The 288358-nt window shown below is 37.3% G+C and overlaps 2 protein-coding genes across 2 annotated transcripts; one reads left to right on the top strand and one right to left on the bottom strand.

Moving 5' to 3' along the window:
• Window positions 1-104487: 104487 nt before the first annotated feature.
• Window positions 104488-106923, bottom strand: Ssrp (structure specific recognition protein). Its single transcript, XM_090379644.1, has one exon. The coding sequence runs from the start codon at window positions 106844-106846 to the stop codon at window positions 104567-104569; it is 2280 nt and encodes a 759-aa protein (XP_090235770.1). The 5' UTR covers window positions 106847-106923; the 3' UTR covers window positions 104488-104566.
• A 10248-nt stretch (window positions 106924-117171) lies between these two features.
• LOC150081312 (condensin-2 complex subunit G2-like) lies at window positions 117172-280047 on the top strand. The gene is made up of 15 exons (XM_090380160.1): window positions 117172-117252; window positions 125063-125197; window positions 130713-130830; window positions 137829-137941; window positions 182255-182344; window positions 189228-189353; window positions 191548-191643; window positions 209655-209807; window positions 219769-219991; window positions 230547-230788; window positions 247401-247478; window positions 254850-255092; window positions 262293-262469; window positions 274724-274837; window positions 279967-280047. Exons 1-15 carry the CDS (start codon window positions 117172-117174, stop codon window positions 280045-280047), a joined length of 2070 nt encoding a protein of 689 aa, XP_090236286.1.
• Window positions 280048-288358: the final 8311 nt, after the last annotated feature.

Here is a 288358-nt window from a genome sequence, read left to right as displayed (position 1 = left end):
GGCACGATGTAAAATGTGCAAGTCCAGAGGTAATTCTACAACCATGACCTGCAGGGCATCAGTTGAGACAGTTCTACAGGCACGGAGCATTGTAAGAATCACGGATCTTTGCAAGGAGAGTAGTTTTGATTTCAGTTTGACATTCTTAATTCTGTCATACCAAACGGAAGCAGCATAGATTGCAATAGGTATTAATACTGCCTTGTAATATAAGAGAACTCTGCATCCAAGCACCCAGTTGGTTCTTGTAATCTGAACAATAGTCATAATAGTAAATTTCTTGATTTTATCTATTAGGTGGTTTACGTGGAGAGTAAAATTGAGCCTATCATCAATGATCACACCAAGATGTTTTAAGTGCTTGACATATGGTATTTGCTTGTTAGCTATTTTCAAGATAGGAGGACGATGGATATTTAGTTGACCTTTAAAGATCATGAGCCGGGTTTGGATGGAGATATTTTAAGTTTGTTGAGAGTTGCCCATTTAATGAGATCCTTTAAGACCGGAGAAGCTCTTTCTTGAATTTTTTGCCTGGAGTTGCCTGAGAAAATAATGACAAGGTCATCAGCATATGCGGATGGAGCAGCAAAATCAAAATGTCTGGTTAGCCACGTATTTAGTGCAATGTTCCAGAAGAGCAGCCCCCGAACAGAGCCCTGAGGACATTCTCTATTGACAATTCGTGTTATGCTGCAAGTTTTTGAAGTAACTGCATAGATCTGTGATCAAAGTAGGCTCGGACAGCTTGGTACAACTAAGAGGAGCATGAGATGTTCCGAAGGCTTGCGAGGGCTCTCTCCCACCAGAGGGAGTCAAAAGTACTTTCAAAGTCTATGAAGATGGCCATTTCATATTTTCATGTGTGGAATTCTGGATGTCATTTTTTAACGCAAGAAGTGCATCTTCACAAGACTTGCCCTTAACGAATCCATACTGGTGAGGTGAAAAGATCATAGATTCTTCGGTCGAGCTCGTAGATCATAGTTCGTAGTTTGAGATCGTTTGAGACCATAGTTCGCAGAATTTTCCCAAATTTGTTAGGAGAGAAATAGGACGGAAGGCTCTGGGTCTGATGGGGGCTTCTTGGGTTTTCTTAGTAGTTTGACTAGTGCATTCTTCCAGAGACGGGGGAAAGTACCACAGAGAAGACATTTGTTGAAGACATTTAACAGGATGTTAGGATAAGTTTCTCAAGACGATAGCCAATTTCCTTCCAAGTGTTTTGTAGCATCTGTTGAGAAATGGAAGTCACTGCCAGTTCAATCCGCTCTTTTAACTTTATGACGCTAACTTTTTTTTTGGATATACAGTATATCTTTTCCTTTACGTAGTTCCATACAAAGAAATCCATATGTATCATAAGAGGGAAACCAAGACGCCATGAAATGAGACTGTCCCGGCCAATCGTCAGTTAGGAAATCTTTTATTGAGAAAATCGTGCACATGGAAGCTCCAGTGTGGTGGTGCCCCATCTTGCTGATAGAACACATGTGGCTGCATGTCTTCTTGCTGAGTTGCAGCATACAATTCCAGAATATCTAGGTAATTTTTGGAGTTCATTGCGTTTTCGAGGAAAAAAAAATGTCACAGTCACCTGACTGAAGGACAGTGCGTAACACACGTTTACCTTGGGACCATCACGGTCGTATTCACGAACTAAGTGGGGATTTTCAGATCCCCATTTGCAACAACTTTGCCTGTAAACTTTATCAGACAGGTGAATGTTGTTTCATCACCGAAAACGACATTTTACAGGTGCTTATCTTCGTCTATACGGTTGAGAATGTGAACATCGAATTCCTCTCATTGTAATTTGTCGTGAGATTTAATTTCCACAACGACTTGCACTTTGTAAGCATAAAGTTTCGATCTATTGTGGACCACCTTATGCAACGTTGTTCGCAGTATTCGCTCGGCCGATAGATTTTGTAGAACTTCGGGTAAATGCCTCCTGAATTTCAGAAACTTTATCCACAGATTCACTTGGCCTACCTGCTCCTTTCTGATGCAGCAAACTGCTGGTTCTTCAAACGGTTTCAACCATCGCCTCATTGAGTGTTCCGTAGGTGGACCTTTCTGGAATTCGTCTTGAAAACGTCTCTTCACAGTCACTAAACGTTTGATTTCCGACATTGCTTTCTCCTACACTGTCACAATTTTATTGCTATACTGTCGCAATGCTTGCTGGGATCAAAGCATGCGAAAAAAACTGATTCAATTGTACAGTAGCGGTGCCACAACTGAAATGAAATGATAATTCTGCACATTGTGCTTTCTCTACATCAATGAAATCCACCATTTGTTTTCCTAACATAGCCAATTATGGACTTAGCCCATTGCTAGTAAATCTCAGAATGAGGCGAGGAATTTTTAGAGGCTTTTTTCACAATATGGTTGAGTTAGTCGGTCTCAGGCAAGAGTAGCATGGTTTTTAATCCCAGAAACCAGGATTTTTCGACCAGCAAATAAGAAATCAGTCACAAAACACGCAATTTGGAGACGTATTATATACGGTGCAATATGGCCTAAGTTAGGGGCTCACATCTGGTGAGTATGGGCTTGGCACACCCAGGGTACTGAGCTGGATATCACCATTCTTCTCTTTATTTCTGTATTGGTGATTTCCTTCTACTTCTCTCTCTCTCCCAGGGTTACTCAATTCTTTTTATTTTTCCCCTGGTGCAGCATAAGCCTCAGGCTTCCTTGCACCATATGGCTAATAATAATAATAAGTTGACTTTCTTTTTTTTTAATTCATTTTGTTTGCTTCTGGTAGCTGCAGGGCTTAAGATGAAAGCTTGAAAGTATCTGCATCCAGACGGCAGCTATCAGAAGCAAACAAATTGAATTAAAAAAAAAGTCATATTAAGGCCGAAACTTACTTCATCTACCATGTGTAGTATTTCTGTAAATTACTTGTGTTCGGTGCCTGTTTGCTGTACGAAAAACCAGTTTCCAGTGGGGGAAAACCTTGCTATCCTTGCCTAAAATAAATAAATAAATTTCCTGTTTATACTCCGGGACGACCAAACGGTCGGAGGAGTTCACAAGATAGAGAGAGAATACAAGAAACAGCACCGTATTTAGTAGTCACGGGCTTGAACCTCGGTCAATCAAGTCACGCGTACTTATGCATCCACGCGCCTGATTTGGCTACGGTGGTCTAAGACTAACTCAGTCAAGGAGGGGGAGGGAGGAAAGCCAATAGAAGTTCCTCACGTTATTAACGGGATCGGACCCAGGCCTTTCCACCCGGTTAAGCAGGGTGATTATTATAACCACTGTGATGCCCAAAGACAAAATGAAAAGCTGAAATGGGACCTTTTCATGCTATCGAGTGGGGTGTTGGAGTGGCAAGATTTTCTTGTTTTTATTAGTAGTGGAATGTGATGGAAGAAAGAAAGCTTTTAAAGCACGAGTCAAAAAAGAACATGAACAAAAAGTCCTCTCTATCCCCACCAATAATGTTTGCTTGTACAGTATTCTATTCTTTGGTCAGTTTGCCTGTTTATTAAATGAAAAATCTGAGTTTCCGGGAGATAAAACCTAGAAACCCTTTTAGAGACCGACTGATTAGCTACGTTATGAAAAAAGATGTTTCGTTTTGATCGCCCACAAAAAGTTCTTTATTTATGGGAATTAATAAAGAATAATCTCCAATCTCTGCGCCACATATAAACTGTAATTGCCAATGGCGGATACACTACAAACTGAATGTGAATAATATATCTCACATAACTTTACCAACAACTTATGTTCAGAATAAATGTGTGAAATACAGATTTTTTTATTTTCTTAAACAGCCTCTGAAATCGCATTTTCTTTCAATTTGTACTAAAAGCTTAATGGTAGTCTTAAATTTTTGCAAATGGCTGAAAAATGATCACGACATTCACATAAAGGGTAAATTTTTATTATCACTAATATCCTGTATTTATTTAAAAACGAGATTAAAAAAAAATATATATGAGCAAAATGAAAACATGCAACTCCATTGACGTATGAATGTCATTACTCAGTCTGAATTCCACTTGCCCAAAAAATTTGTACTCGTGCCATGGGTTCGCCACCCCTGGTGTAGTCCACCCAATGCCTTTCATATAGGAGTCCCCTTTGTTTAAGGCTGACACTATACACTTTAATACAATATGATCTGCAGCCAATGAAAGTTCATTACTTGGTAAAAACTGAGTGACAAACTGTTAGAATAACGAAATAGCGCTAAAGAGATGGTTTCCTTTCTCCATAAATTTCATCCATTTAGCTGTTTCAGCAGTCATCGCAATGTCCTTTGAAGATGGATTAGACCTTCACACATCTTGAACAAGATGTAAATCATTAAATAACCGTTTTAAATATAATACTACTTTCAATAATTCGTATATATTTAGAAGCTCTAAAGCATACGAGTTGTTAAAGTAATATAGTGGAAGTAACTTTATTGAAAATTAATATTAACATTTGTGACATATGAGGTATTATGATTAGGAAATGATGCAAATTAAACAAGAAATTATGAATGATCGTCAAAAAACTTATAAATCAGCGCCCTCTCTTTGGTTTATTATCGCAAGGGCAGTTGCAGTTCGACTGACTTCTGTTTGTAACTTGAGCTGGCCTTCGTACTGTTCGAGCGAGTTCCATAAGAATTCCTTTCTTTGGTTCTGGTATGGGTTTACCACGCACTCTTCTTTGCACAGGCGCAGGAGGAAGGACAGGCAAAACAGGCTTTTTGAACAGATTCAAACTGTAGAGATTTGGAGTAGTAGAACAGTTGAAATGGAACCACCAGTCGCAGACAAAGTAACGTTGATGAAACACAGTGCCATTAACACAGAGAAAGCTTGCATTTCTTCCATCTGGAAAGCAGACGTGGTATGCCTGAAATAATATCATTTGTTAATACAACATATAACATTCAGAGAACATCAAAAAAGGACCACATTACTTAATATCCTTTGTCGCTGCATCATATTGACCAATCGATAAGTTACTATGATGCAGTGCCCAAGGAACTGGATCAAAAACATAATTTGATATCGGATTTTTGACTTTTACTCGGATTTCAGGAAGGCTTTTGATATTGTTACACATAAAAAAACTGCTGAGAAAACTGGAGCAATGTGGTATTAAAGGAAAGCCACTGATATGAATAAAGGAATGGTCAAGTGGAAGAAGACAGAGAGTAGTTATCAAACAGGCACAGCTCTTTCTGGATTAATGTTATTAGTGGGGTTCCAGAGGTTTCAGTGCTCAGCCAATTTTTGTTTTCAATATTTATCAATGATGTTGATGATCAGGATTAATGGCTAAGTTTTCAGGTGATACAAATGTTGGCAGGGTGGTTAACTAAAGTTATGATGATGAGCTATTGCAAAAACCAAGGAAAATGGTGTGGATGAGCTGAGAAATGGCAGTTGAAGTTTAACATTGACAAATGCAAGGTACTGCATATGGGTAGCGATAGCCCAAGAGTAACTTATCAAATTGTAGTATTACTCAGGGCTAGTGGAGAATGAAAAAGGTCTGGGGAAATTGTGCAGTCAGACATGAAATTTTTTGAGCAATGCAGACATGTTGCCAGGACAGATCACGGGATTTTGTAAATGATATATAGAAATTTTTTGCTAGCAGGGACAACGTAATTATCCCTTTGCATAAGCCCATGGTGAGGTTCCACCTTGAGTACTGTATACAGGTGCGGAGGCCATGCTTTAGGAACGATGACGATCTGTTGGAAGGAAGGATATAGATCTGTTGGAACGTGTGCAGATCTTTATCTGTCTAGTTGCCCTTCTTAGGGAAGGGCAATTAGACTGGTGAAGGGAACAAAAGGGTGCCCTTACTTAGAAAGGCTTCAATTCTGTAAATTGTAGCGTCTCGAGACTTGGCACCCGTGGGGAAATCTGATTGAGGTGTTTAAAGCCTTGAATGGACTGAGTAAACTGAATGTTAATGGCATTCTTCCACTTTCTGGAAGGGGGTATAAATTCAAGTCGAGGAAGAATTATTGCAGAATACATGTGAGGAAGTTTGCTTTCAGTCAGCGGGTGGTGAATTGTTGGAACTGGCTTCCATCTGTTGTTGTGGAAGTGGATAGGTTGAATAAATTCAAGGAAGTAGACAAATGCTTGGAAGATACGGATGGGTGAACTACTTAGGGTTTTTTTTTTTTTTTTGGCTGATGCTATATAAGCTTGCTGTTTTCTTACATAATTTGCCATTACAGCTAAACTGGTGAGAAAAACATAAGGGCCAACACTATTTATAAAGGTTACAACCACAAAATCAAACGAAACATATGTGGTGATTTGCATAACTGTGGCCGTTCGGTAGAAAGCTGGTGCACATGCAAAAATTTGAATGGTGATGAGAGGACTCACATAAACAGATAAAAGCAGCAGTTCAGCAGTTATATGCAAATTACAGAATGGTGAACACGACTGTTACAGATTCGATTGGTTTCATACAGTGCTACAGACAACGAAATGGCCAGTAGACCACATCTGGATGACTTTACCTAGGGTCGAAGTGCGAGGAGTGTGGCTGCAGAGACCGATATCGCCCATAGCATCGTCTCACGTACGTGGTCAGCCTTCAAAACGACAGGTACAGCTGTTCGAAGGACCAGTGGTGATCGTCCACGAAAAACAACGCCCAATGATGACCGCTATATACTCATACAGGCCAAGAGGGACCGACACCAGACAGCCGGATCCATTGCAAACCAGCTGCACAGGACGCAGAATATTGCGGTTTACAGTGGCCAGGCGACTCCACAAAGGTGGACTGTTTGTCAGACGGCCAGTACGCTGTGTCCCTTTAACACCTGCCCATCGGAGACATCGTTTACTGTGGTGCATCGAACACAAGGACTGGACAGCAGCGCAATGGGGTAAGGTACTCTTTACTGATGAGAGTAGATTCAGTGTCAGCAGCGATTCTGAACGTCAGCTAATCTGGCGAGAGGTTGGCACACGGTATTAATCCGCAAACATCACTGAAAGGGATCGATATGGCGGTCGAGGTGTTCTCGTCTGGGGAGGCGTTATCTTGGATGGACGTACACAACTCCAGATACTGGAAGGCGGTACTGTAACCGGTGCACCCTACTGTACTTAGGTAATCCTTCTCCATGTGCATCTGTTCCGAGGTGCCATTGGCCCCGGGTCCGTGTTTATGGATGATAACGCCACACTCCATCGCACTGCAGCTGTTGATATGCTTTTCAAAAGTGAGGACATTGTTCGTATGGATTGGCTTGCCCGTTCGACCGATCTAAATCCCATCGAACACATATGGGACGCTCTGGGGAGATGCCTAGCAGCACGTCCACACCCACCAGAAAATGTTCACCAGCTGAAGATGGCGCTGACAGAGGAATGGACGATGTTACCGCAAGAACTTATCAACAACATTGTTTTAAGTATGGGTAGGCAGTGCAAAGCCTGCATCGACATTAGGGGTGGCTATATCTCCTACTGAGGACCACCTCTTCCCTCTGTTCCATCTTTGGCAGTGATGCATCTGTATCATGGCAGCCAGTGCTATGTTGCCATTTTTGAATAAAGTCCCTCTGTATCGTCGTTTTGTTTCCGTTGTTGTGTCGGTGTTGTTTCCTTCATCATTTCTGTACCTCACAAGGTTCCTTTGGTATGCTTTTCCCATATCCAGGTCATTCCTATGAGAAGCTACAGGTGAAAACCTGATGAAAACTCCGATATCAACGATTTTGCGTCCTTATGTTTCACCAAATCATCTATGCCAGATTCCTTGCCAAATACCAAAATTCTGTCTACATCATGTTCTCCTCTATCAAATAACAAAAAAATTTCACCATTTTCAAAAAAACGTATACTCATCAGGAATCACGTAACCATTTCTTTTTTGGGGGATAGGAGGAGCTTGATTCTCCTTTTGTCTCCAACTTCTAATATTGCGTGATAAATTTGGTAAAGACGGCATTAGAGAACAAACTGTTGTATATAAATTAGCTAAAGAATCGATAATTAATGCTCTCGAAGACCTGCGAATTAGTAGCCGCCTCTTTTATATTTGGTAAACCTTTGGTTTTAACGAGTGGGAGGGATGACTGTACTCACCGAAGGATTTGCAAGCTGATATGTTACCATTTTCAAAAAAGTATAGTATGCAATCTGGCTTTACACTCTCTTATTTCACACTTCCAGTAAGTTTTTACACCGTATTTTCTATCAAGTCGATATACGTAGTTGTTATCATCCACTATTTTAAGACCACCACGTCTACTCGTCACTGTATAGACCATTATGAGGGCTAAGAGTTATATAATATAAAAATGGAGGTATTGCCAGAACTTTGTCAATGGAGAAATGTATGAAAAAAATAAATAATTTCCGGATTTGTATTGGTTTAATTTTAATGAAATTTGAAATGGCTCGACAAATCTTTTTAAAAGGGCCCAAATGTAAAATTTCATTCAAATCCGTTCATTGGGAGTCGAGTTGTTACATGAAGACGGACGGACGGACATGACGAAGACAATAGGCGCATTAGGCATATGTGCTAACGCGCCTAAAAAGCACGCGAAACTAGAAAGTAGATTCAATTTCTGTGGCTGAACTTGGCCATCTTTCTTCTGGTAGAGAAGAATCCCAAAGCGTTACAACGCGATATTTATTTGCTATATGTTAGCAATGAGCGCCAGTTTTAAAGTGGCAAGTCGCTTTGTTCTTGACTTACAAATACAATTTTGCAACGTTTAATCATTGCAAACAAGTCAACAGTTTGCCCAACTTTGGAACTTGTTATCAAATCTGGAGTTAAGGAGATGACTGTTTCATTCTGCCACTCAGAAACTAAAATATTTAATTTATAGTGTTCCTAATTAATCTAATTAAAAACAGAGCAATTACATTTGGGAATACTCTGTAATATTAAGTATGAAAATAATTTTTACTTCAGTTTTACCTGACAACCAGCATCCATGTCGCCAAAGTATCCAGCATAATTATAATCTGCACAACGAAATTTGCTGGATGGAATCGAATTCTGAACGGGATAATCGATACCTGCCTTTCCAGGAATGTTATCTTGAATAACATTTAAATCAGGATCTTCCAATGCTGAAATTAAAGCTTTTGTCAGCTGGCGTTGCTCCTGCATAAATAAAAAAATAAAACAGAACTATCAGAAGTGGGAATTTTAAACACTGAGTGGCCATCTTATTAAGGACATCTACCTTATTCATGAAACGGATTGTGTTCCATCATTAAAGACATAAAAGTGTTAACGCTATGCGATATAAAGCAGGTCAGCAGATATAGGGACACTGTACATGTGAAATTCAGTCTGAAGAAGGTTTATGTGACTTTGAATGTGGCATTTGAACTTTGAAACGGGTCGACAAGTTTCAGTTGAATCTAGTTGGAATCCACGTAAGCACAAAAATGGTTAACGATAATACTCTCATCAAATAACTAGTTGTAAACTCCTCGATCTTGCAGTTATGCCATAGTAGGACGAGAACATTCTTTTAAACAATGCATTATTGGAAAATAAAACTGACAGTGTAAACCCATAATTTATTTTGATCTAGAATCCATTGTTTATCTATGTAATAATGATAGATGATTAACTGAAAGCATTTGCATGGAAGAATCAATTGATTTCAAAGGACTTTATGGATATACGTACACCATAATAGAGCTTACTCATTCGTTTTCAAAGCAACCTCCATATCAGCTTCTGCTGTCAAGACTTGCAAGAGAATTCTTCTGTAAGAAAAACATTTTATTTTCACTCACTCTTGAATAATTGATAGTTTTTGGAGGCTCATGGATTACGATGATCACAATATCCCGAATCGATATTGAAGCAACCTTACCAGATGGCACAGTGATTACAATTTCTGAAGTAGAGTATTACCACGAGGTTGGGCCTTGGTCCAATGAATTTATTTTTTATGTAACGTTCTCATTTTCAATTTTGCCTTCACTCACTGATACATCTGCACTTCCTACACATTAGTACAACACCCCATTGAACTGTTCTTCCCCGATCTCAGGATATAAGGGAAAGGGATTTCCCCGTGAGTGATTGTGGGATTTTCATCCAATCAATATGCCCTTGAACTGTACACATGCAGACATAATATGAGGTCGCAATATCACCTAATGAGTTGACAGGAGATGAAAAACCAACAGTAACACTTCTTACAAGCCAATACGGAAGACCCAGAGCCTTTCTTGCCCTGGCAAAATCTAAACATAACCAACTACTAACCATATCATTTTACATGTGAATGTATTATTAATATTAGCCATAGAGCGCAAAAAAGTCACTGGCCTTTTCTGCACCAACCAGAAATTTAAAAAAATCGCAAAAAAAAAAAGGTAAAATATATATAAAAAAATCTACCTACGTCTACCAGCTGTCCTCTTTGAATTTCTCCACGCTGTCAGCAAAATCATTTACAACAGTGAAAATCTCTCCATCCTTCATTCATTTACTCTCTCCTTTCAGAGCTTTATAAATCTCAATCAGGCAATCAAGTCTTTAAATCTTGCCAAGCTGTAAGCCACATATTCGATGTCTTTCCTCATGCTGGTGTCCTTTTGCGGGTCTCACGACAACAGTTTTCTCGTCTTTAGACCCTTTCAAGAAGCTCTATGTTTTTTTTTTTAGATGCGCTCGCCATACTTGGACACTGTTCCAAGCGCAGTCTTATAGAGTTTGACTTCAAAACTCTACAAGCAAGTGTTCAATAAATCATCGATAAAATATCATGGGACTTCATTTTTTCCTGTCTACACTAGTCGGAGAACATCAAGTCAGCCGTATGAAAACTTCCAAACCCCTTTCTTGCAACTACTTCTAATTCAACACAACAAAGTATGCAGAAAATAATCAAAAGTTGTATCCAGAATTCATATACCTGTATTAGGATCAGTTTGTAAATCTTTCATATTTCTGTCCAAGTTACCTTGTATTGCAATGCTTTATTTATAATTAGCAATGAGGATATTACATTTCTGACCAACAGGTTTTTCTGCAGAAAGAGGGCTGAAAAATAAATAACATTACCATCGAGAACGATACATTGAAACAGGACTAATAGATCTTTGCTAATTATCAGTACGGGTGACATGTTTTTCCTGTTTGGGTATAAGTAAACTGCGAGCGCACAGTTTTTCGTTAACTCTGCCATAAGGAATAGGCCAAGGCATTTTGGTTGTATGTATTTTACCAAATAGCCTTTAATCTAAGCCAAATGCTAAAAATATAATAATAAAAAGTAAAAAACAAGGCGTCGACTTCTTAAAAAAATGCAGAACAGCATAAAAATCATTAGCTCGTAGAGGATGCCAGATGTGCATTGAAAACCATCAATAAAATTATGAAAGAACGATGAGGGGTTTATCTCATTTTAAAAGTACTAACACTATTGACAATTATAAGAACAATAAGCCCACACACCAATCACTGTCGAACGGGTAGATGCCGGAAACGGGACTCAAAGCGACAATATTAATGGAAACGTGTGACAAAAAACCAGTAGTATCGTTGAATACACACTCAGTGGCCAGTTCATTAAAGAACGACCTAAAGGTGTAACTCTTGGAGCAGCCTCAAATCATCGAGGCGTGGATGACGTGCCAAAAGCGTTCCACATGTTGCTGAATCATAGACTGAATTATGCAATTGCGTCAGAGGGTGGCTAATCCTTTCGGCAAACAGCTCGTTCATCCAACAAATGCTCAAAGATGAGTTGTATTGACTGAGCAAGTCAATGAAGTATGGTAACTTACCCTTATGCTTGTGGAACCATTCCCAAACGATTCATGCCTTTTGACATGGTTCATTATTCTGCTAAAAGAAACCGTGACTAGATGGGTAAACTGTGAGCATGAAGAGATGCACGTGGTCAGCAACAAAGCTCAAGTAGGTTGTGACATTCAAATGTTAAAAAAAAAACCGGTATCAGCAGTACCTAACGTGTGACACATAGTACGTTCTTTAATACCAGTGGATCAACGGTCCTGAGATCAACACACTCATGAAAATTGACAACCAGTGACAGAAACAGTGGGAAGCGGCGAATGCTCCCCAGAACCTCGGAAAACTGAAACAAACTGTGTTTTATGATAATTTAACTTGTATATTACAAAATGACCAGTTAAAAATATTCAAGGTAAATTGGAGCTTAATTTTAAATTACTGTTAATGAAATATCCTCATCATTATACATTCATGAGCCAAAACATTGTGACCACCTATGTAATAGAGTGTCGGGCCGCCTTTCGCCATGATAACCGCTTACACCCGGTGTGGCATCATCTCCATGAGACCACGGAAGGTGCGTGTCAGGTATCCTGGACCAGCTGGGCAGAAGGATGCCCCGGAGGTCGGCAACGGAGCAAGGTACTTTTTTTTTTTTTTTGTTAGTTGTTGGTGCATCGGTTTCTGTGGCCATAATGCACTTCCCAAAGTTTTTGCATTTTACTATGATCCAAGCCCGATGCGGGATTCAAACCCGGGACCTTTGAGTTGCCAGGCAGGCACTTTACCCACCTGGCTAGCCCGGTTGGCAGCGAGGTACTTGCGCGGAATCGAGAATCAACAATATATTGGAACATGTGACGTCAATCCTTTTACTCTTGTTGAACTAAGAATAGCTGTTTCCAAACTAAACAGTAAAAAATGTCTAGGGATGGATCTGATAGATAACCAGATAACAGTCAAATTTTATGACCTATAACCCAATATCCTCCTCAATCTCATGAACAAGTGTTATATCGAGGGAGTCTTTCCAAGACTGTGGAAGATTGCCCTACTTAAAGTTTTACATAAGCCTGAGAAGTCGATATCTAATCCCAGGGCATACAGACCAATCTCCCTATTGGCAAACTTGGGGAAACTTTTTGAAAGGCAGCTCTCTCCAAGAATACAAAAACGTTACAGGATAACCATCTATGTTCAATAATCAGTTCGGGTTTAAAAAAGGTTCTTCAACAGAAGATGCCATTGCCACCCTCAAGAACTATGTAGAAAACTCCGAAGCTAAGCACGTGTTGGCAGTGTTTATTGACTTTAAGGGGGCTTTTGACACGGTATGGTGGGAGAGTGCCTTTGTGTCACTGCACTTGGGAAGATGTGACAACTATACTTATAGAATCATCAGGTCCTACTTCCAAGACAGACCCATTAGAATTTGTGCAAAACACCTAGTGTATTCAGCTACCGTTTCCAGAGTATGCCCTCAGGGATCGATACTGGGGCCTCTCCTCTGGAACGCAGTCTTAGATCAGTGAATGACAAAATACCACGTGCAGGCTATGAAAAATCGCTTAGGCCGACGACTTAGTAATTGCTGTTCAAGGCCGTTCGAGGAGGATACTCTAGGAAAAAAATGCAAATTATATAAAATGATCTATTTGTATGGACCAAACTTAAAAAACTAAAAATATCACCAACAAAGACCAAATTTATGACCTTAAAAGCTCATTTTAACTATAATCGACCTCTTAAGATCTTGATAGACAAATCTCAAATCCCATATGTATCCAAAAAAAAAAAAAAAAATTTAGGCATCCTAATCGATGATAAATTAAACTTTCTGCCACATGTATGTAAACTTAGAGATAAAATAAGGAATTTTACTGCCTAAATAATAAGAATATCAAGGAAAGAATGGGGACTTAGTAACTGGATCTTGTTTTTATATTATAAAACAATATTTCTGCCAATAGTCTCATATGTGGCAACCATTTGGTATCACAGAGTCATAACGGTTAAAATGAAAATGAAACTTATTTCTCTTCAAAGATCCATGTTATTATCTGTTTTAAATTCCCCTAGAACTGTATCAAACAACGCAATACAAGTCTTAGCAGGAACAATTCCCCTGGATCTGTATATCGTATTCAAGGGGATGACAGGTCGACCTAGGAAAGGTTTGGCTTCGGAACTAATGGAAATAACATCTGATCCAGTGAACGAGGTTAAACAAGAGAAGAAAAGATTGTGGAAACATATGACATCTGTGTGGCAGGATCGGTGGAATGCCAGCGAACATGGAACAGTTACGAGGCAATTTATAACCAAAGTGGACTTTACTGCCGCCAAGGAAATAAATCCTTGGTTTGCTCCGTCGATGAATACAACGTACTCATTAACGGACATGGCTCCCTCAGAGCCAAGTCACATGAACGTGGACTTGAGCCAGACCCTTATTTCACTTGTGGGGGTGTGGAAATTTGGTCTCATGTTTTATTTGAGTGCCCACAGTATCTTCAGGCACGTTTAGAGTTGTTTAGCCGTGTATCGGATCTGACAGAAGATAACGTAGGTCCCTTGGTAGAAAGCTGTAGGAATTTTAATGCTTTACAGACATTTTTAGTGACTGTTTTTAAAAGAAGACTAGAAATAAGATCCCTTCACCCTCGAGGAAATTAGATATAAGATATACAGATGAATTATTAAAGAAACATATACTAAGATTATTTGTTTAGGTTTTCAGCTGGTTGGAAGTCGCAGATCGGATGCTTCGATAGAAGTCTAATGGAAGGATATAGGGACCCTCGGGTGTTAACAGGATTCTCATAAGAATGTTGATTAGTTCTGGGGCGTGATACCTGGAATTAAAAACTCAGGAACTAGATGGAAACATAGTTTACAAGCATAACGTCTTCTGAAACTTATGCAGTTTTGTGTGGTCTTAAGTGACATCTAGATCTGTGACCATATAGATATGAACTACCGTATATATATACTTGAATATATGAACTTAATACATGAACTTAATGAAACGTGATTTTCACAACGAGAACTTTTGTAAGTGAAAATACTCCATTTTCTTACCTATGGACTGTCATTGGACTTCCAAAACACAAGTTAGGACTCTAGGGAAAAAGAGAATAATTAGAAGTCTTCAGCAACTAGAAGAGAACCACCTCAAGAAGAGTTTTAAGACTTATGCTGGCACAGAACGGAGAAGGCTACTGAGAGTGACTTCTTTCTTGAATGAAATCAAACTGGGCAGTTCAACTTGTGACTTCATTTGAAAATAAGAAAATGTACTAAGAATAATTGAACTGTGGTGAAAAAGACTAAGACTAGGAAATCATGTATACAGGGTGTCTCAAAAATATTGGTACAAACGTTTAGGGGAGGTAGGTAACATCTAAAGGAATGTGAATCGCATAGAAACCCATAACCGGAAACGTCACTGTAAGTCGGTACACGGCGCTGTTCATCAGTTCGCGAGAGGGAAAATTTCAGGTTTACTCATTCAAGCAATAGTCGCCGAACGAAGAGCATGCATCGATATAGGAACTGTGAGCTGGCAGACATGTACCTACTGTATGGATTAGCAGAGGGCAATTGACGAGCCGCTCAACGAATTTATTGAGAACGCTCCCCAGACAGACATGTACCGGACCACCGTTTGTTTGTGAGTGTGCATCGAAATTTGTGCGATTATGGGTCATTTAGAGGTAACAGGACTAGTGCGGGCAGACCACGTTCGACGCGAACTCCCGCCATGGAAGAAAGTGTGTTGAATGCCGTCCAGAATAATCCTACTACCAACACACGTGCCGTTGCCTCTGCCTTAGGAGTGTCTCGTTGCAGTGTACAGCGTGTCTGGCACGACGATTCCTGTTACTGCTCCCCCAAGATCATCCTGCACGTGTGGCTTTTGGGCAGTGGTTTCTCCAAGAAAGTGTTCAAGACTTGAATTTTTCAGCTTATGTTTTGTTCACGGATGAGGCTTATTTCACTCGGGAAGGCTTATTCAATCAGCACAATGCTCATGTGTGGGCTCACGACAACCCACATGGTGTGCGCTCCCATGCGGCACAATATCGCTTCGCAATAAATGTGTGGGCAGGTATGGTCGGTGTCTGCTTAGTCGGCCCATACCTGTTACCATCCCGCATGAACTCCGCTAAATATCGGATCTTTCTTGAACAAGTTCTACCAGGGTTACTTGACGAATTTCCAGCAAATGTGAGATGCAACATTTCAACATGACGGGGTGACTGCCCATTATGGAAGGTGTGTTCGTGACCGTTTGAACAGGCGTTTTGGGCGTCGATGGATTGGCCGTGGTGGACCCGTTGCCTGGCCCCATGCTCACCTGATTTATCGAGCCTTGATTTCTTTCTGTGAGGGCCCGCAAATCTATCGTGTATGAATCGCCTGTGGAGACGGAAATGGATCTCGTGGCGAGACTCGTCTGCGCTGCTGCTACTGTCAAAGAAACTCCACGTGTGTTCGACCGTGTCCGCCAATCCATGCTGCGTCGGTGTCATGCATGCATCGCGTCTCATGGTGGAACCTTCGAGCATCTGTTGTAACATCATGAAATGCATCCATCTCGTACTCCACTGTTAATATTATGTCAAATAAAAACAACCCCATGGGCTCACATCTGGTGAGTATGGGCTTGGCACACCCAGGGTCCTGAGCTGGATATCATCATTCTTCTCTCTTGGTGATTCCCTTCTCTCTCTCTCAGGGACTTTTTTTTTTTTTTTTTGGCTGGTGCAGCATAAGCCTCAGGCTTCCTTGCCCCATGTAGCTAATAATAATAATAATAATAATAATAATAATAATAATAATAAAATGTTTGCCACTAATTACTGTCTTGTGTCATTTCTGCTTCTTGTGCCTCTGCTACTACTTTCCCATGACGTTTCCGGTTATGGGTTCCTATGCGATTCACATTCCTTTAGAAGTTACCTACCTCCCCTAAACGTTTGTACCAATATTTTTGAGACACCTTGTATATGTTAATATAATTGTTACAGTTGTTTTGCTAGAACATCCTCCTAGCCTTGAAGTGGTTGGTCCTGGTGACTTGGGACCAAAATTACATATCTCCTAAGAACAGGAGTTTGATCGAGATACTCAGACCATAAATGTATATAACTACTAGTTTTTTTTTTTTTTACTGGCTCTCAGGTAAGGGCAACCTGGGAGGGGGATTGCAAGTACTCGCCAGTATTGTACTACCTCTGGCGGGTGCAAGATTTTGGGTGGTAATTACACCGGTACAGGATGACTCTTGACCCAGGCCCGGTGCTAGGGATGGGCACCAGGCAGCAGATGCCCATACGTTGGCTGCACCCTAGTGACATAATAGCCTGACACAAATAAAACAACACACATTAATATTGCACACATACACTGACGCTTTTCAGGCCCATTATGCAGAGCTTCTGCACCATAACAGAGTACAAAGAGCCACCAAAGCCTAGGAGCCACCCCGATATAAGAACACACACACACACAAACAAACTCACACACAGTATCTTGATTACCATTATATAGAATTGATATATATATATACATGATAATGTCTATAAAACTGTATTTAATCTTGCATATAAATTGTTTATATCATGAGAATGTACGTAAAATTGTGTGTGAAAATAAATGGAATGGAATGGAAATGGAATCGAGAATGCTATGTTCCACCGCATCCCACAAATGTTAGATGGGATTGATGTCAGGTGAATCTTGCTGCCAGAGGAGCACACGAAATTCCTGCCCATGATCCTCGAACCATTCCTGCACAACGCAGGCCTTGTCGTTGAATGGTTTTAGGCGCATTAGCAACTTAGGCCTCCTCTGAGCGTCTTGGCTTCCCTTGTCGTTTCTCTCCGTTCATTCCCCTAATACTGTAACTAGTCTGTTTCTAAAGTACCCTCTAAAAATACATCCACTTCCTTTTTACACTTCTTTCAAATCACTTCCATTCTTCTCCAACTTTCTTCGTTCTGAGAATGGGATTGCTTTGGCTATTTTTCGCCTTATGTAATATGTCTGTAAACTGCGTGTGTTCTGCAGCCGATTTACTGTTTGCTGGACGAAATACTTGAGTTTCCAGGATAAAAAACAAACCCATGCCACCCTTGCCCGAGACGAACTAACTCGGCCACGTTGTGAACAGAAAGGACCATAAAAATTCTGCTCGTCTTTCGCGGGATTCGAACTCAGGTGTTTTCTACTCGGTGTGGGAAGGGCGATGACTATACCAACTGCGTTGTGCTATCCATGAGGTCCATAGGCGTTGTGACATTGAGCGTTATCTTGTTAAAACAATCCAGTAACACAAGGTAACCATGTGGGACAAAACTTGGTCCGAAACAAAGTGGAGGTAGGATCTGGATTCAATGGGATGAGTGGATGCAGCGATGTCGATAAAAACATCCCACAAACCATAATACCACCGCCGCCGCCGGCCTGGTTTCATCCAACCGTGCAGTCTAGTTGCAGCTGTTCACCTGTTTCCCATTGAATACGCATCCGTCCAACGGCATGACGGTGTTGGAACCTTGATTCATCAGACCGGGCGACTTTTTACAGTCGTTTAATTTCCAGGAATTGTGTTCAAGTGCCCACTGCGGTTGCTGAGGCGAAGGTCCCCCCCTGCTTTCACCTAGCACCACAAATCATTTCTCGTTCCAACTCTTTTTCTTCCCTTTCCCCATTTAATGGACTCCCTACTGGAAGGTACTACCAGTGCGGCAACTATATATGTTGCGCCGGATGGTGACGTCACTCCTTGTTGCTGTGGGATGTATCCACTCGTGGACACAGGGTTGGTTATAATGTTTTGGCTCGTGGATGTAGCCGCACTGAAGGACCTATATGTTTGGTAACAAAAATTGAACGACCATTTCTTTATTGGAATGGATCTAAGTTATTAAAATAACTAATGTTCGATTAGGAGCAGGCCCCAAATCGTTTAACGGATTTAATATCAAAATAAAAATCCACAGATGGTTTTATATATTAATGTTTAACCTCATCTCGTATATTTCAGTGTGAACTAGAGGGATTTTGCAAATTTATGGTAGCTGGCTGCAACGCTGTCTCTTGACTGGTCAATTGTATGACCAGACCTAATATAACGCTTCCAATAGAATATTCTAAAATAATAGGTTTATGTATAATAGCTAATAAATGACTTACCTTGGTGACTCTGAAGACCAAGAAACTAGCTGGAAAAATGAAAGAAAACTGTTAATTGCAATATATGTATACCAATCCACTAATAATTAAAAATGCAATGAAAGGTTTCGTTATGTTACGTATCCTAAAAAAGAAATCGCGACAGGACCGCCCTTGCATGTACTGCCCACCTTGCACTGCATTGCCCATTTTCCTCCCTACATTGGGTGGAAAGGTTCGGGTTCGAACCTTGTCAGTGACGAGAGGGATTTTTAGGTGCTTTTTTCATAAGGTGGTTGAATTAGTCGGTCTTAGTCGAGGGCTGCATGTTTTTTTTTTTTTTTTTTTTTCCTGCCTGGAGGAAAAACAAGGGTTTTTCGCCCAGGAAATAGTCAAATCGATCACAGAATATACTCAATTTACACACATAATACATATGGAGCAATATTCTCTAAATCGATATGCTCTAAACAAGTTTAGGTCAGCAGATGCACCTAAAACTGTACAGCAACAAAAATGTCAACATACCAAGAAAATAAGCACAAAAGGAGTGCAATCTTTTCTTTCTGAATTCTTATATTGACACTCAAAGCAAACACAGAACCATTGGAATCTCAAATAATAGAGATGGTTTTTTTTTTTTTTTTTGGAATCAAAAATGGGACACGGGACACCTCATAATTTTTCCTCTCGTCATAGAGGTTCATAGCACCAGTTTTTAATTTTTAATTTCATAATTTATGGGAAAAAAACTAGAGTTTGCAAGTGGAGAGTTAGAATTGGAACTCCTTCGAGACCGATTAACTCGGCCATATATGAAAAGCTCATTACATTTTTATAGAATAGAATAGAATCTTTAATTGCAACATGATATACAAACAATTAGTCCCGTTACAGCATGGTGGTGCCAGGGATTTACAATACATATTTACAAAAGAGATACACATGAGAAAAACATATATGTTACATAAATCCAGATTATTGGAAGGCAACAAAGCACAGTTCTACATTTTCAGTTCGACGAGGATTCCCTTCCTGTATTTTTTATTGTTGACTACTTCTTGGAGGTCCTCGTCCAACTCTTGCAGTGAGGGCAGCATTTTCTTTGGCAGGAATCTGCCGGTTAGTACTAGCCGGTTATGGTTTGCTACCAGCTGTGCTGATGACCGGAGATAAGGGGGAGGAATGCGCCAAGAGCAGTGATCCCAGAGGTTCGGCTCTGTAATTTTACCTGTGGCCATCTTGATGGTGAACAGCAGCCTTCTTTCTCGATGTAGGATCGGAGCCTGCGCAGTTGAAGGGCATCTGCTAACTGCGTTGATCTGAGAACTGGGGAAAGGTCGAGTTTGGTATTAGCCCATTTTAAAAGACAGAATTCGGCAGCCGAGGCCCATACCTCTGAAGCATACAGTATTGTCGGGTATAGGTTTGATACGATGTAACTTTTTACCAGATTTGGGTTGGTGGTGTGGAGCAGCTGTTGTTTGGCGACCCACCATAGTGAAGTCAGCCCCGACTTTAAGAGGTTTATGTGATCGCTGAAGGATAATTTGGAGTCGAAAACGACCCCCAGATCTTTGTGCGTTTGAAAACTTGGAACTGAGGAGCCATTGAGTACAGGCTCCAACGTTGTTGGGCTGCCCTTTAGTGAAAAAATTATTTGTGCCGATTTTAGGGGGTTAATTTGGAGGTGGTTGAAAGCATTAAGGCCATGTCCTGTAGTTTGCTATTGATTTGCTGGATGGTTTCGGCTGCCGAGTCGAATTGCGATATCCTAGTAAGGAGCTTGACATCGTCAGCATATTTGATCCAATTGCATTTGTTGGCCACAAATGGAACCATGATTGCTGGCACCATGATTTTTCTTTCTCGACAGGATTTAAAGAGAAAGCCTGTGCTAGACTTGAAAGAGACTAAAAAAATGGTCAGCGTCGGGAATAAGAGTATGCAGCTGTAACTTTACAAATTTACTTTCATTATAGATTCTTTTAAAATACAGAATGGTTATGAAGTCCTTTTACACTTTTAAAAATTAATAACTCGAAAACTACAGATAATATCAAAAAATGGTTTTTCATATCGTAATCAATATATTTGAGTTTTTTTTTTTTAAACAAAATAATTAGTTCGAAATTTTACCACTGGAGGCGCTAAGAAAAAAAAAAAGGAATGACGTGGGATCGGATACTTAGAATGTGTTTGCATATCTTGGTCTTATCCTTCGTCTTAAGATTAACGATTTGCTATGGTGAACATGAAGTTCGCATACGTTGGATGTCCTTTCAAAACATGCTTTAGAGGAAGCCCAAACGGTCGGTGAAATTTTGGCAGCTCATCAATGCAATTATCATCAATTTGAGAGGCACTGATGCCAATCAGCCGTCTCTGGTAACTTCTGCAAGATTTAAGAATGATCAACCAGTCCGAATTAGTCAGTTTCCAATTTAAGAAGAATGATCTTCATTGATGGTTGTGTCCCTCTTCGAACATTCCTGCCACACTTTCACTACGGCGGCTCTCGAACAGCCGACAATACTTGCGTTTGCTGAGATGCTGATTCACGCCTTCCTAACGCCACAAATCGCACCCCGTTCGAAATCCATCAGTTCCTTCCCTTTTTCCATTGCACCGGCTTCGTACTGACGAACTGACAAGCACCACCCGTGCTGCCACTATATATGCATCATCAGACGGTGACGCCATTCCAAGGTGCTGTCGGATGCGTCCTTTCCTGGAGACAAGGGTGATAAAAATGTTTTGGCTCATGAGTACTGTATTTGCAAAACGTTTAAAAAATTTATAACAAGGATAACTTGGAATAAATTTTACAAATTGGAATAAAAACATTCAGCATCAGAAATATTTTTGGGCATGTATTTTAATTAATACTACAATATTTACTTGACATCTTAAAAGACAATAAAAATATAAATTATTTATAATTTCACAAAACAGTGCTGAAACATGTTTTGAACGTAACTTTCGTTAAAATTATCATATTATTACATTACTGCAGAGCGACTGCAAAAAGCAGTGATTGTTTCCAAAACTAACAGGATTCATTTCAGATAAAATACTCTGCACAACTTACCAAATACCACTATGTAAGTAGAGTGCTTGAACATTTTTCAGAAGTCGATAAAATTTACAATGCTTTCTCTGAAAAAATACAAAAAAAAAAAAAAAAAAAAATCATGTATCAAGTATTTTTCTTTTTCCTCATCAGAATAATACACTGGTGTGCAAAACTTAAGGACCAGTCAGATTTTCACCTGTAGCTTGTCATAGGAGTGGCCTGGATATGGGAAAAGCATACCAAAGGTACAGAAATGATGAAGGAAACAACACCGACACAACAACGGAACCAAAACGGTACAGAGGGACTTTATTCAAAAATGGCAACATAGCACTGGCTGCCATGATACAGATGCATCACTGCCAAAGATGGAACAAAGAGAAGAGGTGTTCCTCAGTAGGAGACATAGCCACCCGTAATGTCGATGCAGGCTGTGCACCGCCTGTCCATACTAAAAGAATGTTGTTGATAAGTTCTCGTGGTAACATCGTCCATTCCTCTGTCAGCGCCATCTTCAGCTGGTGAACATTTTCTGGTGGGTGTGCACGTGCGCTAGGCGTTTCCCCAGAGCGTCCCATGTGTGTTCGATGGGATTTAGATCGGTAAAACGGGCAGGCCAATCCATATGAACAATGTTCTCACTTTCCAAAAGCATATCAACAGCTGCAGTGCGGTAGGGTTTGTGGCGTTATCATCCATAAACACGAACTCGGGGGCAATGGCACCTCGGAACAGACGTACATGGGGAAGGATTACCTCAGTACAGTAGCGTGCACCGGTTACAGTAACGCCTTCGAGTATCTGAAGTTGTGTACGTCCATTCAAGATAACGCCTCCCCAGACGAGAACACCTCGAAAGCCATATCGACCCCTTTCAGTGATGTTTGCGGATTGATACCGTGTGCCAACCTCTCTTCAGATTAACTGACGTCCAGAATCGCCGCTGAGACTGAATCTACTCTCATCAGCAAACAGTACCTAACCCCATTGCGCTGCTGTCCAGTCCTTGTGTTCGGTGCACCACTGTAAACGGTGTCTCCGATGGGCAGGTGTTAAAGGGACACAGCGTACTGGCCGTCGAGCAAACAGTCCACCTTTGTGGAGTTGCCTGGCCACAGTAAACCGCGATATCCTGCGTTCTGTGCAGCTGGTTTGCAATGGATCCCGCTGTCTGGTGTCGGTCCCTCTTAGCCTGCAGGAGTATATAGCGGTCATCATTGGGCGTTGTTTTTCGTGGACGACCACCACTGGTCCTTCGAACAGCTGTACCTGTCGTTCTGAAGGCTGACCACGCACGTGAGACGACGCTATGGGCGATACCGAACTCTCAGCCACACTCCTCGCACTTCGACCTTCCCAATTATTCGACCCCGGGTAAAGTCATCCAGGTGTTGTCTACTGGCCATTTCATTGTCTGTAGCACTGTGTGAAACAAATCGAACGTCTGTAACAATCGTGCTCACCATTCGGTAATTTGCACATAACTGCTGAACTGCTGCTTTTATGTTGTGAGCCCTCTGATCACGATTCAAATTTTTGTATGTGCACCAGCTTTCTACTGAACGGCCACAATTATGTAAGTCGCCACAGGCTGTTTCGTTTTATTTTGTGGTTGTAATAGTGTTGGTCCTTAAATTTTGCACACCAGTTTATTCAATATATTAAATACAGCACTTAAGAGAATACAGGGGTAAGTTTGTACAGACATCAAATAATTATTGTAACCGATAAAACTGTTTAAAGATCTCATAAAGATCTCAAAATAAACTGAAGACCCTGTGGTCTTCAGTTTATTTAGTAAATTCCTGTTGTTCAGCTCAAGCGTCAGTAATTTTTGAACTATATAATACAGGATGTTTTTAAAGTCTCCAAACCTACCTATACAACTGTATACACCTCCGTTAAACAAATTATGTTTGATTGATGTGTCTACACATCAATCAAACATAATTTGATTGATGTGTAGACCTGTTGTTTAAGACCATAATACGTTATAACAGATGTTGGAAGTGCTTGCCATTCTGAGATAAACAAGCTCGAACCCGATAAAATAAGTTCTAGGAGACGTGGTGAACCGTATCCTTAGCAATTTCTGCATATAACTCGGTGATGGCATCCTTTAATTATTCAACTGTGTGGATTGTTTGTAAATACTCGTTCTTTTAAGATATCCCTCCAGACAAAATTCATAAGAAGTAAGGTCTGGTGATATTGGAGGTCAGAAATCATTAGAGTTCGCGCGAGATTCAAACCTAGACTTCATTGTCTGCAGTGTCACCGTAGATGTGTATGCAGTTCACCATCTTGTTGGAAATTCTCTTCCCGACATTCCACGTCAAGTTGGTCTATGGCCCTCCCAAAAATTTCCAGATATCACTGAGTATTGACTGTTTAAGTAAAAAAAAAATTGGCCAGTAATCTGGCAACACAATTATGGCGCATCATATATCGACTTCATTGGCGAAACTTCCATACGGCCAGATGTGCCGCCAAAGGGGCCCAGAGGAATCGGAGGTTACAACAGATGGTTTGGTATAATTTCAAAAAACACGTGGAGGGATAGAATTTTTAGTTTCGTCTCTCACTGACTTTCGGAAGTCGATATATTGAATGTAGAAAACCTACATTCGCTGATGGATTTCTGTGCAATCAAAAATTTCTATTCCCGCTGTCGTGTGTTGCTGTAACTGCTTACACTAAGCAATGTGCTTTTCCTTCTTTTTCTTTTCTTTTTTTAACGGAACCAGTGATTTCACATGCGCATGATGTATGCTGCCATCTGTCGTTAGGCTTCTGATCTGCGTGTCAGACAAAATTTATGTTAATCTAACCGGAGATACATACAATTTTACAGGTTCGGTAACTTTAAAAACACCTTGTATTTATTTTTTAACAAAAACAGCTACACTACATTAATAATGAAATAATTCATTGATAAAGAAGGCACTGAACAGTCAATCTAAATTGGAGGATGAGGAGGAATAATGGAGGATGATGCAATGCAATATTTGACTTCACTAAGTAAATGATTACTGTAGGAAAAAACTAATAATTTTGGACTACCCCTCCCCCCCCTGGAGGCAGACATGGCGGTATGGTAGCTTAAAATAAACAATCTTTAGAACACATGCAACTTAAAGACACCATATACAGATTCCTCGTGGTCTGAATTGTCTTGGCACTTATCCAAAACAAACAAACCAATCCGTCACCATAAAATTCACCTTCCTTGCACTCAACCAATTGATAGTAATATTCGACACGAAGCGGATGGTGAATTCTTGGCTCTCATTTGAAAATGTCTGCACGACCTAGAAAATGAAGGACTAGACGTGGGGGATATCGTCATCAACAGATCCGTAATGAGTCTGAATTAACTAGCCAAGGTGAACAGGCTCTCCGCATTTAGAAAATGAGCTTAAACATCGGTGTTTATAAAAACTTAATAATCTTAATCTTCTTGATAACTTGCTGTTTGACTTGACCTCCGTGTGACATTCCCTACTTTCCGCCATAAGAAACTGAACATCTTCGATTCAGAAGCAGCGATTTACTGATGACACTAAAACAATACTTTATTATAGATAAAATAATATAAGAATTAATATGCAAAGTCTTTTTGGCTGGAAAACTATATTGGTGGTACTGTTGAATCACATTTTTTTAGTAGACAAATGATTACAAAAATTTAAAAAAATCACTATTATCCTCATTGAAGACATCGAGAGAGTTAGTAAGAAATATAAAAAAAGATTGCAGTGATATGGTTATCACAAAGTGGAGGATTAAAAAAAAAAAAAAGGTATTTACTCCTATACGGTACTTCTCCAATGGGAAGAAAAAACTAACATCTATTTACAGCTCAGTTCCAAATTCATCAAACAAATTCTTTTTCTTCATTATTTCTTCTACTTCTGTTCTTTATAACTATTTTCCTTTTTCTATGTCTTGAAAATTGTTGAATGCTTCTTTCGATGTAAGGGATTGTACGTAAGGGATTGTCCCTGCAGGTAACTGTTAAATCAAGACGTTTAAAAGAGTATTGTACAGTGTGTGTGTGTGTGTGTGTGTGTGTGTTACATGCAAAGAAACTAAGGCTATAAGGCGTCAGTATATTGTGTCTGTAAATTGGGTGTATTTTGTGGTCGATTTGCCTGTTTGCTGGACGAAAAACCCGTTTCTGGGAGAAAAAAGCACGCTACCGTCGCCTGAGACCGACTGGAATTTGGGGATTACAATGTGTATAGAAAGGATAGACAGGACAGGAGGGGAGGAGGGGTTATGCTATTAATTAAGAAACACATAAAGTCCAAGGAAGTGAAGCCAGTCGACATCGATGGACAGGGCAGTATCGAGTCAGTTTGGTGTGACATAAGCATAGGGAAATCAAAATTGAGAGTAGGAGTGTACTATAGGCCTAATGACTCTGATGAGTATAATAAGATATTGTACAGAGAAATAGAGTGGGCCAGTAAATCAGAGAGTCTTATAATGGGGGATTTTAATTTCCCAGATATTGACTGGAATTTGTGGGTTGGTCACTCGCACACTAGCAAGGCTTTTGTGGATTTATTGGATGATTGTTTTCGACATCAGCATGTTCGTGAGGCAACAAGAGGGAGCAATACTCTTGATCTGATTATCAGTAGTGATTCTTCATGCATTAAGAATCTGCAGATAAATGAACCACTAGGTGGCAGCGATCACAGTGTGTTGAAGTGGGATTTACTCAAGGAGGTAACTACCATCAGAGGTAAAGGGAAGGGTTTTTGTTTTCGTAAAGGCGACTATGATGGTCTGAGACAGTATTTAAATTCTATACAGTGGGACGAACTGATGATGTTACCAACAGCAAACTCCAAATGGGAAGCATTCAAGGAACTAATCTTGGAGGCTACCAGGCTTTACATACCAACTAAGAAATATTGTTCAAGGTTTAGGCCTAAATGGTTGTCAGATGAACTAATGAGACATGTGGCAGAGAAGAAAAATGCATGGGATACATACAAATTAATGGGTGACATGGAAGCCTATGATAGATATAAGTTGGTCTGTAACCAAGTCACAAAGGAGATTAGGCAGGCAAAGGCAGACTACGAAAAATCCTTGGCAAAGGATGCAAAGAAGAACAGAAAAGAGTTCTTTACATATTTGAACTCGAGAAGGAAAGGGATGAATCAGATTGGTCCACTGGATATTGATGGTTCAACAGTTGAGGATCCTGCTCAGGTGGCTAACAATCTAAATGAGTATTTTGCATCTACATTCACGCATGAGGATTTATTCAGGAAGGAGAATGATGTAGGTAAAGTAAACATTGGCAGTGAGCTGGATGATTTTGTAATAACTGAGAGGAAAGTGGAGGAGAAACTGTTGAAGATAAACACAAGAAAGGCACCCGGGGTGGATGGGATCTATCCAGTTATATTAAAGGAGGCAGCAAAGGAAGTATGCAAACCCATAGCCATAATTATGAGAGCTTCTTTGGACTCAGGGGAGGTACCCATAGACTGGAGATGTGCAAATGTAACCCCAATTCACAAAGGAGGATCAAAGGCTGACACAAGTAATTATAGACCTGTTAGTTTAACTTCTGTTCCAGGTAAATTAATGGAGGCACTGGTTAAAGAAGCACTGCAGGAACATCTAGACAAGAATTCAGTTATAGCTCAGACGCAGCATGGTTTTGTTAAGGGCAGGTCTTGCCTGACCAATTTGATTGGATACTATGATGTAGTCACAAAAGAACTGGATGCAGGGAATAACTTTGATATTATATATTTGGATCTTAGAAAGGCTTTTGATACTGTTGCACATGGAAGACTGCTGCACAAATTGGAGCAGTGTGGCATTGGAGGCAAATTGCTGCTATGGATAAGGGGATGGTTGAGTGGCAGAAGACAGAGAGTGGTAATCAATGGACACTGCTCAACGTGGACTAATGTTATTAGTGGAGATCCTCAAGGTTCAGTGTTGGGTCCGTTGTTGTTTTCGGTGTTTATGAATGATATTGATGATGGGATATCAAGTTTAATGTCCAAGTTTGCAGATGATACAAAGGTTGGCAGGGTCGTTAAGGACACTACTGACGCTATGCTGCTGCAACAGGATCTGGAAAGGTTGAACAGATGGGCTGAGAGGTGGCAAATGAAGTTTAACATTGACAAATGTAAAGTACTACATATGGGAAACAGTAACCCCAGAGCAACGTATCAACTCTGCGGTACTACACTGACAGTGGTGGAGAATGAAAAGGACCTGGGGGTAATTGTGCAGGCAGATATGAAGTTCTCTGAGCAGTGCAGACGAGCTGCAAGAGTAGCTCATGGTGTCTTGTCAATGATATACAGGAATTTTTCTAGCAGGGATAAGGAGGTGATTATTCCCTTGTATAAGGCAATGGTTAGGCCACATCTTGAGTACTGTATACAGGTCTGGAGGCCTCATTTCAAGAAGGATGTAGAGCTTCTGGAACGGGTACAGAGAAGGGCAACAAGATTAGTGAATGGAACAAAGGGTTGCTCTTACGAAGAAAGGCTTAAGTTTTGCAAATTACAGAGTCTGGAGACTAGGCACCGGCGAGGTGATCTGATAGAGGTGTATAAGGCTTTGAATGGTTTGAGCATGCTCAATGCCAATGGGAGTCTTCATCTTGCTCAGAATAATCACCTCAGAGGGCATAAATTCAAATTGAGGAAGGACGGATGTCGGACAGATGTGCGGAAATTTGCCTTTGGCCAGCGGGTGGTTGGTTGGTGGAACCGACTTCCATCCCTTGTAGTGGAGGTTGATAGCCTAAATAAGTTTAAGGCTCAGCTGGACAGATATTTTGAATGAACAGAGGGGTGAAGTGGAAGTGGGTTTTTTTTTTTTTTTGGCTGATGCTGCATAAGCTTGCTTTCTTGCATCATATGCCTCTACTAATGCTAATGCTAATGCTAATGCTAAACTCAGCCATGTTGTGAAAAAGCCCGTAAGAATTTCTTGCACCATTGACGAGATTAGAACCAAGGCCGTTTGCATCCAGTGTGAGGAGGAGGGTGATTATATCCATAGTGCTACCTGCGAGGGCTACTGTACAGCTTATGAACATTCATTACTACCACCCTAAGATGTGGGAAATTGGTTCATCTTGTATCTATGAGCCAAAAGACAAGTCATTCATACCTCATCCACTGTATTCCTCGGATTGGTCCTCAAGGGAATTTTCTGTTTCCGCGACTAAACAGTGTTATGTAGGGCCATCTATGAGAACAAAACGTTTTACCTTTTGATGAACATAGAAATGAAACAGATTTTACTTTTATATTTCTGTGAATAGGCTCGTTCAGGTACATTGTATGCTAGTTTCAAAATGCGATAGGACCATGCTTACATGGTAAGATTTAAGTAAAAATTAATTTTCTGTTTATTCTCCAGAAGCGGGGTTTTACAAAAAAGAAAAAATACAAGAACGTTATTGCATTTAGCATTGACTCCATCTAGTCAACTCAAACGCGTACTAAGGTTTGCCCACTCCGCTACGTTGTATATTTAGAAATCACATTTTTATTGCATAATAGAATGCCCTCGTGGGTAGCACAGTTGGTAGGATTGCCGTCCTCCCTACACCAGGTGGAAAAGACCTGAGTTCGAGTTCCGTCGATGACGGGAGGAATTTTTATGAGTCTTTTTCACAACGTGGCAGAGTTAGTCGGTCTCAGGCGAGGGAAGCATGGTTTTTTCTCCTGGAAACTCAGGTTTTTGAATCCAGAAAACAGAAAATCGACCTCAGAACACACGCAATTTAGAGACAGTATACAAGGAGCAATATGGTTTAATCGCTGATGATCCTTAAACCCTATTACAACAACAACAACAGCAGCATAATAAAATATACATATTTTTTGATTTACCTTTCTGATTTTGTAGAGTATCTCCAGAAAATAAGGACCTTCAGGTAGCACAGGGGTTATAATCTATGTCCTCCACTTTGGGTGTAAAAGCTTTCAGTTCGAATCCCGTTAATGACAAGAGGAATTTTTACTTTTTTTTTTTTCTGAGTTAATCAGTCTCAGACGAGGTTTACATGAATTTTTTCTCCCACAAACTCAGTTCATTTCATCCGAAGAATACACGCAGTTAAAGACAAAATACAGAGATACCACAGAGCTTTAGTTGCATTGGTACTTAACATTCACATAACCTAACCTCAAAAAATGTTTTAATGAGATTTTGGTCTATAATTAATAATACTATTTTCGAAAATTAAAATAATCACATTTTAAAATTAATAATCTGTCTTGATATTATGCGCATGGAAACAAACAGATAACAAGAAATCTGTGGGAACTTACCAAACAGAAAGGAAAAGAAAGAGACCGACTTTCTTCAGCAGTATTTGTTAGGAACAGTTAAGAAATAACGTCTGTGGGACCAGATCTTCAAACAGCGACACAACTGTCTATAATCTGACACTTTTAGACTTCTTACTTCTCTACTTTTCTTCAAAATAAGTATTAATAGCTCGAAAATGTGTCGCAAACTCTTCCGTATCCGTCTGTCCTTTATAAAATTTCAAATTTGAGAATAGGAAGTTCTATAATCCGGAGGTGTATTGAGGGGTATGTATTTACGATTTAGCTACCAGTCAACCTACTTCCCTCCCCATTAAGTTTTATATTTAGTAAAAAATTTTTTCTACAGCTGCGCCGTTTTCATGACATCCATCGTACCTCGTGGCTTACGGGATGATTACAGCCGGAGGCGAAATACGCCCACAAAATGTGAGCGTCAGGAAAACCAGCCAAAGTTCTTGACTTCAGCGAGGCCATGGGAAGCAAAGGTGAAAGTGCCCGTTTCCAGGTATTGAGGTCACTGGGAAAAGATGGCTTTTTTTCTTTCAAGTGATAAGTTTTTCATGATACTGTATAAGATTTTTATGTGATTATATAAAATGGCATTAAAGGCTTAGTTGGCTTCTTATTTCCTGGTTTGAAGATGGCCATGTACTAAACCCAATTCCTCACATTCATCAGAACCATTGTTCTACTAAAAAGTAATGTTGTGTATGCGTGTGTGTGTGTGTACACTAAAGAACGTTATCTTTCTTAAACCTTCGGCAAAATACCACCTGTGTGCACATTCTATGTGAAGTTCATTTTCAATAAGAGGGATCGCAGCAGTTTTGCAATGTGATGATAAAAACGTTTCAAGTAAACTTTGAATAATGTAATCTAAATACAGTTAACAGCTAAATCGAACATTTCGAACTACCGAAATTTTCGGATTAGCTGGATTATAACAAGGAAATGCATCTTATGTACATAAATTATCAATTAATGTATTTATTAAGGAATCACGTCAATATGTTGCAAGACAATTCGCTATATGCGACAATTCGGGCCCTCGTGAGTAGCACAGTGGGAAAAATCGCTGTCCTCCTCACACCGGGTGGAAAAGGCCTGAGTTCGAGCCCTGTTGATGACGAGAGGAATTTTTATGGGCCTTTTTCACAACGTGGCTGAGTTAGTCGGTCACAGGCGAGAGCAGCACTCGGGTTTTTCGTCCAGAAAACCGACCACAGAACACACGCAATTTACAGACAGTATATACGGAGCAACATGGCCTTAGTCGCTGATGCTTCTAAAACCTTATTACAACAACAGCAGCACCAAACAACTAAGGTAATGAGGCGTCTTTATATAATGCCAGTGAATTGCATATACAGTATTGTATTGTCTGTTTGTCTTGTTTGCTTTATAAACATCCCGCGTTACCAGGTGGGGAGGGAATCAAGGGCCTACCCATAAAAATTCCTCCTTTGTGATGGGATTTGCATCGCCTCATTTTCCACATGGCATGGACCCTAACTATAATGCTACCTGAAAGGCAGTTAGTATGGAGACAAGATGTAAAGAAATACTTTTTTCTTTAGGTCTTTTGAAGTCCATGCGACAATTTCGTCCTTCACAGGTTGAGAAGGACGGAGAAGAAATCTATTAACACAAACTAGAAGAAAGATAAAAATTTAAGATTAATAGGTTTTTTTTTTTTTAAGCTATCGAAGCCAATGCTGGTCTAGTAGGTGGATTGTTTGAGGGCTGGGAAATCAAAAATAGTTACTTTCTTTGTTAAGATGAGAGCCCGGCAGTAGTTACTTCCTTTCACCTGGTTTCTGTGCGTGTACGCTTACACGCACAGAAACTAAACGAAAGAAATATAAAATGAAGATGATCACCGTAAAAAGTTGTTCAAATCAGATCCAGTTTTAGTAACATTCAGTGGCAGAGGTTTGAATGGACTTAGTGATACAGAAAGTCCATTCGGAAGAAAAGGAAATAGATGAAGATGATGGGCATTTCTTTTTTCTTTTGACTGTTCGAGGGTTGGATACCAGAAGGAAATTAAGGGCAAGGGAAAGAAGAAATGGAGACAGTCAGTGAAAATTGCTGAAGTCGTATGCTAGTTTAGTAACATGGATTGGTTCAGGGTTGGGAAAACAGAAGAAACTTACTGCCCTAGAAACCAGAAGATGGGAAAATAAATTAAGTAAAAACGATCGGTTTTTTTTTTAGATGGTTGTGCTAGCGTGGATTGGTCGAAGGTTACGAAGTGAGAAGAAACCACAGCAAAGGAAATTTAATGAATTTCCATTGGCCCATCAACATTGAACAATTGAAGAGTATAAAAACGTACTATAGACGGATAAATCCAAATTTGAAATTTTTGGATACAAAAGTACAGTTATATGAGGCGATCAACTGAAGAAAAAATGGTGCCACATTGTTTAGTGCCAAAAGTTAAGCACAGTGGTGGTGTTCCATCAAGATCTGAGACTGCTTCTGTTTTTCTGGGGTGGGTGACATCATTAGAATTGAAGGAATTTTAAGAAAAGAAGGCTATAAAAACATTCTTGAACATAATGCAATATCCTCTGGACTTCAACTTTATGGAAGAAATTTTATATTACAGTAAGACAATGACCCAAAACACAGCTGTAAGCTGTGCAGGGACTTTCTAGCAACTAAACAACAGGAGAGAGTATTGAAAATTATGGTATAGCCACCTCAATAGCCTGATTTAAACCCAATAAACTTTTAGGGGATCATCTAGACCATCAAGTCCTTGAAGTCTGCCCATCTTCACAAAATTTATAGGAAACCTTACAGATCGCTTGGAATAATGTTAGTTAAAACGCTATTTTAAATTAATCGCCAGAATGCCACGTCTGTGGCATTATTCTTGTGATTACATTTAAGTAAGTGATAAAATATCGTGGAGGATATTTTGAAGATAAATCAGTATAGCTGTTAATATTTAAATATATTTTCTGTAAATATTTCAATGCTTAATAAAAAATCTTAAAATAACTTTGTAGTGTGTTGTTTTTTTTATATATATTAAATCTTACATTGTCATAGCTAATTTCAAAAAAATTAACGAAAACTGTTGTCATGCGCTGTGATTCCAAACTTTTAGGTTGTATATATTTATTCAATATAAAACCTAAAAGTTTGGAATCACAAAGTGTATATATATATTCTATCTCCCCATTAAGGCCTCGATAACTTTGGGTAATACAGAATTCAGTAGCCTGGGATTTTGTATTACCTCAAACATGTAAAAATCCTTCATCTGAACAAATAAATAGTGTTAAATAACGACACTGACCCTGATCTAATCTAGAAGATTGGTTGGTTGGTTGGTTGTTGTTGTTTTTAGGCGAATCAGCAACTTTGGTCTATTATTCCGCCGTATATAATGAGTTTGTATTATTACGCGTGTTCTGCGGTCGATTTGCTATTAGCTGGACGAAAAACCCATGGATCCGGGAGAAAAAACCATGCTACTGTCGCATGAGACCAACTAAGCCATGCTGTAAAAAAGGTCCATAAAAATTCCTCGTGTTGTTGAAGGGATTCCAACTCGTCTTTTCCACGCGGTGTGGGAAGGACGGTGATCACGCTAACTGTGCCTTCCACAAGGGCAAACCTAGAAGAGAGTACACGTCTACATTGTTTTTCTCTTTATTCTAAAATATCTTAATTTCATTTTCTGTTAATCTCAAAAATTTTTGTCTCAATAATTAAATTTCAGGAGAAAATTACCAAACGAAGTGTTACTTTACTTGACCCAATGTATAGAAGGGGTGCATACAGTCACCCTGGAAACATATATCAATATTAAATTAGTTTATAAATTATATCTGCTACATACTCATATATCCAATAAAAAAACAAGTTGCCAATTCAATTTTGTCTTTAATGTTCACTCTAATTTTGTAACTTTAAACCTTTTACGCTGCTCGACAAAATTAACAGAACAAAATGTTTTTCACGAATATTTTATTGTGAATAGTGTCGCTGAATATATGATATAATAGACATACTGGCATGCAAATTCCGAGTATCCAATAGAAATCCATCTACCACCTTACAGAGCCGCACATTATGCAAATTATTCATGCCTATAAAAACACGGGTTGCGACCACATCACTTCATATCCGTTTTTTTTGGCTTGCTCAGTGGGATAGTCACACCTCCAGTACTCAGGATGGCAAGTCATCGTCGTTTAGATGATTCTTTGAGAGGGCAAGCTGATGGACGACTTGAAGCCGGGCAGGCGGAGTTGGCACCTTGGCTTAACGTGTCACGCAGTGTCGTCTCGACACTATGGAAGCAGTTTCGGGAGACGGGAACCATTACAATATGATCTGGCCAATGCCGCCAGAAGGCTACGTCAACCAGAACAGACTGCTATCTGGCTCTAACAGCAAGACGGAACTCTACGATATCCTGTCTCTTAAGAAGGGTTAAACATTTCCAACCTGTGTTAAGAAGGCTCAATTCAAGCGGACTCTAAGCAAGGAAGTCAGTGGGTATCCTAACCCTAAACCACTGCAGAGCTCGTCGAAACTGGTGCCATGAACACGTGACTTGTACCCTGACAAATGGGATACATTTCTGTTCTCTGATCAGTCACGATTTAGTCTACAAACAGATTCTAGACGTCATTTCATCTGGAGACAACGAGGAATGTTGTACCATCCTTCCAACATCAGAGAAAGGGATACTTGTAGTGTAGTGGATGTTCTTGTGTGCGGCGAAATAATGATCAACGGCCGAACCCCACTTCATGTTTTTGATAGGAGTACCGTAACTGCGCAGAGGTACCGAGAACAGATCCTCGAACCCTATGAGCGACTTTTTAGGGGTGTGGTTGGCCCAGATTTTCTTTTCATGCACGACAACGCCACTGCACAGAGAGCTCAAGTAGTAGAGGAATATCTTGAAAATGAAGATATCCAACGATATCTTCATTTTTCGATCGCATTGCACGCCGACAACTAACTCTTCGGTATCTTGGTGAGCTAAGGTCTGCGCTAGTGGAAGAATGGGACTTGTTGCCACAGAATATATAGCCATCCTTATATCGAGCACGGTTAACCGCTGTCAGGCATGTTTAGCCGTTGAAGAAAATCATGCGCCGTACTGATGTCATGTGACCACAGTTTCAAGAATCTTGTATGGACTTCTGTAATGTGACCGTTTTGTTAATCCTTATACAACTCCTTATACCTGTCCCTTATACCTGTACGAAGTTTCTCGCTGTCTCCTCATATCATCGTGATTCTATGGTACACGACCATACCAAATTTTGACCCGCTTCATCGCAAGCTGCGCGTTACACATTTTCTACGCGTTCTGTTAATTTTGTCTAGCAGTGTATTTTATGCTTACGAATGAAAACTAATAATAAAAAATAATAATAATCTTAGGTTTTTTCTTTTATCTGAATTTGTTTTGCCTTGATCCCAGCAGCTGGAGCGTGCTACACACCAACCAGCAGGTGATGCTGTAAAATGCCACAGACTTCCCAGCTTAGAATCTCATTTCAGTAAAAAATTATTAGGGTAAGAAATATGGAAGGGGATAGTATGCAGGTTACAGATACATTTATATTCTGTAAAACTTATAAGGAATGAAATTCCACAAAAAAAAAAAAATGGCTTATATAACTTATGATTTAATTTCTAAGTAAGTGGTTTTGAAAAGTTGACCGTATTCAAAGATATCTGAGGATGCGTGTTATAAATATTAAGAAACGGGAATTATTACTATGATTATATATTTAGCATAATCCTACAACACATATGCAAAGCAGTCATTTTATTTTGCCCAATGGTTTGCTGGATTCCGTGACCTACTTGTCTGTGACATTTGTGATCCAAGTCAAATTGCTGTGGAGGCTGGTTATAAAGGTCAAAAATAAGGTTCCAGTTTAACGCTCGGTGGATAGTTTATTTAATCAGTCAATTCCTTTCCCGGTGACATGCATTTTATTTATATCACTTCGTTCAATGTTTGTCAAAAGAATCAAAAAATAGAAGAAGAAAAAAAAAAAAGTCTGAATTTTATCACGTATAACGGGAATAATAAAAGAACACATGAAGTTCTTTATTATAATATGATCTGATGATATTCTTATTTTCAGTTTTAGTTAAGTTATTTGCGCAAAAGAATCAATTACTTAATTTTGTATTTAAAAATTAACTCATGAAATTCTGGTTAATATCGTAAACTCGATTCTGATGGAGACTTTTCGAATGATATGTGATTTATCATTGTAGATGCAAAACTCGAGGTGAATATTATAAACAAACACATATTCAAGAACGGTTTTGATAACGTCCACAAACCTCCTGTATAAAACGTTACTGTATGAATGATATCTTTATTGCAATTAGTTACATGGATGCCTGATGCAATGCCCATAACAGCGACTAGGGGTTTAACATAAAATTTCATAAAAATTAACCAATGCATGGTACAAACCTGAAACCGCTTCCAGGTGATAGAGGATAACTCCAAGTTGTTACTCACCAACCGGAAAATGCGTTCCCTGCAATAGATGGCAGCATAATCGCAAAATTGGTGGTTTTGGCTCAACGATCTGTAGCCTGCCACCGCTGTTATGCGTAAATTTCGAACATGGTTCGAAATTTACGCATAACAGCGCAAAAGAAGCCACCGAGTAGACCTACAGTTCTCAATGGTCTGCAAAAAATCATAAAGGACTCTTGTTTGTGCGATCATCCTGGCAGAGGTGGTGGCCGAACAAAAGTCAGTGAGGGCACAGCAGAGCTGGTCAGAGGAAGTTTATGCAAAGCCCGGGGAAAATCATACAATATGCGAGAAACCACACAAATCAGAGCTCGTAAGGAAACTGTCGATTGATGATAAAAACAAGGGGATGGAATGAGGATAAATGGGCCTGTTGTTGTTGTACTGGAATCCATAGGATGATAAATGATTAGGTGTTTAGCCAGGAAAATAATATCTTTAATACAAATAGATTTGTAATTAAAGATATTCAGTATCTATTTGTATTAAATATATTATTTCACTGGCTAAACATCTAATCATTTATCAAGGGGATGGAATTTTGTAGATATTTTCCCATGGTTACAGTTTTGCGATTATGCTCCCATCTACTGCAGCGCACACATTTTACGGTTGGAGAATAAAGATTTGAAGATAACTTATATCGCTGGAAATGGTTTCAGGTTATATCATGTACGCTACTTACAAAATAACGTTTTAGTTTTATAAAGGAGGTTTTGGATCCCTTATATAATTTGTTGCAACATGCAAGGCAAGACCGCTGATTTCGGTTGATGATGTTTGACTTATTTTGCACCTATACGGTCAAGACCAAGGAACTTTACTACCGAAACTCCTATCCTCAATGGGAAGCATTACTCAACTTCAGCCGTAAGGAGAATTGAACCAAGGCTAATACACTAGGTGGGAGAGAGCAGTGACATTATTTACTTCGCTATCCTCGAGATCTCCTTTACATTCAGCAACTCAGAATATGGACACGAATGCTTCAAATAACACGAATACACGACAAAATACTTCCAGGGGTTGCACAAGGATCCAGTTGTGGCCTGAGTGTAAGAATTCCATCGGAGGATTCGTTCATCATTTTCCTGCTTACTGATTACTATATATCTTCATTACTACATATCTTGACGTGTATAATATTTATATTTTCCAGATTGGGCAACTAACGATAATTTTTTTTTCTTTTCAAAATGGCAGCAGCTCTTTCATTTACAGCCCTGTTGAAAATCTGATTATTTGATCTGTCTTGAGAGTTTGATTGGTTGTTTGAAATTATTAACGAGGAAGCTAAAGTCACGTGGTGTCAATATATCGTGTTTGTAAATGAGTGTCCATTCTGTTATCGATTTGAGGGATGAAAATCCCGACTTTCTTAGAGAAAAAACTAAGCAACGCTTACTCATGGCCTTGATGTGGGGGGGGGGGGAAATCTACATGGGATCGAATCAAAATAATTTCTCAATCATACTGAAAGGTCTCTACAACAAAATTTTCAATTTTACGTAATATGTGACATATAAAAAAGTGAAGTTGTTACGCGATTTTCACGCTGGGTGGCTTTATGATAGCTTGAGTTCATTGATTTACACCACAAAAATGATCACTTCAAGCATAAACCTAACAGAAAATTTAAAAGTAATCTCTTGGGTTTTCTTAACTGTCAGATAGACATATTGCCATATCCAGTAGCGAGGAAAGGTCAAGGAAGAAAATAACACGATACAGGCTCAAAGTAGGGCATATTTCCGCCTTCGTAGCTTATCGTATGAGGTCAAGAAAGACACGTTTTGCTTGTCTTTCTACGATAGGAAAAGACGACTGTTTTGAATCTGTAATGAAACATCATCTTATTAGCAAACTTTGTTTGTCATACTTGTACTTGAAGGTAAAAAGAGTTATTTACAAGGCTTAGGTTTCTTGTAACAAACAAACATGACAGCGTAATTTATTTGAAGTAATATGAATAGCATAGGAACATTACTATTACTGAAGAGTACTTAAGATCTCTGAAAATCCCCAAGCGACAAGGTTAAGGGAAAGGGGGGGGAGATTAGATTCCCGGCTTGTAAGTTACTTTTATAAGAGGAGTGATCATTTAATTCGCGCACTAGTACAAGATCTTATCTAACTGTCATCATCTGAATCTTCTGGATTTCTCCTTCTCGAAATACTCTTCCTTTGACTTTACACACTTTCGCCGCAGTCGAAAGATTGCGAAGTGCTTCCGTTGTGGCTCTGTGAGCATCATTGTGTCGGACGCGAAATGATTGCCTTTCTAAGCTTTCTTCAGACGTGAAAACTGGAAGAAATCACAGGGGGCTAAGTCCGATGAATAAGGGGGATGCAGCAGAACCTCGGAACCCATGGCAGTGATTTTAGCCACATGGTGCCTGGTATTGTCTTGATGGAGAAACCACTTCACCCGGAATATGGCCGTCCTACCAAGACACTCATTATCATACGCTTCATTCATCTCTTTAACTGTTTCCAATGCATTTAAGCCTCGTCTGACACAATAGCGAATCACATATTGCTGTTCAATCTGTATGTCCGACATGATACTTGCTTCAAAACGATCGTCAGTGACACGCAGCTAAAAAAAACTATCTTCACGCAACACTAGCTCGACAAGTACTGGCATGCGAACACAGAGTCTGCTCAGTAGCGATCAGGGAAAGCGCCTCTAGCGGCAGTTATGGAAAGTTCGCGCGGTAAACATAAAATCTTGAACCAGTCCGCGAATTAAATTATCATCCCTCGTATAATAATACTTTCGTATTTATTACATATGTACAAGTCGTTAAAAATATTTTTGGTTGAAATATGCACCAATTTAAAAAAAGTATTAGAGCGCCACTGACTATTGCGATATGGCACTTCATAAGCCAATACAACTAGTATCTATTATTATATTTTTAATTTTTGCATCCAGTTAGGAAGGCAACTTTCTGCACATTGGGTATAGTAATCTATAAATAAAATAAAATTAAAAACATTATGCGTATTTTGGCGTAAAATAAACAATGTAAAGTAATTAAAACAAACTCATAGCACTACACTTGTATTTTGTACCATTGAAAACAAAACATATATGCTGAAATAGCGTTGAATTAGGAACACCCTCAACCGTCACTTTATATGTGGCATCTGCGGCTACAGATATACACTTATACAGAGACAGTAGTTAAGCGGCTATAGTCACCACTTAACCCACTGTATCTATAAAAGGGTAGCACTGCAGCATTCAGTAAACCAGTATTTTGGAATGGACCAGAGGAATGATCTGTCCAAGTTCTAACAGTGGATGACCGTTGGGGCAAGATTAGCACTAGTAGCGTAGAGAGCTAATATCCTGTTTCCATAAAGCCGTGTCTTGAATGTATCAAGAGTAGACCAACCAGAATAGAAATCCTATGCTGGCCAGCCATTTGTTGTTAATCAAGGGGGCGAAGGGAAGATCTAGTCACCTACGCTATAGAACATGTTTATCCATGTTCTATAGCGTAGGGATAATTGGGTCTCCATGCGATACATGGACGGCACATTAGATCGTCCTACAATGCTAGCTACGGTTGAGCTACCAAAGCTGACGGCCCTACTCGAGAACTCTACTGATGGCCTGCCACAAGTAAACGCACGCATAGTAGGCACGGGAGCAGAGCCATTGAACAGAGAATGACTGGAAACGATCCCATTTCCACTGCACTTGGCAGACGAACGGGTGCGGGTGAGGTATATTCAACATGAAGCTCTTGAACTTCGTTGCCCAAGGTACAGATTGATAGGAGAAACGTAATGGTCTGGGATATTTTCGAATGGAAGACACAGGACCTCACAGTACCCATCGATCAGCGCCTCACTGGAGACTCATGCAGATCCACAATTTCTGGCCATGCGCACTCGTTAATCGTACCGTCTTTTGGGACCACCAAGGCATCGTTCTGCATGCCAAATCCCTATGACACAGGACCGCAACAATCTTGTGCTGATTCGACCAGTTGGTAGAAATGTCATCCTTTCCACACCGGGTGGAAAAGATCTGAGTTCGAGTCCCGTCGATGACGTGAGGAAGTTTTACGAGCCTTTTTTTCACAACGTGGCCGAATTAATCGGTCTCAGGGGAGAGTAGCGTGTTTTTACATCCGAAAACTCGGGTTTTTCGTCCAGCAAACGGGAAAATTCACCACAGAACACACGTAATTTACAGAACAATTTACGTGGAGCAAGATGGCCTTAGTTGCCCATGCTCCTAAAACCCTACAACAAGAACAACAACCAGCGAGTCTTCGTCCCGTCATGCCTAAATTCGTCCGATCTCAGCTCAACTGAACATGTGGAACGTCGTTCGGCCCCTGATTCACTACCAATCGAACACCTAGAAACTGTGGGATCCACTGTGTTCAGCATGAGTTACTACACCCGCAGAAACCTTTTAATTCTACGTGGAATCCAGGCCACAACGTATCCAAGCCGTGCTATTTGCTAAAGGTAGAGCAATCAGGTACTACACACGTGATCCACAACGCTATTAGTATTAGCATTAGTTGAGGCATATGATGCAAGAAAGCAAACTTACAGCATCAGCCAAAAAACAAACCTTCCCATTTCACCCATCCAGTCACTCCAAATGTTTGTCTATTTCAGCCTTAAATTTATTTAAGGCTGAACTAGACAAATTTATTTAAGGCTGAACTAGACAAATTTAAGGCTGAACTTCCACAACAACAGATGGAAGTCTGTTCCAGCAATCAACTACCCGCTGGCTAAAGGCAAACTTCAGCACATCTATTCTACAACTGTCTTTCCTCAATTTGAATCTATGCCCCCTCAGGTTCTTAATCTGAGCAAGCGGAAGTATCCCATCAGCATTGCGCCTGATGTCAATATATGTCTAAGAAATTCGGCCGGAATCTCCCTAAAACTATTAATAGCTATTAAACGCAAGAAGTGCAGCAATTAACTTTGGTTCTCGTAGTATAGTAGAGACAATTGTGTGGTAAGATTTAGGATTCCTATAAATAAAACAAGTTAGCTAATGAATGTAGTACACTACATTTCAGGCACGTTAGATTTTTTTTTTTTAAATTAACTGAGTTTTTTTTTTCTTTTTCTATGATTAAATAGAAATGGAAAGAAAATAACTATTTATCTTGTATATAATTAATTATATTGTTACCAAACAATTACTAATTGATTAACTAATATATAAAATAAATTATTTTCACTTCGCTGCAAATACTCCCAACGTAATATTCACTCCACGCTTTGCACTACTTCGTAATCAACAGCGCGTGAAATGCAACAAATGTATTATCCAGCTACAATATATGGTATATAAATAGTCTATGTGATATGGATTTTAAAAAAATAAATAAAATAATAATTTCCGGATTTCTATTGGTCCAACTATCCACAGGCTCTACAAATTGATCTAAAAGGGGGAAATATAAAATTATGCCCAGTGGGAAAAAAGTTATTACATGCGGACGGACAGACAAAGAAATAATAATTGTTGGGCTTTTATTGGTTCGATTTAAATGAAATCTGGAAAAGCACAACAAATCTTCCTAAAAAGCGAAATATAAAATTTTACAGAAGTCCATCCACTCGCAATCGTGCCCTTATATGCAGACGGACAGACAGGGACATGGTGAAGGCAAATAGGTATTTTAAGCATATGCTGATAAATGAAGAAAATTGAAATTAATATAGCAAAAGAGTCCTTTGCGAGGTTGTGAGTAAGATACATATAATTTTCTAGTAATCTCTGACGAAACGAATGGAAAGGATAGAAACCTGAAAAATTTTAATTAAATTTTAATGAGATAAAAGTCTGCCCTTGTATAAAATGAATGAAGTTATTGTGAAAAATAATTTGTAGTTTCCATTCTTCTCCAATCAATTCATTCACTCTGTATAAGGGCAGACTTTATTTATCTCCTTAAAATTTCGTTAAAATATTTCAGGTTTCTAATTATCCCTCCTGTGAAATTATTACAGCAGTCAAATTTGTAGCTGATTGTCAAATGATCATATACTGGTTTGGATATTAGCAAAGAAAGTTTTAAAATCAAAATATGGATTGAACATCATCTCAATGACTTCATAATGACGTTGAAGGTCCCGGAATATTGAACATGGCTGATGACATATAATGTCAAATGGCACGTTAACTTTTTGTAAATATTATTTTTATTAATGTAATGAAGTATTATAAAATTGATCATTAGTCTTATCTAGGGATGTCATCTCAATTATCAAGCGAGTTTCCTTATGCAAACTTAATAATCAGCCAGCTTCCACAGCGGTAGATCAATTATCATCTGGTTCTCACAATGCTAAATTAATTATCAACCAATCCAACTGGATGATGCCCTTGAGTTGGAAGTTATATGTCCTAATTTCCAAGACAAATTCGGACAGTAAAGTATAAACTGAATGTCATTAGCAATGGAGTAGGCAGACTGGAATGACTTCTTTGCCCTGACAATTGGTAGAGGGTTGCCGGAACTGCTAGTCTGGAAAAGACTAAACACATTGAAGCGTGTACTCTTCCTAAGGTTTTTCACAAATTCATTCCGATGTCACTTTCTATGTCTGCGTTGGCTTCACCTCTCTTGAAAGGGGGGCACTGTGGAGGAATCAATCTGGTGTGTAGTTAATCACAGCTACCTTATTATTTATTAATCCCTCAGCGTTATTATATTTTCGGACTTTTGTTTTAAAGACAATTACCTAATTTAAACCATTTGTGGAATGTTGAGAGTTACGACTATATGCTAAGATATAAGAAAGAATAACAATATCTCTGCCTCTTCTGTGGACAAATACGCACTAGCTAGGCCCTCACAGTAGCGCAGTGCATAAACGCACCACCCTCCCCACACTGGGTGGAAAAGGCTCCGGTTCGAATCCCGTCAGACGCGAGGATTTTTGTGGGCCGCTTTTCACAAAGTGGTTGAGTTAGTTTGTCTCAGGAGAGGACTGCGTAGTTTTCTCTCATGAAAACTCGGGTTTTTTTTTATACAGCAAACATGTAGACCGCCCACAGAACATTCGCAATTTACTGACATATGGCACAATATGGTCTAAGTGGCAGATGCTCCTAAAGACATCCTAAAGATGTTCCTGAAGTTTAACATTGATAAATGCAAAGTATTGCATATGGGTAGAAGCAACCACAGAGAAACGCACCAACTGTGTGGTATTACACTTGGGGTGGTAGAAAATGAAAAAGACCTGGGAGTAATTGTGCAGTCAGATATGAAGTTTTCTGAACAGTGCAGACAGGCTAACAGAGCAGGTCATGTGGTATTGTCAATGATATACAGGAATTTTGCTAGTAGGGAAAAGGAGGTGCTTACCCCTTACTGGTGTTTTCGTGTTCAGGCCAAGCCTTGAGTACTGCGTACAGGTCTGGAGGTCTTATTTTAGGATGTAGAGTTGCTTGAGCGTGTACAGAGAAGGGCAACAAGATTGGTGAGGGGTATAAAGGGGTTCTCTTACCAAGAAAGGCTTAAGTTCCGCAAATTGCAGCAGCTGGAAACTAGGCACCTGCGAGGTGATCTGATTGAGGTGTATGGGTTGAGCACGCCGAATTATGATAGGATTCTTCCTATGAACCTGAGGGGGCATAAATTCAAATTGAGGAAAGACAGTTGTAGAATGTGCGGAAATTTTACTTTAGCCAGCGGGTGGTTAATTGCTGGAACAAACTTCCATCTGTTGTTGTGGAAGTCGATAGCTTAAATAAATTAAAGGAGGAACTGGACAAACGTTTAGAGGGAATGGATGTGGGAAATTGTTTTGTTTTTTTTTTTTTTTTTTTTTTTGGCTAATGCTACATAAGCTCATACGCTTGCTTTTTTGCATCACATGCTTCTATTACTACTACGTAGGACAACAACAACAAAAATAGCACTAGCAATAGGGCAATAATTTACTTTTGAGAGTCATTTCGAATTTGTTTATATAACTAAGGTGAAGAAACAGGATCTAGTAGTTGCCGTTTTCGATGGAAGTAATTACAATATACGAGTAAGGCTAGGGAGAGATAATCACGAGATCTCAAGTCTGCATGCTGTAAGTTCAGCCCTCGTGGGTAGCACAGTTGGTAAGATCGCTGTCCTTCCCACACCGGATGAAAAAGACTGTTCGAGTCTCGTCGATTACGAGAGGAATTTTAATGGACTGCTTTCAAAACGTGGCTGAGTTAGTCGGTCTCAGACGAGGGTAGCATGGTTTTCCTCCTGGAAACTCGAGGTTTTCGTCCAGCAAACAGAAAATTTACTTCAGAATACGCACAATTTACAGACAATATACACGGTGCAATATAGCCTAGTCGCTATTACTCCTAAAACCCTACTACTACTAATCTGGAAGCAGCCATGCTTCCGGATTAGAGTGTGCAGCACGCACACTCTAATCCGGAAGATTTTTTCTTTTTTAACTCAATTTTACTACTAAATAAAACCGATTTCAAAAGGAATCAGGTCAAAAGCGTATTTAGTCTTTGGGTTATTCAAGTTCGTAGAGCGTACAGACAGAGGGACCTAGCAAATTATTATATAGATTGTGAAAGGTTCGTTACTTATCTGGAAATTACAATAAATTATGACAACAAAAAGACCTTTTTTTCTTTTTCCGACAACATGTCACAAGGCTAATTTCAAACGCTATTAATAAATAAAATTTAAATAATGACGTTGGACGCTTCCAAGTGACAGGTGTTTTAAGAACTGGACATTTTATGCTGAACCGTACTTTTAAAAGCAAATCTGAACTTTCGCCATATTTTCAATTTATAATTTTGGAGTTGATTAGTTTCTAATTATATTACAAGTTTAATCAGTATATCTCGAAATGAATAAATAATAATAAACATAAAGTAATAAAATTATATTAATAATCATAAATAAAAAAAAAACTCGATACCTGAAGCCTTTTTCAAAATAAAATCCAATTTCGAATTCCAAATCCAAAATCCAATAAAATCTAAAATAAGATAATTATAAACCCTGACTTTAAATTAGCTAATAAATTACCTCTAACTTTAAATTGCCGTATTTTTCGGACAATACGACGCACCGAACAATTAGATGCATCCAAGTTTTGTAAAGCAAATTTCGGAAAAAATATGTTATTGCACATATTCGAAACACAAATTCACAAGTGCTCACCAAACAAAATGTCAATATAAAATGAAGCTTTTATTTTCATCGTTACTGTTACACTCGTCATTACCGATGGGAAGGCCACTTGGAAGTTCTAACCATGCTATCTTTAATAAACGCACAAGATAAAGCCACCATTTCGTGAACCTAGTCTCGGGACCATAGGATGTAGAGAAATTTTTTCGCTGACATTTTAAACGAAAAAATTGCGCATTATGATCCGAAAAATACGGTAATTAAAAATTTAAATACATTTCAGTAGACTTAATAAAATTTCTCTCTATGCGTGCAGTATATAAAAGAAATGAGAGAATTTTTGTTTTATTTATTTTATTTTATTTTTTGTGCAGACGGCAATTAGAAAACTATTATACCGACATCCAACGATTTCTGTTTCACATTTTCTCACCTTTCCTATTACCGCCTTAAAAAAAAAAAAAAAAAAAAAACTGGGAAAAACCAGTTCAGTTCTGGATTCCTTTCTGTAACTTCTCACGGTTAGCTAGTAGAAAAAAAAATCTCACCAACAAAGAGTTTTCCCTATCTTTCGAGTTAATCTCTAACTTCTAATCTACTAGTGTACATAAACACAAAAAGGATGGCAAGTAGGTCAATACACATTTTTTTTTTTTATCTTCAGGAATAACGCTAAATTGTTGAGGAGATAATTAATTTGTTGAATGAATGGAGTAAGCACCTGATAAACACCTCAATCACTCAGCAGACCTAACATTGTAAGCCTAATTCAATTCCATATTGCCCTTCATGAACAGAAAGGCCCTATAAGAATGTTCTTAGGGCCGCATGTATCAAATTTCGTATTTTTTGGATTTTATAGCAAACTGCTATGAAATCCCACCTGACAGCTACCCATCATGTAAATGCTTGGCAAAGTTTTGATAAGCATTTCTTGAGAGTAGTTGCTTGTCGTGTAAAAATAACTAAGGCCATGGGGCGTTAGTGTATTGTGGCTATAAATTAGAGGTATTCTATGGTTCGTTTGGTGGAAAAAAGCTCCACTACTTGCCTGAAACTGACCAACTCGGTTACGATGTGAAAAATCCCAGAAACATTCCCTTCTTGACGAGATGCAAACATAGGCCTTTTTCACACAGGATCATAACTATTGTGCTACCTGCAATAGCATAGGATCGAATTTCAAACACCTGAGATACGTTACACCTGGACGAGCCTGATATGTAATGCAATACGTACACTGAGTGGACAGAAATCATGGGATACCTACCTAGTAACGGGTAGACCCACCTTTCGCCCGGATAAGGGCAGTCACATGGCGAGGCATTGAGTCGACTGGTTCACGAAAGCGTTCTACAGGTATTTCCATCCATATTTGCTGCTGCACCGCTGTGCATAATTCTGTCGCATTCCTGGGTGGAGGTTCCAAAGCTCGAACGGACCTTTCCATAGCATCCCAAAGATACTCCACAGGGTTCATGTCTAGAGAACGGGGAGGCTATTCCATGGTGGTAAAATCAATCTGAGGAATGCTCTTCGAACCATGTTCTAGTCACCACGGCTCTGTGGGGAGGCGCACTGTCCTGCTGAAAGAGTCCATTGCCCTGTGGGTGCACGATGACCATGAAGGGATGCAGATGGTCTGCAAGGATGGACACGTAACCTGGACCGTTCAGAGATGCGTCTAAACGTACCAGAGTTCCCAACGTGTGCCAGTTGAATACGCTCCAGACTATTATCGACCGTCCACCTGCCTGAACAGTTCCTTCTTGACATGACGGGTGCATGGCTTCGTGCGGTTTCCGCCAGAAACGCACCCTCCAGTCCGTTCGAAATAACTAGGAACGCCACCCATCAGACCAGGAGACCAGTCTCCAATCAGCCAACGTCCAGTGCCAATGTTCTTTCGTCCAGTTGAGGCGTAGAGTCTTGTGTGATGGTATTAGAAATGGGACTCTGGTAGGTCGGCCGCTTCCATAACCTACTACGGGTAACGATTGCCTGGTGGGCTTGGTGAACACGTTTCTGGCACTTCCCTCGTTGAAATCGGCGGTGATCTGTGCCATTGTCGCTCTCCGATTGGCAGCAAATCATGTATGACTGCAAAAACTATGAAGAACACAGATGCAGACTTATAACCGAGATCAAATACCTGCCAAAAAACCAAGAGTACCGTCTCCTAGATTCAGACGATAAATACAAAGCCCTCAGCTGCTTCACACTAGACGCCTTCAACAGAAGACGAACAGAAATTGCAATCCGCAATGCGTGAATAGGTGCAGAAAATAAATAAAACAGAAATAAAGCGACAAAGCACAGAGGAAATGATGGAAAGCAATATCAAGGAGACAATGCAGAAGGAATAGACACTAAACGGACATGCCAAAGAATTCTCACTGGGCACGACTCCGATTACCATAGGAGGGACAAGATACATATACTCCCATATGAGTGAACACCGGACTTGACTTAGCAGAAATCACTGCCTATTTCCTTTTAGGTGGGGCGCCCTTTCTCGGCCCACTCTACCCCGCCACCCCTCTTCTTCTCTTCTCCTGGTGGGGCATGGGTATGCCCCACTGATCTCCTGGGGGCCGCCTTCCCTATTGGCTCCATATTTGACTTTTCCCCCAGCCCTCAGACTTCCTCCCACTCTGACCGAATCTCACAGCGAATGACCCACACAACAAAATCTAAATGTTCAAAATTGCGCATCACCCCCTTCTTGGTCTCTAATCTTTTAGCGTCTCACCCCATTAATCGCGCGTGCCGTCTATTTTTTTTTTTTTTTTTTTTTTTTTTTAGATCCTGGCCACTGAAATCTCAGGAAATTAGGTGGCAGATGTAAAATCTAATGTTCTGATGTAAAATATAATCAGACGTATTTAAATAAATAAAATAAATAAATTTATACTCCGGGACGACCAAACGGTCAGAAGAGTTTACAAGATACACAGAATACAAGAAACAGCCCTGTATTCAGCAGTCACTCGCCTTGAACGCCGGTCACTCAAGGCACGTGTACTTATGCACCCGAGCGCCTGACCACTAGGCTACGGCGGCCTATTGATTAGATTTTACATCAGAATATTGTTGCTCTTGTTACTTATAATACGCCTCATTTGTATGTTCCGGACCATATTTTGATATCCCATAGCCATATTCATCATGTTAAATTATATCATGACTATACATTTGGTATAGTCATGTCCTTCCCACACCGAATAGCTGCATCAGAGACCAAAGTGCTCTGATGCGCCAACAATTAACAAAAAAAAAAAAAAAAAAAAAAAGAAAAAAAAAAGAAACCTGAATTCGAATCCTGATCAAATTTATAACTCTACTTACCATTATAAAGTCCTTGTGCAGTTTTAAATTTCCATAACTTCCGTTCTATACATGATAAAATCAATCTGTAAAAAGAGAAAGGGAAAGAATTTATTAGTTTTACATACATTTATTCTATTTATTCTTGAGATTGTTAATTCTCAACATGTACACCGTTATTACGTATACAAACTGAGATGCAATTCTGAAGTTCTACAAATACGTTTTGGAGTTGATTTTCAGTAATACCCTGAATCATATTGGTTATCCTAGTCCGAAGAACGCCGACCGGGCTAACCAGGTAGGTAAAGTGCCTGCCTGGCAACCCAAAGGTCGCGGGTTCGATTCCCGCCTCGGGCTTGGATCATAGTAAAAATGCAAAAACTTTGGGAGGTGCAATATGGCCATAGAAGCTGATGCACCAACAACTAACACAAAAAAAAAAAAAAAAAAAAAAGTCCGAAGAACGTCTGGAGAACGAGGTTTTGTTGAATTACATATTCAACATGTTAAGACTATTGTTGAATAGTCTTAACATGTCCCCATAGAAAAAAATCCAATGAGCTCAAATCTGCGAACGTGAGGGCCAAGAGATCGACCCATCTCTTCCAATCCATCTGTTAGGAAAATTTTCATTCAGAAAAAGCCTAACACCGAGAGAAAAGTGACAAGGTGCACCATCTTGCTGAAACACTGTATCACATATAAGTCTTAAACGTGTTAATTTAGGAATAAAGGAATTCTGCAGCATTTCCAAATAACTCTCACTATTAACAACCCGTCCTTGGCCTTCCAGATCGTGGTTTATCACTGACGGGGCCTGTTTCTTTAAACTTTTTCATCCAGTTAGTTATGGAATTCCTGTGTGGTGCATCTTTGTTGTAATGGGTTCTAAATACAGACTTTAACTCAGCCAACCATAGCACAATTTACTTTCTCTTCTATTGAAGCCATTTGGTCAAGCCTAATTATGCAAAAAAATAATAATAAAAATAAAATAAAATGATAAAATTTTTGCTAAACTACAATAAAATAAATGAATCACTCTTAGTACATACTAAACTTCACTAACACTTCTTAGTTTTTTACAGACTGCTTTTATCATGTATAGAACGGAAGTTATGAAAATTTAAAACTGCCCAAGAACTTCATAATTTCATAATGATCCTGTGTTTGCTTGATAATGTACACTGAAAGGAGAGAATTAATGAGATACCTGGTTCCTGGGCAACGTGACGCTGTCACCCCCCCCCCCCCTAGCTAGTGGACGAACCCACCGCTTGCCAGGTATATAGGTACACTGCATTCACATAGACGGTAATTCGATGTCAGTATGGATAAACGTCATGAGTTAACCGACTTTGAAAGAGGGATGATAGTGGGTGCCCGACGCATGGGTCACTCTATCGGGGAGGTAGTACAGAAATTGCACTATTCCCGTTCGACACTATCAAGAGTGTATCGGGAATACGCCATTTCCGAAATAAGATCTTATCGTGGACAGCGCTGTGGGCGGAGAAAGGTGGTGGATGAACGTGGCAGTCGACGTCTGTCTCGCATTGTTTCAGCCAACTGGAGAAAAAGTAAAGTAAAGTGTAAAGTGTATTTTGTGTCAAATGACACCAGGGGTTTCCCCCATCTCCGCGTTGCTTTCATTGTAGGCGTACCAGTTCGCTGGGAAGGCCAGAGATTTAAAATATTTGAAGTAATTATGGCTATTGATGGGATGGTGGTAGGACAATCCAAAACTAAGCGGGCCAAAGTCTAAAAATGCCAAAATTTTTAATTTAGAGTTATGGTACGAACATCAGGAGAATACTACTTTTTCATTCCACCAAGCACATTCTTTATACATTAGATTTTGCAGTTGTAACTTAACTTTTGAACACCAGTATATTTATTTATTTTTCTTGTTTACAATAATGTGTACAGTAGATCAAACATGTTAAAGATGTAATAAACTGCTGAACAAACAAAAACTATATACGTTATAATTAATGTAATGTAAATCCAATTTAGCTGTCAAGTAAGATACAAAATCTGACATCTAACATAGCAATTAATGTCACGTCTTTAATCTGATCGGGTTCTTGCTTTACAATTTAGTCATAAATCAATAAACGTAACTTCAACTCCTCCCCTTCTAGGCAGACGATCCGAACAGGTTGTTAACCAGTTTATATATTCCCTGTTCCTGTGATCTTGAAACATAAGAAAAAAAAAAAAAAAGACTGGCTGGTTATAATAAAAGGAACTTTAAACGCTAGCACAATATTTTCTCTACAAAAAACAGACTTTACCTCAGTAACGTTACTAGGAAGTTTTTCCCAAGGGTCTCAAGATGCAATAAGAAGAAAAAAGGCATTGTCCTGAGGTCACCTTCATGGTCAAGAGCAGAACGGTGTGCACCGTCTACTTATGGCAACCAAACCCATTCCGATCTCAGCCCATTGAACATAGATGCGACAGCTGAATCTGGTACCATCAAATGCTCGGAAACTATGGGATGACATATGGTCTACACGAGTTACCATAAGTGTGGATACCTTCCAGGACTAGGCGCAGTCAATACCGAAACCTATCCAGACTGTGCTGCACGCTAAAGTTTCTGTTTGTTTGTCGTTAAGAGCGAAAGCAGCTAAAACTATAAGGCGTCGTTGGTGTATTGGGCGTATTCTGCGGTCGATTTGCCTGTTGCATGACGAAAAACCCGTGATTCGGGGGGAAAATTGCTATCCTCGTCTGACCAACTAACTCAGCACTTTGTGAAAAATGCCAATAAAAGTTACTCGCGTTATTGAAGAAATTCAACCCCAAACCACTTCCACCCGGTAGGGGGAAGGACGGTGATTACATCCACGGTGTTACACGCGAGGGCTCTGCTGCACGCTAAAAGCGGAGCAATCAGACTATATAGGTGTTCCTAATTCAAAACTATCTCAGTGTATGTGAGTAAAATAAAGCTTGCTGCCCTCTTTTTATTCTCTGAGTTAATCGGTATCAGGAGTGGACAGCAAGGTTTCCCCTCCTGGAACCTCGAGATTTTCCAGTCGACCACAGAACACAACAATTTACTGGCCTATACACATGGGTGGATGAAACTGTTCTCAGGTTAAAAAAAAAAATATCGTCACATTAGAATGACAGTTTTTGTTCCCCCCTTCACGTAGAAGGTCCTCGCGGATAACAGTAGTTGTAATCACTGTGCTTCCTACACCGAGTGTAAAAAGGTCCGAGATCGAATCCCGTCAATGACGTCACGAACTTTTAAGAGCCTTTTTCACACTATGGATGAGTTAGTCGGTTTCAGGCGAGGATACCAAGGTTTTTTCGTCCAGCAAAAAGATAAATCGAGCAGAGAACATACGCAATTTATGGATATAATACACGTGATTAGTTGAAAGTTAATTTCCAGATGACCCTAATATAATAGTTTAGTTTTTTTTTTTTTTACATCACAGAAACCAGAGAACCCGGTCGGGAAACTTCCATCATCACAGCCTGCATTATTTGAACATGCAACATCGGGTGCGCTCCATTAGTAACAGCATCACGTGTTCGTACCATCCAATACAAAGCAGGTGGGCAGGTATGTAGGGATTCTGCATGTCTGAAGAATCCTTACATATCGACGCCACATACACTGTTATGAGTATCTCTGAAACTGCAACCTTTATAGGGTTTTCACGTATAACTGTGTCTCGGTTGCACCGAGATTAGTCCAATAATCAACTAACATCCAGCCGAAGGAGATCCTGTGGTAGGAAACAACTCACTGATGCGAGAAGGCAATGGAGACTGACAAGACATGTGCAGGATAAAATCAGTGAAATGCACCATGGCCCATCGCTTCCTGCCTCCAGCCGACATTCTTTGGAGACAAGTTTGGAGGTGGTGGTCCTGGGACAGTCTGCGTGATTACTGGTATGTTTCGGGATCGAATCCATTAAGCCATTACAAGCCCTGGTATATTGGTTGACAGAAAAACAGTTGCAATGAAGTTCTAAACTCTACTTATGCATCACTGGGTAGCTGCTGTCGGTTATATAAAGAAACCTTTGCAATGAGAAATGAAGGATCGTGTGTTTTAAAGTCTATCCTTGGAGTGTAAGTAACCATCACGGTGAAGTGTTCTTTACAGGGGACATATTTTATATCCGTGAAGCTCAATTTCCTAAAAATAGAGTTATCTTTCTTTTTAGGAAGTTGTGCTTTTCTTGTTTAAGCTAAAGGAGTATGTAAATATACTTACCAATATAAACTGTATTTTCAACCAATTTCGAATCCCACACTCTTCAATTACACTGGATTCCTTACTCTGAACAAGATTCAGTTCTAGTATTCCTGGATATTTCTGAATGGACATTTTAGCATATGCACCGTAATGTGGAAGTATCTTGTAGTCTGTTATAAATAGAATAGGATGAATAGTTAATGAGGTACTAAAATTTCTGCATGACAAACACTGAAAAGCCTATAAGAACAGGAAAAATAATCGAAGTGAAATGTTAGGTTTTCAAAGCTGATCAATTCTTAATCTCAGTTCTTTCGAAGTTTTATTTATTGAAGAGGAATATACATAGAAACCTTACTTAAGTTACAACTTACACTTATACAGTACCATCCTCGCAAAAGTATTCAGTTAAAAAAAATAGTTTTTTTATTAAAGGAATGAATAAGGTGTGCGTCCGTCTTCCATCTTTGACCATATTGTAAAGGCTATCCAACAGTTCATGATAGCAGCCAACCGGAAGTGGACATTATTCTTCTCTCAGTGCATCAACCATCCGAATGATTGAAGTACATTAAGATTACCACCAACATTCCCTGTTCAAGACAAGTCAAGCAGACCAACGCCAAGTTGTTTCGTTTTTCAAATTTCCAGAATGAACATCAAACAGAAAGCGGAAAAACGACATAAGATCTTCAGTATTCCTGTTGTCATTTGGGATTTGTGAGCTGCAGCATGCCCATAAAAATCAAGGCCATGAAACAACCGTGTGGGCTTCCTTTGTCAGATTTTGTAGGGAAGTCTTCGAGGTGAGGTAACCACCCTTCTCATTATTCGCTGATCCATATCTGCCAGTTTTCTTGGCCTGCTAGATTGTGGTTTAACTATTACATCACTATCTATCATTCACCTTTTTTTTTACTTTAGAAATTGTTGACTCTGGAAGTCTTAATCGTCTGTATGCAGCGACAAATCACTGATATGACAACTAACAATCATGCTTCTTTGGAACTCTTTCTGGCTGATACTGACACTCGTGCTCCCTGTAACCACTCTTGTACATGTTCCTTAAAGGCATATGCCCAGCTCACATTGTTCATTACCTATGGAATAGGTTAGATATACTTTTGAGTGGATAATATACATTGTAACACTATTTCCTTTGTTTACATTTAAGTATATTGCATGACGTTCAATACAACGAAAAGTTATCAATGTACCTAGAGCAAATTTAATATTTTATAAATTTAATTAAAGTGAAAGAGAAATAAAGAAAGAAAGGTTCCGGTCCTGAGACTTGTCACAGCTATTTGTATGATAGCATAGGGCTTGCTATCTGGGAGTATAAAACGCTGATGGAACTGTATCAGGTTCCATTTTTGAGTAAAGTGGACCCGATTTTGATAGTTCGGTAATTAACAAAATTCTCTGCTTGCACCGTCCCTGTTAGTAATCCTGCATATACCTCCCATGTACAACATTAGGAACAATGCACCTTATATAGGCCTTATTGAGTAGCACAGTTGGTATAATTGCCATTCTCCCCACACTTGATAGGAAAAGACGCGAGATCGAATCCAGTCAATGACGCGAGGAATTTTTATGAATCTTTTTCACAACGTTTGAGTTAGCCGGTCTCAGGTTTCAAGATATTAATCATAAATTACAAAGCCGCATAAAACGGCAAAATCTTTTTATGTTCAAATTGATGTCATAAAAATATGACTGCGTGAAGTGGGCTTTAAACGATACAACACATACGTACTAACGTCAACGTGCATAGTATAGTTTTACTACATGCATCATACCACTTACACGGTTGTGTAAGTGGTATTATGCATGTACCACTTACAGTGTGGCAAAGTACAGAATCAATGTCTGTTACTTAATTTTCGGATTTTGAGGTCTCTTTTTCGTTTTTTACTGAACGGCACATTCACTAAATTGGTGTTACGGAAGACATTACAAATCTGTTTACTTTCGCCAAATTAAATGATATAATTTTAATTGATGGTAACGTTTCATAAATTAAAATCTTAAAATATCTAAATCCTAAAAAATTTACGTAATCGTAAAACATTACTGCTGTGGAGAGTTGTTATTATGTTTTTAAGCGTGTCAGCCAGCTTGGGCCATATTGCGCCGTATATAATATGTCTGTAAATTGTGTGCTTACGTGTGTTCTGTGGTCGTTCTGCTGTTTGCTGAACGAAAAACCAGAGTTTCCGGGAGATAAAACCATGCAACCCTTTCCCGAGATCAATTAACTCAGCCGCGTTAAGAGAAACATCCATTAAAATTCCTTGCGTCATTGACGAGATTCGAACTCGGGTCTTTTCAGCCGGTGTGAGGAAGAAGGTTATTATATCAACTATGCTACTCACGAGGACGCTGCAGAGAGAGAGAGAGAGAGAGAGAGAGAGAGAGAGAGAGAGAGAGAGAGAGAGAGAGAGAGAGAGACTACTCTGAGAAACAGGTACGTACGTGTGTTAAACGCTAAAGCAACTAAGACTATGAGGCGTCCGCATATTGTGTCTGTAAATTTCCTGTATACTGTGGTCGATTTGACTGTTTTCTGGACGAAAAAGCAGAGCTTCCGGGAGATAAAAGCATGCAACAGTCGCCTGAGACCGCCTAACTCACCCTTGAGAGAAAAAAAAAAGGCGATCAAAATTCCTCACACCAATGACGAGATTCGAACCTAGGCCTTTTTCTGTTCAGTATGGGATGGGAAATTTTTTTTTCTTTTTTCAGTTCCATACGGATATTTTAGGCTTAATTCCATTTCCATATCTATCTCCCCCCCCCTCCCCTAAAGAAACTGCTATAAATTTGGAACAGCAGCTGTTATCCTTATTTTTAAATTTCAGCACTTATTAAAATTATTCTTAAAACACTGTTGCTCCAGATTTCATGTCGATGAGTTAACCCGATTTCCTCTATCCCACTAACCGTTTCCCCCTCCTAAAAAAAACAGTATCAATATATCGTGTCTGTTGCTGTAGTAGGGTTTTTAGAAGCTTCAGTGACTAAGGCCATATTGTCTGCAAACTGAATGTGTTTTGAGGTCGATTTTTCTGTTTTCTGGACGAAAAACCACGCTGCTCTCGCCTGAGACTGACTAACTCAGCCACGTTGTGAAAAAGGCTCATAAAAATTCCCCCCGTCATTGACGGGACTAGAACTGGGGTCTTTTCTACTCGGTGTGGGAGGAGACGATTCTACCAACTGTTGGTAGCACAGTTGGTAGAATCGCCAATCTAATAAATGCCTGATAAACGTTTCTGCCTTGGATATGGGAATAAATTATTAATTCGACCAGAGACAGGAATTAAACCAGATGACATACAACAATGCACCCCTTAAGGTGAACTACGAGGTAAGAATTATATTATATCACGCGGGGTATAAACCCTGCACCCAGTAGCTCTCTGTTCTATATTAGATTATCGTACGGTGTAGCTTTGCCGGTAAGTTTGTCGATCACGAAAGAGCAGTAGTGCGAAAGATTCTTATGACGAAGTTCAACCGTGACAAAAGAATAGCGTCCGCAAAGGGAAAACGTTTTGCGGAAGTGCAGCGTTCATTAATATCTGTGCTATGCCACAAATAAAGATTCACCCAAAGGTGACATATTCACATGGCTAAACTTGCTGAAAGCAAATTATTTTTATTAAGATACCAGAGGAAGTCTGCAAAAACAAGAAGATAAAAGTAACACATATAAACTTATATGTTGGAGAAGGATGTTACGTGAGGGTTTTACATGGAATCATATCTCTATGATGACCATTCTTATACCATGTGAATATTAAGATAGTTTATCTAGCTATTAACTAATATTAATTAATACATATAAGAAAATATAAATATATTCATAGCATGCTATAATTATATCCACTATTCTAATAAAGGGGTCATAATGGAATATTTCGATTATATTAAATCCTTCGATTATTTTCGATTATATTAAATCATTCGATTATTTTCGATTATATTAAATCATGCGATTATATTTATGTCATTTGAATGATTTATTCCATTAAGAAAAATCAATCGAATGATTTATTTGATTAGGAAAAATCAATCGAATGATCATTCAATTATGAAAAATCATTCCATTATTTCATTCAAATGATATAATCGAATTATTTCATTTAATATGGAAAATCATTTCATTATTGAAATCTCTCGATTACTACTCATTCGATTATGCTCCTCATTAGTTGTTCAGGAACTTTCACACACACACACACCCCTACTGTCTTCATCATGCCCGTCCGTCCGTCTGCATGTAACAGATGGACTACCAGTAGACGGATTTTCATGAAATTTTATATTTGAGCATTTTAAAAATATTTGTCAACCACTCCAAATTTCCTTAAAATTGGACCAGTAGAAATCTGGTAATTAATAGTTCTTTTTTTCATACAAACTGTATGGAACAAAGAAATTCATAGATTAAATGTAGTTTTAATGCAGTATTATTAGCTTTAAACAGTCCGTGCACGCTTCACGCGTATTGTTATGTAAGTCTCTTGAACGTGGTGTTGCTTGTGAAGAGACATATTCACTCTGTAACATTGAAATTGCAGCACCCTGAAGGAACAGGAATGCAGAGAAGATACTTAGAATATCTTCTCTGAAGGGCGAAGGAGTTAAGGAAGACATCATAAAGTTGCAGACGCTAATGTGTGTGTGTGTGTGTGTGTGTGTGTGTGTGTGTGTGTGTGTGAACACATTTAATGACACAAAATAATGCTTACAATGGACAGATCAATATGATGTAAATCCACCACGGTTGCAGACACATTGAGTTAAGAGTTTCGGCATTGAGTCGTACGGGTGTCGAATATCCTCCTGCGGATATTTCCCACCAAGCCTCTTGCACATAGTACCGCAGAACATCCGTAGTCTGTGCTGACTGCGCGTGGCTTACTGGACATGCCCAATCATGGTCCACACGTGCTCGATCCATGGACCTGGCTGGCCGACCAAGACAGCACGTCCACACCACGAAGGCATTCAGAAGAAACCTGTGCGATATGTCGGGTGTTCTCCTGCTGAAAAATGGCATTAGGCGCCCCAGCAGGAAAGAGGGAGCGACGATTCAGAATCTCTCGGCGATACGGGGACGAACAGTCATATTGCCATTGACGAACATCAACGACAATCGACTATAAAAACTGATCGCTCCCACACTATAACATCAGTAGGGTGTGCAGTATGGTATTCAACAATGGCTCTAGAATCTTGCGTTCACCAAGTTTTCGCCTAACGTGTATGAGACGATCATCGGGCCTCAAGGAGAAGCGGGATTCATCGTTGAAGACTATTTGACGATATTCTGTGTATGGTGGCCTGAGCGCAGCACAATTCCAGACACTGTTGACGATGGGCAGCGGTCAGGGGCAATCGACCCAATGGCCAGTATGCACCGCAATCCCTTTCTGAAAGTCGGCGTGCAATGGTTCGGTGGGTAATGGGGTGACAGCCAGCTGATGTTACAGCTCGTTGGATGGCAGCCAGCATGGCTGCAGGAGAGCTGTAATGCACACTAGGTAAAACTGTCTCGACGGATAAGAAAAAAATCAATCGAATTGGACCCTACCATACACAACCCATTCGACGAACGGTCGTATACCTTCCCACAATCACTGCTGCCAACATCTGTCCACTGTGACATTGCCACTGCCCATACGCTGCACTACAAGACGAAGCGATCGTCCAGCTTCCCAGGGCCGCTAAGCTGTCGTCTGTCGAAGTCGCTAATCTGGTATTGTCGGTGTCGAACATGATGTCTCTCTACAATCTCCTTGCATTCTTAAATCGGTTTTGGGAGACAGAAGACTGTTAACTGCGTCCCACAGGCGTTGCTTTGAACTCCACGATCTTCACACTCGTTTTTATATCAGCCAAACCTTCTGTCCGATTGGTCTCGTATTTTAACGATTTGTATATCTTGGCGCAACTCATCCGCCTACTCATTGCATGCACTTCACATCATTCCATCTGGGTGCTGCAATTTCAATGTTACAGAGTGTATATATATATATAGTGAAAAGAGACTTAAAAGTATATGGAAGAAGAAAAGTATATAAAAAATATTGGAGAGTTGAAATTAAAGTGAACGGCTAACTTTAGAGAGTGTAAACTTATAAGATTTTATTAAGTGTTCTATAAAGTTATAATCTTAGTAATTAATTGATAAGGAAAAAACTATACCGTACTTACGTTTCACTTAAATATTAAAAAAAATCAATTAATTTAAGAAAAAAACCCGAAATGGTCCAAAATGTAAACGCACTGCGTACAATAACTTGTTCATATCATGCCGAGTTAATTGTTCCTCGAGAAAATATTTTGGGGGCACAAAGACATTAACCTTGACAGTAGTTAACTTATACCTTTAAATAAATTCCACATCGATACACTGCCACCTAGTGGTTTCTTTATTTGGAGATTTCTGATGCATGAAGAGTCACTGTTGATAATCAGATTAAGAGTATTGCTTTCTCTTGTTGCCTCTAACATGCTGGTGTTCAAAATAGTCGTCCAATAAATTTCTGATAGTGCGAGTGACCAACCATAAATTATAATCAATATCTGGAAGGTTAGAATCCCTCATTATAAGACATTCTGCTGTAGTAGTAGGATTTTAGGAGCATCAGCGACTAAGGCCATATTGCTTTTTAAATTATAAATGCTTAATTTATATATAACTCTTTTTCTACATAATTTTTTTCTCGTTATCAGACTAAGTTTACTGTATGTGGGGCAGTGTTTCACTAGTGGTTATTTATGTGAATTTGTCGGCATTTGATGTGTTCTTCTCCCCACATCGAAGATTGTGACACATTCAGTAGTGACACAGATTGCTGTCCCACATATCCATGCTGCGAGTTTTATAGCTCGAGATAAAACATTTTCGCCCTCAACGAATATTTATGGATTAGTTTTTAGTATCTTTCTTGTTATTGTTTTATTGCCAGATGATATATAGATTGCGTAGTGCGTATCATCAGTAGTGTTTCCGATATGGTATTTGCTTCAGAAGCAATACTTAAAGGTAACGACTTAATTGAGCGTCAAAAGACAATAGCAATGTTACTCTATTTATTTACTTATTCGGCCATCTACAACGCAGAGAAGTACACGCCTTTTGCAATTGTAGAAACACAAAATAAATATAAAAATAAATAATAGAAAGAAAAAAATGTAATATAAAGATAAATTTCGTTTATGTATAGGGTCCATCATTCTTCTCTTTCTTGAAAGAGAAGAATGATGGTATCCAGCTTCTATTTCTGACTCTCTCTCAGGGTAACTTAGAAATTTTTTTGGCTGTTGCAGTTTAAGCCTCAGGCTTCCTTGCACCATGTGGCTAATAGTAGAACCATCAAGGAAAACAGAGTAGAGCGAAAAAGAACTCGTTGGTATTACTGCATTACTTTAATATTAAAAACAGCCCCAACTATATAGGAGTTTTTGAATCCCAGCAAAGCAACATCAGTCCATGAAGCGTTGATATCTACATACGAGGGCAATTTCAGGAAGTTTCTTGTATAGTAACGCCTGTGTTTTGTAGGGTGAACTCCTGTGATTAGATGTGGCACTAAACGGCCCGCGAAAGCGTGTTCATTCGATCCTCAGATTGTGAAAAAGTGCAAGTGAGTTTCAAGCACGATATTCGGAAGCTGATTGAATTCATGTGTTGTTGGGAAAAATTCAAAGTTAATCACTCTCTAAATCAATACGCGTGAGATTGATTTGCTCAATTTCAAGATCGAAAACCGAGGACTGAATGAACACTCGCTTCCCTGCACCGTTAATGGACAGTCGACGCTAGTGTTGCATCTAACGGAAGCTTACTTGAATAAACCATTACATGCTGACTCTGCAATGCAGGACACTTCTGAACAAACACGTTCATGGGCCATTAATCCTCGATGTTCATTTAAAACACAATCCCGAAAATCGCTTGAAATATCAGAAACCATAAACAGCCACCTTATTTTTGACTATCTTTCTTTTTTTAAAGACCTAGATCTGCAAATAATACCAGCTAGGTGCCACCCTGCTTGTGAAACCTTAACTGCCCGGGACTAGGGCTCAGTTTACTAGAAAGGAGTTGATTAATTTAATTGTATTAGTATCATCGGTTAGGTTTCAACCCAGTTTAGCCGGAAAACATATCATATAATACAGCTATTATATACAGACAACACATAGACCGTTTCTTTGGCGTAAAAACAAACATCAAACCAGCCCGCCCAAACAATCGTATTGAGAACCCATCCATGAAGCCATCTCACTTTCCAATACTCTCCAGACCTCATTCCATTTGATTATAACTTGTTTATATCTTTCTAAGCGACACTTTTCGCAACCACTTTCATATTGACCCTGGTCGGACATATGCTACAAAAGAAGTTCAGCAACTATGAAAAATTTCACGATGCCATTTATGGCACTGCTGAATAATTGGAAGAAGTGCACTCAACAAGTTAGACAATGTATATAGTGTGATACTTCACACTATGTACATTGTCTAACTAAATTGATTCTATATTTATTTAATATGATTTAATTTAATTATTTAATATGATTTAATTTAATTATTTAATATGATTTAATAAAATAATAATAAAAAAGCAACATGTAGCTCAGATCGTCGTATGCATCCAACATTGTTGCAAAGTACTTTACTTATTTACTCCTGTATTTTAATACAGAAAGATCAGACGAATTTAACGCTTTTACTGTGATTAATATAATAAGAAAGCAGTAATAATTCATGATTTATATATTTACTGAACTAATAACAAAAAACGAGATCTTCAAAAGCAGCCATTTGATATGCGCGAATGGGCATCCGCCATATTGCCCATTCATTCCTCCAATCAGCGCACGACAACGAAACGACAACCAGTGCTTCGACTACGATATATGGATAGCTATGTGACACGTATAAAAAAAAATAATAATTGTCAAATTTCTATTTGTTCCAATTTTAATGAAATTTGGAATATCTTGCCAAATCTTTCTAAAAGTCCCAAATAGTGGACATAGTGTGTATCTATCAGCGGTGCCAGTGCTCCCCCACAAAACCGCGTAAATGTGCCACTGTGAAGAAACAAAATCTGCCAAGGCCAGATGAGCATGTGACTGTTGTGAGTAGTGCATGTACCGTGGATATAGTGTTATTCATCTGGCCTCTCAGTTACTGGACGGCCCCATCACCAGAAAGAGGCATTCCACCATCCGTCCACGGCACGAGGAGCCGGACTAGGTCAGTAGAGGGACGTCTGTTTGAGTTCAGTCCCCCCAGTAGAGCAAGGAAGGGGCAGGAACGTTAGAAATTCCTACTCCAGATTGGGGTTTACATGAGGATGGTCCCAAGTTCGAAAAGAGAGCAGGGACAACCAGGAGGTTGCACACAAGAGAAACCTAGTCAGGTTCCGGTGGGACAGCAGGAGTAGCAGTAGTCATAAGGTGTCTCTTCCTCTTGAAAAGGGAAGTACAGTAGTGTGTGAAGATATTGAAGATTTCACTAGTTTCAATCAAGGAGTGTAGGACTGGAGAGCAGGCAAGTTGCTTTGGAGAAGGAGTTGTTGTCTCAGATCCAAATATACCACACGGTCATGCAAAAGGTGATTCCAGTTCTCTGTTTCACCACAAATGCAAGTGTCTTCATTCACCGCACCAAATTGACGAAGAAGCTTTGAAGGATCCGTGCCCAGTGAGCATAAAGGTGGTCTCTAAGTTGGGAGTGAGCCAAGATAGGGTACTTTTAGTGAGGAAAGCAATATCCGGAATGAATTTTCTGGTGGTCTCGGCCTACGGACCAGCGGGACTACCAGAGGTTGGAAACTTCAGACCAGAGTCTTTTCTTCTCGGTTGCAAGATGGGTGTTGGTAGAGGCAGAAACTGAAACTGATGAAAGACTGAAATTGTAGTCAAGTCCTTTAAAAAATGTGGTATAAGTAATGCAATGGATGGCACTGAAGACCATTTATTGTATGAGGGTTACAGTGATAATAGTGAAGAGGATGATGATAATGAAGATTATGATGATGTTGAGGACAATGATGATCAAGTCAGTAATGAATCTGAAGTTGAATAATACTAAAATAATAAGAGTAATAATCCTATACCTTTCTTTATTGGCTTTTGGGCTTTATTTTTATTGAATTTTAAATTTCCATTGAATTAACAATACAATTTTTCAAAAGTTTTTTTTCTTAAATTTACTATTCCAAAATTAGAGTGCATCTTCCACGCCGCAGCGTCTTATAAGCCGACAAATACGGTATGTGAACGCACCTAAATATGGGAGAGATTATGAGTGGGTATAAAAGTGGTGTAAAAGTTAGTTGTAACGTAATGCTATTGAATATTTTATAATCCCAGGGGCTCACATCTGGTGAGTATGGGCTTGGCACACCCAGGGTCCTGAGCTGGATATCATCATTCTTCTCTCTCTCTCTCTCTCTCTCTCTCTCTCTCTCAGGATAACTGAGATTTTTTTTTTTTTTTTTTTGCCTGGTGCAGCAAAAACCTCAGGCTTCCTTGCACCATATAGCTGATAATGATAATAATAACTAAATAACCGTTTTCATTTAAGTCACCCGTGTAATTCAATGAAGACTATATCTGTATGACAACTAGTTATATTCTTCTATGTTTAACATCACTGCTAATTGACGAAGAAAGAAAGTAAACTCGAACATAATTATTCACGATATACTTAAAAGCAAAATCTTTCTTTTTTATATATAAAATCGTTGCAGAACAAAAGCTGCGGCTATAAATCTTAAAATTACAGTTTATTAAAAATTCGTATAGAGTGTATACTAAATACTTTAGAATTAAATTTAAATCATTTTTGTAATTTAATTATATTAATTTAATGAATATTATAGCTAATATTCATTCATTAAATACTCTGACGTGAATCATGCCAAACACATTTTTCATTTTCTTTCTTTCTCCCCCCCCCCTTTAAGTTAAGTAAAAGGCAAGAAAAATGAAGGGCCGAAACCCCACTTTATGGGATAAGAAACCAATGTGAACTGAACTCTTTTGTTCAGTCCTTTGTGTCCGTGAAACTGCAGTTTCAGATACGGGACACTAATTCAGATTTAAAAAGTGTTGCCATACAAATATCGGCCACTTCACAACCAGTGACAGCTACACAGAGAAGTGACAGAATTCTATACTCGTGAAATATCTCTTGCTACGCTTAAACAGAGCGAACCACGATTGTGCTGCATCGTTGCTCTGTTCGTGTCAGTGAACATATCGGGGTGGGATAAGGAAACCACAAAGTAAACGTTGTGTCTGTATCGTGACAAACTGTTGTCGCAGTTCACGGTGACGTGTTGATCAGGAAATCTCAAAACAATTCTCTAACACAACGCAACAGAGTTAAGAGTAAACCATACGCAAACGAAAAGTCCTAACTACTTACCGATCAACATTCCTCCAGAGATAATAAATTACCAAAGGTGTGGAAAAAATTTAAACAAAACAATGTCACTTATTATATTCGACAATCACCAGAGGAATGGTAGCATCAGTTTAAATCTGACGGGGTTTCTTCTGGTTTTGTGCATGTCAGGTAAGCCTAGATTCTTTACACTAATTCATTAAGCCTACCGTTTTATTGCTTTTACTGACCTCTGGAATGGAATTCTTGGAATTAATTTTAATTTATTTATTTAAATTTAAAAAAAAAAATTGTTAATAATTTAAATTTTGCTATTAGTTTTAATTCATAAGAAAACTTAAGTTTCTGTATACAGCATGATCGTTATTAAATTGGATATCATAATCATTATTAATACTTAAAATAACTATTATAATTAGATTATTATAAATAGTACGATAAAGATGTTTTGTTTATACTTCGAATTAATAATAACTTTCTTTATTAAAAGTTTTTAATATTTATTAAAGAAATTACATTCACAGACACGGATTATTCATATCCAGACATGCAAATTTAGGAAGACTTGATACAGTTCCTCATAAGAAGTTATTGCATAAATTACAGAAGGTTGTGGATGATCAGGAAAGATCCATGAGCGGATTAGGGGTTAATTGAATAATCGGAAACAAAGAGTGGCTATAAATTGCCATCCTTTGTCTCCTGTGGATTATTCAGAGTGGATCGAAGTATCAAGTGGGATCTCTCAGGGATCAGTGCTTGGACCTCTCTTGTTTCTTCTCTTATTAAATGTTACTGACGAAGGAATATAGGGAAAAAAGTTTGCTGATGACTTAAAGATTGGGAGGGTAGTTAACGATCAGAAGCAGGTTATGATGCTTCAAAAGGATTTTGATCGACCCAAATCTTTAATGAACTGCACCAGAAAAGAGATTTGATATTTTCTCAGTTCAATGATTTCCATATTCAAATCCTTTTGTCAGAGTGGCATGCACATGACCATTCTGTTCTAAGACCATATTTCGACTTTTTTTTTTTTACTTATAAAGGCAGTCCACTATCTCAACGCTATATTTTAGAGATTGGAATTCTAAAACGGCTCTTCAAACGGAGAAGTTTTCTTACTGATCTATTTCAGATTTTTCAGCCAGCACAACACGAAAATCGGCTAGTGAAAACGTACCTATACTCATAATACTGTAAAAAAAAAAAAAAAAACTGATGTTAAAGCCACTCGAGAACGAGCTGATCTACCCTCGTGTAATATGTTCATAAATTGCCTGTGTTCTCTGCTAATATGCCTGTTTTGTTAAATGATAAACCAAAGTTAAGGGAGGGAAAACCTTGTCAACCACTCTCGAGACCGACTAATTCAGCCAAAGTGATTTGAGTCTCATCATTGACGAAACGCGAACCTAGGTTTTTTCAACATACGTATGAAGAGTACGGTGATTATAACCACTGTCCTACCTGCATGGACACAGCCATAATACTAACAAAATCGTATGAGCTAGACTACTATTTTACAAAATAACATGACCTAACTCGATGTCGCTCCTTGTGTATTAGAATTACTGGTACGATTTTAGGCCCCATAATGAATGATAAGTTAATATGGTAATAATGTTTTTTAAAAAGTCGACTGTATTCTACAATATTTTGAAGAAATATCTTAAACAAGAAATTGTTGAAGATATAATTATGAGAGCTTCCTGACTCAGGGGAGGTACCCATGGACTGCTGCTTCTTCCCACCTGGCTACGGAGGCGCCGATATATAGGCCTGTTAGTTTAACTTCTGCTCCAGGGAAATTAATGGAGCCACTGTTTAAAGAAGCATTACAAGGTCATCTGGACAAGACTTCAGTTATAGCTCGGACATAGCATGGGTTTGTTATGGGGAAGTCTTGTCTGACCAATTTTATTGGATACTATGATGTGGACAGTGGCTCCATTAATTTCCCTGGAGCAGAAGTTAAACTAACAGGCCCATATATCGGCGCCTCCGTAGCCAGGTGGGAAGGAGCAGCAGTGCGTAGCACACGCTTCTTGATTAGACCGGGGATCGAGCCCGTCACCACCCAACATTGAACCCTGAGGGATTCCACTAATAACATTAATCCACGAAGAGCAGTGTCCATTGTTGTTATTTTTTTTGTATTTATAAATGATATTGATGATGGTATATCAGGCTTAATGTCCAAGTTTGCAGACGATACGAAAGTTGGCAGGGTTGTTAATGACCCTAAAGACAGTACGCTGCTGCAACAGGATCAAAAAAATTCAGCAGATGGGCTGAGAGGTGGCAAATGAAGTTTAACTTTGACAAATGTAAAGTACTACATGTGTGGGAAGCAGTAACCCCAGAGTAACGTATCAACTCTGTGGTACTACACTGACAGTGGTAGAGAATGAAAAGGACCTGGAGGTAATTGTGCAGGCAGATTTTTCTGAGCAGTGCAGACGGTCTGCAAGAGTAGCTCATGGTGTCTTGTCAATGATATACAAGAATTTTTCTAGCAGGGAGAAGGAGGTGATTACTCCCTTGTATAAGGCAATGGTCTGGCCACACGTTGAGTACTGCATACAGGTCTGGAAGCCTCATTTTAAGAAGGATGTAGAGCTGTTGGAATTAATACAGAGTAGGGCAACGAAATTAGCGAATGGGACAAAGTGTTGCTCTTATGAAGAAAGGCTTAAGTTTTGCAGATTATAGTATTTGGAGACTAGGCACCTGCTACCTGATCTGATTGAGGTGTATAAAGCCTTGAATGGTTTGAGCATTCTCAATGCTGATGGGATTCTTCCTCTTGCACAGAATAATCGCCTGAGAGAGCATAAATCCAAATTGAGGAAAGACAGTTGTAGGATAGATGTACGGAAGTTTGCCTTTAGCCAGCGGGTAGTTGATTGGTGGAACAGACTTCCATCTTTTGTTGTGGAAGTTGATAGCCTAAATAAATTTAAGGCTGAGCTGGACAGGTATTTGGAACGAACGAACGGGTGAAATCAGAGCGTGTTTTTGTTTTTTTTGGCTGATGCTCCATAAGCTTGCTTTCTTGCATCGTATGCCTCTACTAATGCTAATGCTAATATTTTCGTATTCTAAATTATTTGAGAATTGTTATGTTGAGCGAGTACTACGATTACACATTTGGCATAAAACACATACACCGATGAGCCAAACCGTTATGACCAGCGAGTCGTTATGCAAATCGAAGCAACTGCAGGTGAACTACGGTCGGGACACGGTATAAAAAACACCTGATAATGAGCTCCGTTAATCAGTGTTACTCTTGTTCTTTAGATGGGAAAGACAGCGGATTTAAGCGAGTTTGACAAAGGCTAAATTGTAATGCCCAGACGACTGGGTCAGAGCATATCTGAAACGGCATGGCTGGTGGGATGCTCACGGTCAGCTGTGGTTAGTACCTACCGAAAGTGGTCCTAGGAGGGAAAACTCTCGAATCCCCTGCGAGGTGTTGGACGACCACGGCTCATCGATGTTAGCGAAGGCTCTACTGTATGGTATGTGGCAACAGAAGGTCGGCAATTGGAATGCTGGTGACGGGAGTAATGTGTTACAACGCACAGTACATCGAACCCAGCTGAAAATGCGGCTGCATAGCTGCAGGCCGCTCTGAGTGCCCATGCTAACCACAGATCACCGACGACAGCGCCTACAATGGGCACGCGAGCATCGAAACTGCACCTTGAGTGATTGGAAGAAGGTCATATGGTCCGAGGAATTACGTTTCCTGTTGTACCATGTGGACGGCCGGTACATGTGCATAGCTGGTGCAGCATAAGCCTTAGACTTCCTTGCACCATATAGCTAATGATAATAATAATCATTTACCTGGGGAAGTGATGGCACCTAGATGCACTGTGAGACGAAAACAAACCAGTGACGGCTGTGTCATGCTTTGGGTGATGTTCTGCTGGGATACCTTTGGTCCAGACATCAATGTGCCGGGCACGCTGACGTCTACCACCTACCTAAACAGCGGAGGAGAGTCCTCATACTATTCTATAAAACCGTATTCCTGCCTGCCATAACGTATTCCGCTGGCGTGTGGTACCGAAAGGCCACCACGGCCGTCAACAGAAGAAAACTGGACACACGCAGAGGTATATATTACTTACAATAACAAGAGCTTGCAATACGGTAGGCACACACACGCTCTCCAGGCCCTGACAGGGACGCTTCCCCTAGACCTTTAAATAGTCTTCCATGGCCTAACATATCAACTCTCCAAGGGACGGGAGGCTAACCACCTGAACTTGACCATGGACCCTGAAATTGACCACAAAGTGGAACGCAAACGTCTCCACGCACATCTCAACCAGAGCTGGCAAAACCGCTGGCAGACATCAACCAAAGGTGAAATCACTAAAAAAATTATTCCTGATATCCAATTGGTGTACCCAACTATCCACCTGAGCTTTCTCCTAGACTTCTCGCCATGATAAGAAACCAATCACACGAACCGGACCTAACGCACGAAAAGTGCACATCGGATATGTGGACCTCCACCGGACGGGACGCAGCCTCATGACTGACTTTCGGCTCAGCTGAATTCCAACCAGCCTAATGAGCTTTCTGCATATGCCAGCCATAATGGCAATCGGTGCCGGCGCTCTTGCTGGACCCATCTTTTTCTTTTCCCCTCCCTCGGCGGTAGGGAGGAGGCAGAAGGCTGTCCCTCCTGCCTCCTCCTCTACTCTCCAACCCAGATTTCCTCTTGGTGGGGCATGTTGACCGGCCATGGCGCCATAAGAGAAAAACTCCATGGATTTGGATTGAGTGACACCCCCCCCAAGCCACTGCGGTCTACGCGAGACATGGGGGCACTTGATGTACGACTGCCCACTGTACGAGGACCTCCGCTGCCGATTTATAACCACCACTCAAATAATGCTAGGAGACCAGGAATATCTGATAATAACTGAAAAAGGTACTTATAGTGCCTTCACTCAATATGCGCAAGACTTCTTCACAAGAAGGCGGACTCTCTCGCATCCACCACCACCACAACAGCAACAGAGGAATGAATAACCATGAAATGAATAACCTATGACAGGAAACAATACAAACTAACAACTAACTGCCTCAGAAAAAAAAAAAAAACCATGATAAGAAACCATTCACATGAACCGGACCTAACGCACGAAAAGTGCACATCGGATATGTGGACCTCCACCGGACGGGACGCAGCCTCATGAGTGACTTTCTACTCAGCTGAATTCCAACCAGCCCAATGAGCTTTCTGCATATGCCAGCCATAATGGCAATCGGTGCCGGCGCTCTTGCTGGACCCATCTTTCTTTTCCTCTCCCTCGGCGGTAGAGGAGGAGGCAGAAGGCGGTCCCTCCTGCCTCCTGCCCTACTCGCCAACCCAGATTTCCTCTTGGTGGGCATGGGCATGCCCCACTGACTTATAATGGGGTCATCTCCTCTGTTGATCCCATTTCTTCTGTCTTTCTCCCCCCAGTCTTCAGTCTCCTCTCCCTCTCTATCTGCTCGCCAACGTATACCCCACAGGTCAAAATTTAATAGTTCCAAATTAAGTCGGCTCATATTTCGGTCTTTCAATCTAGCGATCAACCCATGAAAACGTAATTTTTTTTTTTAGGTCCTAGCCACTGAAATCTCAGGAAACTAGGTGGCAGGATCTGTCAGAGTAAACTACAACTACTAGGTACCTGGTCTACCTCCACGGGGCGAAGTGTGGGCAACGTTGGGCCTCAGCAGGGGTCTGGCAGCTAAATGGCCAGAATAACAACGGTACACGACGTCACACACCTCAAGCTCCATATACTTTTAAATCTCTGGCCTTTACAGTGAACTGTATCACACCACAATGTAAATTACGCGGAGATGGGGGAAATCCCTGGTGCCGTTTGACCCTAAACACACTTTACACTTTACCTAAACATCGATCGCTAATATGGCTGCCAACCAAGTCGGACACGTTGTTCATCACTCCGTCATTTTAGTTAATAACATGTGGATTAATTTAATTGGTGTACTTTTTATGTACATTAATTGATGTGCTATTGCATGTACTATCGATGTACTAATTGATGTATAATTTAATTAATGTACTTTTCCTGAAAGGAAAAGTATATCAATTAAATTATAAACTCCAGTGGATTCTCCAGGTGAGAAACTTTGGTGTTTGTCTGGGCTTATTAGCTGAATACAAGCGTCTTTATCTGTTTCCTTTGTTTGCCAGACGGTACTGGTCACCATGCCGCTGACAACAGGGAAATAGAGAGTGCGTCCAATTATTTCTGGCTGCCGCGCTTGGATCCAGCTCTTGACTGGGGAGGTGATCCATAACAGTGTAATTTTGGGCAAAGACTGCTCCAACAATTCCCAAAGATTTCCGTGTGGATACAGAGAAGAGAACATGACTTAGTCCCCCCCCCCTCTCTTCCATAAACATTCTATTATGGAAGGCGATGTCCACAATTACTGCTCCTACGGAAAAACAAATCTCACCTTCGTGCTCACCACCCCTGAAAACCCGCAGGAAAAAGTTGCTCCAATGTACTAGGGGTGTTTTCATGAATAGCTGTCCCCCCCTCCCCCACGTTACTGTGGGGAACAGCTTAAATCTTCTTTACTGCACAGAAATTCACTAAATTGGGCTACGAACTTGTAGCGGGTGTCTTTCACCACCAATAACAAAGCCCTATCGTACCAACATCCCATAGTTTCGGAATTCCGAACTTACCTCGATTATCTGAAATTATCCTAACATGCAGGTAAAAACTGACAAAGCCCAAAACACGACGCAGGAAACCAGCAAGGATGACATTACAGTCATAGAGCATCAAGGAGGGCCGGGGGACCGCCGCGTGGTAGCTTCCTCTGCCATAAGAAAAAATTATAAACCCACTATTCTCAAGTTGGAGCAGGAAACCCGCTCACAAACCGACATGAGAGAATTACAAGAGACCCACGCATCGCAACGGGATTCCACCGAGGAGAAACAATAAAATACACCATTAGACCCAACTCTGCCTGAGGGTACTGTCTCTCAACAAAAATTGATCCTGCGAACCGCCCTTGAAAACCTATTCAAGAAGCAGAGTGCAGAGTAGCAGAATTGCCACAAGATTAAGAACCGAAATAGTTTCTCTGTGGACTAAACTGGAAACAATTTTGGACCAAACCTCTGGAAAATGAAAAAATAACAGCCAGGCTCGATGCCTATCTGGAAAGTGGGGTGAACAAAATGCCGCAGCGTGCTCTCACTTTTGCTGAAGCTCTGAGGACAAACACTGCCCAAGCAACAAACAATACAAAGCCTGAGGCAAGAAAGACACTACCCTCCCCCCAAACCTCACCTAATAGTTCTTAAACCCACTACTCCGGACTGACACAAAACCAGCGAGGGAGTAAAAAAGACAGTGATGGTCTCCCTGACCGAGGACTTTAGGACGGCCAAAATAAAATCGATACGGAATCGCACCACTTGGGTGATTATTGAAACTGAATCCAGCCATGATGCCAACCTTATCTTCAGTAATAATAAGATCCCAACACTTGGCCTCACGGCAGAACCACCCAGGAAGAAAGGACCCTCCATAGTCCAGCCACAATCTGAGATGAAATATAGAGACGCAACCTACAACAGGACCTACAAGAGACCCACTTCCAACAGGACCTACAAGAGACCCACTTCCAACAGGACCTACAAGAGACACCTACCTAACCAAGATCCGGCGAATGTTATTATCCCTAAATATCAGAGAAGAAGCAGGTATGGCAACTCCATAAACTGGGTTGTAGAGCTTACTCCAGACGCATGGAAGATTCTCACACGGCAGACAAGAATATTCATAAACTGGGGATCGCACCGGTACAGAGAGCATGTAGCAGTACCCAAGTGCTTCCGCTGCTGTCGCATCGGACACACAACCCACACGTGTACCCAAATCTTGACCTGTGGCCATTGTGCAGAGAAGGGGCACAACTTTGCTAACTGCCCCAACAAGGAACAAGAACCAACATGCGCAAACGGCAAAAGCCTGAAACTCCCACACGCCCATTCCATTCGTGACAGTAAATGCCCAGTATACCTTAAAGCCAAGAGTACCCACCAGCAGACATATAGTGTGCATAGTGTGCATAGTATTAGGGTCAGGCGCCCCCTGTGGTTTCCCACATCTGCGCCATATGTACACTGTGAAGAAATACAGAACTACTGTAAATGCCGCAACGCAAAACAACGTAGTTTTGCGTTGGGTTCTGTTGGGTGTCCTGGCATTTGGCCGCAGGGCCCCTGATGGAACCCCACGTTGCCCGCACACACCGCTAGGAGGTAGCCAGGCTGCCCATTATTCTCTGGCTAGTCTCTGCAGGGTCGCCTAAGCTTCCTGACAGAGACCAATGTAAAAAAAAAAAAAAAAAGTTAGAGCAGGTGGGCTTTAGAGTCAAGAAAGGGGGGGACAGGTAGAAATATGGGGGATGAAGAAGGCATCCTCCAGGTACAATGGAATACATCCATCAGGCGAAAGTAAGGGACAAAAGTTGCCGTGCAAGAGAGCACAAGCGTGATCGCCATTTGGCAAAATCTTCTTGCTCTTCTCATTCAGGTCCGGTCGTGATGTCAATTTCAGTGGTGATGTCATCCGGTGATCTGTGTCTAAATCAGTAGGAATATAGATAGGAATGTAGCTGTGGTTGTCCTATACTGGATCTTCTTATATTTGGTGGTGGTGGTGTAGTCTCATTTGCTGGTAGGTCTCTGCATCGATTCCCAAAATATAGGTGGTTGGCTTCTCTTGGTTTTGACGATGATCGGAATATTGACTATATCCATGGTAGGGTCTTCCGCCGTGCGAATAAATCTTGTGCGTAGCGCGTAAAGGCGACATAATCTTCTTCTCTTTCGAGGATGTGCTGTTCTTGGTTTTTAGGAAGATAATGTATCCTAGTCAGGAGGAGGCATCTCAAATCTTCATATATTTCGCACTCGTACATCAGGTGGTCCCAACTTTCGAGGGAACCACAGAGGCATTGTGGGTTTTCAGTGATCCCGAGTGCAGTGAGCTTTCCTCTGATAGATCCATGGCCAGTTAACAAAAAGTGACGTATAGGCCAGGGGAGAACCATGTGGGAGATTTTGGGTATACTGTTGCTATTGTAGGAATGAATTTTCTGGTGACTTCTCCTTTTGTAGACTGTGTCCACCTAGACTGCCAGACCTGCTGCAAGTATGCAGTGAGGCGCTTCTTCTCGGCCTTGATGTTATTTGAGGGGTCGGTGGTAAAATCCAGACAGGAGATGGCTTTACCTTTGGAAAGCATATAAAGCAAACCACATTTGATGATTTCTAGATCTAGTGGTAGCACGCCGGCCAACACTTGCAAGGCATGTGTGCTGACTGTGCAGCAGGCCCGGGTGATGGTGAGCAGGATGACACGCTGAATCGAGTCAAGCTTCCTCTTGTTAACTGCTGTGGTCGCCTTTGGAAACCAGATACCAGATGCATAAGTGATTATGGGGGTGAACATAGCCTTATAGAAGAGGGTGAGCACGCGTCGCTTCAATCCCCAGTCCCGACGTGCGATTCTTGCCACTAGCGCAGTATATTTTCGAATCTTGGTATGTAGATATTTCAGGTGTGGTGTGAAAGATAGGTTCCTATCCAAGATCACTCCAAGGTATCTCATCTCAGTTGTTAACCGGATAGTTCTCCCTTGGATTTTGATTTGTGGTGGCCTCGCTACGTTCAGAGCCTTTAAGCAGGATGGAGTTTGTCTTTACTGGTGAGATTTCCAGGTGGTTGTGCCAAGCCCAGTCCTGTAAAGTTCCGAGTGCTCTATTTGCTGCGGCTTCCAGTTGGGATCTAGTATCAGCGGCAAGGGTAGGGACTAAATCGTCCGCATATGCTTGAGATTGTACATTCTGTAGGTCTATGTTCAGGAACTCATCAAGTACGATGTTCCATAGTAGGGGACCCAGGACAGAGCCCTGGGGACATCCTCTGTAGATCTGGCGTGTAACTTTGCTATATGGTGTCCTGATGATTATGCTCCGCTGTGATAGATAATTTTTTATGCATTGGTACAGGTTGCTAGGGAGATTTGCTGTACGGAGTCTGCCGAGGACGCTTGGCCACCAGAGTGAGTCAAACGCTCCGGCAAAGTCCACTGAGATGGCTAAGAAATATTTTCTGTCCGTACTCTTTGCGCCTTCAATCATGTTCTCCAGTGCATCAACAATGGAACGACCCTTTCTGAATCCATATTGATTTGGGGACAGTAAGTTGGCATTGTTGTAATATGTTTCTATTCTTTGTCTTAGAAGATGCTCAAACAACTTGCTTATTACTGACAAGAGAGCGGTGGGCCTATAGGAATCTGGTTGGTCATGGGGTTTGCTGGAATTTTTCAAAATTAGCCTGATGTTTGCCATTTTCCATGTTCTTCGTCTGTTGGGAACCATCCGCGCTGGAGGCAATGGTTAAATAGATTAAGGAGAAGCTCTGGATTGTACTCCGCCACCTTTTTTACAATTTCCGGTTCTAGCAAGTCTAGTCCCGGTGATTTTCTGTCTCTCAGTTTTGATGCTGCGATACTGAGTTCTTCGGCTGTGAATGGAGGCTCCTGCTGTTGCGTGGTGTAACTTTTGTTATCTTCACACAGTTGTATTTGCTGCTGAGTGGATGGAGCAGCTGGCTGTTTGAATATTACACCACCAGCAGACAATTGAATATGGGGACTCTGCCTAAACAATATAACCACAAGTGCATCAAGTTCATGCAGATCAATGCGCAGCAGGCCAAAGTTGTGGCAGACCAGATACGAAAAAAGGCAGATGAAGAAAACTGCGATATCATACTCGTACAAGAACACTATGCGGTAGCTAACGAAGTGAGGGGATACCCGACATCCTACAAAACCTTCCAGGTGGACGGCGAAACACCCTGGACAGTCATTCTGGTTGGGAACCCGAACCTAACGGTCAAAAAAATCTCACAGTTATGCTCGGCGTGGGCCTCCTGCACGCACATCATCTCTGCCCTTGGAGATTTCTATATCATATCTCTCTACTTTCGACCGGGCGAGGACATTCTTCCGGCAACACAGTACCTGAATCAAGTTCTGGCAGATCTCCCAGGCTCCACAATTTTAATCTCCGCTGATGTAAACTGTCGCTCCCCTCTCTGGCACAGTGCCACCCCAGAGCACAGTGGATCAGGAATAGACAAAAAATGGAAGAATTCTTGGCAAACAGTGGCATTGTTGTACTAAACTGCCCAAACAACCTTCCAACTTTTGCCTCTACACTCTGGGAGGCAACTCTGGATGTTACCCTATCAACAAGACCTCTAGCCCGCTATATGACGGACTGGAAGGTCCAGGAGGGTTGGATCACATCCGACCACCGTGCCATCACTTTCAACATGCACAGAACAATACATCAAGAGCCCATCACGAACTATAAGTTCCAGAGATACGCTGTGGAAACGGCAGAGTGGAATGTGTTTGAGGAAGCGATCATTACAAATGCACAGAGACTGTCGACTGAGTACTACCAGACCCAAACCTCTCACCTCCACCAGCGTGCAGTCACCAATGCAATTGTAGACGCAGCAAACCACGCCATTAAGAGAAAATCCCCACGACCAGGAGCTGTTCCCTGGTGGTCTAGGGAACTGGATGCCCTTTGTAGAAAACTCAACCAAAAGAGACGAGCATTCCAAAGAGCCAGGCGTTCCTGGCCTCCCCCAGCGGTGGAGGCCCTCAGTCAACAATACTGGGAAACCAGGAATGCTTACACTGCAATGATCAGGCAGCGGAAAAGCTGTCCTGGGAGCACCAGTCTCCACGGTGGAAAACTCAGACCCCTGGGGCATAGTCTATGAAATCACAATGAACAAACTGCTCAGAGGTGAGGTGACATCCTCTACCAGGATGCTCCAAGGAATAATGACGAAAAATTGGAATGAATCGGTTAACAACATCCTAAATACCATATTCAAAACCATGGACAGCCAAACCTCCCCTGAGCAAGAGCAAATCTGCCGACAGAATGACACTTATCACACCATCCTCACAGAGGCACCCTTCACGCAGCTGGACCTAATATCCGCAGTCGGCAAACTAAGAAACAAGAAATCTCCAGGAATGGATATGACAGAACCTGAAATAGTCAAAAAGGTGGCAGAGCTTGCCCCAAATCTTCTCCTGGACCTATACAACCACTGTCTCCAAAGCGGCCGCTTTCCCACAGACTGGAAAACTGCCAACATGAAACTGATTCTGAAAAGCCCAACCAAGCCACAACACATGCCAGATTCATACCGCCCAATCGCTCTTCTCTCTGTACTAAGCAAAGGCTTTGAGCAGCTCCTACGTCAAAGGATAGAAACTTACTACAACTCAGCACAGCTTCCTGCACAGAAGCAATTTGGATTTAGGAGAGAACGATCAACCACTGACGCACTTGAAAGAATCATCACAGCAGCTAAAAACTGCCAAAGAAAATACCTCCTCGTCATCTCAGTCGGTTTTGTGGGGGCGTTCGACACCCTCTGGTGGCGGAGCGTCCTTACGCGACTGAGTTGCTCGAACCTTCCCATGAACCTATACAACTGCCTGCAGAGTTATCTCACCGAGAGAAGAGTGGTGATCCAGTCACCTTACTCTAGAGTTGAAAAACAGATCTACAGAGGATGCCCACAAGGCATCCTCTGTAGATCTGTGCTTGGACCACTGCTTTGGAACTATGTATTGGATGAATTCCTCTCCATGGATCTGGGGGCGTCCCGGCGCTGGCTTTTGTGGACGACCTAACCCTGATCTTGGAAGCTGAATCAAGGGCTCAGATGGAAACAACAGCAAATGGAGCCCTATCCGTCCTCCAGGAATGGACCAGAAAGCACTACTTGCAAATATCTCCAAGACTCAATCCATTCTCCTCAAAGGATACCTCACACCAGCAAGGCCTGCACAAATTAAAATTAACAACAAAAACCATAAAACTGGTCATGGAACAAAAGCACCTGGGAATCATTCTCAACAGTAAACCATCTTTCCTACCATATCTGAACTACATCCAAGCAAAGATGAAGAAATATGCAGCAATGGTGGCAAGGATCGTCCACCAGGACTAGTGCCTAAAGAGGCGCATACTTGCCCTCCTCTACAAAACAGTTTTCATTACAGCAGCTATATACGCCTCAGGTGTGCGTTTTAACAAGGCTACAAAAGCGGCAAAGAGCAGGAAACTCAATATTATTCACTGACCAGTTCTTACCATGACGCCTGTCTGTAACACCGTCTCCACCCAGGCCCTGCAGGTGATCGCGGGAGCCTTGCTTCTTGACCTGGAGATGATACGCACAGACATGCTGTACCAGCTTTGACGAGGAAAGAGCACGACATACAGGGACCACATCACGGATCCCCACTGGGAATCGATCTGCAGAAAAGAAACGACTACAAAACTACCTCCAATCCGTATGGCAACAACTTTGGATGGAGTCCACAAAAGGAGAGATAACTCGCAAGTTCATTCCAGACGTACAAGCGTATCCAAAAAGGCCTTCGTGGTTATAACCGGGACTCTATTGCACTTACTTATTAACAGGACACGGTGCTACACGCAGCAAGCTAACAACACTGGGAATAGTCAACAATCCATTCTGCGCACGTGGATCACAGGAAACCTGGGACCACTAGATGTATGACTGCCGACTCTATGAGGACCTCCGGGGTCTATTCATCACTGGGCTACAGTTTATCCCTAAAGACAGAGAGCACGACATCCTAGAGAGTGACATCACCTACACAGCATTCTCCAAATATGCCCAAAGTCTCTTCACAAGAAAGCCGATCCTCCCGCAACCACCAAACCCACTTGACTAGACAGCAACCCGCTACCATGAAAACTAGTGCAACAAACCCAAGCAGCAGTGACTTGTTGCCTGGACAGAGGCACCTGACCACAATAGGAGAGGATGATGCCCTCACGAAAATCAGAGCAAACCAGATTAAGACATACCCATCCCCGGATGTGATTCAAATTCGGAGGCGACTGACCACAGAATGCAAAGAAGCATGGAGCGATCTCCACTTCCCCCACGTCATCATGAAATGAGACTAACTGAAACATGACTACTGAATGACCAACAGATCCGACCAGTAAACTCCACTTCCCGGACAAGAGTGATGAAAATGAGACAAACACTGGACTTGACTACCATTTGAATAGACTACAATCAAGACAGAATGGACCGGACCTGAATCTTATGAATGACAACTACGTGATCAGACCTCTGTGAATGCTAGACGGATACCACTGGATTTGACAGTGCAGCTCTGCTGCAAAGCGCGTTATTGGCGATCTAAATCGAGCTCCCTGTCTCGATTTACTTTATACCCTCCTCCTCAGCGGAGGGGAGATGGTTCTCCATTTCCTCCCCTTCCTTCCACCCCTCCTACATACACTTGAAAACTATATGAATTTAATGAAACGTGTTTTTCACAACGAGAACTTTTGTAAGTGAAAATACTCCATTTTCTTACCTATGGACTGTCATTGGAATTCCAAATCATACACAACATTCAAAGATCTGTTCTCAAGTTGGCTGTTATAAAGACTTTGTTCAGCAGACCTGGAATGTCAAATGGCCACAGTAAACACCAAGTCGAGATGAAAGATTTATGCCATTTAATTGAAAGGTCATCTTTCAATTCTTATTTGATGATCAGCCTGGATAATACTTCTAGGATTCTCGGGAAAAAGAGAATAATTAGAAGTCTTCAGCAACTAGAAGAGAATCACCTGAAGAAGAGTTTAAACACTTATGCTGGCACAGAACGGAGAAGACTACTGGGACTGACTTCTTTCTTGAATGAAGTCAAACTGGACAGTTCAACTTGTGACTTCATTTGAAAATAAGAAAATGTACTGAGAATAATTGAACTGTGGTGAAAAAGACTAAGACTAGGAAATCATGTATATATGTTAATATAATTGTTACAATTGTTTTGCTAGAACATCCTCCTAGCCTTGAAGTGGTTGGTCCTGGTGACTCGGGACCAAAATTACATATCTCCTAAGAACTGGAGTTTGATCGAGAAAATGAGTTTCAGAAATGGTTCTAACAATTGTGGCAGAAGAGAGTGGCTTCATGCAGGGCTGCCCAAGGATTACTTTAAAAGTAGAAAAATAACGATAAGCTGTTTTAACATGCTTATAAAGTATTCCTGGAATTTTCCAGCCACATCACATGTTTGGGAACAAATAGGCTTCAAAAGTTTTTAAGGTAACGCAAAGTTGATGTAAACTACCAGGGTTTCTTGTATTTTGTCTTAAGCACTGAATTTATTCAGTAACCGACCATATAACACAAATACACCCACTTGGCCTATTACTCGAATTTAGCAATTAAATTAATTTTAAAAATAATAAAATATAATATAGCATAACAAATAATTTCAGGTTAACAATGTTTCATTAGCAGGCTACACAAGAGGAAGATACTTCCAGAACTCTCTAGAAGAACCCAGTATGTACACACCATATACGGGTAAGCAGAAGCATTCTTTTAAATTTAGTGCACTATTAGTAGATGCTATCAATTGTTTTTTTTTTATGGTTTTGTTGTTTAAAAGCAAGAACATTCACAGCAACATTCATTATTTCTTCTTCGTTAGCAATGAGTTCAGTGGAGCATAATTTAATGAATCAGCTTAACAAGTACACAAGAAACTGGACAAATTTAATAAAAACTTTTTATGAACTTTATATTTTATTTTCAATATATAAATAAATTCTATTTCAAAATTTTTATAGTAAAGTTCTACAATATATATTAAACTGTTGATCAATATTTTTTGTTTGTTTTATATTTTTCGCTTGAATCTTTTTTCTTAAAACTTGGCACTGTACAATGCAATTCAAAATGTTTAACAAACACTGGACAAATTTGTTATTTCAAGTGAAAGCAATAGACTAGATAATTTATATTTAGTAATTTTTTGCAAAAGCAGCTAAGGCCATGAGTTGTCAGTGAATTATAACTTCTGTTTTTTCACTTTCCTTTATCCACAATACATGTACACATTGGAAACTATTTTTCTTGCCTATTTCACCTCCTTATCCCTAAGTAGGAATAAGGTGATTAGCCCTTTGTACAAGGCAATGGTCAGGCCACACCTTGAGTATTACTTGTTGTTGTTTGTTATTTGGTTTTTAGGAGCATTAGCAACTAAGGCCATATTGCTCCGGGGATATGTGGTGGTCATTCCCTGACCTTTTCGCATCCTCCGTATTTGGTGGTGATGGGCTTGAACCCCAGTCTAATCAAGAAGCGTGTACTACGCACTGCTGCTCCTTCCCACCTGCCTTGAGTATTGCATACAAGGCAATACTCAAGTATTACATACTTGAGTATTGCCTGGAAGCCTCATTTTAGGATGTAGAGCTGCTGGAACACGTACAGAGAAGGGCAATGGGATTGGTGAGGTTCTCATACCAAGAAAGGCTTAAGCTATTATTATTAGCCATATGGTGCAAGGAAGCCTGAGGCTTATGCTGCACCAGCCAAAAAAAAAATTCCCAAATTACCCTGAGAGAGAGAAATCACCAAGAAAGAGAAGAATGATGATATCCAGCTCAGGATCCTGGGTGTACCAAGCCCATAATCACCAGATGTGAGTCCCTGGGGAGGTTTTTCTGCAACTTGCAGTGTCTGGAGACTAGGCACCTGCAAGGTGATCTCATTGAGATGTATAAGGCTTTAAACGGTTTGAGCAAGCTCAATGCTGATGGAATTCTTCCTCAGATTACACATTGAGGGGGCATAAATTCAAATTGAGGAACGACAGTTGCAGAATGGCTGTGCGGAAATTTATCTTTAGCCAGTGAGTGGTTGATTGCTGGAACAAACGTTTTGTTTGACTGATACGGTATAAGCTTGCTTTCTTGTATTGTTTGACACTACTACTGCTAATATTTATCTATATTAAATGACACATGTAGGCATCATGTCATGTCTACATGTTTCATTTAAGTCATGTCAACAAGGAACTGTTCAGGCAGGTGGATGGTCGGTAATGGTCTGGGGCATGTTCACTGGCACACGCTGGGACTTCTGGTACATCTAGATGCATCTCTGAACAGTCCAGGTTACGTGTTCATCCTTGCAGACCATCTGCATCCCTTCATGGCCATCGTGCATCCACAGGGTAATGGAATCTTCCAGCAGGACAATTCGTCTCCCCACAGAGCCGTGGTGACTAGAACATGGTTTGAAGAGCATTCCGCAGATTTAACCACCATGGAATAGACTCCTCGTTCACCAGACACAAACCCTGTGGAGCATCTTTGGGATGTTGTGAAAAGATCCATTTGAGCTTTGGATGCTGCACCCAGGAATGCGACAGAATTATGGACAGTGGATGGAAATACCTGTGGAACGCTTCTGTGAACTAGTGGACTCAATGCCTCGCCATGTGACTGCCCTTATCCAGGCAAAAGGTGGACCTACTCGTTACTAGGTAGGTATCCCATGATTTCTGTCCTGTATATACCTGCTATTCATTTTCTGTAGAAAATATACCACGAATATTTACTGTATATCCCACATGCAGTCTTTACATAATAGTTATAACTGCGCATTGTTATTAAGCAAAGTTCAAAGATCTGTTCTCAAGTTGGCTGTTATAAAAACTTTGTTAAGCAGACCTGGAATGTCAAATAACCACAGTAAACATCAAGTCGAGGTGAAAGATATACGCCATTTAATTGAAAGGTCATCTTTCAATTCTTATTTGATGATCAGCCTGGATAATACTTCTAATGGGGGGGGGAAGAAATGCTTTGTCATATGGTAACATGCAAGGTCTCCCACATTTTCCATCATCCTCGATGATATTGCATTAATTTCTGAAGTGACTGTGCTATTCAAATATCTTATTAATAAAGGCTGTCACCATACATGATTAAAAGTTATTTCTAGTCTCAAGCTAATTTCTTCAACACAGAATGATATGAAATTAATTAACACAACAGATAAAAAAATAAATGTTTGTACATATGCAGTGTACTATTTAAAAGTCTACAGATTCTAGGTCACAAATTAAAATAAAAACTTTTCTTATTCCACTTTCAGCTTTAAATTCAGTCCTGGAACTTTATGATCCCACTCTGCAGATGTATAAAGAATTTTTATAGATTCAATTTAATATTTCAAAATTCTTATGAATCTCCATTATAAGTATGAAATATTTTTTTCTTTTTCAGTTGAGCCTCAGAGAAGTACCACACCCAGTTATTTCTTCTATAGACAAATTCCTGCATCTACCTTCTCTACAACTCCCATTACTGCTAAATCCAAGTGGAGCACAACTGGCAAAACAATGGACCAGAAACATCAAATTACAACTCTTCCAGATAGATACCCCACACGAACATTACTGACTTCAAAAGTTTATTAGAAATATGCACATACATTTTGTTCACAATACTGTACAGTTAAGAAAAAGAACCCAATACCTTCCTAGGCTTCCTGTTCATAAAGCCCTTCTTAAAATAATCTTAAAAATTATTTGTCAAATATTTTTATTAATCTTAAAAATAATTAAAACTGACTTTAAGATTTCTGACTTTATCTTGGATGCTATCTGGAATACATCCAGGTACCATCCAAGACAATTTCTCTGTAATGATCAGTTGTGGATTAAATGGTTTCTATATTCATTAATGTAATTCATAATAGACTAACATATTTTATTTTGGTATTTGTTAATTTTCCATATGCCGGGGTATGACTAGCTGGCACTGCTTTGATAATGATCTCACCACTGTAACTTGTCTATTATCCTCCTGGCAGTGCCTTAACCTGAGCACCGTATCACTAGAGTGGTGGCATCGTAACCGCTGGCGGGAGGATAATTATCCTTTTTTTTTGCTTATTAGTATTCACTATGGTAAATCAATGACAATTATTATTATTATCATCAGCCATATATTGTAATCAAATGCAGAATTCCAAAACTGATTTGTACCATAGCTTTTAAAACTTAATTTCCTTTAATAGATGATTGAAATCATGTTATACAATCAAAATTTCATCACACCTGTGGACAAATCCAGATAAGCCACTCCTGGAAAAGTATATGGAATTCCTTGGTTTTATATGTGTAGTAGGTCCACAGGTATCAGTTGTATCTGATAATTTCATCCCTGCTCAATGAAGATATCTTGAATTTTTAATGCAGACAATGGGACAAAAACATTCCGTAAAAGGTCTAAGTTGATGCTGAGCAGATAGTAGTTTTAAAATGCAAGAGCTATTTAAAATAAGGGGATGACATTCATTCCACATATTTACTTAGGGGGAGTAGGACAAGGGTTATTTCACCTAAGAACAAACAATAATACCATAAAAGCCTAAATATTTCTGTGGAGTTGGCACTGTGCCGCCTGTTTGCAACAAGAACCTTGGCATTGACCTGTCAGTGTAAATGTGAAATGTTCACACACCCTGGTTACAGAATAAACTTGCTGTGACATCATGGTATGCAACATGTCAAGTGTTTTATGATATTTTCAAATGAAGCACTTGCTTATGGCATGCAACCTTAATCAATTAGACTGGTTACAATATAGACTAAAGTGATTTTGTTGTTAGTATAATATGAATGATAATTTATAATTATAGCAGTGCCAATATTGCAGTATTAATGTTGTTTTACTAATATTATAGTTTGATTATTGATATTCAGGCACTTTCAGCATATTTCTAGTTTACATAATTTTTTCCTTTTCAGTACAATTTCATAACCCCATGGGCTCACATCTGGTGAGTATGGGCTTGGCACACCCAGGGTCCTGAGCTGGATATCATCATTCTTCTCTTTTTTGGCGATTCCCTCCTATTTCTCTCTCAGGATACTCAATTTTTTTGGCTGGGCATAAGCCTCAGGCTTCATTGCACCATATGGCTAATAATAATAATATGAATTCAAAGCATAACCTGAATTATCTGAAAGGATTATATGGTGATTGGTATTTTGGTGGGGGAAAAAAAAGTTTTTTTTTTCTCCCACATTAGTGACTTAAGATCATATTGCACAATTGTCTATTATGTCTGCACAAGTGTATGTGCTCACAGACTAATTTCTTGTGTACAGGTTGCAAAACCTGTAATGACTCACAGGGAAAAAAAATGACTTTTTTTTTAAGACAACATTAATTGCAGCATTAGAGTACAGAAACTTGGATAAGATGAACAGCTGATAATGTCAAAGACAGAAATTTTAAGGAATAAGTTACAACCCACAACAGTGCTATATCATTTGCTCTTATAGTACATAACCCCAGGGGCTCACATCTGGTATGGGCTTGGCACACCCAGGGTCCTGAGCTGGATATCACCATTCTTCTCTTCCTTGGTGATTCCCTTCTACTGACTCTCTCTCTCTCTCTCTCAGGTTAACTCAGAAATTTTTTTGGCTGGTGCAGCAAAAGCCTCAGGCTTCCTTGCACCGTATGGCTAATGATAATAATATGACAGGCTAGGTGACAAAGGATTTCCACAGGGAGAGTGTATGGGGAAATAAAGTAAGAATTTTGAAACCACTCCAACAAAAATTCAAATACAGTATTAAATTTTTTATAATTTTTTTTATGACAAAAAATTTATAAAAGTTTAATTAAAAAAGATATGTTGTAGGGTAAATTTATTTACACTAATTTTTGTCATCATTATATGATGGTTATACAGCAGTGAAATAATAAAGTGACTGAAAAAAACCATTTCATGTCACCATATAGAGTAAATAGTGGGCACCACTGAAAAACAAGAAATTTACAAACATCTATGGTAAGTTTGGGTAGAGTGAGTTTACTTAGCCAAGTCTGCAGCTTATTACACATGCACTTTCCTGTATGTTCCAGAAAAATTAACCACAATTTAAGTGGTTAATTTTATTTGTCAATGCTGCTTTCAAAGCTAATTTCATGGTCTTTGGAAACACGTATGGAGAACACTTTCCTAGAGTCCAACTTGACAAGAAAAATTCCCTCTTTGGGTAAAACTAAATATAAATTCATGGCAAGGCCCTGAATGCCAAGTGTGTCATGCTTGAATTGATCCTATTCAATTTGAGAATGAGACATTTCTAATTATCTCAATTGTAGCATACTTTAGAAACTAAATTTCTAAAAACTGCTTTGTACCAAAAATAATAAGATAGAAAAAAACCTTCTTTCCTGAGCAGCTGCATAACATGTTAATCAGCAAGCACAAATAAATTTCTAAAGAACTGATATGGTTTTCAAATATAAATATCACTATAAAAACAAAGTGAGGGGGGTTTCTCTTAACGATCGTCTCATAACATAAATAATAGCAGTAATGCTGATCGTGAGCATCCCATCAGCCATGCCATTTCAGATATTCTCTGACCCAGTCATCTGGCAATTACAATTTGGCCTTTGTCAAACTCGCTTAAATCTGCTGCTTTCCCATCTGAAGAACAAGAGATGTTCTTCAGATGGGAAAACTGATTAACGTTACTGATACTGATACTGATCTCCGTTAAACTGATTAACGGAGATCAGTATCAGGTGTTTTTTACACCATGTCCTGACCCTCATTGTAGTTCACCTGCAGTTGCTTCGATTTGCATAACGACTCGCTGGTCATCAAGTTTTGGTTCATCGGTGTAAATATGTGTTCGTTTCCTTTTACAGCCCATGCTGTTTATGTTAGGGGCTTTAGCAATGCATTGCAGAACAAACAAATGTTGGCAAAGGTGTTAAACTGTTGTAAGTTCTGTGTAGATCAGTTTGATTCCTCCTCCTCCCCTCCCCACCCTTTTTCTCTGTTTCAGTTGGCAACCAATTCTCTTTACTCTGGAATAATTCAATGTTTTCCAAAGTATTTTTGTGCCAGTTGCTTAATTAAAAATTCAATAAGTTATTACTAGAGAATAAAAATGTGCTACAAAGTTGGCAATACCTTGTATATGATTTCAGGTGCTTAACAATGTTTAGGTATGGTATGGTACTGATAATTCAATATTATTGCAATACCAAGCTCCAGAGCAATAGAAATAGTGTTTGCTTGGTGATAAACTGTAATGGTAATTTTCATACTGTAAAAAACACCAGCGAGTTCATTAGATTTTAAGCAGTAATATATAGTTCGACTTGTGCTAAAATAAATTATTTTAAATTAATAATGAAAATGGAATTCAATGTAAAATTTCTTCTGTTTCAACCATTCCACAGTTCTCCAAATACCTCCAGATCAGGAAACAAGGTTTGGTTTAAAAACAGAACCATGAAAATGGTACCATATCCAAGAAAGGTAACAGATGCAAAAATTGTCTATATTGGTAAGGAAAGACAGTGATAAAAAAAAATACAGGAATCTACTGAAGCTTCAATCCAGCTGTGACAAAATATACCTACAAGGATTAATTGCTTCATTAAGTTTACAGAAACATACCTTCTTACTTTTAAAAACTGTTATCTGAAAAACTTTTAATAAGGCTCCATCTTCCAGTGGGAAGAAATGAAATATTACTTCCAAATTAATATTAATTTATATATATTCTATATGCAATGTATAATAAACTATATTTCTTTTTATATACATTTCAAACCTTTATTTTATTTTTGTTTTCCATTATGTAGCACTGGCTACTATTTGTAATTGTTTAGAGAACTTTACAAATAGAAAATAAATATAGCTCGAAAATACTAAATTCACCTTTTGAACTGTATTATTTTCATACAGATGTGGAAAAAAAAGTAACTAGGAACCCATAGAACAACATCTATATCAAAATAAAGTTCACAAAGTGAGTTCAGTATTTTCCAGCTGTACTTCCATTTTTTAATAATATTGGTTATTTAAATGTATGTCCTAAGACCTCTTTCTATTAGAGAATAAAAAAACTAGCAAATAAAAAAGCCAAAATGTTCAATTAACACTATTTGTAAAAACAAATATCAAAATTAAAAGGTTGAAAAAAAAAAAAAAAAAAAAAAAAGCGGGGAGTTAGGGTTGAATTTGAAAGTATCTGCAATTCTGCTCTGACACAATAGGAGGGAGTATAATGAGAGCCTTGTCGATCAATTTGGCCCTGGTGAGATTGTGCAAGGCTCAAGGGGTAGAATTTTTCTCAGCCAGGTCACTGCTTGTTAACAGGAGAGACTGCTTCTATAGGGATGGGATACACTTAAATAGAAAGAATGCAAGAATATATGCTGATGCTATCGGGGCAAAGTTGGGTGGGTCGGAAAACTGCTAGCTTGAGGGGGGATTCACGGCCTAATAGATTAACAGTAGCCACTGGCAGAGGTGAAAGAGATTCTTGCACTGCTTCTATTAGAATGAGCAGAAGCCTGAAAAACAAGATGCATGATATTTTAGAGACTGCTGGGAGCCATTGCGGTACAAGTAAACACATGGGTTGTGTTAGGGTAGCTAAGAATAGAAACAGGTGCAGGTATATTTGTGTGTACACCAATGCTAGGCGTTTAGTAAATAAATTTGATGAATTTGAGGTATTGCTCAAAACATCAAAGGCAGATATTGTTGGGATATCAGAGACGTGATGTCACACAGATATAAGTGATGCAGAACTGGAATTTGGGGAGTACAACGTCTACAGAAAGGATAGACAGGATAGGAAGGGGGGAGGGGTTATGCTATTAGTTAAGAAACACATAAAAACCAAGGAAGTGAAGCCAGTCAACATTGCTGGACAGTGCAGTGCCGAGTCAGTTTGGTATGACATAAGCATTGGGAGATCAAAATTGAGAGTAGGAGTGTGTTATATGCCTAATGACTCTGATGAGTATAATAAGAAACTGTACAGGGAAATAGAGTGGGCCAGTAAATCAGAGAGTCTTATAATGGGGAATTTTAATTTCCCAGATATTGACTGGAATTTGTGTTGGTCATACACACACACTAGCAAGGCTTTTGTGGATTTATTGGATGATTGTTTTCTACATCAGCATGTTCAGGAGGCAACTAGAGGGAGTAATACTCTTGATCTGATTATCAGTAGTGATTCTTCATGCATTAAGAATCTGCAGATAAAGGAACCACTAGATGGCAGTGATCACAGTGTGCTGAAATGGAATTTACTCAAAGAGGTAACAACCATCAGGGGTAAAGAGAAGGGTTTTTGATTTCGTAAAGGTGACTACGGTGGTCTGAGACAGTATTTAAATTCTATACGGTGGGACCAACTGATGACGTTACCAACAGCAAATTCAAAATGGGAAGCATTCAAAGAATTAACCTTGGAAGCTACTAGGCTTTTCATACCAACTAAGAAATATTGTTCAAGATTTAGACCTAAATGGATGTCAGATGAACTAATTAGACATGTTGCAGAAAAGAAAAAGTCATGGGATACATATAAATTAACAGGTGACTGGGAAGCCTATGATAGATATAAGCTGGTCTGTAACCAAGTCACAAAGGAGGTTAGGCAGGCAAAGGCAGATTACGAGAAATCTTTGGCAAAGGATGCAAACAAAAACAGCAAATAGTTCTTTACTTATGTAAACTCTAGAAGGAAGGGGATGAATCAGATTGGTCCACTTAATATAAATGGTTCAACTGTTGATGATCCTGCTCAGGTAGCTAACAAACTAAATGAATATTTTGCATCTACATTCACATATGAGGAGTTATTCAGGGAGGGGAATGCCAGAGGTGTATTAAACTCCGGCTGTAAGCTAGATAGTCTTGTAATAACTGAGAGTAAAGTGGAGGAGAAATTGTTGAAGATAAACATAATAAAGGCACCTGGGGTGGATGGAATCTATCCAGTTATATTAAAGGAGGCAGCAAAGGAAGTAAGCAAACCCTTAGCCATAATTATGAGAGCTTCCTTGGACTCAGGGGAGGTATCCATCAACTGGAGACATGCAAATATGACCCCAATCCACAAAGGAGGATTAATTTCTGTTCCAGGGAAATTAACGGAGGCATTGGTTAAAGAAGCATTGCAGGATCATCTAGACAAGACTTCAGTTATAGCTCGGACACAGCATGGGTTTGTTAAGGGGAAGCCTTTTCTGACCAATTTGATTGGATACTATGATATGGTCACAGAGCAACTGGATGGAGGAAATAACTTTGATATCATATATTTGGATCTTAGAAAGGCTTTTGATATTGTTGCACAAATTGGGGCAGTATGACCTTGGAGGCAAATTGCTGCTATGGATAAAGGGATGGTTGAGTGGGAGAAGACAGAGAGTGGTAATCAATGGACACTGCTCTTTGTGGACTAATGTTATTAGTGGAGTCCCCTAGGGTTCAGTGTTGGGTGCATTGTTGTTTTCTGTATTCATTAATGATGGTATATCAGGCTTAATGTTTGCAGACGATACGAAGGTCAGCAGGGTTGTTAATGACAGTACACTGTCAGAATCTAAAACAGGATCTAGAAAAGTTGAGCAGGTGGGCTGAGAGGTGCAACTGAAGTTTAACATTAACAAATGTAAAGCCGCATATGGGAAGCAGTAACCCCAGAGTAACGTATCAACTGTGTGGTACTGCACTGACAGTGGTAGAGAGTGAAAAGGACTTGGGGGTAACTGTGCAGGCAGATATGAAGTTTTCTGAGCAGTGCAGAGAGTCTGCAAGAGTAGCTCATGGTGTCTTGTCAATGATATACAGGAATTTTTCTAGCCGGGAGGAGGTGGTGATTATCCCCTTGTATAATGCAATGGTCTGGCCACACCTTGAGTACTGTTTACAGGTCTGGAGGCCTCACTTTAAGAAGGATGTAGGGCTGTTGGAATGAGTACATAGAAGGGCAACAAGGTTAGCGAATGGAACAAAGGGTTGCTGTTAAGAAGAAAGGCTTAAGTTTTTCAAATTACAGTGTCTGGAAACTAGGCACCTGCGAGGTGATCTGATTGAGGTGCATAATGCCTTGAATGGTTGGAGCATGCTCAATGCTGATGGGATTCTTCCTCTTGCTCAGAATAATAATCGCGTGAGAGGGCATAAATTCAAATTGAGGAAAGACAGTTGTAGGATAGATGCTTGCCTTTAGCTAGCCAGTGAGTGGTTGATTGCTGGAAGAAACTTCCATCTGTCTTTGTAGAAGTTGATAGCTTAAATAGATTCAAGACAGAACTAGACAAACATTTGGAGCGAGTGGATGGGTGAAATGAGAGGGTGTGTGTGTGCGTTTTTTTTTTTTTTTTTTGGTTGATGCTATATAAGCTTGCTTTCTTCGGCCTAGGGAAAAATGTTTTACAGGCCCTTCTTTTTGTTAAAAAAAAAAAAAAAAAAAAAAAAGAACAAATATTGTTCTTTTCAAGACATGTACCTAAAAGGTCTTAAATATAGTAAACATTAACTTGTCTTATTTTTTTTTCCCTTCTACGATATCTGAAAAGGATCTTTTTACAATTCAGTTTCCACAGTAATTTTACTGAGAATATTGTCAACTGTTCCTAGCTGTTCAGTGCAGTGAACACAAATAATTTTTAACCTATTTAAGTCTGAGAAACTTTTTTTCAGTTGAAGTGATAGTTATTAGAATTATTAACTTTATTCTTAATATGATACTTGAAGTATATACAGCAATACCTCACTTAACACAGTTTCAAACAGCACGGGTTTCACTATAACACAGTTTTCAATTAAGTTTAAGTCAAAAATTTAAAACTCATTCAATAGCCTAGACAGGTACTACACATATATGCTGCGGCACCAACTGTATTGTCTACCATGCACATGTGACAGTAGCTCCCTTCAGGCAATAAACTGCAACATGCAACAGTGTTCAGTATTCTTAATTCCACCCTGACAAGACGACATGATAGTTTTTCAACCTTTTCATTTCAAAACTTATTTTTTATCCCTTTAAATGCGATCCAAAATATATCCGCATCTTGGCTAGAAATCACTGCCAACAATAATGTATTCTGTTTGGCAGCATGTTTTGCCCCATTTGGTAAACGATTTCACTGGTTTTGAATCACAGGTTCAGATAATTTCCGCGAAGACTGTGAAGGTCGGAAAAGACTTTGGATTCGAAACTTTGGACACTCCCAATGTATGTGATTGCATTGACTCGCATGTGACTTAGATGATGCAACTCTCCTTGAAATCGGTGAGCAAACTGCATATGCAGAAGAGGAAAACAGTTCTGAAGTAGATAACACTGAAGTGCTACCAAAACAATTTTCAACAGAAAAACTGGAGAAAGTTTTTTGGGGGGTTTACATGGCCTGCGAGGTGATTATGAATGGAGATCCGAATGTTGAAGATAGCATCAAGAAACGGCAAATTTTACAAGATGGGATTCAATGCTACAAAGACTTGTACGCGTAGAAAAAGAAGAGATGGCTTCACCAGACTTCATATTGAAATACCTAAATAAACAACTGTTTTTTTAAAGTTTTTTCCTCTTTTCTCATGATGTTAGCTTTTCATTAATAAAATTTTTGCAATATTTTTTTAAATTGCAAATCCTTTTAATTTGGCTATCAAGTGAAAATTTTTTATAGATTATAATTTGTTTATAGAATGTTTCTCTGGTATGCATTCAATTAAAACCCATTATAATTATACCTCACAGTTTCACATAACACGGAATTGTTTCGGTACCAATTATCAGTGCTATGCAGGGTATTACTGTATATTTCTTTGGATATATGCCCTCTTTTTGGTTAAAACAAATTGTTTTCAAATATTCTACTCACACAGTTGAGAGGAACAATAATTCAAAACAATTTGAGCAGATCATTTCCATCCGCATCAGAAAAAAATTTGCGATATTATAAAATCACATGAAGATCCTTTAAATGTTCATAAGTTCAATTAATATTGTGCAACAACATGAATATATACAAAAGTAATTTTTGTACGATCCAGTAAATTTTTCGCCGACATGAAAACAGAGTCAATAATAATAAAATCTGTTTTGAATAATTCTTCCACATCAGCATTCATTTGATTGCTGTATTCACATTCAAATATTTTTGTGATACCTACAAGAAATTCATTTTCAACCAGTCTAAACTTTCTAGCATGCACTCAAAGCATCTTCCATCTCTAAGAGCATAAGTGTTTATTCCAGATCTGCAAGAAAAGTTATGGTAGCTGTTTATTATGATTGCTGTGTTTATTTTTTGCTGTTAGCCTTTAAAGAAACTGATGCCAACATTAATTTGGAATGGTATGCTGAAACCTTGAATCACTTACACCACAGCATCAAATACAAATGACTAGAAAGTGACAGGAGTCATCCTGCTGCACAATAACACACACATATACACACTACAAACCCGATTCAGATTCAAAAGATGTGCTGAAAGGCACTCAAACACCACAGTCCAGGTTTGTTACCATGTGACATTTTTGATCCACCGAAAAACTTTCAAGCGACATCATTTCAATTTTGATGCAGAAGCGAAAATAACCACTGAATGGTTTTGTTAACAGTCAAAATAAATTTTTGAAGAAATACTGTAGATTAATGAAGCAATATGAAGTATGTTTAAATATTAAGTGACTTTTTACAATTTTTCAAGGAGCAGCAGTGCGTAGCACACGCTCCTTGATTAGACCGGGGTTCGAGCCCGTCACCACCAAATACGGAGGATGCGGAAAGATCAGGGAATGACCACCGCATATCCTGGAGCAATATGGCCTTAGTTGCTAATGCTCTAAAAACCAAATAACCACAATAACAATTTTTCAAAGCCTTAACAGTGTTTAATTGAACAACCCTCATACATACAGTAACAAACTCTGCAATGGCAAAATGAAATGAGAAACAAAGTAGTATATTTCTCTCAGAGAATCCATATAACCAGGATAATAAATAACATATTATTTATTACCATTCTCCATTCATTAATTAATAGCTGCAATCATCATTCTTCTCTTTCTTGGTGATTCCTTTCTACTTCTGTCAATCTCTCTCTCTCCCAGGGTAACTTAGAAATTTTTTTTTTTTTTTGGTTGGTGCAGCATAAGCCTCAGGTTTCCTTGCACCATATGGCTAATAATAATAAAAAAAAAAAAAAAAAACATTTTTTGGATTCACATCAATTGTGCTGGGCCACAAGAAACTACCCATTACTTTCCTTTTGTTTTTTTTTTTTTTTTTTTTGTAGTTGTTGGCACATCGACTTCTGTGGCCATAGTGCACCTCCCAAGGTTTTTGTTGTACTTTGTTCCAAGCCCAAGGCGGGATTCGAACCCACGACCTTTGGGTTGCCAGGCAGGCACTTTACCCACCTGGCTAGCCTGGTCGACCCTTTTTGGTTGGTACTGGTAATATGCATATCGCTATTAAGGGTGTACCCTGGTAAAGAAAACTTTTGATATAGGAAAATGGAGAAATTTTTTTTTTTATTCTGCAGATTTCTCACTCCTATATACATTTGCAAAAAACCCACCAATTCTCAGATAAACTGCATATTCCCAATACAGTGCAACCTCAATATAATGCACCTTTTCATACTATGATTTTGGATATATTTGTGGGTATAATCACATCCCCCCAAAACAAATTATGAAAAAAAAAAAAAAAAAAAAAAAGGAGGAGTGTGTTCAAAGAACTAGCAATTTCTTATCAGAAACTGGAAAAAGCGAATACTGTGTGTGTGTGTGGGGGGGGGGGGGGGGGGTTAATGCCGCATAAGCTTCTGGGGCTATAGTGCACCTAAAGTGAATACTCTATACATGTATTTCCATGAGAGAAAATTAGGTGAAAACTGGCTGTATTTTCACTTTGATATATTCAGTATTCTGTTGCAGAGTAATTTTTGTAAACAGCACATGACATCCTTCTTTGATGGAAAGTTATATTTAGGATAGCAAAAACTAGACGAAAATATATATGAAATGCCAAGTGATTTATGGAGAAATCACATGACTTTATTCAGCACTGTGAGAGGTCAGACACTTCAGTTTTGATTTAGTTTTCTCAAAACTCAGCAAATTCTAAGCATCAGAAATAAATACACGGCAAAATTAGTAAATCAGTAGGAGTAAAGTAATGGCACCAAACGAAAAAATTATACAGTTGAAGAAAAGTTAAAGATTATGAAAAGAGTTGAGTGGAAAAACAAATTTCAGTATATTTTACAAGTATGAAATTCCAGAAGGAACGATGCACGGTGAGATGAAAGAGAAGAAAAATTGTGTTCATTCGTAGACTTTGTAGAAGATAAAGTAGGCCTCCAAAGAAAGAAAACTAAACTTTGTGAAAACATTGATATGGACCAATGCTTATACAAGTGGTTTCTATGAAAGCATAGTAAAAGAGTACTAATAAATGGAGCAATTTTGAAAGCACAGGCACTTAAATTTCATAAGCTCCTTGGTGCAGATGACGACACATTTAAAGCTTCTGTAGGTGGCTTTGGATATGGAAAGCTTGTCATGGGATATCCCAGGTTAGTCTAGTAGGTGGATCTGCATTTGGTGACATTACAGCAACAGAAGCTTTTGCTGAATTTCTGCATATGATTTGGGATGATGAATTCAATTCACACCCTGTGATGAAGCAGCACTGCACTATAAACTTCTCCCCAACAATTCACTGGATATTAAAAAGGCACCAAATGAAGTGGACATGAAAACTAACAAAGAGAGAAGTACTGTGTGCAAACAAGACTGGAAATCACAAGCTAAAACCATCGTGCATTGGTAAAAGTCAAAGTTCCCGGTGTTTTAAGAATGTCAACATAAAATCTCTACCTGTGATTTATAAGAGCAGCTACAAAGTTGAATGACAAGTGTTATTTCTGCTTCACGGTTTGAAAGTGGGTTTGTACCATCAGTGAGACACCACTTCCTTTACAAAAAACTTGAAAGGCTGTTACTGTTGGACCCCGCCCAGCTCATCCTTCAGCTGATGTCAAGATCAGAGCCCTGTTTTTGCCAAGGAACACAACTGCACTAATTCAGTCCGCAGATCAGGGCATTATTTGAGCTACTTGCTGGTGCTGTGAACTCAGAAATTCAAGTTCTAGAATTTCTGAAAACATTAATACTGAAAGATATTGCATAGAATACTGGAATAGTATTTTCAGTTGCTCAACAGCAACTGAAAATTGCTGGAAAAATTGATGACTAATAATAACCTCGAATTAGCAGTGTTTTCAGAACAAGAAGCAAAGGCCGCCTGGAACGTACTTGGTTACAGTAGAGCCATGTTGTTGTTGTTATTTGGTTTTTAGGAGCATTAGCAACTAAGGCCATATTGCTCTGGGGATATGCGGTGGTCATTCCCTGACCTTTCCGCATCCTCTGATTTGGTGGTCACGGGCTTGAACCCCGGTCTAATCGAGGAACGTGTGCTACGCACTGCTGCTCCTGCCCATCTGGCTACGGAGGTGCCATGCAGTAGAGTCGTGCAAATAGATGCACTGCACCAGGGCTCCCGATCTAGGAACCCCAATCGAGAGAGCCATCAGTCTCAACATAAATAAACAAAGCCACTTAACCCCTTTTGAATCTGGACCCCAAGTACCTTTGCACAGCCCTAGGTGGCAGTCTTGGATCAAATGACCCGGCTGCTAGGATTGAGGTGAATGCGGAAGCTCCAGTTGTGCATTACCCGAGTAAGGAAGAAATTGCAGCCTCTGTAACAGTAGGAAGACAATCAACAAACAGGATAGTGATATAGGGAGTAACTCAGATGATGTGGATGACTTGTATATGGAAAAAGCACCAGAAACTAAAAAAAGTGCTTTAAAACATTAATGGTGTGGCCAGAACATCAGAACAATAGTGAATATCTTCATTTATTACATCTGACCATTATTCAGAATTATGTACTGAAAAAAATGCTACATCAGTTCAGTTCTGGCAAACTAAATTACATGACTGTTTCAGAACGGATGCATAAAATATAAGTCCATAACAGCATTGTGTATTAGTAAAATGTAAAGGGAATGATATTACTTTTACTACTTTATCTTGAAGTCTCTTCTTCTTCTTTAATGCTGCCGAATGGCGTTTGCGACTTCGTTTTGATATTGTTCTCTGTCTAGCGCTGCGTGTAGAATTTGTGCTGTTGTCATGTGAAGCCAGGTGTTGATGTTATCTAGCCATGCCATTTTCGGTCTGCCTGGGCGTTTCTTGCCTTCGATCTTTCCCTCCAGGATGAGTGGTAGTAGGTGATATTTTTGTTGGTTCCTAGCGATGTGACCTAGGTATTTGCATTTCCTGCTGATGATGGTTTTGAGCAGGTCCCGTTCCGTGTGCATGTCCTGCATGACCTGTGCGTTGGTTATCTTGGCTGTCCACGGAATTTTCAGCATTCTTCGGTAGAGCCACATTTCGAAGGCCTGGAGCTTTTTTGTAGTGGCTGATGTTAGAGTCCAGGTTTCTACACCGTAGAGCAGTATTGGCCAGATGTAGCATTTCAATGTGCGTAATTTGAGCATGATGTTCAAGCTTCTGTCGGTGAGGAGGGTTCTCCATTTGGTGAATGCCTGCCTGCCTTGTTCAATTCTGCTTTTGATTTCGGCCTCATGGTTCAGCTGGTCATCAATGAGTACTCCGAGATACTTGAAGCGGTGTATTTGCTCTAATTTTTCGTTGTTTAGTTTGATCGTGATTTTGCTTGCAGTCCTGCTGACCTTCATCACCTTTGTTTTCTTTTTGTTGATTCGTAGCCCCCATGCTTGGCTTTCTATGTCCACTTCGTTCAAGATGGTCTGTAAATCTTGTTCTGAATCCGCTATTAGTGCTGTGTCATCGGCATATCTTAAGTTATTGATGTAGTGTCCGTTAACTTTTATGCCGATGTTCTTGTTAGCCAGTGTTTGGTCGAAGATCATTTCCGAATAGATGTTAAAAAGAATGGGAGATAATGGACAGCCTTGCTGGACGCCTTTTTTTATTGGAATTGGGTCTGCCAGGTCGTTGTCATAGCGAAGCCGGGCTGTTTGATTCCAGTAGAGAGTTGTAATAAAGTTGATATCATTGTTTTCAAGCCCAAGTTTTCTCAGTCGGTCAATTAGGCGGTCGTGGTCTACTGAATCGAAGGCTTTCTCGTAGTCAATAAAACATATATACATGTCTTTTTGATGTTCATAGCACCTTTGTAGCAATATTTGTAAACAGAAAATTGCTTCTCTGGTGCCTAGTCCCCTGCAGAATCCGAACTGTGTGTTTCCTAGTGCACTTTCGCACTTACATCTTATCCTTTGCTGAATCACCTTGAGGAAGACTTTTAACACCTGGCTCATTAGACTGATCAGCCTGAAGTCTTCGCATTTCCGGCTGGTAGCCTTTTTTGGTAGGGCCACAAAGATGGATTGGAGCCATTCGGATGGAATGTCGTTGTTGTTGTAGATTTGATTGAACCATTTCGTTAGTTGTTGGATGTTGCTGTAGTCTAGTTTTTCAGCAGTTCCACATGAATCTGATCAGGTCCACAGGCCTTGCCTGGCTTTGTTATTCTTGAAGTCTACATACTTATAAAACATTAGTAAATAAAGTAATTATTTACTAAGTAAAGTATATTTATATTCAAAATATTGGAGAAAAATGGTAAAAAATTTTTTTGGCTATAACACACTTCGCTTATAACACAGGTATTAAAGTTGTCGCCCAACACCTGCATTATATCGAGGTTTCACTGTATTAAAAAAAAAACAGGATTGTAACTGACTTTCAATATGGGGTGGTTGGATGCCACATTAGTAACCTTTCTGGGCCGATGAATTCATTACAGGATAATGCCCATTAGAATTATGAACTCAAAACACAAGAGTGAAGTGTATGTAGATTTACTGTTTCTAAAATATTATACACACTAAGCATATAATAGCAGAAAGTCACTGTTTGTGTTTGATCAAGAAGTTAACACCCAGATCAACAGAGCACTTTTGTTAATGATTTTTCTGATGGAATATCATCAGCAAGTTTCATGTAGACAGAATGTGAGTGAACATTTGATTTATTTATTTATTATTACTTTTTTTTTTTGTAAATAACAACTATAATTATATACTAGAGCATAAGAGAAACAGAATTTTCTATCCATTTACTAAACTTAAAATGCAAAAGTTTATAACAGAAAAGAACATAAACAGCCAAAAACGACACATATCATAAACTTTGTTTTTTCATAATAAATTTAACAAATGGATGAAAACCTAGCTAGTTCATTTATGGATGGGTTTTCCTAGATATGTTGCAATACAATTCAAGAATTTTTTTTTTTTTTTGGGCTGTTGATATATAAATCTTTGCTTCCTTGCGTCATATCACTGAGCAACATCTTGCAGTAAGGTCAACAGAATATATGTATGAGATTTCAGACAAATTTGTAAAGTGCTGCAGTAACTGAGATCCTCATTCTTTTCCAATTAACGTAATTTAATCTATTCCGAAAGAACCAAATTTTTTACTGTACCTAGTCTACTGATATTGGAACTATCTAGGTGTATTGATAAATCTAATTTTTATACACTAATGGCTGCAAAGAATTTATTTCATGCTGATCATTGTGAGGAAATATCCTAAAATGAAAAAAAAAAAATTCAGAAATAGAAGGGTGTTAATCAACAATTATGAAATGTTTAAACATATACATTAAATACATAGCTGGCAGTTAAATGATATTGGGTGATGAGTACTGAATTTTAATGAAATTAATGCAATAGCAAAATCATGACATGCTACAATAATCTATTTTAGAATACAGTATTACACGTTATATTCTTTATACAGTATTTAATAAACTGAATACTAACAAAAGCATTCAGAAATATAACAGTTATATACAAGGATTTTATCAGTATATAATAGAGGTTTAAAAGTATATAACAATAATACAACTGTGATATAAATTACAATTTTACAATATTTGCTGGTAACATTACATTGGGGCAACAATGTTACCATGGATGGTAACATTGTCTGCAAAGGTCCAATGTTTGGCTAAAATGCAGTTAAGCGTGCGATGGATGACTACACATGAAACTACGTGGTTTGTTTGTGTTGTCGAAGAGAGGGAGGTGCTTAATTTTGACTGGTAGGTCGTTATTTAATGTCACTGTGCGTATAATTATGTTTCTTGTTCTTTCTTTCTTTGTGTTTGAATATTGAATGTGATCGTGAAACCTTAAAGTTGAAAGATAAGTTGATTTTTTTATTTTTAAGTAGTTTTTTTAATTTAGTGTTTCCTTTCTTATGGATGTTGTTGTAAATCAGAAGTTTTTGTATGGTTTGGAAAGTGCAGGGCAAAAGGCTATGGCTGAATGGTGTATGAGTGTTGGTTTGATTGGCTTTTTTTAAAAATATGTTTTTATTATGAATGTTGTTGTTGTTGTGAATCAGAGGTTTTATTATTATTATTATTATTAATATCCATATGATGCAAGGAAGCTTGAGGCTTATGCTGCACCAGGAAAAAAAAAAGTTCCCGAGTAACCCCGCGAGAGAGAGAGAGACAAAAGTAGAAGGGAATCACCAAGAAAGAGAAGAATGATGATGATATCCAGCTCAGGACCCTGGGTTTTTGTATGGTTTGGAAAGTGCAGGGCAAAAGGCTGTGCCTGAGTGTTCGTCTGATTGCCTTTTTTCTTTTCTGTTTAATTTTTTATAATATTAGGGGGCTCGCTCTCGCTCTCTCTCTCTCTCTCTCTCTCTCCGGGAGCTATGAATACACAAATACATTACATATGGAAATCAAGAATGGTACTGCATGGTCATGCTAGATAAACAAAGCACGAGCAAGAGGTTCATCTAGCATGATCACGCTAAAACAGAAGCTTGTTTTACCACAGTAAAACAAGCTTCTGTTACATATTTTAGTATTTGTTACGTATTACCACATAACCCACATCCCTCTTCTCCCACTGGCTGAATAAATATCACTAGGAGGAAAATTATTTTAATGTATAGAAGGATATTGTTGTGAATCAGAGGTTTTTGTATGGTTTGGAAAGTGTGGGGCAAAAGGCTGGGTGGTGTTGGTCTGATTGCCTTAGTCGTCTATCACATGCTTAACTGCAAAAAAAAAAAAAAAAAAAACCCCCACAACCTAAAAATGTTTTATAGTTGCAGGGGTAGGGGCAGCAGTCCCCCCAAAAAGGTTGACATGTCTGGCTGTCCATTTTTTCTGATTACAGTTTGCTTGTAGTCGTAGAAGCAGCGTGTGGAATGTGGCTTGTTTCTGCCAAGAGTGATTGGCAGAAACAAGCCACAACTCCTTCTCCCCTTAGCCAAAGTCACGTAGTTTCACATTCAGTTATCCATCATACGCTTAACTGCATTTTTACCAAATGTTTTTTTTTTGAGAATATGACAATAAAAGTATATCAGACTATAACAGGGTTTCCGATGTCCCAGTTATCCTTTTCCTAATATTTCTTTTAAGAGGGAATCAATAATTCAAAATAGAATTATGAAACATACAGACAACTAAACTCTACATATCCCAAAATCATAATAATCATATTCATTTTTTGGGGGTGCATTTAGAAAGTAATTTATTTACTTTATTGTAACTAAATAAAGTACAAAGGGAATTCAAACATGAAGCATTGTCATCCAACACATTTCGTACAACACTGTATGCACCATCAAATGCAGTTCATGTCATCTGTCAATCTAATATAAAGCTCCATCAATAAGATTACAGGCACGAACCACTTTAAGTACCTAATTTCATTATTCCTTGTTATGCATTGTGATGTGTATGGTGTTCTGACCCTTAGTTATTTTCTAATCAAGAATAATTTTAATCTTACTAAAATATTGCAAAAATAACAAGTCAAGTTATAAAAATAGCAAAAATGTCGCGTTATTTCCAAAGCAAAAACACAATTTCAAAAGAATTAAAATTAATGATGTGGGATAATTAATACAATCACATGCTAAAAAAATACATTCTTTCATGATATCTGCAACAACAGTGTAAGAGAAAACATTCAGAATTAAAAAGGTAATAAAATAAAACTAACTGCTATTCCGAAGGCAGAAAAACTTCTTGAGTGCAGATACTTCATATAGTATGAAGCAGAATTGCTTACCACCGAAAAAATAAAGTTTTCTGCATTGAAGAGAATCAAAACTTTTCAAAGAAATACAACTGGGGAAATGAGATTTTTGGGTTTATGGCAATAGAAAGAATTTGCTCTAAAAGTTATGAAAATCAAAGAGGCTCATGCTACACAGCTAAAAAAATTCCCGAGTTACCCTGAGAGAGAGAGAGAGAGGGAAGTAGAATGGAATCACCAAGAAAGAGATATATGGGGTTTTGCCTGTACATATCAACAAGTCTATATAATGGGGGGGAAAAAGGTAATTACACCTTGTTTCTTGCTGTTGATTTTCTGTAATCACAGCTTGCTTCTCTCTGTATAGTATCACTGTTCATCCAATGCTGTAGAAAGATCGACTTCAGTCCAGAGAAGAGGAAAGTAGTGCATGGGATGTAGTTTGTTTCTTTTTAGTATTAGAGGTGTGGGGGCAGTAGCCACCAGAAAAAAAAAAATAAAAAATAAATAAATAAAATAAGTCATTGCTGTTGATGTGCATGAGCAATTATCGTTGTTAATGCATGTGAAATCATCTTCATTTCTGCTCCGACATATTGTGATGTCACATGACATCGATCATGTGGGATGTGGCTTGTTTCTGCCAATCAATGTTGGCATCACTCCCCTTCGACAACACAAACAGCAAGTCATGTAGTCACGTTTAGTCATCTGATTGCCCCAGTAAATGCATATTTACCAATAACTTTTCCACTGAGAAAAAAAAAAATTTATAAATCATAAAATCTAAATGATTAACATTTAGATTTCAAAAATTTCAGCCCAAATACAAGGGTCCAGATGAAAAATTTCCTAAACCTAAAAATAAGTCAGACAGACCCCTCCAGTGCCTCTTAAATGAAACATTGTATAAATGTCATTCAGTGACCATTGTTGTACTGCAAGGAATGTGCTGGGCAAGTTGTTAAATGCTGGCCCGAAAAAAAGAAAGCAGCAAAATATTCAATTATAATTTAAATTTTATTATGGCACAGAGCACAATTAGATCATGGACACTGTGAAAGTTATGTCACTATAGAAAAGTCAATTGCTGCTGTTTAGTGCTTATATTTAATTAGACTCATTTAGCATTAATCAAATCACATGCTTCTGATTCATTCCCCCTCATATTAACTGATAGCTGCTATCAATCATACTGTACACCTGCTATTGTCATTAATAAAAATTTTATATATTGTAAACTATATATACAGGGTGTTACAAACGTAAGAACAAAATATTCTGGTGCATATTCCAGGGTCAAAAATAAGGAGGGGGAAAAAAAAATCATAAACCAGTTGAATTCTGAATTACGAAGAATGGTTGCGTGAATTTTAAAAAAAATGGCTACAGAATTTTGAACAGTAAAAAAAAAATTATTCCCACTAAGTATATATATTATCTATGCATCTGTTTACTTTTATTTTTTTTTAATTTTAACTATTCAAAACTGCACAGCTCTGTAACCATTCAAAATTGAACATGTTTATATTACTTGGTTTCTTCTCACTTTAGATACTAGAACACATCACAGAATTTTCTGCACATACTTTTGAAACACCCTGTATAAACTAAATTTTATCATTTGATAGGTGAAAACTTTCAAGTAATTCACATATATTAAAGTTCAGGTTACCTATAAAGAAAAACCTAGGGAAGGGTTTCTTTACAACATTACATCTCAATATGGAAATAATTTCCATATGCTAACTGAAATTGCCATAGTTTTTAATTGAAAACAGATGTCAAAGTAAGAAGCAGCAAATCAGATGCATATTATCTGAAGTTTAAATGGTATTAAAGATATCCAATTAAATATGAACAGTAAACAGATAACTAATTTCCTATAGCAATCTAACGTTTGAAATTGCCAAACCATGTTTATATACGAGTTTTAGATTATTGGGAGTAAAAATGTTTTCTGCTTTTATGATGCATTTCAGCGGCAAAAGCATTTTCACAGAATTAGTGTATGGTTAATAGCCATTAGCTTGATAGTTATTAACCATACACACCAAACTTGAACACACTGACCTAGATTTCCAGAATTTTATTCACATGCTAGAAGTATTCCAAAAGTTACTCAACTAATTTATAGTCTCATAAAATATATCCCCCCCCCGGACAAGACTAATATTTCATTTTATGTCAAATACACAGATGCATCTGTTTGTAATAGGCATCTCCTAAAACTACAGGCAGCATATCTACATTGTTGACATTTTCATTTATCACAACTGGAAATAAAACTACAGTTTCCTTTACATAAATTGTAATTTTTAGTTTGCCAAGAAAAATAACTAACTTTCATCAATACCTTTGTATCCTTTAATCTGAATTCTGGATGTAATGCATAAGACACAGAAAATATGAACAAAATTTTTATAAATCGTGGAAATGCACAGTACATTTATTACTGATACTTGACAGTCAATATGCTGTATTATTTATTCAGATCCTGACTCTTCATTAGAAGATGGTGGGGTACTTAGAATAGCTTCTTCTTCTTCATCATCTATTTCCATTTTGATTTCCTTCTTTGGTTTAACTGAAGTTTTGCTTTTTTTGGAAGTTTTGGATGGTTTGGAAGATGGGGATTCACTTCCTTCATCATCCACTTCCATTTTTATTTCTTTTTTTGGTTTTAGTGGCTTATCTTCACTATCACTAGATGAATCCTCAGAACTTGTAATATATTCTTTACTTTTAAAATTTGCAGCTTTGGTAGGAGACTTCACCGGAGATTTTGTAGGAGACTTGGCAGCAGGTTTTGAGGATTTCTTTTCTTTTTTTTCTTTTTCCTTTGGTTCAGATTTTATAGTAACACCACCACCACTACTTTTATATTCAGCCATTGCCTTTTCATATTCCTTTCTGGCCTCAGCAGCTAATTCTTCCCATTTTGTTTTATCTGAAACTTCTTTCCACATTTCACCAGCTTTCTTACTCAGTTCTGTAACAGATATTCCAGGGAAATCTTTTTTGATTCGTTCTCTGCTTTCATTCAACCATAAGAAGTATGCTGATGCTGGTCGTTTGGGTTTATTCTCATCCTTCTCTTTCTTTTGTCTCTTCTTCCTCATTCCAGGTTCTTTCACCGTTTTGGCAGTTTTTGATTTCTTTGATTCTTTAGCCTTCATTTTTCTTTTCCTGCTTTCTTCATCTGATCCTCCACCAGATTCTTTTCCTGACTTGTCACCTCCCTCTTCACTCTCAGAACTTGTAGGAGGATTACTGTCATATTCCTCTGCTACTTCACTACCACTATCACCAGGATTAAACGACTCATCTGATTCATCTTCTGATGTTCCTGCACCCTCCACAGCCCTCTGTCTTCCTTCATCTTTTACTCTTTGCAGATATGCATCAGGTTCATCTTCTATGTCAGAATCAACAAGTTCATCCTCATTATAAGTAGGTTTATCCTTGGGATTAAGATCTGAGCCTCTATTTTTAATTCTAAGTTTCTTGCTGCTAACAAAGTCAAAGAGTTTAGCATATTCTTCCTTTTCAATGCTGCTAAATGTATGCATGACTCCAGCTTTAGTTTCTATTTCAAAATCAAATGAACGAGTGCTACCTCCACTTCGGGCAAAATTAACACATGCAATCTCATCAAAACGAATGTGGTTAGGTGGCTTATGAACATATATTAGACCTCTCTCAAGAGGGTATAACAATCCATTTCCAGCACGATACGAACAAGTAATAGCTTGTGTTCCACTATGCCCTTTAAAGGAACCTGGTACCGTTATCTTTCTCTGCACTAAAGCTTTCATAACACGACTTATTACTTCAAATGTTGGTCCAGACATTTCTTTCTGAAGTTTATCATCATACCTTTCTTTTATTTCTTCTTCTGAAAGACTTAACTCCAGTGTAATATCATCTTCTTTGTTAAAAAGTAAAATCAGAAAATGGTATCTTGTTTGGCCCTGTTTGATAGGTGGATCCAAACTTAAAACAAAAAACATCTGCCTTCCATCTTTATGGGGTAACAAAAACAACCTCAGAACAGTAGTTAAAGGAATCTTATAATCAAATGTTTTACCATGAAGTTGAATAAAAGAAGGAAATATTTTAATATCATAACGACCTCTTGGTGTGAGACACTGTAACTCCTTGAATGTGGCAATAGCATCACCTGTAGCTTGAATAATGCTAGCTTTCGCCACCACATTATCAATAAATGCCTGAACGGGATCATGTTCTGATAATGCATCTGTAGGAATGTGGAAACGTAATTCCATAAGGGATACAGTGGCGTCATCATTTTGATGAAATTCCAGCGTAATTTCATTTTTGGCGTTTGTACAATGGGATACATTGCCAAGGGGAATTTCAAAAGCTGTTGTCTTATCAACATCAAACGCCAACATTGAGCCATGAAATTTAGCTGTACCCCAATTCCACCCTTTAAGGCAAAATTCCTTGCTTTTTAAATCAATTTCGAAATTCATAGATAGAAATTTCGATAACTTGTCAAACTCTGCTTCCTGAAAACCGCCAAACCTTAGAAGCTGTCCATTTTTCAACATCAAACGTAACCCATGCCCAGCAGCTATGCGTTGGAATTTTGCATTTTCAATATCAGACCCTTGAATTTGGTCAACTTTTCCAGTTTTGTTGTTTTTAAAAACTATCCCTTGATTAGTCATTTTCAATCGTCCAGAGTTCATGGCTCCTTTATCTTCTTTAAAAATATCGGGAAACTCAAGAAAATCCATATTTTTAAGATTATATAAATTCTAAATCACAAAAAAAGGGCAAAATACTTATACCAAAACAAAATCACAATAATAGTACACAAACAAATTCACTACTACTGATTCCAAAAAATTACCGCCACATGCAATGAAATTGTGCGTAAAAGTCAACCGACAAGTATAATTAATTTTTACGCCAAAAAATCGCCCAATAAATATAAAGTTCCAATTTCGAAAATAAAAAGAATAATAAACCTATAATCACATGGAGAAAATTCGCAAACTAATAACACCGTAATTCAGAATCTATATGTTTAAATTAATAGTTTCTGAATATCGTTTTCCTCATAATTTTGCAACCAAAATGTACATTAAAGATTGCAGTCACTTGAAATTTTCAGCTCAACAATATTTTAACTGTGCGTTTTTAATTAATAAATTGCCTTTGTGTTAAATTTCAGAATTTAGCGAAACCTTAAGACCGCTTTTCGGCACAGGCGAGATAATTAATAATGAAAAAACTTACCATTATTTGTGCACTCACTATCCAAAAAATTAGAAACCTTTATTCACCTAGTAAGGCCACTTTTTTACCTGAATTACTGTCTATATTCTAGGTGTCCGAGGGAGTCTAGCTCTGGATTTGACTGTTCTTCCATAGGGTATTTGTCAGATGTTCTATTACAGTTGGCAGAAAACTGTGAAGCCGAACTGCGTTTTCCAAGAAATCCCAAGCACTCTCAGTGGGAATCAAATCTGGAAAAAAATATACGAAACCATTTCTTTCTGTAAAAAATATTTCGATTTTTTTACAGAAAGAAATGGTTTCTTATAGGCGCACGACTACTAAATCCCAAATTCTTCAACTTCCGCCACATAGTACGTTTGGAACTGGGTCTGGTCTTTCTTTGCTTAAAATTAATTTTTCAGTCATTTGCTGAAAACTGCACTTCCTGTTCTGTCGCACAATGCACTTTAAATTACTGGAGTCCCCTTCTTGGAGTACCAAATTTCTGCCGCGTTTCTTCCTTTTAAACCTACATTCTCGCATTCACTTTTTAAATTTTAAAATGGTTTCTTTTGACAAATCAGTAATTTTCTTGGTTTTCTCACTTGTGGCTATTACTAAACGTGATAAACGTGTACGTTTAGTAAGGTGTGCACATACTAAATGTTCACTTTACTGAAAATCGGAAAGATCACCTGTCTTTCCTATGACTGGATCGACTAAGAAGCCCTAGAAAAGCATGCAGTATTTTTCTGATCCAAGGACCTTGTGATAGTACCATGTGACAAGTTATACTTGCATATCGTACTTTTAAGTATCAGTTGATGTCAATTGCAAAAGCAAATTTTTTGGACAGTAAGTGTATCTCATCCATAAGGTAATGAAACAAGGAGCACTGAGAACTTCAAGTTCAAAAGTTTCCATAACAAAGTTGGTGATGTGTAGACCGATTTGTATTAAAAAATTCACATATTTGTATAAAAAGGACATCTTCAAAAAATATATCTGTTTAAATATATTGTAAAGGCGTCACGTGTGCGAAATCGAAAAAATAATGGAAATACCCGTAATAAGAGCTACAGGTATATACTAATATGGTGTTGTGCTATCCTCTGCTTTTAAAACAGCTTGCATTCTAACGTGGAATGGATTAAAATAAATCTTTAAGGGGTATATTGGACTATTCTTCATGGAGGAACGTTTCAAGTTCCTTGGTTGATGAAGGTGGAGGAAACGTTCCTAGAAACTACTAAACTATTACTAAATTTTCTCACTAAATATGCTCACAGTGGCCCAATAACATTTACCTCCCATGATTGTGTAGTACACGTGAGATGCTTAGCCCCAGTTTCATGCTCCTGAAAATAAAATTGTCAATGATGTGTATTAATTTTGCTAGCAGTGAAAAGGAGGTGATTGTCCCTCTGTATAAGGCAATGGTCAGGCCACGCCTTGAGTACTGCGTACAGGTCTGGAAGCCTCATTTTAGGAAGGATGTAGATTTGCTTGTGCATGTACAGAGAAGGGCAACAAGGGGAATGAAGTGATCCTCTTACCAAGAGAGGCTTAAGTTCTGCAAATTGCAGTGGCTGGACACTAGGCACCTGCACGGTGATCTGATTGAGATGTATAAGGCCTTAAATGGGTTGAGCACGTTGAATTCTGATGGGATCCTTACACTTTTTTAGATTACGAACCTAAGGTGGCATAAATTCAAATTAAGAGAGGACAGATGTAGAATAGATGTGCGGAAATTTGCCTTTAGCCAGCGGGTGGTTAATTGCTGGAACAAACTTCCATCAGTCGCTCTGGAAGTTGATAGGTTGAACAAATTTAAGGAGGAACTGGACAGGATTTGGAGGGAATGGTGTGATTTTTTTTTTTTTTTTTTTTTTTTTTGGCTGATGCTGCATAAGCTCATACACTTGCTTTCTTGCATCACATGCCACTACTACTACTACTACTACTGCATCTGGCTGCCTATACTGGAGCACTGATATCTTGAAAAATGGAACTGTTTATGGGAAACTTTTTGGACCTTGATATTTTAAGTGACAAAGTTCATGGGATGAACTTGGTCTCTTAAAATATCAAAGTAATCAGTGGATGTAATTGGTCCTTTCAGGGTGACGATAGAACCTAAAGAATACCATTATTTCTGGTATTTCTGTATTTCTGCCAAAACCATTGTTGATATTCCTCCATGTTTCGCAGTTCGCATAACGCAATCAGGATTATGCTTTTCTTCTGGAGTTCACGAAATATCAACTCTTCTTGATTTATGTTGGAAAAAGTGTGAATGATGATGCGTTTGAAAATGTGCAGTTTAAAATGATCAATTTCCCAGCTTTTGTGCACCCTACACAATTTAAACCTCTTTCTAGATTATCATCAGTAACGACTGCTTGGCAATAGCAGCTCTGCCATAAATTTTAATTACGAAGTTTTAGCTGAAACTTTGCTAGAAACTGGATTGCATAGATTCAGATTAAGTTCTGCAGTTATATTTTCGGGCTACAATCCTTCTCAGTGTCCTGTAGTCTCTTTCAGTTAGCTTCGATTTTTTCAACAATAGGCATATCAGATTTTGCATTTCCACATTTTCGATATAATTGCTCTGATACATTAAATAAATCAAGCATCAAATCACCTTTGCTCCTACTAAACGTTCATAACAATATGAACTTCTTGGACCTCAGACGCGTCATTATTTTCTTCATGTATCATTTTATTTCGCCTCTAAATAAACATCAGAATTTATAATCATTCCTTCACAGTACCACCTGCGCGCGCGCGCACACACACACACACACTGCAAGTTCACAGATACATTATACAGCCAATACAAAAATTACTTCTTTCATATTAGGTGTTTCCATTATTTTGTTCACCTTCTGTATCTATTTCTGTGAATGTTTTTCTATTAACTAAAGTAACATATTTTTCTCGATTTTACACAGTCAATTGCATGGTTGACTGGTATATAATTAAACAATGTCAACTGATATCAGTATGTGGTTATCGCTGTGCTGTCATTTTAAACATCGTATGAATTTCTGGGCAGATTTAGTGACAAATTTAGTGTGTCTATCCAATAAGAGTCTTAAAAGTTAGCACTGGTAGAGGCATATGATGCAAGAAAGCAAGCTTATGCAGCATCAACCAAAAAAAAAAAAAAAAAAAAACGTTGTTGCCATTTTACGGTGTTTTGGTCACATTAGCAACTTAGACCATACTGTCCCTTATAAAATATCGGAAAATTGCAGGTGCTCTGTGATCGATTTGCTTGCTGGAAGTAAAGGCCATGCAACGCTCGCCGGGATCTTCTAACTCAGCCACATTTGGAATAACGTCCATAAAAATTCCTGGCTTCATTGATGGAATTCGAACCAGGGCCTTTTGTATAAGGTGAAAGGGGTAGAGGCTTATATGCACTGTGTTATCCGCGAAGGAATTTTAAAAAAGTTATGATATATACAATATTTTTTTCAAAATTAAATGTTGGTGCACTAAATTGAATGGACGTCGTTTTAGTCATTTACTTTAAAATTAACGTGCAAATATTAACATTTGATTTTGATAGAAATAATACATTTTTATTTAAAGGATAAGCTACTAAAGGGTAAACTTTATTAATGTATAAGCTAAAATATAAAGCAAATAATGGTGAATAAAAATAAAACAAATAATGTATGATATCTTGTTCTTTCATATGTGACACCACAACTTAAAATACCCACAGATTAGTAATCTGTGGGTGACAAACTACAGTAGAAGGCTGTACTTAAAATAATTTCAGTTGAATTTAATTATTATTTTTTTCTTTATTTTATTAAGTTCTTGAGACGTTCATATTTTAAAATTTAAATAAAATAAAAAATAAATTAAATTAAATTAGCCGAAGAACGGATATATGAAAATTCTCTTACTAACTGCAGAACAATTTGAGATTTAATCTTTTAGAACTGGAAAGCTCATGTGAATTTAAAGAAAGGCTAATAAATTTATCGAAAATGTTTTTGGTTGTATATATAGCGCACACACACTGCTGCTCAGACCAGTGATCACTGTACACGGTGAATTTTCAGGCTGGACTTCTACAACATGACTCAAGAACCGTGTTGTCAAGTCTTGTTTTATAAATAAGAGCCGAATCCTGCTGAAAGACCCAGTGGCCTCCTATCAAACGTAATTTTGTTAAAGGGGTTTGCAAATTTATCTAAACTGTCTACAAAGTACATTTTTGAGGAAATTTTGGTGTGTCGCAGATCTTTATTTCAGTGAAATGCTAGTCTCAAAAACTTAAAAACTTGACTTTGAAAACGTGACGACGACAATACAAACAGCTTTATCGAAACCCCATACAATTGTTTCAGTGCTTATCGACACCTCGTCAATTAGCAGCTAGAGAGAAAAAAATTATCTAAAAATGATTTGAACAACTGTATAGGCAGTGGGCGAACACGTTCATATTGTCTGTCAATATGAGCACCTTATTATAGCCTAGTTGATTCGATGTTACTGCCCAGTGTACTTATTAGTAGATCTCGACTTTTACTGTATGTTCAAGGTATGAACTTGCGTATAACATAAAGTTTGCAAAAAATGAGAACTTTGGTGTATTTTAACTTTGGAAATGGGTATCACGGGAAACATAGTGGTTATATTAGAATTTTTATTTTAATAAAATTTATTTTAACCAGTTAGTCGGTCGTCGCAAGAAACTTTGATGATATATAGTGGTTATAATCACCATTCTCCCCACTCCAGGTGAAAAAGACGGGTTAGAATTCAGTCAATAAAGTGATAAACTCTTATGGACTTCTTTTTTTTCACCCAGTGGCTCAGTTAGTCGGCTTCAGTTTAGGACAGATTTTTATCTGTAAATTCGGATTTTTCATCTAGCAAGATAGGCAGACCAGACTGAGTACAGAACACATGCAGTTTAAGACATAATGTAGACATGTAGACATGTATAGTATCTTATGTAGGACGGCACCTGAACGAAAGTTCAACCCGTCTTTGTACACTGTGATGGTTACAGAGCACTGTAACAGGCCAGAAATGTGTGTAACGTTATGTTCTTGCAGTGTGTGTGTTGTTGTGTTTAGTTGTTTCTGGCAGTTTTGTCACCAGGCAGGCGATCACCTGGAAAGCCTGCCCAGTGTCCGTCTACACCACGGGGAGGTAGGCCACAACTGCGCAAGAACCATGGCCAACCTCAACAGTCACGTACTGAATGTCCAAAAAGGGTTTGGAGCCATTCAAAAGAACCCCGCGCCAGCAAGCCGGCAACAGCGCACGCGCGCGCACACACACACACACACACACACACACACACACACACACACACACACACACACACACACACACACACACACACACACACACACACACACACACACACACACACACACACACACACACAGGAGACAAGACAGCAGAAGACGAAGAAATAAGGATGAGAATAGCATAAAGTAAAAAAAAAAAATAAATAAATAAAATAAAATAAAAATAAATAATAATAATAAAAAAAAAAAAAAAGAAAAAAAAAAGTAAAATAAAATTTTTATCCATTTCTTGCCCACATCTGTATGCAGTGCTGCCCAAAGTGGTCCACAAGGAGAAAAGGTGTATTGTCAAACAGAAGTTGTAATGTCATTCAATCATGATCGGCAGGAACAAGTTCTAGATATAATTCTGAATTCTGTTAAACTGGAGTGGTGTCAGAAGTCTCTGGTAGATGACGGTATCACTGAGCAGAGGTTTAGTTGAAGAGAGTCTTGATAAAGGATGAGTCAGAGAAGTGCAGCATCTGTTAAAATCTTTGCGTGGTCTTGAAAGCTACAACAATTTTGTATATGACGTCATCAGGACGACAAGGCAGCGCACAGTTGTATTATGATTTATGATGCATTTTCAGTTTCATTTTTTGAATTAACATTGAGGTTGAGAGCCTTCCTGCGATTAAAAGCAGCATTGCAGAAGGTTTGAAGGGCTCGGAAATTGTTGACAGAAATGAGTATCTTCTCACCTCCGGGACACAAGTTTGGTACTGTTGCCTTAAGAGCCGATCTTAGATCCTCGTAAATGGAGCATTCAAAAAGTACGTGAGGAGAGTCTTCCGGTAGCCCACATCGACAGGAGACTGTATTGGAAAGTCTGAATTGGTAGAGTTTTGCGTTAAGCGAACCATGCCCAGCTAGTATGTAGGAGGTAAACAGTGAGGGTGAAAACCATTTTCTGGTGGATGATGAGAGTAGTGCAGTTACGTCGGGAACGAAGTTTTTGGTGATAGCTCCTTTTTCGGTAGAATTCCATCTATTCTGCTAAGTATTCACTAACAAATTCCAGCATCTGGTTCGCTCAGTTTTGGGATTAGTCTGAGGGTTAACAATGATTCCCTGAAATTCCACAGAAATGCCTTTGCGGATGTAAAAGCAAAGCCATCTAAAACACACACAGGAGACAAGACAGCAGAAGACGAAGAAATAAGGATGAGAATAGCATAAAGTAAACCATACCACATGCAAGTCAAGTGGTATGGTGCCTGCAAGAGTCTGTAAAGCTGGAGTTGATACTGTTCGGCAAACGTGAAGTAGGCTGAGGAGAAAGCAACGTTGAATAGTGGATAACTTGGTTTGTACTGTTTTGAGTGCAGTACGTCTAAACCAAAGGCTGGCAGCGTAGGTTGTAATTGGGATTATGGCAGCATTATAAAATAGATGTAGGGTTTTAGTGTTCAGTCCCCAGTCTTGTCTGGTAATTTGGAGCAGCATTACGGTAAAACTCTTAACTTTGATAGACAGATGTTGAATATGCTCAGTAAAGGAAAAGCGGTCGTCGATGATGACTCCTAACAATTTGGTGCTTCGGACAAGTGGAAGTGATTTCTTGTCAAGTTTTACAACTGGTGGTCTGCGATAGTCTAATTTGTGTTTAAAAATCATGATCTTCGATTTTAATGGGTGAATAGTTGTTTTCGGATAATTCTTGATGACAGATATGAGAATAACCTTTCGAAATGCAATATGTGACATCTTTGTAACTCGCGTTATGCAGAAATGCATAAAATCGATGCATGGTGATCATCTCCGTTCTTAAAATACATAACTCCAACAACTTCCAGGGTGGTTGCTCTTTATGCATAGCTCCTGTCTGCGTGGGTAGCACAGTGGTATCGTCACCGTCCTCCCACATCGGATGGAAAAGGCCCGGGTTCGAATCCTGTGGATGACGCGAGGAACTTTAGTGGACTTTTTTCACTCCATGGCTGAGTTAGTCGGTCTCAGCCGTAGATAGCAAGGTTTTTTCCTCCAGAAACTGGGGTTTTTTCGTCCAGCAAAACAGGCAAATCGACTAGAGAACACACGCAATTTACAGACACGAATATGGGTTAATGTAATCATTTACGGGTAACCCTAATATAGTATTTTTTTTTTTTTTTTTTATGCATAGCTCCAATCTGGTTTCTGTTTATGCAGAAATCCGGCAAATTCCTTGGAGCTTTGGTCATTATTATTTTGCTAATGAAATTTTTCTTGAATAGTTAAAATTTTATTGTCTGTGAAGAGGATCATTGCGTTTATATTTTTTTGTGTATCGCTGCAATAATAGGTTTGATCAAAATTGCCTGACTTCCTTCATAGCGGGAAATAACTATTGTTAGTTCTTTTATGGAACGCATGAATCGGGGAAAAATAATTTTCATAGACAGGAAGTCAATTCGTTGGATGTCCGATAACCCTAAATTAATTTCCCAGAAAAGTTTTTTTTTTTTTTTTGAAAGAATATTATGATTTCGAAAGCTTGTATTTTGTGATTCTGTTTTATCTGTAAACGAAATTATTTTTTTATGCAACCTTCCCCCTTCTCATGAAGGTTGGATCTGTCTTCATATGTTTTCATACTTCCGTCATCATTAACAAGCATGACGGCCCTTGATCTAAGTATAAAAAGACTTGGAATGCGTTTGTTTGTAGAAACAGACACACACACGTTATGAATTCAATTTATCGTTTTTGTTTATCTATTTTTATTTCATTGTAGAGGACGCTTTTGCAATTGGCGCTAGATTTGAATTAAGTCATCATGGCAACGATAGCAACATCACGCAGTCTCAATGCCCTTCGGTAAACAAAATAACTGTTTGGCGCTTCGATTCAGGGTATATATTGCCCATGAATTTTTCTTCTCGCATTTATGTTTATTTATTTTAAATATTGATGGTCGAAAGTCTGTAGTAGTCGCTGTTGCAGTTATTGGGTTATTTGTTGCCATTTAAAAATAAATACTAAATATTTCATAAATCGTAATATCTTGCATTTTCAAGAATTCGAAATTACCATCCATTCTGGTAGTGACTGAATGTAGTGACCGAAAAAAAAAAAAAAAAAAAGTGCATTAAAATCGGTAAAGGTATATTCTTTGGCATCTTTTTTTTTTTTTTTTTTTATTGTTACTGAATCTTATTTTATTTTGTTACCGTTACTGAATTTAAATTTTTTTTTTTTTTTTTTTTTTTTTATATGAAAGAACCTGTAATTTTGCAGGCGTAATACTTAACGCAGGAAAAAATTCTTATAATTTAATTGTATCATACAGAATTAATCAATCAATATACTGGCATTTTGTGTAACTTTTTTTTTTTTTTCGACTCCATTAGGGTTGCATTAAAAAAAAAAAAAATAGGACGTTACATATTTCAGAATGAAATATTGATTTTGGGTATATAATATAATTATAAATAAATTTTTAATTTTGAAAATAAAGAAAAATTCCTGTATATCATTGACAAGACACCATGAGCTACTCTTGCAGCCCGTCTGCACTGCTCAGAGAACTTCATATCTGCCTGCACACATATGGAAGCTTGTTCCAGCAATCAACTACCCACTAGCTAAAGGCAAATTTCTGCACATCTATTCTATAATTGTCTTTCCTCAATTTGAATTTATGCCCCCCTCAGGTTCGTAATCTGGGCAAAAGAAAGAATCCCATCAGAATCGAGCCTGCTCAACCCATTCAAGGCCTTATGTTAGCAGACTAAACTTTAAGTCTAACTTTTAAACTTTAAGTCTAACCATTTGTTCTGCACAGAAATGCATCAAGTATGCATAACACAGAACTATTTTTTAAATAAAGTATTGGTTGGTTGGTGGAACAGACTTCCATCCCTTGTTGTGGAAGTTGATAGTCTAAATAAATTTAAGGCTTAGCTGGACAGGTATTTCGAACGAATGGGGGAGGTGAAATGGAAGTGTTTTTTTTTTTTTTTTTGGCTGATGCTGCATAAGCTTGCTTTCTTATATCATATACCTCTACTAATGCTAATGTTGTTGTGGAAGTTGATAGCTTAAAGAAATTCAAGGAGGAACTGGACAAATGTTTAGAGGGAATGGATGTGTGAAATGTTTTTTTTTTTGGGGGGGGGGGAGGGGGGTCTGATGCTACATAAGCTTGCTTTCTTGCATTACATGCTTCGATTACTACTACATATAAATGTCTTTTAAAGTGTAATCACTGGCTATATAAAATTTCAAACTGTGATGATTAGTATCTGTGTTACTTATAATAAATAATATTCAATAACACTGATAGACATATTAATTATGTATTTTAAATTCCGTTTTATATTGTTCACATTATGTATTTATAATTATTTTATTATCAACACATTTCAGGCTGCTAAATTTTTTTTTAATTGAATTGTTGATTAATAAACTTGAATTACTTTTTTATTTAATATATTTTTTTGCAGTTGTAAAAATTTATTTGACTATGTAAACTTTTTTGTTACAGCTTTTCCTTTTAAAAATGACATGTAATAACAACAAGAATGATGGAAGAAATTAGACAAAAAATAATAGAAGCTTATGTTCAAGATAATCCAGAGAGCATTATTAATCTTCTAATATCTGTAAGTTTCCTTTATATATTTAAATAACTCCACCAGAATGTTTTCATTAATATTAAAGGAACTTGTTTTTTGCAAAATTGAATCACAAAGTATACGATTAATTTTGTGTAAATGAAAAAAAAATCTGTAATTCCAACCTATACTGTATTTGAAAATACCTTCCTTCTTATAATTTAAAAATATTTAAAAGGAAGTTAATTTCAGTTTCTTTTTTATGAATTATAGATCTAATAAAATTTTTAAAAACATCCATTTTCATATGAAGGGTGTTTTAGAAATATGTGCAAAAAATAATGGGACATGTTTTAGAGTCTAAAATAAGGGGCTCTGTAACAAGAAGAGCCAGACGTATAGAAATACGTGTCTGATTGTGAATGATCATGTAGTTATGGTTAGTATGACTATTTCAATTAAAAAAAAAAAAAAAATGGCTATGGAGTTTTGAATGGTAAAGAAAAATAAAAAGCAGGCTTATTAGCATTAGCATTAGCATTAGTAGAGGCATTTGATGCAAGAAAGCAAGCTTATGCAGCATCAGCCAAAAAAAAAAAAAAAAAAAAAAAAGTAACATAAATAAATAAAAATAACCACTTCCTCTTCACCCCTCTGTTCGTTCGAAATACCTGTCCAGCTGAGCCTTAAACTTATTTAGGCTATCAACTTCCACGACAAGGGATGGAAGTCTGTTCCACCTACCAACCACCCGCTGGCTAAAGGCAAATTTCCGCACGTCTATCCTACATCTGTCTTTCCTCAATTTGAATTTATGCCCTCTCAGGTGATTATTCTGAGCTAGAGGAAGAATCCCATCGGCATTGAGCATGCTTAAACCATTCAAGGCTTTATACACCTCTATCAGATCACCTTGCTGGTGCCTAGTCTCCAGACACTGTAATTTGCAAAACTTAAGCCTTTCTTCGTAAGAGCACCCCTTTGTTCCATTCACTAATCTTGTTGCCCTTCTCTGTACTCGTTCCAGCAGCTCTACATCCTTCTTGAAATGAGGCCTCCAGACCTGTATACAGTACTCTAGGTGTGGCCTGACCATTGCCTTATACAATGGAATAATCACCTCCTTATCCCTGCTGGAAAAATTCCTGTATATCATTGACAATACTCCATGAGCTACCCTTGCAGCCCGTCTGCACTGCTCAGAGAACTTCATATCTGCCTGCACAATCACCCCCAAGTCCCTTTCATTCTCTACCACTGTCAGTGTAGTACCACAGAGTTGATACGTTGCTCTGGGGTTGCTGTTTCCCATGTGTAGTACTTTACATTTGTCAATGTTAAACTTCATTTGCCACCTTTCAGCCCATCTGCTCAACCTTTCCAGATCCTGTTGCAGCAGCATAGTGTGAGTAGTGTCCTTGACAACCCTGCCAACCTTTGTATCATCTGCAAACTTGGACATTAAGCTTGATATACCATCATCAATATCATTTATAAATACAGAAAACAACAATGGACCCAACACTGAGCCCTGAGGGACCCCACTAATAACATTAGTCCACGATGAGCAGTGTCCATTGATTACCACTCTCTGTCTTCTCCCCCTCAACCACCCCTTTATCAATAGCAGCAATTTGCCTGCAATGTCACACTGCTCCAATTTGTGTAGCAGTCTTCCATGTGCAACAGTATCAAAAGCCTTTCTAAGGTCCAAGTATATAATATCAAAGTTATTCCCTGCATCCAGTTCTTTTGTGACTGCATCATAGTATCCAATCAAGTTGGTCAGGCAAGACTTCCCCTTAACAAAACCATGCTGTGTCTGAGCTATAACTGAAGTCTTGTCTAAATGATCCTGCAGTGCTTCTTTAACCAGTGCCTCCATTAATTTTCCTGGAACAGAAGTTAAGCTCACAGGTCTATAATTACTTGTGTCAGCCTTTGATCCTCCTTTGTGAATTGGGGTCACATTTGCACATTTCCAGTCTATGGGTACCTTCCCTGAGTCCAAGGAAGCTCTCATAATTATGGCTAAGGGTTTGCTTACTTCCTTTGCTGCCTCCTTTAATATAACTGGATAGATCCCATCCACCCCGGGTGCCTTTCTTGTGTTTATCTTCAACAGTTTCTCCTCCACTTTACTCCCAGTTATTTCAAGATTCTGTAGCTTACTGCTAGAGTTGAATACACCTCTCGCATTCCCTTTGCTGAATAACTCCTCATGTGTGAATGTCGATGCAAAATATTCATTTAGTTTGTTAGCTACCTGAGCAGGATCATCAACAGTTGACCCATCAATATCAAGTGGACCAATCTGATTCATCCCCTTCCTTCTAGAGTTTACATAAGTAAAGAACTCTTTGCTGTTTTTCTTTGCATCCCTTGCCAAGGATTTCTCGTAATCTGCCTTTGCCTGCCTAACCTCCTTTGTAACTTGGTTGCATATCAACTTGTATCTATCATAGGCTTCTGTGTCATGTGTTAATTTGTAAGTATCCCATGCATTTTTCTTCTCTGCCATATGCCTCATTAGTTCATCTGACATCCATTTTGGCCTAAACCTTGAACAATATTTCTTAGTTGGTATGTAAAGCCTAGTAGCTTCCAAGATAAGTTCTTTGAATGCTTCCCATTTTGAATTTGCTGTTGGTAACATCATCAGTTGGTCCCACTGTATAGAATTTAAATACTGTCTCAGTCCATCGTAGTCGCCTTTACGGAAGCAATAACCCTTCCCTTTACCCCTAATGGTAGTTACCTCTTTGAGTAAATCCCACTTCAGCACACTGTGATCACTGCCACCTAGTGGTTCATTTATCTGCAGATTCTTAATGCATGAAGAATCACTGCTGATAATCAAATCAAGAGTATTACTCCCTCTAGTTGCCTCCCGAACATGCTGATGTAGAAAACAATCATCCAATAAATCCACAAAAGCTCTGCTAGTGCGTGAGTAACCAGCCCCCAAATTCCAGTCAATATCTGGGAAATTAAAATCTCCCATTATAAGACTCTCTGATTTACTGGCCCACTCTATTTCCTTGTACAGTTCCTTATTATACTCATCAGAGTCATTAGGCCTATAGCACACTCCTACTCTCAATTTTGATCTCCCAATGCTTATGTCACACCAAACTGACTCAACACTGCACTGTCCAGCGATGTCGACTGGCTTCACTTCCTTGGTTTTTATGTGTTTCTTAACTAATAGCATAACCCCTCCCCCCTTCCTATCCTGTCTATCCTTTCTGTAGACGTTGTACTCCCCAAATTGCAGTTCTGCATCCCTTATATCTGTGTGACACCACGTCTCTGATATCCCAACAATATCTGCCTTTGATGTTTTGAGCAATACCTCAAATTCATCAAATTTATTTACTAAACTCCTAGCATTGGTGTACACGCAAGTATACCTGCACTTGTTTCTATTCTTAGCTACCCTAACACAACCCATGTGTTTACTTGTACCGCAATGGCTCCCAGCAGTCTCTGAAATACCATGCATCTTGTTTTTCAGGCTTCTGCTCATTCTAATAGAAGCAGTGCAAGAATCTCTTTCACCTCTGCCAGTGGCTACTGTCAATCTATTGGTCTTTGTCTCCCCCCAAGCTAGCAGTTTTCCGACCCACCTAACACTGCCTCGATAGCATCAGCAAATATTCTTGCACCCTTTCTATTTAAGTGTATCCCATCCCTGTAGAAGCAATCTCTCCTGTTAACAAGTGCAGTCCAGGCTGAAAAAAATTCTACCCCTTGAGCCTTGCACAATCTTTCCAGGGCCGAATTGATCGACAAGGCTCTCATCATATACTCCCTCCTATCGTGTCTGGGCAGAATTGCAGACACTTTCAAAGTCAACCCTAATTCTCGGCTTTTGTTCAACAGTGACCTGTACTTGTTAAGTAATTCTGCCGGTCTCCTACTCTTAATATTATTAGTGCCAACGTGTACAACTATATCACCTTTTGTGCCCTTAAAAGATGATATTCGCTCTACAACGTCATCAACCTTTGCCCCTGGCAGACATACCCTGGTCCTGTTCCACCTATCTTTTTTACAAAGCATGTTCCCCGTTTCCCTGACAATAGAGTCACCAACAACTACTAGTTCCTTCGGGACCAGCGCATTCTGCCTTGGGGGTTGTCTCTGTGTCACACGATGCCCAAGTGCAAGCTCTGGCGTTGATGTGGGCAGCTGAGAGCTTGATGGGCCCCTCAATTTAGTTTCTTCGAGGGCATCCACCCTGTCCTTCAAGCTCTCATATAGGCCCACAAGAACGCCGAGTTGTTGCCTGATATCGATACACTCTTTGCATCGCGCACACACAAAGACATCCCCCTTGGTAGTATCATGTCCCGTACCCGATTGCTCTGCAAACATCAAGCAAACAGTGCATTTTATAAGGCTGTGAGTCAGAGGACAACTGCCCCCCTCAGTTCTGCTCTGAGCCACAGCGCTTCCATTAGCTTGAGCCTTTTGCTTTGCTGCTCTGGTTTGAGTCATGATTCTATTAATTTATTAATTAATTATAATATGTTATTAATTATGTTAAATATAATTAATTATATTACGTTTGTAATCTAAGTCGTTATATGTATTTATTTAAACGTACAATTTAACTGCTAACGAAGTTCAACTAACGCTATCTAGTACGGCATACAACTATCGTATCACAATGGCGGGAAAATTACGAACGGTAACGGAGTTGAAACACGTGGAAACCTTTACCGATATTTTTATGCAATTACAAGGCCGAGTAAAGAATAAATACACCAAGTTAATCAGAAAATCACAAAATAATGTTATACTACTAAATTTAAATCAAAAGTTTTAGAAAAACAATAATTTCAAATCAATAAATAAGAAAAATCCACTTAGCGGCTTGGAACACGACCGTCTCTATAAAGTCTTATAAAGATAATAAGCTAGTAAAATGTTTATTCATCCTCGGTATGTGTCAGTGTATTTTTAATATTTTTTAAAAATTTTCTTTTTATTAATTTTTACCATTTAAAATTTCATGAGCATTTTTCAGAATTCAAACAGCCATAGATCTATGACTGTTCAGAATCAGACACATGGTTATGACTTATTTTTGACTGTAGAACACATCTAAGAATATTTTGCACATCCTTTTGAAACACTCCATATTAGTAATGGATGGGCATAATCAAATGTTTAATGATCAATTATTTGAATAATTTAAATAATTTACTGTATGCAGATTAATCCATTACAAAATATAGAAGAACAATCTACGATAATTAATTATGGAATTTTTATAATGGATAGATATGCAAATTAGTTGATTCCAAAATTGGACACAATAGTGACTGAAGAGTACTATTGGTCGAATGGTAACAGCACTTTATCTTTAGTTTTAATAACACCAGATGGAATCACTCTGCTGTCTTCCTCCCCATTTCTTTTTTAATTTCATAATCACCTAATTTGCACATAATCGATTATTTCAATTATGACTCTCAGTTATGTCCATCATTACTCCATAAACAGAATGTTCATTATGAAATGCAACCATATATTTTTTTTTTGTTTGCAGAAAATTTATTTTAGACAGAAAATGGTATGGTATAAAAGTAATGTATAGACAATTTTTTTTTTAATAAATATTGAAAATATTCACTTCTTGTTGACAGGACTATGTTTCACTATGTTATGTGCTACCCTATGAAGTGCTATTTGATCAGCATTAAAAATGTAATTTTCATTATTTGTTCTTAATTCCTCTAAAATGGCAGTATCATCTTTATGCACTCATTTCTTCAGGTATCTCACAGTAAAAATTATGGGGAGTAATCTCTAGAGATTTTGAAGGAAGATGGCTTGCTGAAATTATTTGTTCTCAAAAAAAAAATCAGAGTAATGCCATAATTGTGAGGGCAGTATAACATGATGATCTTCAAATGTCAAATACCTTTCATCGTTCTTCAGAAAAGTGATAAATTGCACTAAACTGATTGATTTCTCATTTGTGGTGTTTTTTAAGGATATTGGACCAATTCTTTCACTTGATATTATGTGCTATACTCTAATTTTTACTGGTTGCATTGAACTTTCATAGTAAGCATAAGGGTTGCTAGAACTTCAGATATAGCTATTGCCGCCTCAGTAGCCAGGTGGGCAGGAATAGCAGTGCGTAGCACACGCTTCTTGATTAGACTGGAGTTCGAACCCGTGATCCACCAAATACGGAGGATGCGGAAAGGTCAGGGAATGACCACTGCATATCCCCGGAGAAATATGACCTTAGTTGCTAATGCTCCTAAAAACCAAATAACAATAACAATATAGCTATTCTGGTTGTTTATGTAACTACTTAAATAGAATTTTTTTCTGTGAAAAATGTGTCGTTAACACATTAGTATTGCTGTAAATGAAAGTTTGAAATGGCAACAGTGATAACACCTTGTAGTATTATTGATGGGCTGCAACTCACTGTTTAGAATGTAACATTTTTAATTATATTTTTGATTAGTGACATTATGAGTGGCACAGAAGTTTTCACTTAAAGAATGTTTAGTTGATTTATTTGGAACTATCTCTTCAGGAAACACTTCTTGGAAAGTTTCTTAGCAAGATTTATGATTTGTTTGATAAATAATATTCAGTAACAAACATGCATTGCTCTACCAAAAGAATCATGTCGTTATCTTGAAAACAACAAACTGTCCTTTGATCACAATAAATGTGCATCTGCTTCCAGGGTGACATTCTTCTCATGGTAAACTAGTATTTGGAGTATTGATTGACCTTGAGAAGTAAATAACTGCTTTACACTGCTGACCTGAGTTGTTGTTGTTGTTGTTTGGTTTTTAGGACCATTAGCAACTAAGGCCATATTGCTCCTGTGCGGTGGTCATTCCCTGACCTTTCCACATCCTCCGTATTTGGTGGTGACGGGCTCAAACCCCGGTCTAATCAAGAAGCGTGTGCTACGCACTGCTGCTCCTTCCTACCTGGCTATGGAGGCACCTTAGACAATGGACAAAGATAAGAAATGTTATAGTAGTAATTAATAAATATCTAAATTTTCATTATAGAATATTGCTTTTGGCATGACTGTTACTGAGTGGTCAGTTGAAAATATAGTTATGCATGTATTGAAATTTACATGATACAAAAAATAAGTATTGTGTGGGTAAGAATATTCTTGATTTTATGCAGTACAGTAATATTATTATACTGTACTTTCTACCTCTGTTTACAGATGTACTGTTACTACAAGAAAAAAAAAATAATGAGTTGCTCAAATTTCTGACATGATGATTTTTGCTAAATTACGTCTTTCTTACATTTTTCTCTTTTGATTTCCAAGGAAGGAGCTAAATCCAACTTGGGTAAGTATATATGAAACAAGAGAGATGTTTATATAATGCGTTGTATGCAAGGAAAAAGTCTCATTAGTTTCTGTTTCTAAGCAGTATTTTATTTTTTACAGGCCTGATATAGGCAGGCCTATAAAAAATAAAATAATGAAAGTTAAAATGTTACAGGCCTGACATAGTCAGGTCTGTAAAAAATGTTACACTACAAGTATCAGACCTAATATAGTCAGGTCTGATACTTGTAGTGTAACACAATAACTACGTCCTATTTAGATTGCCCATGCCCTTTTTAAATATCAAAAGCAATATGCAGCCATTTAAGCATGCAGTTGGAATGTATATTCATTTATTAATTAATAAAAATAATTTTAAATTCTTAATTTATGTCAATTAAAACATGATATAATTAGATTATATATACTCTATATAAATTTACAGAATTGTTCTTCATTCTAAACAGCAAAAGGTTAAATTTTAATGATTGAGACTAAATCTCTTCTTTTTTATCCCAGAAATCATGCCAAAAACATTTGAAAGCAGCCATACTTTCTCTCACAGATGAAGAATTTGATTATTTCTGGAAAATGTGGTCAAAACATAATAATAAATATAGCTGTTATTCTGAATCAGAAACATATACCAAAGAGGTATGTTATCCCTTTCTATTAAAGGAGTAAAATAATAAATTAAACTTTATTATATTGCAATGTTTTAATTTACAGGGTTCAGCATAAAAAACACAACTTGAATTCAAGTGCCTCTTAAGAGTACAGAATTTAGCAGGAAAAAATGAACTTGGAAGCTTGTAATTCGACTGAAAGTGTTGATTGGTGTTTGAGAATGACTTGGAAAAGTTTGTTTTTGAAACTGCCAAATCACTATAAATTTCACTGATTAACAATGTGGACTATAAATTTCCCTGATTAACAATGTCATCAAATTTTTCTCTGTGAAAAAGCAAAAATTCTAGAATTCTACAAAATGTTTTTTGGTAGAAATTGGATATGTATAGCATTCAGTAAGATGTAAATAAAATAGCTTTTTTGTTTATAAAGGCAAATCATAAATTGGGTATGGTTTTTCCAAGGCAAATTTGCAAATTTTTATATTAATATTAATACTACTGCTACTACTACTGCTGCTGCTGCAGCAGTAGTAGTAGCAGTAGCAAATGATGCAAGAAAGCAAATACAGCAGCCTTTTTTTTTTTTCAACAACAGTATTAAAAGCCTTCCTGAAATCCAAGTATATATGAAGTCAAAATTATTTTTTGCATCCACTTCCTTGGTCACTGCATCATAGTACCTATCAGATTGGTTACACAAGGCTGCTCCTTAACAAATCCATGATGTGATTGCAATACTGCAATCACATCATGGATTTGCTTGTCCACATCATCATATTGCTTGTCCAGATGGTCGTGCATTATTTCTTTAACCAGTGATTCCATTATTTTTCCCCAGAACAGATGTTAAGCTAATAGGTCTGTAATTACTCATGTCACCTTTTGATCCCCCTTTATGAATTGGGGATACATTTGCATATCTCCAGTCCATAGAAACCTTCCCTGAATCCAAGGATGCTCTTATAATTATGTCTAAGGGATTGCTTACCTCCTTTGCTGCCTCCCTTAATATGATTGGATAGATTCCATCCACTCCAGGTGCCTTTTTTATGTCCATCATCAACAATTTCTCCTCCATTTTCCTTTCAGTTATCACAGAGTCATTTAGCTCTTCATCAGAGTTTAAATTTATGGCATCCCCTTCCCTAAAGAATTCCTCATGTGTGAATGTAGATTCAAAATACCTATTCAATTTGTATGCAACCTGAGCAGGATCATCAACAGATAACCCATAGACATCAAGTGGCCCAATGTGATTCAACCCCTTCTTCTACTGATTAACATAAGAAAAAAATCTTTGCTGTTTTTCTTTGCAGTCTTTGCAAGAGACTTCTCGTAATTGCCTTAGCTTGCCTAATCTGCTCTGTGACTTGATTACAGACCAATTTATATATAACATAGGCTTCTGTATCACTTGATAATTTATATGCATCCCATGTACTTTTCTTCTCTTCTGTGGTTCTCAATAGTTCATCTGACATCCATTTAAGGTGTAAATCTTGAACAGTATTTCTTCATTTTTATGAAAAGCCTAGTAGCTTCTTTGATTACTGCCCTGAATACTTCCCATTTAGAATTTGCTGTTGGTAACATCATCAGTTGGTCCCAATGCACAGAATTTAAAAACTGTCTGAGACCACTGTAGTCACCCTTATGAAAGCCTTTCCCTTTATTCTTGTCAGTAGTTATATCTTTAAATAAATTCTACATTAGTACACTGTGATTGCTGCCATCCAGTGGGTATTTTACCTTCAGGTTCTTAATGTATGAAGAATCACTGCTGGTAACCAAATAAAGTGTGTTGCTTCCTCTTGTTGGCTCTCTAACATGCTGCTATAGAAAACAGTCACCAAGAAATCCACAAAAGTCTTTCTAGTGTGTGTGACCAACCCACAAATTCCAGTCAACATCTGGGAAGTTAAAATCCCCATTATGAGACATTCTGATTTGCTGGCCCACTCTATTTCTCTGTATGGCTGTTTAGTATACTTATCATGGTCATTAGGCCTATAACACACTCCTACTCTCAATTTTGTTTTCTCATTGCTTATATCACACCAAGCTGACTCAACATTGCACTTGCCACCCATGTCAACTGGATGTACTGCCTTAAATTTAATATGCTTCTTAACTAAGAGCATAACCTCTCCAACTCTCTTGTCCTGTCTGTCCTTCCTGTATACATTGTACTCCCCATATTCAAATTCTGTATCATTTATGTCTGAGTGACACCATGTTTCCTCTATTCCTACAATGTCTACATTTGATGACTTAATCAGCACTTAATTCATCAAATTTATTTACAATGCTCCTAGCATTAGTGTATGTGCAAGTATACATGCACATCTTCTTACTCGTAGTTACCCTGGCACAGCCCATGTATTTATTTGTTCCACAATGACCTGAAGGGCCTGAAGTCCCAAACACTTTTCTTTCCAGGCATGTACCAATATCAGCAGTGCAAGAATCACTTTTGCCTCTACCTGTGGCTCTAGTTAAGCTATTAGTCTGTGTATCCCCAAGTTAGCAGCTTTCCAATCCACCTATCACTGCCTTAATAGCATCAGCAAATATTCTTACACCCTTTCTATTTAAGTATATCCCATCCCTTTACTTCTTTGGTAGTTATTGGCGCATCGGCTTCTGTGGCCATAATGCACCTCCCAAGGTTTTTGCAGTACTTTGATCCAAGCCCGAGGCGGGTTCGAACCCGCGACCTTTGGGTTTCCAGGCAGGCGCTTTACCCACCCGGCTAGCCCGGTCGGCCCATCCCTTTAGAAGCAGTCTCTCCTGTGAACAAGCACATACCATGCTGAGAAAAATTCTACCTTGCACAATCTCTCCAGGTCCGAATTGATCGACAAGGTGCTCATCATATACTCCGTCCTGTCTTGTCTGGGCAGAATTTCAGACATTTTCAAATTTAACTCTAACTCACAACTTTTTTTAGACATTGTCCTCCACTTGTTAAGTAAGTCTTCAGATCTCCTACTCTTAATGTCATTAGTGCCAACGTGTACAACAGTATCACCTTTTGTGCCCTTAAAAGATGATATGCTATACAACATCATCTACTTTTGCTCCTGGCAGACATACAATGGTCCTATTCCACCTGACCTTCTTACACAACATATTGTGCATATTACAAAAATTTGCAATCAAGTTAAAGACTTCTGTCATGATCTCTAGACTTACATTTAAATCTTTTTAAAATTATAAACAAACTATAAGCTATTGATATATGAGGTTTTCCATTGAGTGGTTCCAGCAAAATTTTTTATTTTTGAATTCTTAATATTTGCTTACTGGTAACTTTTTTTTATAAACTTGGAGACTAAACCACATCAGGTTTTCCCACAATTTCCAAGGATGTCATTTAACAAGTTGTATTTTATCAGGTTTGTTGTGGAAGTAGCTCTTAAGGATTTTTTGAATATCTTTGACACTTTTCCAATTTGTTATGGCAAATTTACAGATTGATTGGATCTAACATTAGCTTTCCACATTTTCTGAACCCTAGGCTGTATTTGTGTTAGTTTCTTGAAATTTGCACTGGCTATTTTTTGGAAGGTTGACACACACACACATATATTTATCACATATTCTGACAAGATCTTGCCGTCTTTAAAATGTCTTAAATTCTTTTTGGCTAAAATTCCAAATTTTTCTTTTGAAAAATACACTTCCAAAAATGTATGCCAGTTGTATGTCTGTCCAATGACCCCCCTCTCTCTCTCTCTCTCTCTCTCTCGCGCTGTCTCTTGCAGTTTCAATTATTGATCTTGATGTTTTTCCTCAAAAAGGAAATTATACAATTAATATGATGATGCTGTGCATAGGATAATGATTATTAGAAATTATATGAACACTTCTCTGATTCTGCAGTCTCAGTCATTAATAATCCAGATATTGTGCTAATACTTTGAACACTTTAAGCATTGTGGAACTTTTATGTTCTTGATTTCCTCTCTTTAGGGATGTTTAAGAATTTCTATATCAATGTATTTTTGCTGTGATAATATTTTGAAATCAGTTTTTTAATACTAACATTTTGATGTGTTGCAGTACTTGGTTGATTACTTAAATTTTGAGGAATGAAACATTTACTGCATTCCTGGCTAGTAGAATTTATTTAAAATTTGGTAAAAATTAAACAACAAAATACTCATCTGTATGTTGCATGACTTATTTCAGTCTATTCTTCCATTGCTTTAAGAATAATAAACAACCTAAATTAACATACTGAAGGTTCAGTATTGCTTAGTTAAGGACTGACACATTTCATTTTTCTGTGATCATCGTGGTCTGCAGAACATAAAGAAAGATATCAGAGAATTTGAGCAAAAGTAAATCAAGCATATTCAGACTTCAAACTATTGATATATGAAATTTTGTCCATTAAATAGTTCCAACAAAATTCCTCTTTTGAAATTCTCAGTGTCCACCTACAAGCTAATTTTTTGAACGCTTGAAGACTAAACAACATCGTTTTCCCACAGTTCCATACAAATTAAGCACTGAAAGGTATGAATGTCAAAAACTTTCCTCATTTAAATACTATTATATATCATTCAACGCTAGCCTTTTCATTTCGAAATCCAGTCAGCTTTCATTATCTCAGTTTTTTAGAAATTTATAAATTCATTTAATTTGATGAAATGATGTGAAAAGTGTGCAACTTTTCTTAAAAGGGATGATATAATTTTTAATCCTGTGTTTTATTATCATTTTTTATTTCAATTCTCTAAGTACATCAAACTATGTAGATTAAGAGGTGAGTTTCAACTCACTTAACTTTCGCTATTTAATTCATCAAGTGATTTCTTTACAAGGCAAAGTATTTGCCATAATAATATATTTTTATACTTTAGGTGGAATTTATATTCACATCAGAAGTATATTTCTGATTTCTGATGTGAATTTTGGATTGTCCCGCCTGTTTGCTTATGACAAAAATAAGGAATTAACCATCTAAGCGGCATATTGACCACAGACCAGCAACCTTTTACACTCTGTGAGCTATTTTAAAAATAAACAAATCTCATGATTGACCTTTCACAATTTTTTATAAGTGTACCTCTGTAGTAAATAAAATTCACTGGTTATAGAATTATTATAATTTTTTATTATAAAAAACATATTAGATAGATATACAAAAATTGAAAACTAAATTTGAAAACTTGAAAATTAAATTAGGCAAGAAATTAATGAGATTTCCGGTAATAAAATTATATTTTCATTTCTGTGCACTGTGACCAAACAAAATATGCTTTGTGATTGACCAGTTGATTGTGATCAATATTTGCTGACACCGAATATTGACAATAATAATAGATTTGCTGTATAATGCAGATATATTTCAATTTGCACTGAAGTTAAAATCGACGACAAGGAAATCTTTTATCTCTTTTTTGCAGCTTACAGTTATCCATTGTATATATTTATAAATGTACTTTTTCAAATTTATAATTATTCTCCAAAATGTTTTCTGAGTATGACAGTTTTATTTATCTTATTTCTTTTTGATTTTTTTAAAGGATGAAATGCAGAGAAAATTATATGTATTGAGTGCAGTAACAAGAGCAGCCATTCTGTGTTTAGAAAGAGAAGTATCTGCTTCTGATCATTTTTCAGAAGTTGTGATATTTTTGATTTGTGAGTAATATAAATTTTTTATTTATTTATTATTTTTTTTTGTTTCCTATTGAATTTTGTAAAAGAGAGATGTCAGTAAATAATTTGTGATTATAAGGTCATAAATTATATAATGATAAAGAGATGATTTTTAATCAGTTGAATTATATTTATTTGTATTGTAACACAAATTCAGTACCATGGCACTGGTGTAACATAATTTTTGACCTTGCTGTTTTTTGTCCTATCTTATGGTATTTTGCAATTAGTTTAATTAGCCTGGTATCCAAATGCTTTTCTAGTTGGCACATTTCTAACAGAAGTAAAAATTTAAATCTTACATATATTATTGATACTATAAGTTTTTACTAAAATTTGTGCTTCTCTTTTCTGTCAAGTATTCCTTAGAAAGCTGAGAAATACTTGAATGAGGAATCTTTGAGACCATTGCTAAATATTGTATTCTGTTATATACCACAAACTTCAAAAATATAAACTGATAAGCAAATAGTTAACTCCCATTAAAAGTTCAATAATTAAAATTCATTTGTATCCTCTTCCCTTTCTCTTTCATTCCTCCTAATTGATTTTCTTCCTTATTTGCTTTGTGTCTCAGTAATCTTAGGATTCCTCAGAAATGTGCCTAACTTCATCTTCTCTGAAATTTTATAAGAATGGATGCCCCAGCATGCATTTTTGCTGATCAAGAAGGCATGTAACTAAGCATTTCTTCAAACTGCTTAGCTAAATACCAAACAGTATTATCCAGGAAATAACTGAACTCGTACACCAACCATTAGATGAATTTTACTGTAACTGAAATTTTACAAATAACAAAGAATATATAAAAACATTATATAATTTACTATAATTTAAAATAAACTGATGACTGTATATTACGGAATGCTAAAACTATAATAAAATCATTTACTATAAAATATGCTAAAATATAAAGATTAAAAGCGCTAAAAACCTGAAGCTTTCAAGAGCATCAGCTCTCTTCCTCAACAGTGATAAGACTTCCTGCAACCTCTCCTATATAACAGGCTCACGGTAGCTCCACACGTGGTATTCCTTCACATGGTTCCCTCGGCGCATGGACCGAACCGGAAGCGGAAATGGCTCGGGTACGTGGCAAAAAAAACCGTTCATCCGTACTGCGGATAACTGCTTCAAATATAGGATGTATGCGTATACCTCTGTCTCTATTCATGGTATTCTTACTGGATGAGCCAATCTGTAAACCCTCTAGCCACTTACGCTCCCAATACTCATGTGTGTGGTCCACGATGATTACGTCCTCTGGGGAGATCTGATGCTGCTTCTCCCAAAAATGTTCGGCCACAGCAGATTTATAATCGGTGGTTCTTATAGCATTTAAGTGCTTCCCCAGACGATCCTTGAGCCGTCGTTTTGCTTTCCCCTGTATAACACCCCCCACAATCCGGGCATTCTATTCTGTATGCAACTCCACTACTGAGATCTTTTGATATACAGTCTTTCACCTGGGACACAGCTGTGCACAGCCTCCGCCCGGGAAGCTCTATGTACACAGCATGTCTTATATCCCCGCAAAATTCTCGCTAAATGCTCAGTAAGGCCTGGATAGTAGGGGATGTATGCGGTAGCTACTGGAACGAACAGCTCCCTACGTTCAAACACTCCTCTACTGTATCTATCCAGGATCCTCTGGGGGGGGGGGTATCGACATTTTCTAAGGTCTGCCGTGACACAATCAATTTCCTTTTCTTTATCCTCAGAGGTGATGCAGTGTGATCCTGCTCTATCAAATAGAGCTTTCGCTACACTGTTCTTATAACGGCCAGCTTGTGCTGAGTTGTAGTGGGTGTATTGGCCTCTATACATGGGTTTCCTAAACACTGACGTCTTAAGTCTGGAACCCATCCTAGAGACCAATACAACCAAAAATGGCAGTGTACTGCCTATTTCCACCTCCGAGGTAAATTGTATAAATTGGGAAAAGCTGTTAAGCCAGCAAACTGCATCATCCTCCCTCCCCTTCTAGACCAGGGAAAAAGTATCATAAACATATCTCTTCCAATTTCTAATAGGAAACGAACACCCACTAAAAACCCTATTGGCCACGGAGGAGTTGGAAAGTTGGCAGTCCGTACTGCGGATAACTGCTTCAAAAATAGGATGTATGCGTATACCTCTGTCTCTATTCATGGTATTCTTACTGGATGAGCCAATCCGTAAACCCTCTAGCCACTTACGCTCCCAGTACCCATGTGCGTGGTCCACGATGATCGCATCCTCTGGGGAGATCTGATGCTGCTTCTCCCAAAAATGTTTGGCCACAGCAGACTTATAGTCGGCAGTTCTTATAGCATTTAAATGCTACCCCAGACAATCCCTGAGCCATCGCTTTGTTTCCCAGTCAACTCCCCAGGTTTTACGGACTGCCAAAAATTCATAAGGCTGAAGTACCCCTGAGACCCGGGGGCTTAGAGGGGAACAGGTATCCTGTGTGTTATCAGACACTCAGCCTAAAACACTGATGGATCCAATATCTCTCTATTACAGAAGATTTAGGAGAAGTCCGGTTGGCCTGCCTCCCTAAAATCCACTCATGCACACCTTCTCGATGGTAAGCCCTGTTACGTCACTTAGGTGGCAACGAACGTGTAGAGTGGTTCTCTTCAAGATGCCTGGTCAGCATGAAGAGGAAAAGACCAACCCCTCCAGCAATATGAAAAGCACGACGAAACAAATGGCCCTCAGTCCCCAGCAGCTTTCACTCTCCCTCTTATGGCAGCGAGAGGATTAGAGTGGAAGCAGAGGGTGCTAAGAATCTCTGGGTACGACCAGGCTGCCATGCACGGAAACTGAACTTGGCCTGTTATAACGTAAGAACACTCATCGGTGAAGACAGGATATTAGAGCTGGAAAAGGAATTAGAAAATGTGAATTGGAATATCATCGGTTTGGCTGAAACAAGAAGAAGAAATGAATCACTTATAAGTTTATCAAGTGGAAATCTGCTGTACACCAATGGAAACAGTGAAAGGAGTGAAGGTGGAATTGGGTTTCTGGTCCATAAAGATTTTAAAAACAACATTTTGGAATTCAAAAGTACATCACCAAGAGTGTCAAGACTAATACTCAAGATTTCTAAGAGATACAAGCTAAAGATTATAATGATTTATGCACCAACATCGAGCCATGATGATGAAGAGGTTGAAGAAATGTACACTGAAATTGAGTCTTCTAGATGAGCAGAAAAACCCACTACACTATTATTATGGGAGACTTCAATGCTAAGGTTGGAAAAAGACAAAACAGCACAGAAAGGGGAACTATAGGAAATTTTGGAATTGGTGAAAGAAATGAAAGAGGTGAAAGACTTGTGGAATTTGCAGAATCTCAAGGACTGTCAGTAATGAACACTTTTTTTCAAGAAAAGGGTGAACAGAAAGTGGACATGGAAGAGTCCAAATGGATTAACTACTAATGAAATCGACTTCATCCTCACTAATAGAAGATATACTGTGAATGATGTCACCGTCCTGAATAAGGTAAATGTTGGAAGTGATCACAGAATGGTAAGATGTACACTTGATATAGATGTAGGAAAGGAAAGGAAAAAACTGACTCGAGTAAATAATACAAAGGTCTTTGAGATAACAGAAGAGGAGAAAAAGCAGTATGTACTGGAACTTAAGAACAAGTTTGAGCTTCTGCAGACTGCTGAGGACCAAGATATCGACGAGGAATATTACAACTTTTTGAAAGTGATAAAGCCCAAGAAACCTATAGGGAAAAAGAAATCCAAAGAAGAAAAAATTAGTCAAGAAACACTTGTCATGATGAACCGAAGACGACAAATTCGTCTTCGGTTCATCAGGGAGAAAATTGAGTATACTGAGTTATGCAAAGCCATTAGAAAGAGACTCAGAGAGGACATAAGAAGATTTAACACAAGAAAAGTAGAACAAGCATTAAGGGAAAACAAAGGATTTAAATCAGCAGCCATGAGCAGTAATACAGAAAGACAAATGATACTGAAACTGAAGAATAGCGATGGTGTACTTATAAACAGCAGAGAAGGCATAATTCAAATAGCAGAAGACTACTATAGAGAATTATACAAGGAGCAGGGGAATGATGCCAGCAGTGGGGAAGATGGATTGCAAAGTAGCAACACATACGACATACCCAATATTCTTCCTGATGAGGTAGAACATGCATTGAAGAAAATGAAGAATCAGAAAGCCCCGGGGGAAGATGAAGTTACTGTAGAGTTGTTAAAATTGGGAGGAAGAGACATAACACAAAAACTGGCAAGGCTCTTCACAAAGTGCATTAGAAAAGGTGTGACGCCTAAGCAGTGGAATAATGCAATCATAGTTTTGCTGCATAAGAAAGGAGATAAATCAGAAATTGGAAATTATAGACCAATTAGCTTGTTATCCCACATCTACAAGTTGTTCACAAGGGTCATTACTAACAGATTAGAAAGAATACTGGATGAGAATCAACCGAAAGAGCAAGCTGGCTTTAGGACAGGATTCTCAACTATGGATCACCTTCATGTAATATCACAGCTAATGGAGAAAGCAAATGAATATAAAACACCATTATGCCTGGCATTTGTGGATTATGAAAAGGCATTTGACTCCATACAGCATAAGGCAATGTTTCGGGCACTGGAAAGACAAGGCATTGATACCCCATATATTATGATTTTGAAGAAAATATACGAGTGTGCTACCTCCTTTATTAGACTAGACAAAGACAGTAGGAAATTTAAAATTGAGAAAGGAGTTCGACAAGGAGACACAATATCTCCGAAGCTGTTTACTGCTGCCCTTGAGGAAGCTTTCAGAAGATTAGACTGGTCGCAGAAAGGAGTCAATGTGAACGGAGAGTACCTAAACCATTTGCGATTTGCAGATGACATTGTGGTCATAAGCCATGATCCCAAAGAATTAGAGGAAAATCTTAATCAGTTATGCACAGCTAGTAAGGATTTTGGACTAAAGATGAATATGGCTAAAACAAAAGTAATGATGAACAAGTATGCCACAGAAAGGGAAATAATGATTGAAGGAGCAGTAATTGAAAAGGTGGAGTCATATACTTATCTGGGACAAGTTATTAGCTGTAATAATGATAAATGGCTGGAAGTCAAGAGAAGAATAAATTTTGGATGGATAGCATTCAGGAAATATAGTCACATACTGAAGAGCAATATCCCAGTTTGTCTGAAACGTAAAATAATGGACCAATGTATACTCCCCACCATGACTTATGGAAGTGAAACTTGGGCACTCACCAAAAGAATGGAAGAGAAGCTGAGAACCACACAGCGAAGAATGGAACGAATCATATTGGGAATAAGACTGTTAGATAAGAAGAGAAACACATGGATTAGGCAACAAACTCAAGTAAAGGACATTCTTATCAAAACTAAAGAACTAAAATGGTCTTGGGCAGGACACATAGCTCGAAGACATGATGACAGATGGACTAAGAAAATAACAGAATGGTATCCAAGAGGAGCTAGAAGAAAACCTGGAAGACAAAGGCGGAGATGGATAGATGAAATTCATGAGTTTGTGGGTAGTAAATGGATGTCCAGTGCTCAAAACAGAAGCAACTGGAAAGTTGCTGGAGAGGCCTTCATCCTGCAGTGGATTGAAAATGGCTGATGATGATGATGATGATGACCCCTGAGACCCATAGTATCGTTTATAGGGAGTCCTTCCCATTCTCTTTTGGAGTACTTGGCTCAAGATCATTATCGTGGAGTCTCCCCTGAAGTGTCTTTGTGATCATCTATCAACAATTTTGGGACTTATCATGCAGTGCCTTTCAATATCCTAGTGTCTTGTGTGTAGTTCTGTTAACTTAGCGATTTTCAACCCGTGAGCAATGAATTGAACCTTGACTTTTCTGTTTTCATGAATGATTCAGTCCATTTGGGGCCGACCAGGCTAGCCGGGTGGGTAAAGTGCCTGCCTGACAACCCAAAGGTCGCGGGTTCGATTCCCGCCTCGGGCTTGGATCAAAGTACTGCAAAAACCTTGGGAGGTGCATTATGGCCACAGAAGCCTATGCGCCAACAACTACCAAAAAAAAAAAAAAAAAACCCCAGTCCATTTGGATAACAGAATGGAGCTCAACTTTGTTTCTCATATGTGTGTGTGGTGGGAAGTCAAAAAAAAAAAAAAACTGCAGCCATTATCAACCCACTGCAGGATGGAAGCCTCCTCAACAATTCATGCTGAGGGAAATGGACCATAATCTGCCACGCTGGTCCAGTGCAGGTTGGCAGATCAACCGTATTTAGCAGTCAGGGGCTTGAACCCCAGTCTATTCAAAGAGTGTGTGCTACTACACTCCTGCTCCTGACCACTCGGCTACAGAGGCCATGGGAAGTCAACCGTACCACAATTCATCACTGAGATGTTGCACATATGCTTCTTGGTTATTGCTTTGTAAAAAAGATGTACACATCAATTGTACAACTGAAGGGTTGTACCTCTCTTCAGTTGCACAAATTATCATGAATTTCACCCATTGCATGCCTTTTGAATTAAGAAAACAGATAACACAATGGGACTCCATGTTTGATTGCTTGTCTAAGCAGGTTGCCATGTTTAACAAAACATGCCTGCATACTAAAATCACGTTTTGTTGTGCAAGAACTACATCTCTTTGCTCCTCTCAGATATCACCATTATGCACAATGTGCTATTATCAGTTGCTTCTGTTGTCTTACATTTGGGATAGCCCTTATATATTTGGATATATGATTATATAGGTAGGCGGCAAAATTTTTTTTTTTAAGTTTAGGTAGCTTTTATTAAAAATGTCGAGAAATGCTACTTTAGAGAGCATTTCCAAAGCAAAATTTTTTATATTGTATTTGGGTAAAAAATGATGATCTTGAAATCTTGTTGATTTTCAGTTTGCTTATTTGTATGCATATATCAATATAAAAAAAAATATATATATATATATATATATATTTTTTTTTTTTTTTTTTGAAGCACAACTTCCTGATGTTAGCGAAACTTATGATAATATTGGAAATAAGATCGCCTGTCTTGGAGAAAAATGGTGGACTCGTAGTTTGAAAGACAAAGATAAAGTTGGCATTCTTGTAATTATATATTTGATCAAAAGGACCTTTTCCAATGCAACTGTAAGCTACTCTGTTTTTCCTATTTTCATAAAATGATATAATTAACAGTGTGTACTCTGTTTTATTTTACTATTCTTGCAATTTTTATTAAAAAGCAAAATTTGATTTATTCATGTAAATTACATCTACCATATCAATAGTTTTTAGTGTAAAATATATATGTAAAATAAGATTGTAATTCACATACGAGATGATCAGTTTTTGATTGTCTGTGAGAAAGTCTCCAGTTAAGTGCTCCTGTTCTATGGTGTCATGAGTCTACTGTGACTGGCTCAGTAGCAATCGAACAACCAGCCAAAGGTTAACCGTGGGATAGCCACGTTTGGTTAGCACCTGTGGTGAGTGCTGTATGTGTCTCATCACTTAACTCAGCAATGATGCAGCACAGTGACCCAGCTACAATGTAGAAATAGTAAGATCAATGTCCACATGGACTATTCACCAGGTATTAGCTCATATAGGCTGTGGAAATCTGATGGCTGTCATGGGTATCCATGCTCACTGCGAGACACAAGAAACTGCCTTGCATGGGCATGTCAGCACCAACACTGGACCATCAACATGTGTAAATCTATTGTCTGGTCTGATGAATCCCATTTCCAATTCCTATTGTAGCAATGGGCATACCTGCATTTGGAGAGAGAGAGAGCAACATGACACCACGACACCTAGATGCGTCGTTGATGTTTGGCAGGCTGAAAGAAATGGTGTTATGGTTTGGGGACTGTTTTCGTGACATGCCCTGGGTTCTCTGATCACCATCAATCAGCAGCTTGATGGGAATGTCTGCTTTTCTATCATTGCTGACCAAGTACAGTACATCCCTTCATTATGACAGTGTATCCAGACAATTCTGATGTATATCAACAAGACAACACACTATGCCACAAGGCTCACAGGTTACTAACTGGTTTTGGGAACATGACAATGAATTCTCTGTCCTTCCATGGCCACCCAACTCACCTGATTTCAACCCAGTTGAGCATGTTTGGGACCTACTGGAAAAGGACATTTGATGCTACAACCATCCTCTTGATAATGTGTGGACACTACCAGACACATTGTGCAATGCATGGGTAGCACTAACACAAGACACTCTCCAAAGCCTTCTAGAGTTCATGCTAAGATGTTTATTACAGGCAAAAGGTGGTCCCACAAGGTAGGTATTGGCTAATGCAACGCCAACTCAGTGTATTTCGAAGCTTGTAGATGGAGCTGTGGTGCTGTTTGTTACCAATAATTCTTTAGTATATACAAGGTGATGGTGGAAAAGCTTTTTCATGACATTTTTTTGGGATACTCTTTAGCTACATTATAATATTCTAAATTTAGAAATTAATGAAGAGATTAAATTTTTGCTTCTACGTTATGTTTGTTGAAATCAAACTGTAGTTTTATGATTATTATCATCTAGAAATCTTTTGATTCAATCTAGTTTTACAGGTAGATGTTCATGTCATAAGTTTGTTTATAAAGTTTTAATACTAGCCTGTTTTTCTACTGAATATTGTTATGTTTTGATTCACTTGGTATTATTATTATTAGTCATATGGTGCAAGGAAGCCTGAGGCTTATGCTGCACCAGCCAAAAAAAATTTCTGAGTTACCCAGAGAGAGAGAGAGAGTCAGAAGTAGAAGGGAATCACCAAGAAAGAGCCTCGGTGTGCTAAGCCCATACTCACCAGATGTGTGTCCCTGGGGTTGTCACAGAGAAAACATTAGTAGTATTAACATTAGTAGAGGCACACGATGCAAGAAAGCAAGCCCACACTTTCTTGCATCATGTACCTCTACTAATGTATTAACATAGCATATTTGAGTTTTTTCTGAACAAATGAGGATAATAAAATTTACTTTTTTTTAGAAAGCAGATATTAAGCGTATATGGGCTATAAAAGATTCTTTGTTTGAAATACTGAAACAAGATGAAGACGTAATCGCAGACATGTGGAGTGTTTTGGAGCAGTGTGTGATTTTTTCTTCATATATCATGTTAACAGAGGTAGGAATTAGATGTAATTTTTTTTCTTATTTTGATGTGTCCTACTGTAATTGAACCTGTTTAACTTTTTTCTCTTATGTCTCTAAAATTGTTTTGAGAATTACAGCACCCATCAAAAGAAATTCAAAGATTCCATTTGCTAATATTTTTGGAGGCATTTTCTGTCTGTTTCACATTGAAAGATGATAAAAAGACCTTTCTGTAATGCACAGGTGAGTCATCCAACAACATTTATTCATTAAGATAATTCCCAAACTGTGCACCAGTTTTCCATGTACCAGATGTATGGGCAACAGGCACGGTTTCCCCATGTTAACATCTGGTGTGCAGTTTTAGCAGATAGAATCATTGCACTGTATTTTTGAGGATAATGCTGGTAATGACTTCACTTCAGTGCTGACCAGCAATGTGGTCTGTATATTTTCTAAGTTGTTGTTGTTGTTGTTTAAGGGTTTTAAGACACAAGGGCATCAAAGACCAGGATGTGTCTTTATAGGTTTGTGTCTTATAGATGTGTCTTAAATATAAATAATCATTTTCTAAGTCTGTCTCTTCAGCATGTATGCCAGTCAAATATGGAACCATTTATACACAGAGAAAAATGACACTTCAATTTGAATTATTTTTCGCAGGATAATTTCTTGTAAGGGAGACTTATGAGGGTGGTTCAATAAAGAATCGCCCTCACCTACTTCCACATTAACAGGAGAGATTGCTTCTACAGGGATGGGATACACTTAAATAGAAAGGGTGCAAGAATATTTGCTGATGCTATCGAGGCAGTGTTAGGTGGGTCGGAAAACTGCTAGCTTGGGGGGAGACAAAGACGAATAGATTAACAGTAGCCACTGGCAGAGGTGAAAGAGATTCTTGCACTGCTTCTATTGGAATGAGCAGAAGCCTGAAAAACAAGATGCAGGATATTTCAGAGACTGCTGGGAGTCACTGCGGTACAAGTAAACACATGGGTTGTGTTAGGGTAGCTAAGAATAGAAATAGGTGCATGTATACTTGTGTGTACACCAATGCTAGGAGTTTAGCAAATAAATTTGATGAATTTGAGGTATTGCTCAAAACATCAAAGGCAGATATTGTTGGGATATCAGAGACGTGGTGTCACACAGATATAAGGAATGCAGAACTGGAATTTGGGGAGTACAACGTCTACAGAAAGGATAGACTGGATAGGAAGGGAGGAGGGGTTATGCTATTAGTTAAGAAATGCATAAAATTCAAGGAAGTGAAGCCAGTGGACATCGCTGGACAGTGTAGTGTCGAGTCAGTTTGGTGTGACATAAGCATTGGGAGATCAAAATTGAGAGTAGGAGTGTGCTATAGGCCTAATGACTCTGATGAGTATAATAAGAAACTGTACAGGGAAATAGAGTGGGCCAGTAAATCAGAGAGTCTTATAATGGGAGATTTTAATTTCCCAGATATTGACTGGAATTTGTGTGTTGGTCAAACAGACACTAGCAAGGCTTTTGTGGATTTATTGGATGATTGTTTTCTACATCAGCATGTTCGGGAGGCAACTAGAGGGAGGAATACTCTTGATTTGATTATCAGCAGTGATTCTTCATGCATTAAGAATCTGCAGATAAATGAACCACTAGGTGGCAGTGATCACAGTGTGCTGAAGTGGGATTTACTCAAAGAGGTAACTACCATTAGGGGTAAAGGGAAAGGTTATTGCTTTCGTAAAGGCGACTACGATGGACTGAGACAGTATTTAAATTCTATACAGTGGGACCAACTGATGATGTTACCAACAGCAAATGCAAAATGGGAAGCATTCAAAGAACTTATCTTGGAAGCTACTAGGCTTTACATACCAACTAAGAAATATTGTTCAAGGTTTAGGCCTAAATGGATGTCAGATGAACTAATGAGGCATATGGCAGAGAAGAAACATGCATGGGATACATACAAATTAACACATGACACAGACGCCTATGATAGATACAAGTTGATCTGTAACCAAGTTACAAAGGAGGTTAGGCAGGCGAAGGCAGATTACGAGAAATCTTTGGCAAGGGATGCAAAGAAAAACAGCGAAGAGTTCTTTACTTATGTAAACTCTAGAAGGAAGGGGATGAATCAGATTGGTCCACTTGATATCGATGGGCCAACTGTTGATGATCCTGCTCAGGTAGCTAACAAACTAAATGAATATTTTGCATCGACATTCACACATGAGGAGTTATTTAGCGAGGGGAAAGCCAGAGGTGTATTCAACTCTAGCATTAAGTAGAGAATCTTGTAATAACTGAGAGTAAAGTGGAGGAGAAATTGTTGAAGATAAACACAAGAAAGGCACCCGGGGTGGATGGGATATATCCAGTTATATTAAAGGAGGCAGCAGAGGAAGTAAGCAAACCCTTAGCCATAATTATGAGAGCTTCCTTGGACTCAGGGGAGGTACCCACAGACTGGAGATGTGCAAATGTGACCCCAATTCACAAAGGAGGATCAAAGGCTGATACAAGTAATTATAGACCTGTGAGTTTAACTTCTGTTCCAGGAAAATTAATGGAGGCACTAGTTAAAGAAGCACTGCAGGATCATTTAGACAAGACTTCAGTTATAGCTTGGACACAGCATGGTTTTGTTAAGGGGAAGTCTTGCCTGACCAATTTGATTGGATACTATGATGCAGTCACAAAGGAACTGGATGCAGGGAATAACTTTGATATTATATACTTGGATCTTTGAAAGGCTTTTGATACTGTTGCACATGGAAGACTGCTGCACAAATTGGAGCAGTGTGACATTGGAGGCAAATTGCTGCTGTGGATAAAGGGGTGGCTGTTGGGGAAAAGACAGAGAGTGGTAATCAATGGACACTGCTCGTCATGGACTAATGTTATTAGTGGAGTCCCTCAGGGCTCAGTGTTGGGTCCATTATTGTTTTCTGTATTTATAATTGATATTGATGATGGTATATCAAGCTTAATGTCGAAGTTTGCAGACAATACAAAGGTAGGCAGGGTTGTCAAGGACACTACTGACACTATGCTGCTGCAACAGGATCTGGAAAGGTTGAGCAAATGGGCTGAGAGGTGGCAAACGAAGTTTAACATTGACAAATGTAAAGTACTACACATGGGAAACAGCAACCCCAGAGCAATGTATCAACTCTGTGGTACTACACTGACAGTGGTAGAGAATGAAAGGGACCTGGGGTGGTTGTGCAGGCAGATATGAAGTTCTCTGAGCAGTGCAGACGGGCTGCAAGAGTAGCTCATGGTGTATTGTCAATGATATACAGGAATTTTTCTAGCAGGGATAAGGAGTTGATTATTCCCTTGTAAAAGGCAATGGTCAGGCCACACCTAGAGTACTGTATACAGGTCTGGAGGCCTCATTTCAAGAAGGATGTAGAGCTGCTGGACGAGTACAGAGAAGGGCAACAAGATTAGTGAATGGAACAAAGGGGTGCTCTTACGAAGAAAGGCTTAAGTTTTGCAAATTACAGTGTCTGGAGACGAGGCACCAGCGAGGTGATCTGATAGAGGTGTAGAAAGCCTTGAATGGTTTGAGCATGCTCAATTGCTGATGGGATTCTTCCTCTCGCTCAGAATAATCACCTGAGAGGGCATAAATTCAAATTGAGGAAAGACAGATGTAGGATAGACGTGTGGAAATTTGCCTTTAGCCAGCGGGTGGTTGGTTGGTGGAACAGACTTCCATCCCTTGTCGTGGAAGTTGATAGCCTAAATAAGTTTAAGGCTCAGCTGGACAAGTATTTTGAATGAACAGAGGGGTGAGTTGGAAGTGGTTTTTTTTTTTGGCTGATGCTGCATAAGCTTGCTTTCTTGCATCAAATGCCTCTACTAATGATAATGCTAATATCGCAGAGTCATGATATTTTGTGTGTAGCATCATACATATCTCTATACCAAAGGTGTAAAATTTCAGCCCTGTGTCTTAATTTGTTTTTCTCTTACAGTGCTGAATGTGTGATGAATTTTCCTTAGCGTCATGGAAAAGTTGAAGTCAGAGCTGTAATACGGTATCTGTTCTTGAAGGGGAACTCTCCTAAAGAAATCCACGAGGAGATGACTGCTATTTATAAGGATGAAGCCCCATCCTATGGCATTGTGAAGCACTTGCATAGACAGTTTAGGTGTGGTCGGACATCGGTAGAATCCGAGCCCATTCCAGGTCGTCCCCATTCAGCCATTGATGATAGCACGATCAGAAAAGTGGAGTCGTTAATCATGGAAGATTGCCGGATATCTTTGCATGAATTGTCCCAGGAGGTGAAGATTAGTGTGGGCTCTGTTGAAACAATCCTTCATGACCAACTCCATTTATGGAAATTGAGTGCAAGGTGGATTCCCTGATTATTGACTGGTTTCCCGAAGGCTGATCGACAACAGAAATCACAAGAGTTGTTAGCCCTGTACCAAAAAAAATGAGGAAGACTTTTTCTCTTGTCTAATCGCTCAGAATGAAAGTTGGATACAACATTTCGACCCTGAAAGTAAAAAGCAGTCCATGGAATGGCAACATCATGGTTCCCCACTCCCAAAGAAGGCAAAGGTCCAAGTGTCAGCAGGAAAGATCTTGCTGACAGTGTTTTGGGATGAGAAAGACATAATAATGACTGATTACCTGCCGAAAGGTAGAACAATTACAGGTGCCTATTATGCCAACTTACTCACAAAATTACGGGAGAAAATCAAAACATGTAGGCGTGGCATGTTGTCCAAAGGAGTGAGAATGCTTCAAGACAATACCCCAGTTCACACTTCTGAAATTGCAACAACACAAGTGGCCACTTGTGGATATGAAATACTGCCCCATCCAGCCTACTCACCCAATCTTGCACTCTCGGACTTCTTCTTGTTTCCTTCCCTCAAATCATTTCTCCGGGGGACGACCCACTTCCCTGACAACGAGACACTCATTTCTGCAACAGAGACATGGTTCAAAGACCAACCTCACCACTTCTACAAAAAAAGTATCCGTAGCCTCATCCATCAATGGGAAAAATGTGTAAATCTGCACTGTTGCTATGTAGAGAAGGACTAAAACCTGTGCCAAGAATAAATAGGGTAGCACCTCTGCAGCTAGGTTAGGGCGATTCTTTATTGAAACACCCTCGTAAATGGCTTCCAAAAGCACAATTCTGTCAACTATAAATTAATTTTTAGAAAGAGTGTATATCGACAAACCACAAACATTTTATTTAAAGGAGAATATAGAGATAAAAATATCACTTGTGAAACTGCCTTCTCTTGGGGGGGGGGAGAAGTAATATGTTTAGAAATGGAAAGCTGTGAATTTGCATTGAGTAACATTTCCATGTATGATACCAACTGTATTTATTTTGTTATCCAATTAGTATTATAATGGTTAATGATGCAAGGAAGCAGGTTTTTATTTCATCTGGAAAAAAAAAGCTATCATTCATATTATCTGTTACCAAAATGTGCCTATCCAATTCTGCTTTGAACTTTGCCAGACTGTTAACCTCAACCACTTTAGCAGTTGTTCCATTCCATTGATCTAATACACTGCCTGAAAGGAAACTTCATGATATCCAACTTTCTGTTACTCACCAAAATTTTGTATTATGTCCTCTGGTTCTTCTCTCTTCTATTAGTCAAAGTATACTTCACTGGTATATTTTACTGATTCCCTTCAGAGCCTTATACATCTCTACCAGGTTCTCCCCTCCTCTCCTGCCCAAGATGTCTAGTTACCAAGCTTTTCAGTCTGCACTTTCTAAGACATTCTTCATGTGGACATTGATAGCACCCCTTACCAATCACATTGCCCTTCTTTGAACACTTTAGAAGTATTATGTCTTTCTTCAAGTGTTTCCTAGAACTGAACACAATATTCTAAATGCAGTCTCACCATCATTTAATGCAAAGGGACAATGTCATCCTTTTTTCTGCTTGCAAAGGTTCTATATATCATATACAGGACATCATGTATCTTCCACCTTACTAGCTTCCTGTTTACACTGCATGGAAAATTTCGTATCTGATTGAATTGTAATCTCTTAGTCTTTTTCATCCTGGACCACTTTTAACCCCACTCCTCCTAACTTGTAAATAACTCATTGATTCTTGTTGCTTAGTTGCAAAACTTTATATTTAGAAGTATTAAATTTCAGTTGGCATTTTTCTGACTGTATATGCAACCATTCTGAAGCATCATTTTGAAACAAAGTGGCTTCTTCTGGTCATTAACTACCTTCCTACCTTTAAATCATCAACAGCTTTCTCCTCGTCAGTGTCATTAAAGAAGATAAACAGAAATGTCCCCAACACTTAACCCTGAGAGACTCCACTTGCACTGGCCCACCCTGAGTTACGTTCATGTATGACTATTCTCTCTCTCTCTCATCTTCTAGCCAGCCTTTGATCCAACAAAGGGTCTTGCATTAATCCCAATTTGCTCCAGTAATAATAACATGGAGGGCCATATCAAAAACTTTACTGAAGTCAAAATAAATAATATTGAAATCGTTTCTTGCATTCAACCATTTTAGCATTAGCATTAGTAGAGGCATATGATGCAAGAAAGCAAGCTTATTCAGGATCAGCCAAAAAAAAAAAAAAAAAAAAAAACCCCTCTCCCATTTCACCCCTCCGTTCGTTCGAAATACCTGTCCAGTTGAGCTTTAAATTTGTTTAGGCTATTAACTTCAACAACAAGTGATGGAAGTCGTTTCCACCAACCAACCACCCGCTGGCCAAAGGCAAATTTCCGCACATCTATCCGACATCCGTCCTTCCTCAATTTGAATTTATGCCCTCTGAGGTGATTATTCTGAGAAAGATGAAGAATCCCATTGGCATTGAGCATGCTCAAACCATTCAAAGCCTTATACACCTCTATCAGATCACCTCGCCGGTGCCTAGTCTCCAGACTCTGTAATTTGCAAAACTTAAGCCTTTCTTCGTAAGAGCAACCCTTTGTTCCATTTACTAATCTTGTTGCCCTTCTCTGTACCCGTTCCAGCAGCTCTACATCCTTCTTGAAATGAGGCCTCCAGACCTGTATACAGTACTCAAGATGTGGCCTAACCATTGCCTTATACAAGGGAATAATCACCTCCTTATCCCTGCTAGAAAAATTCCTGTATATCATTGACAAGACACCATGAGCTACTCTTGCAGCTCGTCTGCACTGCTCAGAGAACTTCATATCTGCCTGCACAACCACCCCCAAGTCCCTTTCATTCTCTACCACTGTCAGTGTTGTACCACAGAGTTGATACGTTGCTCTGGGGTTGCTGTTTCCCATGTGTAGTACTTTACATTTGTCAATGTTAAACTTCATTTGCCACCTCTCAGCCCATCTGCTCAACCTTTCCAGATCCTGTTGCAGCAGCATAGTGTCAGTAGTGTCCTTGACAACCCTGCCAACCTTTGTATCGTCTGCAAACTTGGACATTAATCCCGATATACCATCATCAATATCATTCATAAACACCGAAAACAACAATGGACCCAACACTGAACCTTGAGGAACTCCACTAATAACATTAGTCCACATTGAGCAGTGTCCATTGATTACCACTCTCTGTCTTCTGCCACTCAACCATCCCCTTATCCATAGCAGCAATTTGCCTCCAATGCCACACTGCTCCAATTTGTGCAGCAGTCTTCCATGTGCAACAGTATCAAAAGCCTTTCTAAGATCCAAATATATAATATCAAAGTTATTCCCTGCATCCAGTTCTTTTGTGACTACATCATAGTATCCAATCAAATTGGTCAGGCAAGACCTGCCCTTAACAAAACCATGCTGCATCTGAGCTATAACTGAATTCTTGTCTAGATGATCCTGCAGTGCTTCTTTAACCAGTGCCTCCATTAATTTACCTGGAACAGAAGTTAAACTAACAGGTCTATAATTACTTGTGTCAGCCTTTGATCCTCCTTTGTGAATTGGGGTTACATTTGCACATCTCCAGTCTATGGGTACCTCCCCTGAGTCCAAAGAAGCTCTCATAATTATGGCTAGGGTTTTCATACTTCCTTTGCTGCCTCCTTTAATATAACTGGATAGATCCCATCCACCCCAGGTGCCTTTTTTATGTTTATCCTCAACAATCTCTCCTCCACTTTCCTCTCAGTTATTACAAAATCATCCAGCTCACTGCCAATGTTTACTTTACCTACATCATTCTCCTTCCTGAATAACTCCTCATGCATGAATGTAGATGCAAAATACTCGTTTAGATTGTTAGCCACCTGAGCAGGATCCTCAACTGTTGAACCATCAATATCCAGTGGACCAATCTGATTCATCCCTTTCCTTCTCGAGTTCAAGTATGTAAAGAACTCCTTTCTGTTTTTCTTTGCATCCTTTGCCAAGGATTTTTCGTAGTCTGCCTTTGCCTGCCTAATCTCCTTTGTGACTTGGTTACAGACCAACTTATATCTATCATAGGCTTCCACGTCACCCATTAATTTGTATGTATCCCATGCATTTTTCTTCTCTGCCACATGTCTCATTAGTCCATCTGACAACCATTTAGGCCTAAACCTTGAACAATATTTCTTAGTTGGTATGTAAAGCCTGGTAGCCACCAAGATTAGTTCCTTGAATGATTCCCATTTTGAGTTTGCTGTTGGTAACATCATCAGTTGGTCCCACTGTATAGAATTTAAATACTGTCTCAGACCATCATAGTCGCCTTTACGAAAACAAAAACCCTTCCCTTTACCTCTGATGGTAGTTACCTCCTTGAGTAAATCCCACTTCAACACACTGTGATCACTGCCACCTAGTGGTTCATTTATCTGCAGGTTCTTAATGCATGAAGAATCACTACTGATAATCAGATCAAGAGTATTGCTCCCTCTTGTTGCCTCACGAACATGCTGATGTAGAAAACAATCATCCAATAAATCCACAAAAGCCTTGCTAGTGTGCGAGTGACCAACCCACAAATTCCAGTCAATATCTGGGAAATTAAAATCCCCCATTATAAGACTCTCTGATTTACTGGCCCACTCTATTTCCCTGTACAATATATTATTATACTCATCAGAGTCATTAGGCCTATAGCACACTCCTACTCTCAATTTTGATTTCCCTATGCTTATGTCACACCAAACTGACTCGACACTGCCCTGTCCATCGATGTCAACTGGCTTCACTTCCTTTGACTTTATGTGTTTCTTAATTAATAGCATAACCCCTCCTCCCCTCCTGTCCTGTCTATCCTTTCTATATACATTGTATTCCCCGAATTCCAGTTCCGCATTACTTATATCTGTGTGGCACCACGTCTCTGATATCCCAACAAGATCTGCCTTCGATGTTTTGAGCAATACCTCAAATTCATCAAATTTATTTACCAAACTCCTAGCATTGGTGTACACGCAGGTATACATGCACCTGTTTCTATTCTTAGCTACCCTAACACAACCCATGTGTTTACTTGTAACGCAATGACTACCAGCAGTCTCTGAAATATCCTGCATCTTGTTTTTCAGACTTCTGCTCATTTGAATAGAAGCAGTGCAAGAATCACTTCCACCTCTGCCAGTGGCTACTGTTAATCTATTAGTCCTTGTATCCCCCCCAACTAGCAGTTTTCCGACCCACCTAACACTGCCTCGACAGCATCAGCAAAAATTCTTGCACCCTTTCTATTTAAGTGTATCCCATCCCTGTAGAAGCAATCTCTCCTGTTAACAAGTACAGTCCAGGCTGAAAAAAATTCTACCCCTTGAGCCTTGCACAATCCCTCCAGGGCCGAATTGATCGACAAGGCTCTCATCATATACTCCCTCCTATCGTGTCTGGGCAGAATTGCAGACAATTTCAAGTTCAACCCTAATTCACGGCTTTTTTTCAAGTGACCTGTACTTGCTAAGTAATTCCGCCGGTCTCCTACTCTTAATATCATTAGTGCCAAGTGTACAACTATATCACCTTTTGTGCCCTTAAAAGATGATATCCGCTCTACAACGTCATCAACCTTTGCCCCTGGCAGACATACCCTGGTCCTATTCCACCTATCCTTTTTACAAAGCATGTTCCCCGTTTCCCTGACAATAGAGTCACCAACAACTACTAGTTCCTGTGGGACCAGCGCATTCTGCCTAGGGGGCTGCCCCTGTGTTGCCTGATGACCAAGTGCAAGCTCTGGCGTTGATGTGGGCAGCTGAGAGCTTGATGGGCCCCTCAATTTATTTCCTTCGAGGGCATCCACCCTGTCCTTCAAGGTCTCATAAAGGCCCATAACAACGCTGAGTTGTCGCCTGATTTCCTTGCACTCCTTACATCGTGCACACACAAAGACATCCCGCTTGGCAGTATCATGTCCCGTACCCGACTGCTCCGCAAACATCAAGCAAACAGTGCATTTTAATAGACTGTGATTCAGAGGGCAACTTCCCCCCTCAGTTCTCCCCTGAACCACAGCACTCCCATTAGCTTGAGCCTTTTGCTTTGCTGCTCTGGTCAGAGTCATGATTCCAATTTAATTCAATAAAATTTAAAACAAAAATTAAATCCTTAAGTTATATCCCAAAACAGTTATGTTATATATATATATATATATATATATATTTTTTTTTTTTTTTTTTTCGGTATCTAGTGTTCCCTTTATACAACTTCCGTATCACGTGTACCACTATAGTTATGTATTAATTATTTGTTACGATTAAGTCGTTATATATATTTATAGAGTTAAAAATACAATTTAATTGACAATAAAGTTTATCAAGATTAATAGATTTACTGATTAATTGACAATATTATATTATGCAGTATACTACACTAAGCTTATGCTATCGTGTAAAAATGGCGGGAATTCACGAACGGTATTTCTACGGACTCGTAAGTATTGATTAGCTTTGAAATCTCGCTATCTCAATTTAGAATAAACTAATTATCCTGTCTAGGTGTATAATGTACTTATAGAAGATAATTTGATATAACAATTGGTTAATAAATCGACTAAATTTGGTTAAAAGACCTCTCGTTCAATTTGTGACCTCTCGTTCAATTTGTATTTTATAACTTCATCTCAAATAATTAAACTAGATAGGTCAGGCAATACTTGCCCCTTCACTAACCCACACTGAGATCCATTAAAAATACCATACCTATTGAGATGGTCTTGCATTGTAATCAGAGATGCCCATGATCTTACCCACCAGTATAGTGAAAATTCATGATGAGCACTATCCCAGCAATAATCAAGAGTAGATTTTCTCTGTAGAACACTGAATTTAGTTATTTTCAAAATATCTTCTATTTTCTATAATTCACCTATCCCATTGTTTTTCCCATTTCTTAAATATAAACAATCTCTTTTTCATCGAATAAAATAATTAGCCTAACCTTTTAAATCAGCAGATTTTTTTGATTGATTTTGAGTAAAAGAAATGCACTTCTAAAAAGAACTTTGAATTTTATTTTAGAATAATAGAGAATAGCCCATATCTCATCACCGGTGATTAGTTTCCTTATCATGATTTCATCTGTAATAATTTTCAGCTCTGCTCAAATTCTCCTCTTTGGAGGTGAAACAAACCAAACATGTTTAATTCCCCTGTTGACTATATATTACATTATACAGTGAAAAGAATGCTCAAGCTGTGTCACTACTATGAGGACATTGCTACTAACTGCTGCAATATTTCTGTTTCTATTTATACTCTGGGATGACCGCATGGTCACAGGAGTTCATAAGATAGAGAGAGAATACAAGAAACAGTACCATATTTAGCAGTCACAGGCTTGAATCCTGGTCCCTGAAAGCATGTGCACTTATGCACCTTTGTGCCTGACACATCACATGCAAGTAGAAATACTCTAGTTATTCTGGGATTGCCCTTATATGCCACGTGAATTTTTTAAGTGGATTTTATTATATATATTTTTTATATTTTTGGTTAATCGAATTATAGTTTTTAAATACTTGTAATATCTACTTCTCTTTAGAATACTTTAAAAATTATATCAATCACTATTGAACATAAAATTAATGAATTTGTTTGTGAAAACTTTTAAAGGGCCAAAATTTTATAAGTTTTCTTCTTCAATTGAGGGATGATCTGACAGAAAAACTACATACTAGGATCAAAAGTTATTTACCAAATTGCAATATGTAAGTATAATGTCTCAGTTATATATTCCAACTGAAAAGACAGAAATTGATAACTTATTTTTAAAAATTCTTCATAGCTTTAAGCAAAATATACAGAAACTATGCACAGATTATTTAATCAATTAGGAACTATTTTTGTTAATTTCTGTCAGCTTTCTTAGACTTCAGTCGAACAGGAATAAACAGACAAAATGTAAAAATTATTGTATTAAAATAAAATTTAATACATATTTTTTTATTCTTTTTCTGTTTATAACTTTTTATATTAAATTTTTTTAAAATTTAAACCCAGAGAAATAAATAAATTCCAATAAAATATACAGTTTAAAAATGATAAAAATACATCATTTAAAAATATTTTTAAAATAAAAAACAGTAACTTTTGAAACTAACTTTTAATTAGTGGTATAATCCATAGAGGTATATAGAGGATACATTACTTTTACTTTACTTTTACATTCAAAAGTTGCTGAAACATATCATAATAAATCTGAAGATAGGAAGACATGAAACTTTTCACATTGTGTTTGATACTTTTATCCAGAAATAATATGCAATTTCTAATATGTTTAGAAGTTGATCGGTTGGAAGTTTCAGTCCATGTTTGAGTGCATATGGTAATGCATCATATTGTGGTTTTTGTATATGATAATGGAAAAATATTGGTGAATGAAATGCATATAAACTTCAAAATTTGCATGCTATTGAAAAAATTTGCATTTGAAATTGTCACATTGTATAGCAAACATGTGGTAAAGATTTAACAAAACAACAAAATGTTCAAGTGGTAGGAGCAAAGGAAAAATGATGTTAGAAGTTTTTTGCAGAGAGGCATCATCCATTTCAAATTCATATCAGAAAGTCAATGATTTGTATGTTGAAATTCTTTGTCATCTGAGAGATGCAATCAGAAAGGGAAAAAAAAAAAAAAAAATGGAGAAATATACTCAAGAAGATAGCTTTTGCTTATGTGGCAATTCATTCTATTTATTTAAACACTACCTCAGTAAATATGGAATAACAGTGCTAGAGCATTGATTTTACTCACACCATATGATTTTTTTCCATTTTCCAAAGGTAAAACAATTGTTAGAAGGTTGTTGTTTCAGTGAAAAGTGCAAGCCTGCTATGACGAAACAGCAAAGAATGGCATAAATGATTCTTGTATTTTTCAGTGTGCTGTATCTCAAACATTTCAAATTACATTTGAGAACGTAATTTGAAATGTTTGAATCAATTGCTGTTTAAAGGTATGCACATTCACTCATTTTGAACCTTTTGAATGTGCTATGTAATAAATGAATTTTCTAATAACCATGTACAAGTAAAACCTTTCCAGACTAATTTGGGAATTGGATATAACTGCTTTTCGGTAAGGTGTATTATGTCTGTGGAACTATATGATGAAGATGTGCACATTAGTCCTGTAAGCTACTTTATTTAATGTGTGTAGTTTATTTTTATAACAGTTTTTATTTCAATAAAGTGTAGTAAGATTTAATTTTATTTCTGGTTTTAAAATTTAAAAAAAATTAACATTATGCAGTGTTTAATTTTATTTTTATAAAATATTTAATTTTATTTTTATACATAATTATTATATTTGATCTGATTATTTCTGTGTTTGAGGAACTAAATAATAATGAGCTAATATAGGGAATAAAAAATGTGAAAGAATATTTCACATTTTTTATTCCTATATTAGCTCAGTTTTAGGACATTATTAGCAGTTGTTTCATAGATCTTGAATAGGTTATAGCATGCATATAGTAAATCATAATTATTATTAGCTAGAAGTCCTTTAACTGCCATTTTGAATTGAAGGAGTGTTTTTACCCTTTTTACCAGCACTGTTACTTACACAGGATGTTTCAAAAGCATGTGCAAAACATTTCTGAGATGTAATCTAGGATCCAAAATTAAAAAAAAAAAAAAAAAAAGTCACAGGTAACATATTTCTCAGTAAAATCTTGTCAAGTGGCAGTGGAGATCACACATTCAGTTTCTATTCCATCAGCAATTATGCCAATCAGTGGGCTTCTCATAAGGGAAGCCTATTGATTGACATAATAATTGATGACATGAATTAGTAGGCTTCCCTTAATGTCCTAAAGAATCATTCATTAGAAATATATTGTTATAGCTATGTTTTTCTCTCTTCATTAAAAGTCTCTTAAAGTATGCTATTTAACATATTTTCTGAATTTTTCGATTTGAAATATTTATGATTTATAAATTAATAATTTGAGTAAGTTAATATTAGATTTCAGTATGTCATTTTGAATCCATCCATGTGAATCGGTGTTCTGTGCTATACATAGAATATCTCATTGGTATAATAAGTTGTACCAACTTGAATGAGTCGAAATAAATTGTTTAAAAAATCTTTTATAGTAAGTAATTTAATTATTAACACAAGTTGTTTCAGTTGCTGTTGAATCAATAATACCATTACAATTATATATATATATATATATATATATAGCCTTAGGATAAAATTCACCAGAAAGGCCTGCAAGCTGAATTTTTATTACTTTTAATAATTAAAAAAATATGTCTTTTTAAGATTGCCTCATATATTGTATGTAGTATATGTTTGCAAAATTTTGATTGTTTTATTTAGATGTTAGTCAACGTCCTACTTTGGTATTTAACTACAAAGTCTTTGTAGAAAAAAAAAAGACAAAACCCAGAATTTTTTTTTTCTTTCACTAAAACTAACTCTTATGACTAAAAACTCTCAGTAGTCCATTAAGTTATGAGTGTGTGCCATTAGAAGAAATGATAGATTGCTACACTTTTTATGCTGTCTGCATAAGTAAGTAATTATTATTTGTTCATTTTATACTTTATATGAATAAAACAGGATTAGTATATGTATTATGATATGATTTCACAGGGAAGAAGCAAAAAATATTGGAAATATTTATCTAAGAGCATGGCTCCAAGGGAATTCTGATATGAAAAAGGTAAATTTGTTACTATACTATTTCTAATATTTAAAAAAAAAAAACTAAAAGTAGAAACACTACTAAAAACAATGCCCACTTTATTACAGTTTTTTAAATAGTAATTCCAAACACAATAGGTTGTTGAAACCTACTCTATTCGAGTACTACGTATGGTTTGAGGGTTGAGATGTTTTTAATCTCTCTGTATTGTAATTTCTAGGAACTGCTTTTGATAGATTGTTGTTCCAGGAACTGAATTAAAAAACTCTAATTAATTTGAAGATAGATTGTTGTTCCAGGAACCAAATGAAGAAAACTGTTTGATTAATTTGAAGGTGATTTTGAATGGATGTTGATCAGTTGCTACAAATTTCCAAACGATTTCAGAAGAAATTGCTTAAATTACAAATTCTGGTTAAAAAGAACAAAGCCCATGAAAACATCAGTAGAAAGACATGCAGCAGAATCTAAACATCTGTGTTGATAAGCAACAGAGTAAGTCTGCATGAGAAGTATTAATTAATATGATTGGTGTTTCTTTTGGATAGAATCAAGAATTTTTTTTTTTTGAGAGAGGTTCTGTTCCCCTATCTTCAAAGATAGGGGAACATTATATTATAATAGGACAGATTAAGAGTTGCATAGAATTAACCACTGTTCAGAAGAGAAATAACATTTTAACTTTTTTCCTTAATCCAAAAATAGTCTTTTGGATTAAGTTTATTCCAAGTAGAGACAAATCTTCTTTTGTCTAGAAATCTGGATATTATTGAAGATAATGTAGATGAAGCAAATTCTTTTTTGCAAGAGATAAGACAGGATTAAAAGGATTGAAGTGAAATGATTTATATCTGCTCTTCTCTCCTTTTTTCCCCTCCCAGTCAGCTGGAGATCAGCTTTTAAGAAGTTTGTGGTGGATATCTGTGTAGCTATAAAATTCATACATCAACAAAACTAGCAAAAAAAATGTGTGTTCAATTGAAGATCATTAATATTAAAAAAGAAAAAGGAGTATATCAAATGTCCTAATGCTAATGCAAGTTAGAACATTTTTGCCGTATTTCATTTATAGTTTATATTACATCCAAAATTTCTGCATTATCATGTTTTATGAAAGTGAGAATGAAACTGAATAAATTGCAAAGCTTCTTAATTAAGCAAAGCACCTAAATAGAATCTAATTAAGATGCTTTGCTATTTATGAAGTTTAATACCAGTACAGTAACTAGAAGCTACAAAGCTGTAATTCTAAATAAAAACCTAGAATATAAATATTATCTAATTTATCTACTGTTAGAAAAGAAAAAAGTTTCTGCTACCCATTAAAATAAAATTTAATTGGCAGCAGTAATCTGATGGAGTGCCAGCTAAGATGCTAGATTTTTTACACTTTTTGTATGTGATACCTTAGTATTTATTTACCAAACTTTGTCAAAATTCTAAAAAATAAAATTGTTTTAAAATACATATAAAATGTGAAAAAAAATTTTATTCTAAGATATCTTGTATCTTTTGGATATTAAAAAAAAAATAGATAATTCTTGTAAATAGTGGTAGATGACTTTCATCAACTGGTGAAATACCACCACTTTGCTTATTGGAGGCTTGAAGTGGTGAAACCCATGTTTAGTCTCTAGAGCAAAGTTTCCGGCATCCCCCCCCCTTCCCCCATACTTCTCCTTTAACCCATGCACGGCACTAAGTACTGTAGGTTTTGATACCTTTCGTGTTTGGGCTTTTCATAAAAAAAAAAAAAAAAAAAAAATATTTGCTATTTTAGAATATTTGTATATTTGTTCCCAAAATGTGAATTTTTTGGGGATGAAAAATTCTTCTTCCTTTTGCCGTTGAAAAACCATTTTCTTCTGCAAATACTCATTTTTAAAATGGATGTACTATATGTATCTTTTGCCCAAATATTAAAACTTAGTTTTAGCAGCTTGAAGTACTTCCCTCTTGAAGGAAATTTAAAATTTTAAACAAGTCATTGCAAATTTGGGTGAAAACAACCCCAAATATGGGATTATACTGCCTAGAAGATACTTTCTCTATTTTTTCTAGAAAAGCTTATTTTTCTTTCTTTTATGTTTAATCACTTAAAATCTTTTGTTACATTCATGTAAGTTCTGTCAAACTTTTAAACTAATTATGTTTAAATCTGAGCAAACTTCATTGAGACCTGCCAAGCATTCAAAGCACATAGCTTACCTTAAGTTACTGAATGGCTAATTCAGAATTATTCTTTTAATGTATTAAGGATAGTCCACTGTTATTAAGGTGAGTTAAGAGATGGGATATGGTTTAAGAAAATAAAAAAGGGGAAGAAAGAAAAGATTTGGAATGCCTTTGTCTTCCTTGAATACTCTAATAAGTTTAAAGCTAGAAATATGAGATTTTAGAATAGCAAACATTGATGAAAGAGGAAATTATTATTGTTATTATTATTATTATTATTAGCTATATAGTGCAAGGAAGCCTGAGGCTTATGCTGCACCAGCTAAAAAAATTTTCCAAGTTACTGTGAGAGAGAGAGAGAGAGAGAGAGAGAGAGAGAGAGAGAGAGAGAGAGAGAGAGAGAGAGAGAGAGAGATAATCACCAAGAAAGAGGAGAAAGAAGAATGATGATATCTGGCTCAGGACCCTGGGTGTGCCAAGCCCATACTCATCAAATGTGAGCCCCTGGGGTCAGAAATGAAAAGGTTTTCTTGAATGCTCCAGGGGTCCTAAATATTTTATTTCACTTGGACTTGTTTCCAACATGGTGCTTGCTTGAAGTTTGGAAACTGCTGTAAGAAAGTGTGTAAAAAAAGTTTTAAGTAGCAGTGCTAAGAAGATTGTATTAAATATATTTGAGAAATTAAAAGAAAATTTAGATAGCAGTAACCCCAAGGTAGCATACCATTTAGGTGGTGGTAAATAGTATGCTATTCTGGGATTATTGTTGCCCAAGATAATGGAGGAAGAAAAAGGACCTAAGGGTAATATTACAGTCTGATATAAAGTTCTCTGAATACTGCAGATAGGTTGCTAAAGCAGCTTATAGGGGTTCTGTCAATGATTTGGATAGCATAGTTGTTATAATCACTGTCCTCCCACACCAGGTGGAAAAGGCATGTGTTTGAATCCCATCAATGATGTGAGAAAATTTCATGAATTTTTTCCATAATGTGGCTGAGTTAGTCAATTGTGAGGGTTGCATAGTTTTTTCTTCCAGGATTTTTTGTTTGGCTGTAAGTTATATAGTTGTGCTATATAACTTACAGCCAGGTTTAGGGCTTTGTCATTAATATTTTCTAGCAAATTGAAAATGTGCAGCAAACTGTTGGAAAACATGAGTTTTTCTAACAGAAAAACTCGGGTTTTCAGCTTCATTTTAGGAAGGATGTAGATCTGTTTTGAATGGATGTATAGAAGAGAAACAAGACTAGTAAGGGGGCACGAAAGGGTACTCTTTTGTGCTTGTTTTCTGTAAATTGCTACATCTGAAAACTAAACATCTGTGAGGAGACCTGTTGAAGTGTTTGATGCTTTAAATGGGCTGAGTAAGATGGTAATGGCCTCCTTACTTTTTCTTAATAACACACACACACACACACACACACACACACACACACACACACACACACACACAAGGGGGAATAAATTTAAATTGGATATAATGGTTGCAGGATAGGTGTGTAGAAATTTATCTTCAGCCAAGGAATTGATTGTAGGAATAAATGTCTGCCTGGTACTGTGGAAGTGGGTAGTTGGAATAAATTTAAAGAAGGATTGGACAAATTATTAGAAGGGATGGGCAAATAAAGTGGGAAATTTTTTCTGTGGGTTATGCTGTATAAGCTTGTTTCCTTGCATAATTTTTCTACTACAGTAGTTCCCCCCCTTCCAAGACCCCTAGTGGATGCCTGAAACCGCAGATAGCACCGAACCCTATATATACTATGTTTTTTCCCTATATATACTATATAATATATATTATAATACTATGCTATGATAAAATTTAATTTATAAATTAAGCACAGTAAGAGATTAACAACAATAACTAATAATCATCATCATCATCAGCCATTTTCAATCCATTGCAGGATGAAGGCCTCTCCAGCAACTTTCCAGTTCCTTCTGTTTTGTGCAATGGCCATCCATTTACTACCCACAAACTCATGAATTTCATCTGTCCATCTCCATCATTGTCTTCCAGGTTTTGTTCTAGCTCCTTTTGGATACCATTCTGTTATTTTCTTAGTCCATTTGTCATCATGTCTTCGAGCTGTGTCCTGCCCAAGACCATTTTAGTTCTTTAGTTTTGATAAGAATGTCCTTTACTTGAGTTTGCCGCCTAATCCATGTGTTTCTATTCTTATCTAACAGTCTGATTCCCAATATAATTCGTTCCATTCTTCGCTGTGTTGTTCTCAGCTACTCTTCCATTCTTTTGGTGAGTGCCCACATTTCACTTCCATAAGTCATGCTGGGGAGCATACATTGGTTCATTATTTTACGTTTCAGACAAACTGGGATATTGCTCTTCAGTATGTGACTATATTTCCTGAATGCTATCCATCCAAAATTTATTCTTCTCTTCACATCCAGCCATTTATCATTATTACAGCCAATGACTTGTCCCAGATAAGTATATGACTCCACCTTTTCAATTACTGCTCCTTCAGTCAGTATATCCCTTTCTGTGGCATGCTTGTTCATCATGAACTTGGTCCAGCTTAGGTCTTTTAAGACCTGTTCCGTTGTTGCTCTTGGAGGTGGTCTTGATCTCACCATTGTTGTCTTGGTCGACCCACATCTCTCTTGCCTGTAGGTTAGTAGTTAAAGGCTAATTTTGGGATCTGGTCTGGGTTCATTCTTTCTAGGTGGCTGATCCGTTTTTTCTGATACCGTTTTATGTCATTTACTATGTTATCTATTTTTAATTTCTCGTGGATATATAAATTTCTCTGGTGGTCTAGGCTTGTAAAGCCTAATAATGGTATATAATAATAATAACTTGTTCATCATTACTTTTATTTTAGCCATATTCATCTTTAGTCCAAAATCTTTACTAACTGTACATAACTGACTACGATTTTTCTCTAATTCTTTGGGATTGTGGCTTATGACCACAATGTCATCTGCAAATCGTAAATGGTTTAAGTACTCTCCATTCACATAGACTAAATGGTTTAGGTACTCTACATTCACATTGACTCCTTTCTGCGACCAGTCTAATCTTCTGAAAGCTCCCTCAAGGGCAGCTGTAAACAACTTCGGAGATATTGTGTCTCCTTGTTGAACTCCTTTCTCAATTTTAAATTTCCTACTGTCTTTGTCTAGTCTAATAAAGGAGGTAGCGTTATTTTCTTCAAAATCATAATATATGGGGTATCTATGCCTTGTCTTTATAGTGCCCGAAACATTGCCTTATGCTGTATGGAGTCAAATGCCTTTTCATATTCCACAAATGCCAGGCATAATGGTGTTTTATATTGATTTGCTTTCTCCATTAGCTGTGATATTACGTGAAGGTGATCCATAGTTGAGAATCCTGTCCTAAAGCCAGCTTGCTCTTTCGGTTGATTCTCATCAAGTATTCTTTCTAATCTGTTAATAATGACCCTTGTGAACAACTTGTAAATGTGGGATAACAAGCTGATTGGTCTATAATTTCCAGTTTCTGATTTATCTCCTTTCTTATGCAGCAAAACTATGATTGCATTATTCCACTCCTTAGGCATCACATCTTTTCTGATGCATTTTGTGAAGAGTCTTGCCAGTTTTTGTGTCATGTCTCTTCCTCCCAATTTTAACAACTCTACAGTAATTTCATCTTCCCCCGGAGCTTTCTGATTCTTTATTTTCTTCAACGCATGTTCTACCTCTTCAGGAAGGATATTGGGTATGTCGTATGTGTTACTAATTTGCAATCCATCTTCCGCACTGCTGGCATCATTCCCTCGCTCCTTGTATAATTCTCTATAGTAGTCTTGCTATTTGAATTATGCCTTCTCTGCTATTTATAAGTACACCATCGGTGTTCTTCAGTTTCAGTTCCATTTGTTGTTGTTATTTGGTTTTTAGGAGCATTAGCAACTAAGGCCATATTGCTCCGGGGATATGCGGTGGTCATTCTCTGACATTTCTGCATCCTCCGTATTTGGTGGTCATTGGCTCGAACCCCGGTCTAATCAAGAAGCGTGTGCTATGCACTGCTGCTCCTGCCTACGGAGGTGCTGTACCATTTGTCTTTCTGTATTACTGCTCATGGCTGCTGATTTAAGTCCTTTGTTTTCCCTTAATGCTGGTTCTACTTTTCTTGTGTTAAATCTTCTTATGTCCTCTCTGAGTCTCTTTCTAATGGCCTTGCTTAAATCAGTATACTCAATTTTCTCCTTGTCAATGTTTATCTTGCTCTTCATTTGTCGTCTTCAGTTCATTATGACAAGTGTTTCTTGACTAATTTTTTCTTCTTTGGATTTCTTTTTATTTATAGATTTCTTGGGCTTTATCACTTTCAGAAAGTTGTAATGTTCCTTGTTGATATCTTGGTCCTGAGCAGTCTGCAGAAACTCAAATCTGTTCTTAAGTTCCAGTACATACTGCCTTTTCTCCTCTTCTGTTATCTCAAAGACCTTCGTATTATTTACTCGAGTCAGTTTTTTCCTTTCTTTCCTTACATCTATATCAAGTGTGCATCTTACCATTCTGTGATCACTTTCAACATTTACCTTGTTCAGGACAGTAACATGATTCACAATATATCTTGTGTTAGTGAGGATGAAGTCGATTTCATTAGTTGTTAATCCATTTGGGCTCTTCCAGGTCCACTTTCTCACCCTTTTCTTGAAAAAAGTGTTCATTACTGACAATCCTCGAGATTCTGCAAATTCCACGAGTCTTTCACCTCTTTCATTTCTTTCACCAATTCCAAAATTTCCTATAGTTCCCCTTTCTGCACTGTTTTGTCTCTTTTCAACCTTAGCATTGAAGTCCCCCATAATGATAGTATAGTGGGTTTTCTGCTCGTCTAGAAGACTCAATTTCTGTATACATTTCTTCAACCTCTTCATCATCATGGCTCGATGTTGGTGCATAAATCATTACAACCTTTAGCTTGTATCTCTTAGAAATCCTGAGTAGTAGTCTTGACACCCTTGGTGATGTACTTTTGAATTCCAAAATTTTGTTTTTTATATCTTTATGGACCAGAAAGCGAACTCCACCTTCGCTCCTTTCGCTGTTTCCATTGGTGTATAGCAGATTTCCACTTGATAAACTTATAAGTGATTCATTTCTTTTTCTTGTTTCAGCCAGACCGATGATATTCCAATTCACATTTTTAAATTCCTTTTGCAGCTCTGATATCCTGTCTTCACCGATGAGCGATCTTACGTTGTAACAGGCCAAGTTCATTTTCCATGCATGGCAGCCTGGCCATACCCAGAGATTCTTAGCACCCTCTGCTTTCACTCCGATCCTCTCACTTCTGTAAGAGGGGGAGTGAAAGCCGCTGAGGACTGAGGGCCATTTGTTTCATCATGCTGTCATGTGCTGGAGGGTTTGGTCTTTTCCTCTTCACGTTGATCAGGCGGCTTGAAGAGAACCACTCTACATGTTCATTGCCACCTAAGTGATGTAACAAGGCTTACCATTGAGAAGGTGTGCATGAGTGGATTTTGGGGAGGCAGGCCAACCGGACTTCTCCTAAATCTCCTGAAATAGAAAGATATTGGATCCATCAGTGTTGTAGACTGAGTGTCTGAAACTGCTCATGCCTGTTCCCCTCTTAGCCTCTAACTAATAATAAAATAGAACAAATATAACAATATACTATAATAAGAGTTATGTGATCTCTCTCTCTCTCTCTCTCTCTCTCTCTCTCTCTCAAAATATCTTATTGTACTGTACTCACCCTTCTTCTTGTGATGATGATGATACAGTGTATACAGCTGATGAATTGTTTATTTCTGGAATTTTCCATATAATATTTTCGAACCACAGTTGACTGCAGGTAACTGAAACTGCGGAAAGCGAAACTGCAGATAAGGGGGGACTACTGTACTAATACTATAATAATCCAAAACTTGCAGTTGAAGTTGTGCTTGCTACTGCAGAATATAATGGGGGTTTTCAGTTCTTCCATGTATACTTGTAGACAGTAAGTAGTACAAACTGCATTTTTTTACATTCAGTTTTTATAGCATTGGATTTGCATTCATTATTTTATTGACAATGTAAAAGAAAAATACCAGATTCTAAGAAAAGGCATTGGTCTCTCAAATTGTAAAGTCACTAAGGCAAATTGCCCTTTACTGTACTATTAATAAGTAACACTTCCCTAAAAAAAGAGAAGTATAAATGCTACTTATTAGTATGTGATGTCCCACCACTACTCATTGATACCTTATCAGCGGGAGGCTAGGTACCAAAAAAAAAGCCACTGTATCACCTTTTTGGTATCTCATCTTCTGAACTGATACCATCATTGGGTTATTATTATTATCAGCCATATGGTGCAAGGAAGCCTGAGGCTTATGCTGCACCAGGCAAAATTCTGAATTACCATGAGAGAGAGAGAGAGAGAGAGAGAGAGAGAGAGAGAGAGAGAGAGAGAGAGAGAGAGAGAGAGAAGTAGAAGGGAATCACCAAGAAAGAGAAGAATGGTGATATCCAGCTCAGGACCCTAGATGTGCCAAGCCCATACTCACCAGATGTGAGCCTGGGGGTTATCAGACTTGGGGTGCCTAACCTTCCATTAATGAGGTACCAATAAGTACTGAAATAGCTGTCTGGGGGATACTAATAAGTAATGTTATACTTCTATTTTTAAGAAATTGTTACTTATTAGTTAGTGCAGTATAAGATGATTTGTCATGGTAGTTTTACAATTTGAGAGATCAATACCTTTTTTTAGACTTTGTGCCTTTCTTTTACTTTGGCTATAAATTATAGATGCAAATTTGACCATAGCTGTGCTGCAAAACTTACAGCCAGGATTAGGGCTTTATCACTCATATTTTGAAAAAATTCCGTTTCATGAACATACATGACAATACTTTTGTGATTCATTATCTCACATTTAAGAAATTACAATTAATAAAGAGCATGACAGAAATAAAAATAATAGAATAACAACAAAAAAGTTTATTCAAATTTATTCAAATACAAAAAAAAATTATTGAAGTACAATTACTGGTATCTTCCAGATTTCTTCACAGAAAATTATTGACAGTCCTACTATACAAAAAAAAAAAAGCTTATTATTATTATTGCATCTTTGAGCTTCAATAAATATGGCTTGTTTATAAAGCAATTTTTATTATCAGTCAATTTATACAATAACAGTTTTCTTAGAATTGTAATAAATGAATTCTAATTTTAGAGGATGAGTTACAAAAAAAAATTCAAAGGGAAATATTCACATGAAGTTAGATTATAAGCTTCTGTTTGTATTAACTATGCAAATGCAATATTCTGAATGAAACATATTTTATATAGTCATTTGGCTGAAGCAGTGACTTAGAGTTAGGGATGCAATTATTATTTCTTGATATAACCATAGGCAAATAACTATAAACCTTTCTAAGAAGTTTGCCAATATTTAATTAAAATATGCACGTTGACTCATTTTCTAAAAAAAAAAAATATCATTCCAGGAATTTTTTGAATGCAAATCTTACTTACTTACTTAGTCTGAATCTGTTACAGATCTAGTACAAAATGAATTTTGAAGTTGTCAAGGGAGAGGTCACCTGACAACTTCAATTTTAATACAAATTACATTTTTTTTTTCATTTTAATTATTGTATTTAATAAACAAATAAATCATAAATATTTATTTATTTATTAGTAAGTATTGCATAAAAATGGAATGATTTTTATACAATACTTACTTATTCTGAATCTGTTTAAAGGATCTAGCACAAAATGCATTTTGAAGTTGTCAGGTGAGAGGTCAGGAATAAATGCATGATTTTAACTTATCATTTGTGATATTTGATTAATATGACAGAATTTGAATTGAGTTATAATTATGGATCCCATCAATAACAATAGTTTTCTTATTCTTTATTCTTTCTCCTTTTTCTTCTTTGCTATAAAAATACATTTGTTTTATTTAATTATTAATAATCTCTGAACAATTTATTTTGTAACAGAAGCTAGAGACTTGCTGTATTGAGGAGTTTGTCTTCTATGCTATCCATGTTGAGTGTTCTCATCCATTTTCTTCTGTTTTGAAAAAAGTAAGATGTTCAATTAACACTTAGTAATAGTTTCTGTGTATTTTTTTCTCTGCATATCATGACTCCATAAGAGTCAAACCAACATGTGGGTAATGGTTAAGAGTAGTGCAATACAAAGGCAAATCGAAATATTTTCTGAGAGCACAGCATTATGACGATTTCAATGAAAAACAAATTATTGAGATTGAAAGAGCACTCTGAAATGTCGAACTTAATGATACACATGTGTTAGTAGCAAAGAAGGCACTTCATGAAGTTTTAATTTGGACCAATTTATATTACAAAATATAATTATTAGCCATACCTTTCAGGCATTTTTTCCTACTCTTCTTCAGCTTTATTAATTAATAATTAATTATTAAAAGTTATTTATATAATTGCAAATAATCAGACTAGTTAACTTACATAATTTAATTTTGCAGTTGTCCTTCATTGGATATCATAGATAAAAGATAATAAAAGATAGTTCTTAAGCTCTATGTATTATGGACTGGATCAAAAATACAGGATGTTGGACTGACCTATCTTTTGCCTTTGATCTTGAGAGTAGGCAATAACTGCAAAGCTGTGCTATATGAGTTAATTGATTTGATTATTTGTAATTACATATATAATTTTTGATTTATTAATAATGTTACTGTACAGTAGGGCATAGTCTATATATGTATGTAATAATGAGCAAACTAGCTTTTCTACGTAGTGCATTGATAATGTATAGGCCCTTTGCTATGAGTTGCTTAGGTATTGCACTTCTCTAAACAAAAAGCACTGCTCCACTGGAAAAGTATACTGCTTTTTATTTAAAGTGTATGCCATTACTCAGAACACATTTTTAATTTTGGGATAAAAAGTACTCCAGATCTCAAAAAAAGATAAAAGGCCTTGATAGATAGTAGATAAAAGAAAACAATTTGATTACAGTAAAGAAGATATAGACATAAGGCAAAAAAACACAACTGAAACAGAAGAGACCAAATTCCAGTCTGTTTTTCTCTCAAGTGGCAGGTCTACTATCATGGTTTTAACTCTTTTAGGAATTTCATTGGTAGGTAAGCAGGCACTGTGAAGGCTTGAACAATCCAGTGATGTGATATACCTACGACAGGTGAGATGCAAGATGGTAAAGCTGATTAAAAACTGAAGTAAATTTAGGTCATATAGCCTTGTGCTATGACGGTTATACAATCCTGCACAAGTAGGGCATAGCCTATTTATGCACATATCAATAAGCAAACTAGATTTGCTACTTAAGACACTGATCTCATATTATGAAGGTCACTATGAGTTGATTGAGTTTTTAACCTGCTGCATCATCTTACACACATATTTGGATATATCTTGTCACTGGATTGTTTGGGTCTTCATAGTGCCTACTTACCCAACGACAGGACTCCATAAGAATCAAACAACCATGTGGGTAATGGTTAAGGGTGAGGCAATATGTGGTGAAAGGCCTCCCTAATATAAAATCGATGCACTAAGTCAGCGATTTCCAAACTGGGAGGTGCGGACTAGTGCAAAAGGAGGCGCGAAAAGTTTAACAGAAATATAATTTTCATAACATAACATATATACATATAAATAAACTTTCATAACATAACATTAAATTTTATAACCTATTTTTTAAAGCATTTACTGCCACCTATCTCACTCTAACTTCGATATAAACATGAGAAACATTTATTTGGAAAAAAAAAATTATATTTTGCTGAAATGGATTGATGAATTATGATTGATATGATGTAATGTAATATATATAATTTAGTGTGTACTATGTATGACCTATATAGTTAGATTGCATAGTATAGTATTAGCTGCATGGTTGAAAATATGGTTTCAGCGGTATGCGATTGTGTTTTTTATTGTTTTTGGCATGATTACTTACTGACAATAATCGTTAGTAATTTAGAAGTTGTATTTTTTAAGAATATAAATTTAATCCTAATATTTTTAGACGAATGGATAAATTTTTGACTGGTTACAAGAGAAAATCCACTAATAATGAAGATACTGATGCTGATACAAGTAAAGTTAGTGGGAATACAAGCAACAGGGAACAAGGAGGTAGAATTCCCAAGACAAGAAAATACGATTCATCCTATTTATCATTAGGATTCACAAGTGTTATTATAGATGGCTTGGAAAAACCAATGTGTTTGTTTTGTACGAAAGTTTTGGCTGCAGATAGTATGAGACTGGGCAAATTAAAACGGCACCTTAAAACTATGCATTCTGAATACGTTGGTAAGCCCATAGAATTTTTTCAAAGAAAATTAGATGAGTTTAATAAACAAAAGCAGACGTTCAAAAAAATAGTTTCTGTTCCATCAAATGCATTGCTAGCGTCGTACAAAGTTTCTTACAGAATCGCGAAATGTAAAAAACCACACGCAATAGGAGAAACTCTAGTTTTGCCAATAGCTATTGATATGGTTAAAATAATGTTCGGCGAATCATATGCGAAACAGTTGCGACAAATACCGCTTGCTGATAATACAGTTGGCAGAAGAATCGATGATTGAAGATCTTTGCAATCAGTTAGTTTCTTGACTGTGTACTACGAAATTCACCATACAAGTAGATGAGGCAACTGATGTAGCTAAAGATGCTCATTTAATTGCATATGTTCAATATGTTGCAGAAACTAATATAATAGAAGATATATTATTTTGCAACTCCATTCCTGGAAAGGCCACATCCAATGAAATTTTTAATATAATTGACACTTTTTTTTGATGAGAACGACATAAAGTGGAATAACTGCATTGGACTCTGTACTGATGGAGCACAGTCAATGTCAGGACACAAGGCAGGTCTTCGAGCATTAGTTAAAAAGAAAGCACCTGAAGTTATCTGGATGCACTGCATGCTTCACAGCACAGCTCTTGTGTCAAAAAATATGAGGAGCGAGGAACTTAACATTTTTACAAAGTTACGAAAGTTATAAGCTACATAAAAAAAACAGTCCTTTAAAAGTTAGGTTGTTTGCAAAGCTGTGTGAAGATATGGAAGCTAATTATACCTCACTTCTATACTACTGGAAGGCCTCTGTAGCCGAGTGGTCAGGAGCGGGATTGCAGTAGCACACGCTCTTTGAGTAGACCGGGGGTTCAAGCCCCTGACTGCTGAATACGGTCAATCTGCCAATCTGCATTGGACCAGCGTGGCAGATTATGGTCCATTTCCCTCAGCATGAATTGTTGAGGAGGCTTCCATCCTGCAATGGGTTGATAATGGCTGCACTCTACTGTTTTTTTACCTTTTCTATACTATTGTGAAGTGTGCTGGCTATCTTCTGCAAAAGTGATTCAAAGGGTGTTTGAACTCAAAGAAGAGATTGCAATTTTTCTTGATGAAAATCATAATGAAGAGGCAAATTTATTTAGGAATGATAACTTTATTGTTAAACTTGCCTATTTGGTTGAAATTTTTGTAAAATTGAGTGTTTTGAATAAATAAATGCAAGGACCACAGATGCATTCACTGATTCAAAAAGACAAAGTGAAAACATTCATAAAAAAATTGGAGCTATGGAAATCAAATTTACAAAAAAATAAGTTCGACATGTTTCCACTTTTAAATGATTTCTGCACCAGATAATATTGAAACAAACAAAAATCTATTTACTGAACACTTGGATGGTTTGCTAATGCGCTTTTCACATTATTTCGAAGATCTTGATTTTACAAAGTTCACATGGATACAGAATCCATTTGTCGATGAACAAGATGATGAATTTGGATTGACAACTATTGAAAAGGAAAAATTGATAGAATTATCACGCAATACTTCATTGAAACAAAAATTTGAGAGTGAAACCCTAGTTCAATTTTGGTTGAATCGAATTGAAGAATATAATACTTTGTCAAGCAAAGCAATGCAAGTACTGCTACCATTCGTAACATCATATTTATGCGAAACAGGATTTTCTGCATTAGCTGCAATGAAATCCAAATATCGAGCCCGTTTACTAGAAAAAGAGCTACGAGTAGCACTCTCCTCAATGACATCTAGATTTGATAAACTTTGTGCTAATAAACAAGCACGCCCATTGCATTAAAAACAAATTAATTTAAAAATGAATATATATATAGTAAAACCTTGTTATTATTCTGTCAATTACATTTTTTTTCATTTTTTGTATTAATACATTTTTTACCATTTAAAAATTTGTCTGTATTTTATGAAATAGAGGGGGGGGAGGTGCCAAGATTAGATTTTTTTTAAAAGGGAGCGTAGTAACATAAAGTTTGGAAACTACTGCACCAAGTAGAAACCTAGTTTGCTCATTGCTGTGTACATAAATAGGCCATGCTCATTTGTATCATGTAATCATGCTTTATAGCTCTCATATCATGATGCCACCCTAAATTTACTTGAGTTAATAATGCCACTAAAGAAGGACAAGAAAAATTGCATGAAATGTTTGGATATTAATAAAAAATTCTATTCTAATATAAGTTTATCCAAATTAAAAATTCAATTCAGAAAAAATTTTGTTTTCTAATATAGCTTTTTAAAAACCAAAATAATGAGAATTCAGAGAAGCATTAAAGCATTTGCTGATCTGTAATGCTTCAAAGTAATGTTCTTCATTATCAGCAAATAGTTTTTTAATTTTAAGATTATTCGGGTGAGTTTTAATTTATTGGTATCAGTTTTATTATGCATCATTAATTAAGTATATTTACTGACTTTGTGTGGGAGAGCACTTGTTTGGAAATAAGAGCGTATTCAGCCAATTATGTAATAAATTAATAAATAAATAATGGGCTGCAGCAAGATCAGAAAATAAAATAATACAAACAAAAACAAGGTATAATATATTAAATAAAAGAGCATAAGAAGCTTTTAAGTCTACAAAAAGTTAAGAATTACTAATATCAACTGTCAACCCCTCTGTCCTTTTCCTACTAAGCTAAAAGTTAAGTGAAGTTTGCTGTTGCTGTTGTTATTGTTGTTGTTGTTAGAACGTCAGCATCTAAGGCCATATTGTACTGTGTGTGTGTGTGTGTGTGTGTGTGTGTGTGTGTGTGTGTGTGTGTGTGTGTGTGTGTGTGTGTGTGTGTGTGTGTGTGTGTGTGTGTGTGTTCACAACCAATACAGTGGTACCTTGGTTTGCGAGCATAATTCGTTCCGGAAATGTGCTCGTAATCCAAAGCACTTGTATATCAAAGCGAATTTCCCTATAAGAAATAATGGAAACCCAGATGATTTGTTCCAAAACTCAAAAATATTCATATACTGTAAAAATGATTAATACAAAATACATGTACAGTGAAACTTCTCCTAACAGACACCTCTAGTTAACAGACATCTCTCTACAACGGACATTTTCAAATTCCCCAATTCACCTCTATTGGTTTTAACGTGTTTTCAGCTTCTGTCTAGCGGACATTCTCTGTAACGGATGCGGACAGGCAATCTGCACTGTTTCGTTTAGATTAGCACTTAATTTGATCTCCCCGTAACGAACTGCGGGAGAGCTCACGGCCTTTTTTCTAGGAACTTTTCTTCCACGTATTGCCACAATCGTGTGTTTATTTTCTATTTCCGATTCTCTGAATTTTATCAAGGTTTACGTCGCGGTTCTAAACCCTTTTTCAAGAATTTTAAGGCATGTGTAAAACTTCTGATGAATTCTCTGTGTACACGTGGGGGGGGGGAAATTTGGTCGGCATTTCGTCTTTAGTTTCAGTTTTCAGTTTTGTTCAGTGTTGTGTGAAGTGCACAATGTCTTCTCGTAAATATTTAACTTTAAAAGATAAAGTCGAACTCGTTAATGCGTATGATCGGCAAAAAAATAGTGTTCGCAATCTCGCTGCAAAATTCAAAATCGGGAAGGCGTAGGTAAGCGACATCCTAAAGAAAAAAAAAATGAACTGCTCAAACAATTTTGGCAACACGGAAATGATCAGGTTCAAAAATCATTCCCGAAAACTGTTGGACTTCAAATTGACAATGTTACGTATGAGTGGTTTTGTCAGCGCACGTGCTAAAAAAATTCCCATTAATGGGCCTATTATTAGAGAAAAGGCTTTGGAGGTTGCGAAATCTATGGGAGTAAATGAGTTCAAAGCTTCTGTGGGATGACTAGACTAGTTCAAAACTCGGCATAAAATTTCTTGGAAAACCGTAAGTGGTGAAGGTGGATCTGTTGATACTGGGGTTGTAACAGAGTGGACCGTCAAATTGGAAGATTTATGTCGTGATTTTGAAGCTAAGGATATTTACAACTGTGACGAAACAGGGTTGTTTTTTAAAGCTCTTCCTGAAAAAACAATGAGTCTAAAAAACGAAAAGTGCCAGGGCGGAAAAATTTCTAAGGAACGCTTGACTGTACTATTGTGTACAAATATGCTGGGAGACTTTGAACAACCTCTTGTTATAGGAAACCCACAAAATCCTCATTGTTTCAAGGGCATAAAGTTGAATCTTTTGAATTATTGACTGGAAGTCTAATGAAAAAGCGTGGATGACATGAGATATCATGAGTGAATGGATAAGTCACTTTAACCAAAACATGATTCGTCAAAACAGAAAAATTATTCTTTTATGGATAATGCTGCATCTCACCCGCACATTGAATTGTCCAACATTCAAATCGTTTTTCTGCCACCAAACACATCTGCAGAGTGTCAGCCCTTGGATCAAGGGATAATAAAAAATTTTAAACTTCACTACAGAAAACGTGTTTTAAGACATCTCATTGCAAACATGAACGATGTAACATGTGCGAGTGACCTTGCAAAGAAAATAAGCATCCTAGATGCAATTCAGTGGATTTCCTCTTCAGTAATCGCAATTAGAAAACAAACTGTCGTGAACTGTTTTGTAAAGTCTGGCTTCTCAAACACAAAAATTGAAGTTGTGAACAGCAATGTGGGGCACCAAGAAGAACAAGAACTTCAACATCTATTGATAATGTACGATACTTCAGCTACAAGTGACCCTGGCTACAAAGATATAGACCCGAACCTCACTACAGAAGATGGTGCTCTAGATATCAACGACATTACATCGATATTTTTCAAGAAGTTCCTCATGAGAATGAAGAAATGGAAGGAGGTCATTCTGTCGAAGAACATATTAATGATGCACCACCGATGAAAATAGAAGAAGCGCTCATACAAATCAATCGTTTAAAAATATTTTTCACTGCTGAAGAAGATACTGAAGGACTTTCGATGGTTTCTTCACTCCAAACAAATGTTGAAAACAAAATTATCAGCCGGAAGAAGGTGCAGAAGAAAATAAGTGATTACTGTATATATTTTTCTTAAGATAAAGTCATAATATGCATAGCACAATTGTATGTATATTATTTACAAAAATATTGTGCAAAATCTGTATATATTTTAATTTAATTTTACATTAAACGTTTAACGATTTTTCTTTCTTTCTTTTTTTTTCCTCCCTCAGACTTCTTGTTAGCGGACACTTCTCTCTAATGGACAAATTTTCGTTCCCCATGGCTGTCCGTTAAAGGGAAGTTTCACTATATACCTTTTTATATTTTTAATATTTAAATTTAATATATATAAGGCAATTGAATTTATTAATTACTGGATAGGACGACTTTCACTGTCACTAACGGAATCACTGTTATCTGTTGACTTTTTATTTTTGTGCAACTTTAACAAGGAACCTATCCAATGACACTTGCTTTTGCCTCCTTTCGAGGATTTCACGGAAATATGACATTACATTGTTAAACAGATTCATCGCTCGCACTGCCACAGCCTTACTCGGGTGGTGCTTTTCTACAAACTTTTGCACTGTTTCCCACATTTTACACACCTCCCTAATCTCATTTGAAGAGAGGGATGTCTCCATTTTTTTCTCCTCCTCCTCAGACGAGATCTCCTCCATAACCTCTTGCTGTTGCTCGCGATGCAGTCCATCAGTTCGTCGGTGGTAAACTCCTGGCCATGTTCCTCCACCAGCTCTTGAATGTCGTCCTTATTCACCTCCAGTCCCATGATCGTCCCCAAGGACACAATTTCATCGACAACTGTCAGCTCCTATTCATGAGCAAACCCCTCAATGCAATCAGACCACAGTTTTCTCCAAGCAGAATTGAGGGTTCTCTTGGTGACCCCATCCCAGGCTTTATCGATGATCTTGAGGCAGTTTACGATGTGGAAATGATTTTTCCAAAACTCTCGGAGGGTAAGGTAAGTTCCTTCGGTCACCCCGAAGCATCGCTGAAGTAGTGCCTTGATGTAAAACTTTTTAAAGTTCGAAATGACCTGCTCATCCATGGGCTGGAGTAATGGAGTAGTGTTGGGAGGAAGGAACTTGACCTTAATGAACTCGAATTCTTCCAGTAAGTCATCCTCAAGGCCTGGAGGATTAGCAGGAGCATTATCCATAACCATCAAGACTTTGTGGCAGTTTTTTTTCTAAAAGGTATTTCTTCACTACAGGACCGAAGACCTCGTTGATCCACTCAACGAACAAGATACGAGTGACCTAAGCCTTGCTGTTGGACCTCCACATAACGTTTAACTGGCTCTTCTGCACCTTGCATTTCTTGAAGGCTCGTGGATTCTCAGAATGATACACAAGCAGGGGCTTGACTTTGAAATCACCGCTTGCATTAGCACACAGCAAGAGGGTGAGACGGTCTTTCATGGGCTTGTGACCGAGCATTGCATTCTCTTCTGCTGTAATGTAGGTCCTCTTTGGCATCTTTTTCCAAAAAAGCCCCGTCTCATCGCAATTAAAAACTTGCTGCGGCAGGTAACACTCGGAAACCACGAGCTTCTGGAACTCTGCAACGAACACCTCAGCTGCCTTAGTGTCCGAACTCGCAGCTTCTCTGTGCCTCACAACACTATGGTTGCCACTTCTCCTCTTAAAGTTATCAAACCATCCCCTGCTTGCCTTGAAGCCTTTGTTTTCTGTAGACATATCTGGCAGTTTACTTACGAGGTCGGCGTACAAGGCCTTTCCCTTCTCACAGATTAAGTTCTCGGTCACAGTATCACCTGCTAGTTGCTTCTCGTTTATCCACACCAAAAGCAACTTTTCTACATCTTACAGAATATGTGGCCGTTGCTTTGATATTCTCGTGACTCCTTTTGCTACATCTAATTTCCTTAGTTCTTCTTTCTTCTTTAATACTGTGCAAATCGTTGACGTAGACTTCTTATAAAATCTTGTGATGGTGGCCACTTTCATACCTTGTTTGTGCTTCCTGATGATTTCCTTCTTAACTTCTACCGTAATAATCTCCTTCTTCTTACTGCCTTCCTTTTCAACCCTTTTCTTCATTGTGGCCATTTTCGTAGTGTACAGTTAATAAAGAACAGTCACTACATTTGAACATAAAATAAAAAAATGCTTTACGCACATACACGTGGTCACAACGCTAGCACGAATGTTGACTGTATACGAATGAGGTATGCCAACCGAGATCGAGCATGCGAGACGATTACCCACAATCCCGATCAGCATGTGATCACGTGACACTCGCCAGACAATTTTTAGGGAATAAAGCACAATTACAAAATGAGGAGGCACGCTTGATACACATAAACAAAGCTGCGCGCGTGTAGCAACTGAATAAACAACACTATAAAGGCAGAGATACCACTATTAACACCTACATTTTACTAAAGCACATTTCTAGGGGTTACTACCATAAAACAATAAAAACAATTTCCAGTTGCGTTCCTGCTAGTGGAATCTGTTATAAACTGGTAGTAAAACTCGATCTAATTGCATTTGCGATTATACTGATAGCTGGAATTGTGTTGGTTTTTACGTTATTATGGTGAAATGTGTTTCCCCTTCACTGATATAAAAAACATAACTACATTTTCAGAATCTTCTCTTCATTCCTGTCGTGTTGCATTTGGTCGGAGTGATTCTGCGTTCGACTGCCATTTCTTGTAAACACAAAGGTGAATCGTGCATAAGCAAATTCGGTTCATGTTATATAAGATATCGTTCCCCTATTTATAAATCGTGTATGATCGGATACGTGTAGTGTAAACACGTGTTATACGTGGACTGACTGTACTCGTATTGCAAGACCTTGCTCATTTATCAAGTTAAAATTTATTAAAAATTTTTGCTCGTCTTGCAGAACACTCGCAGACCAAGTTACTCGCAATCCAAGATACCACTGTATTCATGTTGTGCAGGCTGAAACACTTTATCCCCCCCCTCCCTTTCCAATTTACTGAGTTTGCAAATATAATCATAATAAATTAAACATTTCACTACATTTAAAGATTTATTTCTATATGTTTTTACCTGACCATTGGCATCCTCAACATTGGGCACATTAGAGTAATGAGTATTTTGATTTATATTCTTCTTAAATACATAAAACTACAGAGATAAAGTGTGTCAAATAATAGTGGTATGTTTGATGTTCTACTGCTCCTGGTCATGTGATATAGGAGGTGCAGGCTTCTGTTGAGGACCCACTCCCAGGGCAGAATTAAAACATATGAAATAAATCTTTAAACACAGTGAAGCATCTTAATTTATTAATTATTATTACTGCATCTTGATGCCCTTCAATCCACATATATCAGAAATATGGTTCTACTTCCCTAGATATTTAAGTTAATGCAAACAGTTAACAACTAACCTCTAGAGGTTGGTAGCTCTATATTAGGCTGTGCTAAATGTGGTACTTGTACATGACCACTCAGACAAGTGATCAGCATGCAGGTACCAAGCTTATTGTCTTACATGCTTGAATTTGCACAGTGCACAAAATACACAGTCCATTGCTATTTGAACATTAATTTGATTCTAATAATGATCACTATAGTTAATCTTAAAGATATTTCTTGGATAAATGTCTAAGAATATGAAGGAGTTTACTTATGCATGGGTAATGCATACACATGATTTCTACTACTAAGGTAGTTTTAATTCATCATTTTAATTATATCTCATATCGATATATTTTCAATATGCGCATAAGTAAACTCCTTCATACTCTTAGGCATTTAGCCAAGAAATATCTTTTAGATTAAACCATGCACACCATCAGGCATCTCTCATATTGTGGACTTATACTTCATAACTTGGTTGTCACTATTGCAACAACAGGGTACCTACCCACCCACTGAAGAGGGGCCAAAAAGCCTTGAAATGGTGCCATCTGCATAGTGGTATCCACTGAGAATAATTAACGATAGTCTTCTTCATCGGTGAAGCATTACTTATTCGACGTAGTGCAATGCCATGGCTACTCATTGTGAAGGTATTCACAATATGAGAGATATAATTAAAACGATGCATTAAAACTACCTTAGTAGTAGAAATGATGTGTGTGCATTACCCATGCATAAGTAAACTCCTTTATAGTTAATCTTATTGTTTGGTTGTTTTGGATTAGGTCTGTAACAGGATGTGTACAGAGTTGAGGGGTGGTGGATAATCAGGGAGAATAAATTATTTCCACCAAAATTTGGAAAAAATACCTTTTATACTTTGGCAATAAAAAGTGCCCATAATTCTAAAGAGAAATTTTACTGTTTTGTGATGCAGAAATTTTGATAGCTCAATTGCCAGTATATCCCACCTTTAAAACTTACATTAGTAGTGCCCTCTGGGAAAAGTTCATATTACAAATTCACTCTAGTCAATTTGTAATATGAAGTATGATGGTTGTATGGTGAACCTCAAAAAATTTTTTTGAACTTGATAAGTTTATCACAGAAAATAGACTTGAACAATAAATCGACATAGAAATAGTATAAAAAACATATGGAAGTGTAAATTCAAGTATAAATAATAAGATTTAGAAGCGTAAAATTCATTCTTAAATAGATAGCTAAATCTTACTATAAAAATGCTGCTATCAATGACTAATTTAATTCAGTGGTGCTCAATATTTGCAATATTTAAGCCTAATGAAAAAACATTAATGCTTTTTAACATTTATATTTAATTATGGACATCAATAAAAAGAAAAGAATTTATACTATTTAAACTTCTAAAAATAATCTTTAAGCACTTTCAATTGTCACATATACATCGAAAAAAGTTGAGATGGATGTTTATATCTGAACAGTTTTGAAGCTGACTAACGTTGTGCTAAGCTGTAGTTCCATGTTTTCTCTCTGGATGTCTAATTTGACCACAAATAATTTTCAAAACTCTTTTGTGGGAAAAAAACAATGTCAAGGACCAGACCCAGCTTATGTGCTATACTTTGAGCACCTAAGCTATACTTGTTAAATTTATGTATGTTTTTAATTTGTTTAATCTGTGCACAGACATCCATATATCAGTAAGCCACTTACATTGATGCTGAAAAGCTAAAGAGAAAGTGCAGGAAAAAAAAAAAAATCAAAAACCTTTTATTAGTACCTGTTACTCTTTTACTACTAGATGTACCCGGCTTAATGTATGGCATCTTTCTGTTTAATGGCGTAAATAGTTTGATCTAGATCAGGGGTGGGCAACTTTTTTCGTCAGCGGGCCGAATGAAATTTTCGCATCATGATGCGGGCCGGAATAGATTGAACGATTTAATAAAAAAAATCAGAACCTAAAAAAAAAAAATTTTATATTACTTGAATTACCAAATTATTAATGTATTTTTTAAAAAAATATCTGAATGTCCAATTATCATTGAAAATGCGGCATTCGGCATCAATTTTTCTTTTTTTTTTAATTGGCTCATTTTATGGGCTATAAATTATATTAAATTAAAAATTGTAATAATTAGAAAAGACATAAAATATCTCGCACCAATATTATGTTTTTTCAATAAGAAGTCAAACCCAAAGGAACTTCGTTCGATCGATGCTACAATAATAATTAGGAAATAACTCTTTGACGCTGCGTAGAATCACTTGGTTACTGTTGTACTGGCCGCGATTCCCGATTGAACCGAATTAAGCCGAACGTTTACGGCGAGTGTAGTCAGGTATGGATTTTCTATATTTATACATTTACCGAGGGGGCCGGATTCAACATCGTCACGGGCCGGATGGGGCCCGCGGACCGGCTGTTGCCCACCCCTGATCTAGATCCTTCAGTCTTCACCATCCTTGTTTAGCAGTGATATAATTCTACAGCATATGCATATGTCTCTATTTGCAGGTGGTTCCCCGTCTTCTCCAACAAATATTGAAGCAACCTTCATTTTGGATGTAGGTGCATTATATTGTCTCTTAACCATCTTGTCCAATTATTGTGTTACTTCAGCCATACATCCTTGGTTTGATTGTTTTCCAAGCTGCTTTGTTGTTGCTTCAGCAGAATCGAAAATATAAAGTTGTCCATATCCTGGCTTATTTGCCTCATTTGGATATAGTGGTGAGGTACCAAATGGTAAATCTGGCCATGTATTCTAAAACAGTATGAACCATTTCCAAGCAGTGATTGAATCTCTGTGCCCATTGATGTGAACGCCATTGCTGAGTTGTACTCTCATATATGTTCTCTGTAGTTATTTGCTGCTTCACGTGTATCCCCTGTAAGCAGCTCTCATAATAGAGTAGGTGTCTCAGACAGTGGGTCAATTTGAAACCTTTCCATCACGACACATTTATTCAATGTGCTTAACTCATGTCCCTAATATCTTGCATTGCAATACTCGCAGTTGTAACATATATTTCCTATGTCATGCTGTTCCACATTAATTACAGCTTGTTGATTATTCGCATCTGGTACTTATATTTGATTAGTCCAATGGTGTTTCACCCGTCTTCTCATTTCTAATCTTGCTTCTCTTTCTTCAATGTTTTCTGTCCATCTTCGTAGTCGTAGAATATTTTTTCTTTCTCTTAGTCTATTAGATCTCTCCTCTAATGTTTCATTAGCATTTCATCTACATTTTCTCAAAGTTCATATACACTGTTCAGCCATTTTTACACTTCTTAAAACTTAGAACGGTTTATTAAAATTGAAGACAGATAAAATAGACAGTTAAAATAAACATACATCAATAGCTTTCAGGCATAGGTTGCCTTTCTTCAGTGGAAAAACGTTAGTACAAAAATTAATAAAGAATACCCGGTATGGTGGCCATGTGAGGTGAACCTCATGAACAGGTGCTGGCAATAATTAGCAGTTGGAAAAACGTTAGCACAAAAATTAATAAAGAATGCTCGGTATGGTGGTCATGCGAGGTGAACTGCATGAAACGGGTGCTGGCAACAATAGCGCTTGGAAAATTTGGGCAGCATGCCTAAGCATTTTATATATATAGATTATAATACATTAGTGAGATTTTCATTTTAATATGCCTTAAAAATGTGTAAAGACTGTAGACAGCTATTTGAGGGGATGGACAGATATAGGAAGTATTTTTTTTTTTTTTTTTTTTTTTTGGCTGATGCTGTATAAGCTTGCTTTCTTGCATCATTTGCCACTACCAGTACTAATACTAAATTTCAGTTTGAAATGGCAGTTATGCAGCTGAATTTATGAGAGGCCAAAAATATTGCCATTAATTTTGGATATATATATATTAATAAGGCATATGATCTTCTTGGTCACAGTACATGGAGATCATGCATCCATTGATCAACTATGAACTCCTCATTCTGAGAATCACTATTAATTAGTACTGGAGGTATTGATTCCAATTGTTAAGAGTTAATAGTCATTTAGGTTTCTGGGAGGAAGGCCTGTGACTGACAGTTATTTGTTATTTGATTTTTAGGAGCATTAGCAACTAAGGCCATATTGCTCCGGGATATGCGGTGGTCATTTCGTGACCTTTCGGCATCCTTCGTATTTGGTGGTGACGGGCTCGAACCCCGGTCTAATCAAGAAGCTTGTGCTACGCACTGCTGCTTCCCACCTGGCTACGGAGGCACCTCGTGACTGACAGTCCTCCTGTCTAGAGTATCTCAGACATGCTCTATTGAATTGAGGTCCAGGGCTCTGGCTGACCATTCCATGTGGGCTATACTGTTCTAAAGATACTGGAAGAAGATATCATCTTCAGATATCATAAAAGAAAGCTCATACAAAAGAGTAAACATGAATATCAATGGCCTCATTTTGATATCTTACAGCCATTAGAGTTTTTTGTGGCAACATACAATCTGTATAACTATTAATGATTCCAACCTATGCCATCAAACCACCACTTCAAAGTGTCTTTTTTCCACTAATATAAAGTGCATAGAGTGTGATTGAAGCTTTTCTACTCATCAGTGAAGAGCACTATAATCTGTTTCTGGGTCCATTTGGCATGCATGCTATCAGCATCAAATCAAACAGGCATTTTCTGTTATGGAGTTCAAGGGAATCATTTTCTGTTATGGGGTTCTAGTCATCGTGCATATTTTCAGTGGAGGTTTCTATTTATTAAACCTTCAGTGGAGGTTTCTATTTATAGAAACCTCCACTGAAGGTTTCTATAAATAGAATGCCTGCATACAAGCCCTTCTGTAGATCTAGCAAGCTTTGACACAAGTTGGCATGCTGTGACACTTCTGAGTTTGCATTAAATAATAGTCATCTTGCATGGATGTGACATGAGGACAACCTCAGATAGGTATTTGAGAGAGTCTGAGTCAAATGGGTGCCTCCGTAGCCAGGTGGGCAGGAGCAGCAGTGCATAGCACATGCTTCTTGATTAGACCAGGGTTCAAGCTCGTGGCCACCGAATACGGAGGATGCGGAAAGGTCAGGAAATGACCACCACATATCCCCGGAGCAATATGGCCTTAGTTGCTAATGCTCCTAAAAACCAAATAACAACAACAACAACTGAGTCAAATTCGACCAACCTGGCTACTTTGGCTTGACTTTGTCCTGCCTCTATTCTCCCTATTGTTCTCCACGTCGAAGTATCAACCAATCATGCAAATGGTTTTTGTGACATTTTCATAATAATAGCTATCATAAAATTGATAGTGTGAGTAATAAATGTGAAATACAGAGCTTCTGCTGTTTTTACCTTGTTACCTAATTTACATTTAAAGGTTGTGCACAATGTTTTTTTTTTTACATTGTCAATCAGAAATTTTGTTTGACAAATAAATAACAAAAATTTGGTTTATTTTTATTTGTATTTATAATGTATTTGCATTTCTGTGTTTTTAGCTTTTGAGCACCAATGTATTTTAGACTACTAAGTAGTATATACATTTTCCTTACTTTGTAATTTCCTTGATTATCTATGAACTGAATTTTGAAAGATTATTTCATTAAAATAGTTTATCACATTATTTCATACATTGGTTTGATTCTTCAAATTCCATATAATGACATCACATTGTGTATTTTTTTAAATTTATTATACTGCAGTAAGTGTGAAATGCAACTTAATCTAGAATAAGGCTAGAACAAGAATGATAAATAAAAGCTAATATAAAGGTGTTATTAGTGACCCAGTATTCATAAAATTATGAATCAGTGTAATTAAAAAAAAACAGGAACTAGAAGGAACAGATGTTAACAACTGACATCAATATCCTCTTTTTTTATATATTACACTCCAATTCTTCTGCTCTCTGAGAGAGATAGAGGAAAAGATATGGAGAATAATGTAAAAAAAGATTCAGTAATGTATAAAAAAATTCAGTAAAGATTCAGGAATTATGAGTAATTTTTAATTTATAGGTTAATATGAATTAAAGAGATTAAAGATAATTATAACATCAGAAAAATGTTATTGCAAATGTTGTTCGTTGAGTGAAAAATGCTGCATTAGTTGAACTCATGCTCGTCAAAGGAAGTATGTATCGATATATCTCATTCCTGCATCAATTTTTTAATTATTGTATCTGTTATTCCCCCCTTCCTCTCTGTAACTGATTATCTCCTCCCAGGTAAAATTTCTGTATATGTAAATCAATTTTTTTTTTTTTTTATTTACCAAAGTTCTCTAGGTATCATTTTGAAATTTCATGATTTTATGAGCTTGCAGTGCATCTATTTTCCTATTTCCTCAACAGAATTTATTTTTCCAGTGTTCTTAAAATTGACACTTAATTTTATATAAAATTTTTTTATATTTTTGAATGTTTTTCAAAATATTTTCAGATTTTACGTACCTTTCATATGCATAAAAGTCATGATGTCAGCAGAATGCTCTTCAGAGTATATGATCCATTGATCTGGAGATCATTAAAGGTAATGAATAATTAATATTTTATGTGACTGCATTCAGAGTATATGATCCATTGATCTGGAGATCATTAAAGGTAATGAATAATTAATATTTTATGTGACTGCATTTGTCTGAATTTTAAAATGATGCTTAAATTTATTTTATAAAACAAAGTTGTGATGTGTGCAGAAGATAGAAGAATTTAATGAAGTTTCTGCAGTCTTTTGGAACTCGCAGTGAAGGTACCTCCTGAAGATGTCATTGTAGATCCTTTATTTTATTTCATTTCTTTCTTATATTAAGCTTTGTTATTCATCTTTGGCCTATGCATTAATATAAAACTTAGCTTTATGATATTAGCTAGAGTAGTGCCTTATTAAGTATAACTTTATTATACTTCCATGTAGTTTGAGGCTTTAGCTGAAAAAATCTCCTTAGTCTATCTATTGCACAACATCAGGCATCTCTCACATCGTGGAGTTATACTTCATAACTGGGTTATCACTATTGCAACAGCATGGTACCTACCCACTGAAGAGAGGCTAAAAAACCTTGAAATGGTGCCATCTGCATAGTGGTATCCGCTGAGAATAAGTAACAATATTCTCTATAGGTGAAGCGTTACTTATTTGAGGTAGTGCAATGCCATGGAAACGTGTTGTGAAGGTTTTTTATAATATGAGATATAATTAAAACAATGCCAATTTATCTACTTTGGTAGTTCACAAACATGATGTAATGGCACTAACCTGTCTGCTAGTGAATCTTCCACATAGTTTGAGGCTTCAGCCCAAAAAATCACCTTACTATAACTTTATTGCTCTTTCATTAATTGCAACATGTAGTATAAAAGTATTTAAGTACTATAATTTACTGTTTTTATTTCCCTTGTATTCACTTCTCAGATTAATTAAAGCAGTCATTTTAATATTACAAAATAAAAATCTTTATCTATATACACACACATATATATATATATATTAAATGTAATTTTAAAATAAAAGTTTCAGTGGATGAAAAAAGGTTTCAATTGATGAAAAAAACTTTAATAATTTTTAATTTTATTAAATTTATAATTATAATTAATAACTTTTTATTAATTAATTAAAAGTTAAGTAATTAACTTTTTCTTTGCTTTTTATCTGTCTACTATCTATTTCTACCTTTCTTCCCGTTCGTAGAACTATTAGTGTATATGAGGGTGATACGAACGTTCCTACTATCCTCCTTCTATCGCTATTTTTGTCTCTATTTACTTAACTATTCCTTTTTCCCTTCCCTATCCTCAATACCTCAACTTATACCGTGTGTTTGTTCCAAATTATTTAATTCTAATTTCCACAAAATTACAACATTTAAATCCTACACAAAACTCTACATATTTTTATAAAAAACACCTTTTCTCATTCTGAAAACACTTAACTATATGTTATTCTAACTTGATCCTTATTTTTACCTGAATAATTGACACTGCATTGGGACTACCTTGTTCATACTGTATAAGAATGTGCTAATTTAATTTTTTTGCTTTTTGGCCTTTCACCTTTCTTTTGCTACAATGGACAAATATAGAAATGCAGTTCCTGATACATGGTCAGGTGTAGTCCCCTGATGAAATAGGCGCCTCCGTAGCCAGGTGGGAAGGAGCAGCAGTGCGTAGCACACGCTTCTTGATTAGACCGGGGTTCGAGCCCGTCACCACCAAATACGGAGGATGCGGAAAGGTCAGGGATTGACCACCGCATATCCCGGAGCAATATGGCCTTAGTTGCTAATGCTCTTAAAAACCAAATAACAATAAATAACATATAACCTGATGAAATATCTGACCATGTATCAATATTTACTTCAGCTGACATCAGATTCTGCATATTTGCCTTACCTGTATTCGACTTTTATCTAAATATGTCCCCCCCCATTATCTGATGACAACTTTACCATTTTTTATTTTATTTTATTTTTATTTTATTTTATCTTATTTTATTTTATTCATATTGTATTTTAACTTATTATTAATAATTTTACTTTACAGTTCACTCACCTCCTACTGGCTTTGTAATTCAGCCCATAATTTTCTTAATTCATCATAACTTTTAGGATATTAACATTCTTTAACCTTTTACATATCTACTATACTTCTTTTTCTACTATCCTTACCCTTCTAGTTACTGGTACTTTGTGTAATTTTCACTCCATCTATGCATAGTTTATCTAATATATCTATTCATACATATTTACATATATATATATATATATATATATTTATTTTTTTATTTTTTAAATTTTTTTTTAATAAATTATCTTTTCATCTTACTTTTTTGAATAATGCTTCTGACCACACAGTTATGATATTATGCAAAACTTGGTCATCTAAGTAAGTGGAGAGATTATAGAACAATTTTTAAACAAGGATAATTGATCTATATTACTTTAGTATTCAGAACAGTATGGGTCACCCATTCTAAAAAAATTAAGTTCCAGTTTCGGAGTGTTTGCTTTTTTAACAGTGGTGATTTCTTTTTAACAGCAATGTTTCAGTTATTTTGGCAAATGTCTTTCTACCAACAGCTCCTATATTATCATACACAACACCAACTTCTTCAGACTTTTCAACCAAATTGTTAACTGCCAATGTACTTCATCATTGTCTCTGCTTTTAATTCTTATCAGAATGTCTAAAAATGTCATTTCAAAGATGATGACATTACCTTATGACTAAAGTACATCCAGCCAGAAAAAAATTCTGGCAGAGGTTAGTTACATCAGCAAAGCATAGACCAATTGCCAGATCCATATACTACATCTATATTCTAGTGTTTGTTCGCATGATGCACATTCCATTATAGATCATTGGAATAAATTAGTTCATCGAAATTAAATTACTAAGATAGCTGAAATGGAGAGTTTTGTAAATTTCAAGATTAAACTTATTGGTCACTTTTTGGCTGATGCAGTAAAGTACATCCATTCAGAGGATCTGTTGCTTGGTAATCAGTATCCTACCTGAAAGTACCTCATCACAGCAGTAAATAGTTGAAAAGACTTCAACTGTGTAAAGATTACTGACTGTGAGCATTGTGAAGAAAGGTTCTGTATCTTGCTTCACACTTTTTTCTACACATAGCATATAGTGTATAAGGTGATTGATCCTACATCTGCCACATTCATGTTGCAAGCCTACTTGTATATAATTCTATTGTGAGAAATGTTCTCATGGCATGGACTGCCCACCCATTTTTTCATGTGAATAATGTCAAAGTGCTTTAGCTTGGTGGAAGACCATGTCAGTCCCACCTTTTTAAATTAACCAATAATTACCTTTTTAGGTGTCATCAAAATGTGTCATACTTAACATGGGCACTTAATTTTAGATGACAGTATCACCATCCATTATACCAGAAGTGTGCGTGGATAGTTTAAGAAATGATATCAAAGTCCAGTATTTTCCATGTTCTTTCAGTGTAAAGAATGTAAGAGATTCATGAAAATAATATATGGTTGCAGAATCCCTTATATCTGAATTGATAGCTTCATTTGCAACTAGAATGACATTATATCTATTCTGGCACCTTCTAGAGCAGTGTTTCCCAACCTTTTTCGAGTCGCAACCCCCTTTTATAATAGTCAAGTAACCTGTGACCCCTGCCACATTTGTATAAAAAGGCATTTTTAATAGGGTAAAGAAAACACAATAAAAATTGATTTTTCATTAAAGGCTAGAATTATATTCTAGCCTTTAATTAACCTAATATTTAATGCAATGGTTGTACTTGCATCTGGGCAACCAGCTTCAAAATTCGTGGCTTGAGTGTTCATGTCATCCTCAACATTTAGTCTGTTTCTTGCCTTTGTTTTGATATGAAGAAGCGTTGAAAATCCACTCTCACAGAGATATGTAGAGGCAAATGGAAGTAAAACTTGAAAGGCAAGCATGGTGACATTTGGATATGACTGATACATAGCACACCAGAACTGAGTCAGCAATTTTTCATAAAACAAATTATGTGCCAAGGAATTGTTCCGCAGATCCAAGAATTTATTCTGTACTTTATCGGGAATGCTAGCTACATTCAGGGAAGCAGAGAATTTGTTTCGTACCAGTGCAGCTTCTTCTGTAAGCTCAGGGAAGTACCGCTGAAATTCCTTTTCAGGGGATTCAAGGTGCCCAGTAATCGCCTCCTTCAGATTCTCATCCAGTTCACCTTCAGATTCCTCTACCACACTGCAGAGTTTTTCAAATATGGCAATGTTTCCAAGATTTACTTTCTGATGCCAGTTTTGCAGCTTGGATACAAATGTCTGAAAATTGTCTTGAAATTGGATAATGTGTGTTTCCTTTCCCTGAACTTTCAGGTTCATCTTATTTAGCTAGTCTAAAATGTCTGCTAAGTAAACAACAGCAACTATTTCCTTCCAAGCTTCATCATTAAAATAAGCCACAAGGTCACGTTTCCCTTGCACTTCCAGGAACAACTTGATTTCATCTTTCAACTGAAAGATACGATTGACAACCAGCATACGGCAGTGTAGAAAAGAAGGACCTCGTGATCAGAATTCATGTCTTTACATAGTTCTTTAAATAGATTTGTGTTGAGGGTTCCAGATTTGATGTAATTCACAATTTTGATCAGAGAATCAAGTACCTCTTGTAGAGAAGCTGGAAGAGTTTTACCATCAAGAGCATGTCAGTGAATCATGCAGTGAATGCCCTTTGCTTGGGGAGCAAGTTCTTTCACTTTTGTCTGAAAGCCCGACTGTGACTGACATAGCTGGTGCTTCATCTGTACAAACCTCACAGACGTTTTTCCACTGTAGTCCTCCAGTTTCAAAAAAGGTATTTATCTTCTCCATAATATCTTTACCTTTTGTAGTAGTTTCAAGTGCACTACAAAACAGGAACTCTTCTTTGATGTCATCTGAATGAATATATTTCATGAAGACAAGCAACTGAGAACATGAACTTACATCCATTGATTCATCAACTTGAAAAGAAAACAATGAAGAAACTTTGATTTCATTCAAAACCTGCTCTTTCATGTCTATGGACATATCTGAAATGTGCCTCTGAATAGTGTTATTGGTCGCATCTTTATCTCGCTGGCTTCCCCAAGAATCAACTTCACAATCTTCAACATGCAAGATTTTATAACCGTTTCTCCAATCGTGTAAGGTTTTTTTTGTTTGGCAATTTCCAATGTGACTTCATATGATGCTTGCACTGCTGCTGCTGCTGCTGCTGCTGTGCTCTGTTGCTGAAATCTTCCTGTAGGATCAAATCTCTGACATCTGAGACCAGTTTCATGGCATCAAAGGAACTCTAAATCCTTTTTAGTATGTTCTGAATGCTTTGTCTCTAAGTGATGTTTCAGTTTTGAAGGTTTCGTAGATTCAGCACTGAGAACGACATTGCGGCTTCTCTGTGCCATTGCTGATCAAGGTGGTAAAGCCAAATTTTAGATAGTCTTCTGAATATTTAAGTTTTTTCTTCGTGGGTACAGATTTAGCACGAACTGATGACGCCCTACTGACGCTCTTTAGATTTTAGAAGGTGCAAGCAGTAGCTAACCCATGTTCGACAGCGAGTGGCTGGTTTCTATCATGGCGCCAACTAAAGGTGGTTGACTATTGGCGAACTAAGTTCACGTCAGTTTGCATTAGGCAGCACATCATGGACATTATTGAATTACATCATTGCAAACATGGTGGCGTCAGCAAAACATATGGGGTGATCTTCAACTGCGTTAAGAGAGCAACTCATCTTTATTCGACGGTCCATATTCGGCAGTCTGTTATTCACACATTGAGATAACAATTAAAAATGAATTTTGCATCATAGGGAATATTTTTTTCAGTTTACTATTTGTAACAAAGAATTTTATTCTAATGATAACACTGCATTTGTATATTTTATTTTTATGGAGTGAATCAAGGTCCGCTGCGGCAGAAATTTGAAAAAATATTAAAGGCCCACCATAGCAAATAATTAAAATAGTATAAAATGTTTAATATGTATGAACACGGCGGGCTTTTAATATTTTTTAAGTATCTGCTGCAGTGGACCTTAAGTCACTTCCTTTCATTTATCAAAAAAACAGTGTTATAACCACTAGTAGAATATTGCAGTGTAGCCATATGCCATATTGAAATAAATAAGGGTTGAAAACCTTTGTGGTAAAATTTCCTATAAAAATAATTGCAACTAAAAATAACCGCGGAAAGAAAACACTTTGCAAGAAAACACTTTGCAACTCCCTTGGGGGTCGCGACCCACAGGTTGGGAACCCGGTTTCTAGAGGATGTTAATCCATGCTGTGATGTGCGCAGGCTGCTGTTAGTGGATGAGTTTTTACAGTCTCATATTTATACAGGCTTCTTATATTTCAGCTAGTCAGTATATAATATGTATATTTTGTTTATGTTGTTTTTGCCATCATCATTTAGCTTGTCGCTAATTCCACACACTAATATATGTGATAAAATGTTCCAATGCATGAATATAAAGATAAGTCAGTATATTTTGTGTTTAAGATTTACTAAAGAGAAATTATCAGGCGCTCTCTGTTCTGGTGAATTACCTTAAAAAGTGAGTCTTCTTTAATATCACTGTATAATAAATATTCAAGAAATAATATTTCAATTAAGATATTTATTTTGTAAAATCTATTAATAAAGAATGCTATTTATTTTAGCTAGTTATTTATTTTTGTTGCAATTTTGTTATTTTTGCTTATGTTAATTTCATTTAAATTTATCTAGATATTGTCATGGTTATACTTATAGATTATATGTAATTAAAATGCTAATTTTTAGAGAAATTTTTAGCTTTCTTTATACTAGCATTCTTTTATAAATGATTTTCTTAATTGTGTTCTTGAAATAAATTATCTTATGTTTTGTTTTTTCCAGGTTGCAAATGGATATGTTCGTTTTAACATGAGTGTTCTGTTTTTTGAGATATTCCCCTTAGTCAGTTTAGAAATGTCCATAACAGAAAATGACAGGTTGTTTGCTAAACAGATTATGTTGATGAATGTAAGTTGAAAGGATGTTTATTTATTTTTTAATAAGTATTTATTTACAATGAATTATTATTGCATTGGCACACTATTAATGGGATCTCTTGCTGCCCTCTGGTGAGTTGACAATAACTACTGAAGTCATATTGACATCTAAAAACATTTAGGTGTGGTTCAGTGGTTTATATGGTGGATCAATTTTATGTGCAGATGTATTAAATTCATTGTATTTAGCATATTTTTTTCTAATAGGTACCATGTTTCTACAGAACATTTTTTATTTTGACCTGCTACATTGATTTGCTATATTATTTGACATATAGCAAATCAATGTTTTTTTAGGCAATAAAATTTTAAGCCCCATCTGCCCCTTTAGAACTCTTGTGTTTACTTTCAAATTGAAATTGTATTTTTTTTCAGTCTCCTAACTTGAAACAAGATTGAAATAGTCTCCATGTTGACAGAACATAGATTCCATTAGTACTGTTTAAAACTTTTTATAATCTTGATTTGCTTAAGAACAAAATATACAGAATATTAAGTAGTTAGCAAGAAATATACCACTTTTTGTTATTAGATATGTAAAATACGAGGGATTTTGATAAGCTTCGGCCTCAGAAAGAAAACATGGCGCCAGTGGCAAAAGAATTTAATTTTATTCAACATAGTTCCCTTCCAAGTTGATACACTTGGCGCAATGTTCCTGCAGCAATTCTCTTCCATGGTAATAGAAGTCTTTGTCTGCAAGCCACCCCTCTACTGCTGATATAATGTCTCTTGTGTCCCTAAATGTAGTACCTTTTGAGGCGCATTTTGAGGTTGGGGGAACAGATAATAGTCCGAGGAGGCAAGGTCTGGTGAATAAGGGAGATGTTCAACGATTTCATACTGCAAATCATGAATTATCTCCATTGCAATTCTGGCCTTGCGGCAGGGAGCATTGTCTTGGAGGAAAAGGATGTGTTTTGACAACTTTCCCCGCCTCTTTTCCTTCAAAGCGACATGCAATTTGTCCAACATAACCACATAACGTTCAGCATTCAAAGTGGTGCCTTTTTCCAGGTATTCGCTGAGTATTATCCCCTCACAATCCCAAAATATCACACCCATCACTTTCCCTGCAGATTTCTGTCTGCGAAATTTTTTTGTGTTGTGGTGATGCACTGCTTGAAAAACGGTCCAAAAGTGCCTTCGCACAGTCCCTTTTCCTCCTGTCATCAGCTGTCAAGGGTTTGGGAACCCACTTGGCAGACAGTTTTCTCATACACAATTCTTCTTGCACGATGTAATGCACCCGCTCCAAACTGATGCCTAGGGTGTCTGCTACACGTTGCAGACCAATCTTCCTGTCTGCAAGGATCAGGTCGTGGACACTATCGACAATTTCCACAGTCACTACGGTCCTGAGTCTTCCTGGTCTTTCCTCATCTTCTGTGCTTGTTCTCCCCCTCCTGAAATCTGCCACCCACGATTTCACTGTGCTGTATGAAGGACATTCCTTGGCCATTGTTTGTTTCAATTCGTCATAAATTTCTTTGGCTCCCATTTTCTTGGTGAAGAGGTACTTGATGACGGCTCTCTTCTCAACTTTGGAAAAACTCACACTTTGCATCGCCATGGTCACTTCAGACCTGTAAAAGAAAAGTTACTACTATCAGGAAATGAATGAAATCACATGTTATGAGACATTGGGTAACAACATATTAAAAGGATTTTCATCTATTCAAATTTTTTCCTTGTCAGGCTAGAAACTTACCAAAACCCCCTCGTATTATACTATTATACTTGAATTTATTTGTAGCTAATTTTTTTCTCTAACTTTTTTTTTTGTTTGTTTACTCAGTTATAGCAGAGGAAAATTAATGTTGTAATTTGTTAAGAATCTTTTTAAATTGTTGATGAACCTTAAAGCAACTTCAATTTATGGCATATATGAGGCTTTTATAGAATTTAAGAGGTTTTTTTTTTTTTTTTTTGGACTTAAAGAAATTATTTCATTAACTGGTTTTATTTTATTACTGTGTGTTGTCTTCAGACTGAACTTATTTCAATTAAATAAAAGTTTATTTTTAATTTAATATATAATCAATTATAATAACTTATCAATAACTAATTTTTATATACTGAATTAGAAACTTGTGCAGAGAATATATATCTACTTATCTTGAAATGTTCTGATAAGTATAATAATGTATTGTTTTAATACATAGGATCTTCTTTTAGATTCTTATCCTAATATCCGTAGTGTAGCTGCTTTTGGAGTTTGCAGAGTACTTCATACTTATTGGGAAACCATTCCTGTACAGGTATACTAATTCATTTATAGCACAGTTTAGTTTGATTTGAAACTTTTGCCCTTTGCTATACAAAAATTTTTGAAATGAAGTGATCCATAGTGTATTGGCTGGTGCAGACACATTGAATTAGATATTATTTATTCCTTATGAATTCTTTTTCTTGTTAATAATTGAATAATAAAATTTTTATTATTATTATTATTATTATTATTATTAGCTATATGGTGCAAGGAAGCCTGAGGCTTATTCTGCAACAGCCAAAAAAAAAAAAAAAAAAAAAAAAAATTCCCTAGTTGCCATGAGAGAGAGAGAGAGAGAGAGAGAGAGAGAGAGAGAGAGAGAGAGAGAGAGAGAGAGAGAGAAAGAAGGGAATCACCAAGAAAGAGAAATTCTTTGATATCAATAAAGGAGCTTTCAAAATTTATCACTATTGTATTTTCAAGTTGTTTAGGCTAGTTTGTTTCCAAAAGATATCATACTTAAGCATATGCTGTATCTCTCTTTTTTTTTATTATTAATTTTTTTAAAATTTAATATTGAAGTAAACTCCTGTTATAGCACTTCTGCTTATAGTGCTCTTCCACTTTTAATGCTCTTTTCTTCTGACCCCATAATCAATCTTGTGAAATTTTCTTATTTTCAAGAGTAGCTTTATATTCCTAGTTACGATACTTAGTTTAAAGTTTAACTTAGATAGAGATTTTGTAGGTATTACTTAGTATCGGTAAGGGTATCAAATCCACGTGTTACAAGTTGCAGCTTTGCAGAACGAGAGGTTTTTTAGCCATATTTAGCTGCTTTATTGATCAATTGTTATATTAAATTATTTTCTATAAGTAGCTAATAGACCTAGTCAGGATCCTTAGTTTATTCTGAATTGAGACAGCGAGATTTGGAAGTTAATTAATACTTAAGTGTTTGTAGATTTACTGTTCGTAACTTGCCGCCATTGTTATACAGATGCTTCCGTAGCCAGGTGGGCAGGAGCAGCAGTGCATAGCACACGCTTCTTGATTAGACCAGGGTTTGAGCCCGTGACCACCAAATACGGAGGATGCGGAAAGGTCAGGGAATGACCCTGGAGCATTATGGCCTTAGTTGCTAATGCTCCTAAAAACCAAATAACAAAACATTGTTATACGATACAACGTTATATCACGAACTAGATAGCGTAAGCTTGGTAAAGAGTAGTATATAATATAATATTGTCAATTAATCAGTAAAATCTATTAATCTTGTTAAACTTCATTGTCAATTAAATTGTACTTTTTAACAAAATACATATAACGACTTAGATTACAAACGTAACTTAATTAATTAATACATAACTTGATACGGAAGTTATATAAACGGAACTTGTAGATAATACTCGATACTGAAAAATATATACTGGGTGATTCACTACCAGTGCGACAAACTTGCAGGAGGTGTAGGGGGGCACAAAGACAAATTGGAATCACATAGCATTGCAGGGTCCGAAATGCCTTTGTCATGCGGTAGAGGACGTTGATCGGGAAGTCGCGTGAACAGCGATACCGCTGGAAGTCAGCATTTGCGAACCGTTTCTGTTGAAGAAACCAAGTAGCAAAAGTCCTCCAGACTGGATAATCCGCAAGCTCCAACGATTGGACGCATTGCAGATGGTATGAACTCATTTGATTTGTCGACAGTATCCTCCATACAGTGGATTGGGAAATACCCAATCGTTGGCCTATCGCTCGAGGACTCGTACTCGGATTGCCTTCTGCAAGACGTAGGACATTCTCCTCATTGTCTGGCATCCTTGTCGTTCGCTCTTGATTCATGGTACCTCTCATGAAACAACCAGTCTCACGTAACCTTCTGTGCACACGTGCGAAAATCGTATAATGAGGAGCACGCCTGTGCGGGAAACATTCCCGGTACAAGCGCAGAGCGGCGCGCCCGTTACAGTCCGCAGCTCCATACGTGAGGTGCATGTTGGCCAGTTCAATATTTGAATACTCGTCCATCCTACTGCCTCGGGAACTGGTTCGCAAATGCTGACTTCCGGCGGGATTGCTGTTCACGTGACCTCCTGTTCAACGTCCTCTACCGCATGACGAAGGCATTTCGGACCCTGCAATGCTATGTGATTCCGATCCATCTTTGTGCCCCCTACACCTCCTGCAAGTTTGTCGCACTGGTAGTGCATCACCCTGTATAGCGTTGTAACTGTGTTGGGATACAAGTTTAGGGTTATAATTTTGTACTGAAATTGAAATTTTATTGAAATTAAATCGAAATCATGACTCAGACCAGAACAGCAAAGCAAAAGGCTCAAGCTAATGGGAGTGCTGTTGCTCAGGGGAGAATTGAGGGGGGGCAGTTGCCTCTTAAAATCCACTGCTTGCTTGATGTTTGTGGAGCAATCGGACACTGGACATGATATTGCCATGGGGGATGTCTTTGTGTGTGTGTGTGTGTGTGTGCGATGTAAGGAAATCAGGCAATAACTCGGCATTGTTATGGGTCTATATGAGAGCTTGAAGGACAGGGTGGATGCCCTCGAAGGATCTAAATTGAGGGGCCCCATCAAGCTCTCAGCTGCCCCATCAATGCCAGAGCTTGCATTTGGTCATCACGCAACACAGCGGCAACCCCCAAGGCAGAATGCGCTGGTCCCACAGGAACTAGTAATTGTTGGTGACTCTATTGTCAGGGAAAGGGGGGAACATGATTTGTAAAAAGGATAGGTGGAACAGGACCAGAGTATATCTGCCAGGGGCAAAGGTTGATGACGTTGTACAGCATATATCATCTTTTAAGGGCACTAAAGGTGATATAGTTGTACATGTTGGCACTAATGATATTAAGAGTAGGAGACCGGCAGAATTACTTAACAAGTACAGGTCACTGTTGAAAAAAAGCTGTGAATTAGGGTTGAATTTGAAAGTGTCTGCAATTCTGCCTAGACACGATAGGAGGGAGTATATGATGAGAGCCGTGTCGATCAATTCGGCCCTGGAAAGATTGTGCAAGGCTCAAGAGGTAGAATTTTTTTCAGCCTGGTCTCTACTTGTTAACAGGAGAGACTGCTTCTACAGGGATGGGATACGCTTAAATAGAAAGGGTGCAAGAATATTTGCTGATGCTATCGAGGCAGTGTTAGGTGGGTAGGAAAACTGCTAACTTGGGGGGGATACAAGGACTAATAGATTAACAATAGCCACTGGCAGAGGTGAAAGTGATTTTTGCACTGCTTCTATTGGAATGAGCAGCTGCCTGGAAAACAAGATGCAGAATATTTCAGAGACAGCTAGGAGTCATTGCGGTACAAGTAAACACATGGGTTGTGTTAGGGTAGCTAAGAATAGGAACAGGTGCATGTATACTTGCGTGTACACCAATGCTAGGAGTTTGGTATATAAATTTGATGAATTTGAGGAATTTCTCAAAACATCAAAGGCAGATATTATAGGGATTTCAGAGATGTGGTGTCACACAGATATAAGGAGTGCAGAACTGGAATTTGGAGTACAATGGGTACAGAAAGGATAGACAGGATAGGAAAGGAGGAGGGGTTATGCTATTAGATAAGAAACACATAAAATCCAAGGAAGTCAAGCCAGTCAACATCGCTGGACAGTGCAGTGCAGTCGAGTCAGTTGGTGTGACATAAGCATTGGGAGATCAAAATTGAGAGTAGGAGTGTGCTGTAGGTCTAATGACTCTGATGAGCATAATAAGAAACTGTACAGAGAAATAGAGTGGGCCAGTAAATCAAGAGAGTCTTATAATGGGGAATTTTAATTTCCCAGATATTGACTGGAATTTTTGTGTTGGTCACTCACACACTAGCAAGGCTTTTGTGGATTTATTGGATGATTGTTTTCAACATTAGCATGTTCAGGAGGCAACTAGAGGGAGTAATACTCTTGATCTGATTATCAGTAGTGATTCTTCATGCATTAAGAATCTGCAGATAAAGGAACCACTAGGTGGCAGTGATCACAGTGTACTGAAGTGGGATTTACTCAAAGAGGTAACTACCATCAGGGGTAAAGGGAAGAGTTTTTGCTTTCGTAAAGGCGACTACAATGGTCTGAGACAGTATTTAAATTCTATACAGTGGGACCAACTGATGATGTTTCTAACAGCAAATTCAAAATGAGAAGCATTCAAAGAACTTATCTTGGAAGCTACTAGGCTTTACATGCCAACTAATAAATATTGTTCAAGGTTTAGGCCTAAATGGATGTCAGATGAACTAATGAGACATATGGCAGAGAAGAAAAATGCACGGAATACATATAAATTAATGGGTGACATGGAAGTCTATGATAGATATAAGCTGGTTAGTAACCGAGTCACAAAGGAGAATAGGCAGGCAAAGACAGATTATGAGAAATCCGTGGCAAAGGATGCAAAGAAAAACAGAAAAGAGTTCATTACCTATATAAACTCTAGAAGGAAATGGATGAATCAGATTGGTCCACTGGATATTGATGGTTCAACAGTTGAGGATCATGCTCAGGTGGCTAACAAACTAAACGAGAATTTTGCATTGACATTCACACGAGGAGTTATTCAGGAAGGGGAATGCCAGAGGTGAAGTAAACTCTGGCAGTGAGCTAGATGATTTTGTAATAACTGAGAGGAAAGTGGAGGAGAAATTCTTGAAGAAAAACATAAAAAAGGCACCTGGGGTGGCAGGATCTATCCAGTTATATTAAAGGAGGCAGCAAAGGAAGTATGAAAACCCTAGCCATAATTATGAGAGCTTCTTTGGACTCAGGGGAGGTACCCATAGACTGGAGATGTGCAAATGTAACCCCAATTCACAAAGGAGGATCAAAGGGCAACACAAGTAATTACAGACCTGTTAGTATAACTTCTATTCCAGGAAAATTATTGGAGGCACTGGTTAAAGAAGCACTGCAGGATCATCTATCGAGGCAGTGTTAGGTGGGTCGGAAAATCTGCAGGATCGCTATCGAGGCAGTGTTAGGTGGGTCGGAAAACTGCTAGCTTGGGGGGGAGACAAAGACCAATAGATTGACAGTAGCCACTGGCAGAGGTGAAAGAGATTCTTGCACTGCTTCTATTAGAATGAGCAGAAGCCTGAAAAAGAAGATGCATGGTATTTCAGAGACTGCTGGGAGCCATTGCGGTACAAGTAAACACATGGGTTGTGTTAGGGTAGCTAAGAATAGAAACAGGTGAAGGTATACTTGCGTGTACACCAATGCTAGGAGTTTAGTAAATAAATTTGATGAATTTGAGGTATTGCTCAAAACATCGAAGGCAGATCTTGTTGGGATATCAGAGACGTGGTGTCACAGAGATATAAGGGATGCGGAACTGCAATTTGGGGAGTACAACGTCTACAGAAAGGATAGACAGGATAGGAAGGGGGGAGGTGTTATGCTATTAGTTAAGAAACACATAAAAACCAAGGAAGTGAAGCCAGTCGACATCGCTGGACAGTGCAGTGTGGAGTCAGTTTGGTGTGACATAAACATTGGGAGATCAAAATTGAGAGTAGGAGTGTGCTATAGGCCTAATGACTCTGATGAGTATAATAAGGAACTGTACAGGGAAATAGAGTGGGCCAGTATATCAGAGTGTCTTATAATGGGAGATTTTAATTTCCCAGATATTGACTGGAATTTGGGGGCTGGATTACTCACACACTAGCAGGGCTTTTGTGGATTTATTGGATGATTGTTTTCTACATCAGCATGTTTGGGAGGCAACTAGAGGGAGTAATACTCTTGATTTGATTATCAGCAGTGATTCTTCATGCATTAAGAATCTGCAGATAAATGAACCACTAGGTGGCAGTGATCACAGTGTGCTGAAGTGGGATTTACTCAAAGAGGTAACTACCATTAGCTGTAAAGGGAAGGGTTATTGCTTCCGTAAAGGCGACTATGATGGACTGAGACAGTATTTAAATTCTATACAGTGGGACCAACTGATGATGTTACCAACAGCAAATTCAAAATGGGAAGCATTCAAAGAACTTATCTTGGAAGCTACTAGGCTTTACATACCAACTAAGAAATATTGTTCAAGGTTTAGGCCAAAATGGATGTCAGATGAACTAATGAGGCATATGGCAGAGAAGAAAAATGCATGGGATACTTACAAATTAACACATGACACAGAAGCCTATGATAGATACAAGTTGATATGCAACCAAGTTACAAAGGAGGTTAGGCAGGCTAAGGCAGATTACGAGAAATCCTTGGCAAGGGATGCAAAGAAAAACAGCAAAGAGTTCTTTACTTATGTAAACTCTAGAAGGAAAGGGATGAATCAGATTGGTCCACTTGATATTGATGGGTCAAGTGTTGATGATCCTGCTCAGGTAGCTAACAAACTAAATGAATATTTTGCATCGACATTCACACATGAGGAGTTATTCAGCGAGGGGAATGCCAGAGGTGTATTCAACTCTAGCAGTAAGTTACAGAATCTTGAAATAACTGGGAGTAAAGTGGAGGAGAAACTGTTGAAGATAAACACAAGAAAGGCACCCGGGGTGGATGGGATCTATCCAGTTATATTAAAGGAGGCAGCAAAGGAAGTAAGCAAACCCTTAGCCATAATTATGAGAGCTTCCTTGGACTCAGGGGAGGTACCCATAGACTGGAAATGTGCAAATGTGACCCCAATTCACAAAGGAGGATCAAAGGCTGACACAAGTAATTATAGACCTGTGAGCTTAACTTCTGTTCCAGGAAAATTAATGGAGGCACTGGTTAAAGAAGCACTGCAGGATGATTTAGACAAGACTTCAGTTATAGCTCAGACACAGCATGGTTTTGTTAAGGGGAAGTCTTGCCTGACCAACTTGATTGGATACTATGATGCAGTCACAAAAGAACTGGATGCAGGGAATAACTTTGATATTATATACTTGGATCTTAGAAAGGCTTTTGATACTGTTGCACATGGAAGACTGCTACACAAATTGGAGCAGTGTGACATTGGAGGCAAATTGCTGCTATGGATAAAGGGGTGGTTGAGGGGGAGAAGACAGAGAGTGGTAATCAATGGACACTGCTCATCGTGGACTGATGTTATTAGTGGAGTCCCTCAGGGCTCAGTGTTGGGTCCATTATTGTTTTCTGTATTTATAAATGATATTGATGATGGTATATCGGGATTAATGTCCAAGTTTGCAGACGATACAAAGGTTGGCAGGGTTGTCAAGGACACTACTGACACTATGCTGCTGCAACAGGATCTGGAAAGGTTGAGCAGATGGGCTGAGAGGTGGCAAATGAAGTTTAACATTGACAAATGTAAAGTACTACACATGGGAAACAGCAACCCCAGAGCAACGTATCAACTCTGTGGTACAACACTGACAGTGGTAGAGAATGAAAGGGACTTGGGGGTGGTTGTGCAGGCAGATATGAAGTTCTCTGAACAGTGCAGACAGGCTGCAAGAGTAGCTCATGGTGTCGTGTCAATGATATACAGGAATTTTTCTAGTAGGGATAAGGAGATGATTATTCCCTTGTATAAGGCAATGGTCAGGCCACACCTTGAGTACTGTATACAGGTCTGGAGGCCTCATTTCAAGAAGGATGTAGAGCTGCTGGAATGAGTACAGAGAAGGGCAACAAGATTAGTGAATGGAACAAAGGGTTGCTCTTATGAAGAAAGGCTTAAGTTTTGCAAATTACAGTGTCTGGAGACTAGGCACTGGCAAGGTGATCTGATAGAGGTGTATAAAGCCTTGAATGGTTTGAGCATGCTCAATGCCGATGTGATTCTTCCTCTTGCTCTGAATAATCACCTGAGAGGGCATAAATTCAATTTGAGGAAAGACATGTAGGATAGATGTGCGGAAATTTTCCTTTAGCCAGTGGGTAGTTGGTTGGTGGAACAGACTTCCATCCCTTGTTGTGGAAGTTGATAGCCTAAAGAAATTTAAGGCTCAGCTGGACAAGTATTTCGAATGAATGGAGGGGTGAAATGGGAGTGGTTTTTTTTTTTTTTTTTTTTTTGGCTGATGCTGCATGAGCTTGCTTTCTTGCATCATATGCCTTTACTAATGCTAATGCTAAATGGCATGCATTTTTTAACATCTGTACAGCTCTTGTTTCAGCACTTTTCCTTTTATATCACTTTTTTTAAGGTACCAAGTAGGAAGAAACCTGAATACGATCCTTCTTCCTTTTGATTTTAGTTTTGTGAAAGCGACTAAATTCTAGGAATTGTTTATGGTGAAGTTTTTTTTTACTTCATAGAAATAATTTCTGATACAGGTGACATTTGTTTATTTAATACAGTATTTAACTCATAGCTTTGCAGGTATAATTGCCCTCCTTTATTGTTGCACTTACATATTATCATCAGCTTTTTTAAATTCAATATTGTTTGTCCACTTTTTTTTTATGCATACAATAATTATTGCCTTTTTATTTGTGTATGTTTCCAAGTTGGCATCAGTAAAAAAAACATTTGGAATTATTTTCAGTGGAGGAAAAATAACTAATTAATATCATAATGGCAGCATTATTATTATTATGTTAATACAGTGTACACTGCTTTTTGTGATCACAGATAATGTTATCACACATGTAATGCTATTATTGCTTTTGTGAAGTCCCAATCAGACATATTAATGCATAGAAAAACCAATGGTATTGTAATCAGCGCTTCTTTTTTTGTTATCGCTTTTTGCATTATTGCGGTTTATGCATTTGCAGTGGAAGTGATTAAGTACCATCCTAATTTGTTCTTAACCTCAACACTGTGCATGTCTAGTTACTACTGTTGCCTCGTACAGTTCAGATGGTTGTCTGTGTCATCACTCTGTGAAATAAAGTACTGTATCTGTGCTCCTACCAGTCTGATTGTTTTACAGTAGGGCATTAACCTTTTTGTTATTCTTGATTTTAATATTTTCTTTATTTGTTTTTAATGTTTTGTACGGATTTCCAGAAACATGATAGTTTCATTTTTATTGATGATTTTTTCAAAGAAATAGTGGACATTCAAATTAAAGTGTAATTTTATGTTGCTTGATTTTAAAGTTTTCTTTCTGTTCACTTTCCCCTTTTTGCACTTTTCTGTTCTGCATTTATAAAGCAATGCTGAACAGCTGCATTCTTGTTTCATTGGTTATTGTTATCAATTAAGCAATGTCCCAAAGTGATCACAATAAGCAGAATACGGTGTACTACATTTATCGGGTTGATAATACTCAAGATATATTTAATTTAATTTAATAAAATATTTTTAAAAATTTCATTCATTTTAATACAATACACTGCTTGACAAAATTAACAGAACAGTAGAAAACGTGATGTAACTCATGCAGCTTGCGATGAAGCAGGACACAATTTGGTTTGATGGTGTACCATAGAATAACAATGAAATGAGGAGACAGCAAGAAACTTCGGACCAGTATAAGGGAGATTTATATGGGTTGTATAAGAATTACCAAAAAGGTCACATTACAGAAGTCGATATAAGATGCTCAAAAATACGGTCGCATGACATCAGTGTGCCGTATGATCCCCTCCCACAGCTAAACAGGCCTGACAGTGGTGAACAATGCTCAACATAAGGATGTCTATAAGATTCTGTGGCAACCTATTCTTCCACTAGCGCAGATCTTAGCTCACCAAGTGACTGAGGAGTTGCTGTTGGAATGCAGTGCAATGCCCAAGGCCATCTCACACGTGTTCGATCAGACTTAAGTCTTATGATTGTGCTGGCCTTGGCAGTCGTTCAGTTTCAAGATATTCCTCCACCACTTGAGCTCTATGTGCATTGGCATTATCTTGCATGAAAAGAAAATATGGGCAAACCACACCCCTAAAAAGTCACACATAGGATTTGAGGATCTGTTCTCTGTACCTCTGCGCAATTACAGTACTCCTGTCAAAAACATGAAGAGAGGTTCGGCTGTTGATCATTATTCTGTCCCACACGAGAACATTGCCACCACTGTAAGTATTTCTTTCTCTGATGGAATGGCACCACATTCCTTGTTCTTTCCAGATGAAATAAACTCTAGGATCTGTTTGTAGGCTAAAACGGTACTCGTCAGAGAACAGAACTGTACACCATTTGTCAGGGTTCCAAGTCACGTGGGCGCCTCCGTAGCCAGGTGGGAAGGAGCAGCAGTGCATAGCCCACGCTTCTTGGTGCGGAAGGTTAGGATGCAGAAAGGTCAGGGAATGACCACCGCATATTCCCGGCGCAATATGGCCTTAGTTGCTAATGCTCCTAAAAACCAAATAACCAAGTCACGTGTTCGTGGCAACAATTTCAGCGATCTCTGCAGAGGTTTGGGGTTAATGGGATACAAGCCACTGGCTTCCTTGCATAGAGTCCACTTGAATTGAGCCTTCTTAACACAGTCTGGTTGGAAATGTTTTCACCAGTCGCCGCAGCAACCACAAAAGACAGTTCAACAGTTGATTACAGGATATCATAGGGTTCCATCTTGCTGTTAGAGCCAGGTAGCAATCTGTTCTGATTGACGTGCCCCTTGAGTGACCTTGGCCATCTCTTCTTGAATGCTTCCTGTCTCCTAAAACTACTTCCATAGTGCATGTTGGCTTAATGTGTTACAACACTGCATGACACATTAAGCCAACGTGCCACCTCCCTTTGTGATTGCCCGGCTTAAAGTCATCCAATGGCCCACCTTCTCAAAGAATGATCTAAACGAGGTGACTTGCCATCCCGAGTACTGGAGATTTGGATATCCCACCGAGAAAACCAAAAAATGGGAATGAAGTGATGTGGTCACAACCCTTGTTTATAAAGGGTTGAATAATTTGCATAATATGTGGCTCTGTAAGATGGTAGATCAATTTCTATTGGATATTTGGAATTTGCATACCAGGATGCCTATTATAATCAATATTTGTTTTCGGGAACACTTCACAATAAAATATTCACGAAAAACGTTTTGTTCAGTTAATTTTGTCGAGCAGTGTAGTATGCATAAAAAAAGTTGAAGGTGCAAAAAGCAATCACAGTACATTAAGTATGCAGGTATCATTTGAGACCTGCATACTTACATATAAACTACAGCTTTATAAATGCCGCTAATAAAGAAAACTGAAAAATAAATTTTATCTACCAAATTATTGGCAGAATCTGAAAAGTAGGATCCCACTTATAATGTTCATTAGGGCTGGTCTTCCCAACCCAGAAAGTGCTGTAATGGGAGTTTACTGTAGTATAGATTATATTCAGTAAATAAATAAAGATTGGTTACTACTTTTGTTAAAAAAAATATGTATATTCATTTTCATAAAGCATAGGATAGTTTCACAATGGGTAACTTTATGTTTGGTTTTATGACAGAGTACAAGAAAGTTACTTCAGATTTTAACTGAGGAATTGATATATGATTCATCTTCTGCTGCTGTTAGATTGTCTGTCGTAAAGGTATGCACTAATTATATCATTGGAATGTCTTTCTTCTTTCCCCTTTCTTCATTCCCTTAATGTGTTTATTGTTTATCATGATGCCTATATAAAAAGTTCACTGGTTTAAATGATATTTTATTGTTGTATTTCATCAGTAATAGTTAAATGAATTGATAAAAAATATAAATAATATTTATTTAAAGAAAACATATTTTTAAGTATTGCATCTAAAGATGGGTGCAGGAAGGTCTCCCAGTAATGGTACCATTTTTAAGAACTTGTACATTGCTTTCTCAATTTCTGGAAAGGTGTACCCTTCTAGGTATATCTATCCAGAGGCAAAGGGAAGGATTTTTGGTATACCATCAGGGGTAAAGGAAGGGTTTTTGCTTTTGTAAAGGTGACTACAGTGGTCTCAGACAGTTTTTAAATTCTATACAGTGGGACCAACTGTTGATGTTACCAACAGCAAATTCTAAATGGGAAGCATTCAAGGAATTAATCTTGGATGCTACTAGACTTTTCATACCAACTAAGAAATACTGTTCCAAGGTTTAGGCCTAAATGGATGTCAGATGAACTACTGAGGCATATGGCAGAGAAGAAAAATGCATGAGATACTTACAAATTAACACATGACACAGAAGCCTGTGGTAGATATAAGCTAGTCTATAATTAAGTCACAAAGGATGTTAGGCAAGCGAAGGCAGATTATGAGATTATGATCCACTTCTCATCAATGGTTTGACTGTTGATATTTCTGCTCAGGTAGCTGACAAACTAAATGAGTATTTTGCCTCTACATTCACACACGAAGAATTGTGTAGGGTAGTGTTTTGTTTTGGGAAGTGCAGTCAAGTAGCAGAGTTCGTGCACCTAAAAGTTAGGATGGTGTTGGCTATTGGCTGGTTGATTGATAAATCTAGCAATTAAATTACATGTTGCATTTTCAAAGAAAAATTTTGTGTAAGAAACTGCACATGTACCTAGAACTGCTCCCATCTTGAATGAGCCAGGCACTGAAGTGAGTGGAATGAAGAAACTCATATGGAGAGATTACCCAGTCTGGAAGCATCTGGGGAAACGACCGACTGTTAGAAAGTTAGGAAGGAAATGCAGAAAGTTCTTCTATCAAGGGACAGGAGCCCAGTCAAAAAGGTGAAAGGGAGGTAGCAATTGCAGTCACAGGCCTGAATGGAGTTAAATGCAAGTGTGTTCCAGTATAATTCAAACACCATAACTGTATAAACTTATATGTGGAGCACTTTGAGAAATTGTTTGTTATATATTGACAAAAGGGAAATTTCGTTAATGTAATGGATGAATAATTAAGTTATATGAATAGTTCATGTAATAATTTATCAAATGATGTAGGGATACGAGAAGGAAAAAATTTATGTGGGTGAGCAGACCACAAGTGGCATATAAAAATATATATATATATATATATATATATATATATATACACACAGGTGGCCCCTCTGTTATGTGACTAGTGCCCACATAATGCCTTGGAATAGTTATGTTAATTTAGTTATTACTGCAAATACTGGTATATTCTAAAATATACAGTATGTGGTAGCATAAAGGTGCTGAACTTTCACTATGAAAAGGCAGTCCTATGTTATGTTTCTAGAAAAGATGCCATAAGTCGAAACCAATTTTCTCACCGAGACAACAATATATTCAAGGATTATATTCTTGACCAGAGGTCTGATATACATGCAAATAGTACCCTTCATCAAATAAAAATCATATGTAAAGTATATGCAATAGTGCTTACGGTATTATAACTTATAATTATTTTAACAATCAACTCTCAGTAAGTTTTATCACTTTTCTCTTCACTTTTTAAAGTAACGGCCTTTTTGCTGTTTCTTTCAAACTATCACTTGGGCATCCTTTCCTTTTATTAGCCATTTATACAGTGAAATAAATCCAAAATGCTTTTAAAAAAGTCTCCAAAAATACTGCACATAGACATTAAGCAAGAACATTTTTGGAAGTAGACTAACTACATTATATATGTTTCTGCTTATATAAGTTTGGATCCCATTGCGATGCAAGGAATCGCTACGAGTTTTTTTTTTTTTTTTTTCGCAATGTGGCTGAGAGGGCCGCATAGTTTTCCCTTTCAGAAATTGGGTTTTTTGGCCATCAAATAGCAAACCAACTGAAAAAATACATGAAATTACAAACATGATATACAGTCACTCCCCGATTAACGTAAGGGTTGCATGGTAAATATTGTAAGATTTCCGAAAGTCTCTTAACATAAAATTTTTCTCACCGTCTACTGCAGACAATGCCTGAGCAAATGTTGTGCATAAATAGTATGCTTTTAAATTCAAAATAACACTCTGATCCATAGGTTGGATGAGTGAAGTCATGTTTGGCGGTAGAAATATGACTCTCACATTCAAATTGAAATCATCTAGTTGCATAGGATGTCCAGGAGCATTATCTAATAGAAGAAAAATCTTGAAAGGAATGTCATTGTCTTTACAATATTTTTCAACCTCAGGAATGAAGCAGCATTTAAACAAATCCTCAAAGGGAGATATTGTTATCTATGCTCTCAGGTTCGATCGGAAATGCACGGGTAGGGTGGCTTTATTGATGCCCTTAAATGCATGAGGATTTCCAGAATGGTACACAGGCAATGGTATTAATCTGTAATCTCCTGCTGCATTAGCCCTAAGCAAGAGCGTGGCCCTACCTTTTGAAGCCTTGGAACCTGGCATTGTCTTTTCCTCTTTGGCAATGTATGTTCAGTCCGGCATTCTTTTCCAATACAGAGCAGTCTTGTTAATGTTAAAGATTTTCTGCATTGAATAGCCGCCTTCATCAATAATTTTTTCCAACACATCACAAAATTTCTCTGTACCTGCAGAATTGGCACTGGTGACTTCACTGCATACTTTAATGTTTTGGAAACCAGCACGACGCTTGAATCTATTAAATCACCCGTTGCTTGCCACGAACTTGGCTTGGGGTTCGCCATACTTATCCTTAATATCTTCATAAGTACTTCTTGCTTTTGCTTGAATGGCTATTGGACTCAGGGGCACTTGCTTCTGAATCTGATTTTCCATCCATATTATTAATAGCTGTTCCATCTTTGATATAGCGCCTGAACACTGTTTTGTGAGCACTGTTGATCTTAAGTGTATCGATCCTTTAACACATTCTTTTGTATGCGCACTGTTCTTTAAAATATTATTCACTGTTGAAGCAGTGAGACCTAATTCCTGCAGTAGATGACAAACTTTGTCCTGCTTTGTACTTCTTAATCATTTTCATCTTCATCTTCATTTCTAAATAAATTTTTTAGCATTATCATTAGTAGAGGCACATGATGCAAGAAAGCAAGCTTATGCAGCATCAGCCAAAAAAAAAAAAAAAACTCATTTCACCCATCCGTTCATTCCAAATACCTGTCCAGCCTAGCCTTAAATTTATTTAGGCTATCAACTTCCACAACAAAGGATGGAAGTCTGTTCCACCAGCCAGCTACCCGTTGAATAAAGGCAAACTTCCAGACATCTATCCTATATCTGTCTTTCCTCAATTTGAATTTATGCCCTGTCAGGTTTGTGCCCTGTCATTCTGTCATTCTTCAGAATGCCCTGTCATTCTGAGCAAGAGGAAGAATCCCATCAGCATTGAGCATGCTCAAACCATTCAAGGCTTTATACACCTCAATCAGATCACCTTGCAGGTGCCTAGTCTCCAGACACTGTAATTTGCAAAGCTTAAGCCTTTCTTCGTAAGAGTAACCCTTTGTTCCATTCACTAATCTTGTTGCCCTTCTCTGTACTCGTTCCAACAGCTCTACATCCTTCTTAAGATGAGACCTCCAGACCTGTATACAGTACTCAAGATGTGACCTGACCATTGCCTTATACAAGGGGATAATCACCTCCTTATCCCTGCTAGAAAAATTCCTGTATATCATTGACAAAACTCCATCACCTGCTCTGGCAGCCCATCTGCACTGCTCAGAAAACTTCATATCTACCTGCACAATTACCCCCAGGTCCTTTTTGTTCACTACCACTGTCACTGTAGTACCATAGAATTGATACGTTACTCTGGGGTTACTGCTTCCCATATGTAGTACTTTACATTGATTTTGTTTCGTTTCCTGGCACTATCAACACTTGCACTTTCCGTTGGTCCTTTTCCCTTCATCATTGTAATACATAAATAGGAATGAAGAGAAGTTTTCTGAACATTTGTTTTTTATATGATTGAATATTTCTGTAAAGGGGAAAACATTTCACCATAATATCGTAACGTAAAAACCCACAGAATTCCAGTTATTGAAAATGCAATAAGATCGAGTTTACTACCCATTTATAATAGATTGCACTAACAGAAAAGCCCAATAAACCGGAAAGTGCAAATTGTTTATATTGTTTTTTGGCAGTGACCTCCAGAAACGTGCTTTAGAAAAATATAACAAAGGCGTTAAAAATTGATTCTTATAACGGGAACATATGATAACGATGAATGGGTAGTGCAATTTCCATTATAAAAATGACCTTTTAGAGAGATAAATAGCTTAGTAATAAGTGAAATTTTCACCTTCCAAGGACTTGGAACGATTTACAAAAAAAAAAAAAAAAAAAAAACCCAGTATGTTATTGGGTTCACATTGGAGAGATTACCCATTTTTATCCCTACAGATGCAAAATACGTTTCCATATTTTTTTTCAGTTTGCACCGGCTGGCAAAAACTTACGTAAAGTCGAATTTGCATAAGTCGAGTATTACTTAAGTCAGGGAATTCCTGTACTGTCATTTACAGTGGATTCCGGTTATTTGGGCCACTGGTTAATTGGGACAGCCATTTATTTGGGGCAAATCTAAAAAAACAGAACACAATTGAGAAAATAACCAGGGTTTACTTCGCTTAATTGGGACAACATGCCGTTTAATCAGGGCAGGAGACCGCAGCACTGGAGATTACCCTACGATTGTCTCCGACCGTACGACGTGGTTCGGTCAGATTTCTGGAGGTCACAACCATAAAACAGTAAAAACAATTAGCAGTCACCTGTTTATTGGGCTTTTCTGTTAGTGCAATCTATCATAAATGGATAGTAAACTCGATCTTATTAAATTTGTGATAATACCAACAGCTGGAATTCTGTGGGTTATTAAGGTGAAACGAGTTTACACTTCCATGGAATCGTCAATCATATAAAAAAATTGATTTTCAGAATCTTCTCTTCATTCCTTCGTAACTTGTTACTCTGTTCTCACTTGCACGTATCGTGTTACTTCAATTTGTGTGTGCCGTGTTCTTTGTTATTGATTGCTTATCTTTTTACTGTTTTAAATTTTAACCCCTACCCACTAATGTCAGTGAACAGAAATGTCAACTAGTTAGTATGTACATATTACAGTGGGCGCCTCCGTAGCTAGGTGGGAAGGAGCAGCAGTGCGTAACACACGCTTCTTGATTAGACCTGGGTTCGAGCCCGTCACCACCAAATACGGAGGGTGCGGAAAGGTCAGGGGATGACCACCGCATATCCCGGAGCAATATGGCCTTATTTGCTAATGCTCCTAAAAATCAAATAACAACAATAACATATTACAGTACGTATTAATTCTTCCAATTTTCACGTATCATTTATTTTTTTAATCGGTAAGGTAATAAAGGATAAATTTGTGCTTAATATATCATTACTTTTATAGCATGTAGATAATATTCCTCCTATTTTTGCTAATTAGAATCGCTGTTTAATAGAATTAAAATTCAATTCACAAATGTGATCACAATGACCGGCGCTTACTACACATCGTATAATGAATGGTACTTTACTATGGTGACACTATTGTAATGTGATTTGATTGTACAGTGAACCAATTTTAAAGCAGGGGTCCATTGTATTTTTAACTATTTATGTGAAACTTTGGATAATTGGGGCAGCCGCTTAGTTGGGCCAAAATGCACTAGTCACGATGTGTCACAAATAACCAGAATCTACTGTATTATGATTTGATTTGTTAAATGATTTTTTATGTGAATTTTTATTCTTGTTTTAACTTTTCACTATTTAGTGAAATATAAAAAAAAAAAACTGCTGTTTGCACTGCTGTAAGTAATAACATGGATGTCAATTGCTGATGACATTAAATGGGATCAACATAAGTCGAGAACTGCCTGTAGCTGTAAATACCTGAGTATAATGATAAATATGAGCAGATGTAAAAGTATTGCTTAACCTGCAGCTAAAAAGCTGCTTGCTCACCTTTGTAATGTATTGTAAGCCAGATTTGAAATTATTTAAAGACTAAACATTGATAAAATATTAACATAAATGCCAGGTTAAACTTTCTAGGAACTATGGCAACATGAAACCTGAGATTTGTAAAGCCCTACTTTATACAGTGTATATGCAAAAATAAATTTAAATTCTTAAGGACACAGTGTAATGTTTAGATATTTTACTAGTTTTCTGTGGGTTTATAGATTTTTTTTAATACTATGAACACACTTTTTTTTACTAAACTATTCATTAATAAAAATTAATAAAATTAATTAATAATAATAAAAATTAATAAAAAATTCTATAATTAAAATTATAGAATTTTAATAAACATAAGTGTTTTTGTACATTTGATTTTAGGGCCTTTCTCATGTGCTGGAAAATCCTCTATGTTATCCCACCTTAAAAGCATTGTTACCCAGGTTAAAAAGTTCTTTTCATGATATATCTGAGAAAGTAAGAATAAGTTTTTGTGACTTATTGATCAAGATTAAAGCCCTTCGTTTCATTAAGGTTTGATATTTTTTCAGTTTATGTTATTTCTTGTATTTAAATGAGTACATTTTAGTAAATAGGAATGTTATTATTTAATGAAAAGAAATTAATGTTTATTGCATTAAAAATATGATGAAACACGTGTATTTATGAATATTACTGCACTATTTTTAACCTAATCAAACTTTTTCAAGCATTTATCTCAGCATGGTACTGATTTGTTGCAAAAGTTGTAGATGTTTGATCACACAACAGAGATAGCAGCTTTAATATTTGACAGCCACAAAGTAAAAAATTGTTTCAGTTTTCTTAATCTGCATCAATTTGCCACTCATTATTTTATTGTTTGTTTATCAGTTCAGAGAGATGGCAATCACTGGGTGTTGTCTAGAATATGTGATAAGGATAGTCCTGTAGCTTTGTAGTTATTTAGTGCATTTGCCTTGTCATGTAGCCTGATAATATAGCCACCCATCTATTGGCCTTTTCTAGTTTGAACAATGTGGGAAAAAAATGGAGGTTTTTTTTCCTATATTTTTTTAAAATGAATTAAAAACTTTAATTCTAAGGTAATTTCTTTAATTAAGGGAGTGATTGTCATTATGAAAAGAAAGAAATATAAGTCTTTTGCAGTAAAGTTAAGTAAAATACAAGTACGGTATTATGAGAATTCTTGTTTTTCTTATAGTTATCAAACTTTTTCACACATTTATCCCACAATGATACTCATTTCCTTAATTAAAGAAATTACCTCAGAATTAAATTAAAGATTTTAATTTGTTTGAAAAAAAAAAACTGTTTTCAAAATTGATTATAACAAAATACCTCTTAGCCATTACTATTTTTACACTCCATCATTTTTGTAGAGAGTAAAATGTTAAATAATGAAAAATAATTAATACAAATAATAATTAATTGTTCTAGTATGGGATAACCTTTTTGTTTAATTCTTGGTAATAGCCAGTTGTTAACCACATTTCAGTTTTATTTTTTAAATTATATTTTGAATGAATTTTTTTTCATATAAAAAAGATTGATTTTGTAGAAATTACACTTCAGTTTAATATATATCTTAAATACAAAATTCAAAATTTAAATACATTTTAAATAAAAAAAGTACAAAATTCAAAGGCCATATGTGTGTACAATATGAATGTAATTGACTTTTTTTTTATATGAAAGAAACACTAATGGAAATGCATTACTGGTTGCTTCCTTCTATCATCAACTTAACTGGGATAATTTTTTTCTGTTAAAATGTGTTTTTTTTTTTTTTTTTTTTTTTTTTGGCTGGTGCTGCATAAGCTTGCTTTCTTGCATCAAATGCCTCTACTAATGCTAATGCTAAATTAGCAGCAGCCAAACAGTGTAGAGATTCAACAGCTGTATATAGCAGTGCCTTGAATTTTTAATGTATAATAGATTCACCTTGGTTATGTTATGCAATTAAAAATTATGTTACTAATTTTAGGTCAACTCATAGATAATAATGTTTCTGAAGTGAACAAAAGCCCAAGCATGTTGTTGCTGTCACTGAAAAGAACAGCTTCCCCAAGACAAGAAAATAAAATATAACACAGGTCTGGAGGCCTCACTTCAAGAAGGATGTAGAGCTGCTGGAACGAGTACAGAGAAGGGCAACAAGATTAGTGAATGGAATAAAGGAGTGCTCTTACGAAGAAAGGCTTAAGTTTTGCAAATTACAGTGTCTGGAGACTAGGCACCAGCGAGGTGATCTGATAGAGGTGTATAAAGCCTTGAATGGTTTGAGCATGCTCAATGCTGATGGGATTCTTCCTCTTGCTCAGAATAATCACCTGAGAGGGCATAAATTCAAATTGAGGAAAGACAGATGTAGGATAGATGTGCGGAAATTTGCCTTGTTGGTTGGTGGAACAGACTTCCATCCCTTATCATGGAAGTTGATAGCCTAAATAAGTTTAAGGCTCAGCTGGACAGGTATTTTGAACGAACAGAGGGGTGAAGTGGAAGTGGGTTTTTTTTTTTTTTTTTTTTTTTGGCTGATGCTGCATAAGCTTGCTTTCTTGCATCAAATGCCTCTACTAATACTAATGCTAATGCTAAAAAACTTGCTTTCCAGTAAGTAGAATCACTCACTGGGTTATGGCTCTAATTACATTATCACTATGAATAGCATATAATAGAAATTTTTTGTAACCATACGTAGTCTTTCATATTACCAAGAAACTGGTATAGGTTCTGGAACATTATGCTTTTGAATAAATTTGTGGCTTGGGTAAAGAAAGCCTGCACGAGAACGACGACAAACGTCGGATAACTTACGCGGTAAATTAGTTTGCCGATACGGCACTCTAGCGCTGCTCACTCGGTAAACAGACGGTAGGTGTTATCGGACTGGAGCAAAGTCGAGAACGATATACTGATTGACAGGTAGGCGTGGCAAACAATGAAATGATTGGTGGTGGGCGCGACAGACGACAAGCTATTAAGGTGCTGATTGACGTTATGATACGTGTGTATCCGCATGAGTGTCTTTAAAAATAAAAGTACATTAATAAAAAAAATTAATATTTTATTAATAAACAATTTATGTGCTAGTCCACTCATGATTCTAAAGAAAAAAGGTTAGGTTACCCCCTCCATTTCGGGAGAGGTTCAAGCTCCCATGGGATTCAAGTGGAGGTAACCTGACCTATTTTCACCCATTAGGGCATATTATTGAACAAGAAAATAAAAATACGGTCATAAAAAAATTTATTTTTTTATGAATGTATTTCTAAATATGACTGATTCTAAAGAAAAAAGGTTAGGTTACCCCCTCCACTTCGGGAGGGGTTCAAGCTCCCATGGGATTCAAGTCGAGGTAACCTGATCTTTTTTCACCGTTACAGTAAATGTTAGGGCATGTACGATTAGGACAAGTTACCATTAGTGCTGCTACAGTGATACTAAACCGATGTTATCGTGTGTTGTGTTCGCGCACCAATCAGCACGTCGTTTGCCACGCCTACCTGTCAATCAGTATATCGTTCTCGACTTTGCTCCAGACCGTTAACACCTACCGTCTGTTTACCGAGTGAGCAGCGCTAGAGTGCCGTATCGGCAAACTAATTTTCCGCGTAAGTTATCCGACGTTTCTCGTCGTTCTCGTGCAGGCTTTCTTTACCTTCGCCAAATTTGTTTATCATAGAGTTATTTGATATTTAATTTTCACAGTAAAAACCTTCTCTGAACAGGGGAAAGGTTTTACTAGGAAACAGTTTGTATTTATTTGGTGCTTGCCTATGGTAAATATTTTGTGGGATCGAATTTAAATTGCCTTTTATTTTTATGATTTAGGTACATCTTTCTTTCTCCTCCTTGCTTCTTCAACTATGCAGTTTCTTTAACTTGTTGACAATTGGTAAAACATACATGTAATCTTCTGCTTATGTCTAAGAGTGTATATCTAGTACACACTCTTATATACAGTCTAGTGCTTATATATAGTAAAGCATATCTACAGTATATCATATTTATGTTAGAGTGTCTTGAAGTGTAGACCATTTCAAAAATTTGCACAAGCCATATGTAAGTCATTAAAATTATTAATTTTTTTACTATCACATTATGCAATAAAGTAATCATAATATTTACTAGGGGGCTTCTGCACTCTGCTCACTTTGCTTGCCAACCCCTAGCCAATATCGGATGTACAAAAAAAATGTCTTAACCTGATCGGCATCATTTCTGAAGCCGCTTCGGAAAGAGTTTCCTTCACATGATCGACCTATTTGCTTACACCTGCCACTCGAGAGACTTCTTGAAAAGTCTCATACACTACTCTGTTCACAGTTCTCATGTCTTCGAAACACCTTAAACATTTCGCTTTGTGTAATTTCAAATGAAACCTCTCGACATCTTGCGGTGAGATGCTGTTCAACCGAGCTACCACTTTACACACATTTTTACGTCGACGCAGTTTATTTCCCGTTTTGTTCCATGTAAAATGTAGAGATATGACAGAGTAAGTCTAATCTTTTACACCTCTCTCTCTCTCTCTCTCTCTCTCTCTCTCTCTCTCTCTCTCTCTCTCGTAATTATACTAATATACTAACATTATAATGCATTGATCGAAATCTAATCAGGAAATAACCTATGTAATTATTTACCTATGCATTAGTAGTGATGTAATTGCCTAGGCACATTACATGGCCTTGCTGCCTTTGCGCCATAAAGCCCATAAACAAACAAACATGTAATTGTCCTGCCCACTTCACCCGCATCCTTCTTCTCCCATTGGCTCAAATAAATATCACTAGGAGGAAAACTTTTTTAATGTATAGAGAGATAATGATAATAAGTAATTATAAAAAATTATAATAAAAATTTGAAAATGTTCAACTTGAATACATGCATAAACTCTTTCATTATATTCAGTGACATTTTTTATAATATTTGAATGTCCGTCTGCAATTGCAGTTTAATTCTGTGTATCAGCTTCTAGTTCCTCCAATGTGTGGAGATTATTTTTATGTACTTTGCCTTTCAAACAGCCTCACAAATAATAATCCATGATCACTGAAAAAGTATTTCAACAACACTACAATTCAACTTTAAACACACATTCAGAGAGGGAATATGCACGTGGCTTCATTGTGAACAAAACTATGAATAAATGGATGAATTTGTGTAAGTGTAAACTTACAGCCATTGTTCTGCATGCAGAGGTATACAGCATTGCCACCAATGTGGTTTTGCAAAAATTGTGTATGGTTGCCAAAATGAGAGAAAATAATTTTTTCATTTTGGGTTGCACAAATTTTGAATTGCCATGTAATACATGTCTTTATTTCTGTTTCTTGCAGAAAATTGTGTTGAACTTCATATAACCATCCTCATTGTATATGAATACGCAATTTGAGTTTTTTTTATAAAAACAGGCTTCTCTCTCTCTCTCTCTCTCTCTCTCTCTCTCTCTCTCTCTCTCTCTCTCTCTCTCTCTCTCTCTCTCTCATGATGATCTTTTGCATTTACCAACCTTAAGTGTGTGTGTGTGTGTGTGTGTGTGCACCACTGGATACTGGCAGTCGAAATGGGCCAATGCCAATACCAAGGCTTCATCTTCCTCCTGTCACTACAGGAAGACCAAGCACTTGGGATCAGAAGAATGACATCCTTGATATCATGGAGAGAAGGCTAATTTTTATAGCCAAGCTACTCATCAGCCATATATTATCACCTCCCCTCCCAATATCTGGGATGCCTGCTGCTGGAGGATTCCCCAACCATACCTAAGAGCAACTCCAACATTAGTGGCCCACCACTAATAAATCGGAATGTCTTATAATGGGGGATTTTAACTTCCCAGATATTGACTGGAACTTGTGGGTTGGTCACTCACACACTAGTCAGACTTTTGTGGATTTATTGGATGATTGTTTTCTGCAGCAGCATGTTCAAGAGGCAACCAGAGAAAGTAATACCCTTGATCTGGCTATCAGCAGTGATCATTCGTGTATTAAGAATTTGCAGATAAAGAAACCACTAGGTGGCAGTGATCACAGTGTACTGATGTGGGATTTACTTAAAGATTTAATTACCATCAGGAGTAAAGGAAAGGGTTTTTGCTTCCATAAAGGTGAGTACAGTGGTCTCCGACAGTTTTTAAATTCTGTACAGTGGGATCAACTGACGATGTTACCAACAGTAAATTCTAAGTGGGAAGCATTCAAGGAATTAATCGTGAATGCTACTAAAAGTTTCATTCCTATTAAGAAATATTGTTCAAGGTTTAGGTCTAAATGGTTATCAAATGAACTAATGAGACTCGTAACAGAGAAGAAAAATGCATGGGATGCATATAAATTATCAAGCTACTCAGAAGCCTATGGCAGATATAAGCTAGTCTGTAATCAGATCACAAAGGAGGTTAGGCAGGCGAAGGCAGATTACGAGAAATCCTTGGCAAAAGATGCTAAGAAAAACAGCAAGGATTTCTTTACTTATATAAACTCTAAAAGGAAGGGGATGAATCTGATTGGTCCACTTGACATCGATGGTTCGAGTGTTGATGATCCTGCTCAGATAGCAAACAAACTGAATGAGTATTTTGCATCTACATTCACACATGAGGAATTATTATTAATGTTTGAAAATGGCAGAAGGTTATCAAATTGTAGCAGGATACTTTATGATTTTGTAATAACTGAAAGCAAAGTGGAGGAGAAATTGTTGAAGTTAAACATAAGAAAAGCACCTGGAGTGGATGGGATCTATCCAGTTATATTAAAGGAGATGGCAAAGCAACTAAGCAAAACCCTTAGCCATAATTATAAGAGCATCCTTGGACTCAGGGGAGGTTCCCACTGACTGGAGATGTGCAAATGTATCCCCAATTCACAAAGGGGGATCGAAAGGTGACACGAGTAATTACAGACCAGTTAGTTTAACTTTTGTTCCGGGTAAAATAATGGAGTCACTGGTTAAAGATGCATTGCATTATCATCTAGACAAGACTGCAGCAATAATTCAGACACAGCATGGGTTTGTTAAGGGAAAGTCTTGTCTGACAAATTTGATAGGATATTATGATGTGGTTACAAAGGAACTGGATGCAAAAAATAATTTTGATATCATATATTTGGATTTCAGGAAAGCTTTTGACACTGTTGCGCATGGAAGACTATTGTACAAATTGGAGCAGAATGGTATTAAGGGTAAGTTGCTACAATGGATAAAAGGATGGTTAAGTGGGAGAAGACAGAGGGTGGTAATCAATGGGTGCTGCTCTTCGTGGACTAATGTTATTAGTGGAGTCCCACAGGGTTCGGTGTGAGGTCCACTGTTGTTTTGTATATTTATCAATGATATTGATATCAGGTATATCAGGTATATCAGGCTTAATGTCGAAGTTTGCAGATGATACAAAGGTTGGCAGGGTTGTTAATGACAGTAAAGACAGTATGCTAATGCAACAGGATCTAGAAAAGTTAGGTAGATGGGCTGAGAAATGGCAACTGAAGTTTAACATTAACAAATGCAAAGTACTGCATATGGGTAGAAGTAACCCCAGAGAAACGTACCAACTGTGTGGTACTACGCTTAAGGTGGTAGAAAATGAAAAAGACCTGGGAGTAATTGTGCAGTCAGATATGAAGTTTTCTGAGCAATGCAGACAGGCTGCCAGGGCAGGTCATGGGGTTTTGTCAACGATATATAGGAATTTTGCTAGCAGGGAGAAGGAGGTGATTGTCCCTCTGTATAAGGCAATGGTCAGGCCACGCCTTGAGTACTTTGTACAGGTCTGGAGGCCTCATTTTGGGAAGGATGTAGATTTGCTTTAGCTTGTACAGAGAAGGGCAACAAGATTGGTGAGGGGAATGACGGGATCCTCTTACCAGGAGAGGCTTAAGTTCTGCAAATTGCGGTGGCTGGAGACTAGGCACCTGCGCGGTGATCTGGTTGAGGTGTATAGGGCCTTGAATGGGTTGAGCACGCTGAATTCTGATGGGATCCTTCCACTTGTTCAGATTATGAACCTAAGGGGGCATAAATTCAAATTAAGAAAAGACAGATGTAGAATAGATGTGCGGAAATTTGCCTTTAGCCAGCGGGTGGTTAATTGCTGGAACAAACTTCCATCTGTCGTTGTGGAAGTTGATAGGTTGAATAAATTTAAGGAGGAACTGGACAGGCATTTGGAGGGAATGGTGTGATTTATTTTTATTTTTTTTTTGGCTGATGCTGCATAAGCTCATACACTTGCTTTCTTGCATCACATGCCACTACTACTACTACTGCCACCATAACAGGCTTGCACTAACTAATAGGTTCTTTCCAAAGCAGATGCTAGTGGCTCTGATTAGAGTAGATGGTGACTTTGATGCCTTAATTAAGAACAAAAAATACAGATTGGAATTTATCTCTGCTTTTACATGGAGAATTCATAATGTACTACAAGCAGATCATCAGTTTGGCTGAGTTTTTCCCATTGCTGTTTTCAAATGGAATTCAATGAACATAATAGCCTTGATGAATAGGATTGCCACACACTCCAGTGTGGATCTTTAAGCCTGCTCAGCTAACTAGGAGACAAAGTTGAGTTCTAAAGCATTGCAGTTCACAGCAACGCTTTAGAACTCAGCCTTGACATATTATTTATACATCATCATCATTATTATCCTATGTGTCCTTCTTTTTTATTGTCATTATTACCACTATTATTATTATTGTGTGTGCCATTTTTCACTTTATTCTGTAACCAGTTTATGTTATTTTGTTTGTGCATGTTAACTCCTGGCACTTGTTGCCATGATCAGTAACTGTGTTGGTTGTAGGATACTATATCACAATAAAGGTTTATTTATTCATGAATTATGACTTTTTTGTGATACTCATATTTTAGTTTTTCTTTTCTGTCTTTGGTAAGTTCTTCTGCACAAAGAACATACTTTGTAGTAAATAAAATTGAATTACCAACATTGCACTTTATACGAGGGGCATTCAATATATTATCTACCTAATTAAAGAATTTTAGTTAGATAGATAATATACCTAACTAAAATTAGTTAGGTATATTATCTACCTAACTTAGCTACCTAATTTAGTTAGGTAGATAATTTAGTGAATGTACAAAATTCCTTCAGGAAATGAGAGAGAGGCAAAAATCTGTTTTTATTTTTCAATGTAACACCCTTGAACTTCAATATGCTGGTTCCAATTTGTTGGCAATGAGGAAATACCAGACAAATAAAATTTTCTCTGCCTGTCCATCAAAGAACGTAGAAACAGCAGACTTCAGTTATCATCAGCAAAGTGATATCCACGTATGTTTTTCTTGAGGTGTCAAAACAGGAAATGGGGGCCAGATCCAGCCTATAAAGCGGATGGGTTAATTCTGTAAAGTCACAGTCTCTCAAAGAAGCAGCAACAGCATGTAACCTGTGCACCGGTGCATTGCCGTGAATAAGCAGCACACCTCTGGAACATTTTCCACAGCATTTTTCCTTTATGACATCCTTTAGGTTGTACAATAGGAATGCATATGACTCCCCCAGTGGCTGTCTGCTTGCGTACCAAGTAGTGAATGTACAAAATCCCTTCAGCATCCTAAAAAATGGTGGCTTCAGCATCCCAAAACATGGTCCCTCAGACATGTCACATTCCCTAGAGATTTTGGACAACTTTAAACATCTGTCATTCAGCACAAGGGTTTCCACAGCTTGGTAAATTTCTAGAGTGGTTGCTATCATAGGCCTTCCTGGATGTGGATCATCTTCGATGGACTCTCTACCCTACTTGGATTGTTTTGATCATTGTTTTTCACTTGGTACTCTGAAGATGCACTGTTTCCATACACAGCCACCATCCTTTCATGAATGGCCTTTGGTCCATTTCCTTCTTTTGTGAGAAACTTGATGATGGAATGATGCTCCAATTTCAGCAAATTCATAATTTGATACAGATGTCTTCCTTCTTTCTGTTACAGCAGCACAACTTAAAAACATAGTGGGATCAAAATTAATATGATTCAATTTGAGATATGTAGGAACATGATAAATCATGAATCACTGAAACAGAACTATGGGAAGTACCTTAGGTAGATAATTTATCGAACGCCCTTCTCATTCAAGATTAGATAAACTGTGTAGTTTTATAAGGAGACAGTATGTGAAGTTTGTGAATTCCTGGTTTAATGTCTTTTAGTCCAAAATTACTCAAAAATAATATGGTACCACAAAAAAGAAAGGCTGATGTGAAATAGTTTTGAGCCATTAACTAGATGCATTAATACTCTGAACAGAGTCAAAAAATTTATGATCACCTGCAAATAGTTAAATATGAAAAAGTGGTTAAGTTACATCAGATTTCATGCCTGCTCTTGAACTTACAGTGCTTTTAATAGGAAGAGAAACACTTATGTATAAAATTTTATACTTTTTTTGTCTCTATTATTCATTTCCAGATTTTGACAAAACCATATCTGTTGACTAAATACATTTCCCTTTTCTTTCAGTACTGGAGGATAGTACCTCTAAATGAATTACTTGCTCGACTGGAAGTAGATTCACAACCTGTAGTTCGTCGCATTGTGAGTCTTATCCACAATACTTATATATCACCAAGTGCACCAAATCATGTTAAGGTAGAGAAGTGTATATCATTAATAGAATCAAATCGTGCAGCATCAAGGGTATTTTTTCAGCACGTGTCAAAGCTTATTTCTTTTAATGATGCAGGTAATTTATCTTCTTCTAGTGCCTACTTTTTGTGTACATATTTCAGAGTCAATATACAAACCTGGAGAATAAGAAACCACATTTAGCTTGTAGTAAATCACATGCAGATGATATGTCATGCATTACAGAACTTAATATAGAAAAAACGCTTATGAGGCATAATTATTACTGTGAGCAATGAAGGTATTGTGAATTAGCAAAATTTAACTCATCTTTTGATTTTTAGGCATGTTTGTAAATGCATCAAGTGCCTACTAGGCTCCAGCATGACCATCACATAGAACAACTCAATCCCAATGAATAGATTTTCATTAAATTTATATTTGGCTATTTTAGATAAATTAGTTAAACCATTCCAAATTTAATTAAAGTCAGACAATAGAAATGTGATAATTTTATTTCATAATTATCTCAGGTAAGTAAAAGTTATTCATATATAATTAACTTTAATGATGGAACTTGCTTGGGGTAGTGCACTGATTGGAGGAATGAAGGGACAATATGGTTGAACAGTTCATTCAGTACATTTTGTGTTATTAATCTAAATATATAATGACTTATTACTATTTGCATGTTCTATTAATCATTGAAAAATCCATGCAATATGTGTTGTATATAAATTTTTATTAAATTCCAAAAGGAAATAAGTAAGAAAAAGTTGAGTGAATTTTTAGTTGAGTGAGGTTGAGAATTATCTAAATTTAAGGAAAGATTAGACAAATATTTGAGAGAAATGGGTAAATGAAATATGAAGTAAAGAAAGATATACTGTTTTTTTTTTTTTTTTTTTTTTTTGCTGTTTCTACATCATAAGCTTGCTTTCTTGCATCATTTTGTCAATATTAAAATAACAATGCAGGGTACATATAATTATGTTAAAACAGTTCCTAATTGTAATTAATTCATTATTTCGTGAAAAGTTAGTTATTTAAATCTGTCTTTGGCTATATTCAATTAATTTTCATAATGCATCTAGAATACTACATAAAAATAATAAATAAAAGAAATAAACAAAATATTACTACAGATAAATAAATCCTCGCTAGTTCAGATTAATTGGGGGGGGGGGGGGTCATCTGGATTAAGCAATAATCTGGATTAGTGAAGCAAAAGATAGTCCTAAAAAACAAAAAAAAACTTAGAACACAAATAAATGGAAAATTTAATGATACAGTTAGTGCTGATGAAAATAAATAAAAAATCACTGAAGAGCCTTTATTTAAAAACTATAAAAAGACAATACATTTATTCATCGATAGATGGATAAATGTATTGTCCTTTTTATACATTTATCAGGTGGTGTTGACGTCGCACACCAACTTCACTTGATCGTTGCTGTGAATACCACTTAAATACAGCTTCTTCCATCAATACTTCTTTTAGCTTTTTTAATATCTGTTTATTTGATACACTACTTTTATCACTCCCCACATTGAATTTTAAAGCAAATGTCTTTTTTAGATTCTTTTTGTTTTTTAATATCTGACACAGCCTGTTGGCCAATACCAAATTCTTCAGCAATTTTTTTTCCAGGAACACCATTTTCAAGTTGTTATATCACTTTGAGCTTATTAATGGTAGTTAAAGTAATGTGTTTTCTAAAATATGTTAACTTATGCACATATGTATATACGTATGTGCATAAGTTAACTGGTATATACATATGTGGTATATGCACATATGTATATACCAGTTAAGTGATATAAGCAATAACATCTATCCGACTCAGAGTCAACAATGATACTGAACAACACGCAAGACAATGTAATGTATGTTCCGTCTCTTTCTCTGCACAGTCGGTAAGCACTGAGTGAGAGTTACTCATCTGCCTTCCTAAATCCCATGTGTCTTTCAACGTACTCAACTGTGAACAGAATTTTTCATATTTTTATCCGGATTAACTGTAACCGGATTAGCAAGGCTTTACTGTATTTAAAAATAAAAAATTTAACATAGCTAAAAAGTGATGCAGTTTGTATCACTTTTCTCATATTTCATATTTTTAAGCTTTATTTGATATTTACTGATCATTTTATTTCTTTGTAACAGAAGTTCTTACCGCAAATTTAAACAGATACGCCAACTGTTTAAAACTGATTTAATAATAAAATAAAGTAATACAAAAGACTGTGAAATAATATTTACAAAAATTGATTATTTACAAAAAACTAGTTTAAAACAAAAATAAAATAAAATAAGTAAATAAGTTAAAATGTATTAAAATATAAATTTAAAAGCGATAAAAACACTATTGAAGCTTTCGGAGGTGTCTGCCTCCTTCCTCAGCAATAATGAAACTTAAGCGACACATCCTTAAATACCAGGTTCAGAACCTGGTTAAACAAGAAGTTCTTGTTTAACAAATGTTATTTATAGTTTGGATTCAATTTCTTGGGATTTTTTTTTTTACCTTTGCTGTAAAAATTTTTAAAAGAAAGTTATTTCCTTTCTGAAGTTTTTGTAAAGTTAACAGAAGATATACCATATGATTTATCTAAAAATGTATTGTTTCATATAATTAAAGTGGCAAATAGTAATGTTGATTATTTTAAAAAGGATTATCTTTCAGTTTTTAAGAAAACCAATAATTTTTTTATATTAAAGTTTAGTCTAGTCAAATAATTTTTCAACAGTCCTCATTATATATATATCAGTCATCATGTTATTATATATAACAGTCCATGATACTAAATGAAAGTTTGTTTGGTAGAAGTGGGTAGTTTCAATAAATTTAAAAGGAGTGGACAAATTATTAGTAGGATGTGGGTAGCTTTTTTTTTTTTTTTTTGGCTCAGGTATATGTTTGCTTCCTTACATCATTTGCCACTACTATATTTATTATTTATATCTTTCAAATGTGAAACTTGAAGAAGAAAAGAATCAGATTTAAAATCCACGTTTGAATTTGATTTTCTAATTACAATAATATACTGAATATGATGGTATTGGTATTAGGTTAATGGAGAGAAGACTATGTTAAAGGTAATATAAGAGAAGATCCTTTTATCTCATTGTTTAAATCAGAAACTACACTGAAATAGCCTGAAATAACTTCAACCTACTATACAGAGGTAGACTGGGTCAAAAATTCTTACTGGGGAAAACTTTTAGTGGGCTCATGTTAGTGTTTATATTGTGAGGAAGTGTGTGTGGGGGGGTGAAGGGATTACAAATAATTAGAGTAGGTGGTAGATGACTTTCATCAACCGGTGAAATACCACTACTTTGCTTATTGGAGGCTTGAAGTGGTGAAACCCATGTTTAGTCTCTAGAGCAAAGTTTCCGGCATCCCCCTCCCCCCATACTTCTCCTTCAACCCATGCATGGTACTAAGTACTATAGGTTTTGATACCTTTCGTGTTTGGGGTTTTCATAAAAAAAAAAAAAAAAAAAATTATTGATGATTAATTAAGAGCGAGAAATCAACAAGCTTTGAATAAGGGAATAAATTTCCTACAGCCACAGTGGATAATGATACTTTAATATAATACTGTATTTAAATTTGCTTTTGCAACAGAATCAAAATTTATTAAAATACAACACTACTTTCAAAGATATAAAGATAGTTTTCGGGTCTAAGTATATAGAATGTCAAATCCATGGGTGGTCCAAATATCACGAATTAAGAACTAAAGGGATTAATTAACATTCCACAATTCAGTGGTGTCCATAAAACCCATACAACTGTCTCTCCCACATACTGTACCGAGAAGTCACACTTGTCATAACCACACCACAGCATCCATAGTCATACTACCTTGTATGGATATGTATAGTAGCCGCTAGTCTCAATGGCAATCTGGTAGCACTGTTTTTATCAAACAAACTCTAACAGCATTGATGCGACTTCTATACAGGCAAACAAAACATTTCCAAATGACTTAACTCATATATTACTGTGGATAAGGAAAAATCCATATTTTTCTTATTATGATTTTTGTGCATTTAGTTTGTATATTAGTCAACAAATAGACTGTATCGGAGGTCAGAGCATAATATTGAAAATCACATTGGCCTCTGGCCCACCGGGATTTCCCCAGTAAGTCGTTTGGCCAGTCTGCCTCTGCTACTATATAAATAGTTATAGAGTTCTCCACTACTCATATATCATTGATTATAATTTTATTTTGATTACAATTCATACAATTCACAGTAACATTTGGTTAATTGTCTTGTATTTCTTTCTCACTACCATTGTGAACCTGTGAGTTCCCAATATTCAGTTTTCTGTTTTTGTTATGAACTTATCAATTAATTCATGTTTTTTTTCTTAATTTCTATAAAAAACCTATATTATTAGTTATATAAGATAAACTTCATTAGCATTTTAAGTATTTTAGAATTGAAGTAACTGAATAGATATTTGAAGATAATTTTGCATTATATGTTCAGTTATCCTTTGTATTACAAAATCTAGATCAGTTGATCTTCCATTATCATTTTCATATCACTCACAGAGTGCTCTGAAAATAAAACGCAAGTATTTATGCTATTATATCAAAACATGAATTTAAAACATATTGAAAGTAGTTGTAGAGCTGGGATGCTTGCCCAGAAAGTAAACAGCCACTATATTTTTCCTCAGTCAAAATTATTCAAAAATGTTCTATACACATATTTTTGATTTTTCCACATATTTTTGCTCCACTTTTATGGCCTTCTGCTAACAAGAAGCAAGAGCATGCATTCCTTGTCCTGCACATGTAGCCACATCTTCAATTCACAAATTACAGCATCATCACCCTCAAACCTCATACTGTGAATGCATCCTTTGATGCTCTGAACAGATGAAAGTGAGCAAGAGGGAGCAAGAGCTGGACTGAAGGGTAGATAGGGTAGCACAGTCCAGTCAAGTTTTGAGATTGCTTACCGAGTGCTCAAACTTGTACGAGGATGGGCACTGTTACATTGAAGCAAGATTTCGTTGTCTCATTTTGGAAGTTGATAGGTTAAATAAATTTAAGGAGGAACTGGACAAACATTTAGAGGAAATGGTTGTGTGAATATATTATTTTTTTTTTTTTTGGCTGATGCAGCATAAGCTCATACACTTGCTTTCTTGCATCACATGCCACTACTACTACTATTTCAGAAATATTTTTGTGACAACAAACTTACTGGAAACTTATTTTTTTCAGCATTTTAACATCAATTTCTGAGTGGACAGTCAGCACTATTAGCATCACATTCACCAAAATCATCCTTTTGTTTTTACAAAAAAATATGAGGGAGCCATCTTAAACTTATTTGTTCTTAGACAGATAGGGTGATACTACTCCACAGTTTCTCTTTTGTCTCCAGCTGAAAATGGTAAATCCAGGGAGTAAGATCTGGATTGAAGGGTAGATAGGGTAGTACAGTCCAATCAAGTTTTGAGATTGTTTCCTGGGTCCTCAAACTTGTATGAGGATGTGTGCTGTCATGTTGAAGAAAGATTTCAGAAAGATTTTGTGACAACAAACTTCCCAGAAACACTTATTCTCTTCAGAATTTCAGGATAAGTTTCTGAGTTGATGGTCTGCCCTCTTGACATCACATCTGCTAAAATTACCCCTCCATTCTTCCAGAACACAGTACAGTCAGTCCTCGTATAGCACGATAGTTGTGTTCCTAGAAACCCTCGTGCAATATAAACAACAGGCCCTATGGGAAAAATAGGGTTAGGTGCCGACCACCCAAGATTGAACACACATTTGTAACCAAAACATTACCAAACACAATAAATAATTGTAATAAAATACTCAAGTATTTTATTACGACTATTACGTAATAAAATATTGCTAATGCTTTTGCTTCTATTGTAAGCAAACTTGTTCTTTGTTCAATTTTTCTATCCAAACAGATGACAGCCGTTCCATCTCTTCCAATTCTTTGTGTTTTAATCTAATGGATTTTAATTACACTTTGAGTTGTTCCTGCTATGAAAGTTGTTTTTATTTTCTCTGCATTCTTTGTAATTCTCGGCGTTGCCTCATTTAGGTCTGTAGCACGTGCAATATCACATGGTCTTTCATTTCACTCAAAGCGTTTCACAATTTCATATTTTTTCTCTATCGATAGAGGCGGACTAGCCATAAGCCTTACCGGGGAAACCCCGGTGGGCCAGAGGCCAGTGTGATTTTGGCCATAAACCATAGTATGAGGCCACTATAAATTTTCCCGGGTAAGAATTTTTGACCCAGTCTGCCTCGGTTTATCGATATTGCTTTTCTTTTTCTCTCTGAATCTGCAGTGTCTTCACCAGGACGCTTCCTTTTTACACCTTTTAAGTATTTTACTCATTTTTAGAGAATAAAGCACAATTACAAAACGAGGAGGCATGCTTGATACACATAAACAAAGCTGCGTGCATGTAGCAACTGAATAAACAACACTATAAAGGCAGAGATACACTATTAACACCTCACATTTTACTAAAGCACATTTCTAGGTGTTACTACCATAAAACAATAAAAACAATTTCCAGTTGCGTTTCTGCTAGTGGAATCTGTTATAAACTGGTAGTAAACTCGATCTAATTGCATTTGCGAGTATACCAATAGCTGGAATTGTGTTGGTTTTTACGTTATTATGGTGAAATGTGTTTCTACCTCACTGATATAAAAAACAAATACATTTTCAGAATCTTCTCTTCATTCCTATCGTGTTGCATTCGTTTGGGGTGATTCTGCATTCAACTACCATTTCTTGTAAACACAAAGGCGAATCGTGCATAAGCGAATTTGGTTCGTGCTATATAAGATATTGTTCCCCTATTTATAAATTGTGTATGATCGAATTCATGTAGTGTAAACGTGTTATACGAGGACTGACTGTACAGTCAGTTCTGCTATAATGCAGAACATGTGTTCTAAAAACTCAACGTTATGGTATTTCGCGCATTAAAAACAACAGGGCTTATGGGAAAAATAGGGATAGGGGCAGAGCACTCAAAAAAAATGTTCAGTCTGGTAAGTAAAACACTAAAAAAAAGATAGAAACCCAATAAAATTGCTAACACAGGTTTAAACATTTTAAATTCCTAATAAATAAATAAAAAATATTACAGTAAATATAGAACTTTACCTTGACAAGATATGAAGTTTGCTTGTTTGAAGTGGGTGTGGTGAAGGGCTGTAGCTAGTGAGTTATAGCGAAGAGGTAGATGGAGGGTTATCATTCTTAGGACGAAATGTTGTTATACCTGATGTGGAAGGGTGTGATTCACTGTCCTGATTTTCTTTCTTCTTCTGCACTGGTTTAAAATAGCTATCTAGCTTTTGTTGCTTTTCCTGCCTCCTTCTTTCATACAGGAACTGCCTGTATGGTTCCAAATGGGTCCGAATGCCACCAAGCACTATCCTATTACATTCAGCATTACAATCATTATCTTCAATCCACTGCAGGTGTTTTTCAATTCCCCTTAAAGCAGCTGATAACTCTGCTGTTTTAAGTTCTTGTGGGGCAACCTGCTGGACTTTGTCATCATCCTTATCTTGACTTTCCACTTGACTGGCTGCAGTTGTTGCAAGTCTTCAGTAGATAGATCCTCCTTATGAGACTAGAAGCTGTTCCACATCTTCATTTTCTTCTTCCTCGAAACCAACTTCTTTTGCAATAGCAACACAACCTGCTTTGATTTGTTTTAGTTGCTCTGAAGTTTCAAAGCCTCCAAAATCATGAATTAAATAAGGGATAAGTTTCTGCCACACACGATTCAAGCAGTCTTTTATAACATCATTCCAAGCTTTTACAGTCATATCAATGACAACTTGGATGTTAAATCTCTTCTAAAATTCCATAACAGTTTGTGCCTTGTCACCTTCAGTAGCAGCAATTAACATCTTGAACGTTCACCTTAAATAGTAAGCCTTAAATTCTGCTATCACACCCTGGTCAAGGGGCTGTAGTAGAGAGGTTGTGTTCAGAGAGGTAGAAAGGTTAATTTTATATTCAGAGAGAGTTCAGCAACCGTCTGAGGATGACTTGGTGCATTATCAAGAATTATTAGAATTTTAAAATCTAAGTTCTTCTTCTTGCAATAATTCTTGAAAGCGTCATGGTACACTTCACCTAAAATATCAGTGAATATTTGCCCAGTCAATCCAACCTTTCTTGCTAGACCTATAGTGAACACCAAGGCTGGATTTCATAATTCCTTTTAAAGCTCATGGATTGGCAGAGTGATAAACCACTACTGGTTTTAACTTCAAGTCTCTGCTGGCGTTGGCGGAGAACATCACAGTTAAGCGATCTTTTGCAGCCTTAAATCCTGAGGCATGTGCTTCTGCCTTAGAGATGTACGTCCTTGAAGGCATACGTTTCCAGTAGAGGCCTGTTTCATCCAGGTTGAAAATCTGATCCAATGTGTAGCCGCCACCTTCAATTATTTTCTGTACCACAGGTGGAAATGCCTTTGCGGCTTCCTCATCTGCACTTGCAACTTTGCCAGACAGCTTAACATTGTGAAAAGAGTAGCGGTGTTTGAAACCACTAAACCAGCCACTACTAGCATTAAAAGGAGCCACTTCTGAAGGATTTCGTGATTTCTTTTTAAGGTCTTCATATATAGTTAGTGCTTTCTCTTTCACTGTGAGAACGCTTGCTCCCTTTTTTTTTTTTTTTTTTTTGTTTGGTCTTCAATCCATATGCTTAAGCAGCCTTTCCATTTCTTCTATTTCTTTAGGTCTTGTTCTAATTGACTTTGCAGCACTTGAAGTTGTTCCAGCTATACATGTAGCTTTTATTTTCACATGTGGGTTTACTTAAGCCTGTCGCTCTAGTGATATCACATGTTCTCTGATTTCTTTCAAAATGTTTTATTATTCAAGTTTTTCTTCTATACTTAATGCTTTCCTTTTGCACTCACTGCTTGGCTTCTTGGAACCAGGATGCTTACCCATGTCTGGGATGCTGTACAAATATACTTTTTATAAAGAAAAGTTAACAAATGCGGGAGAACAGTCCAAGACACACACACAAACATGTAGGATAACGCACGCGGATGAACTGAGGTAAGAGATACATGAGGTTTGTGTATGTGTAAGGTGAGAATGTAGTGTGTTTCTGCCTTAAAGGCAGAAACACACTACATTCTCACCTTACACATACACAAACCTCATGCAGAAACACACTACATTCTTACCTTACACATATTCTCACCTTACACATTTAAACTTATGGCTCTCACACATTTAAACTTCAAATGTGTGAGAGCTATATTTCCCATTTAGTTGTATTGGTTGGAGACTATGTACGCTTGCGTACATAGCTTAAGTATTACTATAATATATACATGCTAATTGATATTTCTGTTCAGTCTTTTTTTTTTTTTTTGGATTGTAAAATTTAAAACAGTAAAAAGGATAAGCAATCAAAAACGACAAACATGGCATGCACAAAAGAGAAGATTCTGAAAATTTATGTTTTTCATATGATTGAAGAGGAAGAGGAATCACATCTCACCTACAGTTACAGTAAATGGGAAAAATATATAGCTCTCACACATTTGACGTTTGACATTTTTTAAGCTTCGTAAACTTGTATGTATTGCTGCACGGGTCGCTACGTTCAGTTTGGTGTTGGGTTTAACGTTCACTTGGTATTACTCACAGACGAAATCACGCATGAGTCAATGCAGAAATTGTGTTATAGTTGCATTGTTCCCTAATACAAATTTATATCAATCACGTTGGAGCAAATTCGCATTGTGAAAATTTGCGTTATAGCAGAACTGACTGTACTCGTGATCTTTTTGGCTGAGGGAGCCACCTTAACTACTTGTTCATGGAGAGATGGGATAATATTCCTCTATGGATTGTCTTTTTTGTCTCCAACTGAAAATGATAAATGCACCTCTTCATCTTCTGTAATAATTTGAGAATAGAAGGCCTCTATCTCAGCTTCATAATGCTTCAATAAATCTGAACAAATGTTTGAACAGAGTTTTATGTTCCTCCATGAGGTTTTCAGATCCACCTTGCACATACATTTGAATATCCCAGGCCTTAGATAATTGTGCTCATGCTACCTTTTTTGATTGATAATTTGAGTGTTATTGCCTGTTTGTGATGATTTGATCCTTAAGAATAATATCATTGACATGTCTCTACATTGCAAAAGTGACAGATGGCATAGGATAGCTAGAGTGTGACAAACCATAGGACTTGGCTTGCCCTGTCCTTCTTTCTAATGCTGTCAGTCACTTGAGACTAATGATGCTTATTAACTGTACAGCTTTCTATAGACATTAGTTGCTTATGAAAATTCCCCACTGATTCCTTTCTTGCCATGAAACTCACTCACAACTCTTTGTTTCAAATATGCCTAACTGATGCCATTTTGATGACTCACTACAACAGCAATACCTGTTGAATTACTTTGCAAAGGGGCATGCTAAAATTCAGCACATTTTACCATGTAGTATCAGATGTTTGAAATATTTTAAATACATTTTAATTGAGAAAAAACATTGTGCATAACTTTTGAACAACCCTCATATACAAATTTTATAATTAATTAAAATGATAACCTGTTTGCAGTAAATATGTACTTGTTTATATTGGTTTTATTTTAGTGGACCTGATGATCCTTATTTGCAAAACATTCTATCTGCACTGGAAGAATAAAATTAGTCTGAACATATCAAAGAGTAATATTAGTTTTGATAATAAAGAAAATGACAATAACACTTCACTGTTTTCTAATCTGAGTCAAAATATAGAGCACCCATCATTACTTGAAGATTTAGAAGTGACTGCTGGTCTTGTTGATATAGTTTGTATATTGTGGACACAGTATACTAGGCAGTTAAGTAAGGTGAGCTTATATCCTTTAAAAAATTTTATGCTTCCATTTTTTTGTATTTTAAAAATTTCTTTTAAAAAAAAATGTTTTATTGACTGAAATAATTTCAATATTTCATCTAGCCATAATGAAAAAAAAAGGTAATTCATTTGCAGATTAAACTGATTGTAACAAAATTCTATATTCAAATTAAAAGTAACCTCAAGCCTGAATTACCCTTATAGACCATAATTCATTCATGAAGCATTAGGCTGATGTTACGCATTCACTGAATATTAAATTCCTAAATTTCTATGTTTGTAAACAACATAAGCAAAACTAATAACTTTCACTCATTTGTATTTAACCAGAATAAAAAAATCTAAGGTTATTCATTCACCTGCATTATTTTTGTTATCCTATAAAAAAAAAAAAAATAAATAATAATAATAATAACAGTTTGAAGGTTTATTTGGGCATTTGTATAAGCTGCATTTGGGCAGCTTATACAAATATTTGTATTTTGGGAAGTGCCTGTAAATTTAGCCAGCACTTACTCTTAAATATGCTTTCTAAAAAAAGCAAATGACCCAGTGTATTGTGATGGTTCAAAATGGGAACTATGGCCATTTATCTGTTGTAAAAGAAGGAAAAGGAATTCAATAGTGTTAGTTCGATGAAGTGATTGTGTGAAATGTTTTATATTGTTTCATAAAATGTGTACAGTATATTTTGGAAGAAAAAATAATTAATTTAATTAATTTTTACCATACTGTACAATATCTTTATGTGCTCTATGTTACTTTTTCTCTTAATGTAAGTGCATTAAAGCATGATTTCAGTCGCTCCCCCACTCGCACATTTTAATGTATGACTATAACATGACCACCTGAAATCTGGCAAGGATTGGGTCTCAGTATTGTCAGATATGAGAGGTACAACTGTAAACTTAAACCTAAATAATATATAGCAAAGTTATTAATCTAGTCTATTGCCTGAAGCAGGGATCCATGACTTAGTCCATAATGACTTTTATTGCTGAATCAAGTGGTTTAGAATTTGAATCTGCCTGTGGCTGATGGAAAATTTTGGAAAATAGTTTTTCATTCATTGCTTAATTTTTTTTGTTTCTGATGGATTCTTCCTTATTTTCTTACTACAGCCATGATCCTGTTACATGCATGCTGATTAAAATTGAGTTCAGCTGTATTTTTAGAGTTGAAAGCATTTTAGAATAATTACTTTTCAGGCACATTTGCATACGCACACACACACACACACACACACACATCACGAGTTTAGTGTCAAACAACGTTAACTACAAAATTGCATTTTTTTTTTTTTTTTTTGAGATAACTTTAGTTTTACTTTATACAAATAACAATGCATATCATGTCATAGAATTGTATCTCTTTAGTACTTTACAAGTTAGCTTAGGCTGTAAGTACATTTCTGGTAAACCAAGAAAATGTCGAATGATTTTTTTCTTGGTTAATTACAAAAATATTAACTGCAAAATGATTTTGTAGTTAACGTTGTTTGACACTAAAATCTATATATACACTGGTGTTCAAAGAAAGTGCACCAGCCATTAAAATTGTAATTGCCATCCAAATAACGTAAGTATATGGCAATATTTCTTACAGATTGCATCAGATAAGATTGACACACATAAGTGATGACGTAATATTGCATCAGCTGTTACTTTCAGCTATATAAGCACACTCTGCAAGAGTTTCAGTCATTTCTTGCTTGTGTCAGGATTCTGAGTTACGTGCAATTGATGCCACGAAGAAAGAGTGCTATTGTTGCTTTACACGAGGAAGGATGTTCTTCCGTATAGAGTGTCTTGTAATCAGTCGACAGTGAGTAGATTTCTTTCCAAACTCAAGAATACTGGTTTTGCTGATCGGAAAAAATAAACCGGATGCAAACGAGTCTTTACGCCAAAATAAGACCGTGGATGCAAACGAGTCTTTACGCCAAAATAAGACCGTGTTTTGAAGCGCTTATGCCTTAAAAATCGTAAAGCTTCTTTGTCTGAGCTGAAAAGAGAAGGGGAAGAACATACAGGAGTGGTAGCAAAAGTGCAGTAACATTCAGAAGACGCCTCTTCAAAAATGGACTTGTAGCCCGTCATTCTAAGAAGAAGACCCTCCTCACACAAAAAATGAAAAAGGCCCGATTAATTTTGTGTAAGGAGCATGTCAAATGGACCCCTGAGCAGTGGAAGTCAGTTATTTTCTCGGATGAGAAGAAATTCAACCTGCATGGCTCTGATGGGAAACAAACGATTTGCCGTAGACGTGGTGAAGAATACCATCCAGATTGTATGTTGTCTACAGTGAAATTCCCTACTACCCGAATGGTATGGGGGTGCATTTCGTATAGCGGAGTAGGTCACCTGCAGTTTATAAAAGGTTCCGTAAATGCCAATGGATACCTGGCTATATTGGAAGGCAAAATTGCTGCCACCCATTAGAGACCATTTCAACCTTCCAAGTAACTGCATCTTTCAGGACAACTCTGCTCCTTGTCATCTGGCGAAAAGTGTAAGTAGGCACTTCTGTAGTTACTTTAGCTTCATTTCTGCATTAGAGGTTCAACAGTAATGTGTTTACATTTGTTGCAGGTGAAAAAGTGGTTGGAAGAACGATCCATTACAACTGTTAGCTGGCCAGAGAACAGCCCGGACTTGAATCCTATAGAGAACTGTTGGCATCGTGTGGAATATGCAGTTGCCAGAAAGAAACCAAAGACCCTTCGTGAACTTGAGGAAGCCATAATTCGTGTTTGGAACCACGAACTATCAGTTGATTATCTATTAACAAGATCAGAAATTGATCTTGTTAATGCCTTGAGGATGTGCTGCTGTCATCAGGGCCAGAGGTGGTTCAACTAAATATTAGTTTCCACCTGGTGAACTTTTCATTTTGTTTTCCATTTAAAATTATAAACTGAAGCAAATTGAGGGCTCTGGTAACATTTCAGCCATAATTGTCATGTTTACCAAAACTGTTGTATAAAGGTTGCCATCTAGATTGTATGTTATTCCCAAAGTTATTCCCTGCACATTTTGGAATATTTTGAGAGCACCTGTCAAATATTACTTAGCTTTGCCTTAACTATTAATAAATATCTTTTGTTTATATTTCTATTTGTGATGCTAGTCATTAATGTAACATACCATTGGGAAAAAGGGTTAGAAATGTGAAATTCCTAGGTGATGCACTTTCTTTGAATACCAGTGTATATAAAACTTATTTTAAGAATTTAATGATGGTATAAAATATTATTAATTAATGATTTATGGACCTGGGACAATGCTAAATTTAAGCAGAAGGAACCCAACGACCATAATGGATACATAGGTGGAGAGAATGAAGGTAGGTAGATAGTGTCAAACATATATGAAATGTAATTGCGGAGAACAAAGAAGAGAAGGATGATAATAATAAGTAATTAGAAATACTTAAATATTTATATTAAGTATTTCTAATTATTAAGTATATTATTAACCGCTTCCCAGAATACTTTTTTCCTGAAAATGTGCCACAACAGATCGACTTTTTTTATTTTACAGATTAAAAGTATGCATCATGCGAATACTCATTGTATAGTTTTTTGTGTTTTTTGTAAAATTTTTAGTAGAAAATACATGGGAGTAATTAACCCATTTGGGCTATCCCGATGCATTAGCATTAGTAGAGACATATGATGCAAGAAAGCAAGCATATGCAGCATCAGCAGAAAAAAAAAAAAAAAAAAAACACACTCCCATTTCACCCCTCCGTTTGTTCCAAGTACCTGTCCAGCTCAGCCTTAAATTTATTTATGCTATCAACTTCCACAACAAAGGATGCAAGTCTGTTCCACCAAAGAACCACCTGCTAGCTAAAGGCAAACTTATGCACATCTATCCTACATCTGTCTTTCCTCAATTTGAATTTATGCCCTCTCAAATGATTATTCTGATCAAGAGAAAGAATCCCATCAGCATTGAGCATGCTCAAACCATTCAAGGCTTTATACACCTCAATCAGATCACCTCGCAGGTGCCTAGTCTCCGGACACTGTAATTTGAAAAATTTAAGCCTTTCTTCGTAAGAGCAACCCTTTGTTCCATTCACTAATCTTGTTGCCCTTCTCTGTACTCGTTCCAGCAGCTCTACATCCTTTTTAAAATGAGGCCTCCAGACCTGTATACAGTACTCAAGGTGTGGCCTGAGCATTGCTTTATATAAGGGGATAATCACTTCCTAATCTCTGCTAGAAAAATTCCAGTATATCATTGACAAGACACTATAAGCTACTCTTGCAGACCATCTGCACTGCTCAGATAACTTCATATCTGCCTGCACAATTACCCCCAGGTCCTTTTCATTCTCTACCACTGTCAGTGTAGTACCAGAGTTGATACGTCACTCTGGGGTTGCTGCTTCCCATATGTGGTACTTTACATTTGTCAATGTTAAACTTCATTTGCCACCTCTCAGCCCATCTGCCCAACTCTTCTAGATCCTGTTGCAGCAGCAGCGTACTGTCATTAGTGTCCTTAACAACCCTGCCAACCTTCTTATCGTCTGAAAACTTGGATATTAAGCTTGATATACCATCATCAATACCATTTATAAATACAGAAAACAACAATGGACCCAACACTGAACCCTGAGGACTCAACTAATAACATTAGTCCACGAAGAGCAGTGTCCATTGATTACCACTCTCTGTCTTCTCCCACTCAACCATCCCTTTTATCCATTAAAGCAACTTACCCTTAATGCCACACTGCTCCAATTTGTGCAGCAGTCTTCCATGTGCAACAGTATCTATAAGCTACTCTTGCAGACCATCTGCACTGCTCAGATAACTTCATATCTGCCTGCACAATTACCCCCAGGTCCTTTTCATTCTCTACCACTGTCAGTGTAGTACCAGAGTTGATACGTCACTCTGGGGTTGCTGCTTCCCATATGTGGTACTTTACATTTGTCAATGTTAAACTTCATTTGCCACCTCTCAGCCCATCTGCCCAACTCTTCTAGATCCTGTTGCAGCAGCAGCGTACTGTCATTAGTGTCCTTAACAACCCTGCCAACCTTCTTATCGTCTGAAAACTTGGATATTAAGCTTGATATACCATCATCAATACCATTTATAAATACAGAAAACAACAATGGACCCAACACTGAACCCTGAGGACTCAACTAATAACATTAGTCCACGAAGAGCAGTGTCCATTGATTACCACTCTCTGTCTTCTCCCACTCAACCATCCCTTTTATCCATTAAAGCAACTTACCCTTAATGCCACACTGCTCCAATTTGTGCAGCAGTCTTCCATGTGCAACAGTATCAAAAGCCTTTCTAAGATCCAAATATATGATATCAAAGTTATTCCCTGCATCCAGTTCCTTTGTGACCTTTGTTCCTTTGTGGAATCCGGCGTGTTTGCCGTGCGCTGCGACCCGTGGAAATTCGGAAAGCGGGATCCTGGTGGTTGAGGGGCCCAGCCTCAATACACCACTTTGGCCCCTGCTTCGACAAGACGGGTGGTCCTGGAAGGCCCGGCTAGGATCAATCGGCTAGTAGGCTCGCCTGCGAGGGTCAACCGTGTCAATGCCACGCCCCTACCCTCATATTCCGAGGGACAGGATTCAGGCTGGCGGCTGTGCGGGTATAGTGTCTGGGTAGCCCTGGCATCACACTCCCGAGCGCATTTATTGCATGCCGGGTAGTGGGCGTCCCTTTGGGCTCTGTGGTGGGTGGGGAGCCCGGGCACTGAACAATTTAAAAACCTATATGAATCCTGATAAACTTATTTCTTCAGGGGCCCCAACCCGGTCCCTATCTGAAAACAACGACATAGATACAGATAGCATTATTGCTAAAAAGAGGCAGCGAACCGAACTACCATCAGGGCCTGTCCCAAGGTTCCTAATTATACATTCCACCAGTGAAAAACCGATTGGTAAAATGTCGCCCTTTTTTATTCAAAAAGGGTTAGACGGGTTAGCAGGTTCACCCAAATCAGTTAAGAGGCTTCGTTCTGGAGACCTTTTAATTGAAACTAAAAATGACAGGCAATCGGAACATCTACTCCGAACAACATCAATCGGAGGAATCCCTATAACAGGAATCCCTACAACAGAATCCCCACACAGTACACTCAACTCATCGAGAGGTGTCATTTCGGAGTGGGACCTTCTTGACGTAACCGAGGAGGAAATCTGCTCCGAATTAAAACCTCAGGGAGTTATTGCCGTCAAGAGAATTACTGCGCGAAGGGATGGAAAAATTGTGAAAACCAGGAGCGTTATCCTGACGTTTAACTCTCCTAAACCTCCTGACGAGATTAAAGCTGGATACATCAACTGTTCAGTGCGTCCATACGTTCCGAACCCTTTACGGTGTTTTAAATGCCAGAAGTATGGACATTCTCAAATGGCCTGCCGTGGAGTCCTTGCATGCGCTCGATGTGGTGCAAAGGACCACGAAACAACAGCATGTTCAGCCGCAAAACCCACCTGTATTAACTGTGAAGGCGAACACCCGGCCTACTCACTAGCATGCCAGAGGCGGAAAGAAGAAAAAGAAATTCAACGGCTGAAGGCAGAGCTAAATATATCATACCAGGAGGCAAGGAAATCGGTCAAACCCCTGAATATCAACAAACCTACCTACGCCCAGAAGGTAGCAGGGAGATGTTCCGTCGGAACTCAGACGGACATGACCATTCCTCCAAAGGAGTCTTTCACTCCCATCGCGTGATATCTTTTAAGCCCTCAAAAACCTGCACAGAAGGACCAATCAGCTGCCACTCCTATATCGGTACTTCCTAATGCTCCACAAGTAACAAAGGTAACTATGAAAGAAAAGAATAAGAAAGGGGAAGTCCTCCCTAGTACCCAAGATAAGATGGATGTCGAGCAGAAGGAGGTACCCGAAGATTCAGTCTTGGAACTCTTTGTGGAGGAAGAAATGGACACGGGACAGCGTCCATTCTTCCCCAAAAAAGATAAATCCAAGACTGATAAAAGTTAGCCCTCAGCACCTCGGAAGCTGCCTGATGGACCCACCAAGCCAAAATAATGGCTAAATTCCTACAGTGGAATTGTCGTGGATTCCGGCGAAATATTGATGACATCAAGGCCCTCCTGCAAAAGCATGAGCCAGTTTGCTTTTGCTTGCAGGAGACATATCTAAAGGCAAATGACGATCCCACGATGCACAACACCACAATTTTTCGTAAGAACAGAATTGCGGATGGCTCTGTACACGGGGGAGTGGCTATCCTTGTGGGTAACCAGACCCCAGTGCAGCCCTTGCTAAATTACAACCAGCATAGAGGCTGTTGCAATTCGCCTTTCAGTGGGATTTTTAATAACTGTGTGCTCCATTTATTTGCCACCTGGGACTGACATCACCCAGGCGGACCTTGATGATCTTCTAACGCAGCTGCCTCCCCCTTTCTTACTTCTCGGGTATTTTAACGGACATAACACCCTGTGGGGTAGTGCTAACATCAACGGAAGGGGACGAGTCATAGAGCGTACGCTCAATGACAATGACCTTTCCCTTCTAAATACTGGAACAAACACCTTCTTCCACATGCCTACCCGTACTTTTTCTGCCATTGATCTCTCTATCTGTTCCCCTTCTCTACTCCCTTCACTCACCTGGGAAGTGGAGGAGAATCCATACGGAAGTGATCACTTCCCTGTGATAACCTCGTTACACAGGAGACCATGTCTTCCCTTCAGGTTACCACGGTGAAAGATTGATCAGGCTGACTGGACTGCCTTCCAACATCAGGCAAATTTTGATCTTAGCACAGTCAGTCAAGAGCCTATCAATGATGCAGTCAAGTACATCACAGAAAATATTATCCAAGCAGCTGCGAATGCTGTTCCAAAAACATCTGCCCGGTTTCCACCATTTCCTAAACCTTGGTGGAATTCACAATGCACAGCAGCAAAAAAGGCTCAAAACAAAGCGTGGGGGATATTCCGCCGATATCCTACCACGACCAACCTTATAACCTTTAAACGTGCACGAGCCAAAGCACGATATATCCGTCGTCAGAGTCAAAAGGAATCGTGGATCCGTTTTACATCATCTATTACCCAGTCTACCAACTCTAAGGTAGTCTGGGATAAAATCCGGAAAATGAAGGGAAAATATACATCCCACCCTTCTTCAATCCTAAATTATAATGAATGCGCTATTGCAGATCCAACTGCAATAGCTAATTCTCTTGGGGAAACATTCTCTAACATCTCTGCAACATCTTCGTATTCCCCAGAGTTCCTGGTCCTGAAATATAAAATCGAAAAACAGGCACTTAGCTTTAAATCTAAGAGCATTTATCCCTACAACGGGGATTTCACTATTCAGGAACTGGAAAGAGCCCTCGCTCTTTCCAAAGCAAGTGCCGTTGGACCAGATGGCATCCATTATGAAATGATTAAACATCTTGCACCAAAATCTATGGATTGTTTGCTCCTTCTGTATAACAGAATCTTTACTGAAGGGCAGTTTCCGGACTCCTGGCGAAAGGCAATCGTTCTTGCCTTCCCTAAGCCAGGAAAGGATCCAAAAGTCACCACCAATTATCGTCCTATTGCTCTGACTAGCTGTCTGTGCAAAATTCTGGAGGAGAATGGTTAATTCTCGTTTAATATGGTATCTAGAATCAAATGACCTTCTCTCCAACATCCAGTGCAGCTTCCGAAGGAACCGATCCACTTTGGACCATCTTTTTAGATTGGAAGCATCCATCCGGAATGCTTTCCTAAAACGCGAACACTTGGTGTCGGTGTTCTTTGACATGGAAAAAGCGTATGACACAACTTGGAGATTTGGCATTTTAAAAGATTTACATAGGCTAGGCCTTAGAGGGCATCTTCCCTTTTTTATTCAAACCTTTTTAGCCAATCGATCATTCCAAGTTCGTGTAGGATCCTCACTCTCTTGCTCCTTTATCCAAGAGGAGGGAGTACCACAAGGATCAGTATTAAGTGTCACGCTTTTTGCCATCAAAATAAATTCCATCACAGAACAACTTCCTCCGACTGTAAACAGTGCCCTCTATGTTGATGACTTTAGCATTTTTTGCCAGTCATGCAACATGAGGGTTATTGAAAGACAACTGCAGAAAGCCATTGATAGTCTGAATTCCTGGGCACTAGCTAATGGCTTCAGGTTCTCACCGGAGAAGACCGTTTGTGTACACTTTTGTCGCAAGCGTAACCTTCATCCTGAACCTGAATTAAGGCTCGGACAAAATGCTATTCCAGTAGCAGCAAACACAAAATTCTTGGGACTCATATTCGATAAAAAACTAACCTTTTTGGATCATATTCGTCAACTCCGCACAAAGTGCACACGTGGGCTTAATATCCTCTGCTCGCTCTCCTCTACATCTTGGGGAGCAGACCGATGTACCCTTCTTCGGCTTTACCGTGCACTTGTGCGATCCAAACTAGATTATGGGTCCCAGGTATATTCCTCAGCCAGAGACAGTGTCCTGCGGTGGCTGGACCCCGTCCATCATCAGGCCCTACGTATTGCTACTGGAGCATATCGCACATCCCCTGTCCAGAGCTTATACGTCGAAGCAAACGAACCACCGTTATCGCTTCGACGTAAGCAGTTGTCTTTAAAGTATGCTTTAAAACTGAAATCCCTGCCAGACCATCCTACGTGGCCATTCGTTTTTGAGCCACGATGGGAAAATTTATACAATACCCGTAAGACTGCCAATCGTCCTTTTGGTATTCGTCTCCAAGAGCTACTCAAAGAACTTAATATCAAGGTAGACAAGGTTGCCCAAACACCAAAGCAACCCTTTCCACCCTGGCATGCTCATGTCCCGGCATGTGACTTGTCCCTTAGAAATTGGGCGAAGTCGGACACTCCATCGTCGGTCTACCTGCAGCTTTATTCAGCACACCGAGCTGAACATTCTGACTTCGCGCCAGTTTACACAGATGGCTCGAAGTCGGAATCATATGTGGGATCTGCTGCTGTCTTTACAGACAGCTCTACATCGGAGCAGATTCCCTCTGAATGCAGTATATTTACTGCAGAGTAAGATAGAGTTAGCCTTGGATCACATTAGTGGATGCTAATACCAATGGTTCATTTTATATTCCGATTCTCTCAGCGTGTTACAGGCTTTGATATCTGTGAGGTATAATCCTCATCCAGTTCTGTCTAGCATTCAGCAGAAGATTGACGTTCTCCATGAACGCGAATATGACATCCGCTTCTGCTGGATTCCCAGCCACATTGGGATTAGGGGAAATGATTTGGCTGACGCCGCAGCCAAATCAGCAATTCCCAATAATAACCGCTGCCTGTCAGTCCCCTATACAGACTACAGGCAAATAATACACCAAAACATACACTCCCAATGGCAGGACTTGTGGAATGGACAGACTGGAATAAACTATATCCTATAAAGCCTGTAATTGAACCATGGCAGTCTAGTCTGCGCAGGAATCGTAAGGAGGAAGTTGTTCTTGCCCGGACCCGCATAGGACATAGTCATTTGACTCATTCATTTTTTCTGAGGGCTGATGACCCTCCTATGTGTGTGTCCTGTGGCACAATTTTAACGATTAGACACCTTTTAATTGACTGTCCAGATTTTAGCAATATCCGTTTTACCGCTTTTAACCATCTGACTGAGCCGTATACACTCAGTCAGATTTTATCCGACAATAACGTGTCTGCTGTTTTTAGCTATTTTAAATCAATAAAAGTTTTTAATTGTATTTAATTTATGTTATTGTTACGTCTTTATTGATTTATTTTTTATATCTTTGTTATTATATATCTGGACATGGTGGCCTTACTAATTAGGCCACCGAGATTTAAAAAAAAAAAAAAAAATTATTTAAATATTACCTAGTCTTGGCGCATTATAGCCGTAGTTGCTAATGTGCCAAAAAAACCCAACCAAACAAACAAACAAACATTGCACATCTCGGGTCCATGGGTACCTCCCCTGAGTTCAAAGAAGTTCTCATAATTATGGCTAAGGGTTTGCTTACTTCCTTTGCTGCCTCCTTTAATATAAGTGGATAGATCCCGCCACCCCGGGTGCCTTTTTTATGTTTTTCTTCAACAATTTCTCCTCCACTTTCCTCTCAGTTATCACAAAATCATCCAGCTCACTGCCAGAGTTTAACTCAACTCTGGCATTCCCCTCCCTGAATATCTCCTTATGGGTCAATGTAGATGCAAAATACTCATTTAGTTTGTTAGCCACCTGAGCTGGATCAACAACAGTTGAACCATCAATATCCAGTGGACCAATCTGATTCATCCCTTTCCTTCTAAAGTTTACATAGGTAAAGAACTCTTTGTTGTTTTTCTTTGTATCCTTTGCCAAGAATTTCTCATAATCTGCCTTTGCCTGCCTAATCTCCTTTGTGACTTGGTTACAGACCAGGTTATATCTATCATAGGCTTCCATGTCACCCATTAATTTATATGTATCCCATGCATTTTTCTTCTCTGCCATATGTCTCATTAGTTCATCTGACATCCATTTAGGCCTAAACCTTGAAAATATTTCTTAGTTGGTATGTTAATACTAATACTAAAGCCTAGTAGCTTCTAAGATAATTTCTTTGAATGCTTCCCATTTTGAATTTGCTGTTGGTAACATCATCAGTTGGTTCCACCGTATAGAATTTAAATACTGTCTCAGACCACCATAGTCACCTTTACGAAAGCAAAAACCCTTCCCATTACCCCTGATGACTGTTACCTCTTTGAGTAAATCCCACTTCAGCACACTGTGATCACTGCCACCTAGTCATTCCTTTAACTGCAGATTTTTAATGCATGAAGAATCAGGCGCACTATAGCCCCAGCAGCTTGTGCGCCATATTAAACCTCTATAACACAAACACACACGCATGAAGAATCACTACTGATAATCAGATCAAAGGCCATTGTTTTCTCCCTCTAGTTGCCTCCCGAACATGCTGATGTAGAAAACAATCATCCAATAAATCCACAAAAGCCTTGTTAGTGTGTGAGTGACCAACCCACAAATTCCAGTCAATATCTGGGAAATTAAAATCCCCCATTATAAGACTCTCTGATTTACTGGCCCACTCTATTTCCCTGTACAGTTCCTTATTATACTCATCAGAGTAATTAGGCCTATAACACACTCCTACTCGGCGACTCCGTAGCCAGGTGAGCAGGAGCAGCAGTGCGTACCACACGCTTCTTGATTAGATGGGGTTCAAGCCCGTGACCACCAAATACGGAGAATGCGGATAGGTCAGGTAATGACCACTGCATATCCCTGGAGCAATATGGCCTTAGTTGCTAATGCTCCTAAAAACCAAATAACAAACATAACAAACAAACACTCCTACTCTCAATTTTGATCTCCCAATGCTTATGTCACACCAAACTGACTCAACACTGCACTGTCCAGTGATGTCGACTGGCTTCACTTCCTTGGATTTTATGTTTCTTAACTAATAGCATAACCCCTCCTCCCTTCCAATCTTGTCTATCCTTCCTGTACACATTGTACTCCCCCAATTCCAGTTCTGCATTCCTTATATCTGTGTGACACCATGTCTGATATCCCAACAATATCTGCCTTTGATGTTCTGAGAAATACCTCAAATTCATCAAATTTATATACCAAACTCCTAGCATTGGTGTACATGCAAGTATACATCCACCTGTTCCTATTCTTAGCTACCCTAACACAACCCATGTGTTTACTTGTACCGCAATGACTCCCAGCAGTCTCTGAAATACCCTGCATCTTGTTTTCCAGGCTGCTGCTCATTCCAATAGAAGCAGTGCAAGAATCACTTTCACCTCTGCCAGTGGTTACTGTTAATCTATTAGTCCTTGTATCCCTTCAAGCTAGCAGTTTTCCGACCCACCTAACACTGCTTCGAAAGCATCAGCAAATATTCTTGCACCCTTTCTATTTAAGTGTATCCCATCCCTGTAGAAACAGTCTCTCCTGTTAACAAGTACAGCAGTAATCATTTATCTCGTGTATGCCAAAAAGTTTGCAAACTATACAGATTTTTTTAAATAAATTAGTGCTTGAGCTAAAAGAAAGGAACAGAAAAACACTCTTCACTACTCATTATATAAATAAATTTAAAAAATCAAGTGGAATGCACAAGCAGTAACCTCCCACCACAAGCAATAATCATGAACTAATTACATTCTGATACATGACCGCCGCAAGTGGATAGGTGAGGTGAGCATTGCTTACAAGGAGCAGTTCGCTGAAATATTTTTTGATATAGTTTTCTAATTGGTTAACAGTTATCGGTATTCAGCATTTAGGACGGCAAATTTTATTTTGCTTACTGGCAACACATAGGAATGTGTGCTACTGTTCTGACATTGCTGTACAATAAGTAAATATAAGTAAAACGAAAGCCAGTCATCTGCTGCCAGACATAAGAAAATCCTGAGAAATCTCAGGATTTATCTGGCTAATGCAAAATTAGCCAGATAAATTCCAGAGAAAATACGTTTCAATCTAAATTTGGAGGTATTATTGTTTGGTTTGGGTATTATTGTATCCCGAAATATTTTGTGTTCCAAATAACTTTTAAAACTAAAAACGAGATATCTCGGAATAATCCATGAAGGTGTTAAGTATATATTATTATTATTATTATTGAGTATATATTATTATTATTATTATTATTATTAAGTATATTATTAAGCATGCTATTATTAAGTGTATATCATTAAGTATTTCTAATTACTTATTATCATCTTTCTCTACTTTGTTCTCTGCAATTACAATTTTAGTTATGTAAGCACTTTGACACTATCTACCTACCTACCTACCTTTATACTCTCCACCTATATATATGTGTGTACGTGCGTGCGTGCGTGCATGCATGTGCGTGTGCATGTGCGTGCATGCATGTGCGTGTGCATATGCTGCTGTCTTCACCATGTCCATTCATTATAACAGAAGGACTCTCAGTGAACAGATTTTCATGAGAGTTTATATTTGGGCTTTTTAAAAATATTTGCCGTGCCAATCCAAATCTGGCAATTATTATTTCTTTTTTTTCCATACAAATTCTATGGAAAAAAAAAAAATTCATAGATTAAATGTAGTTTTAATTCACTATTATTAGCTTTAGATAGTCCATGCATGCTTTACATATATATTGCTATGTAGGACTCATGAATGTGGTGTTGATTGTGAAAAGATATATATATATATATATATAGAATATCATTAGAAAAAGTAAATCAATCCAATAATAAGAATACCATCAAGGACTTATGAAAACGCAAAAAAAAAAAAAAAAAAAAATTATTATTATTATTATTATCGCTTTTTACCGACAATCTAGATGACTTCAACTGGGGCCAACCACCCAGAATGAAGGCAAAAAACGATAAGAAGTTCTCTGTTTCTGTGATGATCAATATATGCTAAGTAATTTAAATCTAAACCAAATATAAACCAGTATAGGCCGAACATAAATCGAATATAAATAAATCGAATGAAGATAATTAATTAAGAAAAGTTTTTGAAATATTAGAATCAAAGGTAAGAAATATAAGTAAAATATAAAAATGTAAGCATATATTAATCATCGTTGACCCGACAGAGAACGTAATTTAAGGATTAAAACAAGATTAAATATATAATACATACTACATTTGACCGTATCTAGGACATAATGTAATAGTCGTCAAAATAATATGTGGTGCCCCCTATGTGATGGATACGGTAAAAATAAATAATTAAATTAAATTAACGCAAAGAGAAACATGCAGATAGTAAGAAGAAAAACTAAAGGAGTAGGAAAAATAGAACCTGAACTCCACAAAGGCGAAAAATAGTGGTATAGATAAGAAATAGTTTCTCCTACGTCCTCGGATTGCCCTAATAATTTCGGAGAAATAAAAATAAAGAGTGTAGGACAGCTTAAAGGCATTACAAGATATAAGTTGTGGCTCGGGTATGCCCGGGATCGCAAACCCGTTCCTATAGTAGGACCCTGAGCTGAATTTGCATGTTATCTCAGCGTGAATTTAAGTAAATTAAATGAATTTAACTATATGTATTAAAAAAAAAAAAAAAAAAAAAAATGATACACTGTAATTTGCAAGCCGGTGGGTACAAGTTTTCTACGCCGTAAGACACCAAGAATGCAAAGTGTATCCTATTTACATATATACATGGCACTAAATATAACGATTTTATTGAAAATTATATTGAAACGATAGGTTCAGAAAACAAATTTTTGAAATTAATTATGCTAATTGCTTTCCTGAAGTGATATTTCAGGTAAGCGATAGGGAAATTATTATTGATCAACCTGCCGCACAACGCTGTTAAGCCCGCTGAACAATTTTTATTACTATTGCAGATATAAGCAATCCTTAAACATTGCGATAAAATTATATTAGCATGCACTGATTTTGATACATTTGATTTCCAGTTTGTAAGGCGTTAAAATTAAATGCATCTCTTTTATTATATACGTTTACGTCTATTTTATTATTATGTAATATTTCTATATGAAGATCCAAGTAATTTGCTATAGTATCGGAACTATTAGTTTTTTCCAACACAAGCTCCCCTGGATATAATCCACTGTAATCCTGGACAAAATGTGGACAATTAAAAACACATATATCATCTACGTATCTGTATATAAGTAGGTTATCTTGAAATTCTCTTTCTGTATAATACAGATAAAGGTTTGCGATTATGCTTGATGCTGGACTTCCCATAGGGGTGCCAGTGACTTGCAAATATAACGATGTTCCGTCATATACATAGTTATTAAAGAAATAACTGCTGAGTTTACAAAATGTAAAACTATAGATCTTTATTAAATGTTCTATAAAATTATAATCTTAGTAATTGAGTGATAAGGAGATAACTGTATTTACTTTTCACAGAAGTGAAAAGAACCAAAATTCAATTAATTTAAGAAAAAATTGAATACGCTCGAAATTTAATTCACTGCATACATTAACTAACTTGTTTCTTTTTTTAGCATCATTTAATCACTAGATCAGACAAGGTTAAAAATCTAAAGTTTTTGTTATTGTTTAGCATTTTCTCTGGGCAACAAAAGTCATGAAGGTTCAATATACTGTGTCTGTAAATTACCTTGTATTTTACTTGTGTTTTTTTATTATTTAGTGTTTGTTCTGTTCAACAAAAGCCATGAATATTCAGTATACTATGTCTGTAAATTACTTGTATTAAATAAATAATAGAAATAAATAAAATTTTGGGATTAATGTCTGTAAATTGTATGTATTTTGTTTGCTTGTTTTGTGGGATAAGGAACTTGACAAGATTAAAGACTGTGCTATTTTACTTTCAGTGATTTTGTGCACTTCAGCAAATGCTATCATATTTTCTGAAGTGGTACATTTCCTCAACTCATAACAGGTAAAAATTAATGTGCATAAAAAAACCAGTCATTATAATGAGGGAAATTAGATAGCATAGCAGTGATTACTGCTGTGTAATTTCAGTTTTCCTCCCATCACATAATTTCTTTATTAAAATTACTTCAGTATATAGAAATGACAACTTATTTTATATTTTATTTTTACTATTGGTCTTCTCTTTACTGATTAGACAGAAAATAAGAAGAAGTTAAAGAAACTTGCTGCAGTAGCAACAGCAAATGTTGGTCTGTTCATTCACTGTTTCAAGGTATGTTTAGTTTAGTTTAGTTAATTTTTGGCTTAGTATCTTGAAGTAAGTAATTACTTAAATGAAAAATGTTTATTAATACTAAGAGAGACACTATTAAATCACATTCCAATACTAAATACATTTATTGAAACAGTTATAAGAGAGCAAGATAACCACTGCAATATAGGTACTTAAAAACAAGGCAAAATTTCAAAACTCAACTGACTAACATCATCAAGGCTAATGGGGGATAACAAATTTAGAATTACTATATACAATAATAAAAAATTTCAAGTTTGCAATTATGGGATGTAAATTCCAATTAAAATTGAATACAGTCAATTTAATACAGAATCAAATAGTGCATAGTAAGTTAAAACAAAGATACATTACAAAAGTGTAGCAATTACAAAGGTATAATATTGAAGTTAAAGGTAACCTGGAAAGAGGCATTGATGAAGCTCCCAACAGGGGTGGAGAGATAAACCACAGGAATGTAACTACCACTATCTATGAGTGTGCAGTCAAAGCCAAGAGAAATTATCTAAAACAGAGTTACTAAAAACAAAGTAACTAAAAGAAAAAATATAAAAAAACTAAAAATTAAAATTAAAAATCAAAGCAAAAAAATTAAGAACAGCTTATTTTCTCTTTATAATTCATAATTTTATAATTTTCCTGTATTAGTATTTTGGTATATTAATTATACTGAAATATTTTGGGGTTAAACATCCCAATTACCATAAAATAGTTTAATAACTGAGCTCTGGGTACGAGAGTACATGTGAACAGGCGAAGTTTTTAACGGGCTTCAGCAAATAGAGAAGTTTTGCTTTTTTATTGACTTAAATTGGCTTATTAATTTATTTTTTAGAGTTGCTTTATATTCCTAGTAACAATACTTTAGTTTAATTTGAATTTAGATAAGAGATTTTGTAGGTTATTACTTAATATCAGTAAGGGTATCAAATCCATGAGTTGAACAGGTTTTGCAGCTCCTACAAATGCAGGAGCTGCAAAACCTGATACCCCAAAAATATCTGTCTTTGAGCTCCTGCTCAGAGGCAGATATTGTTGGAATATCAGAGACATGATGTCACACAGACATAAGCGGTGCAGAACTGAAATTTGGGGAGTACAATGTGTACAGAAAAGATAGACAAGACAGAAAATGGGGAGGGGTTATGCTGTTAGTTAAGAAACACATAAAATCTAAGGAAGTGCATCCAATTGATGTTGGTGGACAATGCAATGTTCAGTCTGTTTGGTGTGACATAAGCGCTGGGAAAGGAAAAATAAGAGTAGGTGTGTGTTATAGGCCAAATGAATCTGATGAGTATAATGAGAAATTGTGCATAGAAATAGAGTGGGCCTGTAAATCAGAGTGTGTTATAATGGGGGATTTTAATTTCCCGGATATTGACTGGAATTTGTGGGTTGGCCACTCACACACTAGCAAGGCTTTTGTGGATTTATTGGATGATTGTTTTCTACATAAGCATGTTCAGGAGGCAACTAGAGGGAGTAATACTCTTGATCTGATTATCAGTAGTGATTCTTCATGCATCAAGAATCTGCAGATAAAGGAACCACTTGGTGGCAGTGATCAGTGTGCGGAAGTGGGATTTACTCAAAGAGGTAATTACCATCAAGGGTAAAGGGAAGGATTTTTGCTTTCATAAAGGTGACTACAGTGGTCTGAGACAGTATTTAAATTCTATACGGTGGGACCAACTAATGATGTTACCAACAGCAAATTCAAAATGGGAAGCATTCAAAGAATTAATCTTGGAAGCTACTAGGCTTTTCATACCAACAAAGAAATATTGTTCAAGATTTAGGCCTAAATGGATGTCAGATGAACTAATTAGACATGTGACAGAGAAGAAAAATGCATGGGATACATATAAATTAACATGTGACACAGAAGCCTATGATAGATATAAGCTGGTCTGTAACCAAGTTACAAAGGAGGTTAGGCAGATTACGAAAAATCTTTGGTAAAGGATGCAAAAAAAAACAAAACAGCAAAGAGTTCTTTACTTATGTTAACTCTAGAAGGAAGGGGATGAATCAGATTAGTCCACTTGATATCGATGGTTCAACCGTTGATGATCCTGCTCAGGTAGCTAAACAAACTAAATGAATATTTTGAATCTACATCCCCACATGAGGTGTTATTCAGGGAGGGGAATGCCAGAGGTGTATTCAACTCTGGCAGTAAGCTAGATAATCTTGTAATAACTGAGAGTAAAGTGGAGGAGAAATTGTTGACGATAAACATAAGAAAGGCACCTGGGGTGGATGGAATCTATCCATTTATATTAAAGGAGGCAGTAAATGAAGTAAGCACACCCTTGGCCATAATTATGAGAGCTTCCCTGGGCTCAGGGGAGGTACCCATGGACTGGAGATGTGCAAATGTGACCCCAGTCCACAAAGGAGGATCAAAGGGGGAAGACAGGTAATTACAGACCTGTTAGTTTAACTTCTGTTCCAGGGAAATTAATGGAGGCACTGGTTAAAGAAGCATTGCAGTATCATCTAGACAAGACTTCAGTTATAGCTCGGACACACCATAGGTTTGTTAAGGGGAAGTCTTGTCTGACTAATTTGATTGGATACTATGATGTAGTCACAAAGGAACTGGATGCGAAGAATAACTTTGATATCATATATTTGGATCTTAGAAAAGCCTTTGATACTGTTGCACATGGAAGACTGCTGCACAAATTGGAGCAGTGTGGCATTAAGGGTAAGTTGCTATAATGGATAAAAGGGATGGTTGAGTGGGAGAAGACAGAGAGTGGTAATCAATGGACACTGCTCTTCGTGGACTAATGTTATTAGTGGAGTCCCTCAGGGTTCAGTGTTGGGTCCATTGTTGTTTTCTCTATTTATAAATGATATTGATGATGGTATATCAAGCTTAATATCCAAGTTTGCAGATGATACGAAGGTTGGCAGGGTTGTTAAGGACACTAATGACAGTACACTGCTGTAACAGGATCTAGAAAAGTTGAGCAGATGGGTTGAGAAGTGGCAAATGAAGTTTAATATTGACAAATGTAAAGTACTACATATGGGAAGCAATAATCCCAGAGTATCAACTCTGTGGTACCACACTGACAGTGGTAGAGAATGAAAAGGACCTGGGGGTAATTGTGCAGGCAGATATGAAGTTTTCTGAGCAGTGCAGATGGTCTGCAAGAGTAGCTCATGGTGTCTTGTCAATGATATGCAGGGATAAGGAGGTGATTATCCCCTTGTATAAGCAATGGTCAGGATGTAGAGCTGTTGGAACGAGTACAGAGAAGGGCAGCAAGATTAGTGAACAGAACAAAGGGTTACTCTTACGAAGAAAGGCTTAAGTTTTGGAAATTACACTGTCTGGAGACTAGGCACCTGCAAGGTGATCTAATTGAGGTGTATAAAGCCTTGAACGGTTTGAGCATGCTCAATGCTGATGGGATTCTTCCTCTTGCCCAGAATAATCACCTTGAGAGGGCATAAATTGAAATTGAGGAAAGATGGTTGTAGGATAGATGTGCAGAAGTTTGCCTTTAGCCAGCAGGTGGTTGATTGCTGGAACAAACTTCCATCTGTCGTAAAAGTTGATAGCTTAAATAGATTCAAGGCAGAACTTGACAAACATTTGGAGCGAGGGGATAGGTGAAATAACGTTTTTTTTTTTTTTTTTTTTTTTTTTTTCCTGGCTGATGATATATAAGCTTGCTTTCTTGCATCATCATGTGCCCTTGCTAATGCTAATAGATCAAAATGTTATTGTGCTTTTCAATTTTGCCCAGAAACGAATGGAGGGGCAAGGTGCAAGTAAAGATGGAATTCATTTGAAGTGAGGACGAGGTGCAAAGGTCAGTGGTCCTTACCACAAGAGGCCTTAAGGTCAGAGAAACTGCTAATTGGAAGGGGCATTAGGGGAATCACTGGAAAGATAGTGGTATTAGCCAAGGTTACACTTGCATTCTCCTTGAGAATATTTGTGCACAACCTCAAATTACACAAAGTAGAATAAAGCTGAAGAGTTTAAATAGTGGTAGAATAACTCATGTAGTTTAGATGAGAGAGAGAAAGTTACAGTTCAGTGAGACACCAATGCCCCTGCCTTTAAAGAACCCGAGGAAAGGACCTCATAGTAAAGAACCTTAGGATTAAGATTTTTAATAAAATTTTTTGTGGAGAAAGGGAGTAGAAATTATGTTAATATGCAAATTTGTTTGTGGTATGTTAAAATTTTCAGTTGAACTTCAAATTACCAATATTGGTAATTTGAGTGAAAAAACATAAGTATCAATAAAGGATGCATCAGCATAGTAAACACAAAATTTAGCCAGTTTATATAGTAATGCTTAGAATTTTATAAACAAAATGAATGAATCTGAGCTTCTCAAGTCAAATAACACGGATATTATAAAGCTAACTGAGACATACGAGGGCATTTAAAAAATTCACAGCCTGAGTATGAAGGGTTTATTTGAGGAGTCTGGTAACATATTATTGTTCAACAGAGCAATACACTTTTGCCACCAATTCTGCAGTGCATTGATTCCAGCCGTGAAGAATTTTCTCCTAGGTCTCCAGGAATGCATTCACTGCAGCAATGATGTCACTATATTGGAAAAATAGAAGCTAACTAGGTATTTTTTAAAATTAGGAAATAAGTGAAAGTCCAATGGTGCTAGAGCTAGTGAATATGGGAGAATGCAAGGCTTCAAAATTGCACTCATGCAGGGCAGCCATGATAATGATAGACTTGTGAGCAGGTGTGTTGCCTTGGTGGAACAAGATTCCTTCGAGTTTTCCTTGCCGTTTTGTGAGGCATTTCCATGAAAACATCTTTGATGTTTTTACACAAATGCCTCACAAGGTCTGCATAATATGCCTCTGTGACTGTCTGGCCCTGTTTTTTTTTTTCCTTTCGTCAAATGAAATTAACAGATCAGTATTATTGAGGTGTATGTTCTGGAGTTGTTCATGTAGATATCTTCATCAAGGGCCAAGTGGGAGAGGGGTTTTTTACCATATTTTTAATGGTGTTAGTTCTTGTAAACCTGGTGTATAGCCCATATTTTTTGGCTGTGCTTTTAATATGTTCACTAATTTGGGGGACATAGGGGATGGTAATGTACTTTTTTTTTTTTTTCCTCTAGCTCTCTGTTAGATGTCTGTGTGTTGAGATATTTCTCTTTTGTTGTTTTAATTTTTCACTGTAATCTAATCCACCAAGCATGCTGGAAAATTGTAGAGAAGGAGGTGAAAACTTTTGCGACATCTTCATATTATAATTAGAATAAAATGAAAATTAAAGTTTGCTTTACTCAAATCAGTGTCATAGCATTTAGCTAACTTCTCACTATCTCCACTGCAAGATTGTCTTTCTCATTTCTCATGTGGCAGCCACAGCATGAGAAATGACCAAGTGTCCAAGTTGTTGTAGCTTAAAGAGGTTTGGCAGTGTAATATTTAAATGTAAGAATATACAGTGGCATACAAAAAAACTGCATCACTTGTGAATTTTGCAAATAATGTTTTGCACTGCATTGTGGGTTGCGGAAATGTTCGAAATGCATTCGTTAGATGGGATATATATATCACTGTGAATGAAATCCAATAAAAAGACTCCACCTGATATGCTTAATTGCCCTAAATATCTTCTCAAAGGATAAAATGCGTAATTAATGGAAATATGAGAAATCATGCAAATACAGTCATGACAACCAGACATACATTTTATTACATTTTAATGTACAAACTGAAATGACAAGTTAACGTAATAGTATTATGTACTGTAAATCAGCAAAATAAGTCCTCAATATTTTGTTGTTCCTCCTCGAGCTGCAATTACAGCCTTGCAACGATCTGGCATAGAGTTAATCAACTTCTGGATATACGGTTGCCCAATTTCGTGGTACCACACCCTTACAATGCTCTCCTGCAGCTGAATCTTACTTGTTGGCTTCTTCTGAGCCAACGACATTATGTACCAGAAATTTTCAATAGGATTCAAATCTGCACTGTTGCCGGGCCAGTCTGACACTGTAATGCCAGCATTTCTGAGGTAAGTATGTTTTAAGCCTTGTGAGACAAGAAGACAAACTCATCATTAAATCTAAATAGCATAAAACTTACCAATTTTGCTGTGTGGCAAGGTACTGAGTCCTGTTTAAAAATGCAGTTTCGGACATCTGTGTGGTGATCCCTAATAACAGGTTTCAGGCACTCCTCCAAGATAGCAGTGTAGGTTTCTGCATTCACTGTTCTTAATAAACTTAATAAATAATAAATTTAATTTTCCCTACCCCTTTGCTTGTTATGCACCCCAGATCATGGGATGGGATGCTACTGTTTTTTATGCAGTCAGGATGGTATGCCTCTGATTTTCGTCTTCTGACATATCGCTTCCCATCCGAGCCATGCAGGTTGAATTTCGATTCATCAGAAAAGATGACGGTGTCCTGTTGCTCTTTTGTCCATGAAACATGCATTTTAGCCCAAGCAAGTTGCTTCTTCCTCATTTGTTGAGTCAACAAAGGCTTCTTCTTGGGCTGATAGGCATGCAGACCACATTCCGAAAGCCGTTTTTGGATAGTTCATGCACTTATTTCAACACCAGAGGCCATCTCAAAGTCCAGTTTTAGATCAGGAGCACTAGCATGGCGATTACGAAGGCATAGCCATTTCAAATATTGATCTTGGGGAGGCATAGTCACTCTCTTACGGCCAGATCCAGGTCTTTTCTTCACATCACCGGTTTCACGCTTTAATTTCAGCACTCAGTATACTGTTGACTGGTGGTAGCCTATTTTATCAGTGATAGCATGCATAGAAAGCCCTTCCTGGGACAGAGCAACAGCTACACTTTTTTTCTTGGTGTCAACTGAACATATGGAGCCATGCTTACACCTCTGCAAAACAGGATACTAATGAGCGTGTATACCCTTCCAATGCCATATTTATAGAAACGGTTGGGTGCAATACCTTGCAATTACTGTCTGATGCAATAGAAGTGTTATCTGGTGCAATACCTTTACAACAAGCAAAATGATTGTAATCAAACAATATCTTATACGTTTCATTACAAATGTTACTCTTTTTTAAGGTGATGCAGTTTTTTTGCCCACCACTGTAAGTTGAAAAACTTCATATTGAAAATTTGTTTGCCTTTATCTTGGAAATAAGGATTTCATCCAGTATATTTATCATTAATTTTAACATCAGCTAGAAATTGCCTGACCTATATATTAATTATTATCTGTCTGTTCTTATATATTGCTAGCTGTTTTAATTTAACTATGGTAATAGTTAAATTAAAAACAACATTTTTGTATATTTTTGTGCTTTTATTAATCTTTCTATTGGTTATTTTAGAATACTGAAATTTGGGAGTCAGTCATGTATTTGCTTAGTTTTCTACCTTCGACAAGTGTTCCAACACTTTCAGGCCATTGTTTATCCCATTTAAAGAAACTTCCTGAGAACTGTCCCAGCTCTGATTTTTATAATTTGCTGCTGTGTCTCTGCAATCATGGATATTTATCAAGCATTTTAGAATTTGTAACAGAATGGTTAAAAGGTGGAATATTTCCTGAAAGAAGAACTCCATTTCATAAGGTGAACACCATTTTCATTTGATAATTATGTTCTAGTAATTAGCCTATCTAATAAATGAATAAATTTTGTAGCTTTCTGTGATATGAAAATGGAGATATTTTAGATGTTTAGATTATCTTTTAATGCCTCTTGCCACAAACTAATATCCTTGGGTAAAGCTTCAAGATGAAAAGTATTAAAAATCATTTTAAATATCTTTTCACAAACTAATATATCAAAATAACACTTCTCACAAATTAAAATATCATGATAACGCTTCCCACAAACTAATATCCCTGGGTAATTCCGGCCAGACAAGAGGCATTAAAAGTTAATCTAAACATCTAAAATATTGAAGAGTATCTCTCTCAGGTGTAAGATAATATAAGTATTGTCTTACACCCAAGAGATTCCAGTACCTCATAGGAATGACTTGATCTCTGCTGATACAAGAGATGTTTGTTTGTTTGTTTGTTATTTAGTTTTTAGGAGCATTAGCAACTAAGGCCATATTGCTCTGGGGATATGCGGTGGTCATTCCCTGACCTTTCCGCATCCTCCGTATTTGGTGGTCACGGGCTCGAACCCCGGTCTAATCAAGAAGCGTGTGCTACGCACTGCTGCTCCTGCCCACCTGGCTACGGAGGCACCTGATACAAGAGAATAGTAGGCAGTTATACAAGGGAATAATAGGTAAATGACTTTTATCACCAATGGGAAACCTAGTGTGCATAGCAATTACTTTACTTGAGTTAATGATTCTAATGGTTTTCTAGTGATTGGTAACTCTAATTTCAATGAAATTCATTTCCATTTAAAATCTTTAAAACCTTTTATTTCTTTTAGTTTCAAATGTTTTGACTACCAGTTAAGCAAGACAAGTGGGAAGCACCGCCGCCGATCTCACTTATCCTAATTACTTATATTATAATTCTTATATTTACTTAATCATATACATTTATGCTTTTCAACCCTGAAACCCATCTGTTACTAGAGTACTGTGGTATGTTTTAGCAATCTTTTTGTCTAGGATTACCATCAAAAGAACATCTTTTTATTCATTATTTCAGACTCTCATTCATAAGCCAATTATTCTCTATAATCCAAGTTTTTTTTTATGACAATATCACTTGCATAATTCAAGGAGAGTGTCTACATAAAATGAAAGTGATTTTTTGATTCATATAAAACTGCTACATGAGGTGTAATTATAATGCAATGAGACATTTTTAATAGATATGTGAACTTGAACATCCAAATTAATATTTCCACTTCAAGTGGCTGTGAACTTTTTTGAACATTTTTGGAAGTCCTTTTTTGGCAAATTTGCATATACATAAAGTGTCTATTGTCTTCATCATGTCTGCTCTCCATTCATCTCCTCACTACCCCCACTTTTCTTCTCTAGTGGTGCATGGACCTGCCCCACTGAAATCTGGGGCCACCTTCTATATTGGCCCCATACTTCTGCCTCCCCCCCCCCATTCTTAACTCTCCATCTGTACGCTAGCGAAATCCCCACACACCTAAATTTAAGCATGTCAAATCACCTTTTGCCCATATTTTGGCCTTTTCAAATTCAAGCAACACCACCATCGCGCAATCGATTAGTTATTATTTTTTTTTTTAGGTCCTAGCCGCCGAAATCTCAGGAAACTACGCAGCAGGACCTGCCAGAGTAAATGAGTCTACTGGGTTCCTGGTCTGCCTCCACAGTTCAAAAGTGGGGCAACATTGGGCCTAAGCAGGGGTCCAGCGGCTAAACGACCAGATGAACAATGTACACGATATCACACAGATACAAAGCCCACACACTTTTAAATCTCTGGCATTTCCCAGTGAACTGGTACACCCACAATGAAAGCAATGCGGAGATGGGGAAAGCCCCTGGTGCCGTTAGACATTAATACACTTTCACTTCTCCATTCATCTGCAAGAATAACAACTTGACTCCCAACGGATGGATTTTCACGAAATTTTTTTATTTGCCTCTTTTAGAAAGGTTTGTCAAGCCATCCCAAATTTCATTAAAATTATTATTATTATTATTATTTTTTTTTTTTCATATATATATCACAGAACCTTTCAGTATACTGTATTGTAGCTGAAGCACTCAGTATTGTGTTTGTTGCTGTGTGCTTATTGGAGGAATGAATGGGCAATATGACAGATTCATAGAAAGGAAAAGTTTTACAAAATGTTGAGTGAATACTATGTTGAAGTATGTACAGTGAAGTGAATAGAATTACTTTTAAATGTATTATTAGATAGTTGCTTAATTGGGAATAAGTTAATTAGTTATTTACTTTTCACTTCTGGTAATCACAGAAAACAAAAATTCAGTTAATGCCTGAAATGTGATGCACTATCTATATTACTTAACTTGTTTTCAATCGATTTCAAACATCTTTCTATGTCATATTTTTTAGAATATCCTTCATGGTGATCTTTATCCTCTAAGGGTGAATTTTTAGTTGAGGCATATGATGCAAGAAAGCAAGCTTATACAGCAGCAGCCAAAAAAAAAAAACGCTTCCCATTTCAGCCATCAAGTCACTCCAAATGTTTGTCTAGTTCAACCTGGTTCAACCTTAAATTTATTTAAGCTATCAATTTCCACAACAACAGATGGAAATATGTTCCAGCAGTCAATGACCCGCTGGCTAAAGACAAACTTCCGCACATCCATTCTGCAACTGTCTTTCCTCAATTTCAATCTATGCCCCCTCAGGTTCTTAATCTGAGCAAGCAGAAGTATACTGTCAGCATTGAGCCTGCTCAAACCAGTCAAGACCTTATACACCTCGATCAGATCACCCTGCAGGTGCCTAGTTTCCAGATGCTGCAACTTGCAGAACTTAAGCCTTTCTTCATAAACGCACCCCTTTGTTCCTCTCACTAATCTTGTTGCCCTTCTCTGCACTCATTCTAGAAACTCTATATCCTTTCTAAAATGAGGCCTCCAGACCTGTATACAGTACTCAAGGTGTGGCTTGACCATTGCCTTATACAAAGGGATAATCACCTCCTTGTCTCTGCTAGAAAAATTCCTATATATCATTGACAAAACTCCATCGCCTGCTCTGGGAGCCCATCTGCACTGCTCAAAGAACTTCATATCTGACTGCAAAATTACCCTCAGTTCTTTTTCATTCTCCACCTCCCTGAGTGTAGTACCACACAGTTGGTACATTTCTCTTGGGTTACTGCTACCCATATGGAGTACTTTGCATTTGTCAATGTTAAACTTCAGTTGCCACTTCTCAACTTCAGTTGCCACTTTTCTAGATCCTGTTGCAGTAGCATACTGTCTTTACTGTCATTAACAACCCTGCCAACCTTTGTATCATCTGCAAACTTGAACATAAAGCCTGATATACCTTCATCGATATCATTGATAAATACACAAAACAACAATGGGCCCAGCACCGAACCCTGGGGGACTCCGCTAATAACATTAATCCACATAGAGCAGTGTACATTTATTACCACTCTCTGCTGTCTCCCACTCAATCATTCCCTTATCCATTGCAGTAACTTGCCCTTAAGGCCATGCCATTCCAATTTGTACAGCAGTCCCCCATGCGCAACAGTATCAGAAGCTTTCCTGAAATACAAGTATATGATATCAAAATTATTTTTTGCAGCCAGTTCCTTTGTGACCACATCGTAGTATCCAATCAAATCGGTCAGACAAGACTTCCCCTTTACAAACCCATGCTGTGTCTGAACTATTACTGCTGTGTTGCTTGTCTAGGTGATCCTGTATCACCTCCTGAAACAATGACTCCATTATTTTCCCCCAGAACAGAAGTTAAACAAAAAGGTCCATAATTATTTGTGTCACCTTTTGAACCCCCTACCCTTGTGAATTGGGGATACATTTGCACATCTCCAGTCCATGGGGACCTCCCCTGACTCTAAGGATGCTTCCATAATTATGGCTAAGGGTTTGCTTACTTCCCTTGCTGCCTCCTTCATTATAACTGGATAGATTCCATCTGCCTCAGGTGCCTTTTTTATGTTTAACTTCAACAATTTCTCCTCCACTTTGTGCTCTCAATTATTACAAATTCACTTATCTCCCTGTTAGAATTTTATAAACTGCTGGCATTCCCCTCCTTGAATAACTCCTCATGTATGAATGCAGATGAAAAATATTCATTCAGTTTATCAGTTACTTGAGCAGGATTATCAATAGTCAAACCATCTATGTTAAGTGGACCAATCTGATTCATCCTCTTCCTTCTAGAGTTTACATAAGTAAAGAACTCTTTGCTGTTTTATTTTTGCGTCCTTTGCCAAAGATTTTCTCTTAATCTGCCTTCACCTGCCTAACCTCCTTTGTGATTTGATTACAGACTAGCTTATATCTGCCATAGGCTTCTGTGTTGCCTGATAATTTATATGCATCTCGTGCATTTTTCTTTTCTGCCACGAGCCTCATTAATTCATCCAAAATCCATTTAGGCCTGAACATTAAACAGCATTTTTTAGTTGGTATGAAAAGCCTAGTAGCCTCCAAGATTAAGTCCTGAAGGTTTCCCATTTAGAATTCACCGTTGGTAACATCATCAGTTGATCCCACTGTATAGAATTTAAAAACTATCTGAGACCACTGTAGTCACCTTTACGAAAACAAAAACCCTTCCCTTTACCCTTGATGGCAGTTACATCTTTAAGTAAATCCCACATCAGTACACTGTGATCACTGTCACCTAGTGGTTCCTTTATCTGCAAATTTCTAATGCATGCATGCATCATCACTGCTGATAATCAGATCAAGGGTATTACTCCCTCTAGTTGTCCCTCGAACATGTTGCTGTAGAAAACAATCCTCCAATAAATCCACAAAAGTCTTGCTAGCTTGCGAGTGACCAACCCACAAGTTCCAGTCCATATCTGGAAAGTTAAAATCCCCCATTACAAAACATTCTGATTTACTGGCCTGTTTTATTTTTCTGCACAACTGTTCATTGTACTCATCAGAGTCATTAGGCCTATAACATGCTCCTACTCTCATTTTCCCTTTCCCAGTATTTATGTCACACCAAAAAGACTAAACATTGCACTGTCCACCCGTGTCATCTGGATGCACTTCCTTACATTTTGTGTTTCTTAACTAACAGTATAACCCTTCTCCCTTCCTACCTTGTCTGTCCTTTCTGTACACATTGTACTCCCTAATTTCTAATTCTGGACTGCTTATATCTGTGTGACACCATGTCTCTGATATCCCAACAATATCTGCCTTTGATGTCTTGATCAGCACTTCAAATTCATCAATTTTATTTACTATACTTCTAGCATTAGTGTACATGCAAGTGTACATGCACTTGTTCTTACTCTTAGTTACCCTAACACAGCCCGTGTATTTACTTGTTCCGTGGTGACTCCCAGCAGCTCTTGAAGTCCCCAGCAACTTGCTCTCTAGACTGCTGCTCATTACAATAGAAGCAGTGTAAGAATCACTTTCACCTCTGCCCGCAGCTACCGTTAATCTTTTAGTCTGTGTATTCTCCCCCAATCTTGCAATTTTCCAACCCACCTAACACTGCCTCCATGGCATTAGCAGATATTTTTGCACCCTTTCTATTTAAGCGGTTCCTATCCCTGTCTCTCCTGTTAGTAAGCACAGACCACGCTGAAAAACATTCTACCCCTTGAGCCTTGTGCAATCTCTCCAGGGCCAAATTGATTGACAAGGCCCTCATCATATACTCCCTCCTATCGTGTCTGGGAAGAATTGCAGACACTTTCAAATGTAACCCTAACTCACAACTTTTTTCCAGTATTCTGTGCTTGTTAAGCAAATCTGCAGATCTCTTACTCTTAAGGTCTTTAGTGCTAATGTGTTGTAAGACGGAACACTGTCTTTACTAACATTTTGACATGTGTGCTTTCATTGGTTTCAAGGATGTTGAAGTTTTCCACTGATGTTTCCAGGTCGTACTGGAAATACGATGTCTGATAATCGGTTACTGTTTTCCTCAAAAATGCATTCTTTTTTCCAATTATTATTATTATTATTTTATCTTCCTTGAGAGATCAGAACAAATATCAAGTCTTCACTACTTTTCTTCACCATTCAAAATGCATGGCACAATCTTTGCAAAACTTTCCTCATATTAAAATTTTCTGTCAGAATGAGTCTAACTGCTTCTTTCTTGAAATTTAATCAACAATTCATTCTCACAGTTCTATCTGAATGAGCCAAATCCGACCTTTTCAACAGTTTCACCTATTATGTATAGTGACTGGTTCATGCAGCATCATCATGACATTATATCATCCCTATAAGTTTCTTTATATTTATAAATGTCTCACTTATAGACTTCAGACAAAATTTTATATTAATTATTTTCTCTATATAATGGTCAGCCATTACTATACCGACACAATACAACACACTTCTATTCATCTTAATTACTAGAACAAGACTGACCTTGAAATTACTGCAAGTGGCAATTACTTTATATAATTACTTTATATAGTCATCTTTCTATTTTGTAGCACACTAAATATGAGATAAAAATTTAAAACTTTATTGAATCTCTGAAATATAAGATAACCAAAATAGAAAGATACTATTTACTATAAAAGCATGAAATCTTAAACAATAAAATAGACATAAGAGCTTCAAGTTTATCTGACCTTTATCAACCATGTAATTGTGTAAGTCAACCCTGCATGTAAAATATTCAGTGGGTTAAGTGACCAAATTCAGCACACATGCAGTACAGCTGAAAGGAGCTTTTTCAAGACTTAATAATGAACTCCAAAATTGGTTTTGAAACATTATCATTGTGAGAACAAGGTTGTCAGAGGTAGTCGAGTATGAGTTATTTCATTTAATCATTAGTCAATAAGTGTAATAGAACACACTCAGTATTAAATAAGTCTCATAATTAAGCTGAAATCCTTGCAGAATTAAATGTCAATTACTTTATAATTTCAATTAGTGATCTTTCATAAACCATTTCTCTTCTTTTAATATCTACGAAATCACATATTACTGTGCACTTTACTTAGCTGTTTTCAGTATTCTTATTCTTCTGTCTGAAGCATTCAAACCTGTAATATGGACTTAAATGCTTTATATATAATTCTTTATGCAAAAATTTTTAAAAATTTTGTTAAGTTAATGAGTCCTTATATTTCTTTATATAAACTATATATACTAAATATATAAACAAAAAATACATGAACTATATTTTCTAGGTGCATGTTAACCCTCAATCCAAGAAAAGAGTCAAATTTGAACGGGAGAAACCAAAGCCTTTTCTGGCAGTCCGTTATCTTGAAGCTATCACAAATGAAGCTGCTAGTCAAGCACTTTTGCTAGAATCTCATTTCTCTTCAGTTAATGAGCTATGGACAATTCTTGAAAATACTAAGGTGCAAATGAAGAGTGATTCTTTATGTTAATTTAAAATTTTTTTTAACTTTTCAAACAAAATATTTATGTAATTTTGTGTATTACAAATCTGAGTATTTTATGCATTACATTTAAAATGCTTATAATTCAAAAAATTATAAAATAGCTAAAGCTATTGTTTAATTTTTTGAAGGATGGCATATCAGTTCACATCAAACAAATTCTCCATTTTTATTGTTTTGTTTGGAAGTTGTCATTAGAAATCACCAGTATCTCTTGATAAAAGATATACTGGTGATACACAGTAGTGTCACACAGCAGAATAACTTTGTAGTGATGTCATTTGTTCAGCGTATTTAACAACTCATCAAAAAGATGGAGCTGGTTCTGCTGCAAAACATGAAACAATAGCAGTTCCTATGCTTTTTAACCTCTGCTAGCATCCATGAAAAAAACACATAAACACATAACTGAAAAAAACACATAAACACATAACTGAAAAAAACACATAAACACATAACTGAAAAAAACACATAACCACATAACTGAAAAAAACACATAAACACATAACTGAAAAAAACACATAAAAGGATGAGGCGATTCTTAGACCTATGACAAATGCTTGGTGCAATCTGTTTGTTTGAATTGCTGTTGAATATCCTGTTGAGAAATAATCATAAGTTTCTTTCTTACGTAAAAATCTTACAAAAGCAAACAGTAGAAAAATTATGTAAACCATTGGATCTCTCTTTTAATTATCCTTCACTTTTTATACCTTAATAAAAGATATTTGGAATACTTTTACTATAAGGACTGTTCTGTCCACTTAATATTTTTTCAGCCAACAGATTGCACTGAATATCTCAATGCCCTTAGTGCTCACACAGAGAAAACCCTTCACTGCAAATTGCTTGAGTATTGTGCTGCTTTCAAACAAATGCATAAATAACCCCAAGCAAATAATTTTGATCTGCTGTATGCCTGAGTCCTCCATGGCAGTAGAGCTATCCACTTTCTTCTGTTAGGAAAAGTTTGGGTTTGATTCCCATTGCTAAAGTAATGGAATCGAACTCAGACTGTTATGATTTATTTTCATCGGTGATAGAATATCTGAAGAGTTTTTTTTGAGCAGTGGTCTATTTGGTGACTGTGTAGGGTTTTACATCCTAAAAAACTGGTAAATTGAATTGCCCTCAGTATTCATCTAAAACAATCCAACCCAACCCTTTGTACTCAATAAATTTAGTAATTAGTTTATGCCTTTGGATTAAAAGAACTTAATTAAAAAATTAAGACATTCTAAGTAGAACTAATGGAACTTATTTCACTTTTATTCAGTAGATGGCAGATTAAAATTCCCCATCGCGGTACCTTAAGATCCCCTTCATTTGCACTGAAAATTTGATTTTGATTCAGCTACAGACACGAGTTCTAAGTGAGTGGTGCTTATAATTGATATCTTGTTTCAAGATGATAGGACAAAATATAAACGATATTGGGACAACTCGGGACTGCTTCATGTATATTGTAAATTTGGCTTGTATAGGATTGTGTTAGACAGCACTGGAATTCACCTGTACCTTTCAAAGCCCTCAAATGTAACCTCAGTCCATCTCCTACTCAGCCTACCTCTTGACCTGGATCCTTGGAATTTATAATACTGTATATGGCTATTTTACAATATCTGCTGTCCACCGTTCTTTCCAGGTGATATCACCTATCTTTATAGGTAATGATTTCATCTTGCTTGTTTTTACTATTGTTAAATTATTGTGAATGGTGGTGTTTTCTAATTGTGAATGTCCAGCATAGGGTCTCGATACCCTCTTTCTGCCACTTCTATCTTTTTCTTATCTCTCTTTCTCCATGTCCATATTTCATTTTGATAAGGCATTCAGGTATATATGAAAACAATACAGAAATTGTTTTGCTGTATGTACTAATTGCATCTCTGTAAAAGTGAATGTGTTCAGTAATTATCATAGTGAGATAATGTGTAGTGGTCTACACCAGATATTTGCATAACATAATGTGATTTTGATTCCACATGATAATACTAGAGTGGATTTTTAGATACTAAAAAGAGTAAAATTATTTATTTTTTATACACTGTAAATTTTAAAATCACTTTAAAAAATTATTTCTTGAAAAACCAGTATATGTAGTGAGAACAAAATTTGACATACTTACTGTGTCGGCAGGAGAGAGAGAGGCGTAGTCTCAATGGCCTTAGGAGATGGACCCAGCACAAATTAATAAATAATGCAGTAATACAGTGAACAAGAAAGGTCATTGACACACCTTAAGTGAGATGTGATACTCACATCTTGTCATTTCGGACAGCGTAGTTCACCAAAATCAAAATCAGCAAGCTATTTTACTTTTAACCGATGCTGCTATGTGGTACAGCATCAATGAAAAGTAACTACCTTATTGACTGCACACTCTCTAGCCACAGTGTTTGCATAATTTCATCAGAAACCTGAACAATGGTTGTTCAGTTTGAAAAATATTGATATCTCTTGACAAATTTGAAGCAGTGCTACACTTTATAGTTCTTGTTTTTAAAAACTGCAAAAACATTTCTGGCTTTTCTACTGCTTGAATCTATTGTTTTGTTTATGGATACTCAGATATTTGGAATATTGTTATTATCAGGACTATTTTGTCCACTTATATATTTTTGTAGCCAGCAGGTTGCACTGAATATCTCAATGGCCTTAGTGCTCATGCAGAGAAAACTTCTTCACTGCAAATTGCTTGAGTATTGTGCTGCTTTCAAACAAATTACATCACCAAATGGCTAATCTTATTTAAAAGATGAGACACTGCTATTACAGCCTGTTTCAGGTCTTACTGATCACTTATTATTGTTATTAAAATCTATTTATTAAGTCAAAATAGGTGATACCCATGGATAGCCATGGGCTATCAGGGTCTCTCAAAGAAGTTATGTACATATACAACCTTCTTTTACAAAACTAAAACATTATTGTGTGATTAAGGTGCATGATACAAGCCTTAAACTATGTGCTGGTGATAGAGGATATCTTCAAGCTTTAATTAGAGGTGTTCATTGTGTACCTGTGGGTACTCTGAAAATGTTTCATGTATATAATCCAATTTCTTCCATATTCAGCACTAAATACCCATTCAGCACAGCTGGTTGTTTCACAGATATGTTGTTTAAGTTCCATGGTTCCTAGCATAGGTAGAACATGCCCGGTCTTTCGTGAATCCCCTGGAGAATAAAATCTAACAGAGGAGAATCAGACGGGACACAAAATTGGTCCTCTTCCAATCTGCTTCCCAGGAAATACTGCATTCAGGTATGCACAAGCTTCTTTATGGTAATGTGGGAGAGCTCCACCTTGTTTGAAAATCAAGTCACCATCATCATCATCATCATCTTGCATTGCAGAACTGTGGGTCTACTTGGTGGTTTCTTTTTAAACCATGTTTGAAATTTACACGACAATAGCAGCAGACTGTAGTTTGTTGAATCAAAATAAGCATTATGCCTTCTTGGGGTTATAAATTTGGCCATGATTACAGTTTTGCAATTATATTACCATCTACTGCATCATGCATATTTTCTGGTTGGCAAATAAAAACTTGAAGATATCTTCTATTGCCTGGAAGTCATCTGCACGGGTAGTACAGTGGCTATAATCACTATCCTCCCTCCCCACACTGGGCGGAAAATGTCTGGGTTCAAATCCTGTCATGATGTGAAGAACTTTTATGGGCTTTTTTTCACTTCATGACTGAATTAGTTAATGTCAGGTGTGGATAGTAAGGTTTTTCCCTCCCGGAAACTTGTTTTTTGTCCAGCAAAACAGGCAAATTGATCAGAGAACACACACAATTTATGGACATGTTACATGTGGGCAGATGAATTAGTTTTTGGGTGACCTTAATGTGACACCTTACTTTATCTCCTGGAAGTGGTTTCAGGTTTGTGGATACCCTGTATTGTATTGCAATATACACCAATAAGCCAAAACATTATGACCACCTACCTAATATGATGTTAGTCTTCCACGTGCAGCCTAAACAGCTCGTACCTGGTGAGACATATGCTACAAGATTTCTAAATGTGTGTCTTGTGATATCTGGTACCAACACGTAACCAGCAGATCCTTTAACTCCTTTAAGGTCTGTGGTTGAGAGGCTGCAGATCGGAGTTGCTGTTCCAACACAAGCTACAGATGCTCGATGGGGAATTTGGAGGTCAGGGCAATACTTGGAAGTCTTCATGTTCTGTGAACTAGTCTCAAGCAATCTGCACAGTGTGGCATGCCGCATTATCCTGCTGAAAGACAGCTCTGCCAGAGGGGAAGACCCTTGCCATGAAAGGGTGTACCTAGTCAGCAATGATGTTTAGGTAGGTGGTAGACGTCAGAGTGCCTGGCACATAGATGATTTGACCCAGGGTATCCCAGCAGAACATTGTCCAAAGCATGACACTGCCGCCACCAGCTTGTTTTCATCCCATGGTGCATCCGGGCGGCATCGCTTCCCCAGGTAAATGAAGCATGTGTACCCGGCCATCCACTTGGTGCAACAGGAAACGTGATTCACCAGACCACATGACCTTCTTCCAATCACTCAAGGTCCAGTTTCAATGCTTGCATGCCCATTGTAGGTGCTGTCACCGGTGAACCATGATTAGCATGGGCACTTGGAATGGCCTGCGGCTACACAACCCCATTTTCAGCAGGTTTTAATGTACTGTATGTGTTGTGACACATTATTCCTGTCACCAGCATTCCAGTTACCAGCGAGTTGTGCCACAGTGGCCCTTCTGTTGCCATGTACCATCTCCGGGAGAGCCTTCGCTCACCTCGAGCATCGATGAGCCGTGATTGTCCAACAGCTTGCCAGCAGTTCATGGGTGGGTCTTTCCTCCGTGGACCACTTTCAGTAGGTACTAACCGTGGCTGACCGTGAGCATCCCACCAGCTGTGCCGTTTCGGATATGCTCTGACCCAGTCCTAGCCATTAAAATTTGGCCTTTGTCAAACTCACTTAAATCCGCTGCCTTTTCCATCTGTAGAACAAGAGTCTCGTTGATTGATGGAGCCCAGTATCAGGTGTTTATTATACCATATCCCGACCCGTGCACGCACCATAATTCACCTGCAGTTGCTTCGATTTGCATAACGACTTTCTGGTCATAATGTTTTGGATCATCGGTGTATGTACAGATTTACAGTGAAACTTACAATTCTTAAAGTGATATATTTCAAATTTATTATAAAAAAATGCAGTTTTGTGTAATATTTATATTGAAAATAGAATTAATGTATGAGATTGAAGAGTATTATTTATTTTCCGGTTTTTAATGTAATGACTTATTTAAAGTTAAGGTTGTCATATTTGTTAAATCTGTTAATATATTAAGTCACTATCATTGCATTGCAGTTGCTTCATCTTGCTTCGTGACTGCAAGTTATCATAATTCTGTTTGTAGTTCATTTTTGCATCCTCAGCTAGCACTGCAATTGCTTCATGAATCCATGCTGTAATTCTGTTTTGTAGTTCATTTTTATGACTGAGGAGCTCAATCTTTCTGGAAAGCATGGATTACTGGCTTATAGTTGCTGTGAAGGAATCAGATTGAACTTTATTATAACCAAAATATTAACCAGTTGGTTAATATTTTGCTATTTGCATCCTATAACTTTCATCTTCATGGTATTTTGTTGGGTTGACTTGTAGCTTGTTGGGTATATCTATTTTGTTTGCTGCAAAATATGCCTTTACTTTCACAACACTTGTTTATCAACTACCAAAGATTGGCCATCCATATGTGCTGCAGCACAGCACAGCACTGAGGTGCTTTTTAAATGCTTATATGTATAACACCCTGTCACTTGTGGTTCTGTTTGATGCCTATAGGGATCAGAGGCAGCAAATGTGTTAATAGCTGGTTCTCAGCTTTCTCAGGATTACCAGTTTCCAAGGTTTGTGTGAAGAATGACCCTTGAGTTGGCAATGAGGTTGCCCGATATCCTATTCAGTCAGTGAAAAAGCCAGTATTCAATTTCTAGGAAGGAAGGGAGGAACATTAGTCAGAGTAGCAAAAAACCAAATATATATTGTATTACAGGAAATATGGATGAAGGATTGCTTCCTTCAACTATTGTAATGGTGGAAGTGTGCATGCATTTGTTGATAAGTTTGTACAACTAGGGAATACTGTTCAACAGCATTCCCTGGTTGTCCAGATAGCTATACTGCTACAAACTGATTGAAATGATTTTAACCTCCAGGGCATAAATTCAAATTGAGGAAAGACAGTTGTAGGATAGATGTGCAGAAGTTTGTCTTTAGCCAGCGGGTGGTTGATTGTTGGAACAAACTTCTATCTGTCGTTGTAGAAGTTGATAGCTTAAATAGATTCAAGGCAGAACTAGACAAACATTTAGAGCGGGTGGATGAGTGAAATGAGAAGGAGGTGTGATTTTTTTTGGCTGATGCTATATAAGCTTGCTTTCTTGAATCATGTGCTCTTGCTAATTCTAATTAGCTAATCCTGTATAAAAATAAACTACAAAGCATTGGTTTTTAAATAAAAAAAATACACAGAAATTATAATTCTACAACAAAAAATTACCGTTTTTTTCTATGATATGCTTTGCTTAGAACATGAATTTGTTTATTTATATTTCTTATTTTTTTATAATTATTTCAAAATGTTGGCCTCTCTAAAATAAGAATTTTTTTCTATTTAAAGCTGTTTTTTTTTTAAAATATAATTATGCCATATTTAGTATGAAAAAATTGTATACAGTTATAGAGTTTGAACACCACAAAATTTGCTAGTATCAGGTTCTTCCTTGTTATTCACTACAGTTGGTCCCCGACTTACGTAAGCCTGAGTTACGTAACTTTGGACTTATATAAATTTTTTTGGTAAAATCGTAAAGATACTGTCTGTATAATTTTTAAGAGTGAAGTCAAATGAAGGAACAATAAATACAAGTTTTTATTTTTGTTCCCCTACAAACTATGTTGAATAATAACCTGCAGTGTAACTATAATCTAGGTAAATAACTAGAGTTAACATTTCATTTTCTTCTTTAAAAATTCTGAAGAAATATTCAACAATATGTGTTTGAGACAGGTGAACTACATTGAAGCACTTCAGAGAAACCCCCACAACATTCAACCACATGGACTGTGTCCCATCGGCTATTTCTTAGGAGAATTACACCATAGCCCTTTGTCTACATCCTTTCCTTCCTTTCTTTCTGGATTATAGTCAGTTCAGTTTTGTTTGAGAGTGAAGTGGGAGCTTTTGTTTGCATTTTGTAATATTTGTTACACTGAAGTTGGTTATCGTGAAGTTGAAATTCACGCTTTCCAACCATTTTCAACAACTTAGCGTCAAACTATTATAATGTAGTGTGTGTGTGTGCTTCATTCGCATGTCATAAGGTGTGACAGCATCTCTTGTAACTTAAACCTATGAAGTTCTTTAAAGAAAATTTCATTTTGACTGTTATCATGGTGCCACCTAAGAGAATAAGTGAAAGCACTACTACTTCACTGCTGTACCTAGATAAAGTTTTTAATTGTTATGGTATATAACTGTTTTTCTTCATTCTTCTGAGGATATTGTGGTGTTTGTAATTTTGGCATATCAAGGATATAGTAGCAATATTTTATTAGTCATTCCCGAGTTACATAAAACTCGACTTACGTAAGAAGTCCTGGAACGTATCTCTTACGTAGGTCAGGGACAGACTGTATTTGGAAATGAAATTTAGTAAAATGTGGTGGGAGGGTCCTAATGAGGTTATCTGTAGAATAGGATTATATACACACACTTTTTAAAAATATATTTAAGAAGATATCTACACATATTTTCAACATTTACTGTCAGCAGTTACTGTAACGGTTGGTGTTACAATTAGTGTTTCAGCAGATCATTTTGGAAATAGTTTCCAGCCATTGTTTAGATACTCAGATATATTATTCTATTCACTATTTTCTTTGAACTACTGTTTATTAAGACTATTTGAGCTTGCTTACATTCCATCTCTGAGAAAATACTATGGAAAAATTTGAAGAACTCAAGCACTTGTAGTTGTTTCAAATGCATTCATGTGGGTTTCACATAAAAGCTTTTTTGGTAAGTTTCCATCTCATTGCCCAGGTGCCCTCATGGATAGCACAGTTGGTAGACTTGCCATCCTCCCCACACAAGTATAAAAGACCCATCAATGACATGAGGAATTTTTATGGGCCTTTTTCACAGTGTGGCTGAATTAGTTGGTCTCAGTTGAGGGTAGCATGGTTTTTTCTCCTTGAAACACTGGTTTTTCATTCAGAAAACAGAAAATCAACCACAGAACACACAATTTACAGACAGTATATACAGAACAATATGGCCTTAGTCACTGATGCTCCTAAAAACCCTACTACTACTACTACTACTCTTGCCAAAGCTATTGGCTGCAACTTTTTCCCCCATCTCTGTCAAAACCAGATGGTTCTGTTGAAACTTCAGCCAAGGATAGAGCTGACCTGCTAGCTTCCCATTTTTCTTCCAACTCATGTATTAATGATCTTGGTAAAACACCTCCCACCATTCCCAACATGCTCCATTCAATGCCTTCTGTGGTCTTCCGTCAAAAGGATGTCAGAAGGATTTTGACGAATCTTGATTCTAAGAAAGCTCCAGGTCCTGATGGCATTTCTCCACTTGTTCTCAAAGCCTGCACTCCTGAACTTACTCCTGTTCTTTGCCACCTCTTTTCACTTCCTTATTCCAAAGGTTTTTTCCCTTCTGCTTGGAAATTTGCTCATATCCAGCCAATTCCTAAAAAGGGTGACAAATCCCTCCCATCCAGTTATTGTTCCATCGCAATTACTTCTACTCTTTCTAAAGTAATGGAGAAATAATTAACCGCCAACTCTTAAACTACCTAGAAACCTTCCATCTGATCAACCATAGCCAGTATGTATTCTGTCAGTGTCAATCCACTTGTGATATTCTGGCTTATGTTACCCATTTATGGACTAATTCAATGGAAAGGTTCGGTGAAACACAAGTAGTTGCTCTTGACATCTCAAAGGCTTTTGATCGTGTTTGGCATAAAGGTCTTTTAAACAAGCTTCCATCTTATGGTTTGCCAACTATTTTTTGTAATTGGTTATCCAGTTTTCCCTCTGATCACTCACTGAGGGTGATGGTAGATGGCTCTCTATCTTCTAACTTCTCCCACTAATTCTGGTGTCCCCCAAGGTTCAGTTCTTTCCCCCACTCTTTTCCTCTTGTATTTTAATGACCTTCTTCCATTGACTGTAAATCCTATCCATAGTTTTGCCGATGATAGCACATTGCATTCCACTTTCCATTTTGAGAAACCTTGCCCTGGTCAATCAGCTTCAACTTCTCGAATATCCGCTACCAATTCCTTAAATGCCGATCTCCAGATAATTCTCCAGTGGGGGAAAGACAACTTAGTTGATTTCAATCCTTCTAAAACTCAGTCTTGTCTTATACCTCACAAAAAGGATTCTTCTGTTCGTATGCTTTTCTTTGGTGACACTCCAATTTCTAGACAAAATGATATATATCTTTTGGGGATTATCCTGACTTCTAATCTCTCTTGGTACAAGCACATTACAAATATTGCTTCCTCTGCATCTCGGCGTTACTTTTCTTCCAAACAGCTGTTCACTCTGTACAAAATGGTGCCTCCATAGCCAGGTGGGCAGGAGCAGCAGTGCATAGCACACGCTTCTTGATTAGACCGGGGTTCGAGCCCGTGACCACCAAATACGGAGGATGCGGAAAGGTCAGGGAATGACCACTGCATATCCCCGGAGCAATATGGCCTTAGTTGCTAATGCTCCTAAAAACCAAATAACAAACTCTGTACAAATCGCAAATCCACCCTACCATGGAATATTGTTCCCACATCTGGGGTGGTGTCCCCAAAACCTCTCTCAGTCTTCTATATTCCATTCAGAAGAAGGCAGTTAGATTAATTAATGACTCCCCTCTAACAGAGTCTCTCCATTTGCTGTCTCATAGACGTGCTGTTTCTGCTGCATGCCTTTTCTGCAGATACTTCCATGGGCACTATTCTTCTGAAATGGCTTCTATAATTCCCACTCTCTCTTTCATAGCAGTCCAAACATGTGCCGTCACCAGCCAACATCCATTTACTGTCAAACTTCAAACTCACAAAACCAACTTTTCATCTTCCTAGTTTATTCATTCAACTGCCATTTTCTGGAACAACCTTCCTTCATACATATTTCCTGAAAATTATAGTCTTCAAAAGTTCAAGTCTAACATCAATAAATATCTTCTTTCGTCTTCTTAACCTCCAACCCAAACATGGTACTAAGTACTATAGCTTCTAATACCTTTCGTATTTAAGGTTTTCATTAAAAAAAAAAAAAAAATTCAAAAAGTTTTTCCCTTTTTCTGCTAGCATTATTTTCTTCTAAGCAACTATTAACTGTATATAGATTCCAAAATCCATTCTACACTATGGAAGGGCTTTGAAACCTTAAAAATCAGTGCTATTCAAAAATGAATGATTAGGTTAATCAGAGATTCATTTCACAGTGATCCACTTCACTCACTATAATGTAGATGCTCAGTTTCAGCAAAGTTCATTTCTTTAAATATTTTTTTATTTATCTTTAGTTTATTCATTTTATTTATTAATTTCTGTAAATACAGTCCATTCCGGTTATTTGGGACACATCGGGACTAGTGCATTTTGGCCCAATTAAGCAGCTGCCCCAATTATCCAAAGTTTCATGTAAATAGTTAAAAATACAATGTACCCCCCTTTTTTTACAATTGGTTCACTGTACAATCAAATCACGTTACGATGAACTCAGCATAGTAAAGTACCGTTCACTATACGATGTGCAGTAAGTGCCGGTCATTGTGATCACGTTTGTGAATTGAATTTTAATTCTATTAAACAGCAATTCTAATTAGCGAAAATAGGTGGAATATTATCCACAGGCTATAAAAGCAAAGATATATTAAGCACAATTTACCCTTTATTACCTTACCAATTAAAAAAATAAATGATACGTGAAAATCGGAAGAATATACGTGATAATCGGAATAATTAATACATACTGTAATATGTACATACGAACTAGTTGACATTTCTGTTCACTGACATTTGTAGGCTGGGGGGAGATTAAAAATTTAAAACAGTAAAAAGATAAGCAATCAATAACAAAGCACACGGCACACACAAATTGCAAGTAACACGATACGTGCAAGTGAGAACGGAGTAACGAGTTACAAATCTTTAAAAATACGAATGAAGAGAAGAAAATTAATTTTCTTCTGAAAATTAATTTTTTTATATGATTGAAGATTTAATGGAAGTGTAAACACATTTCATCATAATAACCCACAGAATTCCAGCTGTATTTTCGCAAATTCAATAAGATCGAGTTTACTGTCTGTTTATGATAGATTTCACTAACAGAAAAGCCCAATAAACAGGTGACTGCTAATTGTTTTTATTGTTTTATGGTTGTGACTTCCAGAATTTCGACCGAACCACATGGTACCGTCGGAGACAATTGTTGGGTAATCTCCAGTGCTGCGGTCTCCTGCCCCGATTAAATGGCATGCTGTCCCAATTAAGCGAAGTAAACCCTGGCTATTTTCTCGATTGGTTTCTGTTTTTTAAGATTTGCTCCAAATAAACAGTTGCCCCGATTAACGTGGCCCAAATAACCAGAATCCACTGTATTTTCTTAGGCATTGATCATCAAAATTAGAATGCATGTTCTCCTCTCTCCATTCAAATCTCTGTATTCTATTTAGGTCAAAATACTTGAAATGAAAGAACCTCACTTGTATAGTTTAAAATTCATTTTTATTACTAATAGTCTAAAAATCATGTTTTGAAGAGGGTTCCTCCTCTGCTTCTTTAGTGGCTACAAAATTAAAAATAAGATGGATTACTTATTAATTATCTTTATTGAATTTTTACTTATATTATTAATTTAAATTTTATTCTTTAATCTAAACAAAGTTGTCAGTTACCTTAATTTCTAATTTAGGTGGCATTTTAAACTTATGAACATACAGTATTTCAAGATAGTAAATTTTTGTGACTGAAATCACATGTAACTATATATGCATTCTAAAGAATTTAAATGGCAATAATTTCAGTGTATTAATTAGTCTGCTTACTTTCATGATATAGCATGTATCCATTTTTTTATATATGTATAAATTTTTTTCTTTCTGTTTGGTTTAAAGGTTCAATTGGAAAAATATGGGAATCCAGTAAAAATTAAAAAGCATGCAGATTATCAATTTCTTCTGTCTGCTTTTGCTTTATACTGTAGGCTTACTATACTTTTAAGTACAAAGGTATGTTTACATATTTTTTCCAATGTAAGTTGTGTTCCTGTTTTATTTGCTCAATATTTAATAACAGTAATGTCAGTTGATGACAAAAAACTTAATATGATTACCCAGGGCTTTTTTTGAGATGGTATGCAATGGTACTGCATACTTGGCACCTTTGTTAACAGTGACGTGTGACATATGGATGCAGTGCACTTCGAAATTTGTAATATTCCGTAAATTTTTTCACATGTTTACCTACTATTCAAATAAGGTTAAAATTATTTAATTAAATTTGCATTTTTTACTGTCTATTGCTAAGATATTTCTATATAAAACTTTATAACCATTTTTATAATTCTAAATTACTCAGTCGGACCTCTGTTTAACGAAGTCCTTTTATAGCAAATTATTTTGACTTCCCCTTGGAAGTTAAAATAGAAAATACATTTAAAATACTTTCTGTTGAGCAAAGAAAATTTTCATATAGTGAATGGATTAGGAGAGAATTAACTCGGTACGCACTTTTTGCATTTCTGGCCATCAGGCAATTAGTCCTGCTGCACGAATTAAAAGAGCTAAAGCATTCTACAACTTAGTGGTACCTGGTAAAACCTATCCGACCACCTGTCCCACATGCAGTGGTGTAGCGCTAGTCGAGGGTGAGCAGATCAAGATGTATTCCCAATGGGCTCTGGCCCATCTTCTGCTGCAGTGGTGTCCAACCTTTTCCTGTACAGTGGCCATATTAAAAAAAATTCAAAGAAAATATTCGAAAATTTTATTAAATACAATAAACAATTACATTTACTGAACAAAACATTTAATGAGAGATTTTTCATAAATAACAAATTTTAAAATGCTCTTTTAGTTCACTTTCCTCTCGGTTGGACACCTCTGTGAATCAAATGTAAGTGCCCCATTCGAGAATTAGAAAAGTGATTTTCTTTTACCCTGACAAATAATCATCTGTTGTTTCGTGGAAGTGTTATCCACATTTTTCTGTAAATGTTCCCTATCTCTGTTTACATGGTCACAGAACCTGAATATCCGAATGGCATCGACATTTTGAACAGTTTCAAAGAAAAGAAAAGAAAAGAAAAAATTCGAATTTAAGAACTAGTGACAATACCGATGATGAGAGATGGAAAACGAGGACAATGAAGGTATAATCCTTCTAAACATGAATTGTTGTAATTTGGTGAAAGCGAAGTTAGAAAATTGTCAATTAGGTTACAGTTAAATGAAAGATATGCAATTCATGGATTTCGGGGATACCTAATTGATAAGAAGGTTTCGGAAGAATTTGTGAATGCTCGGAGTACGATACCAATTTCATCAAGTGAATATTATTATTATTGCTGTTATATTATTTCTCCCTGATTGGGGGATTCCACTCCATGACGGGTACTGCTACCAAGTACACAGGGTGATTGTAATGTCTGGTTTTACTGTTGGTCGAGGAAATCTCTGACTACAGATGTTCAGGATTGCGACTTTCTGGAGTTCCTTGTAGGTGTTCTCTGGCAGACCTATTGCTGCTAGGCTGCTATGTAGAGTCTTTGGTACCATACCAGTAGTTGACACGATGATCGGGATGGTTGATACTTCTTGCATATGCCACATCTCCTTGATCTCACGTCTCAGGTTCGTGTACTTTCTAATTTTTTCCTCATGGGTTTTCTGGACATTGCTAGTGTTGGTCACCGCTATGTCAATCAGGTAGATAGCCTTTTCAACCTTGTCCACAAGGGTTATGTCCGGTCTGTTGTGCGGGATGGTCTTATCCATTATTATAGCGCAGTCCCAGTACAGCTTGTGTGTTCAGGTCTCTAGGTTTCAGGTCTCAGGTCTCCATACTACAAGTACGAACCTAGGTGCCTGGGTTTGTACTTGTAGTATGGTACACTTTCTTTGGTCAACAGGTATTTCCTCGCTAGCTTCTGATGTATTATTCTAGCTACCTGGTCGTGTCTATGAGTGTACTCAGTCTGGGTGATCATCTTGCACCCCGCAGTGATGTGTTGGATCGTTTCTGAGGACAAGTAACATCGTTGATATGTGTCATCTGACATTCCGGGCTCCATTGCGATGTATTTTCTGTAGTTTCTGGTGTTAGTTACCTGGTCTTGGATGGCCAGCATGAATCCTTCAGTCTCGGGGAAGAGCATCCCGCTTGTGAGCCATGCATTGGAAGCAGTGTTATCGATGTGATCTTGATGGAGGTCATTGTAGTGTCTGCCATGTGGAGTGTCTTCTTTGCCCATCTTTCTAACTTCATTTATTGTACCGCCTGGGTGGGAGGGGGTTCCTTGCTTAGGTTGAGTGGGGTATACCACTTATCTATCTTCCTTATGGCCTGGTGGAGTGGTGCCGTATTGTTCTCAAAGTAATCCTTCAGGTTAACTATCACTGTTTTCTGTTGCTCTATCAGGTCTATCAGGCCCCTTCCTCCCTCTTTCCAAGGTATTGTTAGTCTCTCCACTGCTGACTTCGGGTGTTGGCGACTCTTGGTCATCATTGTCCTTGACTTTCGCATGATATCTTCTAGCTCGGTGTTAGTCCAATCTATGACCCCAAATGTGTATGTTAGTACTGGAGCTGCATAGGTGTTTATGGCTTTAACTGTGTTCCCTCCATTCAATTTTGATTTCAGCAGGCTTCTGAGTCTCTGATGATATTTTTCGGTCAGGCACTTCTTGATTTCCTTGTGTTCTAACTGCTCAGCCTGCATCATCCCTAGGTATTTGTAGGTCTCTCCTTCTGTCATAGCTTCGATCTCTTTACCAGTCAGCAGCTGGTAGTTTCGGCCAAATAATTTTCCTTGGTACATTTTGTGGGTCTTGCATTTGTTATTATTATTATTATTATTATTAGCTATATGGTGCAAGGAAGCCTGAGGCTTATGTTGCACCAGCTAAAAAAAAAATTCCCTAGTTACCCTCAGAGAGAGAGAGAGAGCGAGAGTCAAAAGTAGAAGGGAATCGCCATGAAAGAGAGGAATTATGATATCCAGCTCAGGACCATCGGTGTGACAAGCCCATACTCACCAGATGTGAGCCCCTGGGTTTAATGAGGATTTTCACAAATGAATCTGATCGTTGATGACAAAAACAGTTTCTTCACTACTGTTTCTTAAAATTGTAAGCCTGCTACTGACCCGCTTTTATCCAGCAAAATATGTCGATTCATGGCTGCTTCGGAAATATCATTCAACAACCGACACACAAAGAGGAAGAAACGAAGTCGGCATAGGACGGGTTGGCAACCTGCAGCTTGCAAGCCGCATGCAGCTCTTTTAGCATTAGCATTAGCAAAGGCACATGAAGCAAGAAAGCAGGCTTATATAGCATCAGCCAAAAAAAAAAAAAAAAAAAAAAACACTCTTATTTCACCCATCCACTGGCTCCAAACGTTTATCAAGTTCTACCTTGAATCTATTTAAGCTATCAACTTCTACAACAACAGATGGAAGCTTGTTCCAACAATCAAGCATGTAACACGTAACTGCGGTTCTTTAACTTTACAGCTCACACGAAGCACAATTTGAAATGGAGTTAAGAGGACTTAAAGATCAAGGACATGTGGAGTGCAAATAAAATGCCTTAAAACTGGAAATTGAGGATTTGGAGAGGCAAAAGGCTGCTCTTGCAATTCTACACAAATGGACGGCAATAGATGAGTTTAAAATGCAGACCAAATTGTGTTTGATGCGTGGAGTAACTTACCGGACTCATATATACATTTGAAAATATTTGCGTTTGGACTTCTCTCAGTTTTTGGTTCGACGTATTTCTGCAAGCAAATATTTTTGAACATGAACTATATTAAAAATAAATCAAGAAACCGTCGTCTGAACAATGCAAGCATGTTTAAAGCTCAGCATGTTTAATTACAACATACTCGCATGATATTGAGCGACTCGCTCAAGAAGTTGAGCGAGTCTCTCAACATAAAAAGTCACATTAATTTGTACTTAATTGGATGTTACGTTTTTTCAGTATTAATAAATAATATTTCAAAATATATTTTTTAATAAACCTTTCCCACTCTATTCCATTTCTTAAAAAACTCTCACCTCCCCCCCACTCCTCCTAGCTTGAGCTGAGGTGCGGCTCTTCGGATTCTCTCTCTCTTTTTTTTTAATTAGATCAAAAATGGCTCTTCACTCAAAAAAGATTGCCGACTCCTGGCATAGGCTGTTGGATGAGAACTTAATAAAAATTTGGAATATTCTACAAAAACTTTATTATGAAATTATTTTTACTTATGTTATTATTTTTTACTTATTTTACTCACATTTTACTTATTTTTTTATATACTCGAATAATTAATTTATGTTTAATAAACTGTGTTAATATACTTAATTTGTTGTTCTTATTTTAAAACATTACTATTAAAGTAACCCCACGGGTTCACATCTTGTGGGTATGGGCTTGGCACACCCAAGGTCCTGAGCTGGATATCATCATTCTTCTCTTTTTTGGTGATTCCCTCCTACTTCTCTCTCTCTCTCTCTCTCTCTCTCTCTCTCTCTCTCTCTCTCACTCTCTCTCTCTCTCTCTCTCTCTCTCAGGGTACTCAAATTATTTTTTGGCTGGTGCAGCATAAGCCTCAGGCTTCCTTGTACCATATGGCTAGTATTAGTAATAATAATAATAATAACAATATCAGAAAAAAAAATTTTTAGAGTACTTTTCATATCCTTTTAATTTTCAATTTTTCCTGATAGCAAAGAATGAGTACCGGCACCAATTTTTTTACAAAAAAAGCACTGTGATTACTTAACATGACCTTATATTTCAGATGACATGTGAGATTATCTTTAGTTAAATATAAATTTATCTTTTTTTTATTTAAGTGCTGAAATTATCCTTCAAATTAGTAGAGTGGGATACTATTTCAATGCAAATATCTCTTTATACATTAAAAAAATTTTCCTCCTAGTTATATTTATTCAAGCCAATGGGAGAAGAGGGTGGGGCAATTGCATCACTTATTCGAGTTTCCATAACATTCACTAACATCATGCACGTGTTCACTGTCTAATACATGACCATGCTAGGCATCATTTGATGTTCCATTGTAATGTCAACTTATGAAAGGACCCGATATAGTTTAGTATTTTGTAAATATTTTAAATATTTGTATAGTTTGTACAGGTGTGTCTGGAATCCATGATGTTTGATTTGCTAATTATGCGTACTTATGTAGTAATTAACACAGCACCATGACTTAGATTGGCAATCACCGATTCTGAGAGAAAACAATGCTGTCATGAGTCTTTGCAGAAATATAGAGAGAAACATGACAAAAGGTGACAAACATCATAGAATAAGTTCAATGATGATGGAGCAAGTGGAAAATCAATGCTACAGGAAATGGGTAGCTAATATGGATGAAAAACAGGCCGAAACTCAGCAAACCATTAAACAGCTCAAGTGTAACATAAGACCTTCAGAAGATCCTGATAACGAAGAAACCACTGAAATATCATATTGTGATTTAGGTGATATGGTAGATGAATGTGAACATTGCGGCGGATTATCTTTTCACAGTGAACTCGGAAGAGCTGCACATTCGCGGCTCTTCCCTCCACGGCAATGTGCAGCACAGCCACACATTGTCATGGAGGCAGATACCTATCTGAACACTTTAAAGACTTTGTTGTTTGACAACACAGAAAAAGGGAGACACTTCTGAGAAAACATTAGTCTATAACAATATTTATGCCATTGTGTCTTTTAATGCCGAAAAACAAGGACTTCGAAGGTGGCGGCAGTCCTTATACGATGCAAATATGGGGAGGTGTCATGGTGAAAGGAACAACGAGTTTAATGTCTGTTAGAGACTTTCCAAAATTCGGCCAAATCTACATTTATGACAATGGAGAAGTGTTGATGGAACGAGCTAAAAGAGTGAAAAGGATCGATGTCTTGGAAATCTTCAAAGTATAATGAATGACAACCTGTACAAGAAGATGTTTAAAACCCTTTATGAAGTGTACGAATCTGGCAAAGACAAAGAAGTGAGTTTGGCATTCTACAGAAATCCTAAAGACCACCTGCAAATTTACAACAAACCTGTCTGTAATGAACTGGCTGCTATTATAGTGTTGAAGGACGGTGAGTTACCAGAAAAGATAGACTTGTGAGTCTGTCCGAAAAGCGATCAAGAAAGCAAGATAATGAGTGTGAAATCTCCTCATTTAGACCCAATGTTATTCTCTCTAATGTTTCCCAGCAGAGAAAAGGAATGGAATTACACACTGAAACGACCATACGGAGAAGGTTATGGCAGTACAGTATTATGCGAACAGGCTGACATTCCGAAAGGACTCGAAATTGAATCAGATGTTGTGTTTGCAAAGGCTCACTCAGAATTATATCATAACGGCTTATCTGAAAGTAGAGAACAGTCGATTGTTTTAAGGTGTAATCAAAATAAGATCAGAGCAGAACATATGTCTGGGGTCGAATAACATGTTCAAAACAGTCTAACTCGACAGATCCATTCAAATTAGGAAAAGCCATAATCCTCCCTTCGAGTTATCCATCAACAGTCTGACCCCTTCTGGACTTCCACCTCATGACCTACAGTTGAAAGAGGGATGTTTGGTGATGCTCATCCAGAATCTCTGCATACCAGATGGGTTGTGTAATGGAACCTGCTTGATCGTAAGGCAGATATGATGAACAATTCTCCATTGCGAGATCCTCACTGGTGACAAGAAAGGAGACATCGGATATGCCTTTCGTTCCGAAGAGACTCCAGTTCCCTGTCAGAGTAGTGTTCGCAATAATGATAAATAAGTCACAGGGACAGACTTTTGACTACATTGGATTGTTCATAGTCGATTCCAGAGACTTCGTAATCAGTCACAGACAACTATATGTAGCTCTTTCGAGATCCACAAGGAAGGCCGGTATACGCATACAATGGGCCGACAAGACCTAATCGTATAAAGAAAATTGTATTCGAAGATGCATTATGGATTGAGATGAGATTCTTCTGTTACTCCAATAAAATCTCTACCTTAGCTCTAAAGTTTTCTTCCTTAAATCCCTTGATTCCAATTTCCTTGAACTAAAGTGATGTATGTAGAGTAAAAGACCTCGGCCTAAGGCCATGCAAAAGAAGCGAGCGTGGGGGTTGGCGAGCAGGGGGTGAAGAACCCTAGTTGTAATTAAGAAAAGAATGCAGTTGAGAAAAGATAGCAAGAAAACTTGGGCTTTCCCTCACTTTAGAAATTACTCTATTATCCACAAGTTATCCGCTAACATAAGTTACCATTTTTAGACCATTTAGCCCCTCATCAGACATTAGGTGGCCTTAGTTAGCAATCTTGTGTTTGACACAAGTTTGCTAACATGTGAATCAACGTATCAAAATCCAAAGATAAAATACACTGTCAAGCACACATAGAACTGAATTTGACTCTGGCTATGTTTCTAAATTCTTGCTGTCGTAATCCTTGGATCAGTACTGGGGCTGTATAAGACCATACCACTGTATTATCTGCATAGAGACTGTAGCCAGAATCAAATTTTGTGTTATAGATACTTTATACTATATTGTATTGCTATATTAATCTTGCATTAAACTAAATTTTAATAAAACTCGCACATGGGCTTCGTCTTTTCCCTACGTAAACTGTTAAACCGTATTACACATATTCCACATAATGTCCATTCGAAACTGATATTAGATCTAGGTACAGATCTAATATGTAAATTAGTCAATCTCAGTAATCAGTCAGTGTTTACTGAGACTTAGTGTTTTTAATCCCTGTAACACATAAATTATGTTACAGGGATTATTAAAACATTAATGTTTTCATATCTTCTCTATATGCTTCAACTTAATAATTGGATATTTGAAATATTTCTGCCATTCCCATTAGTTAAATACAATATTGTATATTTCTGTGCCTTTATTCATTAATGTTTTCATTAAGTGCTTTGTAATTAAAATTGGTATAGTTAATGAACATGTGAATACTTATGGGTAGGTTATACAGTGGAACTTCTCTATTACGAACTTCTATTTAACGAATTTCTCTATATTACTAATTTTTTCAGAAAACATTGCACCTTGAAACGAAATTACATGTAAAATTAACCCCATATAGCGAAGTGTTGTTCTCTCTATAACAAATTTTAAAAAAATTAGTAAAAGCATTTTTGAAGATTTTCAAGCATTTACTGCTAAACAGCCGCTGAAATATACGGCTCCTTCCCTCCGAAATTGCGCATTAGCATCTGGAATTAATCATCCTTTTAGTGAACACTTGTGGCCATTGATGCCCATAGGAGGGTCTTTTTTTCATTTTTGTTACAGTTATAAAACCAAATGGGGTTTTATAACTGTAACAAAGTTTATGACCACTTAAAAGTGGTCATAAACTTTACAATAAATAGGGTAGATTTGTAAATTGATGTTGGCTAAGGGGAAAACGAAATTCGCTGCAGTAAACCTTTAGCGTGCTGCAGTGGCAATACACCGAATGCTACCATAGTCGGTTGCCTCCCTAGCCGGGTGGGCAAGAGCAGCAGTGCGTAGCACATGCTTCTTGATTAGACAGGGGTTCGAGCCCATGACCACCAAATACAGAGGATGCGGAAAGGTCACGGAATGACACCGCATATCCCCGGAGTAATATGGCCTTAGTTGCTAATGCTCCTAAAAACCAAATAACAACAACAAGCTACCATAGTCGGTTTTTAGTAATGCCTACTGAGTGACATTCGCTTCTCACCTCAACCATACCATGTGACTTTCCCGTCAATCATTATATGATATGTCCAGTCTAACTGGACTCCAAGTAGATGGTTTTCATGAATTTTTTTTTTTTTTTTTTTTAATTTCATTCTTTTAGAACAATTTGTCATAATCACATAGGCTATATGCTCTTATATTTTTTTTTCCCTGAAAAGTAACATACATTAACCATAAATTTTCTTTCGTGTATATATGAATGAGAGCAGAATAAAAGAAATTCACAAAGTCGTATATTTCTTCAAAGTGATTGATAGGAAAGGTCACGTGATACTATTGAATTGGCAAGTGAACATCATTTAGCAGGCGGTACTAACAATTCACTATATGGCCAGCGCAGCGGTATCGGCAAAAGCTGCAGTCGAGTAATTTTTACAGTTGCGGAAACAATGTCAAAGAGAAAGTGTTTAAATATTAACGATAAAGTCAAGATTCTTCATGATATTGACCAGGGTTTTAAGAAAAAAGATGTTGTGGAGAAATATGGCATAACTGCAAGCAGTTTATCTACTATTTTAAAAAATTGAGAATCAATTTTAAATGCAATTGAAGGAAGAGCAGACAAAAAGCGAATTAAATTGTGTATATACGAAGATGTTGATAAAGCTATTCTAAAATGGGTGCAAATGATATGTGAAAAGAATATACCAATATTGGATCCAATAATTAAGCAAGAAGCTCTGAAATTTGCACGGTCCCTTGGACATATAGAATTTAATGCGAGCACTGGGCGGCTAGATAAATTTAAGAAGCACCACAGAATTGTGGAAAAGGTTATTTGTGGAGAAAGTGTTAATGTAAGCGAAGAAGATTGCAACAGTTGAAGGAACAATACCTTAAAGAAGATTTTGGAAGAATATGAACCTAAGGATGTTTTTAATGCTGCCGAAATGGGTTAGTTTAAATGTTTACCGAATAGAACACTTGCTTTTTTTTTAAGGATGATAAATGTTTTGGCGGAAAACAAAGCAAAGAAAGAATCACTGTGCTAGTTGGAGCAAATATGACAGGAAGTGAAAAATTAAGATTTTAGTCATCGGAAAATCAAAAAACCCAAGATGTTTTAGAGGCACAAAATCTTTGGAAGTTGACTACACCTTTAATAAAAAAAAAAGCATGGATGACAAGTGATATTTTTGAAGAATGGACATTAAAACTAGACAAGCATATAAGAAAAGAAAAAAGGAAAATCGTGTTGGTAACTGACAACTGTACGGCACATCCTGCCAGTATTTCTGACAAACTTAAAAGTGTGAAGTTGTTGTTTTTACCACCAAACATAACGTCAAAACTCCAGCCAATGGACCAAGGCATTATTAAAAATTTTTAATTTTATTATTGAAAGAGAATAATAATGAAGATTGTCAATGCGTTATCAGAAAATAGAAACTTGGAGGTTACAATAACCTTAGAGATTGCAACTCTGAACTGGCAAAAGTTTGGACAAACGATGTCACTGAATACACTATTCAAAATTGTTTTTCGAAAGCAGGATTTGCATTGAATACAGAAGTCGAACAACGACTGGACGAACAAGATGAACTGCTCCTTTCACAACTGAAAAACTTTTGGACATTATTAGAATCATCTGGAAACATCGAAAATGAAATAACACTGGATAGTTATGTTTATGCAGATCACAGCAGAACATCCAAATGAAGATGAAATACTGCTGAACAGTGTTAGACACGACCATGATCACGAAGAAATTAACGATGACGCTGAAGACGCATCAGAAATAAAATACATTAAAAATGTATTTTATTGTTTTTGAAATAAAATACATTAAAAATAAATGTAGATTCGTTTTAATTTTCTAATTAGATAATTTCTAATAAAAAAGATATTCTCTGTATAACGAAATATCTCTATAACGAATTTTTTCGCTGGATTTATCGAATTCGTTATAGGGAAGTTCGACTGTATTTTTTCAAACTGGAATATTTTCCATTTCCTGTTTTCTCTCACATTTTACAATCGTGTGTCACAACTTATATTTATATAAAGTGTTACTTTACATTATGGTTCAGCAGCTATGAGTTATGAAGCTCAAGCTCTGAAGAAACATTTCTTCATAGTTTAAGCTTTGTGCCCTTGACTACACATTGATAGTATAAATTATTATAAAATATTAACTAAAATTAGGGTTAATGCTGACTAGATTAACTGTACGAGTAATCATGTCATGTCTATTTTTGTTTGCATATGCTGTTTTATTATTTTTTTACTTGCTTATTAACATGAAGGTGCCAGTTATTTCTTCTCACATTATTGACTGATGCAGGATGGAAAGCCTAATTGTTCCTATTTACACATGGAAAGACTAATGGTTTGGAGACTTGCAGTTCATTGCTAAATTAAATATTATTTGTAAATTGACATATATTAAAAATATAATAAACTATGTATTGTGCTTATTTCTGTGAACTTTATAAAGTTATTTTAATATAACTCACCTTAAATCAACTTTTTTTATATATATATTTTAAAGTTTGGACCCTCCCATTTTTAGTTTGCAGTACAGAATCCTATTCAAATTTAAGTTGAAAAATATGAGTACTTATTAAGTCTAGTCGAATGTAGCTGTTCTAAACTTCTCTTTATTTTTAAGAACTGAGAGTTCATTTAATATTCCTTCTAATAATAAGCATTTATTTACAGACAGAAACTTCCATCTTTAGTCCAAAGAAAATCTTTTCAGATCTTTTCACTTGGGTGTTTAGGACGTTTATTCCTGTACCGAATAAAACTAATCAAGAGATTCAGGAAGATGTATTCAAAGGAAATGAACAGATATATTTTCAGATCAAAAAAGACATATCTTTAGATATTATCAAGGTATAAATTTGATGATTTAGTTGTATAGGACAGATATAATTTCTCTGCATGAGTTTTAAAGCATGCTGGACTGTAAATAGTAGAGCAATAAACAGCCCAGCATCCTAATAAAAGTTATAATCTTAGTTATAATAAGACCTATCTTTGAATTTATATAACATGCATTTTCATATTTTTGATACTTTTGTTATTATATCTTCAGTTATACATTAGTCTTTTGTATATCATAGTTGGTTTGTGAATAATATTGAAAATTGATTGAAGAAATTTGCTAAAATAGTTAAACCATGTATTCCCACCTATATGTAATCTGTTTCTTAGTATATACACACATAAAAAATTATGTATATGCACTTAAAATATTGCTGTACAAATTGAAGCAGTGTGACATTAAGGGCAAGTTGCTGCTATGGATAAAGGGATGGTTGAGTAGGAGAAGACAGAGAGTGGCAATCAATGGATATTGCTCTTCGTGGACTAACATTATTAGTGGAGTTCTGCAGGTTTCAGTGTTGGGCTCATTGTTGTTATCTGTAATTAGCAGTGATACTGATGAAGGTATATCAGGCTTAATGTCCAAGTTTGCAGATGATACAATGGTTGGCAAGGTGGTTAATGACAGGAATAACAGTATGTTAATGCAACAGGATCTGTAATCTGAGGGGCTCACATCTGGTGAGTATGGGCATGGCACACCCAGGGTCCTGAGCTGGATATCATCATTCTTCTCTTCCTTGGTGATTCCCTTCTCTCTTTCTCTCTCTTTCAGGGTAACTCAGAAATTTTTTTTTGGCTGGTGCAGCAAAAGCCTCAGGCTTCCTTGCACCATATGGCTAATGATAATAATAATAAAAGTTAGACAGATGGACTGAGAATTGGCAGTTGAAGTTTAATATTGACAAATGCAAAGTACTGCATATGGGAAACAGTAACCCAAGAGTAATGTACCAACTGTGTGGTACTACACTTGAGTGGTGGAAAATGAAAAGACCTGGGGGTAATTATGCAGTCGGATATGAAGTTCTCTGAGCAATGCACACAGGCTGCCAGGCCATCTCATGGGGATTTTTTTGAATGATACACAGATTTGCTAGCAGGGATAAGGAGGTGATTATCCTATTGTATAAGGCAATAGTCAGGTCACATCTTGAGTACTGCATACAGGTCTGAAGGCCTCATTTTAGAAAGGATGTAGAGATGCTGGTTATAGTACAGAGCAGGGCAAGGGGAGGGGAAAAGGGGTGCTTTTACAAAGAAAGGCTTTAATTCTGCAGATTGCAACATCTGGAGACTTGGCACCTGCGAGGTGATCTGATTAAGTTTTTTAAGTCTTTGACTGGATTGAGCAACCTCAATGCTGTTGGGATTCTTCTTCTTGCTCAGACTACACACGAGAGAACACAAATTTAAATTAAGGAAGGACAGCAGCAGAAAAGATGTGCAGAAGTTTGCCTTTAGCCAGTGGGTAGTTGATTGCTGGAACAAGCATCCATCTGTTGTGGAGGTTGATAGTTAAATAAATTCAAGGCAGAACTAGACAAACTATTGCAGGGAATGAATAGGTGAAATTGGGGCGGTTGTTTTTTTTTTGGCTGACACCGTATAAACTTGCTTTCTTGCATCATCTGCCACTACTAATGCTTATATATATATATATATATATATATATATATATATATTTAAATAATGACAAAAGTTAAAATATAATAAAATAAATAAATAAATATTGAGCTTTCATTAGAGGCAGCAACATGCACATCCTCCATATGAAGCCAAGATATATCCAATATTTTAAAATAAAATAAAATAAAACATAAGCCAGCAGTATGGCAAAAACTGTAGAGCGAAAATTAACATAAAAATAAAACGGGGAAAGGGAAAGTAAAGGTAAGACATAAACAGTAGCCGAAAAGCCCCTATATAATTTAG

Source organism: Mastigoproctus giganteus, chromosome 8 (assembly GCF_048544385.1).
Source record: "Mastigoproctus giganteus isolate SK-2022 chromosome 8, ASM4854438v1, whole genome shotgun sequence".
In the NCBI taxonomy this organism is placed as follows: domain Eukaryota; kingdom Metazoa; phylum Arthropoda; class Arachnida; order Uropygi; family Thelyphonidae; genus Mastigoproctus; species Mastigoproctus giganteus.
Note: the sequence above shows the minus strand (reverse complement) of the source record. Positions and strands in the feature narration are given on the sequence as shown.

Bases quoted from the DNA above. Each gene is read 5' to 3' on its own strand.
- Ssrp (XM_090379644.1), bottom strand. From the start codon at position 106,846: ATGGATTTTCTTGAGTTTCCCGATATTTTTAAAGAAGATAAAGGAGCC.
- LOC150081312 (XM_090380160.1), top strand. From the start codon at position 117,172: ATGATGGAAGAAATTAGACAAAAAATAATAGAAGCTTATGTTCAAGAT. The intron at 117,253-125,062 runs GTAAGTTTCCTT...TTTTTATCCCAG, and splicing joins TTATTAATCTTCTAATATCT to AAATCATGCCAAAAACATTT. The intron at 182,345-189,227 runs GTAATGAATAAT...TGTTTTTTCCAG, and splicing joins TGATCTGGAGATCATTAAAG to GTTGCAAATGGATATGTTCG.